Source organism: Lepidochelys kempii, chromosome 6 (genome assembly GCF_965140265.1).
Source record: "Lepidochelys kempii isolate rLepKem1 chromosome 6, rLepKem1.hap2, whole genome shotgun sequence".
In the NCBI taxonomy this organism is placed as follows: domain Eukaryota; kingdom Metazoa; phylum Chordata; order Testudines; family Cheloniidae; genus Lepidochelys; species Lepidochelys kempii.
Window position 1 is genome coordinate 74699556 of NC_133261.1, and position 288358 is coordinate 74987913.

A 288358-nucleotide genomic window follows, 5' to 3' on the forward strand; every position below is an offset into this window, starting at 1 on the left:
GTTTATGTGACCATCACTTATTTGCACTGTAGTGTCCAGGAAGTGGATCTCTTGTGTGGACTGGTCCAGGCTGAGGTTGATGGTGAGGTGGAAATTGTTGAAATCCAGGTGGAATTCTTCAAGGGCCTCCTTCCCATTGGTCCATATGATGAAGATGTCATCAATGTAGCAAGTAGAGGAGGGGTGCTAGGGGACGAGAGCTGAGGAAGCGTTGCTCTAAGTCAGCCATAAAGATGTTGGCATACTATGGGGCCATGCGGGTACCCATAGCAGTGCCGCTGACTTGAAGGTATAAGTTGTCCCCAAATCTGAAATGGTTGTGGGTGAGGACAAAGTCACAAAGCTCAGCCACCAGGTGTGCTGTGGCCTCATCAGGGATACTGTTTTTGACAGCTTGTAGTCCATCCTCATGTGGAATATTGGAATAAAGAGTTTCTACATCCATGGTGGCCAGGAAGATCACCAATGCATTGTAGTTTCCTCAGAAAGTCGGTGGTGTCTCGAAGATAGCTAGGAGTGCTGGTAGCGTAGGGTCTGAGGAGAGAGTTCAAATAGCCAGATAATCTTGCTGTAAGAGTGCTGATGCCTGAGATGATGGGGCATCCAGGGTTTCCAGGTTTATAGATCTTGGGTAGCAGATAGAATACCCCTGGTCGGGGCTCTGGGGGGGTGTCCGTGTAGATTTGTTCCCGTGCTGTAGCAGGGAGTTTCTTGAGCAGATGGTGCAGTTTCCTTTGGTACCCTTCAGTGGGGTCAGAGGATAGTGGCCTGTAGAATGTGGTATTGGAGAGTTTCCTGGCAGCCTCCTGTTTATAATCTGACCTGTTCATTATGACTATACCACCTCCTTTGTCAGCCCCTTTGATTATAATGTCAGAGTTGTTTCTGAGGCTGTGGATGGCATTGCGTTCTGTACGGCTGAGGTTATGGGGCAAGTGATGCTGTTTGTTCACAATTTCAGCCTGTGCACGTCTGCGGAAGCACTCTATGTAGAAGTCCAGTCTATCATTTCGACCGTCAGGAGGAGTCCACGCAGAATTCTTCTTCTTGTAGTGTTGGTAGGAGAGTTTCTGTGGGTCAGTGCACTGTTGAAAATATTCCTTAAGTCGGAGACGACAAAAGTAGACTTCCAGATCACCACCTACTCTGTCCCCATATCTACTCTAGACTCCAGACTCCTTGTTGTTTTTGTGGATACAGACTAACACAGAATACCCGGTTGAAAAGGGACCCTGGCAGCTCTCGTCAGCAATGCTCACCGGGCCCTACCTGTCCTGGCTCCGTGCTGTGCCCTGGAAGTGGCCAGCAGGTCCAGGTCCTAGGCGAGGGGGAGACCACAGGGCTCCACGCGCTGTCCCTGCCCCGAGCACCAGCTCCACACTGCCATTGGCTGAGAACCGGCCAATGGGAGCTGGGGTGGTAGTGCCTGTGGGTGAGAGTGGTGTGTGGAGCCTCCTGCCCTCCCCGCCTAGGACAGAGACCTGCTGGCTACTTCTGGGGAGCATGCAGAGCAGTGCCAGGACAGGCAGGCAGTCTGCCTTGGACCTTCACTGCGCAGCTGATCGGGAGCTGCCCGAGGTAAGCCCACACCCCAAGCCCCTGTTCCAGCCCTGAGCCCCCCCAAGCCCAGAGCCCCCTCCTGCACCTCAAACCCGTCATCCTCGGCCCCACCCCAGACCCCGCATCCTGAGACGAGCCTTCAACCCCCCTGAGCCCCAACTTCCGGCCCCAGCCCTGAGCCCTCCCAAACCCAGAGTACCCTCCTGCACCCCAAACCCCGCATCCTTGGCCCCACCCAAGAGCTCTCACCCCCTGCACCCTACCCCCCTAACTTCACCCACAGTCCCCTCCTGCACCCCCAGCCCAGAGCCCTCACCCCTTCCACTCCACAAACCCCTGCCTCAACACGCAGCCCCCTCCCACACTCCAAATCCCTCGGCCCCATCCCCCAGCCTGGAGCCCCCTCCTGCACCCCAGCCCCACCCCAGAGCCCACATCCCCAGCTGGAGCCCTCACCCAAACTCCCTTCCCTAGTCCGGAGTCCCCTCCTGCACCCTGAACACCTCATTTCTGGCCCCACTCTGGAGCCTGCACCCCAAGTTAGAGTCCTCACCCTCTCCCACACTCTAACCCCCTTCTCCAGCCTAGTGAAAGTGAGTGAGGGTGCGGGAGAGTGAGCCACCGAGGGAGGGGGAATGTAGTGAGTGGGAGCAGGGCCTCAGGAAGGGGCTGGGCTGGGGTGTTCAGTTTTGTGTGACTAGAAAGTTGCCAACCCTAGTGTGGAGCCGCCTGGCAGTCCCTATGCATAGGCGCCAGCAGGGGGACATGCCACTGCTCCTGGGAGCCATGCAAAGCCAGGGTCCCTTTTCGATCGGTTGTTCTGTTTGAAAACCGGACACCTGGCAACCCTCTGAGCCGCCACCCAGGTAGCTGTGGGAAGCTATGGACCCTCCAAATGCCCTGGGTGGGGGAGCTGGGAGGCGGGGACATGGGCCGGGGACTGCTCTTGCGCCTCCCATCCTGAGCAAGTGGAGGGTCCTTGGCTGCCCAGGCTGCTCTTACTTGGGCTGGGCTCCAGCTTCGGGCCTTGCCAGGGTGGGGGCTGGGCCTCGGAGAGAAGAGCAGGGGCAGGAGGCCGGGCCTGTGGTAAAAAGTGGATAAGCCAGGCCTGGCCTCTTTCAAAAGTGAGATGGCCATGGCTCCTTGACCCCCCCCTGTTCCGGTGCCACTGTGGCCTGAGCAGTTGCAGAGCCTCCTGCTCCCTGATCACTTTTACCCACCCATCAGCCAACCTTTGGACACAGAACCGTTCTGGGGCTCCAATGCAATTCTGCTTAGCCATCAACCATTGCTAGCTCTTGATGCTTGGCCCCTGAAGGAGGAGCAGAGCAGGGGAAAAGACTCAGCAGGAGGGGGCTTTCCAAACACAAGTCCGTGTGTGAAATCTCAGTCCTATGGAAGTCAATGGGAGTTTTCCCATTGACTTCAATGGGGCCAGGATTTCACTCCATACTTAGGGTGCTGTGCCAAAGTAGAAGAAATATTATATGCAGCCACGAAAACACCTAGAAGTGGGACTGTACTGTTCCTACAACACACTTTGGGACTGGCTATTGCGGTGTGATGTGCTCAGTGCTACCAAGAGAGTCAGTATAACAACTAGAATATGACCTCTGGAATTCTTGGCACACAGTCCTGTATTCAGACCACTACGAGTCAGAGTCAAATGAGTAAAACAAAAGAAAAAAAATTGTTATTTTCCCATAATTAGCTTACTTTTATAGAAGAAAAAAAATTTCAAGAAAAAGGTCAGTTTTTCTGAAATTTAGAGATATGGTTCTCCTAAAAATTGTTTTTCTGATTTGAGTACTAAGGCTTTCTGGTTATGATCTGGATGATGGAGTGCTATCAGCAACACCCTAATCAGTGACATTGCTGCAGCCTGAGAAAGGCTGTAGGCCCAGCTGAGGGCAATTACACACATTCTGGTGGGGGCTTGTGAGCACTTGGGTGACAATCACAGGGCTAACAGGGCAATTGCGGGGAGAATATAAGAGGAGGAAACAGAAAGCAAGAGGTATCTTAAGAGGAGCTCAGAAGGAAGGTTCAGAGGCTGGGTGGACAGATGTCTGTCTTTGCTATAAGCTATGTTGCTTAAGCTATGGTATTGGTGTGTAAAATGGAAATAAATGCCCGGTGTGTGTTTGTGACCGCAGAACTGTCTGAACTGGCCAGGAAGTGGAGTTTACTTTGTCACAGAGCACCTCCATCACTACCATCTACCCTAATAATTTTGCCTGATGGCAGGAGAAGATTCTTCTCGTTGGTGGGAATGCAAAGAATGTTCAGAAGATAAATGATCCAGAGAGTTAAAAAATGCTCTTGATATTTTGCCATCCAGTCTGTTCTAAAGCAGATGAAATTAGTGTTTCAGTTTTGTTGAAATAAAATCTGACATGACCTAAACCGGGTTCAGTGGAGGAGTGCAAATTAAAGTGATATTAATGGAAGTTTTCCATGGCATTTTCCCTAATTTGTGCTGCTGCTTGATTGGTTTAGGAAAAGAAAGGCAAATGAATTCTGTTGCCATGGAAACTGTGTATTATGAATGTATCAAGGGGGCTTGTATGAATCTACCCTAATCATGATCTAACTTATCATTTCACATGAAGAGCACATCTTGAAGTGTTCTTGCCTTCTGTGGCCTCTCTACACACATGAGTCTTCTCTAATTAAATTCCCCCACCCCCACCCCTCGCCTTCAGGATACAGAGTTTCTGGTGTTTTTTATGGAACAAAATTTACCCATTCTCAGAAAGGCAAAAGGAAAACTGCATCTGTTTTAGCTTTTATATTTATAGTGTTGTTTAAACCATCAACACCATCTGCTGTGTTACTAACACTAAGGAGATTTCATGACCTTTACAAAAGCTCTTGTCATTTTCTTTAGAGTGAATCCATTTGTTCCCTGATTGACAGCCTATGCAACATAACTAAGCTCAGAGGAGTTGCATGGGGTATAAGTCAGGACAGCAGTGCTGCCAACTCTCATGATTTTACTGTCAGTCTCATAATATTTGGTGTGTTGGTTTGAATCCCCAGCTCCTGCTATTGTGTGAGAATCTCAGATTCCCCTACGTTTCTGGCCCTCATGGTTGGCAGCTGGTATCAAGCAGAGTGCCCCAGGGGTCAGTGCTGGGGGCTAGTTTTGTTCAGTATCTTCATTAACAATCTGGAGGATGGCGTGGATTGCACCCTCAGCAAATTTGCAGATGACACTAAACTGGGAAGAGAGGTAGATATGCTGGAGGGTAGGGATAGGATACAGAGGGACCAAGACAAATTAGAGGATTCATAGAATCATAGAATATCAGGGTTGGAAGGGACCCCTGAAGGTCATCTAGTCCAACCCCCTGCTCAAAGCAGGACCAATTCCCAGTTAAATCATCCCAGCCAGGGCTTTGTCAAGCCTGACCTTAAAAACCTCTAAGGAAGGAGATTCTACCACCTCCCTAGGTAACGCATTCCAGTGTTTCACCACCCTCTTAGTGAAAAAGTTTTTCCTAATATCCAATCTAAACCTTCCCCACTGCAACTTGAGACCATTACTCCTCGTTCTGTCATCTGCTACCATTGAGAACAGTCTAGATCCATCCTCTTTGGAACCCCCTTTCAGGTAGTTGAAAGCAGCTATCAAATCCCCCCTCATTCTTCTCTTCTGCAGGCTAAACAATCCCAGCTCCCTCAGCCTCTCCTCATAACTCAAGTGTTCCAGTCCCCTAATCATTTTTGTTGCCCTTCGCTGGACTCTCTCCAGTTTATCCACATCCTTCATGAAGTGTGGGGCCCAAAACTGGACACAGTACTCCAGATGAGGCCTCACCAATGTCGAATAGAGGGGAACGATCACGTCCCTCGATCTGCTCGCTATGCCCCTACTTATACATCCCAAAATGCCATTGGCCTTCTTGGCAACAAGGGCACACTGCTGACTCATATCCAGCTTCTCGTCCACTGTCACCCCTAGGTCCTTTTCCGCAGAACTGCTGCCTAGCCATTCGGTCCCTAGTCTGTAGCTGTGCATTGGGTTCTTCCGTCCTAAGTGCAGGACCCTGCACTTATCCTTATTGAACCTCATCAGATTTCTTTTGGCCCAATCCTCCAATTTGTCTAGGTCTTTCTGTATCCTATCCCTCCCCTCCAGCGTATCTACCACTCCTCCCAGTTTAGTATCATCCGCAAATTTGCTGAGAGTGCAATCCACACCATCCTCCAGATCATTTATGAAGATATTGAACAAAACCGGCCCCAGGACCGACCCTTGGGGTACTCCACTTGATACCGGCTGCCAACTAGATATGGAGCCATTGATCACTACCCGTTGAGCCCGACAATCTAGCCAGCTTTCTACCCACCTTGTAGTGCATTCATCCAGCCCATACTTCCTTAACTTGCTGACAAGAATACTGTGGGAGACCGTGTCAAAAGCTTTGCTAAAGTCAAGAAACAATACATCCACTGCTTTCCCTTCATCCACAGAACCAGTAATCTCATCATAGAAGGCGATTAGATTAGTCAGGCATGACCTTCCCTTGGTGAATCCATGCTGGCTGTTCCTGATCACTTTCCTCTCATGCAAGTGCTTCAGGATTGATTCTTTGAGGACCTGCTCCATGATTTTTCCAGGGACTGAAGTGAGGCTGACTGGCCTGTAGTTCCCAGGATCCTCCTTCTTCCCTTTTTTAAAGATTGGCACTACATTAGCCTTTTTCCAGTCATCCGGGACTTCCCCGGTTCGCCACGAGTTTTCAAAGATAATGGCCAATGGCTCTGCAATCACAGCCGCCAATTCCTTCAGCACTCTCGGATGCAACTCGTCCGGCCCCATGGACTTGTGCATGTCCAGCTTTTCTAAATAGTCCCTAACCACCTCTATCTCCACAGAGGGCTGGCCATCTCTTCCCCATTTTGTGATGCCCAGCGCAGCAGTCTGGGAGCTGACCTTGTTAGTGAAAACAGAGGCAAAAAAAGCATTGAGTACATTAGCTTTTTCCACATCCTCTGTCACTAGGTTGCCTCCCTCATTCAGTAAGGGGCCCACACTTTCCTTGGGCCAACCCAAATGGATTCTTTTGGATTGGGCCAAAAGAAATCTGAGGTTCAACAAGAACAAGTGCAGAGTCCTGCACTTAGGACGGAAGAATCCCATGCAATGCTACAGACTAGGGACCGAGCGGCGAGGCAGCAGTTCTGCAGAAAAGGACCTAGGGGTTATAGTGGACGAGAAGCTGGATATGAGTCAACAGTGTGCCCTTGTTGCCAAGAAGCCTAACGGCATTTTGGGCTGTATGAGTAGGAGCATTGCCAGCAGATCGAGGGACGTGATCATTCCCCTTTAGTCGGCATTGGTGAGGCCTCATCTGGAGTACTGTGTCCAGTTTTCGGCCCCAAACTACAAGAAGGATGTGGAAAAATTAGAAAGAGTCCAGTGGAGGGCAAAAAAAAATGATTAGGGGGCTGGAGCACATGACTTATGAGGAGAGGCTGAGGGAACTGGGATTATTTAGTCTGCAGAACAGAATAATGAGGGGGAATTTGATAGCTGCTTTCAACGACCAGAAAGGGGGTTCCAAAGAGAATGGATCTAGACTGTTCTCAGAGGTAGCAGATGACAGAACAAGGAGTAATGGTCTCAAGTTGCAGTGGGGGAGGTTTAGGTTGGATATTAGGAAAAACTTTTTCACTATGAGGGTGGTGAAGCACTGGAATGCGTTATCTAGGGAGGTGGTGGAATCTCCTTTCTTAGAGTTTTTTAAGGTCAGACTTGAAAAAGCCCTGGCTGGGATGATTTAGTTGAGGATTGGTCCTGCTTTGAGCAGGGGGTTGGACTAGATGACCTCCTGAGGTCCCTTCCAACCCTGATATTCTATGATTCTATGGTTGTAGAGGAAAGCTTGTAAATATGCCATGAGTTTATCTGAAGGGCTCAGAAACCAGAGGGCAAAGGAAAACCCCCAAAGTTTAAAATGCTTTAAAAAGCTGATGATTTGGGGGGCCCAACTCACGATTTTGAACATGTGAGTTAGCAATACTGGGGCAGAAATTATCATATTGTCCTCTAAAATTATCACAACTTAATAAATATTGTACTATTTATTGAGTGCTAGAGGTGAACTCAGCACTGTACATACATGAAAAAAGAGACTGAGCATATGCTTTCTCCTCAGCAGTAGGAAGAATAAAACACAATAGACCAAAGGTTCTCAAACTGTGGTCTGTGGCCCACCAGTGATCCACGAGCTCCATTCAGGTTGTCCGCGGATAGTTCCCTCTAAGGTGCATACCTGGGTGGCCACACATGAAAGAATGAAAGGCCACCCACCTAATTAGTGGAGCTGCGCAGGCGTGGCTCCACTAATCAGGTGCCTGGACCCTGGAGAAGATGCACATGTAAGGTGAGGTGCTGGCTTGGGGGAAATAGAGGGTAGATGGGAGGAATTTGTGCAGGGTTGCGGTGGCCAGAGAAAGAGGTGACTTTCCCCAGCTCCAGGGCTGCGGCTGCCGGGGAGAGACGGCCCTCCTTCCCAGCCCCAGCTCAGGGGCTGCTGCAGCGGGGAAGAGAGGGCACATCCATTGCATTAGAAAGGTAAGACTACTGATATTAAAATATGAGTTGTGTGCTTTTATTTGTAGAACAAAAAAAGTTAATTATTATTGGTTTTTTTTATAGCGCTTTTATCGAAAACGTTTTACAATAGTTAGCTAATGGTACAAACAACATTTGGAAAGATCCTTACGTGGTCTGCTGAGACGCTCAGCAATTTTCAAGTGATCCGCGAGAAAAAAAAGGTTGAGAACCACTGCAATAGACCCTACTGGTAGAAAAAGAGGGAGATACAGCAAGCAGAGGCCATTTGCAAAATGGCCACTTCAGATCTATAGCTGCTTGGCTCTGCCCTCTGTAAAGAGCATATTTCCCAGAAAGGCATGCTGGAAAAATGGTTCCTATATGAGGGGAACCCGGCTATGGGGATAATAAGGAAGGACTAGACACTCTCAAAAGAAGGTGCTTGTGGGGGCATTGCTGTTTCCATGCATTACAAGCCATCACTGAATCACACAGTCCTTACCACTAAGGGGTTTATTATTTAAATCAAACAGATAATATAGATCTAGCATATAAATATTATACAGAAGTTGATGATAAAAATGTCAGATAATGCAGGTTTCCCCTCTCCCCCAATAGCTTAATGGTGAATGACTGTACAGGATGAGTATTGTGAGTAGGGATTTGAATTTAAAAAAACAGGGGTGGGGGAATCACTTAGGTATCCACAAAGTTATTTAGGTTCCTAACTTCCACTGCTATTCTTCTGAGGATGTGGCCCTCAGAGACCACTGAGCAATTACAATCTCCAGCTTCAATGGGAGCTGCAGGTGCTGAGCTCTTCTGATAATTAGGTACCCAAGGAAAGAAAGGAAGTTCCAAGCAGAGAGGTTCGCAGGCTCAGAAGAAGTTGTTAACATGAGAGAGAGAAGGGTACAAATAAGGACATCAGGAGGGAATGGAACACAGTGTGCCATGAGAGGGATGGCTGGAGGAACTGTGATGTACAGAACCTTGAAAGAGAGGAACTAGATGAAGAAGAATCCTCACAAAATCCTGTTTTAAAGAGCTTTCCAGCCTAATTTTGTAGGAATAAGAGGGTTATATAATCCAGATCAGTTTCAGAAAAGCAGCCACATTTCAGATATTTATCTGGATTAATTCTAAACTCTGAACTATATGAGGTTTATCCAGCACTACTGCCAGAGTGCCATGTATGGTGCTTAGGCAATTTAGATGCATCTCAGATAGATACACCAAAAAATGTGAGTGTGATCAGAATTTTTGGCCCTATTCTATCCCATTATACACTGGAAGATACCCCTGATTCACACCAATTTCAGAATCAGTCCCTCTGCGTTCATCATGCTCTCATATCAAGATGCTCTCATTAGTTTGTTGTACAGTTAGATAATAATCTTACTGTTCACTTAGGAAATATCTGAGCAGGTGAATATCTAATGTACCCCCCCCCCCAAATGGTTGGACAACTTTAACAAACACATGTGAAACAGAATGACAACAAGGAATAGTGCTCATCATGATGAGCTGGAGTGATACGCATTCTCAGAACTATGACTGGTCTGGGATCCTCAATAATGCCAGTATTTGTGGGGAGAAAGGCACAAGGTGGGGTGCTTTGTCCTTCCTGCATGTTATAATCCATATTATAATGTAACTTCTAATACATTTAGAGAGATACATATAGGTTATAAGAGGTGCTAGTTGCAAGTTTTGGCTGCCGCCAGTACTGGCCTTAGGTTTGTGCTGGGCATTTGAGAAGTGTGTTTGATGTAAAAAAGGAATAATAATCCCAGAATCTCCAAATACTTGAACAACAGGAATGAATTAAGCCAGTGGTTCTCAAATTTTCCAGACTACCATACCCCTTTCAGGAGTCTGATTTCAGCCCTGGGGGAGCTTAGGCGTCAGCATGTATCTTAGCTTTGCAGGGTCCCTGCTTACCACCCACTGATCCTGACCATGCACTTGCAACCACACTAAATCCATCCCACAACCTCCCTGGGAAGTCGCCACCCCCAGGTTGAGAAACACTGATATTATAGAGCAGTATAAACAAGTCATTCTATTAAATTTCAGTTTGTACTGACTTCACTAGTCCTTTTTATGTAGCCCGTTGCAAAATGAGGCAAATATCTAGATGAGTTGATGTACCCCCTGGAAGACCTCTGTGTACCCCAGAGGTACATGTACTCCTGCTTGAAAACCACTGAATTAAGCTTCTTGACATCCATGTGAGTCAGGGAAGTGTTATCCTCATTTTATGGCTAGGGAAAGTGAGGCATAGAGAGAGGTTAATTCAGTCTAGAGTCATATCTCCCGTGTCACAGTCTAACTACTACATGACACAGAGGTGACCATGATGGAGTCCCAGAATCGCAAAAGAGCTCCAGCATGGACTGAATGGGAGGTACGGGATCTGATCGCTGTATGGGGAAGGGAATCCATGCTATCAGAACTCCGTTCCAGTTTTCGAAATGCCAAAACCTTTGTCAAAATCTCCCAGGGCATGAAGGACAGAGGCCATAACAGGGACCCGAAGCAGTGCTGCATGAAACTTAAGGAGCTGAGGCAAGCCTACCAGAAAACCAGAGAGGCAAACGGCTGCTCCGGGTCAGAGTCCCAAACATGCCGCTTCTATGATGAGCTGCATGCCATTTTAGGGGGTTCAGCCACCACTACCCCAGCTGTGTTGTTTGACTCCTTCAATGGAGATGGAGGCAACACGGAAGCAGGTTTTGGGGATGAAGAAGATGATGATGATGATGAGGTTGTAGATAGCTCACAGCAAGCAAGCGGAGAAATCGGTTTTCCCGACAGCCAGGAACTGTTTCTCACTCTGGACCTGGAGCCAGTACCCCCCGAACCCACCCAAGGCTGCCTCCTGGACCCAGCAGGCAGAGAAGGGACCTCCGGTGAGTGTATCTTTTAAAATACTGTACATGGTTTAAAAGCAAGCATGTGAAAGGATTACTTTGCCCTGGCATTCGCGGCTCTCCTGGATGTACTCCCAAAACCTTTGCAAAAGGTTTCTGGGGAGGGCAGCCTTATTGCATCCTCCATGGTAGGACACTTTACCACTCCAGGCCAGTAACACGTACTCAGGAATCATTGTACAACAAAGCATTGCAGTGTATGTTTGCTGGCGTTCAAACAACATCCGTTCTTTATCTCTCTGTGTTATCCTCAGGAGAGGGAGATATCATTCATGGTCACCTGGTTGAAATAGGGTGCTTTTCTTCAGGGGACACTCAGAGGTGCCCGTTCCTGCTGGGCTGTTTGCCTGTGGCTGAACAGAAATGTTCCCCGCTGTTAGCCACGGGGAGGGGGGAGGGTTGAGCGGGTAGCCATGCGGTGGGGGGAGGCAAAATGCGACCTTGTAACGAAAGCACATGTGCTATGTATGTAATGTTAACAGCAAAGTTTACCCTGAAAGAGTGTAGCCACTGTTTTATAAAATCTGTCTTTTTAAATACCGCTGTCCCTTTTTTTTCTCCACCAGCTGCATGTGTTTCAATGATCACAGGATCTTCTCCTTCCCAGAGGCTAGTGAAGATTAGAAAGAAAAAAAAAACGCACTCGTGATGAAATGTTCTCTGAGCTCATGCTGTCCTCCCACACTGACAGAGCACAGACGAATGCGTGGAGGCAAATAATGTCAGAGTGCAGAAAAGCACAAAATGACCGGGAGGAGAGGTGGCGGGCTGAAGAGAGTAAGTGGGGGGCTGAAGACAGGACTGAAGCTCAAATGTGGCGGCAGTGTGATGAGAGGAGGCTTGATTCAATGCTGAGGCTGCTGGAGGATCAAACCAGTATGCTCCACTGTATGGCTGAGCTGCAGCAAAGGCAGCTGGAGCACAGACTGCCACTACAGCCCCTGTGTAACGAACCACCCTCCTCCCCAAGTTCCATAGCCTCCACACCCAGACGCCCAAGAACGCGGTGGGGGGCCTCCGGCCAACCACCCACTCCACCACAGAGGATTGCCCAAAAAACAGAAGGCGGGCATTCAATAAATTTTAAAGTTGTAAACTTTTAAAGTATTGTGTGGCATTTTCCTTCCCTCCTCCACCACTCCTCCTGGGCTACCTTGTTACTCATCCCCCTATTTGTGTGATGAATGAATGAAGAATGCATGAATGTGAAGCAACAATGACTTTATTGCCTCTGCAAGTGGTGATCGAAGGGAGGAGAGGAGGGTGGTTAGCTTACAGGGAAGTAGAGTGAACCAAGGGGCGGGGGGTTTCATCAAGGAGAAAGAAACAGAACTTTCACACCGTAGCCTGGCCAGTCATGAAACTGGTTTTCAAAGCTTCTCTGACGCGTACCGCACCCTCCTGTGCTCTTCTAACCACCCTGGTGTCTGGCTGCGCGTAACCAGCAGCCAGGCGATTTGCCTCAACCTCCCACCCTGCCATAAACGTCTCCCCCTTACTCTCACAGATCTGGTGGAGCACACAGCAAGCAGTAATAACAGTGAGAATATTGGTTTCACTGAGGGCTAAGCGAGTCAGTAAACTGCGCCAGCGCACCTTTAAACGTCCAAATGCACATTCTACCACCATTCTGCACTTGCTCAGCCTGTAGTTGAACAGCTCCTGACTACTGTCCAGGCTGCCTATGTACGGCTTCATGAGCCATGGCATTAAAGGGTAGGCTGGGTCCCCAAGGATAACTATAGGCATTTCAACATCCCCAACAGTTATTTTCTGGTCTGGGAATAAAGTCCCTTCCTGCAGCTTTTGAAACAGACCAGAGTTCCTGAAGATGAGAGCGTCATGTACCTTTCCCGGCCATCCCACTTTGATGTTGGTGAAATGTCCCTTGTGATCCACCAGAACTTGCAGCACGATTGAAAAGTACCCCTTGCGGTTTATGTACTTGCCGGCTTGGTGCTCCAGTGCCAAGATAGGGATATGGGTTCCGTCTATGGCCCCACCACAGTTAGGGAATCCCATTGCAGCAAAGCCATCCACTATGACCTGCACATTTCCCAGCGTCACTACCCTTGATATCAGCAGATCTTTGATTGCGTGGGCTACTTGCATCACAGCAGCCCCCACAGTAGATTTGCCCAGACGGTAGCTGTCTGGCGTTGCAAGCTTCCACAGGGCTATCGCCACTCGCTTCCCAACTGTGAGGGCTGCTCTCATCTTGGTATTCATGCGCTTCAGGGCAGGGGAAAGTAAGTCACAAAGTTCCATGAAAGTGCCCTTACGCATGCGAAAGTTTCGCAGCCACTGGGAATCGTCCCAGACCTGCAACACTATGCGGTCCCACCAGTCTGTGCTTGTTTCCCGAGCCCAGAATCGGCATTCCACAGCATGAACCTGCCCCATTAGCACTATGATGCATGCATTGGCAGGGCCCATGCTTTCAGAGAAATCTGTGTCCATGTCCTGATCACTCATGTGACCATGCTGACGTCGCCTCCTCGCCCGGTATCGCTTTGCCAGGTTCTGGTGCTGCATATACTGCTGGATAATGCGTGTTGTGTTTAATGTGCTCCTAATTGCCAAAGTGAGCTGAGCGGCCTCCATGCTTGCCTTGGTATGGCGTCCGCACAGAAAAAAGGCGCGGAACAATTGTCTGCCGTTGCTCAGATGGAGGGAGGGGCGACTGATGACATGGCTTACACGGTTGGCTTACAGGGAATTAAAATCAACAAAGCGGGTGGCTTTACATCAATGAGTATTTCAGGCAGGACTTCAGGGAGGGTTCCAATAAGAAATGGTGCACCTAAGTAATTCTTCTTATTGGAACAAGCAGGTTGGTCTGGCCTCTGATTGATACTTGGCTAGATTTACCTCGCTGCAACTTCGCTGTGAGTGACTGCAGTGTGACCTAGAGGAATGACTCCCCTAGATGGGGGACGGGGGGAAGCAAATGAGTACAAAACAAATCTGGTCTATTTCTTGTTTTGATCCACTCCATCTATCTTTTACATCTTTGGCTGGCAGCAGACGGTGCAGAAGGACTGCAAGCCATCCACATCTCATGGCTGCTCGGCGGAAGATGGTGCAGTAGGACTGCTAGCCATCCTCATCTCTTGCCTGCCTGGCAGAAGATGGTACAGTAGGACTGCTAGCAATCCGTATCGCCTGCCTGCTCACCATAAGATGGTTCAATAGGACTGACTGCAGGACAAAGAGAATGACCTGGTTAAGTCACTCCAAATTTAGTCCCTGCGCCCATGTCTGCCCAGGCGCTCCTGATCGACCTCACAGAGGCGACCAGGAGCACCTCAGACATGACGATGACGGGTACCAGTCCTACTGTACCGTCTGCTGCCAGAAGGCAATGGGTTGATGCTGCTGTGTAGCAATGCAGTACCACGTCTGCCAGCACCCAGGAGACATATGGTGACGGTTACCTGAGCGGGCTCCATGCTTGCCGTGGTAACTCAGGAAAAAAGGCGTGAAACGATTGTCTGCCCTTGCTTTCACAGAGGGAGGGAGAGAACGGGGACCTGAGGATATGTACCCAGAACCACACGCGACAATGTTTTAGCCCCATCAGGATTGGGATCTCAACCCAGAATTCCAATGGGCAGCAGAGACTGCGGGAACTGTGGGATAGCTACCCACAGTGCAACACTCCAGAAGTTGACGCTTGCCTCGGTACTGTGGAAGCACTCCGCCTAGTTAATGCACTTAATGCACTTAGAGCATTTTCTGTGGGGACACACACACTCGAATATATAAAAACTATTTCTAAAAAAAACCGACTTCTATAAATTCGACCTAATTTCGTAGTGTAGACATACCCTAAGTGTGGCAGGAGAAGAATGCAACAAGCCTGGTCTACCGACCCAAGCAGATATGCTATCGCTGCTGGGGATATATTCTGGGAGACCTCCTTCTCCCCACTGCCTCCCTGCCACTCCAAGAGAAGGGACCCCTGCTGCTCCCAGGGGGAGAGGGGTGCCTTTCTGCTGCACTTAAGGGGAAAGGAGGCCCTATGCTACTTACCTCCTTGACACTGTCCTGAGAGGAGAAGGGACCTCTGTCCCTGCTGCTAGGGGAAGAGTAAGGCATCTTGAACTCCCTGTGTGTTACTGGGGTGGGAGAGCCCTGTGATGCTGGGTGCAGGAAGCTTGTATTTACACTGTACTTAGGTCCCTGATTGCCTTAGAATCATAGAATCATAGAATCTCACGGTTGGAAGACCTCAGGAGGTCATCTAGTCCAACCCCCTGCTCAAAGCAGGACCAATCCCCAACTAAATCATCCCAGCCAGGGCTTCGTCAAGCCTGACCTTAAAAATATCTAAGGAAGGAGATTCTATCACCTCCCTAGGTAACGCATTCCAGTGTTTCACCACCCTCCTAGTGAAAAAGTTTTTCTTAATATCCAACCTAAACCTCCCCCATTGCAACTTGAAACCATTACTCCTTGTTCTGTCACCAGCTACCACTGAGAACAGTCTAGATCCAATGAGAACAGTCTAGATCCAGCCCTGAATCCACTTGCTGTCCAGAAGTAGAGTAGAAACCAGTCTGAAAAGGGTGATTCTCTTAATCATCCTTTTTTTCTCTAATACTAGTTCTTGGATGGAAAATCTGCTTTGGTGTCCCTGAGGGCTCGATGTGTCTCCATGCAAACTCTGAGCCAATAAATGTGTCACAAATGTACCAAAGTGTTAAAACCAGTCTGAACTGGTGGCTAGGGGTTTTGTTCTGGCATCCTGACCAGTATGATTGCCACATGCCATTTATTTAAATTTATTTAAAAAAGGGTCGGGGGCACAAATCCAAAGCTATCATTACCATAAATATACGTACAAATAAAATGGTGCAATGTAATGTTCTGTACACTATTGTTGGGCACATAAATAAAAATCTTAAATGTTAGAAGGGAAGATATTCAGGCTACAGGCATCAACACTTCTGTTCATGTTTCTGTTATGTTTTCTTTCTTGATTGTAATATGCTGCACTTCTATAGCATGTATCATCAAAGGATCTCTAGCTCTCTACAAACTGCATAATGCCCCTATATAAGGTAAGTATATATTATCCTCATTTTCTAAATTGGAACTGAGGAATATCATGGTTAAGTGACTGTCCAAAAAACCACAAAGCAAGTCAGGGATGGAATTTGGAATTGAGCCTAGGAGTTTCCTGCTCTAAAAATGTTGCTGTTATGCCTGAGATGATTCACAATCGTTCATTCTATTCATTATTTTTTAAAATGAAAATGACATTTCTAGTAAAGTGGCAGATTGTGTGTTTAATATATTCATATACACAGACATTTGTGGTACTAAACCCCTTCAACATGAATATTACAGGAAAAATTTCCCCTTAAGATTTATATTCTAATAGAAGTTTCTGGTCTGAACCTAATTTTTAAAAATCCCCAGATTAATTAATGTTCATTTTCTGCTCCAAATTACAGTTCATACTTATCTGCAATGTTCTACACATCAAATGGCATACTTTTCATAGCACAGTATGTATAATACAGTTTCAGACTTGATCCACAGCATTATAAATAAGCTGCTTTGAGGTCCTCCCTGGATCTTAAAAGCTGTTTTAAATACCGTCATCTCAATTGCAGATTAATGTTGGTGTCTGAATATACTTGGAGCTCAAAATATTTAAATCTCATAGCACATTAAAATATATGCAGTGACGCGAGGGTTTTCTGCATTATGTGTATCCATTTTAATTGCGAATCCTGTCATATAATTACTCTACTAAATACCAGAAAAGATACCAATAAATTAGTATAATTATAAAATGACTTGGGCTGTCGATTAATCGCAGTTAACTCATGCAATTAATTCAAAAAATTAATTGTGATTAAAAATGAATTGCCGTTAATCACAGTTTGAATTGCACTGTCAAACAATAGAATACCAATTGAAATTTATTAAATATTTTGGATGTTTTTCTACATTTTCATATATATTGTATTCTATGTTGTAATTGAAATCAAAGTGTATATTTTTTATTTCAAATACTTGCACTGTAAAAATGATAAACAAAAGAAATAGTATATTTCAATTCACCTCATACAAGTACTGTAGTGCAATCTTTGTCTTGAAAGTGCAACTTACAAATGTCGGGTTTTTTTGTTTGTTACATAACTGCACTCAAAAACAAAACAATGTAAAACTTCAGAGCCTACAAGTCCACTCAGTCCTACTTCTTGTTCAGCCAGTTGCTAAGACAAACAAATTTGTTTACATTTACAGGAGATAATGTGCCCTCTTCTTATTTACAATGTCACCAGAAAGTGAGAACAGGCATTTACATGGCACTTTCGTAGTTGGCATTGCAAGGTATTAATGTCCCAGATATGCTAAACATTTATATGCCCCTTTATGCTTCAGCCACCATTCCAGAGGACTTGCTTCTATGCTGATGATGCTCGTTAAAAAATGTGTTAATTAAATTTGTGACTGAATTCATTGGGGGAGAATTCTATTTTCCCCTGCTCTGTTTTATCTGCATTCTGCCATATATTTCAGGTTACAGCAGTCTTGGATGATGACCCAGCACATGTTGTTCATTTTAAGAACACTTTCACTGCAGATTTGAAACACAAAGAAAGTACCAATATGAGATTTCTAAAGATAGCTACAGCACTTGACCAAGATTTAAGAATCTGAAGTGTCTTCAAAAATCCGAGAGGGACAAGATGTGGAACATGCTTTCAGAAGTCTTAACAGAGCACCACTCTAATGCAGAAACTACAGAACCCGAACCACTAGAAAAGAAAAATCAATCTTCTACTGGTGGCATCTGATGCAGATAATGAAAATGAACATGCGTTGGTCCGCACTGCTTTGGATTGTTATCAAGCCGATCCCATCATCAGCATGGACACATGTCCCATGGAATCGTGGTTGAAGAATGAAGGGACATATGAATCTTTAGCGTATCTGGCATGTACATAACTTGTGACGCTGGCTACAACAGTGCCATGGGAACGCCTGTTCTCATTTTCAGGTGATATAAACAAGAAGCAGGCAGTATTATCTCCTGCAAACGTAAAGAAACTTGTTTGTCTGAGTGATTGGCTGAACAAGAAGTAGGACTGAGTGGACTTTTGGGCTCTAAAATTTTACATTGTTTTATTTTTGAATACAGTTTTTTTACATATTTCTACATTCATAAGTTCAACTTTCATGATACAAATACTCTACTGTAATTTTTATTAGTTGAATTGAAAAATACTGTTTTTTTACACTGCAAATACTTGTAATCAAAGTATACACTGTACACTTTGTATTCTGTGTTTTAATTGAAATCAATAGATTTGAAAATGTAGAAAACATTTGAAAATATTTAAATAAATAGTATTCTATTATTGTTTAACAGTGCGATTAATTTTTTAATCACTTGACAGCCCTAAAAATGACACATGCTTTTAAGAAGCTGTAAGTCCCGTATATTACTCTGTGTGCATTTATCAATCAGAATTGTGCTGTAGATAACAGCAGTTATGTTGTCCTAAGAAAGTGGCATACATTCTGGCAACCAGATTTTCCAACTAGAAACCAGCCCATAACAAGGTGTAGTTTTACTAGTTCACTCTCTCTTCTATCACAATCCCTTATAACAATGAATAATCAGTTGAGGATAGTGAGTAAAGATATACATTACCGGGTATAGAGAAAAGGAGTACTTGTGGCACCTTAGAGACTAACCGATTTATTAGAGCATAAGCTTTCGTGAGCTACAGCTCACTTCATCAGATGCATATCGTGGAAACTGCAGCAGATAAAGTCTGCTGCAGTTTCCACGATATGCATCTGATGAAGTAATCTGCTGCAGTTTCCACGATATGCATCTGATGAAGTGAGCTGTAGCTCACGAAAGCTTATGCTCTAATAAATCGGTTAGTCTCTAAGGTGCCACAAGTACTCCTTTTCTTTTTGCGAATACAGACTAACACGGCTGTTACTCTGAAACCTGTCATTACCGGGTATAACACTCAATTTTAATGGGCTCATTAAAAACAGACACATAAATGAGGACGAATGCCGTATATGCTATTAGTTAAGGAAGCATTCATATATAGGAAACTAGACAAATCATCATTAGAAAAAAAAGATACGCATTGGTTCCTAGTACTAGATTAACTATTTAAGAGACAGAGTCATGAAATTTCTTATCTCCGCTACACCACAATTCAACACTTTAACTATAAATCCACTTTTAGTCTGGAAAAAACCAGCAATCTCCCTTTTACGAGTTATCCTATCAGGAAGATTGTTGCAACCCAAGACTACACCCTCTCCCTCCTGCCTTAGCAGGCGCTACTCTAAAGTAATGGTCATTCACATTCAATCCGCCGTAAGCTGTTAAGAGTTTAACACATCCAGAAACCCTATTATAGCGAGCCATTTCTGGAGCCCCATGGAATTTAGATACAATGTGCAAAAAGAAAGGGGAAAAAAGGGCAGCTTGCTGCACCATCTAGTGGATGAAAAGGGACTCTATGAATTTCTTTAGTTTTTCATCAAGAATTTTTAACAAATTGTTTTAAAATTATTTCATTACCTAGTTTACTAATATTTTAAACTTATTAAAAGTTAATTAGTTTTGAAAATGTAGTTTACATTTCACTTATTCTTGTAACCCTTCTGCCCGTCAGAGTTGGCAGCAACAAGGGCCGGGTTCAATATCTAGGGGTTCCATTCCAATAACACAATGCAAACCAGCTCGAGCCCCCACCCAGTGACCTGGGACAAATATATACCACCCCCGCTGGGCGCCTCCAAGAGGCAATACTTCCCCTCTCGCAAGCACATAGTCTGAGTGTAGCAAAAGTCTTTTAATAACAGAGAGAAACAATGTGGCATTTTGTTGGGGAAACACCACCAACAGGATTCATAACACAACCCATGAGCAAAAAAAACCCACCCCAGGCAAATTGGGGCATGCCCTTTTCCCTTTGGTTCTTGAGTCCAGCAACCCCAAATCACCCAAAGTCCCAAAAGTCCAATGCCCCAAAAGTCTCTGTCCCTGGTCAGGGCAGCCCCAGAGTTCGAAAGTTTATCTGCGGAGCTTTACCTCCCAACCTGGGTGGAAATGGGACAGGGGTAAGAGGCACCTTACGTGATCTGAAGCTGACCGCCCCATAGCTCCATAGTGGCGCTCCACTCCGCCAGCCGCCCCACGAACTCCTTCGCTCAGCTGCGCTCCGCTCCGCCAGCCGCCCCACGAACTCCTTCACTCAGCTCCACGGCCCACAAGCAGCTCCTGCCATCCACACACTGCGCCGCATCGAACTGCTCCACAATATATCTTCAGGCTCCCCCACTACTTAGCACAACACTCAGTGATTTCAGCTCTTAGGTGAATTCAGCTTATAATAGGGGAGCCCCAGTGCTGGTGCACTGTCAGCACAAAGTGAGCTCAGCAGCCTATAACTAGACTTCTAATGAAATCAAAATTAGCTCTGATATTCCACAGTGGAGAGAGGAGGAAGTGCAATTAGCATGTAAGGCCCTCACCAAGGGGCCCCTACCACCAAGTATTAATACTTGTCCCCAGCCTCTCTCCATTCACACAGTTTTGGAACCCATGACCCTTGCCTAGCGAGTGCTACTTAGTTGATGGTGAATCCCTCCATCATAACAAAAGGCCACGTACAGTTCCAAGCACAGTTCCCATAATCAGGGTAATAACAATTTATTCTTCCTGCCCCAATAACAGAGACACTGGGGATCCCACAGCAGCCAAAGTGACCATTTGGGCAGCTATGGCCTCATTCTAGGCGTGGTGGGTGTGCCTATGCAAATGAGATCAGCCCCTGAAGTTCTTTTCCACAACTTGCCACACCTCACCACCAGATGTCAGGGTGGAGCTCATCCTGACACTGCTTACATTCTTTTGCATTCTACCAGTTTGGACAACACAAAGGGGGTCTCGTGAGTTTCAATGGAGGTTTTCTAGCCAGTGAGAGAGGGTTTAGCTTCAGCCGGAAGTGGACAGTTGCCACTAGTGCAGCGGTTCTCAAACTGGGGGTCAGGACCCCCTCAGGGGGTCATGAGGTTATTACATGGGGGGGGGGGTCACGAGCTGTCAGCTTCCACCCCCAACCCTGCTTTACTGCCAGCATTTATAATGGTGTTAAATATACAAAAAAAGTGTATTCAACTTATAAGGGGGGGGGTGTCGCACTCAGAGGCTTGCTGTGTGACAGGGGTCACCAGTGCAAAAGGTTTGAGAACCACAGCGCTAGCGGCACCCGTTCTCTCCCGCCGGAAAGGCAGGGCAGTACTGCCGGTGCGGTGTTTACGCTGGGCCCCAGCTTGCCCCTATAGTCACAGTATTCGCGTATTTACAGAAGAGAGCTTTAATTTCAGTGACAGAACTTGCGCCGTTAGGGCTGAACCATGAGAAAAGGTGGCACCTGCCACGACGAGCCCCTTACAAAGGAAGCAGAGCGGAGCGGCCCCTCCTCTTCGCCACGAACGGGTGGGAGGGAGATGAATCTTCCCACAGCTAGGTGCATAGAGGCAGGGCCTGCTTCAGGTAGCGATTCCCCCCTCCTCCTTTCCCCGTGAATGGTACCGTCCACTTTCAGGTGACGGCAGGGAGTAAAGAGAGCTGGGTTACAGTTCTCGCGAGAAATAAACTAGGAAGTGAGACGTAGTTGTTGGTTGGCTTGGAAACGGCGTTCCCGGATGTACTGCGCACGGGAGCGCAGCGGGGCTGGGAAAGGGGCTCAGGTTGCCAGCCGGCAGAGGGAGGGTAGCGGAGCAGGGCTCGCGCGACCCCGCGCTGAGTCCATTGTTGCGGAGCCTGGCTGCGCTCCGTCTGGGTGAGTGTAGGGGCGGGGCTGCGCATGCTATGGGGCTCGTTAGCTGTGGGCGCTGGTCGGTTGCCCTCCATAGGGCTAGGAGCTGAGGGCCTGTTGGAGGGAGGGCAGGGGTGTTGGAACAGTTTTTATAGTGGGGGTTGCTGAGAGCCATTGAACCGAACTGACAGGTTTCAGAGTAGCAGCCGTGTTACTCTGTATCTGCAAAAAGAAAAGGAGTACTTGTGGCACCTGTGGATGCATCCGATGAAGTGAGCTGTAGCTTAGGAAAGCTTATGCTCAGATAAATTGGTTAGTCTCTAAGGTGCCACAAGCACTTTTTATTGAACCAAACTGTAAATCCTATATATGTTGGAAATCATGTCAAGCCAGGGAGTTCAGTAGCACCCCCAGCCTCCCTGTTATTGCACCTATGGGTGAGGGGAGCGGGGGGAGGGGGGCTCCTCCCAAGAGTCTCACCCTTGCTGCGTCCCCTGTAACGGGGCACCATGGGAAGACGAACTGGGAAATAGCTTGTATCAAAGGCAGCACGTCACCTAAAGCACTGCCTACAAATGGTACATTCTCCAGAGGGGAGCTAACCAGGGCCATACATCCCACTTGTTGCCCCAGGGCAGGCGCTCTGTGCTGCTGGGCTGGAGCAGTGTATTCTGCTGTCTGGGTTTGCACTGTTCCAAATGCACCCACGCACAACGTGGCAGAGCACTGAAGGGGGCCGTGTGGCCAGCGTCGCTTGGCAGCAGCACCTGCTACTAACTTTGAGGGAAGCATGCCTGCGGCCCAGGTATTTCATAGAATCATAGAATATCAGGGTTGGAAGGGACCCCAGAAGGTCATCTAGTCCAACCCTCTGCTCAAAGCAGGACCAATCCCCAATTAAATCATCCTAGCCAGGGCTTTGTCAAGCCTGACCTTAAAAACTTCTAAGGTAGGAGATTCTACCACCTCCCTAGGTAATGCATTCCAGTGTTTCACCACCCTCTTAGTGAAAAAGTTTTTCCTAATATCCAACCTAAACCTCCCCCCCTGCAACTTGAGACCATTACTCCTTGTCCTGTCCTCTTCTACCACTGAGAATAGTCTAGAACCATCCTCTCTGGAACCACCTCTCAGGTAGTTGAAAGCAGCTATCAAATCCCCCCTCATTCTTCTCTTCTGCAGACTAAACAATCCCAGTTCCCTCAGCCTCTCCTCATAACTCATGTGTTCCAGACCCCTAATCATTTTTGTTGCCCTTCGCTGGACTCTCTCCAGTTTATCCACATCCTTCTTGTAGTGTGGGGCCCAAAACTGGAGACAGTACTCCAGATGAGGCCTCGCCAATGTCGAATAGAGGGGGACGATCACGTCCCTCGATCTGCTCGCTATGCCCCTACTTATACATCCCAAAATGCCATTGGCCTTCTTGGCAACAAGGGCACACTGCTGACTCATATCCAGCTTCTCGTCCACTGTCACTCCTAGGTCCTTTTCTGCAGAACTGCTGCCTAGCCATTCGGTCCCTAGTCTGTAGCTGTGCATTGGGTTCTTCCGTCCTAAGTGCAGGACCCTGCACTTATCCTTATTGAACCTCATCAGAATTCTTTTGGCCCAATCCTCCAATTTGTCCAGGTCCCTCTGTATCCTATCCCTGCCCTCCAGCGTATCTACCACTCCTCCCAGTTTAGTATCATCCGCAAATTTGCTGAGAGTGCAATCCACACCATGCTCCAGATCATTTATGAAGATATTGAACAAAACCGGCCCCAGGACCGACCCCTGGGGCACTCCACTTGACACCGGCTGCCAACTAGACATGGAACCATTGATCACTACCCGTTGAGCCCGACAATCTAGCCAACTTTCTACCCACCTTATAGTGCATTCATCCAGCCCATACTTCTTTAACTTGCTGACAAGAATACTGTGGGAGACAGTGTCAAAAGCTTTGCTAAAGTCAAGAAACAATACATCCACTGCTTTCCCTTCATCCACAGAACCAGTAATCTCATCATAAAAGGCGATTAGATTAGTCAGGCATGACCTTCCCTTGGTGAATCCATGCTGACTGTTCCTGATCACTTTCCTCTCATGTAAGTGCTTCAGGATTGATTCCTTGAGGACCTGCTCCATGATTTTTCTGTGGACTGAGGTGAGGCTGACTGGCCTGTAGTTCCCAGGATCCTCCTCCTTCCCTTTTTTAAAGATTTGTATCCGGCTGTCTTAAGGAAGAGACTTCCTGGGTGTAAGTTATTCCCTGTTCATGATGGAATAACCAGTACAAGAAGCACTTCAGCTATGTGATGGGCAGTGTCTGACTACATCTGTTGCCTTTGGCTGTGTTGTAGCTGTGTTGGTCCTGGATGTGAGAGTGACCAGCTTGGTCAGATAATATCTTTTATTGGACCAGCTTCTGGTGGTGAAAGAGACATGCTTCTGAGCTACATGAAGCTCTTCTTTAGGTCTGGGGAAGGTAATCTTTTTAAAAATCATTTTTAAAAAGATATCTTTCCCACACCTGAAGAAGAGCACCTTTTAGCTCAAGAGCTGGTCTCTTTCATCACCAGAAGCTAGTCTAATAAAAGATATTGCCACATTTGCATTTTCTCTTACATCTGTTATTAGCATATCTTTCAGGAACCCAAAGAAATGTCTAAAATAGACTCAGATACCTTGTGTCATGTGGATTTACGATCTCACTTTGGATTAATGGCTTGCACCTAGCCATATAGGGAATTTCAGTCCTATTCTTTCCATGCTTCTTGAAAAGAAACAATTATGAATTGATTGAAAACTTTTGCAAAAGTATCTATGAAGTTTAGTTTTAAAAGTTTTCATTGTTTTATTGGGGCTTTTTCTCCATTTGTTTCTTTTCTTTTCTTCATTAATGAATGCTCTTTCTTCTTCTTTTTTTTTTTGCCAAATCCCACTCTTTTTTTTCCATTTGATAACTGAAAAAGGGAGGAAAGAAACTGAAAAATATAAGACACAATTTTTGTTTTAGTGAAAAAACAATTTCTGATGGCCCAAAATGCTCATTTCTTGACTAAGTTTGAGAATTTTTGACCACCTCTGAAAACTAGCTATTAAGAGAACTTGAAAAATATATTTAATTTTTTTAAACTATTTTAGGAAAATATATCTGAAAGAACACAACAGGAGGCAATTATATATGTAAGAAGTTGCAGAAGTTTATGACATGTACTTCTCACCTTTCTGTCTCCCACTACTTCAGTGTTAAATTTGACTTTTCTCTTTTTTCCTATGTCCATTCTCTTGCTAAGTCCTATAATTTCTTACTCTTTAATCAGAGTTTCTTCTATTTGATATCCCCATTGATTAAACTCCTTGTTTTTGCAATAATCATGTCTCGTGTGGATTCACTTTCCATATGTTTTGCAAGACTCATCATTTATCTCAGGCATTTGGGAAGGATGGTGTCTGAAGGTTTGGGAAGGTTTATCTGGGCTTGGAGTGTGTGCCATTGCTCATACTCCATAAATAAATAAAATTAACCCGCCATGTACCTACATAATTATATGAAATGTTTTAATATGAATGTAAATTTAAAGTGTTGAAGCCGAAATACAGGATGGGGAACCTATTGATTGAATGATTTAAAGCTTTGCAAATCAGAATAAATAAGTACTGTAACTTTCTCCTTTCTGACAGGTTTCAGAGTAACAGCCGTGTTAGTCTGTATTCGCAAAAAGAAAAGGAGTACTTGTGGCACCTTAGAGACTAACCAATTTATTAGAGCATAAGCTTTCGTGAGCTACAACTCACTTCATTGGATGCATACTGTGGAAACTGTAGATCTTTTTATATTTTTTATATTTTATACTTTTAAGATCTTTTTATATACACACAAAGCATAAAAAAATACCTCCTCCCACCCCACTCTCCTGCTGGTAATAGCTTATCTAAAGTGATCCCTCTCCTTACAATGTGTATGATAATCAAGGTGGGCCATTTCCAGCACAAATCCAGGGTTTAACAAGAACGTCTGGAGGCGGGGGGTAGGAAAAAACAAGGGGAAATAGGTTACCTTGCATAATGACTTAGCCACTCCCAGTCTCTATTCAAGCCTAAGTTAATTGTATCCAATTTGCAAATGAATTCCAATTCAACAGTTTCTCGCTGGAGTCTGGATTTGAAGTTTTTTTGTTGTAATATAGTAACTTTCATGTCTGTAATCGCGTGACCAGGGAGATTGAAGTGTTCTCCGGCTGGTTTATGAATGTTATAATTCTTGACATCTGATTTGTGTCCATTTATTCTTTTACGTAGAGACTGTCCAGTTTGACCAATGTACATGGCAGAGGAGCATTGCTGGCACATGATGGCATATATCACATTGGTGGATGTGCAGGTGAACGAGCCTCTGAAAGTGTGGCTGAGGTTATTAGGCCCTGTGATGGTGTCCCCTGAATAGATATGTGGGCACAGTTGGTAATGGGCTTTGTTGCCAGGATAGATTCCTGGGTTAGTGGTTCTGTTGTGCGGTATGTGGTTGCTACTGAGTATTTGCTTCAGGTTGGGGGGCTGTCTGTAGGCAAGGACTGGCCTGTCTCCCAAGATTTGTGAGAGTGTTGGGTCATCCTTCAGGATAGGTTGTAGATCCTTAATAATGCATTGGAGGGGTTTTAGTTGGGGGCTGAAGGTGACGGCTGGTGGCGTTCTGTTATTTTCCTTTGTTAGGCCTATCCTGTAGTAGGTGACTTCTGGATACTCTTCTGGCTCTGTCAATCTGTTTCTTCACTTCCGCAGGTGGGTATTGTAGTTGTAAGAATGCTTGATAGAGATCTTGTAGGTGTTTGTCTCTGTCTGAGGGGTTGGAGCAAATGCGGTTGTATCGCAGAGCTTGGCTGTAGACGATGGATCGTGTGGTGTGGTCAGGGTGAAAGCTGGAGGCATGTAGGTAGGAATAGCGGTCAGTAGGTTTCCGGTATAGGGTGGTGTTTATGTGACCATCGTTTATTAGCACTGTAGTGTCCAGGAAGTGGATCTCTTGTGTGAACTGGACCAGGCTGAGGTTGATGGTGGGATGCAAATTGTTGAAATCATGATGGAATTCCTCAAGGGCTTCTTTTCCATGGGTCCAGATGATGGAGATGTCATCAATATAGCGCAGGTAGAGTAGCGGCGTTAGGGGATGAGAGCTGAGGAAGCGTTGTTCTAAGTCAGCCATAAAAATGTTAACATACTGTGGGGTCATGCGGGTACCCATAGCAGTGCCGCTGATCTGAAGGTATACATTGTCCCCAAATGTAAAATAGTTATGGGTAAGGACAAAGTCACAAAGTTGAGCCACCAGGTTAGCCGTGACATTATTGAGGATAGTGTTCTTGACGGCTTGTAGTCCATCTTTGTGTGGAATGTTGGTGTAGAGGGCTTCTACCTCCATAGTGGCCAGGATGGTGTTATTAGGAAGATCACCGATGGATTGTAGTTTCCTCAGGAAGTCAGTGCTGTCTCGAAGGTAGCTGGGAGTGCTGGTGGCGTAGGGCCTGAGGAGGGAGTCTACATAGCCAGACAATCCCGCTGTCAGGGTGCCAATGCCTGAGATGATGGGGCACCCAGGATTTCCAGGTTTATGGATCTTGGGTAGTAGATAGAATATCCCAGGTCGGGGCTCCAGGGGTGTGTCTGTGCGGATTTGATCTTGTGCTTTTTCAGGGAGTTTCTTGAGCAAATGCTGTAGTTTCTTTTGGTAACTCTCAGTGGGATCAGAGGGTAATGGCTTGTGGAAAGTGGTGTTGGAGAGCTGCCGAACAGCCTCTTGTTCATATTCCGACCTATTCATGATGACAACAGCACCTCCGTTGTCAGCCTTTTTACAAATCTTGGGAGACAGGCCAGTTCTTGCTTACAGACAGCCCCACAGCCTGAAGCAAATACTCACCAGCAACCACATACCGCACAAGAGAACCACTAACCCAGGAACCTATCCTTGCAACAAAGCCCGTTGTCAACTGTGCCCACATATCTATTCAGGGGACACCATCACAGGGCCTAATAACATCAGCCACACTATCAGAGGCTCGTTCACCTGCACATCCACCAATGTGATATATGCCATCATGTGCCAGCAATCATAGAATCATAGAATATCAGGGTTGGAAGGGACCTCAGGAGGTCATCTAGTCCAACCCCCTGCTCAAAAGCAAGACAAATCCCTAATTAAATCATCCCAGCCAGGGCTTTGTCAAGCCTGACCTTAAAAACTTCTAAGGAAGGAGATTCCACCACCTCCCTAGACAACGCATTCCAGTGTTTCACAACCCTCCTAGTGAAAAAGTTTTTCCTAATATCCAACCTAAACCTCCCCCCCTGCAACTTGAGACCATTACTCCTTGTCCTGTCCTCTTCTACCACTGAGAATAGTCTAGAACCATCCTCTCTGGAACCACCTCTCAGGTAGTTGAAAGCAGCTATCAAATCCCCCCTCATTCTTCTCTTCTGCAGACTAAACAATCCCAGTTCCCTCAGCCTCTCCTCATAACTCATGTGTTCCAGACCCCTAATCATTTTTGTTGCCCTTCGCTGGACTCTCTCCAGTTTATCCACATCCTTCTTGTAGTGTGGGGCCCAAAACTGGAGACAGTACTCCAGATGAGGCCTCGCCAATGTCGAATAGAGGGGGACGATCACGTCCCTCGATCTGCTCGCTATGCCCCTACTTATACATCCCAAAATGCCATTGGCCTTCTTGGCAACAAGGGCACACTGCTGACTCATATCCAGCTTCTCGTCCACTGTCACTCCTAGGTCCTTTTCTGCAGAACTGCTTCCCAGCCATTCGGTCCCTAGTCTGTAGCTGTGCATTGGGTTCTTCCATCCTAAGTGCAGGACCCTGCACTTATCCTTATTGAACCTCATCAGAATTCTTTTGGCCCAATCCTCCAATTTGTCCAGGTCCCTCTGTATCCTATCCCTGCCCTCCAGCGTATCTACCACTCCTCCCAGTTTAGTATCATCCGCAAATTTGCTGAGAGTGCAATCCACACCATCCTCCAGATCATTTATGAGGTTATTGAACAAAACCGGCCCCAGGACCGACCCCTGGGGCACTCCACTTGACACCGGCTGCCAACTAGACATGGAGCCATTGATCACTACCCGTTGAGCCCGACAATCTAGCCAACCTTCTACCCACCTTATAGTGCATTCATCCAGCCTGTACTTCTTTAACTTGCTGACAAGAATACTGTGGGAGACCGTGTCAAAAGCTTTGCTAAAGTCAAGAAACAATACGTCCACTGCTTTCCCTTCATCCACAGAACCAGTAATCTCATCATAGAAGGCGATTAGATTAGTCAGGCATGACCTTCCCTTGGTGAATCCATGCTGACTGTTCCTGATCACTTTCCTCTCATGTAAGTGCTTCAGGATTGATTCTTTGAGGACCTGCTCCATGATTTTTCCGGGGACTGAAGTGAGGCTGACTGGCCTGTAGTTCCCAGGATCTTCCTTCTTCCCTTTTTTAAAGATTGGCACTACATTAGCCTTTTTGCAGTCGTCCGGGACTTCCCCCGTTCGCCACGAGTTTTCAAAGATAATGGCCAATGGCTCTGCAATCACAGCCGCCAGTTCCTTTAGCACTCTCGGATGCAACTCGTCCGGCCCCATGGACTTGTGCACGTCCAGCTTTTCTAAATAGTCCCTAACCACCTCTTTCTCCACAGAGGGCTGGTCATCTATACCCCATGTTGTGATGCCCAGCGCAGCAGTCTGGGAGCTGACCTTGTTAGTGAAGACCGAGGCAAAAAAAGCAATGCCCCTCTGCCATGTACATTGGTCAAACTGGACAGTCTCTACGTAAAAGAATAAATGGACACAAATCAGATGTCAAGAATTATAACATTCATAAACCAGTCGGAGAACACTTCAATCTCTCTGGTCATGCGATTAGACATGAAAGTTGCTATATTACAACAAAAAAAACTTCAAATCCAGACTTCAGTGAGAAACTGTTGAATTGGAATTCGTTTGCAAATTGGATACAATTAACTTAGGCTTGAATAGAGACTGGGAGTGGCTAAGTCATTATGAAAGGTAACCTATTTCCCCTTGTTTTTTCCTACCCCCCCCCCCCAGACGTTCTTGTTAAACCCTGGATTTGTTCTGGAAATGGCCCAACTTGATTATCATACACATTGTAAGGAGAGGGATCACTTTAGATAAGCTATTACCAGCAGGAGAGTGGGGTGGGAGGAGGTATTTTTTCATGCTTTGTGTGTATATAAAAAGATCTTCTACACTTTCCACAGTATGCATCCGATGAAGTGAGCTGTAGCTCACGAAAGCTTATGCTCAAATAAATTGGTTAGTCTCTAAGGTGCCACAAGTACTCCTTTATTGTATACATTGTATATAAAGATTGTATAATTTGTTAGGGGTAGGACTTCTAGATTTGTTTAATTTGTTGCCTAAGCCTTATGGGGTTTTTTGTTTAATAAATAAGCTATTGATATGTGGTAGCATTTGTTGTTCTCTATTTGTCCATTTTAGATCACAATGGATATTACAAGGGGAAACTTGGATGAAATTTCAAGGCCTGCATCTAGCTCAAGAGCGCACCCTGTAAGCAGAGCTTTAAGTGCATCTTTGGAGGTTCTAACACCGGAGCCATGCTTGTCAAAGGTATGAGCTTTGGCAGGTCAGAACCTCTGTGTGTCTCATTTTTCCCTATCTATAAAATGAAAAGAATAAACCTTTGTAAAATATTTATAAAGTGCTTTATGGATTAAAATTGATGTGTAAATACTAGTGAGTATTATCATAGAAAGAAAGTCACTTAAAATGCAGTTCTAGTTTCAAGAGTGAGTGTGTGTACACAGGTCAGCTCTTTGTATGTATTTAGAGTGATATTTGCTTACTTTAAAGACTTACATACATCTGTACTACTTTTTCCCCTCTGTTAGCCTAGATCATATTCTGTTTTATGCACCACCAGTCAAATTGTTAACTAAATTCTTCCCTCAATTAAACCTTTGTTACCCCATTGATAACAGGAAGGTTTCACAGATATAACTTGGGACAGAGTTTATGATGGTTCGTGGGGTACCCAGAACTGTGAATCACCTTGTTAAAACCTCCCCCCCATCCCCCACCTCCAGTGTGAGGGAGACTTTCTTGTGCTTAATTGGATATTAGCTCTTTGACACCAGCAGCCTGTTAGCTGCCCAAACAAAGTCCTCTAGGCTACGTCAGCCCTTACTTTGCCTTGCAGATTATGAATAGGTGCACCCCAGTCCCTGAGCCCCTTTTCAGTGTTCCCCTGCAGTGTCCAGCCCCTTATCCGCTGAACACTCACAGAAATATCAGGTCTACTAGCCCCAGGGAACAGTGTACACACCTTCTTGAAAAAAAAACAAAAACAACAGGAGTACTTGTGGCACCTTAGAGACGAACAAATTTATTAGAGCGTAAGCTTTCATGGGCTACAGCCCACTTCATCGGATGCATTGAATGGAACATACAGTAAGAAGATATATATAAAATATACACATACATACAGAGAAGGTGGAATTTGCCATGCAAACTGTAAGAGACTAATTAATTAAGATGAGCTATCAGCAGGAGAAAAAAAAAGTTTGTAGTGATAATCAAGATGGCCCATTTAGACAGTTGACAAGAAGGTGTGAGGATACTTTACTTAGGGAAATAGATTCAATATGTGTAATGACCCAGCCACTCCCAGGCTTTATTCAAACCCAGGTTAATGGTATTTAGTTTGCATATTAATTCAAGCTCAGCAGTTTCTTGTTGGAGTCTGTTTCTGAAGCTTTTCTGTTGCAGAATTGCCACCCTTAAGTCTTTTACTGAGTGGCCAGAGAGGCTGAAGTGTTCTCCTACCGGTTTTTGAATGTTGTGACTCCTGTTGTCAGATTTGTGTCCATTTATTCTTTTGCGTAGAGACTGTCCGGTTTGGCCAATGTACATGGCAGAGGGGCATTGCTGGCACATGATGGCATATATCCCATTAGTAGATGTGCAGGTGAACGAGCCCCAGATGGCGTGGCTAAAGTGATTAGGTCCTATGTTGGTGTCACTTGAATAAATATGTGGACAGAGTTGGCATTGGGCTTTGTTGCAAGATTAGGTTCCTGGGTTAGTGTTTTTGTTGTGTGGTGTGTGGTTGCTGGAGAGTATTTGCTTCAGGTTGGGGGGCTATCTGTAAGCGAGGACTGACTGGTTTGTCTCCCAAGATCTGTGAGAGTGAGGAATCATTTTTCAGGATAGGTTGTAGATCTTTGATGATGCGCTGGAGAGGTTTTAGTTGGGAGCTGAAGGTGACAGCTCTTGAATGATTCAACTCAGGATCATCTCTTTGTATAGTATCACAGCACTCAGAGATATATTTTTAGTGAAAACCACGATACATTTATTATCAAAGATTTGAGATTCAGGTGATAGTGAGTAAAAATAATAGAAACAAAAGGAATGTATACAACAAAATCATAGCATGATTTCTAAAGACTAAACTTAATAGACTAACCTTCTATCTATAGAAGTTTATTTCACCCCAAATGTCCTTTGCAGCTGTCAAGGTTCCTCCCCCACTCTGAACTCTAGGGTACAGATGTGGGGACCTGCATGAAAAACCTCCTAAGCTTATCTTTACCAGCTTAGGTCAAAACTTCCCCAAGGTACAAAATATTACCCCCGTTATCCTTGGAATGGCCGCTACCACCACCAAACTAATACTGGTTACTGGGGAAGAGCTGTTTGGACGCGTCCTTCCCCCCAAAATACTTCCCAAAACCTTGCACCCCACTTCCTGGACAAGGTTTGGTAAAAAGCCTCACCAATTTGCCTAGGTGACTACAGACCCAGACCCTTGGATCTTAAGAACAATGAACAATCCTCCCAACACTTGCACCCCCCCCTTTCCTGGGAAATGTTGGATAAAAAGCCTCACCAATTTGCATAGGTGACCACAAACCCAAACCCTTGGATCTGAGAACAATGAAAAAGCATTCAGTGTTTTACAAGAAGACTTTTAATAAAAAATAGAAGTAAATAGAAATAAAGAAATCCCCCCTGTAAAATCGGGATGGTATATATCTTACAGGGTAATTAGATTCAAAAACATAGAGAACCCCTCTAGGCAAAACCTTAAGTTACAAAAAAGATACACAGACAGAAATAGTTATTCTATTCAGCACAATTCTTTTCTCAGCCATTTAAAGAAATCATAATCTAACACATACCTAGCTAGATTACTTACTAAAAATTCTAAGACTCCATTCCTGTTCTGTCCCCGGCCAAGACGACTACAGACAGACACACAAACCCTTTGTTTCTCTCCCTCCTCCCAGCTTTTGAAAGTATCTTGTCTCCTCATTGGTCATTTTGGTCAGGTGCCAGCGAGGTTACCTTTAGCTTCTTAACCCTTTACAGGTGAGAGGAGCTTTCCCCTGGCCAGGAGGGATTTCAAAGGGGTTTACCCTTCCCTTTATATTTATGACAGCAGCATTTCAGCCGAGGTTAGTTGTGATCCCGTTTTCCAGAATGTAATTGCACTGCCTGATTACTTCCTAAGTGCAGGATAAAGGGATGTCTTCCTTACCTTCTCCTTCTGTCCCCCGAAGTTCATAGCTTGTACCCTGAGTCAGGATAACCCGCAGTAGTTTATTCTCCTGTTGATTTCACATCCCTCCACCTGTTGACTTTGTATGGAAATGTGGCTTTCACTGTGTCGGCTTACAATGCTCAGTTTACATGCTGACAGAGAGAAGAATAAACATCTTTCCTCTGGCAAACAGAAAACTTGTTTGTCAGCTCTGCCTTGATACAGGCTGTCACACGGTCTGGAGTGGCTCATGACCGTGAGTGCCTACCTCAGGACAGAGTGTCAGAAACAGGGAAGACATTCCAAACTGATGGTATGTTCTATAATTAGATTTCACCAACCAAGTAACAAATGTGAACTCCTGGATCATTATAGCAGTCTTACTGTGAAGTCACAGACAGTCCCCTTATGCACTCCAGTCTATCTTGCTACCAAGGCAAGCTGGACTTAGTGATTAAGTGGTCACTCTCACCAAAAATCACACAATATTCAGGTTGCTTCCAGTCCCCAAGAGACCAGTCACTTACCTTAGATCAGTTGGTACCCTAATTCTTACACCAAAGACACTGCCTGTAGCCAATCCTGTCATAAACTATCTACAGGCTTATTATCTAGGAAAAAGACTTGAGTTATTTACAGGTTAAAGCAAGCTAATATGCGCACTAATGAGTTGCAGTTTAAAACCTAGGAGTGACAGAGTTGTAGTGATCTGTCCATTCAAAATGTCTTTCAGTGCAAACCCAAGGATAACCCTGGGGGTTCTCTTACTTCAGTTTAAATTTTCTGGCCCTGTGAGAGTTCAAACAGCAAAGAGATGAACAATTTTCCTGTGACCCTGTTTTATCTTTTACAGTTAGGCCTAAACGACAGAGTTAGGCTGATTTACGTCGACATAACTATGTTAGTGTCTACACTAAAATTTTGCTCCTGCTGATGTAACTTACCCGCTATGCCAACTTAACTCCACCTCCACAAGTGGCGTAAAGGTTAGATTGACATCGACTATTAGTGGCCTCCAGGAGGTGTCCCCCAATGTCCCACCTTGACCACTCTTGTCACCGTTTTGAACTCTGCTGCCCAGTGGCCAGGTACACAGGAAGCTGCCTCTCCTCTTTAAAGACGTGAGAATTTTTGAAATGGCATTTCATGTTTGCTCAGCTTGGAGAGCTCACATAGCAGTTCTCAAGCAAACCTGGCAACTTCCTAGCTGACCATGCCGGTTCCACACTGCAGATGCACTCCTGTCTGGAGTACACAAGAGGTGTTTGATCTCCTGAATCTGTGGGGAGAAGAGGCTGTGCAGACACAGCTCCAATCCCGCCAGCAGATCGCTCAGATCATGGCGGAGGAGGAGGGCTATAAGAGGGAGCAGCAGCAGTGCCGCATGAAAGCCAAGGAGATGCAGCTGGCAAACCAGAAGGCAAGGGAGGTTAATAATTGCTCTGGTGCGGAGTCATAGACCTGCTGCTTTTACACAGAGCTGCATACCATCCTCGGACAACACCCCTCTCCCCCCACAAAGAGTCCCATGGATAGTTAGGAAGTGTTACAGGCCTCCACTGTGAACAGCAAAGAACAAGAGGAATATCAGGAACAGGGGACTGACAAATCCAGCTGTGCAGCAAGCCAGGACATGTTTTTGAGTCCTGTGCAGTCCAGCCAGTCCTTACAGCCCAGGACAGGCGAGCATGATGCAGGGAAAGGAACCTTTGGTAAGTATGCAGTTTGCTTTGATATTGCAGGGATGGAACCCACAAAGTACCAAGACATACATGTTGATTTACTCTTTTCTACTTATGCTAGATGAGGTAGTGAAACAACCAATAGAGGTAGAGTTGCCATCTGCTTTTCATTCCCCTGTGGAGTTCAACAGAGGAAGCCCCATGGAACAGTTTGTTTATGTGCACCGGGATGTCCTATGAATCCTCCAGAGATCTCGAGGAAACTTTCCTGGAGGAAGTCTGCAGTTCTCTGCTGAAGGTTTCTGGGAGGGCTGCCTGATTTCTTCCACTGCAATAGGATGCTTTCCCATGCTACTCAGCGATTATGTCATCAGGCATCATTGCAGCACACAGCCTAGCAGTATATGGCCCCAGTCAGCAGCTGGATGCCTGCAGGAGCTGTTCCCTTTCAGCCTCCATTACCCTCAGGAGTGAGATATCAGCTAAAATCATGACTGCCTGTGGAAATTGGTGCCAGTATTCAGTACAGTTGCCCAATGTGCATGTACTCATGCCTGTGAGCTATGCCCCCTTATTTCCCTAACTCGTCCCTTTCCCCCAGGGCCATACTCACCATAGCTGGGACTGCCACCATGATCTATCAGTCCCAAAGAGAAGTGAGAATGGAGTGCTTGCAACTTGTGTGGATCAAGGGCAGTGAGTTCTGTATAGCAGGATTCCATTTATCTTGTGAATACAGTCACAATTGTACCTATGTGCATTGTATCTTTTGCAGCTGGAAATGTGGCCTTGAGGCTCTTTTCATCCACACCAGTGGAGTGGCTCAGCCAGATAGGGAGGAGAACGAAGAGGACATGGGATGACATGTTCCAAGAGATCCTGCAAGCCTCTGCTGCTTTGGATACTGAGCACTGGTCTTGGAGAATCACCCCCGCAGGCAGCATGACCAGGGATAGAGCGCAGAGGAGAAAGAAGTAGGAAATGGACAGGGAAGTGCAGCAGCAAACAGGCATGCTGCAGACTCTTGTTGACTTTCAGGTTCAACAGTACTATGCTCACCTTCCTCTGCAGCCCATAGAAAACCATATTCTGGGACCTCCCTACACACACACGCATTCCACGTAGCATCCGGGGCTGCTGCACTATCCCTACCACTCTACGCCGGGGGAGCGTACAGGCAGTCACAGCTGCACATGCACTGACCTGTGAAAAAGACAGTTGGCGTATGTGTTTCTGAAATGGAAATGACTGTTCTTTCCCCTTCAAATGTTCTTTTCCCTTTACTTATTACGTTTTATTTAGTTATAATGTGTCTGTTTGCATGGGCATGGTATAAAACTCTATTTATGGAAACGTAATTCATCTTTTAGTTCACAACATATGCTGGCTGGGGTGCTAGTAACAGGTGAATTTGTAATGTTATATTACTACACACACAGCACTCATTACAAGATTCATATGGGGTTGCAAAAGAGCAGTGCCAGGTAGAGCATACTACAGCAACACACATGGTTTTTCAAAGCCTCTCTGAGCCAAACAGCTTTGCGTAGAGCTGCTCTTATAGCCCTGGTACCTGGCACTGCTCAAAATCAGCAGATAGCTGTTCCATGTCTGCCCTCCACCCCAGCAGAAACTTTCCCCCCTTTGCTTCACAGATGTTATGCAGGACACAGCAGGCACCTATAACCAGTGGGATACTTTTGTCACTGAAGTCCAATCTCGTGAGTAGACCGTGCCAGCAACCTTTCAAATAAGCAAAGGCACATTCAACTGTCATTCTGTATCTGCTGAGCCTGTAGTTAAAGCGCTCCTTGCTGTAGTTGACGTGGCCAGTGTATGGCTTCATGAGCCATGGGGATAAGGGGTAGGCTGGGTCTCCCAGGGTCACTATTGGCATTTCAATATTCCCAGTGCTAATCCACCAGTCTGGAAAGAAATTCTCTGCTTGCAGCTTTCCGAACAGTCCTGTGTTTTTAAAGACGTGAGCGTCATGCATCTTCACTGACCAGCCCACATTGATGTCAATAAAGTGTCCCTGGTGATCCACCATTGCTGACATTACCATAGAAAAGTAGCTCTTTTTGTTGACGTGCTCTGTGGCAAGGTGGTCGGGTGTCAAAATAGGGATATGTGTGCCATCTATCACCCCACCACAGTTTGGGAACCCCATTGATGCAAAACCATCCACTATATCCTGCAAATTGCACAGAGTCAAGTCCTTCACAGCAGTACTCAATTAACGGCCCTGCACACTTGTATCACAACAGCCCCCATGGTGGATTTCTTAACTCCTAACTGATTTCCGACTGTTCAGTAGCAATCAGGTGTCACAAGTTTCCACAGAGTGGTCACCACTTCTCCACTTCAGTGCAGATCGCATTTTGGTGTTGCTGCACTGGAGGGCTGGGGTGAGCTCTGCACCCAGAATCAGGAATATGACCTTGCACATCTGAAAGTTCTGCAGCCGCTGCTTGTCATCCCAAACCTGCATGATAATATGATCCCATCAGTCAGTGCTAATTTCTTGGGCCTGGCACTGGCATGTCACTATCTGCATTTCCCCATGAATGCTTCCAACAATTTTGAATTGTTTCTATGTCCCACAGCAATCTAGCCTCCATGGACTCATCATGTTCCCCGTGGCTTCTCTGGTGACTCTGCAAATACTGCAGGATCAGGTGCCCCATGCTTGCAATGCTCATCACAATAGTGCAGGGCTGTGCAGGATCCATGCTTCTGACACAGATGACAGACAGCGAGCAGGGATGTGTGGGTTTGTGGGGATTTTGAAAAGAGGTGTGAAACATTATGGGATATAGATGAAATTATGGGATGGAGAATACTGCAATTCGGGATGTTGAAATCATGCTCCGAGTCACCCCTGCATGACTTTTTTGGCCACCATGAGGCATTGCAAAACCTCACGAAAATACCTTGTACTAGATGGTGGCTAGTTGCACAGTGTAATAGCTACCCATGGTGCACTGCTTTCTGCTGACACGAGGAGTGTAGTTTGAACACGCAAAAGCGATTTAATTACTGTGGCAGCTGTATGCCAATGTAACCTAGGTCCACACAATTTTGTAGTGTAGACATGCCCTTAGTCTTCCAGTGTATGAGACGAGCTCCCTTGCATGTACATTTCTAAGATGTGATAGGGCCATTCACAAGCTTAGAATCCTTTGTGTCACGATGTTCCTTAATGTCTCATTTCATCTTGGTAGGCCATCTAAATGGGCAGGGGAGATGATTCCTGTGCCTGGCTTCACAAGTTCAGAGCAAACATTTTCAAAGTTATAAAGCAAAGCTTACATATTTCCTCATGGCATGGAATACAGACATTACAGTTGAGATTAATGCATGCAGCAATTTACAAGCATTTCATAGAGTCTAAACACTGAATACATTCTTGTAAGACTAATACCTATTTTGAAAAAACTAACATACAGGTGAGCTGGTTTGGTTTCCAGCTATGAGTTTGTTAGTTCTTAGCTAATGCCTATGGCCTTGGCCAGAGCTGGCACTAGCATCACACAGACTTGAGGAACTTTTTGTCAGTATATATACATAACTCCTTACATAGGATCTGTACGTACATTTCACAACGATATTAATGACCAGTGGGACCCTGGCTTTCATTTAAGACCTAATATTCTTTTGTGCACCAGATTGTTCATACCAGGATATTTTTGTAACCCCCTTGCCAGTGGGCATTGAGGAGTTCTGAGGGCCACAGAATCTTTTATTACTGATGATAACTAAAGCTATATGAAAGTTGCAGGCTGTGATTTTGTTGCGGAAACCTCCGCTTTTAGCACACACCTTAACTTTTTATAGTTGTCTCAAATTTCATTGGTGTTGTGACCCTGTGTGTTAGGTGACAACACCACTCACTTGAATTGGGCCCAGCTGCCCCTTCAAAGGGGTGGGCAGACCAAATTTGAGTGAGTGGCATTGTGACCCTCAGTCAGATTTGGTCTGACCACTCCTCTAAAGGGGTGGTTGGGCCAAATTCGGGTGAGTGGTGTCGCAGCCTGGCACATGGAGTTGCAACGTCACTCAAATTTGAACGGACTGTACCAAAACCACAACTATATCAAACAGCGGCTGCAACTTTTGAACAAAAAGAGTCACAACTTTCTTACAGGCTTAATGCTGATACGTGAGCCAGAAAGGGCGCAACTTGACTTTCAGATCCAGGGTTGTGCTTGCATGGTTAACAGTTAGAATATATGCAACAATATTTTTTATTGGACCAACTTCTGTTGGTGAAAGAGACAAGCTTTCAAGCTACACAGAGCTCTTCTTCAACTCTGTGTAGCTCAAAAGCTTGTCTCTTTCACCAAGAAAAGTTGGTCCATTAAAGATATTACCTCATCCATCTTGTCTGCCTAATATCCTGGGACCAACATAGCTACAACCAACACTGCAAACAAGTTAGAATAAATATCATTTGCACTTGTAAACTGAGCACACTTGGGAGATCTCAGCTAAGTGGAATTCCTGATTAAGCACATCCTGATTAAGGTGAGGGCTCTGTAATAAGTGGAATACGATTAAAAGATTTTTTCAAGTGCCATTATTTAATTATTTCAACAAATTCCAGTGTAAGTACAGTGTTTGACCCCATTGTGAAGATATTAATATTTGAAATCAAATTTGAATTTAAGGCAAGGAGTGTGGTGTAGCATTATATCAGTGTCTGGGAATCAGGATGCCAGAGTTAGTACTGCATTGACTTGCTGTGAGGTTTTGAGCAACTCATTTTATCACTTTGTGCCTCAGTTCACTCATCTGTAACATGAGGATAATACCTATGTACCTGACAGAGGTGTTGTAAAGCTTTTTTATTTGTAAAGTGCTCTGAGATCCTTGGATAGAAGCAGCTGCAGAACTGCAAAGTCTGGTTTGGTGTCACTATTATTAGCAGTCATAAGAAAGAAAAGAAAGTATTTTTAAAAGATTAATACTTCTGTGGAAATTGTTAATTTACATAATTTTTAGGTTTCTTCACCAGTTGAGCGTAAAGAAGACAATTCAAGAAACAGCAGTGTAGAGGAAAACAAAGATGATGATAGCGAGACGCATGAAGTGAAGAAAATGAGAACATCTCCACAGACTTCTGAGCAGGAAATTAACTGCATTTTCCAGCAGAAGATACAAAATGCTAATGAGTGTCCAGGTATGAGAATGACTAAGTTTACCAGCAATAGGGTTACCATACGTCCATATTTTCCCGGAGATGTCTGACATTTTGGTTTTTAAATCACCATCCGGGAGGAATTTTTAAATATCTAAAAATGTCTGGGATTTGCCATTATTATTTTTCCCCAAAGAAGAGTTGATCATTCAAGAGAGAGAGTGAATGCTGATCACTCGAGAGAGTGTCCGCTCTTTCCCCCTAGCTCCCAGTGCTTGCGCCGCGAAACAGCTGTTTCGTGTGGCTGGGAGGGAGGGAGGAGGAGGGGGAAAGCGGCTTGCTCAGGGGAGGAGGTGGGGCCTGGGCGGGGATTTGGGGAAGGGGGTCCAATAGAGCACGGAGGGGGCAGAGTTGGGGCAGGGACTTTGGGGTAGGGGTTGGAATGGGGGCAGGGAAGGGGTGGAGTTGGGGCGGGGCCAGGGGCGAGGAGGCACGAGCAAACCCCCCCCGTAGAGTGTGTCTTTTTTGAATGTTAATTTTGGTAACCCTAGTCAGCAATGCCAACTACTATTATATAACTTGGGTAAAATTCTACTCTTGGATCTGCAAATTTGGAATGCTGTGTCTGTAAGAACAGAATGATGAAGTCAAAATTCACCCTGTGGATATGAGAGCAGAACTTTGTTCTTAGTATTTCATATTTGCACTTATGTGAATTAACTTGGAGGAGGAAAAAAAGGTCATGGATGAGAGGTGCCCTAACATTTGTCAGTTATCTCAGTTTTTCCAACTTAGCAATTGCAAGTGTACAATATACATCTAAAAAGAAATATTTTAAATAAAATAAAGTACTGCATTTTCTAGTAATACTTGGTACTTATAGGAGATCTTCAGATGGAAGGTGCTAATACACTTTATAGATATTAATAAAATAAAGCTTCCCAATACTTCTCACACCCTAAAACATGAGTAAGCATGTATTGCCATTTTACAGGCAGGGAGATGAAGGCACAGAAAGCTTAAATGACTTGTTCCAGGTCACACCAAGATTCTGCGGTTGGGCCAGGAGTGAAACAGATTGCTTGATTCCTAGTCCTGTGTTTTAAGCACAAGGTCGTACTGTGCTGGAATGTGCCTTTTCTAGACAGAAATCTGCTGTGGAGTGTTTTAGAGATGCTATTTTATGATTGACAGGAAAAAAATGTACTTTGTTCTTTTGTTATTTAACATTTCAATCAAATATTTTAAAGTTATTTGAAATAATCTATATTTTTGTGATGGTCTTTTGTCAGAATAGATTTCTAGCTCAGTAGGTTCTGAAGATGGGTGTGCTGAAACTCAAGCTTCTAAATTCAATAAAGCATCTCAGTGGAAGCTAACCAACGTGAAAGAAGGTATTATTTTTCAGATGCATTGAGTTAATAGAGCAGTAAAACAGATTCCCAGAAAAGGTGAAGGAGCAGTCAGGAGAGGGAAGAGAAGTGTGTGGTGATGATATTTCAAGAGGGGAATTCTTGACAGCCTCATTGTGTATTTTTTAATTTAAGTTCTTTAAATAAAAGAAAAGGAAGGAAAAATATCTGTTCATGTAGTGTCAAAGTCAAGAGTTTAAATTTGTGGGCTTGATTCTATCTAGGTTTTCATAGTATAGTGATGGATGTAGTATCTGAGTGCTTGATACACCTTTCTGGGTTTTGTCAACACAAGTCTTCAAAACCCAGTGGTGGTAAGTGTATCTGGAGCAGTGTTAGGCAACTTGTACCCCATCCATTCCACTATAGCAGGAATGGTCTGATGAAGACCCCAAAGTGGTTTGGATCTGTTCAGTAATTCTACATGTCCAGGCCAGGTGGGAGAGGCACTCTTAGGCATGGAGACCAAGTTGGATATTAAAGCTGCTTTCCCCTGGCAGAACCACTAATATCCTCCCTTGTGGTGAATTCTTCCCCCACCCCCAGCACAGCTGAGCCCCGCACTTGATGGGTGGGGTGATCCTGCAAAGGTGAATCTGGTTCCAAAATGTCAGAAAATCAAAAAGTATTATAATAACACTCTTCCACATCCCACATAGATAATACTTTTCCTTACTAGGCTGTTAAATTCATGTCCAAGTATAGAATTGCTACTTGTACTTCCATAGTTAAGGTTGCAACTGTTGTTTTATATCATTGAGGCCAATAACTTTTTAGGCATTAAAAATAGATTACTCATGTATATGGATAACGAGGCCATTCATAGCAAAAAATATATCATTGACTTGTATGGCTCTGTACTAGTTTATGCCAGCTGAGGATATGGCTCAGAGTTGTCAAGTAATTCGTAAGGGAGACAGTATGATCTAGTGCAATGGTCTCCAACCTTTTTATGCCCAGGATCACTTTTTGAATTTAAGGGCAACACAGAATTTACCCTGCCCCTTCTCCGAGGTCCTGCCCCTTCCCCGAAGCCCCGCCCTGTTCACTCCATTTCCTCCCCCATATCGCTCGCTCTCCCCCACCCTCACTCACTGTCGCTGGGCTGGAGCAGGGGTTTGGGGTTTGGGAACAGGTGTGGGCTCTGGGCTGGGGCCGAGGGGTTCGCATTGTGGGAGGGGGCTCCGGGCTAAGCCTGGGGCAGGGGATTGGGGTGCAGGAGGAGGTGCAGGGTGCTGACTCTGGGAGGGGGTCAGGGCTGAGGCAGGGAGTTGGGGTGCAGGAGGGGGTTTGGGGTGCAGGCTCTGAGGGGGGCTCAGGGCTGGGGCAGGGGGTTGGGGTGCAGGAGTGGGTTTGGGGTGCTGGCTCTGGGAGGGGGCTCAGGGCTGGGGCTTGGGGTGCAGCCTCCCGCCGGGCGGCACTTACTGTGGGCAGCTCCTGGTCGGTGGTGCAGCAAGGCTAAGGCAGGCTCCTGGAAGGCCCTGTGGCCCTGCGCGCTGCCCCTATCTGCCAGCACCGCCCCCTCAGCTCCCAGTGGCCACAGTTCCTTGTTCTCGGCCAATGGGAGCTACGGGGGCGGTGCTTGCCTGCAGGAGCAGTGCACTGAGACCCCCGCCCCCCCCACCCATGGGGCTGCGGGGGCTGCACTGGCCGCTTCTGGCAGTGGCATGGGCCCGGGGCAGGCACGGAGCAAGCCTGCCTTAGTGGCAATCCCACTGCACCACCAGATATCACAGTTGACTGGGAGAGTCTCTAGGATTGACCAGTCAATTGCGATTGACTGGTTGGTGAGCACTGATCTAGTGAATAGTAAGCCTTGGTTCAGGGTTCTGTTCTGGCTCTATTACATGTTTTCCATGTAACTTTGGCAGGTCACGTCAGCTCTTTTTTCCTCTCTTAGCTCTTCAAATAAGTGGACTTGTGCACATTCCTATAAACAAAGGGCAATTTTAGTGGGAAATGCCTGCAGGAGAACTATCTTACTAGATCCTTGAAATTTCTTTTCAATTTAGAAAAGAAGACCAGACCTGTTCAGAAGCTGATCACAAATATATATTTCTCTGTTGGCATCATTGACAGAGAATCCTGTTTAATTTTGAAATAATGGTAATTTCTTAAGCATATTATTGTTTCTGCCCTTAACTGCTTATTTCCAGATCAAATGTCAAAATGTACCTGAGTTTCCCATCTTTTGGTATTGAAACTTTTGGTTGAGCAGGTAGAGGAACATATTAAAACTTTAGATGCTTTGCAGCATTTTAAAAATGGAGCCGTTTAAAATCGTCTTGATCTCAAAATGACTTAATTCAATCAGAAAATTCAGGACACATTTTAGTTGTCAATGAGATTTACCTCAAAAAATCTGAAAGCATGACAATTATTTTGAGTTTTAGCCTTATTATGGGGTTGTGGTTACAACCTTTGCTATGGATAAACCACTACCTCCCCAGAATAAATATTACACACTGCCAAACTAGAACTCTGGTCCTATGTGTCCAGAAACACAAACATCTACCACTACCTTTCTACCACAAAGGAAAAGTTCTGTTATCTTCTGGAAGGACCTGTATATTTCTTTCCTGGTGTAACCAACTAACAAAAAGCAACATGTGATAGTGAATGGTCCTATTCCTACTGAAGCTGCTGCCAAATAATTCCTATTGTCTGGTGATTATTTTATTAAATGCTTGAAGCTCACATCCTATTTTATATCTAATCTACAGCAAATTCTACCAATCTAGAAAATACTGAAGAGAAAGTTATAGATCCTCGGATTCAAGTAGCGATAAAGAAGATGAATAAATTGGACAATATACTGGCAAAGAAACAATCTAGAGAAAGAGAAATTAAAAAACAAGGCAGAGAAGTGAGGGCTAAACTTTGGGAAGAACTTCAGGTTAGCAAAGTGTGATTTTTTTTTAAATATTTACCAATAAAACAGCATCTCAGAATGCTATCTTATGGAAGGGAGAAGTCTAGTTCAGCAGTTCTCAAACTGTGGGTCGCGCCCCATTTCAAATGGGATTGCCAGGGCTGGCTTAGACTAGCTGGGGCCCAGGGCCAAAGCCAAAGTCTGATGGCTTCAGCCCTGGGAGATGGTTGCAACTTTCAGAGTGGTAGCCATGTTAGTCTACCAGCAAAAACAACAAGGAGTCCTTGTGGCATCTTAGAGACTAACAAATTTATTTCGACATAAGCTTTTGTGGGCTAGAACCCACTTCATTAGATGCATGGAGTGGAAAATACAGAAGCAGGTATAAATACATGAAAAGATGTGAGTTGCCTTACCAAGTTTGAGGTCAGTCTAACGAGACTATTCAGTTGACAGCAGGATACCCAGGGAGAAAAAATAACTTTTGAAGTGGTAATGAGAGTGGCCCATTTCAGACAGTTGACAAGAAGGTGTGAGTAACAGTAGGGGGAAATTAGTATTGGGGAAATTAGGTTTAGGTTTTGTAATGACCCAACCACTTCCAATCAAATGGTGTCCAGTTTGCAAATTAATTCCAGTTCTGCAATTTCATGTTGGAGTCTGTTTTTGAAGGGTTTTTTTTTTTTTTGAAGAATTGCCACTTTTTGGTCTGTTATTGAGTGACTAGGGAGACTGTAGTGTTTTCCTACTGGTTTTTGAATGTTATGATTCCTGATGTCAGATTTGTGTCCATTTATTCTTTTACATAGAGACTATCCCGTTGGGCCAATGTACATGGCAGAGGGGCATTGCTGGCACATGATGGCATATATCACATTGATAGTGGCATATATCACATTGGTAGATGTGCAGGTGAACGAGCCCCTGGTGGTGTGGCTGATGTGGTTAGATCCTATGATGGTGTCCCATGAATAGGTATGTGGACAGAGTTCGCACAGGGGTTTGTTGCAGGGTTGGTTCCTGGGTTGGTGTGTTTGTTGTGTGGTGTGTACTTGCTGGTGAGTATTTGCTTCAGGTTGGGGGCTGTCTGTAAGCGAGAACTGGCCTGCCTCCAAGGTCTGTGAGACAGATGGATCATCCTTCAGGATAGGTTGTAGATCTTTGATGATGCGCTGGAGAGATTTTAGTTGGGGGCTGTAGGTGATGGCTAGTGGCGTCCTGTTACTTTCTTTGTTGGGCCTGTCCTATAGTAGGTGACTTCTGGGTACCCTTCTGGCTCTGTCAATCTGTTTCTTCACTTCCCCAGGTGGGTACTGTAGTTTTAAGAATGCTTGATAGAGAGCCTGTAGGTGTTTGCCTCTGTCTGAGGGATCGGAACAAATGCAGTTGTATCTTAGAGCTTGGCTGTAGACAATGGATCGTGTGATGCGGTCAGGGTGAAAGCTGGAGGCATGTAGGTAGGAATGGCGGTCGTAGGTTTCCGGTATAAGGTGGTGTTTATGTGACCATCACTTATTAGCACTGCAATGTCTAGGAAGTGGACCTCTTGTGTGGACTGGTCCACGCTGAGGTTGATGGTGGGGTGGAAATTGTTGAAATCTTGATGGAATTCCTCAAGGGCTTCTTTTCCATGGGTCCAGATGATGAAGATGTCATCAGTATAGCACAAGTAGAGTAGGGGGGTAAGGGGACGAGAGCTGAGGAAGCATTGTTCTAAGTCAGCCATAAAAATGTTGGCATACTGTGGGGCCATGCGGGTACCCATAACAGTCCCGCTGACTTGAAGGTATAAATTGTCTCCAAATCTGAAATAGTTGTGAGTGAGGACAAAGTCACAAAGCTCAGCCACCAGGTTTGCCGTGATGGTATCGGGGATGCTATTCGTGATGGCTTGTAATCCATCTTTGTGTGGAATGCTTGTGTAGAGAGCTTCTACATCCATAGTGGCTAGGATGGTGTTTTCTGGAAGATCACCAATGGATTGTAGTTCCTCAGGAAGTCAGTCGCGTCTCTAAGATAGCGGAGAGTGCTGGTAGTGTAGGGCCTGAGGAGAGAGTCTACATAGCCAGATAATCCTGCTGTCAGGGTGCCAATGCCTGAGATGATGGGGCATCCAGGATTCCCAGGTTTATAGATTTTGGGTAGCAGATAGAATACCCCTGGTCGGGGTTCTAGGGGTGTGTCTGTGTCGATTTGTTGATGGCACCATGTGCAGTCCAATCACATGTAGGAGCTGTGAGGGAATAAGTGCACACAGAACCTTTGGAGATTTTAGCTGCTTAACCCTAAGAAGTCTTTGCTGAGCATGTGTGGACTGAAATTTTTCAAAGACTTTTAACTTGGCCCAACAATAAAAGGTACATTCCTGACAAAAAGGCCACCCCTTTCAAGTCTCTGCTCCAATGTGTGGGAATACTAGAGCTTCTCACCAAAAATGTCACCACAATTTTGTTAACATTACAGAACATATTTTTCCCGAACCTCAGTCTCAGAAATGGCTAAACTGTTTTTGCTGAAACTTTCAAAAAAATGTGACATTGCTTGACGTCTGGGAAATTTCAGACCAAACAGTTATATTTAGGCAAGGTTATGGGTAGGTGAAAATAGGGTCTTTTATTGGGAAGTGTCTTGCAATGTTAATAATAGGCAGTGCTACCAGCCCCACATATAATATGTATAAAATTTGGTTTGAAATGGTAAAGCAGTATATGCAATGTAAATCATACTGCAAGTCTACCAGAATTCAAATTTATGTATCTATAAAACTATATAGTTCCTATAATCCATGGATAGATGATGTACAATAATTATAAGCATATACAGAGCTTAAAAATCTATGCTATTTTCATAAATGCTCAGAGAGTCTAAGACATTCAGATCACCCAAAAAAGTAAGAAAAAAAAAGTAAGAAAATAATGTTCACCCAAAAGCTTGATTGACAAAAAAGGCTTCTGGTGTGTGATCTGAAGTTTGCTAGACTTGGGCCTCTGATAGATCATCAGGAAAAGTATTTTACTGTAATTCCAGTCTGATCATATATTTGCTGCTATCTTATATTTTCATACTTTCCCTCTTTTAAATAGTCTGTAACCTCACTAAGTGCTTCAGGAACTCAAGAGGAGATAGAAAATACAAACAAATTTTTATCTTTGACCTCCTCATTGCAGATAGTTGGTAAGTAAGTAAAACAGGTAAATTATAAATATCTCATAAGATTATCTTATATGTTGATTATAGCTGTATTTCTGTAAGTTCTAAGATATCACTACTATTAAAATAGATTAAAATGTTTTCCATTACAAGTGCAGTTTTAAAGTTTTATCAATAAAATAGTCCTTACACGTAAAAACTTGTAAAGACAATTTTTCTAAACCTCAAGCTGAGTAAAAAGTATTTTTGCTGCTGCACATGCCTTCACAATGTAGTATTGCTTTGCAGATTTTTGTTTGCAATAATTCTGCAGTATTTCAAATGACTGGGCAGCCTTGAAGATTTAACTAAGTAGAAGCAAGGTAGGAGAAATGTGAATAACTTATGTCTGTGATAGAAAAACAAATTCTAAGCTGCTTTATAGACTGAGTTGGCAAACCCCATTTTATTGTAACCAGTACAGAACCCTGTATGTGTCTTCAGAATCTAACTATTGGCAATTTTATCTTCATTTTTTATCCCTCACATTTACATTTTGACTTTTGATCCCTAACCATTCAGCCTTGTCTGGAAATTCATCAGCAAAGCTAAACATTTTTAAAAGGCCCTATCCAGCAGAGCAGATATATGGTCTCCTGCAGTGTGAGGCTGTGGCCATAACTATCCTATTGAAAAGGAAGGTTGGCTGAGCAAATGCTCTGAATACTGCTGCTTCTGCTTCTCAGAAGGAATGACTTTAAAGTATTGTAGAAAGAAATCTGGAAAATAAGTGCTTTACTGAAACCAAACATATTTAAACTACAGCCTATAACACTCTTTACCTGGCCTACTCCTCAACATTTCAAACGGAACTGGAATTCCAGTGCGCTGAGATGCTATAAGTACAGCACGCTAAATAAATCTCTGGTTACAACAATAATCAGTTTCAGAGTTTCAAAAATATACCTTAATGTATTTTAACATTCTGGTTATTAAATCCAGGGTCAGACAGCTTTTTGAAGTCACACACAGCATTCTGTGGGGTAGTTGGCTATGCAGCATTGTTACAAAGAATAATTTAACAATAACTCTTTTGCATTTAAAATGCAGCAAATACACCAGCTTTGCTCTTACCATCTTTGATTTTGACTGTGCTTTGAACTGAATTACCTTGGCAATGCTTATACTGCTCTCAAATTTATTAATTGTTTTGTCCAGTTCTTAAACACAGACTTCTTCTTTTTTGTTGGGGAAAGATTTCTTGGAGTACAAATTTTTGACCTCTGTAATCTAAAAAATATTTCAATCTCTTAAATAAAAGAATTACCAAAAGTTGTCTTTTGGTAGCCTGTTGCACTATAGAATTTTGATTCTCACCACCTTGTGCTCTCCAAACTTAAAAATATTACATTATTGGCTGTTACAAAATTTAATGAGAGAATCTTTACTTGTAATCATCTTGGATTATAATTGCTTTTTTTCCTATCAGAATGGTTTTTTGTATTGTTGCCTGACCATTAACATTAGACCTGTTGTGACTGTGTAGTTTTATAACTGAATTATACCATTCTGTGCTGGACTTTTTGAAAATGGTAAAGAAGTATATACAGGAAAAGAGTAGCAGCCGTGTTAGTCTGTATCCGTAAAAAGAAAAGGAGTACTTGTGGCACCTTAGAGAGTAACAAATTTATTTGAGCATAAGCTTTCGTGAGCTACAGCTCACTTCATCGGATGCATGATGATAAAATAAATAAATTTGTTAGTCTCTAAGGTGCCACAAGTACTCCTTTTCTTTATACTGGAAAAGAGGATTTTTACATCAATAACTGCATAACATTTATTTAGTTTACTATTCAGGGGGCAAAAAACACAAGATTTACATATCAGCTTTACAGCAATTTAAAACTGTCCAGTAGGTGTCAGCATCTAATAAAAAGAATATGCTTTACTAGGTCTCTTAAACTTTAAGATATGGAGAGAAAATTTGTTTATGAGGTGGTTATTAACAAAGTCCACACTGCACTTCCTTTTTCTTTTCAAAGGTAACTACAGGTGTATGGGTCATATATTTGCTCCTGGGTCTGGCCAGGAGCTAGAATGAGGGAGGGGGCTCAGGGTTGGGGCAAGAGGTTTGGGTGTGGAGTGCTTACCTGGGCAGCTCCCATTTGGTGCTAGGAGTGCAGGTGGGAATGTGGGAGGGTGCAGGAGCCCCTCTTTGGTGCTCAGGGTGGGAGTGGGAATGTGGGGGGTGCAAGAGTCAGGACATGGGGTGTGAGGGGTCTGGGTATGTGTGGGGGGTGCAGGAGTCAGGGCATGGAGTCGTGGAGGGTGCAGGGGTCAGGGCAGGAGGCTGGGGTGTGTGCAGGGTGCAGGGCAGAGGGCTGGCTGTGTGTGAGGGGGGTGCAGGGGTCAGGGCAGAGGGCTGGGTGTGTGTGTGGGGGGTGCAGGGATCAGGGCAGGGGGCTGGGATGTGTGTGGGGGGATGTAAGGTGCAGGGCTCAGGGCAGAGGGCTGGGGTGTGTGGGGGGTGCAGGGCTCAGGGCAGAGGGCTGGGTGCGTGTGAGGGGGTGCAGGGCTCAGGGCAGAGGGCTTGGGTATGGGGGGGGGATGTAAGGGTCAGGGCAGAGGGCTGGGGGTGTGGGCTGGGGTCATGGGGGTGCTCCCAGCTCCCTGCTCAGAGTAGCAAATGGCCGGGGGCTGGAGGGGATATGCCCTGATTCCACCCCCCTTCCCCAAGGCCCTGTCCCCACCTCTTCTCCGCCTTCTCCCTGGAGCAGCGAGCACACTGTGGCTACGCTTCTCCCCCACCCGCGCAAGGGCTATCAGCTGATCGGAGTCAGGGAGGGAGAGGAGGAGGGGCAGGAACGCAGCACGCTGGGGGAAGAGGCGGGGGAGCGGGGAGTTTGCCTGCCCTGCAGCAGCAGCCGGCAGGACCAAGCTTCTTCACCCTGCCTGGGGGGGGCGCAGAGAACAGCGGGCTGTGGCGGGCAGGATTTTTAATGGCAGGCTGCTGTCTGCCGGGGTCCTGGCCTGGGTTTGGCAGCGGGCTGAGAGGGGCTGGCGGCTAGGACCCGGCAGGCAGCAGCGTGCCATTAAAAATCGGCTCGTGTGCCGTCTTTGGCACGTGTGCCATAGGTTGCTGACCCCTGGTTTAGATTTTTCCAGGGTCCTCCTTGCCTCAAGGTTTTATGTAGCATGTTAACACTTTTCATTCATCAAATCATTTTGTATGATTGGCAGCTGAGGGACTTTCCCTGGTTGAAAATAAAGAACTGAATGTAATTAACTTTGTCTTCTAGCGCTTGAATATTTAGCTTTTATTTTATTTGACGACAACAAATGATGCAAGGGAGGTTGTTTTGAAAATAGTCTGTTTTGAAAAGAGTCATTAGAGTTTCAAATGCCAGCTACATCCACAAAATCACTTCTATCCAGCCACTTGTGTCTCAACATCTCTAGCAGCAGAAACACATCTGCCCTAATTGTGGCAGAAATTAGACTCTGCAGCTATAAAATGCGCATTCAGTTGTTACTAAATGACAATCATCATCATGCTTTCAGTTGAGAAGGCTAGTATTAATTATTACAGGCTGTTTGTTGTTTAGTTGATATTAGTTAATCTCTCATGTATGTGGATCCTTAGAGTATGTGCTTTTTAAGTGTGCACAGATTGCAGAGCAGACAGTGTGGGGCTTCTCCTTAACCTGCACTCCCTGGCTAATTCTTGTCAGGAGCATGACTAACACTTTGAGTACTTGAAGCAGCTCTTGAGCACTGGGATGTTTGGCACCCATTTCTCCCAGATCACACTCCTGACAGAGGCCGGTTGGATTTCTGACAATTTGGGCACATCTAGACACCCCCTGGGCACTTAACTTTCAGTTGAACCTCTAGATGATTCCCCAAATGGCTATTCATGTCTGTTGAAGCTTTTGAATATTTTGGCCTTTGGCTGTATCACTTACATACAATTACCAGTCCTATAGAAGCCTGTAAATGCAGCAGAAGAAAAAAATATGTAATCCCATTTACTCAAAACCTCTACCAGACTTCATAGATACATCAGAAGTGGTATAATACATTTTGATATTCTCTTCCAATCTTACTTGCCTTTGTTCATAATGATTCTTTTACTCGCATATTGACTCCCTTACTCACCTCTCTTCTTTTGCTCCATCTGTTCTATCTCTTGTAAAATGTTTTATTGTATTGTGGTAACTACTTGAAGAAAATCAATAATAAACTTCTATGACTCTTGCATATCGTACTTGGAGAAATGTACATTAATCATACTGTTAAGTCACAAAAATCTGCTTTAAATAAGTATTTAACAATTATTCAATACACTTCTAATTAACAGATCCTTCCCATTCTGAAGAAGATGAAATATTTATTTCAGTATTTCACACACAAATTAATTCAGAAGATTACGACTGCAATGAAAAACAAGCTGTACAGGGTAAGCCCTTATTACAGTCCTATAATTATGTAATGAGCTTTTGTATTCTGGATTTGAATGAGTAAAATGTTCCAGAAAATCAAGGCTGAAAGAGAAGCGTTGTGTGCCATACAGAGGTTGGAAAACATAACATTCCCATAATGTATGTAATATAAATAGGTAATACAAGTTTACACCCCTGATTGAAAAATTTAGGAGTTTATCAACAATGTGGTTCTTTTTGGAAATTGTATAAAATTTATCTCTGCTATTAATCTAATACTGATAATCATAGGGTCATAGAAATTTGTAGCTGAAAGGGTCTTCTAAAAGTATCAAGTCCAGGCCCTGCATTGAGGCACCACCAGTTAAAACCTAGACCATTTGTGACAGGTGTTTGTCTAACCTGTTCTTAAAACTTGATGATGGTGATTCCACAGCCTCCATGGAAGCCTATTCCAGAGTTTTAATATCTAACATAAATCTTCCTTGCTGTAGATTAAGACTTTCACTACTTGTCCTAATTCCAGTGGGCATAGAGAACAATTGATCACCATCCTCTTTGTAACAGCCCTGAACATGTCTGAAGACTTTTAGCAGTTCCCCTTATAGTCTTCTTTTCTCATGACTAAATATGCCCCCCCCCTTTTATTTTTTTGGAACATTTCTTCCTAGGTCAGGCTTTCTAAACCTTTCCTCATTTTTGTTCTTCTCCTCTGGCCTCTCTCCAGTTTGTCCACATCTTTCCTGAAGTGTGGTGCCCAAAATACTCCAGCTCTGGCCTCACCAGTGCTGAGTAGAGTAGGGCAATTACCTCCTGTGTCTTACGTATGACACTTCTGTTAAAACACCCCAGAATATTAGCCTTCTTTGCAATTGCATCATGGTGTTGATTGATATTCAATTTGTGATGCACTGTAACCTCCAGATCCTTTTCAGCAGTACTACCACCTCATCAGCTATTCCCCATTTTGTAACTGTGCATTTGATTTTTTCTTCCTAAGGGAAGTACTTTGCACTTGTCTTTATTGAATGTCATCTTGTTGAATTCAAACCAATTCTCCAGTTTTTCAAGGTTGTTTTGAGTTCTAATCCTGTCCTCCAAAGGGATTGAAACCCCTCTCAGCTTGGTGTCATCAGCAAATTTTATAAGCATACTTTCCACTCCTATGTGGAATCCATCTATATACTGTCTGCCACCTAGTTTGACCAAACCATTGATAAGTACACTTTTGAGTATGGTCTTTCAACTAGTTGTTCTCCGGCCTTATAGTAATTTCATCTAGACCATATTTCTCTAGTTTGCTTATGAGAATGTCACGTGGGACTGTGTCTAAAGCCTTACTGAAATAAAGATATATCACCTCAACTGCTTCCCCCCCATATTCACTGGGCCAGTAACTCTGTCAAAGAAGGAAATTAGGTTGGTTTGGCATGACTTGTTCTTGACCAATCCATGGTGGCTATTCCTTATAATCCTGTTATCCTCTGGGTGCTTACAAATTGATTGTTTAATAATTTGTTCCAGTATCTTTCCAGTTATCAAAGTTAGGCTGACTGGTCTGTAATTCCCCAGGTCCTCTTTGTTTCCCTTTTGAAAGATAGGTATTATGTTTGTCCCTCTCCAGTCCTCTGGCACCTCACCTGTCCTCCATGAGTTCTCAAAGATAATTGCTAATGCTTCCGAGAATGCTTCAGCTAGTTCTTTAAGTACCCTAAGGTGAATTTCATCAGGCCCTGACAGCTTGAATACATCTAACTTATCTAAATATTCTTTGACCAGTTCTTTCTCTGTTTCCGCTTGTGTTCCTTTCCCCTAGTTGTTAATATTAATTGTGTAGAGTATCTGGTCACCATTAACCTTTTTAATGGAGACTGAAGCAAAATAGGTGTTAAACACTTAAGCCTTCTTGATATCATCAGTTGTTAGCTCTCCTTCCTTGCTAAGTAGAGGACCTACACTTTCCTGTGTCTTTATCTTGCTCCTAATGTATATAAAGAACCTGTTCTTATTGCACGTTATGCCTCTTGCTAGATGTAAGTCATTTTAGCTTAACCTTTTTGATTTTGTCCCTACATGCTTGTGCTGTTCTTTTGTATTCATCCTTAAATTTGTCCATGTTTCCACTTTTTGTAGGATTCCTTGTTGATTTTCAGGTAATTAAAGTGCTCCTGACTGAATCATACGCTCACTATGAGGCACCATCTTCCCTTAGGTGTGCAATTATTAGGCCTATGCTGAAGAAACCTTCTCTCAAATCTGACGGTTGATGCAAAGTGCAGTATTACACAGTCTCTCATATTCCTATTTTGGGTCAAGGTTCTCTGGCCCTGTTTAATGTCTTCAGACTTCTTTAATCTCCTTCAGTTTAGTGGGTTTTTTTCCTATTAAACTGATTATGGTACAGACTGCACTTGTCTTGATGTTTGAAGATCTCCTGACAAAGATCAGACATCCTTGCTAGTTCTTTTAGATTTGTGTGTTGTTTTGATTGCTTATGAGATACTGTTGTGGCAGGCATCTGTCCAGATAGAATGAGTTGTGTTTCAGTATCTGTATTCTTCCATCTCTGTGAGATTCCACTGCGTGGCATTGGGCAGTTGCTCATTTACTCAAAAGGTTATTTTCAGCATGTATACATGACCATTAGGAGAGTAGTGAAATGTTTTAAATTGCTGTTGCCACCAGTACCCCGATGACACTCAGCTCTGGAAGCATATTATGTGATTCAAAGTAATCTGGTTTCTTGGTAACTGGCTAAGATGGGGGGTTGGATGAGAGGGACTTGACTAGAGATCATTCACAACAGGAGAGATGAGGGGTGTGTGTGTGTGTGTATGGGTGCACTAAGGAGGAGGTGATATTTGCTGTTTCTACTCAGGCTTCTTGTTATTGTGGTTTGGTTTGTAATCTTGAGGTCTGTAGCATTCTTGGCTGTTGCCTGGGTTCCCAGGTAGGAGCCAAGATAGGCCCTGAGCCAGTAAAGCAGAGAAGGCTGTGCTTGACTATAAATACTTAAGTAGTCCCATTAATGGGACTATTTATGTGCTTAATTTTACATTTAATCCTGTTACATGCTCCGCTGAATTGGGGCCATAGTCTCTTTCCTCTGGTCCAGACATCAGGTTACAATCTTTCCTCTTTGATGCATTCCTTGCCACAATTATCCATGTCTCTGTCATTCTGCATTAGATGTTCTATGTGGGTCTACCTTGGAAGGCCATTCAGACTTCAGCTAGCACAGAATGCGGTGTTAAGCAGTGTTTCTTATATGACACTTATTACACCTGTGCTTGTAGACTGCAATGGCTTCAGGATGCAATGCAAAGTGTTCATTTTTATCCATAAAACCCTGCATGCTCTGGTTCCTGGTTAGCTTCAAGGTAGTGTTTCTCCTATGCTCTGTGATAGCAACTAAGAAAGTTTGGGATGCTTTTTCCTAATAGGCCCTAGATTTGAACCCTGGAGGGTTGGAGGCAATTTTTCTTCAAGGGTGGGGCCCTCCACTTGGGAATTCATCTCCTTCATTGGTATTTGCACAGCCAGAGTTTGTATGACCTTAAAGAACGTTGCACAGCTTCTGTATATACTAAGACTTCTGTGCAGAGGAATGGGTAGAACTTCTTATATGATCCAGTGAGCTTTCTTTTAGTTGCCTTTTTTGGTCAGATTGCATATTCTTTAATTTGTGATACTTTTAAATGTAATGTATGTGCTCCTAGAGGCAGTGATAGTTAATCTTTTTATAAATCCAATGATAAGGAAGCACATTCTAGTTTTATAACTAGGTAATCCCCAAACGTGTGTCTAACCCCAGGATGAAAGGGGAAAAAAAGAGAGAACTATTATGTATGGAGGAGAACACATCAATTTGTGAGATTTATAGGACATTAAATATGATTGTTTAGTTTTGTCATTTATAAATCTTTGGAATCTGGATCATTCCAAAGTCATGAAAGAATTGTCACTTTAAAAGTATTAGAAATCTCTGAATAGCACATACTATATATTGTCTGTTCATATGGTTTTTGGAGAAACTGTGTTCAGAAAACATTAAATCTGAAAATAGCTTGAGGGTGAATTAAATGTTCAGTGTGCTACTTCCTAAACAATCTGATCTGCTTATTAGAACATATCTTTAAATGTAATGATCACACATAATATATTTAAGGCTGTTACTAAGAAACCATGTTTGTTTCATAACTTGCACAGATTTAAGGTGAGTTTTAAAACAAAAATTGTTACAACAAGGGACTGTAGAACATCAAAGACCTCATCTGTTTTTCAGCTGTTTCATTTAAGAAATCTGCTTGAAATATCCCCAAACAGTTGCATGCTTTCCCCAAAAATCACCACTTAATTTATCTAGTATTGGTGATATAGTTCAAACAATAAGAGGTTTAAAAAGAATGGGTTTAAAATCATGGCAATGTGTCTAACATTTTTGAGGTCAGATCTCCATAAAAAATATTTTGGCCTTCACAAAACTATAATCTTATGTAAGAAATAACTTTGCTAAATGGGCACCCTGAAAAACTTCGATTTACCACATTTAGCTGTGGAAATGGTTATGATAATAGTTTCTAATGGTAAATATAGGTAATACTTCCAATACTATAAATATAATAAATCATAGTGAAAATAGTAGTTATTGATTTTTGTCTATTGGAGAGGCAACAATCACATTTTTGCAACTGTTTTTTCTTAACTACAGACCATCTAAATGAAATCAAAACAAGCGGCTCACTGAAAATAACAGGAAAAACAGACCAAAAAAGTGACACCAGAAGTAAAAATACTCAAGATTTTATTAAAAAGAACATTGAGGTATGTGTTAGGGCCTAAAATCACTAAAAGTTTAGGGAGTTACTGATGTATACTAAATGCATTGCCAAAAAAAATACGTTGGTTTCTTGATCAAGACACATGCCATTATTAACTCTGTAAAAGTTAATCAGGATTAAATGAACAACATTATACTACAAAAATTTGTTGTTCACTGCAAAGTGCGGCCGAGTATTCATCCTTCACTGGTTGCCCAAATTTGCAAATTAGGTCCCCATTTGCTTTTAGATGGTCATATAAGAATGAGAAACTTTATATTTTCCAATCTGTGCCTGGCCACAGCCTATACATTTTGTAGACAAGTACTTCTTTATAACCTTTTTCTAAAAAAAGAAAAAACGATGTTTGGTGTTCTTAAGATAATGGGTGGACACTGGGTGATTTGAAATTCTCTATCTACAGAACTGTGATAGCAAAGGCCAGGGCACAGCAACGTGTCCTATACCATTCAGCGAGTATTCTCAACCCTGATGGAGAGAAGCAACTTACTGCTATCAGAGGGCAGTTTACTTTCCATGCATCATTTAGTTCTTGACTCATCTGCTAACATTCTCTGCAACAAGGTTGCCAGGTGTGGTAGAGGTTTTTGGACATGTGCACACTTCTGTGCCATGAACAGGAATAAGAATACTAATTTACTTCCTACAGGCCACCAGATTTGTGAGTGGTTTCGATCAGCTTGGTTTTGGTTTTAACTAGTAGCACAGAAATGAAAACATGTTTTCCATTGTCAGTATTGCGAGCAAACCCAGTTTTATAGTTTTATTTTTAATGCTTTCTATCCATAAATACTTCAGCTGGCAAAGGATTCGGGGAGCCAACTGGTTATGCTAACGGAAGAGAAGAAAAGATTGGTTGAACTGTTGAAAGATATAGAAGACAATGGCAGTGAACTTCAAGGCATTGAGGTATGATGATTTTAATTTGCACTGACTCATGACTGGACTTTCATGGATGTTTATGATATTGCAAAGAAGGGAAACAGTGAGTTTACCTCAAAGTTTGCAGATGATACAAAATTACTCAAGTTAGTTAAGTCCAAAGCAGACTGCGAAGAGTTATGAAAGGATTTCACAGAACTGGGTGACAGGGCAACAAATGGCAGATGAAATTCAGTGTTGATAAGTGGAACGCACATTGGAATACAGAATTCAACCTATACATACAAAGTGATGGGGTCTGTATTAGAAGTTACAACTCAAGAAGGAGATCTTGGGGTCATTGTGGATAGTTCTCTGAAAACATCTGCTCAACAATGTGCAGTGCAGTCAAAAAACCTAACCATGTTAGGAACCATTAGGAACGAGATAGATAAGAAGACAGAAAATATCATAATGCCACTATATAAATCTGTGGTATGCCTACCCCTTAAATACTGCATCTAGTTTTGGTTGCCTAATCTCAAAAAAAGATGTATTAGAATTGGAAAAAGTACAGAGAAGGGCGACAAAAATTATGGGTGTGGAACGGCTTTCATGCAAGAAGAGGTTAAAAAGACTGGGGCTGTTCAGCTTAGAAAAGAGACAACTAATGGGGGGTAGGATAGAGCTCTATAAAATCATGAATGATGTGGAGAAAGTGAATAGGGATGTGTTATTTACCTCTTCACAAAAACCAGGGGTCACCCAATGAAATTAAAAAGCATCAGGTAAGTACTACTTTACACAACACAATCACCCTGTGGAAATTGTTGACAGGGGATGGTGTGAAGGCCAAAAGTATAACTGAGCTCAAAAAAGAATTAGGTAAGTTCACAGAGGCTAGGTCCATAAATGGCTATTTAGCGAAGATAGCCATGGATGCAACCCCATGCTCTGGGTGTCCCTAAACCTCTGATTGCCAGAAGCTGAGACTGGATCACTCGATAAAGGGCCTTGTTCTGTTCGTTCTTTCTGAAGCATCTGGCAGTGGCCAGTGTAGGAAGATGGGACATTGGGCTAAATAGCCCATTGGTCTAACCCAATTATCAAACTATAAATCTCTAGCTTTGTCTTTCTTTTCAGGTTTTACTGCAGATTTAAGGTAGTGGGTTTAAGGGAAAAAGTGTGATTTACACTATTTACTCTTTGTTGAACTTCTGTTGTTTTTTGAAATGTAAAATTTCAAAGTTGACATATGATTGGGAAATAAGTGAAGAGTGTTTTTCATCTCTTAATAGTATCAGATTCTAGTATTTAAAAAAAATTTAGCTGAGTACTGTAAATTATTGTGCCATCTTTTTTTCCGGTAACACATTACCATCAATTTCCCTAAAGTTGAATATGACTTATTCGTTCAGTATGACATTAGATGCATATCATGTTATGTTCATTGCTCAACAAGTATTATGAGTAAGGAAGACGACAATGTTATATCCATTTGTGATGGGATCACCATGAAAGTTATAAGCATATACTGTTCTAACACCGTCAATTGAATGGGAGTGAGGTTGAGATTAAGCAATATCCAGTGGTATAACTGTGTTGAAGTTTATAAGCCAGGAACTTTGTAACAGTATTTTACTGTACCATCGAAACATTATAATGCCATATATTTCTAATAGAGAGTGCAATGTTGTTGTGACATACCAGGCCATAATCCAGACTAGTGGGGGGGATTTGTCACCCCTGTCCTGCAACTTTGTGTGCCCTACAATGCCTTACTGTAGTAGCTTCTATCTGGGCCGCTCACAAACAACCTTCTGGCATGCAAGCCACGGCCTGAGTGTCTATGTGTAAATGCAGCTGGCCATCTACACCCTGGCTCTCACCAGCCTTGGTTGTACTGCATGGTGACCTCAACCCAGCCCCAGTCTGGGATCTTCTCCCAGAAATATATGTCGTGTACTGGCCAGCCATCTCTGGACAGTACAAACATATTAAGTCCATTATTCTTTTAAGAGAATAATAAGCCAGCTTATTGTTTTGAATAGACTACCCAGACACTCCAATTTAAACACACTTGGTTAGATAAAATCGTAAAATATTTTAAGTGATTGTGAGTAATGAGGAATAAAAGCCAGAAATGGTAATAAGAAAAATAAAGATAAAACACTTAATAATATCTACTTAACAGACTATCTTAGTTGCAAAGCAGACTTTCTCACCACATGCTCCAGCAGATTACTGACCAACTCTCAGGTCAGGACCCCATCCCCAAAGTCCAACAGCTGTTTCCTTCTCTCTTCTCAGGTGTAGAGAATGAAATGGGCAGGGAGAGAGAGAGAGAGTGGTGCCTTGGGCTGTTTGTCCCTCCTTTTTATAGTTTTTCCCCCTCTTGAAAAACATTTCCAGCTGAGAACCGGGAGATAAAGAGTTTATCTGAAAGGATATTCCCCACTGGTTTTCTCATCTATTTGAATTTCCTTTGTTTTTCCTTCCTGCTTGATGACTCTGTTTACTGCTTAAATGCAAATTAAGGCAAGCACACATTCCTTCCTTTGTCTGTGACAGACCTGACTTCTGCCTGGGCAGGGCTGTGGGGTTTGGAATGTGTGTTAACAACATCATACAGGGGAAGCTTATAACTTCACATACAATATTGTACAGACATTTTATCAGGATAGTACTGACCAGCAAATGATGAGTTTTCAAATGGTACCCTATTAGGCATACTGTGTACAAAGATTATTACAATAATATGTATGGTGTGAATACAGAGGTGTATTCCGTCAGTTGAAAATTATTTTAGAAGGGAAATTTACCTTTCAAACAAAGCATTTGTGATTAAAGATTATATTTGTGATTAAAGATTGTGATTAAAGACCTTATATTGCAGGCAATCAACAAAGTCTTCTTGGAAGTGTGTTTCCAGAAAACTTTGTAAGTTGGTTGCTTACCAGGCTTGCTGATTTTAGGAAACAGACTGGGCTAGTTTGGTAGGGCAAAAAAGACAAACAAAACTCACTCACTTACTTTGTGCTCAGGTGGAGATTGGGATTGGAAGTGAACATAGGTTCTTTGGGTAGCCTCTGCACATTCCCATTATTTGTAAGTGTGCCAGGTTGCTGCAGAGCATCAGAACCTTTTGAAACCAATGCCCTTCAGAGTATCCACTTTTTCTTAATCCCTGAAGAAGGGCTCAGAGCTTTGCCCTGCAAGGAATGAGAAGACAAGGCCTGGCCTCTCAGTTTCTTTTCTGGCCCTTGGGAAAGGAACTTGCATCACACAGCATTTACATGGGTAATCTCTCTCTGAGCTCTGAAGCAGACTCGGCAGATGGTGTGCATATTGGAAGCAAGTAAAATCTCTGGAGAGGAAGCTATGTCACGCCTGAGTGGGAGCTGCACAATAGGGCTGAGGAGCCAAAAACTTCCAAAAATGCTTAAAAATCTTGTAAACACCAACAGCTGTGCTGATTATTGTAATTAATCAACTGTGTAATACGATTAATACTAAAAGTACAAACAATAGGGGAGGCTTAATGAAAACCCAGGTGCAAGTTTTGAGGTCTGCCTGCTACTGTGGTTCAGAGGAACTGAGGTAGCTGAAGATGCTTTTGCTCTATCCTTAATTTGGTGAGTTTTAGAAGAACAAAATTTGAAAGTATAACTCACCAGGTTATGAGTCAATCTGCCCTTCCCTCAGTGTATTAACTATTCCTGCAGAAAATGGTTCCGAGCATACTACCAGATCATGTTGCCAAATCTGCTTGAAACAGATTTGGCAGCAGGAAAATTACATTTTAGGTAATAGGATACCTAAATATTTTAAGATTCTAATAGAAACAGAAAGAAAAAACCCCAAACCTCTTCTGCCCTCTTTTTTTAAATACGCTCCACATTCCAGCACATGCTTTTCACATTAACAAAAGAAAAACCTGAGAGAGACTCATTCAGAAATGCCTTCACTTGAAAGTCTTTTAAACAGTTTTTTTGGTGGGCAACATCAAAGATAGTAATACATTTTCCTAACATGAAGAATGGCATTCTCTACTACATGCAGATTTATGTCTTCTCTCCAGATGTGTAGTCCCTCAGATTTTTAAAACAGGAAACAACTTCAAAAATAGTTAATAAAGGTTTTCTGTGTATCAGGAGTCCCCTGTTTAGGATGACTAATGAAGATTCAGCCTAACAATGCTTTAGCTGTTTCTTATACCAACTCTGATGGCAGCATGGCCATAGAAATGCAACAGTCTACCTAGGTTCTCATATTGGGACCAGTCACCACGTTATTTGGATACCTATCAGAGACTTTCTGTTGTTTGTGACAGACTTTCAGCAGCTCACATTAGGAGATGCTTGTGTATTGCTGCAGACTTAATACACAGTGAACACCAGAAAATAGGAGTGACAGTTTTAGGATTATTCTATTAAATGATTGTTAGAAAACAAATGTGAATATTATGGACAAAATGGGGAAACAGAAAGGAAAATGCTTTCCTTAGTCACTTGAGACCTGACCAGTCTAGAGATGGATTCTTTCCCCCCACATTTGAGTTATAATCTGACCTAGGCATTTCCTGAGACCTTTGGCAGGGAAGATTTTGAGGAAATTATCAAGAAACTAACGACTAATCTTGATTGTTTTGAATTGGCTCCGATACTTGTTGTTTCAAGAACTGATTAACACTTTTGGGCACTGTGACGGGGTGTATAAACCTGACACTGGCTGGTGAGGGTTAATGAACTGCTCAGGGCAAACCTTCAATTCTTGGTTTCAGAGTAGCAGCTGTGTTAGTCTGTATCCACAAAAAGAAAAGGAGTACTTGTGACACCTTAGAGACTAACAAATTTATTTGAGCATAAGCTTTCATGAGCTACAGTTCACTTCATCGGATGCATACTCTTTTCTTCAATTCTTGGAGAGGGTTGGGCAGAAGGCAGGAGACGCTCAGGGAGCCATTGCCTATTGAGGCCCCCTTCAAGAGAATCGAGGGCCTGATGCTGAACCATTACTTTGGAACTATTAGTAGAGACTTACTTGTGGGTGCTGAACCAGTCTATTGCTTACTAGCTTCCTTCAGAGAGTCTTGCTGTAATCTTGTATATGTTCGTGTACGTGGTTTTCTTTTTGATCTTTGATAGCCCTGAAAGGGGTGGACTTCCACGGACTCAGTGGCAGGGTTGTCTCTCCTACAGCCAGACCTGTGCCAGAGATGGAAGATTAAAGGCTGTGGGAGTTTAAAGCTCATCCATCACCTAGGGTGTGCCCTGGGAGACCAGCTCTTTGCCAGGCATATAGAATATATCAGGGTTGGAAGGGACCCCAGAAGGTCATCTAGTCCAACCCCCTGCTCAAAGCAGGACCAATTCCCAGTTAAATCATCCCAGCCAGGGCTTTGTCAAGCCTGACCTTAAAAACCTCTAAGGAAGGAGATTCTACCACCTCCCTAGGTAACGCATTCCAGTGTTTCACCACCCTCTTAGTGAAAAAGTTTTTCCTAATATCCAATCTAAACCTCCCCCACTGCAACTTGAGACCATTACTCCTTGTTCTGTCATCTGCTACCATTGAGAACAGTCTAGAGCCATCCTCTTTGGAACCCCCTTTCAGGTAGTTGAAAGCAGCTATCAAATCCCCCCTCATTCTTCTCTTCTGCAGGCTAAACAATCCCAGCTCCCTCAGCCTCTCCTCATAAGTCATGTGTTCCAGTCCCCTAATCATTTTTGTTGCCCTGAAAGGACAAAGCATATGCTGCCCTGACTTACAGTCCATCCAATCTTATTGGCTTCACGGATGTTATGTGGGATGTAAGTCAGGACAAATTTGGCACACTATATTTAAAGCTTATTTTTTTTCCCAGTGTTTATTTTTTAGCAGTTTTTGAGTTTTATTGTAGCTGTTTAAAATCAAGGGGCTTCTGGGCATTTCCATTGTATATACCAGGGATTGGCAACCTTTCAGAAGTGGTGTGCCGAATCTTCATTTATTCACTCTAATTTAAGGTTTTGTGTGCCAGTAATACATTTTTACGTTTTTAGGTCTCTTTCTATAAGTCTATAATGTATAACTAAACTATTGTTGTATTTAAAGTAAATAAGGTTTTTAAAATGTTAAGCTTCATTTAAAATTAAATTAAAATGCAGAGCTCCCCGGATCGGTGGCCAGAACCCGGGCAGTGTGAGTGTCACTGAAAATCAGCTCGCGTGCCGCCTTTGGCACGCATGCCATAGGTTGCCTACCCCTGGTATATACTGTAATGAGTAATTTATATAATATAATATATAATGAGACTCTCTTAGTAACGTTCCCTAGTGCATTTTAACATAGTGCTGTTTTATACAGCACTATGTTCAAGCGCACTAGGGAACCTTTAGTGTGCACCAGCAGGGCCTATGCGGACCAAGTAATGTGCAACGCATTAGCATGCTTAAGAAATCACACCCCTGTAGTCCTCATTACTGCTTCATGTAAGCAAGACATTAGACACAAGTAACCATTACCAGTGTTTTTCCAACGTTTATCCAATAAACACAGATTTCATTTTTTAACCTCAGGGAGGTATTGTCTGGGTTTATTGGTTAAAACCGAAAATCAGAAGTCCTATGTTACATAAATGGTCTGTAAATTGTATTCTGCATTAAGCAACTGCATTCAGTCAGTTCTGCTAGATAACTGTCAAATAATGCAAATAGGATTTTTCCTTTAGATCTACAACCTTTGTAAAAGAGATTTCTTATCATTTAAAACATTTCAAAAGCTCTTTGTCAGGGTAGTTTGACCATCAAATTTGCAAGCGTGTAATCTGTCTCAAATATTCCAGGAGAATAATAATAATAAGACTTTACTATGTTGTTGGAAAAGCATGTTCTGATTTAATGAACTGGAAACTGGGAGTAGGAGTCTGAGAGAGAAGTTTTCTTTTTATGAAAAACTTAAAATCGCTATGGCTGTTTTGAGAGTACAAGAGAGATTATGTATGTATTGAACTTGCTTCTAGATGGTATCTTGACATCATAACATGCTAATTTAAACTGGAACTAGTTATGTTGTCTATTTATTTCTGTGCAATTCTTCAGTTGCTCAGCAAGCTACAGCCTGTTGTGATATTTTCATTTATTGGCTTCAGAAAGTGATTTTATGACTTCCTTCACCTCCAGTTAGTTTTGGAATGCGTCCTTGTATGAGAAGCCATTAAAGAACCAATTTTTGACTTGTTGAGGTGGCTCTTGTTTTTTATATGGACATGATGTTTTGCTGTAAAAGAACAGTAAATGTTGCTACTAATTTGTGGTTGTCTGTTGAATTTAGTTTGACATGCTCTTCTAATTTTTTTCAGGTTTATTTCAGGTTTTTATCATAAAAGTATGCAGACTCCTCTGACTTCTGGCAGCTCTTTGGTTGCTATTAATTCCATGTGTATTCTCTTACATAATTCATATTTTAGCCTGTGGTATATAACCTGTTTTTGCATAGACAGATATTGTCAGGGAAAGACAATAGTGAGAGTTTCAAAGGTATTATTTCTGGCATGAATTGCACTGAGTTAGGACTGTTGTGTATGTTTTTCTCAGACCGCATGTTAATGATTTTCTTTCCAGTGAATTGATTTACACAAGAGATTGGTTTTAAAGAATCTTCACCAATCCGTTCAAATACTTAAATTTAAAATATTTTAAGTTTAATTTAAAAAAAATACACTGCCTCAGAACTACTGTAAGATGTCATTTTAAAGTGATGCCAGTTTATTATTTAGAGTAATAAATGAATGCTACATTTCGTTATTTTCTCCTTTACCAGTGTCATTTCATGGACCAATTTTTTCTGTGCAGCTCCATTTGTCTACAAAAGATTATGGCTCCGGTCCTGTGAAAGCCCCAAGTGCTGAACTCCTGCTGAAATAAATGAGAGTTCCATTATGCAGAAAGCTTGCAGGATTAGGCCTTTTATTGAAAGAATTCATTCATTAACTGATGATTTCTTCATTCTTAGGCACTCAAGGTCTGATTTCCCCTCCCATCTCCGCCACAAAACTGGGATTTAAATACCACTGTAAAGTACACTGCTGTAAATCCAGAGTAAATCACTGAGTCAATTTACACCAATGTTAGAGTTTAATTTTGCCGTAGGTACCCAACTGAGTGACTAAATGGCCTGTTTAAAGTGTCACTAGACACGTGTCCTTCTCTGGGACCTGCATCTTGACACAATGGGAAAGCTTGTGTGTTCCAGTGACTGGAGAACTGTGCCAGCTGGAGTTCTAACCCCTGGTAGAGCCACCCAAGCGCAAAGCATAGGGACCAGATGAAAATGGGTTGAGTGATAGGCCAAGGACCTATCCTTGTAAAAAAATTACTGTACAGGAAACACAGCAAGGATAGCTATTTGAGCAAAAGGCATGATAAGAGATGGTGGAGTCTTGTTCATGCCCTAAATGATGTTTTATGGTGCAGGAAGGATTCAGATACTAACTTAAACAAACTACATGTTTTTTCATACAGTTGTATACCTGACATTCACAAAAGCAGGCCCTCATGATTCTTCTCCCCTTCAGCTAGTCTTTTGTCTTGATTCTGCTTATTTCTGTTGTGTTCCCACTCTGCTTACCAGATAGCATTGGTGTGCCAGCTGCGGCATCTGAATTCTTGGGGAGAAGTTATAATGTGAAGCTTATGCACACCCTTGAACCTTTGAATATACATTACATTAATGAGGTTGTACCTGTATTTATGTCTGAAGGAGAGCCTTTATTCAGAGCCTATATTTTCAAGCATTTGAAACTTTTTAAAGCTACCTTTTGACTTAAAATTTCTCTTGTTTATTATGCAGTGACATATTTGTTGATAGAGTTGCATTTGATTACTGTCTCTGAAATTTTTGAGATTTAAATAAAAACTTTTTTTACATGTCAAGAAGTCTGAGCTTTAGTTTTTGATTTGCTTTCTGGTAACTGACTTCATTTCAAGATTTCTAACTTAATGAGGACATGTTTGTCTTCTTTAAAAACACTTTGTTTAGAAAGAAGATGCTATAAACATTGCAAAACTGTATTGTACGTATGCAGTATGTTTTTTTTCTGTTAAATTTTAATGAGTCATGGAAATATGACAGTATAAATGTATGTTTTTTAGAATAGATTTTTTTAATGTAGGAGGTTTGCATACACTTTTTAAAAAATGCTGATTAGTTATATTTAAGAAAAATTTAAAAAGTATGCCTGCAATTATTGGATGAGATTTTGTTCTCAGGTACACTAGAGGAACATCATTAATTTCAGGGGAACTCAGATTTACACTGATGTGGGTGAGAGCTCACTGTATTTTAGTTCTTCAAAATACCATTTCTTTGAGAAGTAATATATATTGATGTTTGACTGCCTTAAATAGCCATTTTCTTTGGTCAGATGAAATAACCCTTTCCCTTAACTTTTTATAGGAAGATGTAACTGGTTGGCTAATACCAGGAGAAGGGTACACACCCGAACCAATGGAATATCATCACCTAAATGAAATAGATGCTAAACTCCAAGTAGTACTCTCTAATGGTGATTTCTGTGCAAGTCACAGCTCCTGCTCAAAAGTCCCAAGCCAAATTTATCAGGTACAGTAATGCACAATGCCTATGAATTATATATTTATTTTTTGGAATATATGTTGAGGTTTAATGAAAATAAACATGTAGAGAAGTGCAAAATACACTTAAATATATCCGGAAGTTTCAGATGCAAAGTCTGAGTACTGTAACTTGAATTTTATTAAACACACAATGGACTTCAGTTGCTCTTTTATAATGTGGTGTTACCAGAGTTGCTGACAGTTCTGTCTTTTGGGGACTAAAATTGAGTTTCCTCTTTGTTTTTGAATATTCAGATGGCTTTCCATGATCCATTGCTGAAGTATGTGCAGTGACAAACAGTAACAAATATAGTGAAAATAATCCGCCTTTGGATGTTAGCAGTAAAAGGTGTTAAAGTTCTTTTACTTGGAAAAAAGCATTATTCAGATTTTGTGCCTGGAGGAGTCTAAATTCTCATTCATGTCTTTCAGTAATGTAGTGTACAAGGAACAATAATAGAATTGTTCCTCCAGCTGTGCGAGTGCAGGAGGAAGCTCTTCCTGATACTGAGGTTAATGCCGTACTAGCAACAGATGCTTTAGTGTGAAGCAGCAACCCCCGCTGGTCATTAATTCAATCACATTCATAAATATGGTTAATTTACATTGTTTTTAGGCTTATGGGTCCAATCCTGCAAACACTATCCAGTATAACACTCACAACCATGAGCTGTCCAGCTGAAGTCAGTTGGACTATTCATGATGATAAGCACTATGTTTTGCCACATTGGACCTGTCATTGCTTTTGCAGAAAAATGCTCTGAAGTTTTTGAGTTGACTTGACCATAAAAACAAACCAAAACACAACATCTGAAATACCGTGCTTATATGGTTTTTAGAAAGTTTAAAAACATTTTATTACCTTTTAGGTATGTTATAAAAACTAAAGAACTATAAAATGTATTAATTCCATAAATAAATATTCCATACCACTGATTACAAATTGACCATAAACTGGCAGTTTTGAAGTACATAAAGGTGGGTTGGTTTTTTTGACATCCTATTTAGGAAATTATTTGCAAGGTTTTGTATGGTATCTTTGTTTTTACGCAAATATTCTTTCTAATGAGAGAGCCGTTTGGATGAAATGTACCTAACAATTGAACTCTTTAAAAGGACTTCTTTATTAATTCAGTCCAGCATCATTTTATATTCTCTATTTAAGTGTAATCGGTTTTGTCTAAACTTTGTGTTAACCAATTGGTACCCAGATAATTGTTCTCAAACTGCAAAAAGAAAAGGAGTACTTGTGGCACCTTAGAGACTAACAAATTTATTTGAGCATAAGCTTTTGTGAGCTACATCTCACTTCATCGATGCATCCGATGAAGTGAGCTGTAGCTCTCGAAAGCTTATGCTCAAATAAATTGGTTAGTCTCTAAGGTGCCACAAGTACTCCTTTTCTTTTTGCGGATACAGACTAACACGGCTGCTATTCTGAAACCTGTTCTGAAACTGTAATTCCTATACGTATATAATCCTGAATATACTCTCACTGTCTCACACCTGAATGAAGCCTTGACCTTCTGCAGCCTAACACCAGCAGAATCCTTTTCAAGTGCCTTTTTGATAGTTACTTTTTATGAAAGATATAAGGGCAACAAGTAATCCTTATTACCTCTGAACACTAGGGAATCTTTTCACATCTACAGAAGAGAGTTAGAAAAGCCAACTTCAGAGAGAGTTCTATTTTTGGTGTGGACTTCAGAATAAAGCTGACCTTGGAAAACTGCAGGAGTATTCTATGAAGAGCAAAAGACTAAGAGAAAGCTTTTGTCCTTCCTCTCCCAAAAGTCCTGTAACAAGGGCAAGGTCCTGTAACTTTTTCTTCCACAATGGTTCTAAAATCCACCCTTTTTGATTTGTCCAAAGCCTCATCATCTCCTGCCTCAACTACTGCAGTCTCTTCATCTTGGATGTTTCAGTACTAACCTCTTCTTCATTCAAATTGCTGCTGCCAAAAGCCTTTCTTGTCTGTTGCTTCAAGATGATGTCTCCTCTGAGCCACTCCACTGTAATTCAAACTTCTCGTACTTGCCTTCAAGGCCTTATCACATAACCCTTTTTTAATCACTGAGTTGGTCTCCTTTTGCTTTTCCTCTGCTCCATCAGCGATTTCAGCCTTGATACCTCCTTTATTTAGTTCTGTGACAGAGCCTCCCTCTTGTCCCTTATTTTTGGAATGCTTTCACAAGTTCATCAACCAACATCCCTGAAGTCATTGAGATCTCTCGTTAAAAACTCATTTTTGCCATGTTTCCTACAGAAGTGAGGCAGAAGAAAGGTAACTAAACAATAAAGGAAACAGAACCTGTCACCCATGTCCATCCTTGCTTCTCCTTTCCCTTCTTCCTATTTTCTGTGTAACCCTTATGTTTGTCATATTGTATTTAGGTTGTACACTTTAGGGACACTGTCTTTTAGTTGCTTTGTAAGGCACCCCAGTGTTTCCTATTGAATGCTCTGGGGATTTTTCCTTTCCTGTAATCACTGTGTTGAACTTTTAGAAGGAATAACTTGATTTATAAATTTTAATTGTGACAGATCTGCTCCACACCAGATATAATGTGCCCTATTATAAGAGCATCTCTTTCACCGATTGTACTTCCGAAGATTTATAGGAGTATAAGTGTAAATGATATGAGGTTAGGTAACCAGTAATACATGCAAGGGCATGGAGCTATGGTGTTTTGCATGCTTCATCATTCATCCAAAGGCTAAGCAAATATAAAGTGCCTAAAAAAAAAAGTTACCAAAAAAGGGAAAATAAGGAAAGAATCAGGAAAAAAACACACCTTCTTTTAGCACTTGCCTTCCACAAACCATCATTTGGTAGATGAGCTACAGTTAGTAGTAATCACTCAAAGTAAGCTTTCAATTTATATTAATATTAGAAACACAAAAACTATGGTAAAATAACATTAAGGTTCTAAAGTCAAGCATTCAGAAGTTAGGAAATGCTAGAATTGAATTGCCCGTGTAACCTTAATTTAGCTTCCTTTGGCATTTCTGCATTATGTCTTTAATTACATGATTGCATGCTATGTTTTCCACAAAATGCCTGCCTCCATCACTGCACAGAATGGACCTGCTTTGGGGATGACTCAGGGTTGAAGTTATCTGATTGTTTGTAGAACCTCTGCCTCATTTAGTGCTAGAGGAGCCAACTAGGGGGGGCGCTTTTCTTGACCTGCTGCTCACAAACCGGGTAGAATTAGTGGGGGAAGCAAAAGTGGATGGGAATCTGGGAGGCAGTGGCATGAGTTGGTTGAGTTCAGGATCCTGACGCAGGGAAGAAAGGTAAGCAGCAGGATACGGACCCTGGACTTCAGGAAAGCAGACTTCGACTCCCTCAGGGAACGGATGGCCAGGATCCCCTGGGGGACTAACTTGAAGGGGAAAGGAGTCCAGGAGAGCTGGCTGTATTTCAAGGAATCCCTGTTGAGGTTACAGGGACAAACCATCCCAATGAGTCGAAAGAATAGTAAATATGGCAGGCGACCAGCTTGGCTTAATGGTGAAATCCTAGCGGATCTTAAACATAAAAAAGAAGCTTACAAGAAGTGGAAGGTTGGACATATGACCAGGGAAGAGTATAAAAATATTGCTCGGGCATGTAGGAATGATATCAGGAGGGCCAAATCGCACCTGGAGCTGCAGCTAGCCAGAGATGTTAAGAGTAACAAGAAGGGTTTCTTCAGGTATGTTGGCAACAAGAAGAAAGCCAAGGAAAGTGTGGGCCCCTTACTGAATGAGGGAGGCAACCTAGTGACAGAGGATGTGGAAAAAGCTAATGTGCTCAATGCTTTTTTTGCCTCTGTTTTCACTAACAAGGTCAGCTCCCAGACTGCTGCGCTGGGCATCACAAAATGGGGAAGAGATGGCCAGCCCTCTGTGGAGATAGAGGTGGTTAGGGACTATTTAGAAAAGCTGGATGTGCACAAGTCCATGGGGCCGGACGAGTTGCATCCGAGAGTGCTGAAGGAATTGGCGGCTGTGATTGCAGAGCCATTGTCCATTATCTTTCAAAACTCGTGGCGAACCGGGGAAGTCCCGGATGACTGGAAAAAGGCTAATGTAGTGCCAATCTTTAAAAAAGGGAAGAAGGAGGATCCTGGGAACTACAGGCCAGTCAGCCTCACCTCAGTCCCTGGAAAAATCATGGAGCAGGTCCTCAAAGAATCAATTCTGAAGCACTTGCATGAGAGGAAAGTGATCAGGAACAGCCAGCATGGATTCACCAAGGGAAGATCATGCCTGACTAATCTAATCGCCTTTTATGATGAGATTACTGGTTCTGTGGATGAAGGGAAAGCAGTGGATGTATTGTTTCTTGACTTTAGCAAAGCTTTTGACACGGTCTCCCACAGATTCTTGTCAGCAAGTTAAGGAAGTATGGGCTGGATGAATGCACTATAAGGTGGGTAGAAAGCTGGCTAGATTGTCAGGCTCAACGGGTAGTGATCAATGGCTCCATGTCTAGTTGGCAGCCGGTATCAAGTGGAGTGCCCCAAGGGTTGGTCCTGGGGCCGGTTTTGTTCAATATCTTCATAAATGATCTGGAGGATGGTGTGGATTGCACTCTCAGCAAATTTGCAGATGATACTAAACTGGGAGGAGTGGTAGATACGCTGGAGGGGAGGGATAGGATACAGAAGGACCTAGACAAATTGGAGGATTGGGCCAAAAGAAATCTGATGAGGTTCAACAAGGATAAGTGCAGGGTCCTGCACTTAGGACGGAAGAACCCAATGCACCGCTACAGACTAGGGACCGAATGGCTAGGCAGCAGTTCTGCGGAAAAGGACCTAGGGGTGACAGTGGACGAGAAGCTGGATATGAGTCAGCAGTGTGCCCTTGTTGCCAAGAAGGCCAATGGCATTTTGGGATGTATAAGTAGGGGCATAGCGAGCAGATCGAGGGACGTGATCATTCCCCTCTATTCGACATTGGCGAGGCCTCATCTGGAGTACTGTGTCCAGTTTTGGGCCCCACACTACAAGAAGGATGTGGATAAATTGGAGAGAGTCCAGCGAAGGGCAACAAAAATGATTAGGGGTCTGGAACACATGAGTTATGAGGAGAGGCTGAGGGAGCTGGGATTGTTTAGCCTGCAGAAGAGAAGAATGAGGGGGGATTTGGTAGCTGCTTTCAACTACCTGAAAGGGGGTTCCAAAGAGGATGGCTCTAGACTGTTCTCAATGGTAGCAGATGACAGAACGAGGAGTAATGGTCTCAAGTTGCAGTGGGGGAGGTTTAGATTGGATATTAGGAAAAACTTTTTCACTAAGAGGGTGGTGAAACACTGGAATGCGTTACCTAGGGAGGTGGTAGAATCTCCTTCCTTAGAGGTTTTTAAGGTCAGGCTTGACAAAGCCCTGGCTGGGATGATTTAACTGGGAATTGGTCCTGCTTCGAGCAGGGGGTTGGACTAGATGACCTTCTGGGGTCCCTTCCAACCCTGATATTCTATGATTCTATGATTTGTTGCAGCAGTTAAGTGATTCGTGAAGGAGGCATGGGATTGTGGAAAGAGAATGTGTAGTTTCATGATTAAAGCAGTTGATTGCTGCCCTGGAGATTTAGATTTTATCCCTACCTTTGTCTCAGAGTTCTTATGTGATGGTAGGCAAGTCATGTAAACCACTTTTTTCACAGGTGGTCACTAATTGTGTGTTCCTCATCTTCTGGGTGCCCAAAGTGAGACCCTGGCATTGGACTTACAAAAATGCCGAGCACTCACCATGGCAGCTGAAATCAGTGGGAACTGTGCTTTGAATGTATAAAGTGATGTATAATGCTAAGTGTTCTGAAAAATCAGGACCTAAGTATCTCAAATTGGGCACCTAAAATTAGTGGGAACTAGTGACCTTAATCTCTCTGTGCCTCATTCATAAAATGGGAATAATACCCCCGCCCCTTGTCTTGCAAGGTTGCTTTGAGAATTAATGTTTGTAAAGCACTCTGATACTATAGGTATGAGCACGATAGAAAACCCAGGAGAAAATTAATAATTCTATGTTACAGGATTTGAATAGTGTGCAGTAAATAAGACATTGCACCACACATTTGAAAGAATGAGATTGAAGCGAAATACTGAATAGCTGCTTATTAAGTGAGCACCTTCCATCCTGTGCACTGAATGAAGCAGGGGTCCTGTGGAAAAAATAGTATGTGATCATGTAATTAATAGCTGTATGATAATGAATATGCACAAGGGAGCAGAATGAAGGTTGCACAGGCAACCTTTAACTGTAGTTTTCGTGTGTGTAACTTCCTTGGTTTATTAAAAACAAACTCAAAAAAACTAGCTTTGGGTATGTCACATATTGACACCCACACAGTTAATCATCAGAGTTAGAACATTTAGATCCACTGCACAGACATCTACCACTTGAACTGAGGGAGTAACTGGTGGTGGTGGTAGTACTAGTACTAGTAGATTGTCATTCTTTAAGCAGACAACTACTAGAAGGGGGTGAGATGTACTTTGTGAGTGGATTTCACAGATACTTACAGACAGCAGAGGAATAATAAGACTCAAGAAACCTGGGTTCCATTACAGGCTCTGTAGGGGAGTGTTCTATAATGGTCACAGACCCTTCTGCCTGTTCCCCTTCCACCCCGTCCCCTCCAACCTGTCCCTGGCTCAGTCATGTCTCTGCCTATCCTACTCTGCCTACTCTGTCTCTGCCTATCCTCTCCGCCAGCTTCTCATCCCAGTTCCCTGCCCCCAGCCAGTCCCAGTTCCTTTCCTGCCCTGCCTCCTTCTGCCTAGTCTTCTTGCCCAGCCAGTCTTTCCACTTCCAAGCTCTTTGATATGTCCCACTCCTGTTTGTTCCCTCTCAGTTGGCTTGCAGCCTCCCCTCACTGGCTTCTTATCCAATTTCAGTCCCCGCCCCCCCACTCCCTCTCTGGCTTCTTGTCCCAGTGGTTTTGCCTAACTAGTCCCAGTCCCCCCACCTCACATAAACAGATCTGTCTCCGCTCCTCCTCCACTCCAGTTCCACCCACTTTGGCTCCCAGTATTTGTACCCAACCAGTCCCAGTCTCCTTCTCTCCCTGTCCCCCAATTCCAGTCTCAGTGGGCTCCTTATTCTTATCTACTCCCTCCCTTCCCTGTTGCATTTAAGTCAGGTGGTCTCCTCTACGTTGCTGGGTACGAGGAGAGGGATCATTTGAGAGCAGAGAAGAGAGAGGTTCTCTGCTCTCAGTTCTGGTGTCTAGTCCAACCGAACTATTACAGGGCAATTACAGGGAAAGTCTCGCTTTGTCCGTGCAGCCCTGCTCCGTTGCTCTGTGGGGATGGCATATGTGTAGTCCTGTCATACATAGGAGCTCTGAGAATTTGGAGCATGGTCAGTTGCTCTGTGGGAATGGTGCATGCACTGTCTGGTTAACAGTAGGAGCTGTGAGCAGCTGGATGGAATCTTTGGAGGTTTCAGCTGTTAAAACTTTTTAAAGTCTCTACTGACTGCCAACTGAGATTTTTCAGTGGCTTACAGTATGACCACATTTGGCAGATTTTCACTGGAGCTGCAATAGGCACATCTTCGGACACAAAGACCGCCACCCCTCCAACTTGCCAAATTTCATGTCCTGCTCCAAAGTATGAGGGCGCTAGAGCTTCTGAAAGGAAAGATCATCAGGATTTCTTTTAATGTTGAAAACAACATATTTTCTCATAACCTCATTCTCTGAGATGGCTGAACCCTTTTGGAAGAAACTCCCCTCCCGCTTCCCCCCCCAAAAAATTCAGCCAACCTGCTACCCCCTCAGTTCTGTGGTTTAAACCCTGCGAGGACTGTGGCAAGTCTATGGCCAGGAGTGACCCGCACACTTCTTGTTTGGAGGAGAATCATCAGAAGCACCGCTGCAAAATCTGCTGGGGGTTTTGTCCCAGAACCCTTAAGGACAGGGAGAAGCGGCTTAAGGGCCTCCTCATGGAGGCTGTGCTCCGCCTGCAATCCAACCCCGGGTCAGCAGATCCCACCATGAGCACCTCCTACTTAGTGAGGAGTGCGCCAGTATAATCGATGCACGAGCAGGGGCTGAGGAAGGACTCCTCAAGAGACGCTCGGCACCGCCACAACTCTGCCTACAGACTACTGGGAGGCACTGGTCCCAATTCCTGGTGCCACAAAAGAAAAGGAGGCCTGAGAGGGATTGATTTTCTCCAAACAAGCCGAAGGAGCCTGCTGCAGGGAGACCTGAGTTGGGCCACATCACCTTGGCCCCACCGCCTCCAAGGGTCATGTTGACTCTTGCCCCTGTGGGGGTTCAGTTGAATCCGAGCCCTCACCACTCTCCAGGCTGGCACGGCTGAGAGCTTGAACTCCCCTCCATGCCAGAGGCATTCGAGGCGGCACAGGACCTCATGAGGCTGACGGCACTGTCCTTGCTTCCGAGGAGAGATACATCGCTGGTGACTGCCCGACCCCTGATACCATGAAGGGGCAAGCTGGTGATGATGACATGCCACTCTCCATCCCCTGCACACCACTCCGTGGCATGGGCTGCCCACGTGGGGGAGCCACACTGGTCCCCCAGTCCCGAGCATCACTCGCCAGCACCACTCCTCCATGGTCTTTGTACTCTGAGACCTTGGAGGCAGAATCCTATTGCTCTGATATGACCAGAAGCAGAAGGTCCAGGTCCCCGGCGCAATTGGCAGCCCTGTCCGGCACCATGGCCAGGCAAGTAGCAACCCCCAGCACAGTGGCCCTTCTGGACACCCAGGGCTTATGATCAGAGCCAGGGTCGGAGCTATGGATTGTGGTCCAGATCAGTGTCAGGCCACCGGCACCATTGGCACTGAGGGCATGGGCGATAGTGACACCTGCTTCTGTCGCCCTGGCTCCATCAATGTCAACACCTACACCGCCAGCTTCGGTACCGCTGTCAGTGGCATCGTCAATAGTGGGCCCGGCAACCTCAGCACTGGTGGTTCCAGCACCACCGACAGTGGGAACAGCGGCTTGGGAGCACCGGACACCGCATGACCCCCTCAGCGCCGAGGGGAGGGAGCAGGCCTGTCTCCCAGGGTTCTCCTCTTTGTCCTCCCTGGCTGACTCTGTGGCGGGCACATCAACGGCCCCAGCCCTGGAGGATAGCAGGGTCCTGCAGCAGTTACTGTGGCGTGTGGCCCAGAACCTGGGGATCCAGGCGGAGGAAGTGGTGGAGGATGCCGACCCCATGGTAAAAAGAAAAGGAGTACTTGTGGCACCTTAGAGACTAACAAATTTACTTGAGCATAAGGTGCCACAAGTACTCCTTTTCTTTTTGTGAATACAGACTAACATGGCTGCTACTCTGGACCCCATGGTAGACATCCTCGCCCACTCTGGCTCTCCTGTATTGCCCTGCTGCTGATAAAAACAATCAGCAAGACCACAAAAACCTTATGGCAAACTCTGGCCTCCTTGCCCCCTACAGCTGAGAGGAACAAAAGGAGGCATTTCGTCGCCTCCAAGGGTTACGAACGTCTGTATACCCACCCCACACCAGATTCCTTGGTCGTGGATGCAGCCAAGCAGCACGAGTGCCAGGGCTACCAGGGACCCTCCCCAAAAAAACAGGATTGTTCAGTGGGGGGATTGCAGCTTCGCATCTCAAACCAACAGGCCATCATAAGTAGGTTCTCTTTCAACACCTGCAGCGCGGTGGTCAGATTTGCTGAGCTGCTGCCGCAGGACTCCCACACAGAATTCTCTGTGCTGGTAGAGGAGGGCAAACTCATCTCCTGGGCCTCCCTGCAGGTGGCTCTGGATGGAGCAGATGGCTACAGGGGTGGCCATGAGGAGGAGCTCCTGGCTTCAGGTCACTGGTCTTCCTTACGAAGTCCAGCAGACCATACAAGACCTCCCTTTCGAGGGCTTGGCCGTTTTCTCGGAGAAAACGGATAAAAGACTCCACAGTTTAAAGGACTCGAGGGCCACCCTCAAGTCCCTGGGCCTCCATACTCCCGTGACTCAGTGGAAGCATTTCTGGTCACAGCCTCCCCCACAATTCTACCAACCGCAGACCCAGCAGGACGGTTCTCGGAGGAGAAACAGAAGCGGCAGGAAAAGACTGCACACATCCTGAGGCTGGGGCTCTGGCCAGTCCAGTCCGTCTTTGGGCCAGAAGTAGGCCTTTTGAAGGTGCGCTCGAGGATGATGTACTAGTGCCACAACTGGATCTATCCCACCTTACCTTTTCATCCCAACTATCCCCTTTCTACCTTGTATGGGCCTGTATCACATTGGACCATTGGGTGCTCCGCACGGTAGAGAGGGGATACTCCCTCTAATTCTCTGCCCCCCTGCCCTTCCCCATCCCTCTTCAGGCACCCTTCTCATGAGCAACTCCTCGTACAGGAGGTGAAATCGCTTCTGTTGCTGTGGGCAGTGGAGCTGAAGGGCAAAGGCTTCTAATCCCTGTATTTCCTAATACCAAATGCCAAAGGCAGCCTCAGGCCCATCCTAGACCTGTGAGATGTCAACAGCTTTATGAAGAAACTGAAGTTCCGCATGGTCTCTTTGGCCTCCGTTATCCCTTCCTGGGATCCAGGGGACTGGTATGCCACCTTCGACTTGAAGGAAGCGTATTTCCACATAGTGATCACACTGTCCCACAGAAGGTACCTCAGTTTTGTGGTCATCCACACCCATTACCAGTTCACAGTCTTCCCTTTCGGCCTGTCAGTGGCACCTTGAGTACTTACCAAGGGCATGGCAGTTGTGGCCGCGTTCTTGCACAGGCGGCAGGTACAGGTGTTTGAGTACCTCGATGACTGGCTCACCAAGGACCACTTCAGGGTTCAGGTGGAGGCACAAGTGGACTTCATAAGAACAACGTTTGACAAACTGGGCGTTCTCTTGAACGTGGGAAAATCAACGCTGTCCCCGGTTCAGAGGATAGAATTTATAGGGGCGGTACTGGACTCGACACAGGTCAGGGGATACCTCCTGGAAGCAAGATTCCAGGCCCTAGGTGATATCATTTGAACTCTCAGGCAGTTCCCTACCATCAGAGCAAGGAATTGCCTGAAACTGCCTGAAACTCCTAGGACATGTGGCCACTTGTACATGCGACGCAACAGGAAGTGTCAGCAGTTTTGCTCCTTACTGAATCACAGCCCAGGCTCCCATCACAGATGCATTCTTTTCCCATGGGGAGACTACCTCTTATATGCGTTCCCTCCCATTCCTCTTGTTCACAAGGTACTCCTCAAAGTACGAAGGGGTGAAGTGTCGGTGATATTAATAGCTCCAGCCTGGCCCTGCCAACAGTGGTACACACCCCTCCTCGAAATGTCTGTGGAAGCCCTGATCACCTTAGCACTCTTCCCGGACTTGTTAACTCAGGATCATGGCTGTCTGCAGCACCTGAACCTTGAGTTGTTGCACCTCAGGTCATGGAAGCTCCATGGCTGAACCTGATGGAGCTCTCCTGTTTGGACTTTGTGAGACAAGTATTCCTTGGCAGTAGGAAACCGGCCAAATGGAAGAGATTTTCAATCTGGTTGGCACAACACTGTCCGTCTCTGATCATGTCCATACCCCTTATACTGGACTACCTTCTACACCTCCAGCGTTCCTCCATAAGGTTGTCTCCCAGTTTCATGTCAACCAGAATGTTTTTCTCCCATTTTTCTACTCTAAGGCACAGTCAAGCAGCAGGGAACAAAAACTTCATTCACTGGACATTCGCCAGGCCTTTTACATTGAGTAAACCAATCCATTCCAGAATGCCATTCAGTTGTTAATCGTGGTAGCGGACAGAATGAAAGGGCTTCCAGTCTCCTCCCAAAGGATTTCATCATGGATCATGTCCTTCATCCGGGAATGCTACGACCTGGCGAAGATACCTGCCCCTCCGCTCCCAGCGCACTCCACCAGGGCACAGGTTTTGTCAGCAACAGGCACACATTCCAACCCAGGAAATATGCAGAGCGGCGACGTGGTCCTCCATTCATACATTCCCATCGCATTATGCCGTTACCCAGCAGGCCAGAGACGATGCAGCCTTTGGTTGGTAGAGCGGTGCTTCAGTTAGCGAACATTTAAGCTCTGACCCTGCCTCCAAATTTAGGCTTGGAAATCACCTAATTGGAATTGACATGAGCAATCACTAGAAGAAGAAAAAATGGTTACTGACTTCCTTGTAACTGTTGTTCTTTGAGATGTGTTGCTCATCTCCATTCCAATACCAACCCTCCTTCCCCTCATCAGAGTAGCCGGCAAGAGGGAACTGAGGGGGTGGCAGGTCGGCAGGGCCCTATATGGAGCGCCATGAAGGCGCGACCCCTGGGGGTGCCCAGGCTGACTCTATGAATACTGCTAGGGGAAAAATCTTCTGGCTATTGTGCATGCAGTGCACACGCACACCGAATTGGAATGGACATGAGCAACACGTCTTGAAGAACAACAGTTGCAAGAAGGTCAGTAACTGTTTTTTATCGTCTTCAGTTATTAAATGAATCTCACATCCACCTATGATATGTATAATTATGTAAAATTAATACAAAACTGTATTAAAATAATAATAAGGTTGCAAAGTTTAAATGTTAGGAAATGCTTGCAACTTTAATTCTGTCCCCTTCTATGTATGACTCGATACTGTACTTAATTACATAGTCACCTATTTTTTCCTCAGAACCCTTGCCTGGTTTAGTGCACAACAAGGCTGGTACTTAGTGTATGAGGCAGCTGTTCAATATTCCTGTTAGCTAGCAGCAGTAGTAGGCTATCCTCCTCTGTGGACCAGCCACAGTAGGGGGGAAATGAAATATACTGAGTCTGTGAGTTATATACAGTTAGGAGGTCTAATTCCAAGCATCTGAGGTCAACTCTGTACTGACTCTCTGCATGCATTATAGCAAGGTTCAAACTCAGTACAGATCTCTACTACTTGAGCTAAAGGACTAACCTCCATCAGTTAGCAGCAATAGTAGGCTGTTATCCTCTGTGGGCCAGACAGTAAAGGGGGGATGTGTAACATATTGAAACAATGAGTTACACATGCAGGAACTACCTCATGTTACAGACCCCCAGGCTAAGCACAGAGATTTGACAAATTCTTTCTGAGAGGCTGTGTGGCTAAGTGGATGAGTTGTCATATTAGAGACTTAGGGTGAAAACTTGGCCTCCCTTGAAGTTTCTGTCAGAACTCCCTTTTACTTCAATGGGCCCAAGATTTCACCCGGGGACTCTAGTCCCAGCTGAGCCAGAAACCACCTTATTTAACCTTCCAGTTATTTTTTCTGTAAAATGGGGGGTGGGGCTGAGACTTGCCTCCCTCCTAAAGTAGGAGGATAAAGGTCTGTCTCTATAATGGGGATTATGAATGGCACACAATTATTTTACTAAAAATACTACAGAATTATTTGCACAAGTGAGTAGAAGTATTGAATCTACATCACCTGTCTCCCACTCATTGGGCTTTCCCTTGTGCTAACAAATACCTTGCTAAGGGGCAGGGAAAGATCCATTTTGTTTGTGTCCCAGCTGGAGGCTCATTTCTGTGTGACCACTTCAGAATGATGCCTGGAGCGTAGTGGGGCCTGGGACCGTGCACCTTGCAACTGGATGTTCAGAGAAGTGTTGTGTTGTGTTTTTTTGTTTTTAAAGCACCAAGTAAAACATTTTTCAGAGGATTCTCTTTTGCTAAGTTAGATTTTCAGGTGGACAACCCGTGGCCTACTCCCCACCCCCCCGAAGTATAACAGTTTCCTGTAACTGGAGACTGTCCCAAATGCTACTCTATGTCAGTTTTTAAGAAGAGGATTTTGTTGGTAGAACTAAGATATGATTTCAATATGTAGGATGTCAAAATAAAGTATGAGCCCTATTAGATGCTGTCATTTAATATAAAAATACTAAATTTAACTAGGGTTATAAATATTTGACAACTGAGAGGTTATACTAGAATATTTCAGGATATAGGATTGTTTAGGACTATATATATTAATCTAGTTCTCTCCATTGCATTTCATTCTCTTTTGCCTGCACTGATATATTTTTAATTACTATGGGTACAAAGAACATCTGTGCTTTTGAGGTTTCTGTGAGCTTCTAAAACAAAATAACTAGAGCAACTGATCCTTCTTCAGAGCAAACTGGAGTATCCTCTGATACCTTTTTCAGTTTTTTCATGGCATTTCCTGTTTTTCTAACAAAATAAATCCCTTACTTTATTTATTTCCAGAAACCTAAACTAGCATAAGTACTTCCTAAGATCCTTTTGGGGAACAGTTCGTCTTGCACCAAGTATTCTGGCCAAATGATGTTGTGACTAAGGTGTGTGATAATTTGGAACATTTTCAAGCATCTGGTATTTTGATTTAACTTCTCCCCAAACTGTACTTTATAGCTGAACTGCAAGCTCTTTCTATGTAGTTGTCTTTCCTGTGCAGCCTGCATCTCACTATATGTAACTGTTAATATACTTCCATGACACTTTGAAAAAGCATGTAGTATCTTTTTGGCTCCCCACTCCATCCTCAATTAAAAATGGGAAGCTGTAATTGTGTAACAAGGTAGTCTGCCCCTTTAAGGCTGGGCATCTGGGGACAACCAGCCACATTCAATTATCAGACCAGATGGGAAGGGGGTCAGGTGATTCCTATACAGAGCTGAGAGAGCTGCAGGAGGGAGGTTGGCTTCTGTGGCATGCCCTAGAGTAATGGAGAGACACTCTGGCATCTGGGCCCCTGCAACTCAGAGAGCTGTTTTTGGCAGAGCTATTCAGCCTACTATAGCACAGTGATACTCAGACTGTGGTTTGTGAGCTGAAAGTGGCTCTTTAATGTGTCTCCTGCAACATTTTGCAGCACTGGGTATCAAAACACTGTGTTACTTAATTATTACCCAATGTAAAAAGAAAAGGAGTACTTGTGGCACCTTAGAGACTAACAAATTTATTAGAGCATAAGCTTTCGTGAGCTACAGCTCACTTCATCGGAGCTGTAGCTCACGAAAGCTTATGCTCTAATAAATTTGTTAGTCTCTAAGGTGCCACAAGTACTCCTTTTCTTTTTATGGATACAGACTAACATAGCTGCTACTCTGAAACCTACCCAGTGTAAGTTATTAATCAGTCAGGATGCTTTACTATGTTATTAATCGAATAAGTTATCAACTTGCACTAGGGTATTATCTTATTTGCTGTGAGAATAATATATGTTGTGGCAGGGTGGTCATCCGCTCCTGCCCCAAAGGGCTTGAAATCAGCCCTAGGAGAGGGCTAAGGCTGTGAGAGGACTGCTGCTAGGGAAAGCAGCAAGCCTCAGCTGATTGGGAAAACAGCAACATCTGCAGCCATGCCCCAGTCAGGCCCCAGGTGGCCTTTATAAGAGGGCCCTGGGCTAGGAGGAGACACTCTTTCTCTAGATGTTGAGAGGGAGGGGCCTGATTGCTGGGAGCTGAGCAGGGTACCTAAAGTGGAGTGGAGCTGGGGACCTCTGGCTTGGAAAAACCCCAGGCTGCAGGCCTTGTAGAAGGCCTACCAGTGGAGCAGAGCTGGGGAAAGGCCAGAGGAGCTCGCTCTGGACTGAGAAACCCCCAGGCTGCAGGCCTTGATGAAGGCCTAGGAGAGGGGTACTGCGGTTTCAGAGGGCAGCCCAAGGGTAAGCAGGAGCAGCAGGTCCAGACCCTCCTTGCTGATGATGAGTGGCAATTATACTGCAGTCTGCCTCATGGAGCGGGGGCTAGCTGGTGACTGGCAGTAGCCAAAGACTGAGGCAAGGTGGGGATAGAGGTTGGGGTTCCCTGGGGGGGGGAGAGACCCAGATCTGTGGGGGTACTGCCAGGGGGCAGCACCACGCTGGGACTTGGGGCCCAGCAGCCAGCGGGACACCGGCCTGCAGAGGGCAATCCGGAGGCTGGAAATGCTAATTCCCTGGACGACCAGCAGGAGGCGCCGCAGGGGTGAGTCGCTGCCCCGCTACTTTGTGTGTGTGTGTGTATATATATATATATATATCTCACTAAATATTTCCTCTGTCCTGCTGTTTAAATATGAATATATAGTACTATAATAAATGAAACAATGAATTCACACTATTGTGACTCTCTTGGGTAATGCTGATTGCTAATTTTGCTCCTGAACCACTAAGGTTTGAGTATCACTGCTCTAGCATATATTCTCTCTGGGACTATTATTTGGCTAGATCCACCATATCGGCTTAGTGCTGTAGTGCCTAACTTTAGGTACTGGCTTCCCAGTGGAATCTTCAGCCCAGAGTTAGCCACTCAGGCTCCTTATACAATGTATGGGGAGTGTCAGGGGTCTACAAATGGGATTCACAAAATCCATCACACTGAGCAAGGAGCCGCCTCGGCTAGCCAGCATGAAATGCTGAGAAGAGAAGTATGGCCTAAGTATGGGAATTAAGTGTCCAAGGCTATGCAACAGGAGGCACTTATCTCCACAAGCTCTCCTGGAGTTAGGGATCTAAGCCAGATCAGTCCTTTTGCACAGAAAATGAAGAGGTGTTACTCCCCCTTATAACCCAGTGATTAGGGCACTCACTCAGGCTGTGGGAGGCCCAGTATCAAATCCCCAGTGGGTCTGCTTTGGAGCAGGGATTTGAACTAGGACTGTCAAGCAATTAAAAAAAATTAATTGTAAGAATAAAAAAAAAATTGTGATTGATTGCAGTTTTAATTGTACTGTTAATAATAGAATACCATTTATTTAAATATTTGTGATGTTTTCTACGTTTTGAAATATATTGATTACAGTTACAAAACAGAATACCAAGTGTACAGGACTCACTTTATATTATTTTTATTACAAATATTTGCACTGTAAAAAAGATAAACAAAAGAAAGTATTTAAATCAGTGGTCCGCAACCTTTCTTGTGGGAATAGCATATTGCTATTCCCAGAAGACTGTGGCGGGCGCCGGACACTCCACCGCCGAAATGCCGCCGGCGGTTAAGGAGCGTCGCCGCCGAGAAACGGCAATGCTCGGCAACGATATTTTGGAGGCAAGGTGTCCTGCGGGGGCACAAAAATGCCCCGGTGGGTGCCATGGCTCCCGAGGGCACCGTGTTGGGGACCCCTGATTTAAATTCACCTCATAAAAGTACTATAGTGCAACATCTTTATGGTGAAAGTGCAATTTACAAATGAAGATTTTTTTTTTTTTTTTTTACATAACTTCACTCAAAAATAAAACAATTTAAAACTTTAGCGCAGTGTTTCTCAAACTTTTTGTGCTGGTGATCCCATTTGGACTTTAAAAAAATTGTGATCCCCCCGCCCCCCCCCCCCAAAAAAACCCCAAAATTCTGATCCTTTACTTCCAGCCTTGTGGGGCTTAGGCCTGTAGTCCCGCTCGGGGTTCCAGGCTTCAGCCCTGCTTGGGGCACAGGGCTCTGGGCTTCATGGGTAAAACAGCTTACAGAAATGTAGGAAATGTGCTATGTGAGGGAGCATTACGTTTTGGGGTTGTGTTTGTGTTTTTTTTTTTTTTTTTTACAGTGAAGAGCAACAAATTTATAAACAGTGTCTGTAAGCCTGTGATAGAATTCCTGCCATGTAGCTTAATTCAGTGCAGCACAAAGTCTAAATTCTTCTGACATGGGTGCAACTCCATTTGAAGACAAAGTTGACTAATGAGGTGAAATCCTGGCTTCACTGAAGTCAATGGCAAAACTCCCATTTGCTTCATTGGGGCGAGAATATCACCCATAGTCTCTGAAGAAAGAATAGTGTAGTCATGATGATGAATAAAGAAAAGAACATCATTGTCATTTCTAAATCATCTGTTTTTGTTTCCATTTAGAATACAATCACTAATTTAAGAAATTTAGCTTCCAGTGTGTGTAATAAATCTGTCAATTTTTTTCTGCCAAGAGTAGTATTTGATAGTACTTTCTAAGTAGATTCCTCAGATAAAATTGTGTGATGTACAAACATTTAATTACCATAAGCTCCTGGAGAGACTTACTTCTTGTTGCTTCTAGCTATATTTTCAGGTTCTAGGAATTACGCTGTGACTTTGTTTCTGAAATCTTTAACAACTGGCTTTAAGCCTACAGTACTGCAGTTTGGGTATTACAGAAGTGTACTTTATTAATCTCTTTGCAATCAGTCCAGTTGGATCCAGAATGCTTTTCCATGGTTAGTATTCTTTTTTACTTAGTAATGGTTCTCATGAAAACTTTATTTCTATCTGAAGCATTTCTCCTTATGCCATCTTAATAAAATGTTTTTACAAATGCCTGTCTCTTAATTTGTTTTGTGTTCCTTAAAAATATCTATTCAGTTTAATACAATTTTGAAAAAATGGGATAGGACACGTAAGATTCATAGGGTAGAATAAATTGTCTGTTCTTGTTAACCAAAGACGCACTATTGCCTATTTGCTAGGTTGGGACAACAGGATGCAGAGTTGGTATAGTGACTACAAATGCCAACTTGAAGAACTGTAAAACTCATCTGGAAATAACATAAACCCAGGATCAGTGAACAAAGAGAGCCTCAGAACATCTGCATGCTTGATTATGATTAAGGCTACAATTTAGTCATGGGTATTTTTAGAAAAAGTCATGGACAGGTCATGGACAATAAACAAAAATTCATAGCCTGTGATCTGTCCATGACTTGTACTACGAATACCTGTGATTAAATCTTGTGGGTGGGGCTCTGGAGAACCGTGGAGGGCGTGTTCCTGAGAGGTGGCAGCGGGCGACTGCTGCTGGGGGGGTGGGCGCCTGGGGCCAGTGGCACCAGCTGCCAGGGGCTGTGGCCCATGGCTGCTTTGGCCAGCTGCCTAGGGACCACTGCCTGGGACTGTGGCTGCTCTGGCCAGCCAGGGACTGCTGCCTGAGACCGTTGACGGCAGCTGCTCCAGGTGGCTGGAGGCAGCTGCCCCGGACTGTGGCTGCTCCAGCCAGCCAGCTGGGGATCGCTGCCACTGCTCTAGCCAGCTGGCTGGGGACCGCTGGCCGGGGCCAGGGACCGCGGCTGCTCCAGCCAACCCGGGACCGCTGCTGGGGGCTGCCGGAGCAGCAGCTGGTGTGGCTGTCCTCAGGGCCACATGAACTGCTGGCCCCAGAGCCAGCTGCTTGGGTGGCCGTGGGGCTAGCCACCCTGGCCCCTGCAGAAGTCACGGAGGTTGCAGAATGTCATGGAATTCGTGACTTCCACAACTTCCGTGACAGATACGGAGCCCTAATTTTGATATGAAGGCAGTCATAGTAAACCTGTTGGCTCTCCATTTATCTTTGATAGGGGCTTATTTCATTAGAAAAATTGGACTTCTTAGCCACAGCAGTCAGCTACAATAACCAGATGAATTATATAAGTAACTTGTCAAAAGAGCAAAAAATTGCTTAGGGAGCTCATGTTGTCATTAAAGAACCCTCTGGCAGCATGTGCTCCTAGCATCCACACCAACATGATGGATTAGATGAGCAGGTACCTATACTCTAAGTAATGGATGCTGTTTAGAAGTGTTTGTGCCCCAAGATAATTGCAGGGCACAAATTTATTTTATCAGGTGTCTTTGTCGGAGTAAAGAGTGCAGTATTTGGGAAATGGTGGTCAGCTTGGTTTGTCATCTTTTCCATCTTCACTGTTACTCAGCTCATTACCTTTTGGTAACATTCTTTTTTCTCCGCTTCCTCACTTCTCCCTAACCCCCCATCTTATATCCATACCCTTGCCAGATACTTTGTTTTTCTTGTATAACAATTCTAAATTCTGTCCTTTCTTCATCTCTGAAGTTAAAATCCCTTTTGAGGCTTTATTAATCCATAATTCAGATTATTGTATGCTCTACCTTTTTGCCTTCCACATTGTACCCCTGCAGTCTAACTAAACCTGTTCTTACTGAGATCATCTTGCTTGCCCACTACTTTGACCACATCTCCTCCTCTTCAAATCCTCCCTTGGCTTTGTCTTCCTTCTGACATAAATTATAAGGTGATTGCTTTGACCTTCACAGTTCTGCACAATTTTGCTCCTGCCAATATTTCTCATTCCTCACTTTCTACTGAGTTCTTTTTGACAATCTCATTTGCATTTTTCTTCTCTTCCATTGTGGTGCCTTCTATGCCTCAAATGCCCTTGTCATCCTGATGTGGCAAATTCCAATCCCTCAATTTTAAAATCCATCTAAGCGTAGTTCTTGTACTGAGCCTTACTGTTAATCCCCACCAGTTTTGAAGTCCTTTAATATTACATATATAAAAAGTCAAAATCTGCTGTGTTGTTGAGTAACCACATTGTTGCCTGGTCATCTTTGTGCTTTTTGGTGGTATATGGTTTGTCTTGAGGTTAAGTCTTGCTCTCATTGAAGACAATGGCCATTTTGCCATTGATTTAAGTGCGGAAAGGGTCAGGCTCTTAACTTTGTTTAATGTTGTGTTCTGTGTGTGCTGCTGGTGCACAGCAATAATTCTAAAGAGAAATAGTCATAGTGTTTATATTCCTTTTTGACGAAGCTGCAATAACAAATCGTGCAATCCATTCAATCTGTCTCGCTAATGAACTATCTAGATAATAAGTTCTACCTCCAACTGAGAACTTCTCAAATTTACACACATTTAATTCCCTTGCAATTGTTTAAAATATTCAAAATGTCATAGCTTCGATGCAGTAAACATTTCAGTAATCATCTGAATGATGTTTGAATACATATTTGACTGTTTTGGATGCTGGCCAGTGGGGGGGGGGGGGAACGTCTGTTTTGTGTATACATATAAATTGACTGGTAAGGTGTATGTCAGAATTGTTAATGTAACCCTGACTCATGGCTTCACTGTTATATTTTTCTTAAGTGGGGGTGTGTATGTGCCCTGAGTATGCATACTCTGCATAAAAGACAGGAGGAGGAGGAGGAGGTTGTACTCCCCTGCCTTTATGTCCAATACCCATTGGTTAGAGCACTCACCCAAGATGTAGGAGACCCGGGTTCAAATCCCCCCTCTGCTGGTTCAGAGCAGGGACTTGAACATGCATCTCCCACCTCCCTGGGGTGTGCCCCAGTCATTGGGATATAGAGAGTTAAACTCTTAATCTCTCCTGTTGAAACTGTTCCCAACAAAACGCACTGCATTGGAATAATTTGACTTTTTATTACAATTTTATCATTATTATCACTATTTATTTGTACGGTGGTAGTGCCTAGGGGCCCTGTTTGAGAATTCAGACCATATGCACTCGTTTTTCAGAAATGAAGTAAAAAGACTTTACCATCTTGACATAGGACAAGAAACAAGTAGTGGCTGGAACAAATAGATTTGGGATATGAGGAGAAGGGGTCCACGAGCAAACACTGAAACAAGCAGCTTTGAAATGTTAAATAGTCATAGGCTCATAGCTCACTGTCTGCCTAGTGATTGTCAACTGGCAGGGATTGGTAGGCATTACAGCAGAGTTTTTAAAGAGATGTTTGGAGGGGGATAAAGTAGTAGCTTTAGGTAACCCTAATATGCCTTCTTCCTCATAGCACCATATAGCATATACCAGAGAAGCAACAAGACTCAAACATGTTGAGTGACTATAGTGGGGTGAAATGAGGGAGGCGAGTATGGAAATATGACACAGTTGCCTTCCACATCTATTATTTCTCCTTCAAGCACTTATGCATGTGGGACTTCTCGGTGTCAAGTGGAGTGCCCCAGGGGTCGGTCCTGGGGCCGGTTTTGTTCAATATCTTCATAAATGATCTGGAGGATGGTGTGGATTGCACTCTCAGCAAATTTGCGGATGATACTAAACTGGGAGGAGTGGTAGATACGCTGGAGGGCAGGGATAGATACAGAGGGACCTAGACAAATTGGAGGATGGGGCCAAAAGAAATCTGATGAGGTTCAATAAGGATAAGTGCAGGGTCCTGCACTTAGGACGGAAGAACCCAATGCACAGCTACAGACTAGGGACCGAATGGCTAGGCAGCAGTTCTGCGGAAAAGGACCTAGGGGTGACAGTGGACGAGAAGCTGGATATGAGTCAGCAGTGTGCCCTTGTTGCCAAGAAGGCCAATGGCATTTTGGGATGTATAAGTAGGGGCATAGCGAGCAGATCGAGGGATGTGATCATCCCCCTCTATTTGACATTGGTGAGGCCTCATCTGGAGTACTGTGTCCAGTTTTGGGCCCCACACTACAAGAAGGATGTGGATAAATTGGAGAGAGTCCAGCGAAGGGCAACAAAAATGATTAGGGGTCTGGAACACATGAGTTATGAGGAGAGGCTGAGGGAACTGGGATTGTTTAGTCTGCGGAAGAGAAGAATGAGGGGGGATTTGATAGCTGCTTTCAACTACCTGAGAGGTGGTTCCAGAGAGGATGGTTCTACACTGTTCTCAGTGGTGGAAGAGGACAGGACAAGGAGTAATGGTCTCAAGTTGCAGTGGGGGAGGTTTAGGTTGGATATTAGGAAAAACTTTTTCACTAGGAGGGTGGTGAAACACTGGAATGCGTTGCCTAGGGAGGTGGTGGAATCTCCTTCCTTAGAAGCTTTTAAGGTCAGGCTTGACAAAGCCCTGGCTAGGATGATTTAATTGGGGATGGGTCCTGCTTTTGAGCAGGGGGTTGGACTAGATGACCTCCTGAGGTCCCTTCCAACCCTGATATTCTGTGATTCTATGATTCTATGAGCATGAAGTGAAGCATGTGTCTAAGTGTTTGCAGGATCAGGGCCAAGGCCAGTAAAAAGCATTGTTCAGGACAATGTACAAGGGGAAAAAAAGAACTTGGAGCCAGTAACTTTTGAGTTGTGTGGCTTCTCTCATCATTACCCTTTTAAAGCTATGTCCTATTGAGATGATAAACATTTTAGTGGCTTTACATGCAATTTGAGCTCTGTTCATTGAAGTCTAAATTCATATAAAAATATCCACCTGCCATCCATATACTCAAAACCCCAAATAAAATAATAGTGAAGCAAATGAATGGGAAATACAATATAACATTTAGTGACCTTGCAGTACCACTAAATGTATCTTATAAACTTAGTTATTTTCCTATAACAAATTATAATCACAGCTATAATCCACACTGAATGGTACCCATGTCTCTGTAAGTATGCAGATTATAAAGGTGGATTTAGAAATTTGACTTCATTGCAGAAATAGGTGTAATTTGTAAGAAAATGTAAAGTTGTCACAGTCTTTTCTATTTTACCATAATAAATGAGTTTTCTTACCTTGCAATCATGGGTGGGGGAAAAAAAAGCCCTACATCAACTCCCAATAAATGCTGTGCCTGAAGAGTAGTAACTTTTAATCTTTATTATTGGTTTCTTGAGCCACTTCTCCATTCATATTGAAAATATGAAGATGATATACTGGTACATTGAATTAATGTATAGAAATAGAGAGAAGTGGTGCAGGTTCTTGATATTATAACATCTGCATAGATGTTAATTATGCATGCCTATTGACTTCAGACCACTTATGTAGATAGCTAAATATGCATTTAGGTACCTAACCTTAGATAGTCATTGTTGAGAATCTTAGCTGAAGATAGCTCACCCTATTGAGGGTTAAACTGGCTCAGTTTGGGGAGATTCCAGGCTTCTATAGATGACTCTTCTTATACCTCCTTCCGCTGTGCGTGAGATTTCTTGGAATTGTGATACTGGGAGCCATTGTGTGATAGCTCTGATACTTTCAAATACTCATGCTGAGAAATAAACTCCATATTGCATGATTCACTGATGTTATGGTTTAAAGTCCCAGAGTCACTTATTTGTCATATGCATTTTGACCAGAAAATATATTGTTTTTAACACAGTCACACTTTTTACAAACTGTAGCCTGTATGCTGAGAAGTTTTCATCTGAATGATTAAATCTAGAAAACTGTCCTTCTTTCCAGTTAAGTATAGTACTTAGTTTCCTTTACTGAGGAATATATGTTAATCAGGAATGGATGAGTTGCTTTGAAAATAAGAGTGATTAATTCGACTAGGATTTTATTTAAATAGTTCGGCATACTCTCTTGGGTTAAAGGTAATTAGAGTTTGGCAAATTTTTTTGCTGTTACTTTGACTACTCTATGACTTGGATTCTTATATTAAATCCTTGGTTGCCAAAGGCAAACCCTGTTTTTGTCAATTGTAGATTTGCAATTTTGTCAATATTTAGCATTCCCAGTTGGGTAGATTCCATTCTGGTCTTTCTCACATTGAATATTCCCTTAATCCCGCAAATAGTCCAGTTGATTTCCGTAATTAAGGTCATACTCACTGTGTGTAAGAATGTTAGAATCTGGTCCCAGGCTACGGAATATTTGTAAAATTGTTCAGCTCTGCTCTGTAGTAGTGGTTGCAGTCCAGCTGCATGTGTGCCGCATGGCTTGGCTATGGGTTAGAGAATGGGTTTTGTGTCTCATGTCCGCACATAGATCCACTGTGCAAAGGCTGTTTCCTCAGGCTTCATATCGGAGAGAAACATTTTAAGTGAGATTTTGAAAAGTACTCCGCATTGGCTGGCCCTGACTGGTCCCACTGAAGTCAACTGGACTTAGACCAGTGCTGTGGGCTGTTGAAAAGTCCTCCCTCCACTGTTAAATATTTGTATAGAAAAACTCTTAGAATGGAAATCTTGAATATGAATGTTTGTTCTTCTCCTTTACAAGTTTGAACAGAGTTAGTTAATACTCTGTGGAAAAAATCCTGTTCAATATTTAAATACTATTAACATACATTGACCAAAATGTGAAACTAACCAATTATGCATAAATATTCGTGTTCTCTCACTTTTTTCTGTAAAGATCTAATTAGCTTTTTTCTGCTTTAAAGCATATATTTTAAGATGTTTTAGCCGTGTCCACTCTTACTTTTGTCAGGAATCTCTGGCTTATGCAAATAGAAGTCTGGAAGCAGTTCCAGGTGAGAAGGTCCTGCAAGACGCACGTGAGCAACGTGAGCAACAAAACCGACTTAAAGAGGTTAATCAACAGCTGAAAAATCTGGATGGAAATCTTGTAAGTTTAAACTTGAAAGCTGTGCTGGAGTTTATAATTACATATGCTTATAAAATTAACCCCAAAAGAAGAAATATATAAGCTTCTCTAGTTTTGAGAGAGATTCCCAGTTCTAATGATACTCCCCATTTATATTTAGGGAATATCTCTCAAACTCTCTTTTAGAATGGAAGAAGCCTTTCAAGAGTGACCACTATATACACATAAAGAAGTAAATATTTTAAGTACTTTCTAATAACTTATAGAATTTAGTGTAGCTTCTTCACATATGTTTGAAGTAATTCATTGTGCTCTAACATTGACACTATGATCTAGTTTTGTTTAATTCATATGATTTTTTTTTAAAAAAAACTGACAATTCTTTACCTAGCCCAATACAGTACCTGAAGACCTCAAGTTGCAGTGGGGGAGGTTTAGATTGGATATTAGGAAAAACTTTTTCACTAAGAGGGTGGTGAAACACTGGAATGCGTTACCTAGGGAGGTGGTAGAATCTCCTTCCTTAGAGGTTTTTAAGGTCAGGCTTGACAAAGCCCTGGCTGGGATGATTTAACTGGGAATTGGTCCTGCTTCGAGCAGGGGGTTGGACTAGATGACCTTCAGGGGTCCCTTCCAACCCTGATATTCTATGATTCTAAGACCAATAGGAGGCAAGAAAGTTAAAATGTTAGTAAGTGTATAAAATGTGAATTGCAACTCAGTAACACTTTGGGAAAAAAACTGCATAATTTCTCAGTGTTAACAATAATTATTTTGGGGTAAGAGAAGTGGGGGAAAGAGAAATGAAATTTACAAAGATCCTCTAACCACAAAGTATATTGTATTTATGCCTAAAACATAGAGCAAGGGTTGACAACAAGCCCAAACCTGGGTGATCACATGCATCTTCCAAACAACATATCAGACTTCTTGCCCTTTAACTCTAATTTGTGGACACATTTTTCTGTTATAGTTTGAAAGCAATGTAATAGCAAAGTTAATGCTAGGTGAACTGCAACGTTCAGAGATTTTGTTTAGGGTACGTTTCTCAGAGTTGAAGAACAGCTGCTTATTTTTTTAATAGATTATAAAGCCAGAAGGGACCATTGTGATTATTTTGTCTTACCTCTATAACACATACCATAGGACTTCCCTGAATTAATTTGTGTTTGAACAAGAGCACGTCTTTTAGAAAAAAATCCAATCTTGATTTTAAAAATTGCCAGTGATGGAGAATCCACCACAATCCTTGGTAAATCATTCTAGTGGTTAATGATAGTTTCTATTTTGTGTCTTATTTCTAGTGTGAATTTATCTAGCTTCAACTTCTAGCCATGAATCTTGTTATACCTTTGCTAGATTGAAAAGCCCATTATCAAAATTTTGTTCCCCATGGAGTTGCTTAGGGACTGTGATCAAGTCACTTTTGTCTCTTGATGTTAAAGGGATTGAATTTCTTGAGTCTGTCACTGTAAGGCCTGTTTTCCAATCTTTCTTGTGGCTCTACTCTCAGCCCTGTGCAATTATCAACATCTTTCTTGAATTGTGGACATCAGAACTTGCTTGCTAGAAAAGCACTCTGGAGAGAGAGGTTAGACATGGTGTGGGACTTTTTCCAAGAAAAGCAGGGAAGCTATCAGCCCATGAAGAGCTGTGAAAAAGGCATGTAAAGAGGCATGTAATACATGGAAGTTCTGGGGAAGGATGAAATAAAAAGGCCGGGGACAATATGATTCTGGTGTGGGCTGGAGACTCATTGTTACTGGTTCTTACTTACGGCCTTGCCCGAATTTCTGGAGAAGGTGCCCTTTTAGTTATGGCATCAACAGGGGGAGACCAGGACAGACACTGGTGGGGCTATTGTTTAAGCCTAGGGCTGAAGGACTTGTTTCTTTGAAGTTTTGGACATGTGTTTTTGTTTGGACTCTTGTGTTATGCTGAAAGGGGAGGTGTTTTCCTAGGCTGTTGCTTGAGGGCTAAACTGTAATTCACCATTGCACTAGAGTGGACAAGAAACTGAGCAGAGGGAAAACCGGCATGGGCAACTTGATGCAGGAAATCAGCCACGCTATCAGAGGCTCGTTCACCTGCACATCCACCAATGTGATATATGCCATCATGTGCCAGCAATGCCCCTCTGCCATGTACATTGGTCAAACTGGACAGTCTCTACGTAAAAGAATAAATGGACACAAATCAGATGTCAAGAATTATAACATTCATAAACCAGTCGGAGAACACTTCAGTCTCTCTGGTCACGCGATTACAGACATGAAAGTTGCGATATTACAACAAAAAAACTTCAGAACCAGACTCCAGCAAGAGACTGTTGAATTGGAATTCATTTGCAAATTGGATACAATTAACTTAGGCTTGAATGGAGACTGGGAGTGGCTAAGTCATTATGCAAGGTAACTTATTTCCCCTTGTTTTTCCTACCCCCCACCCCCTCAGAAGTTCTTGTTAAACCCTGGATTTGTGCTGGAAATGGCCCACCTTGATTATCATATACATTGTAAGGAGAGTGATCACTTTAGGTAAGCTATTACCAGCAGGAGAGTGGGGTGGGGGGAGAGAAAACCTTTTGTAGTGGTAAACATCCATTTTTTCATGCTTTGTGTGTATAAAAAGATCTTCTATACTTTCCACAGTATGCATCCAATGAAGTGAGCTGTAGCGCACGGAAGCTTATGCTCAAATAAATTGGTTAGTCTCTAAGGTGCCACAAGTACTCCTTTTCTTTTTGCGAATACAGACTAACCCGGCTGTTACTCTGAAGCAGAAATGTTTGTGTGACAAGCTGCCAAATGGTTGGATGAGGCCAGCATCTCTGGAAGAACAGAAGGCATGGCATGTGATCAATGGTGGATTTACAGTTAGTGGGCCCTGTGTGCAGCTTCATTTTTGGGGCCCCTCCTTCAGGACCCAGCGAAGAAAAAGAACGTTCTCTCTTGTCTCTTCTCCCCCCCCCCACCCATTTTTCATTCTTTTTTCTTCATCCTCCTCCTATATTATAAATTAAGGGGATTAAATTAAAATAAAGTGTGGGGCAGTGGGTTGGGGTGCAGGGAGTGAGGGGGTGGGCTCTGGTAGGTAGTTTGGGTGCTGGGTGCAGGCAGCCTGCCTGCCTGAGCCCTGCTGCACCGCCAGCCAGGATTTGGGGGCAGGTTGCCAGATATTTGTCCTCCATTTTGGGGGCCCCCTTGTTGTTGGGGGCCCTGTGCCAGCACATGGTTTGTTTCATGGTAAATCCGCTGCTGCATGTGATGTTGGAGAGGGCCAGAATTAGTCAGGGCTTTCAAGGCAGTAACAAGAAGCCAGAACTTGGTGTAAAGGGTGTTTAAATTTGCAGAAGTTTTGACTTCTAATATGGACTAAATCCTCTTGTAAGTTAAACTGGAACAACCTCACTGACTGATCACAGATGCTACTGGTGTAAGTGAGAGGAAATTTTTGCCCCTTGTTTTGAAAATAAGTCCCACAACTGGATTATTTTTTACTCAATTTTTGCTTCTTTGTCTCACAATGCCTTTGTTCCAAAGAGGAAAGCTCGTCAGATGATATGGGTCCTAGTCTGGGACTCATAAACCTGGATTCAATTCCCTCATCTGCCATAGATTCCTGTTGTGAACTTGGGCAAGTGACTTAGGATGGATGTTTCAAATGTGCCTCATTGATTTAGGAGCACAAGTCCCACTGACTTTCAAAGGGACTCTGCTCCTAAATTACTTAGGATTTTCAAAATGTCTATCTTTAGTTTCTCCATGCCTCAGTTCCCCATTTGTAAGGTGAGGATAATAGCACTAACCAATTTCACAAAGGTGCTTTGAAGATAAATACCGTAAAGATTGTGACATGCTCAGTTACTGTAGTAATGTGGGCCACATAAATACCTTAGGCTTGGTTTGCACTTAAAAGTTACATCGGCATACCTACATCGGCCAGGAGTGTGAAAAAACACACCCCTGGCTGACATAGCCACGCTGACTAAAAACCCCTGTGTTTTTTCACAAAACAGCTGTGCAGATGGAAGAGGGCTTCTGTCAACGTAGATAACGTCCTTTGGGGCAGTGATGTTCCTGTACCAACAGAAAAACTCTTCCTCCTGTTGTGTGTGGGCTGCATCTACAATAAGGGGCACTCCATAATGTGGACACTGCCTTAGATAGATCATATTTGGTAGTTTAAGTATCATATGATGTCAGGTGGCCTCCCTCTGTGAGGGTAGCTACCCCAAGGTTTGCAGAAGTGGGGAGTGGGTAGGGGGGCAAGAGTCAGAATTTTTTAAAAGATTTAGCATTCAGCACATTAATGTATTTCCCAGAGCTAGTGTGATTCTTAATTAACATGAAAAGAGAACTGGTACAAGAAAAGTCTAGGATGTACTTTTTAGCCAAACAAAATAGGAGAAAGTTAATGATTTATTTTGGTGATTTGACAATTATATACTCCTTTTTGTTCATTTTAAGCAGCTGGATAAAAAAAGGTTTTTTTTTAAAAGAAGTATGCTGGGTAAAAGGAAAATAAATTATACATTTGTGTATTCAAACAAAGGGCTGAATAAAAAAAAATCTGAAAGTTAATGTGTATTTTGTGACATTTTATGTTAAATTTTGGGATCAAATGATCTTTCCCCCCATAACTCTTTTAACTTGGGAGATGGGAGACCATTCCTTCTAGGGAGATCTGTCAGACTCCTAGAGATATTGCATGTTTATCATATAGTTACTATAGGAATGAATTCATTTCTCTACCTGAGGAATAAGGTGAACTATACAAATATTCAGTAATTTAATTTTTTAGTGTCAGTTTAGGGAATTTTATAGTAAATTCCATGTTACATGTGTAAGAACTTTTATTTTCTATTCTTATTTTCTTCTATTTGGTAAAAAAGACAAAACATACTTCTTTTGTTTAATTTAAGCTGAACAAAGTCTAATATTTGGGAAATTACTGTGTGAAGCTCTTGGAGGAAAGGGAGCTCTGTTCTCAGTGGAGGCAGAGAAAAATGGGCATATTACAGTCACTAATTGAGGGTATAGAGATGGCTGTGGTCTTCTGCAGTAGTGCCACAAATGGGCCATGAGAGTGACAGTGTGGACACAGGAGGATCAAACAGCCTAAGGGTATATCTACACTGCAATCAGACATCCGGGGCTGGCCAGTCCCAGCTGACTTGGGCTCATGGGGCTCAGGCTAGGTGCTGTTTAATTGTGGTGTAGATGCTCAGACTTGGGCTGTAGACCAGGCTCTAGGACCTTGCATGTTGGGAGGATCCCACAGGTCGGGCTGTAGCCCAAGTCCGAATGTCTGAGTCAGCTGGCACATTCCAGCCTCAGGTTTTTAATTGCACTTTAGACCTGCCCTAAGCCAGGGGTTCTCAAACTGCGGGTCAGGACCCCCCACGGGGTCACAGGGCTATTACATGGGGGATTGCAAGCTGTCAGCCTCCACCCCAAACCTCACTTTGCCTCCAGCATTTATTATGGTGTTATAAATTAAAAACACGTTTTTATATATTTAAGGGGGGGTTGCACTCTGAGGCTTGCTGTGTGAAAGGGATCACCAGTACAAAAGTTTGAGAACCACTGCCCTAAGCCGAGGGTAAAACGGTCCTTCACAAAAAGAGGGGATGATAAAGAAAAATAACTGAATTTGAAGTTTTTTCAGAAGGAAAAATAAAGGGAGCTTATTTACGTAATAGGGAAAATTCCTTATTAAACAGCAGGAAACAAAGAAAGGGAGAAGGAAAAAGAAAAACATTACAACTTCCAACAGGCTGTATTAACAGCTGTTGCTTACTTGCTTGCCAACTTTGGCTGACTTTTTAGCACTCTTGCTTTCAACATTAATCCAGTTTGAGATATATACCGTATACCGTTCCATCTAACTCACACTGTAAAGACCTAATCTCGCATTCCTTAAATAGGTGTTGCAAAGTAAGCTTGCCTAATTGACTCTTTTATTCCCACTGATTTCAGTGAGGTTTACCTACATAAATAGTACAGGATCAGACCCAAAGAGACAAGGAGAGATTCAGACTCCATCCAAGTATGTGGCCACTTCAGCAAGACAACATATTTAGCTCCTCATCTATTCAATTTCTAAGCTGTGGTTGACTTCCACCTTAGTACGTTGTGGTTAGCATGTAAGTAATTGTTAATCGAATAGTTTAAGCCAATCTTGTAAATCTTCAATTTAATTGAATTAGGTCTGCTGGGGAACTGATAAAAATAAATCCATGCTATGACATCCATTCCAGCCACTGATCCGTGCATTACTCTCTCACTCGTCACTGACCCTTGGTAATGAGGTAAATATAATCCCAGGCAGTGTGTCTGCAGCTCTGTGCGGTGGTCCACAACAGGACATTACTGCACTTTGGAATGTAATGGGCTACTGAGTCATTAGAATGTTATGAATGTTAATAGCTCAGTTTCAAGGCTTGATCAGCACAACACAGTATTTTCTTGGTATCTGCTATGTCACGCAAACCCCTGTAACATGCCAAACATGTTTTCTTGTATGTGTATAGAACCTTATATGACAAGAGCCGATTCTTTATTTACAGTATTTATCAACATAGAAACAGCCTGTAGTAATGTGTATTCCATGGCTGGGTTAGCTTCACTACATAGTGTGAGAACTATTTCAGAACATTTTGTTCATAAAACTACTTCTGAAGGAAATACTGAATTTTAACATCACCTGTTGCTGGTAGCATAACAATGAAATTATGACATACAGTTTCAAAATTATATGGATGTGGCATATTTTATAAATTCTCTGGGTTGTCTGCATAAAATATGGAAGCATCCAAATGTAAATTATGTTGCGGTTTCCCTTCCAGTAGTCGAAATAATAGAAATAAAATAGTATACGTCTTCATTGAAAGAACATCAACCTTCAAAAGATACTCCACTTATCTTGTCATTATGAATGACATTCTAGGAAACAACACCTAAGAAGCAAAGTTTCTTGGAATAACATCACAGCACTGGCCAAATTTGTTGCGTCACTTTCTCAAATAGAATGCTTCATAATGACATGCAAAAACTGGCCACTTCCCAGTCTGTCTTTATTATTGGGGCAATCCACTACCAAGAAGATTAAGGTTATATGTAAATCACTAGTTTTTGGATTATCAATCATCTCCTAATTTTAGACCCCTGTATTAATAAATATGATTGCTTTCCTAGATCATCATGACATGTCATCTGCTGTAACTAGACATCTTAGGCCAAAATTTTCAAACTTGGATGGCTACGTTCAGGTATCCAGTCTGTATATAGAAAGCTAAATATAAGTGACCTGACTTTTTGACCAGTGTCTCTAAAAATAAGACTATGTTTACTTAGCTGCCTATGCGCCCAAGTTTGAAAATTTTGGACATACTTTGCGTAGCAAGAAAAAGAGTACGTGTGGCACCTTAGAGACTGTACTCTCTTTCTTTTTACGAATACAGACTAACATAGCAGCACTCTTTACTTAGGGAAGCAGCTCTTTAACTTTTCATCAAGTAGTTTCATCGCAAAACTGAGTGCTTGGCCCTGGCAGTATTTGATGTCAGACTTTGCACTGAAAGCTCAGTTTTTTCAGAAAATGTTCATTATTCAATAGGTGGCACCCTTCTCTCTAATTCAGTAAGCAGTGCCTAGGTATAGGTTAGGACGATTGTGCTGCTGAAAGTGCTTTTGATTATATAAAATTGAGGGTACATCTACACTTGGAGCTGGGGATGTGATTACCACATTGAGTAGACATAGTCATACCAGCTGTCATCAAGCTAGCATTATCGAGCAGCAGCACAAGCTGGTGGGACAGGCTAGCCTTCCTAAGTGTGTATCCGTCCAAGTCCCTAGGCACGTATTCAGTGGGGGTAGCTCATCCTACAGTTCATGCTGCTATGGCTATATTTTACTTTTAGTGCACTAGGGTGATGGGAGCTAATGTGAGTATGTCTAATCAAGATGGGGGTGTGATTCCCAGTTCAAAGTGAAAATGTACTCATTGATCATAACTACTTGTATCATGGCAGAGCTCATGGAACTTTTCACAAGTTAGGTTTGTCGGCCCTGATGTCTACTCAAATTCTAGTTTGGATAATTATACTCTGTTTAAAATTCCTGTTGTACTTGGATAGGGTATTCTCCTTCACTTTACCCTAAATTGTTCTGTAATATGGCTGTGTTCTAAAAAGAACTTCTATGTTCCACCTTAGAGGAGGCTGCATTTCAACAGTAGGAGAGGTGATGCTTATATGCATAGTTGTAAAGAGCTTTATCTTTCTGTATGAAAGACATTTTTAAATGTATGATTTTATTACTGATTTGATGATTAAGATATTACATCTGTTTGCGTTATAACAAATTCCCAAGTAAATAAAATTCCTGTTTGATATATGTCTGTACTAGAAGTAATTGATGATTCAGTTAGAAAGAATGTGCACAGTCCTGTACTGTGTGTTAAAAATGGCTTGCCACAGTCATAAACGTAATTAGAGAGAGAAAGTGGGTGAAGTAATATCGCTTTTATTCGACCAACTTCTGTTGCTGAGGGACTCAAGCTTTCAATCTTACACAGAAGAGCTCTGTGTAAGCTCTAAAGCTTGTCTCTCTCACCAACTGAAGTTGGTCCAATAAAATGCATTACCTCACCCACCCTATCTTTCTAATATCCTTGGACCAACATGGCTACAAGAACATGGCATATAAAACTAATTGTATGATGATTTCCTTTTGTATAGAGAAAATCTATTGCACCAAACACTACAAATTGCTGTTGTAACAGTATGTTTAACTCCTTTTCTCAGGTCTGAGATCTGTTGTTTCAGGTACTGCTCATTCTGAAACACACCTGTTCTAAGCCAGGTTCTAAGCCATTTTAAAAATTGTTCTAAGCCATTTTAAAAATTAATTAGGCAACTTTAAAAATAATTTAGTTTTATTGAGAATTTAATTCTCTATGGACCTTCAGCAATTTAGAAAAAAAAGTTTTGCAAAGACATTTCATGGAAAAGCACTGAAGAACCACTTTCAGAAAATCACATGAAGCATAGTTATCCCCAAATCCTGATTCTGGTCATCCCAAGTGTGGTTGGGTGCTGAGTATCTATGAGGGCAGGGAAAGTTAATTTTTCTTCCAGGTGGCACAGTTTTCAGTAAGAGCTATGATCCTCTTCAGCAAGGAGCGGTGGCTGGTGGACTCATTCACCTCCCTTGACCTGTGCCTATGTGAGAGAGCACAGGGAAACCCAGTGGAGCTGGGGTCCATGACATCCAGTACTAGGTGCTCCATCACTATGTTATCTCCTAAAATCCCAACAGCCTCCACCAACTTTGCCCTTGCTTACACATGCACTAGAATCTCCCTGGTTCTGCTGGATCTGGTAACTGCTGAATCCACAAAGGGAAGCAACATGTGCCCCTTAATGTTGAGTCATCATTTTAGTAAATAAAAGTAAATCAGTTATACTGTTATGCTCTAAGTAAGTGAGAATCATTACAGGCTTTGCAATGTTACTTCCCCTCGCAACTTCTTAAAAAATGTCCTTAGTGAAATAATATACCAAGGAATGTATTGTATGCTGTGTTAAAAATGCATTCTGAAATCTCAATCCAACTGAAATTTATCTGACCATGGTTTCTAGGCCCTTGTTGAATTTCTTTTTGATTTTCTATTGGACCTTAGTTCACTTGTTCTTCATTTGAAGCTATGGCAGTTTCTTTCCACATTCTTTCATCTTTCAGTTTCCTGGAAACCATTAAGTTTAGCTTTGTTTAGCTAACTGCATTGTCGTTACTGCTTCAAAAATGTTCAGCTTCTGAAGACCGGTTGCTGAGCACTGATAAAAAGAATGTTGTATACAAAGGATAACAAATCTAGTGGGGTTTTGGGTTCTTTTTTTACATTTTGAAATATGGCTTCCATTGGTTAGCTGCTTGTAATAAGTGAGAACCCTACTAAGAAGATATGGGATTTCTGCAGTGTTGAAGGTGATGGATTTTGATCCATCTTTTCATGGTGTGTGTGTGTACACACACACACCATGAAAAGATGGATCAAAATCCATCACCTTCGACATATATATTTATATATATATATATGCGCCTACTGTATTTTCCACTCCATGCATCTGATGAAGTGGGTTTTAGCCCACGAAAGCTTATGCCCAAATAAATTTGTGAGTCTTTAAGGTACCACAAGTACCCCTTGTTCTTTTTAAATAGTTCAGTTTCTCTTTATTTCAGCTTCACAGAATTTAGTACCAGTACACTACTCATATCCTTTCCATTAGTTAAATCTGCCATACCCATTTTTCTTGAGCACAAGCCAAACACAGTTTTGTTTAATTTGAGAATCAGTGTCATCAGGGTTGTCTGCACAGCTGTGGAAAGCGTTTGTTAATTAACATTCTGACCAGGCAGGTGGTTCAACAGCTGGGCATAAAATGTAAATTTTTAACAGTGATTCTAGTATTGTGTGTTTACCTTTTGTATCCTATCCTGTATAAAAACTTAAATCTTAAGGTGGGAAAATATATTATATACATAATATCAAATAATTTTCAGAGCCTCATGAGGAAATCAGCATTTTAGAATAGGGAGGGCAGAGAAAGAATTAAATGGATATATGAAAGAAAACGTGAGCACACATTGATGTCTTCAGAAAATATTGGCCGGAAGTGTCTCTTTATATCCTTGATGGTATAGTAGCTAGTAATGATGTATAATACACATGTCTGTGAGAAAGTCGCAGGGTAAAATTCATTTTAGTTTCAAGGAGCTGGACAAAGCCTCACGCACCATTTAAACCCTATGTTAAGACCTTAGGTGAGGCTAAAGTATTGCATATGATCTTGTCCAAGCCCTGTGAACTGGGATTAATTTAACTTGGTGGGCCCGATCCAGCAGTCTCTATATAGGCCAAACTTGAGCTGACGTCAATAGGAGTGCAGTACTAAGTCCAAACAAACAAATAATACAGTAACAACCCTCCCCTGCATTACTCCCCCAATCCCCAAAACATTAGGAAAGCAATTATATTTCTTCTTCAAGGAGTGTCCCTGTGCGTGCTCCACTTCAGGTGTCTTGGCCAAAGATTTGCTCTGAGTGGCTACCAAGCATGCACAGCCAACCAACCCCTAGTTCCTTCTCTACTGCCCTTGGCTTGAGTCAGAGTGACAGCAGCACCCCTTCAGCTCCGTAGAAAGTTTATATTTCTTTTTTCTTTTATCCCCTTTAATCTAGTTAACTTTGGTTACTTTTATTTTTTTCCATATTTAAAAAAATATTTTAGGGTAGTTTTTCGCCTCCTGCTCCGGAGGCCCTCCACCAGCAATGACTGCTTAGACACGGGCTGCCCATTTCTCTCCAGAGCTGGACCTTCCTCAGGCATGCCTGGTTCCCCTGGATTTAAACGCTGCCTTACTTGCAGGCTATCGATACCTGTTTCGGACACCCATGCTCAGTGCGTCCACTTTCTGGGAGAGACCCATATTCCTCAAAAGTGTCCTCATTGTAAAAAAACTGACTGCCAGGACATTAAAGGCCAGGGACCTCCAACTTAAATTACTCATGATGGAGAAATCCCTCAGGCCAGCCTCCGACCCAGAGTCCAAGATGCCTCCTGGCCAACGGTCACCAGCAGCAGCGTCAGAAAAGGGCTCCACTACCAAGACCGCTTCTAAGGACCCTGTCCATAAAAAGGCGACAAACACCGGCCTCAGTCATTGTTTCTTTTTAGACGAATATCGCTGTGGCAATCTTCTTGTGAAAAATCTGCCCTGCTACCGACGGCACCAAGAGGAACTGGGAATGTCCAGTACTGAGATTTCCCGAGGAGCCAAGGATCCGGTATGGGCAGGCTCTCACTGAGGTGCACAATCTAAAGCCAAGATCCCTAGCTTGGCACTGACCGTGCCGAAAACTGTCACAGCATCGACCGTTGTAATGGCGTCACCTGCTGCACATATACAGTTCAGCAAGACCTCGGCACCGACAGTTCTGACCCTCTCCTCTCAGACTGCGCTGCCATCCCTGGCAATGAGCTTCCCGGTACTGCAACTTTTCACTATGCAGGCGGACCTGACAGTTTCTTCTACACCAGACATCCCCCTATTCAGTACCGATGGTACCCCAGTGAGGCCTGAACCAAGCCAGATCATCACTCTGGGGGCTTCAGTGCCATTGCTCTCCACTGATGATGATGATGATGATTGATGACCCAGGACTGTACATCCCTCGCCACTCCTCTCTTAAAGCTGGACCCTCACATCACCAGCCACTGGTAGACACGCAAGCTTGGTAGCCCCAATCCTGGCTGCCAACTCCTATGGCCCTCCCACCCAACTGGTCATATTGGAACCCATGGGCCATTTATAGGGTCCAGAACATTAGACTGCCTAACTCACCGGTCTCCAGAACACCCCACTCCCCCTCACTAACAGGCCCAGTACCTTCAGAGGCCCAGGATGAGGAGAGTGACACCTTGCCACCTACGCATCTCATCTTCATCTCCAGATGAAACAATCATGCCACCACCTCCCTCATCGGGGGATAACTTCAAGTCCTTTCAGGACCTTTTCAAGAGGGTGGTGGACTCAGTCAACATCTCCTTGTCTGAGCTCCCTGAGACACAACATAAGCTCACTGACATCCTCCAGGCGTCCCCATCAGCAAAAATAGCACTGCTGATTAATGCTGTCAAAATGGACCCTGCCAAAATCATCTGGCACACTCCAGCCACGGCCCCTAATTCATGTAAAAGGTTGGATAAAAAAATATTACGTGCCAGCAAAAGGGGCTGAATTTCTCTTTACCCACCCTACTCCTAATTCACTGGTCGTGGAGGCAGTAAATCAGAGAGGCAACAGTACAGATCCACCCCTTATGACAAGGACTGGAAGAGGCTAGACCTCTTTGGGCGCAAAGCCTATTCTTCTGCCACCTTGCAATTCCGCATCGCAAATTACTCTGCATTGCTTGCAAAATACATTCACAACCTGTTTTCTACAGTGTCCTCTTTTATTGAACATCTCCCAGAGGACAAGAGAGAAGCAGGTAAGTCCAACATCTCCGAAGACTCTCTCATTGCAAAGATGACCCTCCAAGCCTCCCTCAATTCTGTGGACACAGCAGCACGCTCTATCGCAATCTCCATCATCATGCGTCGGGCATTCTGGTTACATCTCTCTGGGTTCCTGATGGAGGTGCAGGCTACTGTGGAAGACCTACCCTTTGAGGGTCTGAAACTGTTCACGGAATCCACAGATGCATCCTTACATCCTTTAAAGGACTCCCGGGTCACCTTAAAGACTCTGGACATCTATGTCCCTGGAATCAAGAGGAAGCAAGGCAGGTTTTACAGCCAAAAATTCCGGGCTGCACCCTACTCCCAGCCTGAAAGACACTATATGCAATGCTGCAAACAGAGGCAAATGGGACGAAGACAGAATCAAGATCAACCTGCCACTCCCCAGCCTTCCACCTCCAGGCAATCGTGTTGAAGGTCTGGTTGAGGGCCTGAGACCTCTCTACTCTCTAACTCCGGAACTTAACCCCACCTTAACAACATTCGGGGAACGCCTGTCACCATATTACCCAGTCTGGAACAAGATCACTACAGATGGGCCTAGAAATTATTCAGCAGGGTTACTCCATCCCATTTATTTCTATCCTACCTACCCACCCATTCCCCATCTCTCTTCAGGGACCCCGCTCATGAGCCCCTATTACAACAGGAAATAAACCACCTCCTGCAATTAAGGGCCATGGAACCAGTGCCACCTCAACACCGGGGAAGAGGATTTTATTCCCATTATTTCCTCACTCAGAAAAAGAACGGCGGATGGAGACCCATTCTGGATCTACGCAAATTCAACAAGTTTGTGAAAACACAGTGATTCAAAATGGTGACCCTAACGATGATTCTGACACTGGATAAAGGAGATTGACTCTCATCCCTTGACCTACAAGATGCTTACTTTCATGTCACCATTCACTCAGCGCACAGAAGATCCTTGTGCTTCACCCTAGGACATCAACATTACAAATATAAAGTGCTACCCTTTGGACTGTTAACTGCCTAAAGGGTCTTTTCCAAGGTCGTCTCTGTTGCTGCAGCTCACCTTCGCAGACGAGGGGTCATGATTTTTTCATACCTAGACGACTGCCTATTATGACCACCAACTCAGCTTGCAGCAGTAGAGGCCACACAAACCACAATGGCCTTCTTTATGAACTCCCAGACTCCAAATAAATCTTCAGAAGTCCATTTTGGTCCCTGTCCAACAATAGGCTCCTATAAAATCCAATCTTGACTGCCTCACAGCAACAGTGAGGTTACCTCAACAATGCTTCGTCAACTTAACCACTCTGATTACTACGGTCACGCTCAGCCCACAAACGTCCGCCAGGACATGCCTACAACTTTTGGGGCATGTGGCCGCTACAACTTTCCTTGTCAAATATGCCAGACTACATATGAGATGCCTATAAGCCTGGCTTCACACTTGCTTCATACCACACAAACACTCCCTCAACAGGCAGCTCCCCAGGCCCTGCAAGGTAAAGGATTCCCTCGAGTGGTGGACACACCCACAAAATGTCTGCTCAGGAGTCCCGTTCCAACAGAAAGCTCCTACAATAATGATCATCATGGATGCCTCCCTCATGGGATGGGGCGCTCATCTGGTCAACAACATGATCCAAGGTCATTGGTCAGCAGCAGAAGCCAACTTACATATAAACATACTAGAACTAAGAGCAGTCAGAAATGCAGGCGAGCATTTCCTTCCTCTAATCCACAGCACTAATATCAAAGTCCTTATGGACAACACAGCATGCATGTTCTAAATAAACTTCCAAGGGGGAGCCTGATCAAACCCTCTGTGCATGGAGGCAATACGGAATTGGTGCATCTCCCACAATGTAGACGTCTCGGTATCCTATCTGCTGGATCACCAGAACACCACGGCAGACCGACTGAGCACAGAATTCTCACAAACCCACGAGTGGGAGATGGACTATGTAACCCTCACCACCATCTTCAACCTATAGGGGTTCCCTGCTATAGACCTATTTGCCACAGCTCACAATGCAAAGTGCCCTTAATACTGCTCCCAAGCGGGACTGCAACACCACTCCTTGGGCAATGCCCTCCTGATGAAATGGGAGACGCCCCTATTTGTATGTGGTCCCTCCGATTCCACTTCTGAGTCAGATATACACAAGATCAGGCAAGACAAGTCCAGGGTCATTCTCATTGCCCCTACATGGGCCAGACAAATATGGTTCCCATGTCTGTGACAGATGGCAGTGAAACCACCTCGAACCCTCCCTTTAATACCTCGCCTCCTGACACAGGACTCAGGATACATCAATCACCCCCAACCTAGTTTTTGTCCATCTCAAGGCCTGGTTTCTCCATGGCTGACGGGTATTGACAAAGACTATTCTGACGAACTTAAAAACATACTCTTGAACAGCCGCAGACTAAGCACATGGAAAAGCAGAAGCAGACACAATTTCGCACCTGGTGCGAGACTAACCATATTTCTCCATGCTCCGTCCCACTACCCAGGGTCCTCTAATATATACTGGGTTTTAAATATCCGGGCTATCCTACAGCTCCATTAGAGTACACCTCAGTGCAATCACCTCTTTCCATTATAACGTGGATGGAGCCGCTATCTTTGCTCATCCAATGACTAAGCGTTTTCTAAAAGGCATGATTAATACCTACCCAATGCCAAAAGACCCTACACCCATGTGGGATCTTAACCTCATCCTCTGTAGCCTCATGGCGAAACCATTTGAACCCTTAACTATTTATTTGTTGCTACAGCTATCAATGTAAGTTGCCTTCCTGATTGCCATCACATTGGCGAGAAGGGTAGGAGAGCTAGGTGCCTTACTGGCATACCCACCTACCACATTATGTAAAGACATTTTGTATGACTGCACCCCAAATTCATACCCAACATAGCCTTGCCCTTTCATCTAAATCAACCGATATACTTACCTGTGTTATTTCCGAAACCACACGCCAACAACAGGGAGGCTTCACTTCACACGCTCAACATCCAAAGAGCGCTAGCCTTTTACCTAGAAAGAACAAAACCATTTAGAAAATCGTTTCAACTCTTTCTCTCCACAAAAGAACAATCAAAGGGTCAGACCATCTCTAAACAGAGACTATCTAAATGGATTTCTGGCTGTATCCTTTTGTGTTACCAGCAGAACAACCTCCCTGCTCCACCAGGAGTTTGCACACAGTCCACTAGAGCATAATCAGCATCCACAGCATTTCTCAATGAATACCCATCACGGACATTTGCAAAGCTGCCACCTGGGCCTCTGGCCACACTTTTACTAAGCACTACGTTTTCGAGCAACAATCAGTTGCAGAGACACAGTTTGGACTCTCAGTGCTAGCCCCAGGCAATAAACCGGCTGCCCCACTCCATGAGAAAAAGGGCTGGAACAGGCCAGAGAGGCTGCTCAGACCAGCAGCCAATCAGAGCCAGGCTGGGCCCTATATAAAGGCTGCCTAGCAAAGGAGAGGGCAATCTCTCCCTGACTAGCAAGGGAGGAGGACTGGCTCCTGAGGTGAGGAGGTAGCACCTTGGACAGAGCAGTGCTGGGCAGGCTGCCGGAAGCAGAGGAGAGCTCCGGCCCAGTCACCTGCCAGGCTGCGGCCCCTGCTAAAAAGGGTCAAGAAGGTACTCTGGGCCAAAGGGGAAGTGACCAAGGGAAGATAAGCGGACAAGAAGGGAACGAAGGAGGGCAGAGAGAGGCTGCTGTTAGAAGGTCCCTGGGTTGGGACCCAGACTAGCGGTTGGGCCTGGGACCCACCCTTCCCCCCCTTACACTGCACCTGGCCACAGAGGAGTGTAGCTGAGAGAGACTGCAACTTGACCTGAGGTGAGGGCTAGACTTTGGGGTTGTGGGGTTTAAGTAAATAGCCTTAAATCAAACTCTAAGTTCTCTAGCAGCATTTTTCTTTCTTTGTCTATCTGTAAATTTGGATTATTACTGATGGAAATAGTTTTTCAGTGGTTTGTGTATGTACAGTGAAATTGACGTTTATCAACATTTATTAATAAAAAAATCGAATCCTCCCAAAACCTACACATAAGTAACAAATATTTAGACAAAAATTATGTATTGCAAACTGGCACCATTAAATTAGGCTTGAATAAAGACTGGGAGTGGATGTCTCATTACACAAAGTAAAACTATTTCCCCACGTTTATTTGCCCCCCACCCCACTGTTCCTCACACGTTCTTGTCAACTGCTGGAAATGGCCCACCTTGATTATCACTACAAAAGGTTTTTTTTCTCTCTTGCTGGTAATAGCTCACCTTACCTGATCACTCTCGTTACAGTGTGTATGGTAACACCCATTGTTTCATGTTCTCTGTGTATATAAAATCTCCCCACTGTATTTTCCACTGCATGCATCCAATGAAGTGAGCTGTAGCTCAGGAAAGCTTATGCTCAAATAAATTTGTTAGTCTCTAAGGTGTGTGGCAAATTGCTGGCACTACTTTGATGAGTCTCGCGCTTTCCCTTTTTGGGGAGGGTTCAGGGCACCGTTTCTTGCCCCTGAACCAGGGTATTAACTGCCCCACTAGTGTCCTAGACGAGGGGAGTGGAGAGGGAGGGACCCGGGCCCGCCCTCTACTCCGGGTCCCAGCCCAGCGTCCTTAGGGATAGCAGTAAACCGCTTGAACTAGCAGTTCCTTCCCTGCTATTATCAGCAGGAGAGTGAGTTTGTGTGTGTGAGGGGCGGAGGGTGAGAAAACCTGGATTTGTGCTGGAAATGGCCCAACTTGATTATCATACACATTGTAAGGAGAGTGATCACTTTAGATAAGCTATTACCAGCAGGAGAGTGGGGTGGGAAGAGGTATTGTTTCATGGTCTCTGTGTATATAATGTCTGCTGCAGTTTCCACGGTATGCATCCAATGAAGTGAGCTGTAGCTCACGAAAGCTTATGCTCAAATAAATTGGTTAGTCTCTAAGGTGCCACAAGTACTCCTTTTCTTTTTCCCTGGACTACTTCCCTCTCCTGCCCTTAGCTTGTGGGGCTTCCTGCCCTCCCTCTGCACAAACCAGGCGTCCCTTTACCTAGGATCTTGGTCGTCTTTGCCCACTGTAGCACTTCTCCAAACTCTCCTCTGCTTCCCTCCAAACTGCTCTCTGCTCCAACACCAATCCACTCTGCTTCAACTCCTTCCCTTGTCTGATTGAAGCAGGGGGGTTTTATCAGGTGACTGGCTTCAGGTGCTTTAATTAATCTATAGCAAACTTTCTTCCCTCTACAGGGGATAAAGCTCCCTTCTAACACTCTCCTGCTGCCCTCTGGCCATGCTGTAGCATAGGTGCCACAAGTACTCCTTTTCTTTTTACACTATCCTCTAACATCTGGTTTCCTCATAAACGTGTTTATGCTTAAAAGTCAATATTTATTTATCATAATGATTTCCTGTTAAATGCTTCACTGCATAAACTGAAAGGAAAAAGCATACCACATATCTTAATGAAGACAACTTATTCTGTCACTGTGTTGACCTCACTTCAGCAAAGCACTCATAGCTAGCAGGTACTGAAGCTTTGATAAATAACATTTAATCATATTTTGCTTACGTAAATTTGCAATATGTGTTCTATTCATGTGGTTATACAGAACTATTTCAGAATGAAAAGTGGTACCACTTTCCTCCTGGAAGTAATATTTAGTATGGAAACCAGATGTTCTGCACACAACGCTTACTGTATAAACAAAAAATGATATAAGAAAGCAGTGCCACAAACAATATGCAACGGAAAAACAAATTAACTGCTGTGCAATTATTTTGCTCAGATGCTTGAAACAAAAAATTATAATAATGTTGATAGTTTTTCGCAGTAGTGAAGACAAGATGCAGATGAGCACTTAGCTAGAATTCTCTTCATATGAATTCCTCCATTTGAAAATGTGATAATTACTTTCAAAACAAATAATTGTGGAAGTAAGAGATGCTTATTTATGTGAACCCTTAGTAATTTAACACACACAAATATTTTCCTGGAACACTTGAGACCAGTTGAACTGAATACATTTATAGCAGTCAAGTAACTTTGCAAGCTTACATTTTACTTGGCATCCCAGGATCTCAAAGGACTTCACAACTGTTAATTAGGCCTTGATACTGCATATAATAGCAAGTGGCTGGACTTCTGTGCCCACAAAGAATGCTGTTGAATTAATTGGGGCTCTGTGTGGGCACAGCAGTCTCTCCACACACTAGTAAGTAAAGGTTTGGCATCTTAAGCTTCACCACACTCCTGTGAAGCACGTATATAATAGTATATAGATTGGAGGCACAGAGGTTAAGTGACTCATCAAAAATTGCACAGTGAGATTGGTAGCAGAGTGGAATTAAAACTCATGAGTCCCAGACTCCCCCTTGTTTTTTTCAACTTTTTCCTTACTCTCCAACTTTTCCTACTTTTTACATCTTTTCCCTAGCATTTTCTCCATTTTTTTTACTTTTTGAAAATATATTTTTTTCTCATTTTTGAAAACAGTGTCAAAAAGCCATGGCTACCTATGACTTCACATTTATCACTATGCTGTTACACCATGGCTACCTGGGACTGCATATCAGCAGGGAGATAACTCAGACACTCTGCTCCCAAAGTAGAGGTTGCTACTATTTGTGCTAAAGAGCACTCTGCTAAATTTTATTGGTATAGAGTCTATAAAACACCCTTGAGCAATTCTGATTCTACTAATTCCCCTCCAGCACTCTTCCTTCTTCCCTGTCATAGATACAGAATTCAGAGTAACAGCCGTGTTAGTCTGTATTCGCAAAAAGAAAAGGAGTACTTGTGGCACCTTAGAGACTAACCAATTTATTTGAGCATGAGCTTTCGTGAGCTACAGCTCACTTCATCGGATGCATGCCGTGGAAACTGCAGCAGACTTTATTTATACACAGAGAATATGAAAAAATACCTCCTCCCACCCCACTGTCCTGCTGGTAATAGCTTATCTAAAGTGATCATCAGGTGGGCCATTTCCAGCACAAATTTGATCACTTTAGATAAGCTATTACCAGCAGGACAGTGGGGTGGGAGGAGGTATTTTTTCATATTCTCTGTGTATAAATAAAGTCTGCTGCAGTTTCCACGGCATGCATCCGATGAAGTGAGCTGTAGCTCACGAAAGCTCATGCTCAAATAAATTGGTTAGTCTCTAAGGTGCCACAAGTACTCCTTTTCTTTTTATAGATACAGAAGTGTCTCATTTGCTCTCCTTCTGTAACCTCTCCACTTGTCCCCGTGATCCCATCCCATTCCTTCTCCTGATCTCCCTCATGCCCACTCTTCTATTTCCAGCTGGGATGCTCTTGTTTCTTTCTCAGAGACATTTTGCTTTTGACCCTATAAATAGGATTAAAACTGATTTTAGAAAAGCTCTGGAAGCTTTCCCTCATGAACCTAAAGAGTCTAATGACACAACGGGTTTTTAGTTACACTGTTTTGTACTCTAATAGAGATGTTCTTCAGTAACTATTTGGCTTATTTGGTATCACTGATACAGATGGTACTGAAAGAGATGTCCCTATTTGTGGATAATGTCAGGTTGATACTGGTCAGTTGAATAGACTATATATATGGGCCTTGTAATAGAAAAGATTGTCTCCCTCTCCAACCCTTTAAACTCGGACATTATTTTGCCCTCCCAGCTGGTTATATGCGCTCAGGAGAGGAAAGCTTTGTTTGAACTGCTGTTTATAGAATTAGCTGAACATTTTGGGCTTCACACAAGTTAATGGTGTATTCCTCACCAACACCCTCCTTTCTGGGTGCAAAACCAGTTCAAGTAAATGGCTTTCCCTCAGTGGTGTAAACAGCAGTTCTGCTAATGCTATTCCCCCACCAGCATGCAAATGGCAGTTCATATTTAAAAAAAAAAATCCATACAATTTTACTAGTCCAGGAACTCTATGCTTCAATTCACAGCCCATCTCTTTTCTAAGCTCAAGGCTATCTCCGCTAGTCTACTCTGGGCCACTTCCTTTTCTGCTGTACAAGTCAGTTGGCCTTGACTGTTTGATGAGATCCAGCTGTCTTGATCTTTTAGCCTCATAACCTTTTCCTGCCTGTACTTCTACAGATCAGCCCAGATGCCAGAGGTGTTTTGCAGTTTATTTTTCTCTTATCCCTGTGTGAATGAGATTAACCTTTAGAAGCAGATTTCCAATGTAAATACTCATGCTTAAGTTCAAAATTTGCTTTCTGCAGATAGTCTCTAATATTCACTTAAAATTAATTGTTTCTTGTGAATGTTTTTGCCAGTAAACTCAACTGCTGGACTGTTCTCGGAAAGCAGACCCAAAAGGGGTGCAAACATAGACAAAGCAACATTGAATTTTTATTTTGAGTGAATATTCCTGGAAATGTTTTTTGAGATATTCACTCAGCTGTCATCCAAAGTTGTCTGGCCTTGTGGCTCACAGCTTAAATAGATAATGGTATATGCCTAATGTCCTGCAGGTAACTTGCTAAAAAACGTGGACTGATAGGAGGTATATAAGGAACAGAGCTGTTAGGTCACCTGGTTACTCCCCTGTCAGTGCAAGATTATTTCCTACATTTTATTTTTAAATGCTTTGGCCTGTATTGGTTTGTGCATATACTGAGGACGTGGGACTTCTGCAATTTCCCTTGGAATATTATTTCAAAATCCGATAAATCACTCTGTTGGGAAGGGTTTCTATTGCCCAGGATACATTTTTCTTTACATAAAGTAGGAGTCATGGAATGTAATTAACTCCTTAAACAATTCCTTTCTGCCCTTGATATATTCTCCCTTTAAATATATATAGATGATTATCTATTTTTTCCCTTCCCTTCCCTCCCTGTTTTACTATGTCTAATGATACAAGACTAAGAGGACACCGATGACATTTAACGGCAGCAAATTGAAAAAGGAAAACCTTTCTATGCAATGCATAATTATTTTATGGACCTCACTACTACAAGATATTGAGGCAGAGAGTTTAGGATTCAAATAAAGGAATAAACTTTTATATTAATAATAATCATAATTTGCAATTGCCCTAGGTAGTTGGTATTCAGGCAGATTGGTGTAAGGAAGGGAGGAAGGATTTGCCCGTTGCTAGTTTACCTTTCCCTACAGCTGTATTTGTATAAAGGCTAGACTACATTTATAACTTATTTACCTTTCTCTGTACTCCTCTTTTCCAGTCAGCCAATCATCCCTCTTTGACAGGTATTTCTTTCATAGAGTTATAGATTCCAAGGCCAGAAGGGACCATTGTGATCATCTAATCTGACCTCCTGTATAGCACAGGCCATAGAACGTCCCCAAAATAATTCCTAGAGCATATCTTTCGAAGAACATCCATTCTTGATTTAAAAATTCAGTGATGAGGAATCCACCACCACTCTTGATTGTTCCAATTGTTAGTCACTCTCACTGTTATAAATTTACACTTTATTTCCAGTCTTAATTTGTCTAGCTTCAACTTTCTGACATTAGATTGCGTTATATCTTTCTCCGCTAGATATTTGTTCCCCATGTAGATACTTATAGACTGCAATCTAGTCATCCCTTAACCTTCTCTTTGTCTCTCTTTACCCTTTATAATAATACTATTTCCAGTATGTTTAGTTCCAGATTCTTGGCACTGGAGTTAGGAATTTTATATGCCAAGTACTAATACAAATGCATTAGAATTTAGTATTGGGAGTTCTGGACTGATGATGCCAAGTGGGGGATAATTGGTGGTAATTATGCAGATTTAGAGAAATTCAACAGCAATTGTTTTATGCTGATAAAGTTTCAATCCAAAACAACTTGACGTTTCTTTAATATGATATGGGTCAGGAACTCACATTTTCCCCCACGTGATAGATGTTTGATAAAGATGTTTTTTTGAAGTGAGTAAACTCATGTATATTTTGCTTGATTTCTTGCCAGAGGTTCATAACAACATTTAGTTACAGAGAATAAATTGAATGAGCAAATCTTTTAATTAACCCATGATTATGCATCATGCCCCGTTTATTAAATCGATCTAATGGGGACAAAAACCAGTTGTTTCTAATAACTTTCTACTGCTATTGTGGTTTGTATACTCCAATATTTTGGAGGTCAGATGGAGTTACCAGACCATAAAATCCAGCCAGCAAGAGAGCTGGCACTAAGAGAGCTCAAGGATTTATTAAGTGATGTGAAACTCTATTGTTTTGTGCATGTGTTACATAATTGCTGTCAATGCAAAGTTGTTAAAATTCCCTGCTAGTAATAACAGGCATACCATTTTATGGCTTCAAGAGGAGACAAAAGAAGTTTCTTAGTCAGCACTTCAACAATATCACAGCATATGTCAGTTTTATTATTGTGGGGCCTTCAGTTTTGGCAGATGCTCTCCATTCTGGCTATGGTGCTGTAATTACCATATAAATTAAGCAGTGAAATAAACTGAGTGCAGCCTTATCCCTTCTTCCTGTAACCAGGTTGCAAGTACTGCAGTGTGAAACAGGCATAATTCAGGCTGATTATGTTTAGAAGGCCACATTTTGAAATGCTGGGGCTTTATCTCTATTCAAATTGATTAAAAGTAAATTGAAGCTGTTTAGTTGCTGTGCAAACAGAAGGATCATTCTTTCTGCACAAGGTACTCTCTATAATAGCATTCCAGGAATTAGTTTAATCCATGCAGGGTTGATTCATAGCCACTCATTATATTTCAGCATAAATTCTAATGCTTCAAATTATATGTGTCCTCACTTTAATGAGTTGTAACTAGTCCTTAAATTGGGAGCTTTGCACTTTCCTTTTATATAGTAACAGGCTTTACTCTGAGAGATGATGGGATTAAACTACAATAGAAAGTTTAGGGCACTGAACTGAAATGGATGATGGATGTATTTCTTTTTGTTGTGCATTTTTTTAAACAGTTTGATTCTGATCTTTTCAGCAAATTTGGTAAATTTAAATAAAGTGAGGAACCTAGAAGACTATAAATGCCTTTGTAGCTTAGATGATTATGATAAAGTAGACATTCCCATGCAAATTATAAATATACATGATAGTAAAGAATGGCAATTTAAGGATGACCTGTATTATCCCCAAGTTGATTTCTAAAACCGTAAAAATGTTACTGAAAATAAGTGTGCAAAAGAAAAAAGTGATGTGCATCATGTCAGTAGGCATAATATTTTATACTTGTATTGCGTGTTTCATCCTATGATCTCAAAGCACTTTACAGCGGTAGGTATATTATGGCTGGAGCAACTGAAGTACCAAAAATTAAGTGACTTGCCCAATGCCGTTTATTAAGTCAGTAGCAAAGCTGATAATATAGCTTGGTTTTTTTACTCCCCTGCTTTAGCTTTGTCGGCTGCTGTCACTCCTCCTATGCATGCAGTTGCCATCAAACCACATTGAATAATTATTTATGCTTGACTGGAATATTTTCTCTGTAATTAAATTGTGAACCCATAAAACCATTTTAAAATCTCTAATGCTGTTTCAAAGGGAGTTGCGCTGCTCTACTTTTAGGAGGCTTTTGCAAAAGGAGATTACACTGGAAATACCAATTTTGCTTGCAAAAGGGAATTCCTACCCTTCCCATCTGAAGATGTCATTTTGGAAGGACTCTCTCCACTGGATCGGTTGCTTCCTACAGCTAGATAGGTGGAACTCTTCAAGTTTGAATGTTTGTGGTCTTTAGGGCTGTAGCAGTGGGTTAGTGTGTGATTCCTACGCCAACCAGGAAACTTAATTGCCATACTTGAAACCTTCCAGGCAGTTGCTATTTGAGCAGAAAGTGAAGATTCTGCAAAGAAAATCACAACAAAAATAAAATGAATGAAAAATTAATGTCTCAAAATGCTACAGAAATAAAGATCTAAGAGACAATCATCTCTTCAATAGCTGGTTCCTCTCTGTCATCTGAGGGGAGGTCATCAGCTGGGTGAGAACGCAACTGGAGTGATGTCTTTAGAGAAATAGAGTTAAAAGGCAAGTGATTCTCCCTGTTTTGCAGATCCCATATGGGTAGGATTTTCACTCGGGGCGAATAACTGGCTTGAGGGATGTCACTGCAGAAAGAGGAGCAGCAGCAACTGCTGCAGCCAGCAGCATGCACTAGGACAATGCCAACAATAGACCGCCTTTCAAAAGCGGGAAGTGGGGAGATGACTCTTAGGGTACGTCTACACTATGCAATTAGGTCAGTTTCATAGAAGTCGATTTTTAGAAATCGATTTTACACAATCGATTGTATGTCCCCACTAAGCGCATAAAGTCAGCGGAGTGTGTCCTCAATACTGTGGCTAGCATCGACTTCCGGAGCGGTGCACCGTGGGTAGCCATCCCACAGTTCCCGCAGTCTCCGCTGCCCATTGGAATTCTGGGTTGAGCTCCCAATGCCTGATGGAGCAAAAACATTGCTGAGGATGGTTTTGGGTACATGTCATCCGTCATCCCTCTCTCCGTGAGAGCAACGGCAGACCATCGTTTTGCGTCTTTTTTCCTGGGTTACCCGTGCAGACACCATACCATGGCAAGCATGGAGCCCGCTCAGCTCACCGCTGCTGTTGTGAGCATTGTAAACACCTCGCCCATTATCCTGGAGTATGTGCAGGACCGGGCTAAGAGACGCCAGCACGAGGATGATTGTGATGAGGTCATGGACACACACATTCCTGAAAGCATGGGCTGTGGCAATTGGGACATCATGGCAGCAGTGGGGCTGGTTGATACAGTGGAACGCCGATTCCGGGCCTGGCAAACAAGCACAGACTGGTGGGACCGCATAGGGCTGCAGGTATGGGATGATTCACAGTGGCTGTGAAACTTTTGCATGCATAAGGCCACTTTCCTTGAACTTTGTGAGTTGCTTTCCCCTGCCCTGAAGCTCAGGAATACCAAGATGAGAGCTGCCCTGACAGTTGAGAAGCAAGTGGCGATAGCCCTGTGGAAGCTTGCAATGCCTGTCTGCTACCGGTCAGTCGGGAATCCATTTTGAGTGGGCAAGTCTACTGTGGGGACTGCTGTGATCCAAGCAGCCAATGCAATCCCTGACATTCTGCTATCAAGGGTAGTGACTCTGGGAAATGTGCAGGTCATAGTAGATGGCTTTGCTGCAATGGGGTTCCCTCACTGTGGTGGGACGATAGACGGAACATATGGCCCTATCTTGCCACTGGACCACCTTGCCAACCAATACGTAAACTGCAAGGGGTACTTCCCAATGGTGCTGCAAGCACTGGTGGATCACAAGGGATGTTTCACCGACATCAACGTGGGATGTCTGGAAAAGGTGCATGATGCTCGCATCTTTAGGAATTCTGGGCTGTTTGAGCAGTTGCAAGAAAGGACTTACTTCCCAGACCAGAAAATTATCATTGGGGATGTTGAAATGCCTATAGTTATCCTTGGAGACCCAGCCTACCCCTTGTTCCCACAGTTCATGAAGCCGTACACAGGCAGCCTGGACAGTAGTAAGGAGGAGCTCAACTATAGGCTGAGCAAGTGCAGAATGGTGGTAGAATGTGCCTTTGGTCGTTTAAAAGCTCACTGGCACTGTTTGCTGACTAGGTTAGACCTCAGCACAACCAACATTCCCATTGTTATTGCTGCTTGCTGTGTGCTCCATAACATCTGTGAGAGTAAGGGGGAGATGTTTATGGTGGGGTGGGAGGTTGAGGCAAATCGCCTGGCGGCCAATTTTGAGCAGCCAGACACCAGGGCGATTAGAAGAGCACAGCTAGGCGTGGTGTGCATCAGAGAGGCTTTGAAAACCAGTTTCATGACTGGCCAGGCTACAGTGTGACAGTTGTGTGTGTCTCTCCTTGCTGCAAACCTGCCCTCTTTGTTGATTTTAATTCCCTGTAGGCCAACCACCCTCCCCACTTCGATCACAGCTGGCAAAGAAAATAAAGTAACTATCGTTTTGAAACCATGCATTCTTTCTTTATTAATTAAAAAAAAAAGTGAGATAACTGACAAGGTACCCCGAGTGGGTTGGGGTGCAGGAGGAGGGAAGGACAAGGCCACTTTGCTTATTGTAGCCACACTACAAATCAAAACTGTTTGAATGACAGCCTTCTGTTGCTTGGGCCATCCTCTGGAGGCCATCCTCCTCTCCCCCGCATTCTTGGGCATCTAGGTGAGGAGGATATGGAACTTGGGGAGGAAGGCAGGCGGTTATACAATGGATGCAGCGGGGGTCTGTGCTCTTGTTGGCTTTCCTGCAGCTCCAACAGGCACTTCATGATGTCAGTTTGCTCCCCCATTAGTCTCAGCATCACCTCCTGCCTCTGCTCTTCGTGCTCACTTAATGCTTTCCTGGCCTCTGCCTGAATGCCTCCATGCATTAAGCTGTGCCCTACCAGTGTGGGAGGACTGCATGAGCTCGGAAAACAAGTCATCACTAGTGCGTTTTTTTCGCCGCCTTTTCTGCGATAACCTCAGGGACGGAGATGACAGGGGGAGCATAGAAACATTTGCACCTGGGGGGAGATAAAAAGGGAGAGTAAAATTTAAGATGATACATTTCTGAGAACAAAAGGGAGACTTTCACAGTGAATCAAACAATTCACAGCAGACAGCACGTGCTTTTGGTACAAGGTCACATTTTGCCTTTTATATTGAGCACCTGCCAGTATGGTGACACATCACGAACGTCTGGGCAACAGCATTCGGTTTCCAGGCAGCCATGTTAAGCCTTTTGGTACATGGGGTTGGTTTTTTACACCTTTATAACATGTGGGAATGGTTTCAAACTGCAGCACCATCCTTTCCCATAGCAAGCAATGCCGGTTGGGTTTCACATTTAAAAGGAGGGACTGCGATTTTTGGGTATACGTGCAGCACATGCCTCCCCCGACCCCACCACGTGGCTATTCTCTGGGATGATCGCTTCACCCCTTCCCCCGCCATGTGGCTATTCTCTGGGATGATTCCTTTTAGCCAAGCGCAAACAACCCAGCATGAACGGGGTCCTTTTACTGTTCCCTTACAAAAATTCCCCTATTTCAACCAGGTGACCATGAATGATATCACTCTCCTGAGGCTAACACAGAAAGATAAAGACCGAAAGTTGCTTGAATGCAACCAAAACCCAGGACCATTTGCTGCCATGCTTTGTGTTGCAGTGATTCCAGACTACTTGCTACTGGCTTGGCGGGGTAAAGTGTCCTACTGTGGAGGATCAAATAAAGCAGCCCTCCCCAGAAACCTTCTGCAAAGGCTTTCAGAGTACCTCCAGGAGAAATTCGTGGAGATGTCCCTGGAGGATTCCCGCTCCATCACCAGACACGTTAACAGACTTTTCCAGTAGCGGTACTGGCTGCGAATGCATCCCAATTCTTCAGGGCAAATCAAACATTAAACGCTACTGCTTTTAAACCCTGTACTGTATTACAAATGTGCACTCACCAGAGCTGCCTTCTCCGGCTTCAGGGTCAGGGATCCCGGCTTGGGAGAGTATTGGCTCCAGGGTGATGAAAATATCCTAGCTGCCACGGAGAACAGATTCACTGCTTGCCTGCTGCGCATTCTTGTCCTTGTCCTCCTCCTCTTTCTCATCCACAAAATCCTCCTCCTTGTTGCATGAGACTCCCCCTTGCAGGTGTCCACGGACAGTGGTGGGGTAGTGGTAGGGTCCCCCCCAGAATGCCATGCAGCTGATCATAGAAGCAGCATGTATGGGGCTCTGACCCAGAGCAACCGTTTGCCTCCTTTGTCTTTTGGTAGGCTTGCCCGAGCTCCTTAACTTTCATGCGGCACTGCTGTGTGTCCCTGTTGTAGCCTCTCTTCACCATGCCCTGTGCGATTTTGGCATATATATTAGCATTTCTTCTTTTTGATTGGAGTTCGGCCTGCACAGATTCTTCTCCCCATTCAGCAATCGGATCCAGTGTCTCCCTTTTGGTCCATGCTGGAGCTCGTTTGCAATTCTGGGGGGACTGCATGGTCACCTGTGCTGCTGAGCTCGCCATGCTGACCAAACAGGAAATGAAATTCAAAATTTCCCGGGGCTTTTCATGTGTACCTGGCTAGTGCATTGGAGTTCAGAGTGCTGTCTAGAGGGGTCACATTGGAGCACTCTGGGATAGCTCCCGGAGGCCAATACCCTTGAATTGTGTCTGCACTACCCCAAATTTGACCCAGCAAGGTCGATTTTAGCGCTGCTCCCCTCGCCATGGAGGAGTACAGAAGTCAATTTTAAGAGCCCTTTAGGTCGACGGAACGGGGTTGGTTGTGTAGGCGCATTCATTTTTAAAATCGACCTAATGCGGCTAAATTCGACCTAACCCCGTAGTATAGACCAGGGCTTAGAGTATCAGGTTTAACATTTGGACAGCTTGGGGATGCATCCAAACAACAAAACTTCTGCCCAGGATGGTCGTTGGAACTGTGGAGCTTGGCTTTGCTCCTCTCCACTCTCTCTAGCGTTCACCCTACAGTTTGTTCATAGTTTGTTGTTATAGATTAATAGTTGTAGTTCTAGTTATAGTATAGTAGTTTTGTATTAGTAGGGGAGAAGGGGGTTCCCCTCCTCTGCGTACTTGATTGGGCTCATGCCCAAAGCTCCGGGCTTTAAGCCCTGCGGATTCTGCTCCAAGCCCATGCCAATGGGCGACCCCCACAACTCTTGCCTGAAGTGTCTGGGGGAAGCTCACCAGGTGGAGAAGTGCAGGATTTGCAAGAGCTTTTGTCCCTGGACTAAGAAGGAGCGTGACTTTCGTTTGAGACAGCTCCTTATGGAGGCGGCTCTTAGTCCTCAGCCTCCAGTGGTGCGGCAAGACCCGGTGCAGAGAGCTTCGGTATGCAGAGCCCTGGCTTCAGCTACAGGAACGGTGCCGTGGTCGGACTCTGATAGACAGCTGCGGCACCGAGGTTCCCCGGCACCGCAACCAATATCTTCAGTCTGGCACTGCTCTCACTTGCCTGGTCAGAAGTGGCACCGGAAGCTGGAAAAGGCTGGCCCACCTCAGCAGGCACCACCCTTTCCGGATCCCCCTGCAGAACCTTGTCCTGCAGCAGAGCACCCGGGGACACAGGTGACAGCCTCGGCACCGTTGACTCTGGCACCGAGGATGGAGCTGTTGAGTCCAGTGCTACTGGACTACCCGACTCACAGCGTGGTTGAGGTCCAGTTGCCATCTTTACCAGATACCTTTGTGGCGGCAAGGGATCTGATTGCCTGGACTGTATCGCCATCCCCTCAACACACCAAGGCACCTCCACATGCCCGCATGGCATCATCCGGGGCAAGCCGACTCTTATTCACCTGCCAGCACTGTCGGTTGAGCCTAAATACCGATCCCGCTCTTGGCGCCATTCCCACTCCCGATGCTGTTCGCCGTCCTGGCACCGCTCTCGCTCTCCGGTGCCAGTCTCGACACTGTTCCGGTCGCCATCCAGGAGTAGATCCCGGTCCCGACGCTGCTCCCAACGCCGGTCATCATCATCGAGACCCAGGTCTAGATCCAAGTGCCGGTCCAGGTCCTGGCACCGATCTAGGTCCAGATACCACTCCACTCCCCAGTATCGCGGCACTGTTCTTCTGCATCTTGGCACCGATCTCCAGCTTCGCGGTACCGATCAACTTTGTCTCGTCGACCTGATTCGGCGCAGACCCACTTGGCACCACCATGACCATCGTGTTCCGCCTCTCGCTCATCAGGGTCTGAGGCAGGGTCACGCTTCTCAGACTGCCACCGCTCTGATCACGGTCACCTGGGCTCAGGGGCGGATCAGTGGCAGGCACAAGAACAGGGCCCCGCTCAAGGGTCCACCCAGTGGCTCTTTTGGACACCCTGGGCGTATCACCAGGCCCAGGGTGCTCCCTCTGGGGCTTCTCGCTCAGCCCTGTCTGAGCCGTGAGGTCCTGAGGCCTCTGCCAGCCGTCCTGCTCCCAGAGGCATGGAGACAGTGGCATCGTCCTTACAGGCGCCAGCTCCTCTTCCTCCAACTCCAACTCCTGGCCTGAAGCAGCGGGGCATAGCTCAGCAAGAGGATCTGGATGATCCTCTCCCTCCTGTGGCGGCATCCTCCTCTTCCCTGATGAGGCTGTGGCGGGTACTGCTATATCAGACCCCCCCACACCCCCATAGACCTCTGCGCCCACCAGGAACTCTTGCGCAGGGTGGCGCGGAACATGAACCTGCAAGCAGAGGAGGTGGTTGAGGTGGAGGACCCTGTGTTTGACCTTTTGTCCCCAGAGGCTCCTTCCAGGGTGGCCTTACCACTTATCCGGACCATTCAAACCGCAGCCAGAAGAATCTGGCAAACACCCGCCTCCATTCCCCCAACTGCTAAGGGGGTGGAGCGGAAGTATTTCATTCCCTCCAAGGGATATGACTATCTCTACACTCACCCACAGCCCTGTTCACTGGTGGTGGCCTCAGTGAATGAGAAGGAGCGTCATGGTCAGCAAGCCCTGGCACCTAAATCAAGAGGTCAAGCACCTCTAATTATTTGGGCACAAAGTCTACTCCTCAGGGGGGCTCCAGCTCTGGATTGCAAACCAGCAGGCTCTCCTGAGCTGATACAATTTTAACTCTTGGAACTCCATGATGAAGTTCAAGGAACTGGTTCCTCCGGAGTCCAGAGAAGAGTTTGGAGCTCTGGTAGAGGAGGGCAAAACGGTCGCGCGAACCGCTTTGCAGAACTCATTGGACACCGCGGACTCTGCCACTTGGACCCTCTCTTCAGGGATAGCAGTAAGGCGCATTTCTTGGCTGCAAGCTTCTGTCTTACTACCAGAGCTTCAGCAAACTTTGCAGGATCTCCCCTTTGATGGAGACGGCCTGTTCTCAGACAAGACAGACTTGAGGCTTCAAAGACTCTAGGGCCATAATGCATTTGCTGGGGATGCACACACCATCTACCTTGCGGAAAACATTTAAACTGCAGTCTCAACGGTCCTACCCTCCTCCTCGGCCGAGGCAGGACTTCTATAGGAGATGGGCGCTCGGTGGCAGGAGAAAACCCTCCAACCACCAATCCGGCAAGGCCCAAGGTCCTTCCAAGCCCTTGGCGGGTCCCAAACAAAACTTTTGAAGGGACGCCCAAGGACGGTGTACCGGACCTCAGTCAGGATCCTACCCCATTCTTGAATCATTTATCCTGTTTCCACCGTGCCTGGTCCCTCATAACCACGGACCGTTGGGTTCTTCGCATGGTGGAAAGGGGATACTCTCTCCAATTTTCATTCTCCCCACCCTCCCATCCCGTCCATCTTCAGGGACCCCTCTCATAAGCAACTCCTTATTCCAGGAGGTGCAGTTGCTCCTTGCCATGGGGGCGATCGAGAAGGTTCCAAGGGAGCTAAAAGGGGTAGGGGGTTCTACTCCCGTTACTTCCTAATCCCCTAGGCAAAGGGCAGGCTTCTGCCTATCCTGGATTTGCGCGGACTCAACAAATTCATGGTAAAGTTGAAGTTCTGCATGGTCTCCTTGGGCACTATTATACCTTTCCTGAATCCTGGTACACCACCCTTGACATGAAGGACGCGTATTTCCACATCGTTATTCATCTGACTCACAGACGCGTTAACCATGAACATTACCAGTTCACGGTCCTTCCCTTCGGCCTCTCCATGGCCCCCTGGGTGTTCACCAAATGTATGGTGGTAGTGGCAGCCTTCCTTTGTTGAGGACGGATACAGGTACACCCATATCTCGACGACTGGCTCATCCGAGAGTGCACCAAAGAGCAGGTGCAGGCTCACCTTCAATTCGTCACACACACGTTTCAATGGTTAGGCCTCCTGCTCAACGTGGCGAAGTCAACGCTAGAACCGACCCAGAGGATAGAATTTATCGGGGCGGTCCTAGACTCCATGCAGGCTCGAGCCCTCCTTCTGGATGCTCACTTCCAAGCCTTGTCAGGCCTCATCAGGAGCCTTCAAAGCTTCACAACCTCCACGGCAAGAACGTGATTGAGTCTTCTAGGACGCATGACTTCCTGCACATACGTGACCAGACATGCCAGACTACGGCTCCATCCTCTTCAAGCCTGGATGGTATCGGTCTACCGCCCAGGTCAAGACAGCCTGAACCTGGTGGTCACTGTTCTGGAGAGGGTCCTGGCCTCCCTCCAATGGTGGCTAGACGCAAGGACAGTATGCGGAGGAGTCCCTTTCCACACCCCTCAGCCTTCCTTATCCCTCGTCATGGATGCGTCAGCCCTGGGATGAGGTGCCCACCTTGGGGACATCCAGACGCAAGGTCTATGGGCCCTGTCTGATCTCTCTCTCCATATCAACGTACGGGATCTGATGGCGGTGCGTCTTGCGTGCCAAGCCTTCCGGGAGCGGTTGCATGGTCGTTGCTGGTAGTCCTCACAGACAACACCATGGCTGTGTTCTACATCAACAAGCAAGGGGGGGGCCTGTTCCTCCCCCCTCTGTCAAGAGGCCATTTGACTGTGGGAATTCTGCATAGCCCACTCCATTCACTTGGTGGCGTCATTTCTCCCAGGGGTCCAAAACACGTTGGCGGACCACCTCAGCATGTCCTTCCAATCCCACGAGTGGTTGCTCTGCCCTGATGTCATCTACCCCATCTTCCTCAAGTGGGGGTTTCCCCAGGTCGACATGTTTCTCGCGCAGCAACTGGCAATGCCCAGCTTTTTGCTCCCTCCAGGACTGCTCCCCAGACTCTCTCACAGACGCCTTCCTACTCCCGTGGATGAGCAGGTTGTTTTATGCCTTCCCACCATTTTCCCTTGTATACAAGGTCCTGCTCAAGGTACTCAGGGACAGATCACGACTGATTCTGGTTGCCCTGGTGTGGCCCAGACAGCACTGGTACACCACATTGTTGGAGATCTTGGTGGATGCCCCGGTTCTGCTGCCTTTTTCCGGACCTGATCACTCAGGGCCGCCTCTGTCACCCCGACCTACGATCCCTCCACCTCATGGCGTGGATGCTGCATGGCTGAGCCACTCTGAGCTACTCTGTTCTCATTTGGTACTGCAGGTTTTGTTGGGTAGAAGGAAACCTTCCACTCGGGCCACATATATGGCTAAATGGAAGTGATTCTCATGCTGCTCACTCACCGCAGCACACCCCCCGCGCCCCACCCAGGCATCCGTGCCTCTCATTTTGGACTATCTCCTGAGCCTGAAACAGCAGGGCCTGGTGATATCATCCATCAGGGTTCACCTGGCAGCCATTTTGGCTTTCCACCCTGGAGCGAATGGCCGATCTGTCTTCGCCAACCCCATGGTCAGTAGGTTCCTTAAGGGCCTGGACTGTGTCTACCCACAGGTGCAATAGCCAGTTCCCACGTGGGACCTGAACCTGGTCCTCTCCAGGCTTATGGGGGCCCCATTCAAGCCATTCGCCACCTGTTTCCTCCTATACCTCGCTTGGAAAACTGCTTTCCTCGTTCACATCGGCAAGGCGTGTATCCGAGCTCAGAGCTCTTACCTTGGAACCACAATATATGATCTTCCATAAGGACAAGGTGCAGCTACGACCTCACCCAGTCTTTCTTCCCAAGGTGGTATCAGCCTTTCATATCAACCAGGACATTTTCCTCCCGGTTTTTTACCCAAAACCGCATGCTACTCATCAGGAACAACAGCTACGCTCCCTAGATGTTCGTAGGGCCCTGGCCTTTTACATTGAGCGTACAAAGCCTTTCAGAAAAACGACCCAGCTCTTCGTCACAGTGGCAGAATGAACGGATGAAGGGCCTCCTGATCTCCTCCCAGAGGATCTCCTCTTGGATCACTTCCTGTATCCATGCTTGCTATTATCTGGCAGTGTTCCGACCCCGCCCCTCACCGCTCACTCTACAAGGGCCCAAGCCTCGTCAGCGGCTTTCCTGGCCTAGGTCCCAATCCAGGAGATCTGCAGAGCCACTACTTGGTCTTAAGGACATACTTTTACCTCTCACTATGCCATCGTCCGACAAGCCAGAGACGATGTGGCATTTGGTGGAGCGGTTCTACAATCCACTCCAACCCCACCACCTAGGTTAGGCTTGGGAGTCACCTAATTGCAATCGATATGAGCAAGCACCCGAAGAAGAAAATACGGTTACTCACCTTTTGTAACTGTTGTTCTTCAAGATGTGTTGCTCATATCATAGAATCATAGAATATCAGGGTTGGAAGGGACCTCAGGAGGTCAACTAGTCCAACCCCTGCTCAAAGCAGGACCAATCCCCAATTTTTGCCCCAAATCCCTAAATGGCCCCCTCAAGGATTGAACTCACAACCCTGGGTTTAGCAGGCCAATGCTCAAACCACTGAGCTATCCCTCCCCCCAAAATGAAAGTCCTATGAAAATGCTAGGAATATTTCAGAGGTAAATTGAGGTTCGTTATCAGATATAACTGATATCCATTCCAAACCCACCCTCCTTCCCCTCTGTTGGAGTAGCTGGCAAGAAGGAACTGAGGGGGTGCTGGGTCAGCTGGGGTGTCTATCCAGCGCCATGAAGGTGCCACTCCAGGGGGCTCCACAGCCGACCCACTGGGTGTTGCTAGGGTAAAAATTCTCTGGCTGTGCGTGCACACCTATTTGGAATGGATATGAGCAACACATCTCGAAGAACAACAGTTACAAAGGTTAGTAACCGTATTTTCCTTTACCTTAGAAACAAGTTCTGCATTACTGAGAAACCCAGGCAGAACTCCTCCCTTGAGTCAGAATCCAAGCAATATCACTTTTATATGGAGTAAGGACCATGTGGCTGCCTTGCATATGTCTGACATGGAAATATCCTGAAAGCAGGCAGCACTGTTTTGAACTGAATAGCCCTTGACATGGTCAGGGCAGCCAGATCAAAGTACACAATGTCCACATGAGCAAGATCACATAGCTAGTTGCCTTGTTTTAGAAGAGGCACAGTGGTTCCCAGGATGTGCATGTTGAATTTCTCTTTGTCCATTTACTGATTCAGGTCTCTGAGACTTAGGATGGGCTGGCATCCTTGTCTTTTTGATTATCAAGAAGTATCTTGAATAAAACCTTTCTGCTGTTGCTTGATGGTTTTCTTTAGCAGGAGAGATTGGATTTCATCCAGCTTCCCTTTCTGAGAAGGCAGGCTTCCCAGCACATTTTCCTGGGGGATGGCAGTCTGATGGATGAAATATAAAACTGAAGCCATAACTACTTATGGTCATTAAAGATCTACATTACTCCTAACAGGAGTAGAGGTATTAACTCTAGTGCCTTGGACAAATTCCTGCCTGGGTAATTATATTCTGCATACCTGAAATTTCCCTGTAATTTTAAATAGTCGATTTGTTCTTTGCATCCTGTCATATGTTGCTTTTTTAAAAAAAAAAATGTTGTGCACCGCTAAACAGTTGACTTGTTCTACTCAAGTAGTAAATGAAGTGATTCCTGTGTGGGTTTGTAAACCACTTTGGGATCCTTCAGGAACAAAGTTGCTGTATATAGGTAAGATATTATTTATATAAATTCTCAGGTTGGAAATTAAATCTGTTAAGGCACTCTTAAATTGCATGTGTGTCTTAACTGGATATGTGGAACATGTTTTGATATGTTTAATCTTGGAGAAGAGGGACCCAGTATCTAACAGCCTAATGTCTTCCATTTTTGAAAATTTCCTTCCTCTCATCCCTGTTTTTATTTTTGCAACAGTCTGTTGTCTGGAGAAGAGAGAACTTGACAGTTCATCTAACCTTTAAATTAGGTTCCCTTCTGTCTTTTAGTGTGTTCATATACTTTGAATTATCCAGCCTGCTTGTTAGAATTGTTCTGAATCATATTTTGCGTTTCTTTTAAGGACCCAAACTTAAGGACACAGTTCTACAACTAGTTGCACTATGGGATGATCCCATACCTTATGCAGAAGTCAGTGGGTTCCATGTGGGTGCAGGTGTCTGTTTATGGATTTGAAAGAATTGGGCACTAAATTGTCATTTAGTTTGGGAGATGGAGCCCTCTAGTCTATACTTGGTTTCATATCCATGGGGAGAATCAGCAAGACTTCAGTTTTTGGACAGACTTGCATAAGAAGAATCTCTATCCTTTGAGATCACAGCCTTTAAACAATGAAGAATGAACTCCGATTGTTGTGAATGGATATTAACAACTAAGTAATCTTAAAAATGTGGGTAGGAAGGATGGTGGTTAAGCATTAGAATAATATTTCAGTTAAAGTTTGACACTTCACTGAACCTAGTTCACATGCAAATAAGTAAAAACTTAATCCCCAAACCACTGAGCATATTACCCCACCTGACCTTATAGTTGGATGTTAGCCAGGCACAGAATGACTTAGTTAAATCTTGCTTGTACTTTCATGGTTGACCTCTCCGTAATCTCATATGGTGGAAAAAATTCCATGGGAAAATGAACCTTATGGAAAAAATTCCTTGTTTGATCAGATTAGAGAAATTTTGCCCTCACTTACATTTGTGCAATCCAATTTATTCAGCAAAGATATCGAAGTTGTGGGAAGACCACACGTTACCACCTTTCCCTTTTTGATGTTATTAATTCACTAACCTGCCTGTCTGTCCTTCATCCAAGTGTATTGTATATCAAATGGGGGAATGAGCTAGTAGACTGATAATATCTTTAAATGGTCCCAATTCCGTAAGGTGTTCCAGGACATTCCCATGTTTATGAAAATATTCTAATGGCTTCCCAGGTAGCAGAATGGAATGTTTTAACGAGATACTGGAATAAACTTAAGTAAAGCAAGATATGTCTACAACAGGAAATCTGTTTGGCCAGTGTTTTTCTCAGAGCGCTCTTTTCTGTTTCTGCTGATATTTGTGGTAGGGTGGATAGGAGCATACCACTTCATTGCTCACCTTCCGCTTCAGCTGGATCTTCTACTGAATTAATTACTGCATTTCTCACTTGGCATCTTTTCTTTTGTCATGTAAATAACAGATCTCGTAAATGTTGAAAATAATGGCTTCAGTGCAGGATCAAGCAAAAGAAGATTGGACTATGCAAGGGAAAAATCTTATTTTAATATTTTTACTAGTATCTAGATAGGTATCAAGAAAATTGACAAATATTTGAAAGACAAATGTAAATGCAGTAAATAGAGCATGTTTAAATGTACTTTGATGAAAATGGAATATGCTTAAACCTACTTTGCTTTCTCCTGCTTGCCACTGAGGCCTTGTCTACACTGCCACTTATAGCACTGAAACTTTCTTCACTGAGGGGTGTGAAAAAACACCCCCTTGAACGATGCAAGTTTCAGCGCTGTAAAGGTGCAGTGTAGACAGTGCTAAGGCATTGGAGCCTCGCGGAGGTGGTTTTATTACAGCATTGGGAGAGCTCTCTCCCAGGGCTGGAGCCGTGACCACACAGCCACATTAAAGCACTCCTGTGGCAGCCCTTTGACGTTGGTTGTGTAGAATCCCTTGCAGCACTTCTTAGGCTGCTTGTATTATTAACCTTAATCACATGACGTTATTGCTGTAACCCCATTCCTTCCCTGCCTCTTCTTATCTTTCATTTAATTAATTAATTTATTTATTGTTACTTTGCTTGCCCTGTTACTAGCAGCACTGTCGTCTGCTTGCTTTGTTGGCAGTAGTTCTAATGGTTCAGGTGTGGTGCATGCTATGTAGAGTGGCTGTTCTCCAGCCCTGAACCCCAGCTGCCCCAACCTGTTTTTCATTTGTTTGTCTCTACCTAACTGTATCTATCCTAATCTAATCTAAGTACTTATATTACACCGATTTATCATGACATCTAGTACTTATTACAGGTATCTGGGTCCTTGGAATGACCCCTTCCAAAGAGTCCAAGAGACTTGATCATGTGGAATGTGCTCAGAGAGAGCTTTTGCTCAGCTCCAGGAGTTCTGCTTCCCCTTTTTTACTTCTTTCAGGCAAACTTTATTCCATTTTTTAGCCTAGTTTTAACGTTTCCCTTTACATCTCGCAGTGGGGTGAATAGATTAGGCACAGTATGTAGCACGAATAAAGTACCATACAAGATTTCATTTTCAGCCCTCTGTGTGCCTGTAGAATTATGAGGTCACAGTATATGTTTCTGGGTTGTTCTTGTTGCTTTAAAACATTTTTGGACATAATAGTAAATTATTTTATTTTTGAAAATTCTACTGTGCATGCAAAAAACAGGAAAGAAATTTCACTACGTTGCTTGCACTTTTTAACATGTAGTTTTGTTTATGATTTTTAATTTTCCCCAATCTTACTATTTCCGCAACAAAAATGTGCACCAACCGTTCTCTAATCCAGTTCGCTCTTAACCTACTCTGTTTCAACATGTGTCCCAAACCCTGTTTTGTTTAGTAATAACTCCTTGAAGCTATGATCTGCCAGTTGACCATCCATATATGCCATATGTGAGATTAAGCTAAATAGTGTTGAGAGACAATCCAGATAAAGAATTCCAAAGGTTGACACTTGAGTATCATTTACATTTTAAATGTTGAATTCTTGATTATTTATACTGATGGAATATTTTGATGAAATATTAGAGGGAACATGCTTTGCAAGAAAACCTGGGAATGTAAGGAAGACGCATGTTAATTCAGAGTGGTAGCCGTGTTAGTCTGTATTAGGAAGAAGAACAAGGAGTACTTGTGGCACCTTAGAGACTAACAAATTTATTTGGGCATAAGCTTTCGTGGGCTAAAACCCACTTCATCAGATGCATGCAGTGGAAAATACAGTAGGAAGATAGATATATATATATATATATATATATATATATATATATATATATATATATATGAAAAGCTGTTCCATACCAACCCCGATCTTTTCATGTCCTGTGTGTGTGAGGCACTAGTGCCACAATCTTATGGACATCTACGATTGCCCTAATTATTGTTCCTGCCAGATACTGTGCAGCAGCATGGGACTCCAGTCATCACTGTGGCAAGTTGAAATCAGAGATCCACTCTGCCCTCTGATTCACTGGTGTGATCTGGACAACTCCAGTCTCCAGCCTTCCAGTTCTAGAAGGCATTGCTTCTCCGACGATTAGGCACGGAGGTAGGGCCCTGGCTGTATTACTGCATGCAGCCAATTATTAAGATAACTTCCTTCACCTCAAAGCAACTTCAAAAATGCCGACTGTAGTCAAGACATCTATTTTCTGAAATAGTTGAGCCTCTCAGACAGTACATCGGATATGACCTCTTTAAGGAACAGTGGGAACAGCGTGTGCAAGACTATATTTTGGATCAGTGGTGCATTTGTTGGCAGATTGACAATGCAGATCTGTATCCCCTACTCTCCCCAAATCACCTCTCTCATGTCCCTCAGAACAACCATATGAACCAAAAGATTCTTCTTTGTTATAACAGAATACATTATAATCATGGGCTGTTTAACTTACATCTTTGCCATTGTGGCTTCTTGAGTTCCCCCTCCTGATCCTTTGGAGCTCAAGAACAAACAGCATGCCATCTGATTATGGACTGCCGTCTTGATGGTGGATGGATGCGCTTGACGTCTCCAGTTGATGGTGCTGGGACAGAATGGCTATGTCACTTACCAAACATCTAATTCCTTGTTTGTGCTGTCAGAAGCCATATGCTTGAAGTAAACACTCTTATTTGTCATTGCATCTTTGGGAATCCTTGCTGAGTTAACAATTGAACCTAGATCCCCTGAGTTCCAGTTTGGCGAGTTTACCACAAGACCAACTTTCATCCAGCATAGAAACAAAAGAGTGCAAAACAGAAAACAACTCTTCTCCACAATCCTGGAACTGTCATGGAACTACAAGCAGTAAGTTAAAATTTAGTGGTGATAAAAGGTGTCTTGGTTGTCAGTTGTCAGCTCCAAATGAAAATTTCAGATAATTTTTCTTTTAAGACCAACTGGTTAATTCTTTATTTGCTACTAGTTAATATTAAAATATTAAAAATAGCTCTTAAATTCACACTTAACAATAATTGTAGGAATATTTGTTGAATTTCCCTCTCTTGTTTATCCAGTTAGTATATAGTGCTGAAAAGTAATTATCCTACGTATTTCAACTTGGTGAATTAGTTAGTGTTCTGTGTATACAAGATGTACTGACTGCAACTGATTAAGTGCTAATAAAAACAAGAATAAACTGGATTGCTTTTAGCACCTAGATCATTCTGCAGCTTGTCAAGTACATTCTTTTAACGAGAAGTATTTTGATTAGAATATATTATACTTGGATTGTTTAGAAAGGGGAGAAGTCTTACCATCCCACTCAGCCCTCTTGCACAAGTACACCTTACACAAAATTCCTTCACAGAGGGAGGATAGTGGCTTGTGCCCACTACTACAGCCCAGAGATTGTAATTGTAGCTGCAGAGTGGTTATGAAAATACTGCATACATTGAAGGAGAAGGTTTCTGTTCACCACCACTACCCATGTGCAGGTCATGTAAGAAAAGCCCATTCACTCAGTTTTTCCACAGGTAATAAGGATTCCGCTCTAAACACTATATGTTAAATTCAAACATTTTATCTGTCATGGGACTGGGATGTGGGACATAAGTCCTAATGGTTGGAGCAGGAGTCGATAGCCAGGAATCGCAGCCCTGGGTCAGAGCCAGATTTGGAGGTCAGGGGCCAGAGCCAAGGGTCAGTGCGAAAGTCAGGAATCAGAGGTGAGGGTCAGTGGAGTGAGATAAGGCAGGAGCAAGGCTGGAACAAGGTGCGAGCAAGGCTGGGACACAGGAGCTATTGCAGCCGTGGGCAAATGCTTTGAGCAGCCAGCGAACTGCTGCTGCTGTTGAGCTTAAGAGCAAGCCTGCTGGCTTCCTCAGCCAATCTGGCAGGGCACTCTATGAGGTGGTCTAGCTGATGCAGCCCAGTTGTGCTCATTAGGCTCACAGATGACTGAGCAGACACAGCTCCAGGGCCTTATTCCTGAAACTGTTTTAGATGATAAAAGCTACATATAAGTGCTTAGATGTTATAGTGATGATTGCTATAGAAAACCCTGTGTTAGAAAGATGTACATCATGTGTGAATGCAGTTCATGCATTTTTGTGATGTTTCACAAATTCACATGATGTCTCTGAATGCTAATATTTTTGCATTTGGGGGTTTGATTACCTCAAAGATGTATAACAGACATAGCCTGAAAGCTTCTTATTGGAATCTCATCGAAGAAGCCTTGTGCATAAATTATTCTGAGGCTTTAAGCTAAGGTTGGGAGTAATTTATAAGATCTTAAGAGCCACCTACAGATGGTAGCCATCACTCTGTCTGGAGTGGCTCACGACTGTGAGTGCCAACCTCAGAGCACATTGTCAAGACACAGGGCATGAACCCGAAACTGATTGTGTGTCGTATGCTTAGATTTTACGAACCCAGTAACAAGTGTGAACTCCGCAGACACTATAAAAGCCTTAATAGGGAGCCACAGACAGTGCCCTTGGGTTTGCCAATCTGTCTTGCCACCCAGGCAAGCTTGCCTCTATGATAGATGGTCCCTTACACCACAAATCATAACAGTATTCAACAATATTCCCAGTCCCAAAAGTCAGTTGCACTCAGATCTCAAACCAATCCTGTAAGAAACAAACTAAAGTTTTATTAACTAGGTAAAAGAAATGAGTTATTTACAAGGTTAAAGCAGGTAAACATACACACACAAATGGGGTATAATCTTAAATTCAAAAGCGAATAATGCTTCAAAAATAAGCAAGTCCTTTAGGGCTAACCCAAGGCAAGCAGCTTGGGGAATCTCTTGCTTATGTTTAGGAATCTTTGCCCTTCAGAGTCCAGACAGCATAAAGATATCAATTTCTCCTTAGCAGGCATTTTTATTCCCTTTCCCCAACATTCAAGCTGTGATGGGATGTGGGCTCATACATGCACCCTCTTCCGGTGTGTGGGGGAAGCAATAAGCAAAGTCTTCTGTCCACAGTGACCTGGCTGATGTCTGAAGAGCTTCTTTTGTTGGGGAGATAACATCTCTTGTGGTAAACTAGCATTTCACACTTGGTAATGCTTCTCCCTTAACTGTGGGGAATTTACAGTCTTAGGGCTTGGTTACACTGGCAAGTTTTGTTGCCAAAAACTGCCTTTTGGCGACAAAACAGCACAAGCCTACACGCTACAATGGGACTTTTGTCACAAAAAATGCCCAGTTTTGGCTACAAAAAAACTGTCATCCCTACGAGAGACTTTTGTCTTTTCCCCTCCCTTTATTGTTGACAAAGAGCCAGTGTAGACACTGCTGATCGTTTTGTCCACAGAACTGGCTTCCACCAGTATCCCACAATGCCTGCCCTGATTGCTATGCTCAGTGTTTTGATTTCTGCTGCCCTGCAGGCATGCATCCCTCCCCTTTCAAAGCTCTGGGAAGTATCTGTGTGCTGCTCCATTTAGGGAACAAAGAACAAATCACTGGAATGCTCCTGTTCTGCCCTGCTCTAGGAACACAGCAGCAGGCAGACTGGTGTTCTGCTTTGCCATTCCTCAGTACGGAAAGCTCACAGAGCTGCTCATGATGCTGCTCTCGGCAGCTGAGGGGGCTGTGGGAGAACTCGGAGAGATTCCCAAGATGCACAGTGATCAGCTCTTCCTTCCCACAACACTGCACTCTGGGATACATACCCACAGTGCATTGCTCACCCTGTTGATGATGATGTCCCCAATGTGGACATGATCTGTCGACAGAGGCAGTAAGCGTGAACACCCTTTGACGATTTTTTTTGTCGACTTTTGGGTGTCAACATTAAGTTTTGTCAACAAAACTTGGTAGTGTAGGCAAGCCCTTAGGCCAGGTGTACACTACAGACTTCTATCAGTATAACTACATCACTTCAGGATCTGAAAACACCCCGAGTGATGTAGTTATACCAAACTAACCCCGGTGTAAACAGCACTATGTTAATGGGAGAGCCTCTCAGGGAGGTGGATTAACTGCTGACGGGAGAAGCTCTCCTGTTTGGCGTAGTAGTGTCTTCACTAAAGTGCTACAGTGGTGCAGCTGTGCCACTGTAGCACTGTATGTAAAGACAAGTCCTTAGTAAACATTTTTATAGTTACAGAACAAACATTTAAACATTACTTGATAACATGGGATACAGATATTATAAATAGGATTAATACATGAAGCATCCCACAAGCATTCTAAAAAGTCTAAACACTAAACATTCTTACAACTCTAATATCTGTTTTAATATTAGTAACACACAGGTAAGCCATATTGGTTTCCAGCTATGCATTTGCCAGTGTTCGTTGTCGCCTAGGGACCTTGGCATGAGCTGACACCTCATCTGCTAGTGTCACAGTAGCATGCCAAGATCTGTAGGGCTTGATGTAAACCACTCATTTTTGACTAGTCCACTTTTCTGAGATCCACCCTCAAATATTCAGAAGAATACTTATATATTATATTTTGAGTACAAAGTCAGGTATAAGCTATATTACCTAAATTGTTCCAATACTCAGCCATATATCGTGTCAGTGAATGAAGAGTTTGGTCCCACGGGGTGCCTAATATTACCCATGTTGATGTCATTCCCTTTAGTATTTATCTGTGTAAATCGGCATTGAGAAGAGAGAGATGGTGGCAGAGATTTTCAAAAATGACTAGTTATTTTGGTATCTCTATTTTCAGATGTTCAACTTTTGAGACACCTTAAAAAGGAGCTTGATTTTCAGAAAATACTGAATCAACCACCCTCTGATGGTAATCAGGCTCCATTAAGATATACTTTGGGCATCCAAAGTATTTTTGAAAATCTTGACCTGTATTTATGTTGTCACCGTGCCTCAGTGGGTAACAGCTGAGGAGGATGCCACATTCAGGACAAACTGCTGAGAAATAGGGAAGACTCACCCCAAACTGGTGATTATTCTATCATTAGATTATAGCAAGCAGGTAACAAAAGTAAACTTCTGTCTCACCATATTAATTAACAAGAAGTCAAAGTTACAATCTCCTTAGGCATTCCAAACCTTGTCTCACCACCCAGACACCGGACTCTATGATGAGTGGTTATTGAAAACCTATTTAATCAAACATAGGGTTCTTCTAATCCCATGAGATCAGCCACATAGCCAGGTCAAGATATAACTCATATCTTACCTAATAATCATGCTGCTGCCAGTCCTTTAGTAACTAAAATCTAAAGGTTTAATAATAAAAGGTAGAATAAAAGAGTTAATAATGGTTAATAGATCATATACATACAGATAATTGCAAAGACTAACAGATGTATTGGAGCATAAGCTTTCATGGGTGAATACCCACTTCGTCAGATTTTTGTAGTAAATCCACAGTCCAGAGAATTAGTCAGGAAAGAGGCAAAATGGAGGAATCTCCGGGGTCTTTTACACCCTTTGCCATGTGCCTGGAAATTTACTGGCTCAAACACAGCTCACAGCCTCTGATTGTGGAAAGTTACAGGCCTAAGATGGAGTCCAGGGTCACATGAGCATATCACATGTCCTTATATGTTTTGATGACTCACAGACGCAGCCATTGCCCATATCTGTGCTGAGGTGTCCACAGGAAGGCTTACTGGGTGGGATATGTTTCTTCTATGGCCCACTGTTAGAGTGAAGTGTCCTTAATGGGCCATCAAGCTTGAATAGTCCATTCACAATGGGCTGGACAGACTGGATGTGAACTATCTTGTGGATGTTACCCCAGGAACAAACACATTTGAGATATAGATACTCAGCCAATATTCATTATTTCAGATACAGTGTTGATAAATGGATTTAAACAGGGTAATCTTATTTAGCAAATCATAACTTTTCCATTGATACCTTACATGATATACTTTATACGAGATTTGTTGCAATTGTATAACAGTGGCCATATCAATGATATAAATGGTCATATTTAATCATACAGCATGACGTGTTAATATTTATTTAATTACCATCTCAACTAAATTGGCATTTATGTGAAATGTGTCTCTTGTGTAGCAGATATTTTAAATACTCAGTGAGAACTAAATTAAAAATTCTGCCATCCACATAGCTTAAGTTGTTAAATTATTTTTGGTTTTTGAAGCAGAATTGATCATAAATCTTCCAAATTGCAATTCAGATCTCTAGTTCCTTTAGTGACTGTATACATATGCAACTCCCATTGAAATCTCATGTGCCTCCCAGGACAGTATTTGGCACTGTATGTTTCTGCACTGACCATTTAAGATTTTTTAAGTTTAAAAACTTCCTCTTTTAATAACCTTCTTAACCAATTATTGACTTTTATTTTACAATCAAAATCTATTATCCCAGTATGTGAAAGCAGAGTTGAGTTACTATTTGAAAAACAAGACCCAAAACAATTTTTTTAGAGTTCATCAGTGAGGATTGTGGTTTCAGTAGTTGCATTACAGTGTTTGTCTAATGTTGTCTGCAAATCTTGTGTTGTATGTAGAAAGTTTTGAGTCCAGTAGTGTCCACAATACGCTTTGGAGTTGAAATGGCCGTGTAACTAGAAATAGCCATATAATTCAGATTGCTATAGTGAACTTCTAATGGACTTGCCTATCAGTTATTTATGTAACTCATTTGATCTAAACATCAGAAATATTTTAGTTTCAACACATAAAAAGGTAGATCTGCCTTATGTAAATTCGGCATGGCTCAATTGATTTATAGTAGCTGTAGATCTGGCCCAAAGAGTTGGATTTGTTAAACTTATATACAGTGTGTGCAGTGCCACAAAAAAGGTGATCTTCAGAAAACCTATATTTGCACATGCAAACAGAGTTGTTATGCATGCAAACTAGCATCTAGCTGTGAAATGATCTGATTTTCAAATACAAGAAGTGCCCACAATTTGAAAATTTGACCCGGGATGTTGTCTCTGGCTGAGAGTAACTTATTTTTAAAAATAAAAATACATTATCATCAAAATAAGTTATATGAATTCTCTCATAAATTAATGTGGTGTTTGGACACAAGTTATGGTATAGTAGCTCTTTCAAAAGCAATTAGGAAGTGAGAACCCCATTAAAGTTTAATAGTTCTGGCACTATCTTGAATGAGACAAAGCTGTTACATGTAACATGTTACCTTTTTCATGGTATGTATGTTCTATGCATATGAAATTCAATTTCCTTTTTATAAGTTAATAACATAGGTAATTGTTTTTGTTGGAAGTAGAGAATATCACTGGTAAAACTATTAAATGGATTATTTCATCAGGATATAACAATAAATGGATTCCCCACACTCTGAGAGTCCCATCAGGACCACATATGTAATAAAACAAGAGTGATGGGGAATCTGGAATGCTAATTAGATGGCAAGGAGGTGGTGATTTGTACAAACAACAATCACACATCTTTCTCTTCAGACAACTGTTTTTGTTTAACATTCTAGTTCTAAAAGGATTCATGAAACAGGAGAATAATTTGGCTTAGGTTGTCTGAAATATTCGTGGTTCATCATGGTAGCCTTCAGTATCATTTCGTTTTGACAACTGTTTATTGACCTTGAACTGAACACCAGAACCGTTGATAAGAAAAATAGTGATCTTGTGCCTAGTGTTTCATCCACACAACAACAAGGCTAACTGCTGGGCTGGAGTTTTGCTTAAATATTAAAAATTCTTGAGGGGTATCTATTACCTACATTCAGAAAATTGTTAATGCTTTCTGTATGTGTTTCACAAGATATATTACAGTATTTCTATAAAGAAAATGTAATATAATTAATCCCTTTTTTGTGTGTCAGTGTACCCAGATCCCACAACAAAGGGGATAATTATAATATTTGAAATAATATGGCCAAAATATATGCATGTAAATGTTTCTGAGACTTGAGAGCCTTAAGTTTTGTTGTCTTAATGTAAACCAAAACAGGTGAATTCACAGATGACTAAGCCTACTACAACAATTTAGTGAGGTTTTGACTTGGTGCAGCATTAAAAGCCATTTAATTTAAAGTTAAGAATGATAAAACTTGAGCCATTTTGAAGAAAATAAAGAAATATGAATTTAGGGCATCACAAATAAAGTAAATAGTGATACTGTAATTAATTGGTACAACTAATTTTTATGTGGAGGTAGCCCTAACCTGAAACAAGTCTCCTTGCTTCCTTAATTCTTGTCTTTTCTAGGAGTGCTATGAAAGGTGCCAAATGTGGTGGTGGTGGTTTTTTGACATGCCATTGAATCCAGTAGGAACTTGATTGAGATGATTAACAAATTTCTACTTTTACTTACTTATGGTACTTCCTGACTTACTATACAAATAGGGTGACCAGATAGAAAGTGTGCAAAATCAGGAAAGGGGTGTAGAGTAATAGGCACTCCTATAATAAAAAGCCCCAAATATCAGGACTGTTCCTATAAAATAGAGACATCTGGTCACCCTATATACAAATTAAGGTCCTGATCTGGCAAATACATAAGTATGTACTTAACAAGTAGTCCTAGTGAAACCAGGTGGACTATTCATGTCTGTAAAGCTGTGCACGTGCTTACATCTTTGCAGGATTGGAGCTAACGCAGGTAGAAATCTTCTTTATGTGTCTAACCAATTTCATATGTTGTTTAAGTTATTAGATTCTTTATTAGTTTCAGAGTAGCAGCTGTGTGAGTCTGCATCCGCAAAAAGAAAAGGAGTACTTGTGGCACCTTAGAGACTAACACATTTATTTGAGCACAAGCTTTCATGAGCTACAGCTCACTTCATCGGATGCATCCGATGAAGTGAGCTGTTGCTCACGAAAGCTTATGTTCAAATAAATTTGTTAGTCTCTGAGGTGCCACAAGTACTCCTTTTCTTTTTGTAGATTCTTTATATTGCTGTTAGAATCTGATCCTAGAAGCCCACATGTGTAATGTGAATTCTAAGGGCTATTTCTGAGCAGAACTATGTGTTTGCAGGATTGGCTCCATAATTTTGTATGTTTAGAAATCTAAGAGTGACAAAGTAAAACTTATCCATTGATCTTGGACTAAGCCTAGAAGTGAATTATTTAGGAAAGTTTGACAAAAATCCATTGAGCCACTTCTGAGTTATTTGAAGATGACAAATATGCATGTTTGATTTTTTAAAAAAACCTTGAGAAATGCCTGGATAGAATAAGTGAAATATAGGTTTAATTTTAAATCTCCAATTTGATATGTACTTAGTACTTAGCTTGTTTTATAATGCACATAGAGAAAGGTGTGGAACTGAAGTTATTGTGGAAGCCTTATTTCTGAAATTTCCGTGATTTTAAATCTCAAAACTAATATTAATTTTTTTATATATGTTGGCCAGTCAGGCAACACAGGAAAAAGGTCAAATTTTCAGAGTCCCATCCAGTTGGCAAACTGTGCATAATCCACATACGTTGGTTGGGCACACCAATTGTGTAATTTCATATGCCTATGCAATTACTGGATTTACATATGGAAATATAGGGATTTGCTTATATAATAAGTATGCACATTCAGCATAGATAATCTGTTATGTTCATAGGTCCAATGTAGAAAAAAAATTGTGGGCAACCAGACGTAATGTCATAAGAGACCTGCAGCTTTACTGTTGGGAGACATCAAAAAGATAGTGAAAAGTGAGGGGGAGAACACATTTCCCTCTCCCTCTGCCTCCAATCTACTGGTTGCACCTATGGCTGAATGGAGCTTTGCAAATCAGACCCAAAGCTGACTTTATCCACTTACTAGTTAAGTAGCTTCAAATCCTTTGGACAATTTTTAACTAATTTTAAGATCAAGCAATGACTTGCAGTGCACGTATTACAACAGTTTTTCCTGAGTATTGAGCATAAATATTCTGCAATAGGGGTGTTGGTTTGGCTAGCCTTTTTTCTGATATTCTTTAACCGTAGATGCACTGTTTCTTATCCACTTTTAACACTGACTATTTTCTCCTTTTATGGGAAACAGATGGAATGTCTGGAATTTTACTTAGAAAAAGGAATCTGAATCCTGCTGTGCAATAGTAATACACTTGTCTTTTTTTCTAGCTGCAGACGTAGAATTCAATACCAAAGGCATTTGAAAAATTGAAGGTGATTTATTGCCAAAGTTTAATATTTTTAAAATTAGGTAGCTGTATTTGGCTACAAGGTTAATATCAAGAGGTGAAATTTAATTCTTTTGTTGGGAAAATATATATTTTAAAAGGGAGAAATATAATTCATAAACCAGAATCATTTATCTTTTTATATTCTATTTAATTTTGTAATGTCTGTGTTTAAAAGGATTCCTTAAAAGTGTGCTTACCTATCACACTGTCTACAAAATCCAGGCACTCACATTCAAGTAAGGCTTTGATCTTGCAAAATGCTGAGCAGCCTTAACTTCTTTTGACTTCATTGAGAGTTGAAGAATCTCAGCACTTCATAGGACCGATCCCTAAATGAATAGTGAAGGCATAATAAATTCTATGCTGCACACATGATAAACATAAATATATTATTCTTATCAAGTACAAAGAAAAATACATTTCATCACACCACAGTGACCTTACTTCTGACACCAAATAACTGATCAGTATTCTCAAAATTAATCAGCGATCCCAAAACAAAAGTCTTATTTAAAACCCTCACAAAAATTATGGGTAGAATTTTCAAAAGCACTCAGCTTTGGCCTAATTTTGTATAGACCAGGATACAAAAACTCAAAACAGTATCAGACCCTGCCAGAACAACAGGTACAAAACCTGCAGGCATATTTCCCCTACTACAATGATCAATACTCCCCACAAGATCCCTGGGTCCTATACATGCCTTTCACAATATGTAGTGTACCTCATCCAGTGCACTAAATGCCCCAATAGCAACTATGTGGGTGAAAGCAGACAATCATTGTGCTCTCGAATGAACTGACACAGAAAAATGATAAAAGATACAAATACTGTATCATCTGTGGGTAAACATTTTTGACAATTCTGTCATTCCATAGCTGACCTCTCAGCCCTCATCATCGAAGGAAACCTGCACAGCACCTTCAAAAATGGGCCTGGGAGCTTAAATTCATGACTTTGCTCGACACTAAAAATCATGGACTGAATAGAGATGCTGGATTTATGGCTTATTCCAACAATCCGTAACTCGCTAACAATCCTTCCCCCCAACTGCTTCCCCCCAACCTCCTTCCTCCCTATGACGGGAGGGATGTTAACAGGCTACTATTTCATATTGAATGGTCTCTTGAAACGTGTTAACTACTCATGCTAAAAAATCTGTTCCATCCAGGGTTTAACTGTAAGCAAGTCTACACTACAACATTAAGTTGATCTAAGTTATGTCACTTACAGCCGCCACAGACTTGTCTCTCACAAGTCTTGGGAGACAGGCCAGTCCTTGCCTACAGACAGCCCCGCAACCTGAAGCAAATACTCACCAACAACCACATACCACACAACAGAACCACTAACCCGGGAACTTATCCTTGCAACAAAGCCCGTTGCCAATTGTGCCCACATATCTATTCAGGGGACACCATCACAGGGCCTAATAACATCAGCCACACTATCAGAGGCTCGTTCACCTGCACATCCACCAATGTGATCTATGCCATCATGTGCCAGCAATGCCCCTCTGCCATGTACATTGGTCAAACTGGACAGTCTCTACGTAAAAGAATAAATGGACACAAATCAGATGTCAAGAATTATAACATTCATAAACCAGTCGGAGAACACTTCAATCTCTCTGGTCACGCAATCACAGACATGAAGGTCGCTATCTTAAAACAAAAAAACTTCAAATCCAGACTCCAGCGAGAAACTGCTGAATTGGAATTCATTTGCAAATTGGATACTATTAATTTAGGCTTAAATAGAGACTGGGAGTGGCTAAGTCATTATGCAAGGTAGCCTGTTTCCTCTTGTTTTTTCCTACCCCCCCCCCAGATGTTCTGGTTTAACTTGGATTTAAACCTGGAGAATGGTCAGTTTAGATGAGCTATTACCAGCAGGAGAGTGAGTTTGTGTGTGTATGGGGGTGGGGGGGATGTGAGAAAACCTTGATCTATGCAGGAAATAGCCCGACTTGATTATGTAAAGAGCTGTCACTTTGGATGGGCTAGCACCAGCAGGAGAGTGAATTTGTGTGGGGGGGTGGAGGGTGAGAAAACCTGGATTTGTGCTGGAAATGGCCCACCTGTTGATCACTTTAGATAAGCTATTACCAGCAGGACAGTGGGGTGGGAGGAGGTATTGTTTCATGATTTCTGTGTGTATATAAAGTCTGCTGCAGTTTCCACGGTAAACATCTGATGAAGTGAGCTGTAGCTCACGAAAGCTCATGCTCAAATAAATTGGTTAGTCTCTAAGGTGCCACAAGTACTCCTTTTCTTTTCACAGTAATTAAATCGCTTTTGCATGTTCACAGTACGCTCCTTGTGTTGGTGGTGTGCATCCTCACTAGCAGCGCTTGCATCACTGCAGAGAGCAGTGGACTCTGGATCGGCATCCCATGTGCAACTTGCCACCATCTAGCACAAGGTGTTTTGGGAAGGGTTTGCAATGCCTCACGTGGGCAAATGAATTGCAGAGGGGTGACTGGAAACATGGTTTCAACGTCTCGTAATGCAGTTTTCTTCATCCTATAATTTTATCTGCATCCCATAAGGTTTCACACCTCTTTCAAAAGTCCCACAAACCCATGTGTTCGTCATCTCTGTGCGAAGCACGGATCCTGCACAGCTCTGCACTATTGTGATGAGCACTGAGAACGCAACGTGCCTGATCCTGCAGTATTTACAGAGCTGCATGAGGAGCCTGATGGAGTATGTTGATTCCTTGCAGGCTAGCTTGCTGTGCACCATGGAAAGAAATAATCCAAGGTAGTTGCTGGCAGTTGTGAAGCAGCTGCAGTCGGAGTGCCAGTTTTGGGCCCAAGAAACAAGCACTGATTGGTGGGGTTGCATCGTTACGCAGGTATGGGATGAAGAGTGGTGGCTGCAGAACTTTCAAATACGCAAGACCACGTTCCTGGAACTATGTGCAGAGCTCATCTTGGCCCTCTGGCTCAGAGACACCAAAATGAGAGCTGCACTGATGATGGAGAAGCGAGTGGTGATTGCTGTGTGGAAGCTTGCAACTCCAGATTGTTACCAATCAGCTGGGAATTAATTTGGAGTTGGGAAATCCACCCGGGGGGGGGGGGGAGGGGGATTGCTGTGATGCAGATGTGCAGGGCCATTAATCGTATCCTGCTACGAAGGACTGTGACTCAGGGCAATGTGCAGGACATAGTGGATGGTTTTGCAGCAATGGGGTTCCTGAACTGCAGCAGGGTGACAGATGGCACACATATCTCTATTTTGGCACCAGATCACCTTGCCAGAGAGTACATCAACAGAAAGGGCTACTTTTCTATGGTATTGCAAACGGTGGTGGATCACCGGGGATGTTTTACTGATATCAGTGCAGGATGGTCAGGGAAGGTGCATGACACATGCATCTTTAAGGACACAGGCCTGTGCAAAAAGCTGCAAGCAGGGACTTTCTTTTCAGATCAGAGGATTATCCTTGGGAATGTTGAAATGCCAATAGTCATCCTGGGAGACCCAGCCTACCTCTTACTACTGGCCTCATGAAGCCATAGCCCGGTCACCTCAACAGCTGCAAGGAGCATATCAACCACAGGCTCAGCAGGTGCAGAATGACAGTTGAATGTGCCATTGGCCACTTGAAAAGCCTCTGGCACTGTCTATGCTGTCTACTCACAAGCTTAGACTTCATTGAGAAAAATATCCTGATGGTTATAGCTGTCTGCTATGTACTTCATAATATCTGTGAAGCAAAGTGGGAGAAGTTTCCGCCGTGGTGGAGGGCAGGGGTGGAACGCTGTCTGCTGATTTTGACACCGGGGCTATCAGAAGAGCTCAACAGAGAGCTCTATGACTCAGGGAGGCTTTGAAAGACATGTTAATAATGAGCCACAATAATGTGTGTTGCTGTTATGTGGTGTGTCTGACGTTTTTCATCCCACTTTGAACCCTGTAATGAGTGCTGTGTATATGGTAATATAACATAGCTAATGCACCTATTGCTATTATATGTCAACTCGAGCCAGCATATGTTGTGAACTAATAAAGATGAATTACGTTTCCATAAATAGACTTTTTATTCCAAACATGTACAAACAAACATATTTAAAAGTGAATTAAACTTTATAAATACAGGGAAAAGAACCTTTGAATGGGAAAAAACAGTCATTTCCATTTCAGAAATCCATACACTAACCCCGTGTCTCCCAGGTCATTGTATGTGTGGCTGTGATTGTTTGCACTCTTCCCCAGAGTGGAGTGGTATGGCATAGTGCAGTGGCCTCAGATGCCACGTGGAATGTTGGGGGTGTGTGTAGGCAGGTCCTAGAATGCAGTTCTGTATGGGCTGCAGAGGGAGGCGAGCATGGATCTGTTGAGCCTGAAAATCAACCAGACTATCTCGCATGTCTGTTTGCTGTTCAGAAGTGCTATCACCTCCTGCTGCATGTCAATCTCCGTTTCCCACGCTTTTCTACTGTCTGTATTCTCCCTGTCCATTCTGTCCACGAGCATGATCCTCCAAGCCCTCTGCTCATTATCCGCAGCACCAGAGGCATTGAGGATCTCTTGGAACATGTCCTTCCGTGTCCTCTTCCTTCTCCTCCTTATCTGTCTGAGTTGCTCCACTGGTGTGGATGGAGAGACCCTCAAGGCCACATTTCCAGTCGCAAAAAATACAGTGCACAGAGGTACTATTGTGAGTGTATTCATTCCCCTTGATCCACACAGGATACAAGCACTACATTCTCATTTCTGATTGGGATTCGTTGAACACAGCAGCAGCCCCAGCTGTAGTGAGTATGGCCCAGGGCGCGGGTAAGCTGGCCCAATGGGTGGTGGGGGCGGGAGCTCAGGGGCATTGAGTATATGTGGATAGGGCAACTGAACTGAATACTGGCACCATTTTCCACAGGCAGTGGTGACGTTAGCTGATATGTCATTCCTGAGGGTTACAGAGGCTGAAGGGGAATAACTCCTGTACGTGTCCGACTACAGACCGGGTCTGTATGCTGCTAGCCTATGTGTTGCAATGATGACTGCTGAAGTAATTGCTGAGTGATGTGGGAAAGTGTTCTACAGTGGTGGAAGAAATAAGACAGCCCTCCCCAGAAACCTTTGGCAGATGATTGCAGATATAGGCGACTAGTAACCGCTGAGAGTACAGGGGCACAATTTAAAGGTTATGGTGGTATTGCATTGCCCCATACATGGTGCTTGCACCACGGCCCAAATTTAGCCCTAACAGACCTTACAGGGACACTGTGAAACTGATTATACACAAAGTGCCACCAATACATAAAATAAACTTAAAAAATGTAGAGGAGACTCTTTTTCCCCCCACACGCATACCCTAATCTCTTTTGGTTTTCATAATCTTACTTGTTAGCTTGTCACTATAGTAGGTACAAAGTTTTCAGACAGAAATGTGATTTTCAAGTTGACGTGCCTTTAGCCGTGATCCTACATTTCTGCCCACCTGGAGGGTGAGGAATGTAGGACTCCTAGACCCAAAGGGAATTCCAGACTGACTGGCACAAGCCTGGTGTAAAGCAGGACTGGGATGGTGGTCATCTTAATAAAAAGTGTAAGCACTTTTGCAACCCTGCTTTCAGGAAATATTACTCTCCAGTCAATGTTAGATCTTTCATATATATTGGAAACTTGACAAATCATTATTGATCAAGCAGTTCGTGCTCCTGAAAGACCCCAGGAGAAAGTATGTTTCCAGAATTGCTGCAAGTGGTCTTGTCCATACACAAGCAAGGGACACAAAAGTAATTTATTCCTGTCTCTCCCTGTTTGGGGAATTGTGTCCTCCCTCAGAAACACCTGAAAAGAGCATCTGGTGGAAAAATGTCTGCAAAGATACTCCCTGCTGTTAGTAGTAGGAGGAATTTATATGGTTTATTTTTAAGTTGGAACAATTACCACATATATGTACCTCTATAACAGATGCTTTGACAAGAGCAAAATAAAGCTGACAGGCATTCATGGAACACCACCCAGGACTGGAAAATTATTCTTTAGAATGTATGAGATAAAAAAAGACACTGGGAGGTTCTATTGAGCTCAGGCCTGAAGGAACTCTCATGTTCAGTCTATCCTCCTGTTAATTGAATGGGATAGCTAGATACACAAGAGAACTTGAGTGCACAGAACTGTTCTGTATAGCATAAGGAAGCTCAACAGCTCTGTCATACGCAGAACACAAGAGTGCATCAAACCATAGTTAAACATTATGGGCCAATATTTCTTCACACTAGTGGGGTGAGTCTATAAATAGGTTGAAGACCCATACCTTAAAAGGCTCAGAGTGAGCAACACACTTGAACTATATAGAAAGATGTAGCGTGCTGTTAACCATGAATATCCCATTAACTCCTGACGTTTTGACTTGTAATAAAAGGAATATTTCATTTCAAGAAAAAGTAAAAATAAATGGAATGATGAGGCATCTGGTAACATAAAATTAAATGCAGCACTGTAGTCCACTATTAGAAACCCACAAAATAAATGCATATTTACCCACCTTTTCTGACCCTGCCTCCAGCATTCAGTAATATAAACTGTGCAACTCAGGATTTATTATGAAGGTGGCAGTTTAACAAGATGAACAACAGATGCTGCTTAGTTTACTAAGATTTTAATTTTGTATTTAGTTTTTTGTTTTGCTTTACTATGTAAGTTGGTTAGAGAATTCATATTGCGTAGGGTTAATTTAATGGCTATTTAAAATATGTATATAAATATAAATTTTAAATATATATTTTAAATAGCCATTAAATTAACCCTACGCAATATGAATTCTCTAACCAACTTACATAGTAAAGCAAAACAAAATGCAAAATAAAGCAAAACAAAAAACTAACTACAAAATTAAAATCTTAGTAAACTAAGCAGCATCTGTTGTTATATATAATCTTAATACCCTCAATTTTAAATCTAGATGGACTCCAAAAATCTGTCCTCCTTGTTTCTAATAACAGGAACACAGAAATACAGGAATTGCCAAATTACCAGACTGGATCAGACCAGCAATCAACCTAGTCCAGCCTTATGTCATCAACAGTGACCAATACCATAAGCTTCAGAACAAGGTTCAAGAAACCCTGCAGTAGTTAGTTATGGTGTAAGGCGCCCCAGGGAAAGTTTACTCCTATTCCCCAATTGCAGAGGCTACCTTATGCCCTACAGCATGTTAAGGGTTTATATCCCTTCCAAAATTCCTTGGGATATTTCTTTTAACGTATAATTACTATTATAACTTGGATATTCTTACTGTCCATAAATATCTAATCCTTTTTGTACTCCTTCTCATCTTCTGGCCTCAATGAGATTGCAGTGAGTTCCACAGGCTAGTTTTGCATTGTGTGAAAATATAATTCCTGTTACAATATTTGAATTTGCCTTTCGATTTCATATAATATGCCCTTGTTCCCAGAATATGAGACAGGGTGAACAGAAGTTTCTGATCTACCTTCTCTGTACCATTAATTGTTTTCTTCACATTTATCAGGTCCTTTCTCATTCATCTGAGCTAGGATTTTCAAAGGCTCCTGGGAAAGTTAGATACTGAAATCCCATCTCTCTGGTAAACATCTCTCTGGTAAACATGCCAGTCTTTTCCATATCTTTACTTATGAGAGCTTATCCATGCCTCGGATCAATCTCAGCACCCATGCCTGAACTCCCTCTATTTCTGTTTTATCCCTATCCGATCCGATCTGTGCATAGTATTCCAGATGAGGTCATACCCTTGATTTATACATTGGCATTATTTTACTCTCCAGTTAGTCTCCATTCCATATGTATCCTAACATTTTGTTTGCTTTTTAACCTATGGCTGCACAGTGAGTGGAGGTCTTCCCTGAGCTGGCTGCAGTAATGTTCTGCTCTTTTTCCTGTTAATACAGAATTTTCCTGTTAATACACTTAGGTATATAACTAGATGAAATTACTTCATGAATTATGAAAAAGATCTTTGGTATAAAGCTTGGCTAAAATATGGGTGCTTAAATACACTATCACATTTTGATCTAATATGTATCTACTTTATACAATGTAATTGAGTTGTGGTAAGGGCATTTAAGTGTAGTTATGAACTGGCAGGTAAAGCAGCTACTTCTCTCAGGGGAAACCTTACTATATTGCAGTTAAAGAGGAAGACAGCAGAGTCTTCATGGCTTCTGCTAAAGATTTTATTTCTCCATTAAGTGCAGAATTGGGTCCTCGGATTGAAACCGTATTGTACAAACACTGCAAATAGAACTCACACAAGTAATCAACATACCAACATTAGCTGCATTCCACATCACTACTCTAATTGATTTCAATAAGACTACTTGAGTAAATAATGTTTACTAATGTGTGGAAATGTTTGAAGGATTGGGCTCTAATCTACTAATTTAGGGAGTGCCACATTATCAGTCACAAAACTCTGGAACTGCTAACTTAATCAGCACACATTCCTGAAGCATTTCCCATAGTCTGACTTGATTATGCCTTACAAAACTCCACACATGCATGCTAAACAATTTTTTTTGCGGGGGGGGGGGGGGGAAACAAGCAAGTAAAATATTGCTTTCATTAAAATATTGTAAGTTTGGGTTAGTAGACTTTGTGCCTCTGCTGGTAAATTTTCATAACAAGGAAGAATGAGTAACTTGCACCAAGTTACCTTGATATTGCTCACATGTCAGTTACTCAGTTCCATACCCTTGCATGACAATTGCTCTTAAATGTTCTACAGGTATTGGCTGCAGATTTTTTTTTAAAATGCCCAAAGAGCAATAATTGTTGCCTCAAAGAAGGCAATAACCTCCAGACACACAGACCAAGACTTTTCCCCCCTTTAAATATGTGCCCCAGTTAGGCTCTGAAATACATGACCCAATTTTTAAAAAATGAAGCTGATGTGTGCTTTGAAAAATGGGGCCACTTACTTAGGAACCTCAATAAGGATTTAGGGCTCTGATCCTGTTCCCATTGAGATCAACGGCAATGGTATCCTTGAGTTCAGTGATGCAAGATAATGCCCTATGCACCTAACTTAAGCACCCTTTCTTTAAAGTCTCATCCTTAATATTTTAATAAATACTTTGTCCTTCTATAGCACATTCTTCCAAAATTTAACAGACAAGTTCATCATCACATGCCTGTCCAAGCTAAGAATTATCCCCATTTTACAGAAATAATTATCCCCATTTTACAGAAACTAAGGCAGAGGGAAATTAAGCAACTTGCATAAAGGAAGTCTCTGGCAAAATAATATTATTATTTAGGTCTTATAAAGAGAAGCCAGTGTTTTAACCACAAGACCATCCTCCCCCTTCTTTGAATTTCATATCAACACACAATAAACACTTGGAGGATGCACTGGAGTTTTAAGTGCTCACCAGCTACTAATAGGCTGGTCCAGATCACATGAGAAGTTTGGTTTCCTGTCATGAAATATGACTCTGATTTTGCACTCATGCAGCATTTGGAACTCAGGCAGGGCCTTATTTAAAGTAAAATACCTGTTTCCTGCCCTTATGGCTTTAAAAGAATCCTGTGCATTGCTAAAAGCACATCAGGGATTTCTGTCTAGCTTATTGTGTGGCTGGAGGAATCCAGGCCAAGAAACCTCTCTCTCTCCCACACAAATCCCCCATCCTCCATGGGTTTTGCCTCCCTCAAACACCCCCTGCATTGTGAGCCCCTGGCCCTGCTGCTTCTCCCCCCCGCCCCCAATGCCCATCCAGGCTGGCCACATGGCTCCTTCCTTGCCCCCCAGCCCCCGACTCCCAGCCATGGCCTATGCTGCCTCCCCATAGCCCCCCCATGATCATCCCCAGTGTCCCTGGCAGCCCCCCCTTCCTCCCTCCCCCTGAGCCCTCCCATTTTTTCCAATCACTGCAGGAAAGAAGCTCCCCTTCTTACTCGCCGGCAGCAGCAGGCAGACCAACTCCAGTGAGCTCAAGAAGGCAGGCAGATACCTGAGCACAGCTGATGGACAGGACAGGGACACCTTCCCCCCGTCCTCTCTGGAATGGAGGGTTCATGGGAGTGACATCCTGGTGCACATAAGTAAACTATTCTGCAGGGGCCCTTCTGATTAACAGGGGAGAGGGAATGAGGAGCAGAGAGCAACTCTGCTTCTGTTGTTTTTTTCGCTTCCTCTTGTAGCATGATTGAAAGAGTACATGAACAGATGTGTCATGACAATTTCAAAGCAAACTGCATACTTACCAGAGGTTGCCTTCCCATGCATCAGGCTCGCCTGTGCTGGACTGTAGGGACTGGCTTGACTACTCTGGAGTCAAAAAGAGGTCCTAGCTCACTGTGCTACTGGATCCTCCTCTTCCTTGTCCAACACCTCATCTTCAGGGTTTGCTCTGGTGGCCTGTGACCCCGACTTCTCTGAAGTATCCACTTGGCCCTTAGTGTGTTGTTAGGGTTGCTGACGAGGGTGGCATGCAGCTCCTTGTAAAAGCGGTGTGTCTGTGGCTCTGCACCAGAGTGACTGTTCGCCTCCCTTGCCTTCTGGTTTGCCTGCCGCAGCTCTTTGGCTTTATTGCTGCACTGCTGCTTGTCCATCTTGTAGTCCTTCTCCACCATGTCCTGAGCGGGCTGCTCATAGATATCAACATTTCTATGGCTGGATCGGAGCTGTCCCTGCACAGCCTCTTCTCCCCACAGGCCCAGGAGATCCACCACCTCCTGTGTACTGCAGGCAAGAACACGTCTGCAGTGTGGAGCAGACATGGTCAGCTGGGCAGTTGCTATCTGATCTGGCTGCAGGGTATCAGAGTTCAAAATTGTCATTGTAGGGCACCTCCTGGAGGCCACAAAAGTCAACGTAAGTAATGCAGTGTCTACAATGACATTGCGTCGACCCAAGTATGTCAACCTAAGTGCTACACTTCTCACTCAGGTGGAGGTATTAAGTTGGCATAGCAGGCGAGTTACATCTACAGCAGTGATATTTTAGAGTAGACGCTTACAGAGTTAGGTAAATGTAAGCTGCCTTGCATCGATTTAACTTGGTAGTGTAGACCAGGCCTGTGACACTCTGATTAAGTTTCCCAGACCTGAAGAAGAGCTGTGTGTAAGCTCGAAAGCTTGTCTCTCTCACCAGCAGAAGTTGAAATAATAAAAGCTTGTCTCTCTCACCCACATTGTGTCTCTAAATGTAAGTTGCTTATTTAAGTGGTTTCCATATGTTTTTATTTTTGTCTTCTTTCAGATCAATGAAAGGAAAATATGTTGTTTTACATGTCTCTATTTAACACTTTTGCTTATTCCTTACATACATTCACTTGAAAGCCTTTAGAATGGTATATTGCAGAAGTAAATTGGTGGAGAGGTATCCTTCAATAAAGAACGGCATTTGGAAAGGTTGCTATCACTGCATGTGTCTGTTTCTCTCTCTTAAAGAACTCTCCATTGCTCAACTTACTTTCCTTTTGCTTACTGTTTTCAAAGCTCTCCCATGTATTAAATGTCTGCCAGATATTTCTGGGGAGGCTTCCAAATACAAAATTTGTGCTATAAAAGAAAATGTAATAAATAGGGGATGTACTACTGTCCGTAGTTATTAAATATAACTTTATCATGTTGTAACTATTACAGTGCCAGTCAACATGAAAGAGGAAGCAAATCCACCTGTCTCCTATTTACCATGTATCCTCTGCTCTGTGAGGGGGAAACACCAGTCACAGGAGGAGCTTTTTGAGGCATTGATTTTATGTGAATAACATTGTTACATGGTGAAACCAGCACCTTGCTTGGTTTACTGCATGATTTGCAATATCTTTTTTATGTGAGGGTCATCTCTTGGCTCTTCTTTCCCAACTTTATGTATGATTCAAATGGGGGAACAGCAGAGCACCTGAAAAAGATGAACAGAGCAGGTTAGTTAGTGACCCTTGGAGGCATGGAGAGGCAAGTCATGACTCTCGGGGAAAAGGAAATTCAGAAAGGAAGAGAATCTTTTTCTCCTCAAAGTCTTAAGGGTATTAAATTCATAGTTGATACAATGGAATGGTGTGACAGTTTGAGGAATGTGTCTATCAACTTATTTCTTTGTTTTCTGAAATATTTCTGATTGTGACCTTTGGTGTGGTGGTAGATCCTCTGTTTTGTGGCAGAAACAGACTGTCTTGGAAGCTGAAATAGGGCTATGGAGGAGCCATCAATACTGAATAATTCTACCCTGGTAGAACACTGGGAACACTTGCTATTGGCAAGCCATTGACTCTTAATGACTCTCTATCAGCAATCCAGTGTATGTGTGGGGGGGGGGGGGGAAGGAGAGGAGCGGGGAAGTGTTGGAGCATGTAAAATCTCTAGTGGAAAAAGAGAAAACCTGTCACAGACTGCTTTTAAATGAGATAACTGACATGCACGCTAAGCAAAGGGGCCAGTCCATCACCAGAAACAGAAGATACAGCTGGAGGAATGCGAGAGGAGGGGCTTTGCTTTCCCCCAAGGTCACAAACCAAACCCAAGGACTCTCAGGAATGGTGAAGGTTCTGAGGCCTGGTCTATAAACCATCCCAATGTGTAGAAAGAATAGTAAATATGGCAGGTGACGGTAAACATCTGATGAAGTGAGCTGTAGCTCACGAAAGCTCATGCTCAAATAAATTGGTTAGTCTCTAAGGTGCCACAAGTACTCCTTTTCTTTTTGCGAATACAGACTAACACGGCTGTTCCTCTGAAACCAATGAAATCCTTGCCGATCTTAAACACAAAAAAGAAGCTTACAAGAAGTGGAAGATTGGACAAATGACCAGGGAAGAGTATAAAAATATTGCTCGGGCATGCAGGAGTGAAATCAGGAAGGCCAAATCACACCTGGAGTTGCAGCTTGCAAGAGATGTTAAGAGTAACAAGAAGGGTTTCTTCAGGTATGTTAGCAACAAGAAGAAAGTCAAGGAAAGTGTGTGCCCCTTACTGAATGAGGGAGGCAACCTAGTGACAGAGGATGTGGAAAAAGCTAATGTACTCAATGCTTTTTTTGCTTCTGTCTTCACGAACAAGGTCAGCTCCCAGACTACTGCACTGGGCAGCACAGCATGGGGAGGAGGTGACCAGCCCTCTGTGGAGAAAGAAGTGGTTCGGGACTATTTAGGAAAGCTGGATGAGCACAAGTCCATGGGGCCGGATGCGCTGCATCCGAGAGTGCTAAAGGAGTTGGCGGATGTGATTGCAGAGCCATTGGCCATTATCTTTGAAAACTAATGGTGATCGGGGGAAGTCCCGGACGACTGGAAAAAGGCTAATGTAGTGCCCATCTTTAAAAAAGGGAAGAAGGAGGATCCTGGGAACTACAGGCCAGTCAGCCTCACCTCAGTCCCTGGAAAAACCATGGAGCAGGTCCTCAAGGAATCAATTCTGAAGCACTTAGAGGAGGGGAAAGTGATCAGGAATAGTCAGCATGGATTCACCAAGGGCAAGTCATGCCTGACTAAACTAATTGCCTTCTATGACGAGATAACTGGCTCTGTGCATAAGGGGAAAGCGGTGGATGTGTTGTTCCTTGACTTTAGCAAAGCTTTTGACATGGTCTCCCACAGTATTCTTGCCAGCAAGTTAAAGAAGTATGGGCTGGATGAATGGACTATAAGGTGGATAGAAAGCTGGCTAGATTGTCGGGCTCAACGGGTAGTGATCAATGGCTCCACGTCTAGTTGGCTGCCGGTGTCAAGTGGAGTGCCCCAAGGGTCAGTCCTGGGGCCGGTTTTGTTCAATATCTTCATAAATGATCTGGAGGATTTGTGGATTGCACCCTCAGCAAGTTTACAGAAGACACTAAACAGAGAGGAGAGGTAGATACGCTGGAGGGTAGGGATAGGATACAGCGGGCCCTAGACAAATTGGAGGATTGGGCCAAAAGAAATCTGATGAGGTTCAACAAGGATAAGTGCAGAGTCCTGCACTTAGGATGGAAGAATCCCATGCACCGCTACAGACTAGGGACCAAATGGTTCGGCAGCAGTTCTGCAGAAAAGGACCTAGGGGTTACAGTGGATGAGAAGCTGGATATGAGTCAACAGTGTGCCCTTGTTGCCAAGAAGGCCAATGGCATTTTGGGATGTATATGTAGGGGCATTGCCAGCAGATCGAGGGAAGTGATCGTTCCCCTCTATTTGACATTGGTGAGGCCTCATCTGGAGTACTATGTCCAGTTTTGGGCCCCACACTACAAGAAGGATGTGGAAAAATTGGGAAGAGTCCAGCGGAGGGCAACAAAAATGATTAGGGGTCTGGAACGCATGACTTATGAGGAGAGGCTGAGGGAACTGGGATTGTTTAGTCTGCGGAAGAGAAGAATGAGGGGGGATTTGATAGCTGCTTTCAACTACCTGAAAGGGGGTTCCAAAGAGGATAAATCTAGACTGTTCTCAGTGGTAGCTGATGACAGAACAAGGAGTAATGGTCTCAAGTTGCAGTGGGGGAGATTTAGGTTGGATATTAGGAAAAGTTTTTTCACTAGGAGGGTGGTGAAACACTGGAATGCGTTACCTAGGGAGGTGGTGGAATCCCTTCCTTAGATATTTTTAAGGTCAGACTTGACAAAGCCCTGGCTGGGATGATTTAGTTGGGGATTGGTCCTGCTTTGAGCAGGGGGTTGGACTAGATGACCTCCGGAGGTCCCTTCCAACCCTGATATTCTATGATTCTATACACTAGAGCTAGGATGATGTAAGGCAGCTTACGTCAACCTAACTCTGTAAGCATCTACACTAGAATGTCACTCCCATTACATTGACCTAATAACTTTATTATGAAGAACATCGTTGAGAAGCATAGCATTTAGGTTGACGTAGTTAGGCCGACACAATGTCGATGTAGATACTGCGTTACTTACATTGACTTTAGTGGCCTCCAAGGGGTATCCCACGATGCCCCACCGTGACCATTCTTATCACTGTTTTGAATGCTGCTGCCTGACAGCCAGTACACAGATACATGCTCCTCCCTTTTTAAAGCCCTGCAAATTTTTGAAATTCCATTTCCTGTTTGCTTGGTGTGGAGAGCTCACCTAGTGACTCTCGAGCACACAGGAGGTGGATCTCCTGGGTCTGTGCAGAGAGGAGGCTGTGCAGGCACAGCTCAGATCCAGCCATAGAAACATTGATATCTACAAGGAGATCACTCAGGGCATGGTGGAGAAGGGCTACAAGAGGGACATGCAGCAGTGCTGCATGAAAGCCAAGGAGCTGCTGCAGGTGTACCAGAAAACAAGAGAGGCTAACAGTCGCTCTGGTGCAGAGCCACAGACATGCTACTTTTATAAAGAGCTGCATACCATCCTTGGCGGAGTCCTTGTGACCCCTGCCAAGAGTCCTGTGGATACTTCGGGGGACCTGGAGTCACAGACCCCAGAAGTGAACTGTGAAAAGAAGATGCTGGACAAGGAAGAGGAGGAGGAGTATGGGGGACAGGCAACCAGGGATCAGTGGTGCAGCGAGCCAGGACCTGTTCTTGACTCTAGAGCAGTCGAGCCAGTCCCTACAGTCCAGCACGGGCGAGTATGATGCAGGGGAAGAAACCTCTGGTATGTATGCAGTTTGCTTTGATATTGCAGGGACACAATTGTTCATTTACTCTTTTTTAATCATTCAGTCTTTTCAATCGGGAAGAGGTAGTAAAATAACCAATAGAGGTAGAGTTGCTATCTGCTTCTCATTCCCATTTACAGTTAGGCAGAGGATTGAGCCAGGCATTTATTGTTTTGCATAGGTTTGTAACTCTTATGCTGTCCGAGTAAATGTCTGTGTTTAAGAATTTCCTTTGCAGAACTTGTGTTCATTACTTTACCTGCCACATATCCCTGAAGAGTTAAACTATAAACCAGAGAGCACATGGAAGTGGATTCTGGGGAAGCATGCATGAATGACAGAGCTATGGGAAGTCTCAGCACTGGTCTTGGGGCTTAGGGCAGTTGGACGTCACAGTGTGTCTACATTGCAATTACACACCTGTGGTTGGCCAGAGCCAGCTGACTTGGGCTCATGGGGCTCAGGCTAAGGGGCTGTTTATTTGTGGTGTAAACATTCTAGCTCTGGCTGAAGCTCAGACTCTGGGGCACTCCCACCTTGCAGGGCCCTAGAGCCCAGTCTTTAGCCTCAGCCCAAACAACTACACTGCAATTAAACAGCCCCTTAACCTGAGCCTCAGGAACACGAATCAGCTGAAATGGACCAGCCATTGGTGTCTAATTGTATAGACATATCCTCAGGATCCACGTTCCAAGAAAAGGTTTCAAACAGGGAGTCTACACCTCAGGGTACATCTACATTGCAAAAAAATCCAAAAAACCGGCAGCAACGAGTCTCAGAGCCTGGGTCAACTGACTTGGACTTACACTACAGGGCTAAAAATGACAGCGAAAACATTTCCTCTAGGTCTGGAGCTTGGGCTTTGAGATCCACCCTTCCAGCTGGGTTTCATAGTCCAAGCAGGAACATCTACCCTGCTGGTTTTAGCCACGTACTGTGAGCCTGAGTCATTTGACCCGGGCTCTGAGAATCACTGCTGCGGGGGTGTACCCTTAGATGCCAGAAATAGGAACAGTGTCTGGATGCTGCCCAGATGGCTTGTAAGCATGTGGGATCCAAAGGTTGATTCTGATTAACACAGTCTGACAACCATCAACTAGGAAGTCAGCCTGGACTGTAACAAATGGATCAGCAAGAATGATCAGCTTCATATTTTTCCTTTCTTCAAGGTTTCAGCAGGATGTTCTATTTTTGTTTTCATTTCCAGCTGGAAGTGTATGACTAGGGGGCAAATGGAGTGTGTGGCAACCTTTGTGTCTCTACTTCATAGAATAATATGAGTGCAATTAAGGGGGACTTCTTTTGGCTCAAGCCCACCTTTCTGCTATCATTTATCCCTCATTGCAAACCTATCCTGTGGCAAAAAGAGTCAATATCTGCTTGTGTTTTATGATATTGTTAAATCCTTTTAAAGGTAGCAAGTTAAAAGTTATTTCTACAGAACTATTTCTCAGCCTTTGAGGCTGAACTTCTTGGGAATGCTTTGACCTCTTCCAATGAGAGTTTGTTAAAGAAGAGATGATGGGGAAAAATTGTTTACTTCCTTAAACATTTTCACATAACAAATCAGCAACGGGAACTGTCTGTTCCATAATGGATATTTCATAGGAAATTCCACCTTTCCTAAGTGAAAATGATCCAGCCAAAAGGAAAATGAAACAGATTGTCCTGTCCATCTATTAAAAAGTTTAGAAATATTTATCTGCAGAGCTGTTTAAAAATATTTATGTCTGAGGAGCTGTGCTTGAATTAGAGGTGGAGGAGAATGGCCAGTGTCCAGCTTCCCTTCCCTCACTCCCCACTCGAAGACCACAACCATCCTGAATAAAGTATCCCTATTCACCAGAAGAGTCAAATTTGACCCAGAGATACTCCCATTCTTTCAGGTTTCCTCTTTTCTGCCAATATAAAAATAAATAAACAAGTGAAATGAATACATTAATAAAAGAAAAATCATCTTTAAGTTGTCTTTTCTTGCTTGTTCTTTTTCCATCTCTCAGTTTCATACTATTTTTTCTTCTTTTCCTCTTTATCAATTTTCTCCTCTTTTTGTGTTGTGTTTCTAAGTCCTCCCACCTTCCTGTCTTTGTCTCCCCCGCAACTTCTCTGTCCCCTCCCCTACCTGTGTTTTCTCCATTTCTTTGACTCTCCTTCCTCACCTCTCCATTGTGGTCATTATCTCTGCTCTGCTTCTTTATCTTGGAATTAATTATCATGATCTTTCCCAGTCTACTTCTGGCTTCATCCTTACAGTTCTTCCATCATTATTCCCCCTATCATCACTGTCTGCCCCAGATTCTCATCACCCTCTTCCATTCAAGGAAAGAAAAAAGCTGTGTGCCCAAGGGCCACATGCTCTGTGTCCTTGATCTCTGCCAGCTTCTGCCTATGACATGCTTCTCTGACATGCTTCCCTTAGGAACTTCTTGTTACTATAGAAACAGAAGCGAAACCAGAGTCTTGACAGCACCGCAGGGGAGGGTGCAGAGTGGCAGTGCAGCAGAGCATGTAAACAGATAACAGGATTTCCTGAGGCAGCACTTTCCTCCTCTTCTGCATGCAGGGAGAGGTTTCAGACTGGCAGCGTCTCTTGTCCCCCCTGTAGAGAGGTTGAGGGAGGCTCTTTTTTTCCCTGGTGAAGAAAATGCAAGTATGGCATAACAAGCTATAACTGAACTATAGACCAGTCAGCCTGACTTTGATACCTGGGAAGCTACTTGAGCAATGTATAAAACATTCAATTTGTGAATACCTGAAGAATGAGGGGTAATCACTAGCAGATAGCATGGATTTACCAAGAATAAATCATACCAAACCAGCTTGATTTCCTTCTTTGACAGAGTAACTGGTTTGATGGATAGGGGGAATGCAGTGGACATAATATACCTGGACTTCAGCAAGGCTTTTGACACAGTCCCACATGACATAAGCTGGAGAAAGGTGGGCTTGGCGGAACTACTATTAAGTGGATACATAATTGGTTAAACAACCGCAAACAAAGGATAACTATTAATGGAATTATGTCAGATTGGAGGGAGGTCTCAAGTCGGGTTCCACAGGGGTCTGTTCTGGTTCTGGTGTTGTTTAACATGTTTATTAATGACCTGGATGTATGAATAGAGAGCACACTGATCAAATTTGAAGATGACACAAAGCTATGGGAGGTTACTTACACTTAGGAAGATAGAGCTAAAATTCAGAGGGATCTTGATAAATTGGAGAACTGAACTATAGACAACAAAATGAAATTCAACAAAGACAAATGTAGGACACTACACTTAGGGAAGAAAAATCAAATGCGCAAATACAGAATGGGGGATAATTGGCATGGGAGCACCACTACTAAGAAGGATGTGGGAGTTATGGTGGATCACAACCTCAACATGAGTCAGCAATGTGATGCTGTAGCAAAAAAAGCAAATGAATTTTTAGGTTGCATAAACAGAGGCATAGCCGGTAAATCACAGGAGGTAATAGTACCTCTCTGCTCAGCGCTGGTTAGGCCTCAGCTGGAGTACTATGTCCAGTTTTGGTCACCAATGTGTAGAAAGGATGTAGAGAAACTGGAAAGTGACAGAGGCGAGTGACAAAGATGATCAAAAAGAAAAGGAGTACTAGTGGCACCTTAGAGACTAACCAATTTATTTGAGCATAAGCTTTCGTGAGCTACAGCTCACTTCATCGGAAGCTTATGCTCTAATAAATTGGTTAGTCTCTAAGGTGCCACAAGTACTCCTTTTCTTTTTGCGAATACAGACTAACACGGCTGCTACTCTGAAAGATGATCAAAGGGATGGAATGGAAGCCAAATGAGCAAAGGCTGAAGGAGGTGGGTAGTTGTGAAAAGAGGAGATTAAGGGGGGACATGATAGTGGTCTTCAAATACTTGAAAGGCTGACATAAAAAAGATGGAGAAAAGGTATTCTCTCTTGCCACAGAGAACAGGACAAGAATCAATGAGTTCAAACTACAGCATAGCGGATTTCTCAGGAAAAACTTCCTAACTGTAGGACTATGGAACAGACTGCCTAGGGAGGTTGTGGAAAATCCTTCGCTGGAGGTTTTCAAAAGGAGGCTGGATAGCTCTATGTCTTGGACGGTTTAGACACAAAATGTCATGCATCTTGTCAGGGTGTTAGATTAGATGACCCTCGTGGTCTTTTCTAACCCTATGAGTCTAAACCCCAACAAGAAAATCTGAGTATCTTTTCTGAGCCTGAGGGGAGCAGTGGTGGCAAAAGTTACAGAAACTCAATTTTAAAGCAAAGAGTGGGGAATTTATGTACTTTGCTATGAATCAGGTGCAAATGGACAGTGCCTCTCTTAGGAAAACAGCTGTTTTAAGTAATGATCATCTTTTCTAATACTACTGTATTTCCAAATTCTCTATTGATGTTAAAATGCAAGGTTTTTAATCTGACATTGAAATTTAAGGACTTTAGTATTTATTAGCATTTGTCATAATTGTGGGATGTGATAAAAGGGGGAAGGAAGTTAGAGGTGGGTTATTGCAGAGGTTAGAAACCAATAATCAGTGTTTGAAAACAAAATACAAGTTAAGATTATTTAGCCATTATTGTAACTTTCTTTTGATTCCCTTTATTTTAATATATATATTATGACACTGCTACAGCTGATTGCTTCAGTTATAGCTTTCCAAGAATTATAGAAGATTCGTCTTTTGTGCAGTTAATGAAATTAAAGAAATCCTTGCTTTTACATGTCAATTCAAGCATACCACTCTTGATATGTTTTAAAGCATGCAGTGTAAATCCTTGTTTGCTTTAAAACTATACTGAGTCTCTGCATTTATTTCACTTGCAATCTCCTAAAGCTTTTCAATTCAAGAAGCTTTTAGTTGCCATAAGTGAGGCTGGATTCAAAACCAGGTGGCAGAGATGAATAGACAATGTCTCTGGACAATGCTTTGTTGAACTCCAAATCACAATACCTACCCTGATGAGATCTTTTCTTCCCACTGGAACAGCACTTAAATAGAGCGCAGTGGATCACTGAATAATGCTTTCAGAAACATTAAAAAAAAATCCGAAAGTTATTCTTTTGGTACCTTTGTCTGTTTCTTTATTATCTAAATTCAGACTGTTTTAATCCTCTAGCCCCTGTTGTTTCTTACATTATTCCTCTCAATTCACCACACATTGTTACTTCTGCCCAAGTTCCTCTCAATGAGAATGGCTTAGTCCATTGTCATTCCTAACCTCATATTATAAGGAAGTATTGTGAGTACCAAGTACAATTTTTTATAGTGGTTATGAATATAGCTGCAGTTACTGCCAATGCCCAAGTGTGTATTTTCCATTCCTTCTCTTCAGTCCTTATCAGCATGAATCTGACATTGGATACTGAGTCTGGCATATTTGTCCTGAATGTTAACACCTCTAGAATATGTGACTCCAGGGGAGGAAAATTCCTCTACTGTGACATCAGTTAATGGTATTGTGTTGTATAGTAAGCAGGAGTGGCAGAAATCCAGCCAGCCAGTAGGCATGTAACTTCAGGTTCTTTTGTTGCAATATTCAGTAGTGGTTTAAGCCGGGTTTAGAAGCTTTAGACAATGCATGAAATTCCATCATTTTATAAGAGAAAAAGAAAATTAAAGACAATTTAGCTCTAATTATAGATGGTTGGGGGCAACTTTTCTCAAGAGTCTAGGAAACTATTGTGTAGATTTTATTTTGTCACCTTGTTACAGTGGGTTTGCAGCTCAGCTAATTTGTTTCTACAGAATGAGTTTAAACTAAGGCAAGGCAGTTGGTATTTCTGCTCTGGTGAGCTAACTTTTTCTAATGGTAATGTTAAAGTATAGCTTGCTTCTCTCTTCTAAGAGGCAGAATAGAGTAAGGGAAGTCAATTTCAAAATATTTTCTTATTTTCTCATTTCCAGAATTCTGTTAAGTATTCTTAACCTGTATAGGAAAAAAATCAATAGACCAGTGTTTCCTAATGATTAAAGCACAGGACTGGGAATCAGGATACATGGGATCTCTTGCTGGTTCTGTCACTGAGGGTACATCTACACTGTGATAAATGTATCACAGGTCAGCTGAGTTGGGCTTGCAGGGCTCAGGCTGCATGGTTAAAAATTGCAGTATAGACATTTGGGCTCAAAAAGCTGGAGCTTGAGCTCTGAGACCCTCCCCCTTCTCAGGTCTCAGAGCCCAGTCTCCATACCGCGCCTGAATGTCTAAACTTACAATTTTATAGCTCTGCAGTGCGAGCCCTGTAAGCCAGAGTCAGCTGACCCAGGCTCTGCGACTTGGTGCTGTTGTTTTCATATCGCAGTATAAATGCACCCTGACTCACTGTGAACGTGGACTAGTCAACTGCTGGAGAATTTACTGTGGGAGCAGTTTGGATGCACAGCAGGGAATTTCAGAAATTTATTTTTGGATGCTTCAAAGCTGAGGGGAGCTGGTGCTGTAACTCTGAAAATTCAGCCTCTCTACTGGGCGACTGTCTGCACTTAGAGGGAACTTTGATTTAGAATATGAATGCAAGACCATCTCAGGAAACATGCTTTGTCAGCAGCAACTTAAATCTCTGAAGATTCGACTAACTCAAAGAACACTCTCATCCTTGTTATAGTAAATTATGCTCTGTGACCTGCAACTGGGTCCTGGATGGAGTAGGGTAGGGGATATTCGCTATTAAATGAAAAGGTAATGAAGACACTTTCCTCTTGTCATGAACACACAAACAACAATAGCTTAGATTTAAGTACCTTGGGACAGGGACCATCGTTTTGTTATGTTTATTCAGTACCTAGCACAATGTGGTCCTGGTCCATGAATAGGGTTCCTAGGTGCTACGATAATGCAAATAATAAATGATAATAACGATAATAACCAGTTATAGCCCCTGCAGAGAACTCTGCTCAACCTTCCTGTCCCCACCACAAATCAACTCTCTACCAAGTGGAATGAGTAACCAGCCAGTTTAGCAGTAATTTGTTTTTAAAAATGGTGCCAGTCCATATTGAGGCAGAATTTAAAAAGATTTTTGGTTTCAGCAGGGGCAAAGAAAGGATGTGCACAGAAAGATCTTCTGGCCACCTGGATTTACAAGAAATGCTTATCTCAGTAGTGAGGAGTGGACAAAGATAAGAGATCGGTAACTTTCTGATAAATTAAATAGTTGTTGTGAAACCCCTTCTGTTCAAGCAGTGCAGCGCATTCATACTTGCCAGCATCTAGTCACTGCTCAGAATGGGATGGGACTTGTGGTAATAATACATTCAGAAAAATGCAGATTAAGAAATGGTCAGTGGCTTTTATTAAGAAAAAGTGGTTTGCTTTTAAATTAGATATCACTAAAGGGGATTGAACACAGTGGCTTGGGTCATAATCTGGGGCCTGTGTAACCAGTGTTTAAAGAAACAGGAGTGACTGAGGACTAATAGAGTCTTTGGTTACATGAACAACAAGGAGTCCAGTGGCACCTTAAAGACTACCAGATTTATTTGGGCATAAACTTTCATGGGTAAAAAAACACTTCTTCAGATGCATCTGTTAGTCTTTAAGGTGCCACCAGACTCCTTGTTGTTTTTGTGGATACAGACTAACACGGCTACCCCCTGATATTTGGCTACATGAAAATTAATCAAAATGGAGAGTCACTGACATGTCTTAAGTTTGAAGCACTTTGTTGAATGAATGTGGAGCTCTGAGTGCTTTAAAACAGGGTTTCTCAACCCAAGGGTCATGACCCAAAATTGGGTTGCCAAAATGTTTCAGAGGGTTACGTGCTGGCTCCTGCAGTTCCAGTCCCGTGGGTCTGGCTGGGCTCAGTTCCCAGCTTGGTGTTATGACCTCCGGGGTCATAGCATCACTCAGGTTTGGCCCAGTTGCTCCCCCATCCTGATGACGGGGCCAGTCAGGCCAAATTTAAGTGACTGGCACTGCAACCCCATGCTCCCGATCACAGTGCCACTCACACAAATTTGGCCCAGTTGGCCCCCCATGAGGGGAGTGGGTCAAACTTGAGGACTGCTGGGTTTCCGGAGGCAGTACCTAGAGCAGGGAGCCAAGTCCAACCATCCCCATTGGATCAGAGTCCCAGAAGACACTGCTGCAAGGTAAGTGCAGGATGAGCTCGGGACCCCCACAGGGCCTCGGACCCATCCCCAGGACCCCCCAACCCTGCGGGAAGGACCTGGTCTCCCACCCCTCAGGAGCAGGACCTGACCCCCTGGCGTATTTACTGGTTGTGACAGGTCATTTCTCCCCCCAGGACTTCCCACCCCTTTAGGGCAGGACCTGACCCAACTCCCTGCCTGCAGCCTATTTACAGGGTTGCAACAGGCCATCAAGATTAACAAATGGGTCCTGAGGTTGAGAATCATTGCTTTAAAAAATGCCAGTTGAGTCACCAACACCTTAACTAGGCCCTGGACTTGCCTTTTGGAGTGCTTATCTCCCAGTGTGTTCAGAGGACATGGACATGACTAAATACCCATTCTTAAAATCCTCTGAGCACCTAAACACGCTCTGCTCTGCTTTTGAAAATTTGGCCATTAACCTCTCCCTACTTCAGTTTCCCCATCTTTTGAGAAGCTTATTTAATATACAGTGCTTAGAGGTTCAGATTTTTCTATGATAAATGCTATGTAGCATGCCGAGGATTATATATACATTAATTCTCCAAAAATTATTTGTCTTAACATTTTGCCTACTTTAGGGCTTGATAAAATGTAATCATTGATAGTCCTAGCTACAGCCATTGATGGCAGATGCTGTTTTACAGGCTCATTTGTTAATTCAGTTTTGGGGAAGTTTCCCTCTTTTTCTGGAAGGCTTGTTTATGGATATACTTTTATTCCTGCATTTCAGCACATTGAAATTAATAGGCAATACTTCATTTACAGTTTTGCATTTCTTCCATAAATTCTTCTTCCTCTTATCCAGTTTACCATGTAAAATTCTATATCTTAATTTTGAGAAGATATGTTTGCTTAGTATCAGTCCACAATGGTATTTCCATCTATATTATGCAAAGAAAACGTCTCAAATGTGTTTGAATACTTGTCCCATTTATCTCTCAGTAAGTAGCTGCTGAGGAATGCTGTGGGGCTCTGCAGATGTTCTTGATAAAGGTGAGAGATTATGCAGGTATGCAGAATTAATGGGTATGCTATGATTGCAGTCAATCCCTAGATGGACTGATCCTGAATCAAACTCACTGATTGCTATAACTGAAAAGAAAAGTAGCTGTCAGCCTGGAGCATTACTGTGTTGACAAAATAATGGCTTCTAGTAGATGGATGACAGTGTAGTTAGGAACAACTTTCTTCATCAAGTTTCAGAGTAGCAGCTGTGTTAGTCTGTATTCGCAAAAAGAAAAGGAGTACTTGTGGCACCTTAGAGACCTTAGAGAAATTTGTTAGGCTCTAAGGTGCCACAAGTACTCCTTTTCTTTCTTCATCAAAGTACTGTATGCATTTATTTATCAGTATTTTATTGGTATACGATTTATTTTTTAAAATCACTGTTACAGTTGAGAACAAGATTTCTCCTTTAATCTTTTCCATTCTTCTGTGCTACTTAGTAGTAATAATAATTGACATTTATATAATATCTTTTGTCTCTAAGGTTCACACAGCACTTAACAAACTTCGCCCTCCAAAGAAATCAGCAGGGCTGAAACACATCTGTTTTAATAGTGCACAGCAACAGATTTAGAACAGGAAATGAGGATAAATATATTTTCCAATGGAAACTATGGGAAGAATTTAAGTAGGCAGAAAGTTACCTGGGCTGGAATTTGGCCAAGGCACCAGGGCTAAAACCCCTATACTTACATTAAGATGCAAAGGATCTTTCTTCTTTGAGCGTGCCGTGTGCACTGTTGCTAGAAATTTTCCCTTCAATGGCATCCGTTGGACTGGCTCTAGTGCACAATAGTGCCACGCACTTATGTGCCAGCATAAGGGGCGCTGCTGGCCCCGCACCCTCTCAATTCCTTCTTACCACCCGTCATGGTTGCTGAAACAACTGCTCTTGCTTCGGCAAGGCCTTTTTCAGTGGTTTCTTCTCTGTACCGTAGTTTATTAGTCTTAGTATAGTTGTAGTGTAAATAATGTACATAATCAGAACCTCTCCTTTATCGTTGAGGGGGTTCCCTGGCTTCAAACCTTGTGCCTCCAGTGGTAAGCCTATGTCCGTGAGCAACCCACACTCCAGTTGTCTGAAGTGTTTGGGAGAAGCTCACGTAAGAAAATGCTGTCAGATTTGTCGGGACTTTAAACCTCAAAGAAAGACAGAGAGACTAGACAGAGAGCTATCCTAACGGAAACTGCTCTTAGACCGCCTTCAGAGCAAAGCTGCTCGGATTTGGCACCAAGCACTTTGGCCTTGGCACGAAGTGCTCTTCCGGCACTGTGTGTATTCTGGCACTGTTCTCCATCTCCGGTGCTCAGGCAGAAACATAAAAAGCAGCGCTTTGAGAGCAGGCGCTTGCCGGTACTGAAAAAAGCAAGCCAGGGGAAGGCAGTAGAGTGCGACCTGCATCGGCCCACTACACCCTGGTCCCATAGCAGCACCGTCAACTCCACCAAGAAGTCATTGTGGTGCCAGTGGAATCACAGTACCTTCAACCCCAGAGGCCTTTGCAGTGACAGGGACTTATTATCATTCTTGGTACCGCTAACTCTGAGGGGACAACCACCCACTCCAGCAAGCACAAGCAAGAGAGAGCATGGTGCTCCGAGCTCCTTCCTGGCACTGGGACCTTCTATACCTACCGGGGCAAGCCGACCCTGCTTTCTTCTACAAGGTCGTTTCCTGTCCAGCACCAGTCCCTGGACCCTCAACGCCGATTGGTGGAAGTGAGGGGTACCACTTCCCCGTGGTAACCTCAGGAGGACTCTTCGTCTGAGATCAAGATGAAGTCCTACACCCATCCCAAGAATTGCCACCATTACCCATCTTACATGCCACCAGACTTCGAAGATAGTCTCCCTACCAGTGCCTGGCCAGGTGGAAAGTGGAAAGTACCGGGTCCATCGTCTCACTGGTCATATTCAGTTGCTTCCGAGAGGAGGGCCCTTGCACTGCTCCGCTCAGCACCAGACCCTGACTCGGGTACCAAATCCAGTGCCGATACACACGATGTGGGCCCCATGGAGGTAGTTGAGACTGAAGAAGAGGAAGAAGCCCCCTTTCTGGTACAGGCCTCTTCCTTCTCCCCAGAGGAGGCTGTCTCGGGATCGAGCAGCTTGCTGCCACAAGATGACTTTAGAGCCCATCAGGAGCTTCTAAAGAGGATAGCAGCTAACCTGGGGCTAGAGATTGAGGAGCTCAAGAAATCATCCCACAGCCTTATTGACATTCTGGCTGCAGCAGCACCATCTAAGGTGGCCCTAGCCATTAATGAAGCTGTAATGGGTCCAGTCAAAGCCCTATGGCAGACCCCATCTTCTCTCTCTCCCACTTCAAAGAGGGCAGAGAAGAAATACTGCATGCCAGCCAAAGGATAAGAGTACCTGTACTCTCACCCCCTCCTTATGTCACTAGTTGAATCGGCAGCCAATGAGAGGGATAGACAGGGCCAAGCAAGCACTACCCCCAGACAGAAGGATGCAAAGGAACTCGTTCGGGAGAAAAAAATATTCAACAGGTGGACTACAGCTACGTATCTTAGAACAGGAAGACCTGCTGGGGAGATACAGTTACAACTTGTCAGACTCTTTTTCTGTGGAAAAGGACCTAGGGGTGACAGTGGACGAGAAGCTGGATATGAGTCAGCAGTGTGCCCTTGTTGCCAAGAAGGCCAATGGCATTTTGGGATGTATAAGTAGGGGCATAGCGAGCAGATCGAGGGACGTGATCATTCCCCTCTATTCGACATTGGTGAGGCCTCATCTGGAGTACTGTGTCCAGTTTTGGGCCCCACACTTCAAGAAGGATGTGGATAAATTGGAGAGAGTCCAGCGAAGGGCAACAAAAATGATTAGGGGACTGGAACACATGAGTTATGAGGAGAGGCTGAGGGAGCTGGGATTGTTTAGCCTGCAGAAGAGAAGAATGAGGGGGGATTTGATAGCTGCTTTCAACTACCTGAAAGGGGGTTCCAAAGAGGATGGCTCTAGGCTGTTCTCAATGGTAGCAGATGACAGAACGAGGAGTAATGGTCTCAAGTTGCAGTGGGGGAGATTTAGATTGGATATTAGGAAAAACTTTTTCACTAAGAGGGTGGTGAAACACTGGAATGCGTTACCTAGGGAGGTGGTAGAATCTCCTTCCTTAGAGGTTTTTAAGGTCAGGCTTGACAAAGCCCTGGCTGGGATGATTTAACTGGGAATTGGTCCTGCTTTGAGCAGGGGGTTGGACTAGATGACCTCCTGAGGTCCCTTCCAACCCTGATATTCTATGATTCTATGATTCTATGACTCCTTGTTCAAATTTAAAGACTCCATGCCTCAGGACTCAAAGGCAGAAATTGTCTGCCCTCTTAGAGGAGGGAAAGAACATCGGAGAGCCTCACTCCAGGTGACACTGGACACAGCCGATGTAGTGGCCAGGACAGTGGCCTCTGCAGTGGCCCAGAGGCAATGCTCTTGGCTGCAGTTCTTGGGGCTACCTTAGGAGGTCCAGCAGTCAATTTAGGGCCTCTCTTTCAAAGGCTCTTCATTGTTTTTTGAGCAAACGAACACAAAACTCTATAGCCTGAAGGACTCAAGGGTTACCCTCCCTGGGCCTCTATGCTCCATCTACTTCAAGGAAGCACGTCAGGCCTCAACAGGCGGCCCGCTTTTCAGCTCCGCCACCAAAACAGAATCTGTTCAAAAGAAAGGTCAGAGGTTACAAGGGCCATCAACTGCTTCCATCCACCATAACCTCAATGCTGGGGTCACATAGGAACTCTGGTGGGCCCAACCAGACCTTGCTGGGTAGTAGGAGGCCAGCCACTATGGCTACCTACCATGCCAAGTGGAAGCATTCCTCAATATGGTTGTCCCAAAGAGGCCTTTCTCCAACTCGGTCTTCCCTTCAGTCTATTCTGGACTGTTTGCTCCACCTAAAACAACAAGGTCTGGCCCTCACATCTATCAACACCTAGCAACAATTTTGGCCTTCCATCCACCAGTGGGCGGTATGTCAGTTTTCTCTCATGAGATTACAGTCTGCTTTCTTAAGGGGTTAGAGAGACTTTACCCTCAGGTTTGTGAACTGATTTCCTCATGAGATTTGAACTTGGTCCTTTTGAAACTCATGGGCCCTCACTTTGAACCACTAGCATTGTGTCCTCTTCTGTTTCTCTCCTGGAAGGTTGCCTTCCTGATAGCAATTACCTCATCCAGAAGAGTCTCTGAAATCAGGGCCCTTATGTCAGAACAACCGTATACAGTATTCTTCAAGGACAAGGTTCAATTGTGCCCCCATCCGGCCTTTCTGCCAAAGGTGGTCTTGCAGTTTCATACCTACCATGCCATTTTCTTGCCAGGCTTCTTCCTGAAGCTGCACAAGAATTCAGAAGAGCAGTGGCTTCGCTTGTTGGATGTTAGGCATGTCCTCACTTCTTGTATCAAGATGACTTTGTGGCAATAGCAGAGAGGACGAAAGGCCTACTAGTTTCAGCCCAGAGAATCTCATTCTGGATAACCTCCTGTATTTGGACATGCTACGAGCAGGCGAATGTTCCACTGCCTGCCATCTTGACCACTCATTCCATGAGAGCTCTGGCCTCTTCAGCAGCATTTCTGGCCCAGGTTCTGATCCAAGACATCTGCAGGGCCACAACCTGGTCATCAGTGCATACCTTCTCATCCCACTACACCATCACCCAACAGGCTCAAGATGATGCTACATTCAGGAGAGCAGTGTTGCAATACGCATGTCCATGAACTCTGAGCCCACATCCTTTGGATACTATTTGTGAGTCATCTAACGTGGAATAGACATGAGCAAGCACTCGAAGAAGAAAAAACTGTTATTGACCTTCCTTAATTGTTGTTCTTTGAGATGTGTTGCTCATGTCCATTCCACAACCCAGCCTCCTACCCCTCTGTCGGAGTTAGCTGGCAAGAAGGAACTGAGAGGGTGCAGAGCCAGCAGCACTCCTTATACTGGGACATAAACATGCAGCAACAGAGGGCGCTAGAGCTAGCCCGACTTGATACCACGGAGGGAAAAATCTCCAGAAATGGTGCACATGGCTCACACACACCTAATGTGGAATAGACATGAGCAACACATCTCGAAGAACAACAGTTATAGAAGGTCAATAACCATTTTTATTAACAGAATTGATTAAGACCTTGAGTTTACATCTCATTCAGAAGAAGGCATCTCCGGTACCACAATGCTTTCAAGCATCCATGCTTGAAATTCAGCAGTGACTCAAAGGGAAGAGCACAGCCAGCTGAATCATGAACATTATTTACTGTAGCAACTAGGAGTTCTTTAGAAGTCTCCCATCCATGTTCTGACCAGATTATAGCTTTTAAGATCTGATTGGATCACACACAATGTATTACAGCTAGATAACAGAATATGTAATTGAATAACCTAAATAAGTAAGGCAAGATATATTATTTAGCATGTTTAGGATTGTTCAAGATTTTTACCTTCCTTAAACTCTAACAGATAAATTATTTTAAATTTTAAATGTTTTATTAAGGGTTATGGAGCAATTGTATTTCTATTCTACCATTGTCATGCCAACTGATTCTAAATGCCCTGTTTGGAAATAAGTTTGTATATTTTCCATAGTGATGATCATATTCCAGTCTGTGATGTCAGTGCTCAATTTAGCTATATTTTAGACTTGTCTATGCTAGGAATTTTTTTCTTACTATGTCCTGTAGTTCAACTACTGGTATAGCTCCATGTGCAGTAGTGTGTCAATGTAGACAAGCTGCCAGTATCTACTGATATTTTAAGCACGATGTCATCTAGACCTCTCTGAGCATTGTTAGATATTACATTTGTTAAAATGCTGATGCCCCTGAAGCCTTTTCTACACCAGCACACCTCCCTTTGGTACCAATGATGTTAGAAATAGTGGCAAATTTTAGAGAAAAAAGGTATGTGTAGAAACAGCCAAAGGGTTATACTGTGCTAATGTGGAATAAGTGACGGGGCTGTATTTCTTACAGTCTGTTAAATGTTTAACACATGCTATTGTATGTCCTGTATGTTTCTGCAGCCAAGGCAGTAAAGAGTGTCTTTGGAAATACATGTTAAACATTCACAAATCTATAAGATCTAGGACAGGGAACCTTTGACTGGGTGATGTTATACTAACATGCACTAGCAATATAGTTTATGGTAAGGAGATGTTTTGAGATAGCTTATTAGTAGTCTGTAAAACATTGCCACATAATTGTTTTAAAGTGTGTGCATGTCCGTGTGCACTTATATAGACCTCAGTATGGGCCTAGATCTCAGAGGTGCTGAGCAGCCACAGTGGAAGTTAAAAATGCTCTTCATCTTTCTCATGGAATTAACTCCTCAGCATGAGGGTCAGAATTAATTTCATACCGTGAAGACCCTAATATTGTATAATAAGAGTAACTTACAAAATAACCAAAGCTTGCCACAGACACTGTATTTCCCAGTGTGTTAAGTAGTCTATGGTTTTCAGACTGTGAGGTTTATTGTGCAAGTATATTATTCTTGTATTGCAGATTAACGTTTATCGCCCTATATAGAGAGTATAAGAAGGCACATGGTATCTGTTCTGCTAAGGCACATCCAGCCAGTCTCTCATTGCCAAAATAAACTCATTTTAGTAGATTCATCGTCCATGACACAAGCATTGGCAACTGCAGTAGAGGGACTGGCTCTCCATCTTCATGATTTGGGGTGTGGGAAAAGGTCCATAGACTGAATATTCGTTTATAGTGTAAAGCAGTGGTGACCAACCTTATAACAGAGGACCTAATAAACCTAAGCACAACCTTGTACAGGCCAAACAGATTCTACGTATTGTAATAAGATTTAAAGTCACGTGTATTAATTTATATTTTAAGTTCAGCTTTTTTTGTATATATTTAGATAGGTTGTTTCTATGTACAGCATTGTCTATTAAAAACAAATAAACAAATCAGTGCATAAAACATGTATCAGAATGATAGAAAACAGGGAAAAAAACAGAAAAGAACACATAGCCTTCTCCCTAATTACAAATAAAGAGTGTACTTTCTGAGTTAGCGAGAAGTCTGAGGTTGTTTCTCAGCAACCAGTTTGTTGAAGTTTGACTCAAAGTGAGAGACACTCATCTGAAGTACAGCATGCAGATGGTCATCTGTGAGGCAGTACTGCAGCTTACATTAATTCAGCTTCATAACTGATATATGTGCTGCTTTTTGACAGGCTGCCCTGAGGTTAGCACTCACGATTGTGAGCCACTCCGGACAGTGTGACAGACTGATCATTTCAAAAATTAATTTGTAAAGAGCTTTAAGTTTTGCAAGGCAAAAGATATATCAGATCTTTTAATAATTACATGTAAAATGCTTTTCTAACAATGTGACTGAATCTCATATCCAGTCTTTGTTAGTGCTAGATTACTTCAAATTTTACAACATTATCATTAACTCAATATTTAGATCGTATAATGCTCTGAATCAGAAATTGTATTTTGGGATTTCCTGTTTGTAACAGAAAGATTGAATTATGTTTGTTAAAATACCAAACAGAATAGTTTGCAAATCATATGAAATCTCAGTGAGAGTGAGCTTGACTCTAGTTTCAGTTACACCAGTATAAAATGTGCAGTAACTCTAAATACTTAAGTGGAACTACTTCAATTTTACCACAGCGTAACCAAGATCAGAATCTGGTCCATAGATGCTAATACAGTGAAACCATTTGTTGACTGCACAAATCAAAACAAACTTCTGAATTGTTATTCAGAAGGATTTGTTTTCATGTCAGATATAAAGTGTTTACATGTTAGATTAACTGTTTAGTCATTTTGCCAAGGTGTTCACATTAATGTTTTTGAGCCAAAAGATTGCACTTCCTTGCCTTTCATATTTCTTTGGCTCTTTCTTGCATTACCATCTCATTTTGTTGGACATTTGTAAAGACATGCTGTGCTGGTTGCTTGTAACCTACTGATTAAAAACAGACGAATCAAGCACACTTAACGTTTATCAAGACAGATGGAAATACTTTAAGATCATCATTCTAAGAGGCAATTTGTTTAACTTGCACATGGACAACATATTTCATCACATCTTTTATTTTTACAAATTACATCATGTGAGCTCCTGATAACAATAATCTGTGAATTTTGCCACCTTTTGACAAAGTCAGGAAAAGGAGCAGGTCAGAAAATTAGAAGTGTGGAATCTAGTCTAGACATAAATATCTCTTTGACTTAAAGAGCTCTGGTCAAGAATATAATTTATGCTCAATTTTCAGATCAGATGTAAAGAAAAATGAAGTTGCCCATATGTGTAGCATTTTTTTCACGTGTAAGTGGACAACTAAATGTAGAGCCTATCTTTCTCTCCTCTCCCTCCTCCCTTCCCCCCAATCAAACTTGTCAGTGTAGGGCTCACGTGAAAAATTGATGTCAATGGGAGTTTTGCTATTGACTTCACTGGGGCCAGGATTTCACCCCAGGTTTCTAATATAGCAAGTCTCATTCACTTAACCACACTACCTTTCAGAATGAATTTGTGAAATGTATGTGTTTGGATGTGCTGTCTGAAGTCATCAAGAAGATCCAGTCCCTTTTTCATTTGTTGGATCTGTTGACCAACACCGTCAAATCAGTTCTTCTCATACAGAGGACTGAATTTATAGGAGTGGTTCTGGACTCGATGTCAGTGAGAGCATATTTGACAAGCCAGATTTCAAGCAACATTCAACCTATGCAAAGAATTCAAGGTGTATTCTCATACAACAGTAAGGAATTGCCTGAAACTTCTAGGTCACATGGCAGCTTGCACATATGTGACTCAGCATGCCAGACTTCACCTCAGAATCATGCAAAGGTGGTTGAAATCTGTCTACTGTCCCTCTCATCATTTGCTGGACAATTGTTGACTCAGATGCCTGCAACTATCCTGTCTTCCTTGGGTTGGTGGATGGTTCTTGCCAATGCATGCAGTGGAGTTCCATGGAGTCCCTTTGCTCCAGCTCTACCCTCTGTGATCTTAGGGATTCATGGTCTTTGGTCAAATCAGGACCTCCCCTCCACATCAGCTCAATCAACCAGCTGCTAAGACCACACAAAGAGGCCAGATCTGGGGTAGAGAGTATGTCCCTTAGATCTAAATGATACATATCCTATTTATATCTCACCTGTACATATTGTCAGAGGTGTTTTATTAAGTTGTCTTCCAGCATAAACTTCTCTCTAAGTCGTAAGAAAAATAAAGTCCTTTTTTGTATACTTGATTAAATAAAATTATTTTGTCTATCCACTTATTATTATTGATTTTTTTTAAAAGATGGATTTTTCCACATAGTTTATTTTCATGAACATATGGATTGACTATGTGGTTTTTGGGTACACTGTGGTCCAATCTTATGTGTATGCCTAAGAGTCAAATACTGAGGATGTTTTTACTATATAATTGGCTGCTTTCACTGCAGGATAGGGAATGATTTCATACACATTCATATTATTACTATAGTTCTTAATATATTATTATTTTATTATATTGTTACTATATGCATTTCCACCCACCTATGCCTGTTCTGGTGTTTCTCTGCTTTTGGAATAAAGATTGGAATTAATTTTAAGGGGCAAATAGTATATCTTGAAACATAGGAATTTAAATTCTCCATTTTCTCATTAAGAGTGATGCATTTTTTCAATGACATCTTCATTATTTGAATTTAGACCAAATAAACTCTTGGAACATTTTGAGAGGAATGATGGTCAAGTGGTTAGGGCATTAGTACGGGCTATGGGAGACCTGGATTAAATTCCTGCTGTGAGATACACTTCCTATGTGACCCGTGACAAATCACTTAGTCTGTTTTTGCCTCAGTTTCCCATCTGTAAAATGGGATGATAGCACTCTTTTCACAGGAGTGTTGTAAGGATAAATATATTAGAGATTGTGAGGTGTTCAGATACTGCAGTGATGGAGACTACAGAAGTACCATAGATGGCTAGATAGTTGTTTTCCTAAGTTTTTGCTAACTGACTTTTGTTGTCTTGTGAGGACTCCTTGAAAATGAAAAATAAAAATTCATTTTTCATTTGAGCTAGATTAAATAAATGCAAAATATCGAATATATGGAAAAATCTTTGATACAACACATTAACAAATACAGAAACATACACTAAAGAAACACAAATTGATTCTGCAGACATCATAAAGAAAATCTTGTGAGAGATAACTAAGAAGCATTTGTACCTTAACCTCCAGACCATGAGTAAGAGATGTGAAATTACAAAGCATTTGAAAGAGATGAGCTCAAGGCTGTTTGGCCCAGTTGTTTCAGTTATGCAGATGCACCGAGAACCTTCGTCTGTGTGGTGTGGTGATCTAGGTTAGTGCATAGGGCTGTAATATAAAACTCATAGGGGTTAATGTACATCTAAGCTTAATCAAGCTTTTATTCTTAGGCCTATTTTTTAACCATACATAGCCTTCTTTGTTCAATCAGATAGGTTTGTGATATGCTTTTTATATAGTTGTAGGAATGTGTGATCATGCACATGAACGCATGAGTTCACATGACTGATCTGTAAAAGGGTGGCAGTGTACTGCAATCAAATCACAGGAGTGCCTAGAACAATGAGTTAAATAGGATGTTTGGGTAATGGAAAAACCTATTGTGTGAAACATGATGAAAATTACTGATATTTTGCAACTAGACTCCATGTTGCTGATTTTGAGACTCAGATGACCAAACCACCTTTTACTGTTCTTTGCCAGTTCATCGCCCATTGTGTTACACTGAAGTTTATTCTGTCTTTACTTACTTTGCTATCCCCTTGTAATCAACTTTCCATTGTTATGTGATTGTGAAAAATTCCTTCCCTTTACTCGGTGATTGTGTCCTTAAAACTATACACATCTCACATTTAACTTTCTCTTCAGTGCATGTAACTCTCTGAAATAAAATAATTTAAATTAGGAAGGCAATAAACAAATCATGATTGTGAAGGACACAACCATGGTTCAATGCTTTTGTTGATGCTCTCTTGGAAATGCATTCTTTACAAGGTTAATTCAGCTTTGTTTTTTTTTATGTGTATAGAATTTGAATAGGCCTGGCCCTTGTGCCAGGGAAAGGTCCAAAGTGCCTTACCTTCTGTCCCATTTGTCATTATAAAAATAAAAATAGGTAAATGCACATCTATCAAATATGCAAATTAGGATAATCTATGGTCCAGACTTCTAGACCTTAAGCCTTCACATGTACGTTCTGTATTCAGTGAAATTGATTATGCAAGAGATGAGGAACATGCATGTTTAGAGGCACACCAATCTTTCCATGGATACCTATGGTATTTTTCATATTAAGGCTGCCCTATGACTAAATCAGAGCTCCAGTACATTTGACTTGAATAGTTTGACTGACCATCCTGAAACCATTTAAATCCTCAAACTTCAATAAACTCACATTAAATTCAGCCATGCTCTTGGCAAAATGAGTTATATCAGTTAAATTGATTTCATCCATTCTAAGCTGCTATTATTGTGTTTTAGAAAAAACAATAATTTTCCTTTAGTGGTTCCATAGGAGCACTCTGTCTGAATTAGTATTATGAAACAAAGGAGCCTTCTGTTAAATGTCTTGAAGATATACATACAATATTTGACTGTGGCATTGCTGGCTGATCAGTAGCTATGATAATAAAATTCCACATAAATATGAGCAGTGCAATATCTTGTTAAACCAAACCTTGTCAAAATTAATTCAGATCAGAAGCACAGCTATGAATGTTAGCTGGTTTTTACTAAAATAACTGGGTAAAGAATTCCAATATGTAGTAAAGAAATTACCAAACTGCTGGGTACAGAGAGTTTTGCGTTTCTACCATTGACCTTGTAATGTGATCATGCAGACTGCTTGTAAATTAAACTTTTAAGATCTTATCAGTGATGTAAACTTTGACCTCATAGGCAAAAAGACACACTTTAGTTAGCACCAGTGAAGTCATGATTATTTTACCATATATATTTTTCTTTCTTTGTCCATTTAAAAAATCTGAATATTAATTGCCGTTTTTGCCCCCAATTCAGGAAAGCATTTAAGCATGGTAAGTCCATCCTTATTTAGGATGGCACTCATGCATGTGCTTAATTGTGTAAGTATCACTGAAATCAGTGGAAAGGTAGCTGGACATAAGGTCTTAAGAAAGGGTATTGTTAAACTGCAGACAGTTTAAGTTTGGATTCTAAATATTTTATTCGATAAATTAATTACATTTGCCAAGATATTATGTAAGTGCAATATATTCAACCTAAGTAACTGTAATGCAAAATCACATAGTGTACCATTTTGTGGTGCATTGCTATAGCATTATTGTTACCTATATAATTAATTGTGTAGAAAGTTTTGTGCACAAAGATAATTTGGCAAATGACATTTGCATAGATTTTCGCAATGGTGAAAACTGGTGCAGTTTCACTTTTTTGCCATATTTGTATGACACAAGAAATTTTAAGGTCAATGGTTAAAATATACTGTCTGTGACACATTTTTGCCAGCTGATTCTTGACCCTGTGACTATAACAGAGCTTGAGTCATAAGTTTGGAGAGGGAGGAAGCTCACATAGATATCTTATTTGGCAAAAACCTTTAAGAATTATTCATGCAAAATCTCTCACTAGACAAATATCTTATTTTTATGTGACAGGTTTCAGAGTAGCGGCTGTGTTAGTCTGTGTTAGTATCCACAAAAGGAAGAGGAGTACTTGTGGCTGTAGCCCACAAAAGCTTATGCGCAAATAAATTTGTTAGTCTCTAAGGTGCCACAAGTACTCCTGTTCTTTTTATTTTTATGTGATTCACATTAATTGAAACATATCTATGGAGAATAGGGAGCAAGATCATCCATGTTGACCATTTGGGAAGGAGATGGGAATCATGTAAAAGGATGATTGTGGTGCCAGCCTTCAGAGGGACCCTGTACAAAATAAGATATGTGGGGTTCCATCTAGCTTTTTATGCATCTGTCATGAGCCCTGCGGCACTGGGTTGGTGATTTTGGTGTTTGTATACAGCTTCATTGTTTTCACGGCTCCCACTATCAGCTACAAAAACCACAACCTTCTCTTGCTTATTAAAGAAAGACACCCTAACTGGTTAGCTACAGTAGATGCATTGATAGAGAACTAGGAATTGCAAGAATTTGAATGAATGTACTTTTTCAGCTGTCTGGTGTTCTAGCACTTGAGAAAGAGCTTATCAGTTAGAAGAACAATGGGAGACCCTGAAAGTAGCTCTTATTTCTAAAGCCTGGAGAATTAAAAAAACTAAAATAACTGCAGTGGAAGGAAAGAACAGTGACTTTTTTGTGGAGAAAATAAAGGTTTTGTACAGGAATTTGGCTGGCTAATCAAAGTCCTGTAATCAATGCAAACAGTAAATGTTTCAACTGCTGCTCTATGCAGTCAGATTTATGAATGTCTATGCAGGAAAAAGCAAAAATGTGGAACTCATAAGTCATATCTGTCAAACAGGAATCAAAACACTGAGTCCTGCTCGATAGTTCTTCAACAGAACATTCATGCAAATATCTATATTTAATTATATTTTAATTAGTAAACAAAGAGAATCTAATTCCTTTTTAAAATTAGACACTATGTGTGAATTCACTGAGGCAACTTAGTTGGAAGAACTGCAAAGGAAGTTGATATTTTTGTTGTTATGTTGTGGTCCATCCCTGTAATAAATTTGAGCATGATATTAACTGGGCCCAGGAGGGAATCATGTCCCACCATTAATTAATGGAAAATTGCTACAACAAGAAGGTTATGCGGACTGCATGACAGTCAAAGGTAAAATAGAATGATGCACCCCCTTCCCGCCCTTTTTCAACATGGACCTTGAGGGATTGGGTGGAAATCAAAGGATAAATGGAGTGACCTTTTTTATGGGATCCTTATAAAAGTTACTTTTCGGGCTTTCAGTCTTCACTCCCTCAGCCTTTATTGTTCTGCATTTGTGGTTCATCTAAGGAGCAATTAAATCTCTGTACAATATTTCCAAACCCAAACAATTAAAAGTCATGGGATTTAATAGATTTGGAGTTATTTATATTTGCCATCTTGTTTATGGGCATTTAGGGTGTACTCTAGTCACGTTTTCAAGCTTCTCTCTACAACCATGCAAACTTGCTTTTTAAAAGTTTCGAAAAGAAAGCTGAGATTTTCACTTAAGTGCTTGACTTCAGGAGCTGGGGCTTTAAGAAGAACACCAAATATTTCAAGACCTCTGATAAAATTGCGAGAGTTGGTAGCAATGTATGTATGTATGTGAATTGCAACCTTGGCATCAGCAAGTCTCTTCCTAGTTACACAGGTGGGACTTCAGACAGAAAAACAAGAGAGCTGAATCTTCATTCATTTGCTATTCATGAAACATTTGTAGACCTTCACTTTGCAATAAGTAGATTTTTTTTTATATTGTTTATTTAGGCTCCAGTTGAAGAAAACACTTCTGTGGTCAGTTTTGTTTTTCAAAAGCTTTGAACATAAGAACGGCCATACTGGATCAGACCAAAGGTCCAGCTAGCCCAGTATCCTGTTTTCCGACAGTGGCCAATGCCAGGTACCCCAGAGGGAATGAACAGAACAGGTAATCATCAAGTAATCCATTCCCAGCTTCTGGCAAACATAGGCTAGGGACACCATCCCTGCTCATTCTGGCTAATAGCCATTGGTGGACCTAACCTCCATTAATTTATCTAGTTCTTTTTTGAACCCTGTTATAGTCTTGGTCTTCACAACATCCTCTGGCAAGGAGTTTCGCAGGTTGACTGTACATTGTGTGAAAAAATACTTCCTTTTGTTTGTTTTAAGCCTGCTGCCTATTAATTTCATTTGGTGATCCCCAGTTGTTGTGTTATGAGAGGGAGTAAATAACGCTTCCTTATTTACTTTCTCCACACCAGTCATGATTTTATAGACCTCTATCATATCCCCCCTTAGTCATCTCTTTTCCAAGCTGAAAAGTCCCAGTCTTATTAATCTGTCCTCATATGGCAGCCGTTCCATACCCCTAAACATTTTTGTTACCCTTTTCTGAACCTTTTCCAATTCCAATATATCTCTTTTGAGATGGAATGACCACATCTGCATGCAGTAGTAGAGATGTGGGTGTACCAGGAATTTATATAGAGGCAATATGATATTTTCTGTCTTGTTATCTATCCCTTTCTCAATGATTCCCAACATTCTGTCTGCTTTTTTGACTACCGCTGCACATTGAGTGAATGTTTTCAGAGAACTATCCACAATGACTCCAAGATCTCTTTCCTCAGTGGTAACAGCTAATTTAGACCCCATCATTTTATATATATATAGTTGGGATTATGTTTTCCAATGTGCATTACTTTGCATTTATCAACGTTGAATGTCATCTGCCATTTTGTTGCCCAGTCACCCATTTTGTGAGATCCTTTTGTAGCACTTCGCAGTTTGCTTGGGACTTAACTATCTTGAGTAGTTTTGCATCATTTGCAAATTTTGCCACCTCCCTGTTTAGCCCTTTTCCCAGATCATTTATGAATATGTTGAATGGGACTGGTCCCAGTACAGACCCCTGGGGGACACCACTATTTACCTCTCTCCATTCTGAAAACTGACCATTTGTTCCTACCCTTTGTTTCCTATCTTTTAACTATTTACCAGTCCATGACAGGACCTTTCCTCTTATCCCATTGCAGCTTGCTTTGCTTAAGAGCCTTTGGTGAGGTACCTTGTCAAAGGCTTTCTGAAAATCTAAGTACACTATATGCACTGGATCCCCTTTGTCCACGTGCTTGTTGACCCCCTCAAAGAATTTTAGTAGGTTGGTGAGGCATGATTTTCCTTTACAAAACCCATGTTGGCTTTTTCTCAACAAATTATGTTCATCTATGTGTCTGACAATTTTGTTCTTTAATATAGTTTCGGCCAGTTTACCCAGTACTGAAGTCAGGCTCACCGTCCTGTAATTGCTGGGATCACCTCTGGACCCCTTTTTAAAAATGGCACCACATTAGCTATCCTCCAGTCATTTGGTACAGAAGCTGATTTAAATAATAGGTTACAAACTACAGTTAGTAGTTCTTCAATTTCACATTTGAGTTCCTTCAGAACTCTTGGGTGAATACCATCTGGTCCTGGTGATGCTGTGAAGACCGATGCAAAGAATTCATTTGGTTTCTCCGCAATGGCCTTATCATCCTTGAGTACTCCTTTAGCATCTTGATCGTCCAGTGGTCCCACTGGTTGTTTAGCAGGCTTCCTGCTTCTGATGTACTTAAAAAATTTTCCTATTACTTTTTGAGTCTTTGGCTAGCTGTTCTTCAAATTCTTTTTTGGGCTTCCTAATTATATTTTTACACTTCATTTGCCAGAGTTTATGCTCCTTTCTATTTTCCTCACTAGGATTTAACTTCCACTTTTTAAAGGATACCTTTTTGCCTCTAACTGCTTCTTTCACTTTGTTGGTTAGCCACAGTGGCACTTTTTTCGTTCCCTTACTATTTTTTTTTTAATTTGGGGCATACATATGTTTGTGTATGTATATAGATGGGGTTAGGGTAACTTTGGCACAACTGAGACTGGTTATGAGATGTCATGGTTTGAGCCAGGAAGGAATTTGAATTCTTTCACAGATTCAGTGGACGTGGTTTCTTCAGGTTAGGGGTGAGGTTATTGGTAAACTGCTATGGGAATCTCTATTGCAGCAGTGCTCACCAACATGTGCATAATTTTTATGAGCTGCTGAAAAAAATACGAAAAGAAAGAGAATAGAAATTCCTGACTACACCTTTTTTTTCTGAAATGATGGCAGGGTTTTGGAAGGAGCTACATGCATCTGTCTCTTCTATTTCCATACACAACAAACACAAGGGCCCTATGGAAGAATGTGATGAACAGTACACTTGCTTTGGGAAAACATTTTCTTTGGCTTTTCAAACCTTTTTGAACTGGTTCCAGTTTCTGAGCAAAGAAAATACTCCTTTTAGTAAGTGCAGGAACATGAATCTCTACTCGTCATGTAAAAGTAAGAAAAGTGAAGCAAAGCAAAGCCTCAGATAAACCAACAGCAACATTAGTAAATCAGCAAATATTCTGAATGTATCTGGCAGTTATTCACTAAACACTTAGAAATTCAACATGGTACAGTTATTAATTTTTTCCTGCAGTCACAAATTAGTTAAGCTTCAGTGGGCCATGTGAGGAGGGACAAAGAATTTTTAAAACAAAGCTGAGATTTTGACCTTTCATCAATACAACTGTTCTTTTTCTTAAAAACCTATTGATTTTTCTTCAGGTTAGTCTTCTCTTTCCGGGCTTTTGTCCGTATCATACAGTGAACATGCAGGAGTAGCAATGAAGTTGATCCTGCCTCAGTGGCAGCTTGTGTGTGTGTGTGTGTGTGTGTGTGTAGACAGATAGGTAGATAGTTAGATGTAGGTAACTGACAGTGGAAGCCTTACACCAATGGGCAGAAGATTTCAAGTGAGTATTTATTTGGAATGTCCAAGGAAGGTCTGCATGTATCCTACATTAAAGTCCTTATGTGTCTATAATTAGAAACAATTTCATTGGGTCATTTTTTTGATTGGGTCCAGTTGGACTTATGATAACTAGAGGTTGGATCCAAAGTCCACTGAAAACAAAGGAAAGACACCCTTTGACTTCAGTAAGTTTTGGTTCAGGCTCTAGGCACATAGCTTTACTGACAGAGGGATTTGAAAAGAAAAAGTTACAACATTTTAAAAATCTCTCTAGAACATTCCTGAAAGAGTTGTTTTGTGACATATGCAAAATGTATATCTAAAATAAAAGATATTATGGGTATGACTTTGGGGTTGTTGCATACTAATAGGCTAATAGTGAGAAGTTAGGTGCAGCCTTCACTGTGGAATGGCTACCATCCCTTCATAATAACACACATACATACATGTGATGGTGATATCCATGTGCAAAATTACATTTATTATGAGAGAGTGCTTTGAGATGCAGGAGGGTAATACCCACCAGAAGTCCACTGAAACATGTAAAACTATGTAGAGGTCCAATAGTCTTTAAACATTGCTCTTGCAGGGAGGTTATTTTGTTGTAAATTAAGGACTGCAACCAGTGGACTGTAGTATTACTGATTGTTTGTTGTTTGTTTTAATATTTTGTTTAAACAATATGAAGCACACAAATACTACAGCGATTGGGTGTCCTATACAAATTTTATATACATTATTCCTTAATGGCATAATTATTTGCTTTCAAACCAATATCTAGCAATTTGTCCCTTTTTAACCTTACTAGAAATTATCAGTAGCAGTTTAACTCCTAACATGTCAGCCCTTCAGTGAGCTGGACCATGGGTCTGATCCTGAGTGGCAATTCCTCTGTTTTTAATTTTTAAAAAAAATAAAATGGTGGTTTTGGTTAGCATTGACAAAAATAAAAAAGGAGGTTGGTTACCACTGACAAAAGTGGTTCTTTGTTGACAGTGGTAGGAATGGCAGCATCATGCTTGTCAGTGCTTTTGACTTTAAACAAAAGCATGGAGCTTGATCCTGCCAGAACCTGACGGCTGTGGCCTGATCAAACAAAGCACCTAAGCACTTGTTTAAAGTTAACCATATGTCTAGGTACTGTGTTGGATCAGAGTCAGAGTGCTCAACATCATTGTGGGATTAAGACCTTCAGGAGAAGACTGCTTTCATTGTCTATCCAGGTTTCAGTTCACGAAAATCCTACTGTGGCAGGGACAGTTAGGATTATGCATGGTAAAAGGCACTTTAATTAACTGATTGATGGATTGGCTGACAATGATTTTTTTACATCTAGAATAGATTTAAGTAAGAAAAGTTCAGTGAAATTGGTGTGTTGATTTTCTTTTGTGACAAAAATTGGTCCATAAACTGTAGAGCAAACTCAGTGTTACATATATTATTATTTTTAGGCCGCTTCTTTCTGTGCAGAAAATAATTTTAGGGTTTTTTTAAAGTTATGTGCCTATTAAATTAGAGTTGATTTTGTTCATTTGAACTTAAGTTAATGTTGAATTTACTTTGAAGCAGTTTCAATTTACCCAATTAAAATAGATTAGGCATGAAATATGCACTGAATTTTTCAATAAGGGAGAAGAAGAAGAAGAAATGAGTGGTAGAAAAAGTAGTTTACTTATTTCAAGTTCTCATTGGGGAAACAATTGTACAGAAATCAATGTAGTATAATGGCTAAGTATATGAATATGTTGCAATATATCTCTATATAGATAATCTCCTTGGTATCCACAAGTAAATGTCTTCATAGTTCTTTTCTCTGCTGAGCTTGTGAAATGCATATTTCTCAAAAGCAGCCAGTCCATCCTGGCTTTTATACTCTCCTCAGTCATGGAATCATAGAATGAAGAACTGGAAGGGACCTCAGTAGGTCATCTAGTCTAGTCCTCTGCACTGAGGCAGGACAGTGTTATCTAGACCATCGCTGACAGGTGTTTGTCTAACTTGTTCTTAAAAACCTCCCATGACAGATTCCACAACCTCCCTAGGTAATTTGTTCCAGTGCTTAACTACTCTTACAGTTAGGAAGTTTTTCCTAATGTCTAACCTAAATCTCCCTTGCTGCAATTTAAGCCCATTACTTTTGGTCCTGTCCTTAGTGGATAAGGAGTACAATTTATCATCCTCCTGTGTATAACAACTTTTTATGTATTTGAAGATTGTTATCGTTCCCTCCGCCTCTGCTTCCCGTGTAGGTCATGTTTTCTAGACCTTTAATCGTTTTGGTTGCTCTTCTCAGAACTTTCTCCAGTTTGTCCACATCTTTCCTGAAGTGTGGTGCACAGAACTGGATGTTGTATTCCAGGTGAGGCCTTATCATTGATGAGCAGATGGGAAGAATTACTTCTTGTGTCTTGCTTACCACACTCCTGCTAATACATCCCAGAATCATGTTTGCTTTTATTGCAACAGTATCACATTGTTGACTGATTTAGTTTGAAATCCACTATAACCCCCAGACCATTTTCTGCAGTACTCCCTCCTAGGCAGATAGAATGAGAGCATCTGTGATGAAGGTTAGTATAGATGACCTGAGCTCCCTTGTTAGGTAAAAGGATTATTCTGCCATTTATTGTGCTTCTGTCAATATTACTTTCTCCAAATCTTATGATATGCCTACACAGCAATGTACTGCAACATAGGACCATGTTTAAACTCAGACTCAAACCTAACCCCATTTCATCTACAATGCAATTATGCTAATGTAGGGCTTGGACCCAGGGTCCCAGGACCTTGCAGTGTCCGAGCACGAGTTAAGCCAGGACCCAGGGTGCAAGCCCAATTGCTTTGCGGTGTCCTGGTGGTCCACCAGAAGTATTCCATGGGCCAAATTCCTTAATCCTCTCTATCCTAACAATCTCCAGTTGACTCTACTGAATTCCCACAATTCCATGGGCCAAATTCCTTAATCCTCTCTATCCCAACAATCTCCAGTTGACTCTACTGAAAATGGAAGATGACCACCCCAACCCCACCCCGGCTTACAGCAGCTGCTCAGGTCAGCATTAACCCATTCTCTTCTGATCACCAATCTGCAAGCACGCTATCGGAGAGCCTCCTGGATTTGCAATGGAGACTGAGCAGAGCATACCTTTTGAGAAATGAGCTGCTTTATCGTCACGGGAACACAGCCAGATTTTGGTGAATCTCTGGTGTGAGGCCAGTAAAACTGGAATTTAGCTAAAGCACCAGGAATGAGCATGTGTACATGGAGATAGCTAAAAAGCTGGCCGCTTTGCAGTTTTTCCTGACAGGTGATCAGTGCAGGGAGCATATTAAGAGGCTGAAGAGTGAGTACCGGAAGACCAGTGACAAGTACTGCACCTCCGACAACTCACCAACAATGTGCCCACTTTATGTGGAGTTTGACACTTACAATCATGATTTCAGACAAGAAAGGTAAAAACATGATCAGGAGCAAACCAAGGTACAGCAATTCACATTTCAATAAATTCCATACATAAACCCATACTGACCTCCACAGTTTATTAATCATCATGTCATTCATAATTACATTATATGGCAATGCTTACATTGAGTGTAGACATACCATTAATGGGTTTCTGCTCACATGGCCAATTCTTGTTCTCAGAATAGTTCTTTTGCAGTGGCATGTTTAGCCACAAGGTGGATTTGCCATCTGATCCTGTGTTTGATGCTTCTGTTTTCCCAATGTCGTTGGCTTGATGGGCATGTGTTAATTCTGTCCGTTGACAACCAGTGTTAGAAGCTTTTTGGATGTCGTCAGAAACAGAGTCCATGCCCTTGGTTTTGTTCAGATATCTTCTGTTCCTCAGCTAAGGCAAGGGATCTGTTTGACTCGTGAGTTTTCTTACTATCTTTCAATAGTTTGTGCTAGAGTTTTAAAATTGAGATAGAGGGTACAGTAGCAGCCACCTTTCGCCACTTCGTATCTAACTGTTTGGAAAATAAAAGCAAACATGAGCAAAAAAAAAAAAAAAGTAAGTGGCCTTTTTGTAACAAAAAACTGCCAAAACCACATCTGAGCATTTTTTGTCTACTCAGTTGGCTTTGCTAAAAATCAAAGCCACAGTTTAATGATACTCAATGAATATAGTTGAGTCATATTTTAATCAAAGGAAACCTGATGACAGTTTAATAACAATTAAAGACATGAGATAGATGTATGCATGGCAAATAACTTGCATTCCCAAGTAACAGTTATATGCTATTACAGAGCCCAGATGATGAAAGTTTTATTCAGCATAGTAAATTATCTGTATTTATACATATTTACATCTTTTTAAAAGTAAAATTTCTTGTCTTATCTTTTTGGGCACATAAAATAGATGTCCAGACAAAAACACTGGAGTTTTTGTTTCTTTGTTTTTTGTTTTTTGTTTTTTTTTTAACCTAAGCAGATTTTAGAAGTTAAAAAAACCTTATGAAGTGACCTTCTCTCAAGTGCTTATTTTGATTAATGCATTGGGCATGTTGAACATTCAACTGATTTGACTTTAGAAGTGCTGAATTCTCCCCAAACTGGTGCCTCCTAGTTAAGATGTTCTACATCTTTAAAAACTGTATATGTTGCAGTCACAATACTTCCATTTACATTGATTTATGTCTTACTGTGTATGACATACTATTCAGAAGCAAATCAACCACTAAAACATGCTTACAGTGGAATTTGCAGTGGGATTGTAAAACTAAATTATTTTCCCCTCTGTTTCAAAACACACAAGAAAAGAACTTATCTCAGGATTTCTTTATTATTTTAGCTCTCAAAATGAAAAAAAAAAAAAAAAAGGATCCAAGATGAAAAAAGTACATAAACATTGAAGCATTTATGTGTAATGTTTTAACAATTCAGGTTTGATTTCAATCTCCCAAAAACTATTTTGGGAATCACAAGGTCACAAATGTTATAATTGATTCAATTAATGAAAATGAAGCATTCCCAGTAAAAGGAACCATTGCAAACCATTCTCCTATAAACAGAAAATTGCAAAAAATACTGTGTTGAAGAATCTGTAAGTACAGAAGCTATTTGATCAATAGATAAAGAGCTGGTAGGAGACTAGGGAACTGTATGCATACACAGCATTTTCAAACTTGGGTGCCTAAAGTAAGCCACCTAAATCCATACTCTGTACGTAAATACAGATTTAGTCACCCACATTTGAAAATTTTGGCTATAGTATGACACCATTTATAACACATTATGTAATTTCCAGAAATTTCCAAATTTCCAAAAAATTATATTAAGAAGGAGTTGAGGTTGAGAGTATGCACCAGTAACTTAATGGCGGAAAACATTACAGGGTTGTTGTAATTATCTCAAAGCATTTAAACACTCAGGAAATTTAAAGTTAAGGTTACTGTAGTGGGGTGGCTACCCTGCTCCTAAAATAGAAAGGGTTAAAAGTAGCCCTGGAGAGTGCTGTGGCTGGGGTTGGCTGACTGGGGAAGCAGCCACTGCTGGGCCATGCCCCAATCAGGCTCCAGCTGGCCTGTATGAAAAGGCTGTGAGCCAGAGGCCCAAGGAGTCTCTTTCCAGGCTGGGAAAGAGCAGGGCCTGCCTGACAGGGTACTGAGGGTGGTGTAGTGCTGGGGAAGGAGCAGGCTGAGTGGGGGCGCTCCAGGCTGTAAGGCCTGGTCCAAGGCCCATAGAGGTACTAGGAGGCAGAGGAAGGCAACAGGTCCAAACCCCCTTGCCTATGAAGAGTGGCCTTTACACTGCAGTCTGCCTCAGCGAGTGGGGGCTTGGTGATGACTGGCAGTAGCTCAGACTGAGGCAAGGTGGGGATAGTGGGTTGGGGGTTCCCCAGAAAGGGGAGACCCAGAGGCAGAGTGTGGGGGTACTGCTAGGGGGCAGAACCCCAGAGAAAGGGGCACCGGGGTCTGTGAGGGACACAGTGGCCAGAGCTGTGCGGATCACCAGCCTGCAGAGGGTGCTCCACGATAGAAAAGAGCTAATTCCCAATGACCAGCAGGAGGCACTGTAGGGATGAGTCTGAACCTTTCCAGTTACATTTAAAACAAATCCAAATACAATAAGGTAAGAAATGCACAGATAAGGCACCCAAACAACCTTAACTCTGCCCTGCAGTAATACCATATGATTGTTTGTTATTTTAGAGTCTGTGATTCCAAATTAGAGGGAATAGTTTTTAAAGATATTAGCTTTCTTTTTATTTTTTTCCCTCTTGTGGCATCACTGTGTGTGGCTCGTTGCTAAACCCTCCTTGTAACTGCAGAATGAGGCCAAAGATTATCAAGTGCAGGTTTTCATTATTTGCCAACTCAAACAAATTTCTGGTTTTTGAGATAAAGTAACATCAGATACTATGATTAGTATTGTGACATTACCCAGAGTACAATCTGGATTGTTGAACAGCTGTATCCCCTCAATTCTCCAGCCTGGGGTGTCTTTTACACTGCTCCACTTTGAAAGCAACCACTCCTGGTCTGCCCCCACACAGCCTCCAGCATGTAAAATACTCCCAGCTGTATTATATGAGTGCTCTAGCCAGCCACTCCTAAATTATACTGGAGAGTGACACCAGCAAATTTCCAGTCCCTGACTAGTCCTCAGAAGTGTGTGTCTTGTACTGCCCACTACCTTCATGGACAATACAAGCTCATAGAAAATCCGTCAGTTTATTAATAGCACAAATCCTATTATCTCAGATGGAATTTCCAAAACACTTCAGTGCAAACACAGTGGTTCAGATAAAACAATAAAACAAGTTTATTTACTACAGAAAGAAAGATTTTAAGTGATTACAAGTAATGAGGTATAAAATCAGAATTTGGTTACAAGAAAATAAAAGGTAAAATGCAATTAATATCTAACAGGCTGAGTGAATTCAAAGCAAAATGTCTCTCTCACCACATGCTTTTGCAGTCTTACTGGATGGATGCCCTTCAGCTTGGACCCCATCACCCAGTCCAATGCTCCTTTCCTTGTCCTTCAGTCATTGTAGATGTTGTGGGCAGAGACAAAGGGAGGAGAGATGACTTGTGTCCTCTGTTCTCACTTCTTATAGTTCTTTTCCTCTTTGAAAATCATTTCCAGCTGAGGTTCAGGTGACAGAAAGTCTCTTTGTACAGGAACGTCCAGCTGTTCCATTGCCAAGATCTAAATTTCTCACTCACACCCTTCTTCCTGTCAAGGAATGACTGCTTAACCAGGTGATAGTCCATTTGATTATACTGACACCTGGCTGAGGTGTTGGCCAGCCGTTTGTCTCTGGGGAACTGGTTTGAAGCTGTTTCCCCAAATTTGGAACCTGTCATATACAGTAGAATTTTATAACTTTGCTACACATATTTTACCAGAACAATAATGTTCAGCAGATTATGAGTTTTCAAATGATTCCTCACAAGGCACTTTGTACAAAATTTATGTTAGTTTTGTAAAAAGGGTGAACATAAGGGTACAGGCTATCACAAGTATATTCATTTTTAATGACTTTGTGTGTGTGTGGATAGATAGACAGAAATTAGTTTCAGCTTTCAGGCTCTCAGCACAGTTACCCAAGTAGCCTTTGTTGTCACAAAGTTTGGGTATCTGACTTACCCTTTATTTTTTCACTCTTCTGTCTCTTCTTGTTTTATCTGTATTGATCTTCTAAATATTAACAAAATTACACAAACCAATGTCCCTATCAAGGCCGTTAATTTCACCTGAATCTTGCTCTATCCCCACCAAAGGAAAACAAGGAAAGTAACTCTTTAGTGATATCTCTTCACCCTTCCCTCCCCCCCACTTCCCAAACTACTAACAAAATGAAGCTTTTAGGCTGTTTTCAGTTCTTAGTTTTTTCTGTTTCTAGGCTTGTTTTCCCCTGGGAAGCCTTCATGTCTTCCATCAGCCACCTACCCTTCGACACTCACTTTGTTGTGGTTCTGAAAGCTGCTGGTCGCCTTGCTGATATTGAGACCATGAAAATAGGATACTGCAAGTTGACATTCCGCTTTGACCAATAGTATTAGAAGGTCCCCGCTAATCCTCTTGTCTTCCTTTTTCTGTCATCCCCTCCTCCCTTCAACTTTCTCCCCTCCCCCCGCATTGTTTCTCTTCTGCTCCCAGAAGCATCTTCAGAGAATGGGATATTAGACATGTTTACTCTGCTGCTAATAGCACAAGTAAAGCAGCATAAGGGATACAATGCAGAAACTAGAAAAGGGTGAGGGGACTAATGTGTAGGAAGGAGAATAACAGATGGGCAGAAAGAGAGAACATGCAAAGGAACGTTTCCTACATGGATCAGGAATCCTCTTCATACACAACCTTCTCTTTTATCCCAGTGCTCTTTTATTTTTCCCTGGAAAATGTTGTAGAACAATTCCATCCATACTTCTGTCCACCCCTAATGGCTTGATACCTTTGAGTGCTGAATGGTGGTTAATATTACCTGGGAACCTTATACCTCAATTTATTATTCTGTCTTTTTTAATCATTCATTTCAAATTGTGTGAAGGAAATTGGTTAGTTTTCTTTTGGCTCATTCAGAATATTCTCTCTGCCTCTGGAAGCTGAATGTCTTGTCTTGTCTTGTCTTTGTCTTTGTTTTGTTGTCCACGTTAAAACAAGACAAGTTGCACCTGCTACTCAGTTATTTTGATTCTTCATGAACCTGGTGTAATGCTGAAAACTGCCATTTGCATGAATGGATGCAAACCTTTGTGTAGCTCTGATTGATTTCTTTTCAGATGTAAATATATCTTTGTACTGTGGCTTGTTAGTATTTTATTTAGTTTCCATATGATGTTTTGTGATTTAATTGTCCTTAAATTTTAACTGAGCAGCATTTCAGTGGAGTAGACACTTGAGAATAATAATAGTTTTAGCAGGTTTGCAAATAGGATTACAAATAACAAAATTAATGTTTCAAGTTATTCTGTCTGGCTTCATTCCTTAATTTTTTAATGGCACAAAATTAGTGGAGACTCTGGGCCAGATTCACCCTTGCTTAGCTACATTGGCGGCCCATTCTTTTTAGCAGTCTTTGTTACATTTCCTCTTGGAATTAACCTCACAGATGTCAGACTAATTTTTTTCTTTAATCTTTTTTCTGTGTTCTTAGTGTTTTTAAAAAAGTTAGAAAGACATAACTGGCAATTGCACCTCAGAATTAACACAGGGCTCTGATTAGCATAAGACTCAACAACTTAAAACCAATTTTCAAGTTTTTTAAACCCCAGTCCTGTGCTGACTTCAGAAATGCTACTTACTTGCCCGAATTTAGGCATGTGTGTAAGTATTTGCAGGATCTGGGCCTTAAAGTGTTTTTGGAAAACTTTAGGCAAATCATTCACGTTTAATAATCAGCTGTCTCCAGGTGTTTGTATGCAATGTATTAGATTAAGCAAATATCCTAATGAGTGGTGTTGACTGACAAATATGTGTGATTATTGAGGAGGGAGGGTAATGTATGGCATTGCCTGGCTGTTGAGCGGGCGTGTTGGTGTGAGATGCTAAATGGAAAGGTACAGGGCAAGGATTGCCTTGTTGGTGATATGGTAGAGCTATGCACTTAAAGTGCTATTTATCATTTAGTAAATAACTATTTAAAACTTCCAAATGATACCACTGCTGGTGTGTCAAAAGCCAGATTGTTGTTTCAGTAGGTTATTGCACTCTTGTCATGGATTCCTTTCAGCAGGAAGGGAGATGATTATTTCAGAACAGATTACAAACCGTACATTTGACATTACATTACAGTTACAATACATTTCCAACAATTTTAAGGAATCAAACTGAACAACTTCAGAGACATAGTCACAGCAAGTAACTGTAGTACCTTCAAGGTGAACAACAAAAATATATCTTATCACAAAACAAAAAGGCTTAAATATTCCTTTGTCTTTTTTCTAGTACAGAGAATGAATTTAGTAGTCTGTCTCCATTATTGTATAGAAATTGAAAACATTCCTAATGCTTTGAACTTGTAAGCCCAGAGTCAGAGCAGGTCTATACACAAAATAAGTACAAGTGTGCATTCCTACCACATGCAGTAAGATTTATCCTATAGACCCATGCCTCTGAGGAATTCAGCTAAACACAAAAGACCCTCAGGTAGAGAGAGGCAACTGGGGTCAGGAGAACTAGCTGCACACATAAATAGATTCTTGCTCGAAAGGTCATTAACAGGCATCCTAGACTCCAGGCTAGGAATTAGTTTCTTGGACCATTAGCAGTAAAAAGCCTAGCAATTGAATGGGATTCAGTTCCCTATTAAAAATTTGCAAGAACAATTGGAGCTTTTCCAATTATAATAGGAACCAGACTTCATAGATCATTTTGCCTTGTCCAGTATGTGGTTTCTATATTCTGAACAATATGAATATGATGTATTTATATGTTATTAAAATAATATCTCTGTAAATGTTTTGTCTGTTTAATGAGGTTTTATAAGTACATTACAGTGAAGACAATGAAAGCTTAGGAGAACTGGAATTTAGTGTCCTCCTAAGAATTTACTGTTGATTCCAAGTATTGAACCTCCTAAATGTGTACAGTTAACCATAAAAGAATGATTTTGTTTGACATATACAAATATTATATAGTATCAACTTTCTATATAATCCCAGGTATTAAAGTGCTTTTGTGGTTTCATATATACAATACATTTAATGTAAGTATATATTCCCATCATTTCCCCTGGTTATTCAGACTTCTAAATAGAATTTCAAAGGCTAGTGCTTGAATGGACACTAAGTCCTGGTCTACACTAAGAGTTTAGGTCAAATTTAGCAGCATTAGGTCGATTTAACCCTGCACCCGTCCACACGACCAAGCCTGTTTTGTCGACTTAAAGGGCTCTTAAAATCTATTTCTGTACTCCTCCCTGGCGAGGGGTTTAGCGCTAAAATTGACCTCGCTGTGTCGAATTTGGGGTAGTGTGGACACAATTTGATGGTATTGGCCTCTGGGAGCTATCCCAGAGTGTTCTCCATTGTGACCGCTCTGGACAGCACTCTCAACTCAGATGCACTGGCTAGGTAGACAGGAAAATTCCTGGGAACTTTTGAATTTCATTTCCTGTTTGGCCAGCGTGGCGAGCTGATCAGCACAGGTGACCATGCAGTCCCAGAATCACAAGAGCTCCAGCATGGACCGAATGGGAGGTACTGGATCTGATCGCTGTATGGGGAGAAGAATCCTTGCAGGCAGAACTCCACTCCAAAAGACGAAATGCCAATATATATGTGCCAAAATCTCCAAGGGGATGATGGACAGAGGCTACAACAGGGACACACAGCAGTGCCGCGTGAAAATTAAGGAGTCCAGGCAAGCCTATCAAAAAACAAAGGAGGCAAACGCTCGCTCCAGGTCAGAGCCCCATACATGTCACTTCTATGATGAGCTGCATGCAGTTCTAAGGGGGGCCCCTACCACTACCCCACCACTGTCTGTGGACACCTGCAAGGGGGGAGTCTCACGCAACAGTGATGAGGATTTTGTGGATGAGGAGGAGGAGCTTGAGGATAGCACACAGCGGCAAGCAGAGAATCCCTTCTCCCCGGCAGCCAGGAACTGTTCATCACCCTGGAGCCAATACCCTCCCAACCGTCCCAAGGCGGGCTCCCAGACCATGAAGCCAGAGAAGGCACCTCTGGTGAGTGTACCTTTGTAAATATAATACAGGGTTTAAAAGCAAGCGTGTTTAATAGTTGATTTGCCCTGAATACTTGGGATGCACTTGTGGCCAGTATAGCTACTGGAAAAGTTTGTTAACGTGTCTGGGGATGGAGTGGAAATCCTCCAGGGACATCTCCATGAAGCTCTCCTGGAGGTACTCTAAAAGCCTTTGCAAAAGGTTTGTGGGGAGGGCAGCCTTATTCCGTCCTCCATGGTAGGACACTTTACCACACCAAGGGGACATTCAGGGGTGCCCATTCCTGCTGGGCTATTTGCCTTTGGCTGAAAAGAAATCATCCCTGCTGTTAGCCACGCGGTGTGGGGAGGCCCGTTCATACTGAGCTGTTCACGTTTGGCTGACAGGGATCTTCCCTGATACTAGCCGTGGGGTGAAGCGATCATCACAGAGAATTGGGTGTGTGTGTGTTAGGGGGGGGGATTGGGTTGTGCTGCACATTCACCCTAAAACCGCAGCCCCTGCTTTTAAATGGCCAACCCAACAGGCTTTGCTTGATATGGGAAAGAAGGACGCTGCTGTTTGAAACCATTCCCACATGTTATGAAAGTTGAAGAAGCCGAAACCCTTTGCCTTACCATAGCTGTCTGCAAGCCGAATTCTGTTGCCCAGCCAAGCGTATATGATGTCTCACACCAAACTGGCAGGCAGCCAATATAAGAGGCAAAATGCGACCCTGTACCCAAAGCATATGTGCTATGTCAGTGTGAAATAGTCTTCCCTTCGTTCTCTAAAATGTATCTTTTTAAATACTACTCTCCCTTTTTTTCCTCCCGCAGCTGCAAACATTTCTATGCTCCTGTATCATCTCCATCCCAGAGACCAGTGCAGATTAGAAGGCGAAAAAAACGAACTCGCGATATGTTCTCAGACCTCATGCAGTCCTCCCGCACTGAAAGAGCTCAGTAGAATGTGTGGAGGCAAACAATAGCAGAGTCCAGGAAAGCATTAAATGAACACGATGAGAGGAGGGAGGAGCACGATGAGAGGAGGCAGGATGCAATGCTGAGGCTAATGGGGGAGCAAACTGACATGCTCAGGCGTCTGGTGGAGCTGCAGGAAAGGCAGCAGGAGCACAGACCTCCTCCCCAAGTTCCATAGCCTCCTCACCCAGACACCCAAGAACGCGGTGAGGGGGCCTTCAGCAACCCGGCCACTCCACCCCAGAGGATTGCCCAAGCAACAGAAGGCTGGCATTCAATAAGTTTTAAAAGTTTTAAACTTTTAATGTGCTGTGTGGCCTTGTCCTTCCCTCCTCCACCACCCCTCCTGGTGCTTCTCTCCTCCACCACCCCTCCTGGGCTACCTTGGTAGTTATCCCCCTATTTGTGTGATGAATGAATAAAGAATGCATGAATGTGAAGCAACAATGACTTTATTGCCTCTGCAAGCGGTGATTGAAGGGAGGAGGGGAGGGTGGTTAGCTTACAGGGAAGTAGAGTGAACCAAGGGGTGGTGGGTTTCATCATGGAGAAACAAACAGAACTTTCACACCGTAGCCTGTCCAGTCATGAAACTGGTTTTCAAAGCTTCTCTGATGCGCACCGCGCCCTCCTGTGCTCTTCTAACCGCCCTGGTGTCTGGCTGTGCGAAACCAGCAGCCAGGTGATTTGCCTCAACCTCCCACCCTGCCATAAACGTCTCCCCCGTAACTCTCACAGATATTATGGAGCGCACAGCAAGCAGTAATAACAGTGGGAATATTGGTTTCGCTGAGGTCTAACCGAGTCAGTAAACTGCACCAGCGCGCTTTTAAATGTCCAAATGCACATGTTACCACCGTTCTGCACTTGCTCAGCCTGTAGTTGAACAGCTCCTGACTACTGTCCAGGTTGCCTGTGTATGGCTTCATGAGCCATGGCATTAAGGGGTAGGCTGGGTCCCCAAGGGTACATATAGGCATTTCAACGTCCCCAACAGTTATTTTCTGGTCTGGGAATAAAGTCCCTTCTTGCAGCTTTTGAAACAGACCAGAATTCCTGAAGATGCGAGTGTCATGTAACTTTCCTGGCCATCCCATGTTGATGTTGGTGAAACGTCCCTTGTGATCCACCAGTGCTTGCAGCACTATTGAAAAGTACCCCTTGCGGTTTATGTACTCGCCGGCTTGGTGCTCTGGTGCCAAGATAGGGATATGGGTTCCGTCTGTGGCCCCACCACAATTAGGGAATCCCATTGCAGCAAAGCCATCCACTATGACCTGCACATTTCCCAGGGTCACTACCCTTGATATCAGCAGATCTTTGATTGCGTTGGCTACTTGCATCACAGCAGCCTCCACAGTAGATTTGCCCACTCCAAATTGATTCCTGACTGACTGGTAGCTGTCTGGCATTGCAAGCTTCCACAGGGCTATTGCCACTCGCTTCTCAACTGTGAGGGCTGCTCTCATCTTGGTATTCTTGCACCTCAGGGCAGGGGAAAGTAAGTCACAAAGTTCCATGAAAGTGCCCTTACGCATGCGAAAGTTTCGCAACCACTGGGAATCGTTCCAGACCTGCAACACTATGTGGTCCCACCAGTCTGCTTGTTTCCCGAGCCCAGAATTGGCGTTCCACCACATGAACCTGCTCCATTAGCACCATGATGCCCACGTTGCCAGGGCCCCTGCTTTGAGAGAAGTCTGTGTCCATGTCCTCATCACTCATGTTACCGCACTGATGTCACCTACTCGCCCGGTATCACTTTGCCAGGTTCCGGTGCTGCATATACTGCTGGATAATGTGCATGGTGTTTAATGTGCTCCTAATTGCCAAAGTGATCTGAGTGGGCTCCATGCTTGCCGTGGTATGGCGTCTGCACAGAAAAAAGGCGCGGAACGATTGTCTGCCATTGCCCTGACGGAGGGAGGGGCGACTGACAACATGGCTTACAGGGTTGGCTTACAGGGAATTAAAATCAACAAAGGGGTTGGCTTTGCGAGAAACTGAATGGCCCCCTCAAGGATAGAACTCAAAACCTCAAGGATAGAACTCAAAACTGGGTTTAGCAGGCCATTGATTTCACAGAGGGAAGGAGGGAGGGAGGAGAAAATGAATACAAAACAAATCTGGTCTATTTCTTGTTTTGAGCCACTTCATCTATCTTTATACATCTTGCTGGCAGCAGACTGTGAAGTACGACCGCTAGCCGTCATCATCTCCTGGGTGCTTGGCAGAAGATGGTGCAGTATGATGACTAGCCATCATCTTCTGCTGGCTGGAGGTTAAAAGACAGCGCACTGCCGGTAGGACTGAATCGCCATGAGATGAAACTTAAAAGGGAAATGACCTGGCAGAGTCACTCCCATGTTTGCCCAGGAGCCCGATTAAAAGAGCACCCAGGACTACGTCGATGACGGCTACCAGTCATACTGCACTGTCTGCTGCCAAAAGGCAATGAACTGCTGCTGTGTAGCAATGCAGTACCACGTCTGCCAGCACCCAGGAGACATACGGTGACGGTTAGCTGAGTGGGCTCCATGCTTGCCGTGGTATGGCGTCTGCACAGGTAATTCAAGAAAAAAGGCACAAAACGATTGTCTGCCCTTGCTTTCATGGAGGGAGGGAGGGAACAGGGGCCTGATGATATGTACCCAGAACCACCTGCGACAATGTTTTAGCCCCATCAGAAACTGGGATTTCTACCCAGAATTCAAATGGGCGGCGGAGTCTGCGGGAACTGTGGGATAGCCACCCACAGTGCAACGCTCCGGAAGTCGATGGTTGCCTCGGTACTGTGGACACACTCTGCTGACTACATGCACTTAGAGCACTTGTGTGGGGACACACACAATCAACTGTATAAAACCGCTTTCTACAAAACCGATTTCTATAAATTCAACCTAATTTTGTAGTGTAGACATACCCAAAGGAGCATTAAAGGTTGTGATGACTGAAATTTTACATCATAAGCCCTGTCTAATATAACTGCCCCCTCATTGTTAGTATAAGAAATTGACTGAAAAAGGGATACATGGGTGTAAGAGCTCCAAATATATCATCCAAATTAAAAATTAAATTTCAGCTATGTATTCTGTTTCTCTTGATATTTGAAAGAGAATAGAGCCCTGAAATCAACAAGGAAATATTATATTTTTAAAAAGTAACTAAACTGTTTAACTTAGTAGGTAAACGACTGTGCTTTTATCTTTAATAATATGAAGTCTTGTGTGAAATTGTAGGTGAAATGAAAGGCCTCTCCATTAAGTGCCTGGTATACAGCAGGCCTCCTTAATAAGTTTCAGTGTCTAATCTATCTCACACCCTTTGGAACGGTTTAATAAGTAGTATAATTACATATAAGTATATTTAAACTCAGGAAACCCCTAAAATAATAGCATCAATATTCATTCTTTTGTGTCTGCCAAACTCTTCTGTGATGGTTTTATTAATAGTTAGATTTTGACAGGAAGAAATTTTTGCTTGTTTTTTCCAGCCTGAAGAAGTACCTTGTCTCTCTGAAGGGCAGCTTGTGACTCTTCTGGAAGAATGTATGCAGTTTCCAAGAACAACAAGCAATGTTACCATGCCAGAATTACAGGAATCTCTTTCTGATGGAATAAGTCCCTTTTGTTACACAACTCAAGACTCCACCCTGCTCTCCAGGTCTACTCTTTCCAAACTGTTAGATGAAGCCCGTAGCGTGGGGATGTTATCAGCTCAGGAGGGGGCTGGTATCGAAGATAAAAGTATATGTGAAAGTGCAGAGAGTGAAACCTGTGGCTACTATCTCAGTAAAGCATTGGCCATTAGTCATTTATCAAAGGATTCTGTGGCCCAAATAGAAGAACCTGATGACCTAGAAAGTTCACAGGAGATGGAGAATAAGAGTAATACTGAAGGTTACTTTATGTCAAGAGCACTCAGCGCAAAAAGATTGAAAAAACCCTCTTTCTTGGATGAACCATTTTATTGCATCAGCATGAACAATGAACTATCCACAGAGGCTGACATTCCCAGCATACCATTGCAGACCAGAGGAGGTGAGGCTCTTAACAACCATTTAGAATAGGCTTTTGATTAAGATGAACAAAAGAAGCAGTTTCTCACCAAAGATATTCACTAATGCAATACAATTACAGTGGTGGGGCAACAAAGTACTTTTATAAAGCATAAAACCATGCCAAAAATAACACACACAAGCTGTTTTTCAAAATTCTTGCCCTGATGTAATTGCCCCCAAAATTAATAGTTTTATGAAATACTAGTAGCTGAAAGCCCATGTTGTCACATGGGTATCATTCATAAAGTCAAAATGGCTGAGAACTTAAAAATTGGATGGTAACAGATTGCAAAACCCAGTGAGGATTCAACCTGGTGATATTCTGAACAAAAAGAGCCCTCAATCATGCTTGTAGCTGTTTCTATCGCTTCAGAGTGACAATCCTGGCATCTTATTATATTGATAGTATTGATTGGGATTAATACTGTCAACTGGAAAATAATGCTAGAAACACATGGAATATTTTTTTATAATAGTAAAACCTGTTGTTTCTTTTCTTCATCTTGAACTTCCTTTCTGTTTCTGGAGAACATATATTCTCATAGTAGTTTCCATGTTAATTCACACGAGTCCCAGCATATATCTGTTGAGTTGTTTCTCTGATATGACAAACTCCATACTTAAAAAATAAAATAAAATGATATCATTATCTAAATATAAGAAAAATTAATCAGAATTGCTTACAGCACTTCAACCCTGTATGCTGACAGGATGCACATAGTATAAAAGTATACTAAATATACATATTGGTATTCTACATATTAATTTTAGTTGTTTACATTCATTAAAGACAGACTTGTACATATCACCCAGTGCACAGTTAAACAGAGACTATGTATTACTATAAAATTTTAGGTGTGTCCACATTTCTAATTTCTTTACTGATGCAACACATTTGTATTATGATATTTTAATAAAAATCCAAATTCAGATTTTTAGCCTAATAGCTGTGCAAGTCACCCCTCTTTTTTTAAAAACAGAATTGTGTTCTAATAAATCAGCGAGGCACAGATCTATATATCATTGTTAGCTAAAAATCGCATCAGATTGGTAAAACACTGTTAACGTTACTGACTGTGATAAATTGAGATCTTTTGATTTTATTGTAATTTAACAAAATCCTCTTTAATTTACTAAATTAGATCTCATCATTTAATAATTATTGTCATGCTATACCTAATCATTTCCAAATTTGGATTCAGGTATAACTTAGCAGAGCTCTGTCACACCTCCTTATTACAGTAGCATTTTTGAGCTCTGATCATAATGGTTGCTTTGATTGCACATTATTCTGCTTCCCCTCTGTAAAAATGGTGCCTCACATTATATTGTTATCACTCCACCTATCAGGAATGAGGAGGTAAGAAAGATTGTCAGTAACTGAGCCTGCAGAGGTAAGACCCTGCTTACCACACCCCAGTCTTATCTTACTACCTCATCCTGGAAGCATGGGGAAACAAGATCTGCAAGATCTTTCTCCCCTTTCCTTCTCAAAAGACATACGATAATGACAGGTGTAAGGATGACAGAGAGAAGATATTAGAGAAGAACAAAACAGAGATGACGAGCCAGGAAGCAAATAGCCTTCTTTACAGAGTCATACAAACAGAATTTTCAGACACATAGATGAACATGACTTGTTGGGTAAGAGTCAACACAGCTTTTGTAAAGAGACATCATTCCACACCAATCTATTCAAATTCTTTGAGGGGGTCAACAAACATGTGGAGAAGGGTGATCCAGTGGATATAGTGAACTTGGACTTTCAGAAAGCCTTTGACAAGGTCCAACACCAAAGGTTCTGAAGAGGGAAGTCCTGTCATGGATTGTCAACATGGTTAAAAGATAGGAAAAAAAGGGTACGAATAAATGGTCATTTTTCAGAATGGAAGGAGTGGTTTCCCCCAGAGATTTGTACTGAGACCAGTGCTGTTCAACATAGACACAAATGATCTGGAAAAAGGGGTAAAAAGTGAAGTGACAAAATTTGCAGATGAACCATCATCTTATATAGGGCTGTGAGACTAGCAATTTCACTTAGTTCCTGTTTCCTGATAGGACAGTGGAGCCATACTGGCATAATTTGAGGTATCTTTCTTGCAGAGTAGAGAAGAGAGTAGATCATAACAAAACAAACACTTGGTAAGTAATTTTCCCATGTAGAACATCACATGCTAAAGCACTGAAGTCTATAGAATTACTTTGTTAGATTTATTACATAATAATAAAGGCTCCGTTTTGTCACAGAGGTCATGGAAGTCATGGATTCCGTGGCTTTCTATGACTTCTGCAGTGGCCCGTGCATCTGGCCCAAGGACCGCCTGAGCAGCTCGGGCAGCCCCTGGGCCAGGCGCACCAGCCGCTGCTGGGGCACACTCGGGCTTTCCCGCCCCCCAGCAGCAGGAGTTTGGGTGTCAGGGGAGCTCAGAGCTGGGGCTTGGGGTGCAAGACAGTGCTTTCCTTGGGGGGAGCTCTCCGGAAGGGGGACAGCAACTCCCTTCCCTCAGCTCCTAGCTCCATGTGCTGCCTCCGCCCGCAGGCACCACCCCTGCAGTTCTCATTGGCCAGGTTCCCAGCCAATGAGAGCTTGGGGTGGAGCAGAGGCAGCACGTGGAACTGGGAGCTGGGGTCGTCGCTTCCCAGGAGCCAGTTAGGGAGCCCACCCAGCCCCACCAACCACCCCCCCAGCCCGTGGCACCCCTGGAGCGCCCCCCTCCCCAGTGCCCATGGTGCCCCCCAGGCCATCCCCCCCAGCACCTGTGGTGCTCCCAGGGCCACCCTTCCAGGGTGCCCCCCACCCCCAACTTTTAGTCAAGGGTATATAGTAAAAGTCATGGACAGGTCACGGGCCGTGAATTTTTGTTTATTGCCCGTGACCTGTCCATGACTTTTACTAAAAATATCCATGATTAAAACGTAGCTTTAATAATAATATAAGGGTCTCTGTGTCATGGTAGTTCACTCTGTCAGCACAACATTGTCTGGTGTATTTATCCTTTGTTTCATTAATTGTTGAATAATGTTCAGCTATATACACTTTAAAATATGTAAAGTTTAAATGCACATAGTTATTTACCAACCTGTTTTGTTTATCAAATACTTTGAAAGAAAGTAGGTAAGTAGCAGAGATTTTTCTGCCCAAACTTTTGTGGTTCAGTTTTTCATAATGAAAAACCTCTTCACATTTACCTGCTGTCACATGAGTCTTTGACTCATCACATTAGGTTCTGGTCAGGTAATTGGAACAAGTGGATTTGGCTCATGAAAAGCTGATGATCTGTAGGGCAGAATGAAAGGAAGTATAAAAAAAGAATTCGGACATTTGTAATGTCATTTTTCATAACTGAGCCATTTTCCAGTTCCCCATAAATTGAGGCCGATAGAGGGTATTTCAGATGTGCCATTCGGACATTAAAATACATGTAGAACTTAAAATTCAAAAATAAATGTGAGGTATTTTAATTTTTTTTGTCAGTTTATTACTGATTATATGGGATATAACACTAAAGAGAAGATTGCATTATTTATCCAAAGGACTAAAGTGATTCCTGCAACGACAAATCATGTGTAGCTATAACATTTGTTCATGGCCATGACTGGAAGTTCATAACCTTTATCAAGGCTGTGAAATTATTCAATATTATATTATAGATGAGCCCAGTATTACTCCAGTAGCTAGATGTGATAAATTATGTTGACTAATGTAGGAATTAGATCCTTGGAGATTCCAGTGGAGTCCAATCTCTGGCAAATACATTTCTTTTCAAAGTTTCAACCCATATTTATTTAAACAGATTTCTTAATCCTTTATTCCAAGCTCCAGGGTTGTTTTTTTTAAATTATTTTTAAAAGAGACATCCCCATAGTTGCATCATGTTACGTATACATATTTAAACTACGCCTAATATAAGAACCACACTAAGGATAATTTTATGTTTTACTTTTTTGGAAATAGGAAACATAGTGAAAAATTCTACCAGACCACTTCACTGGTTAGCCACATAGCCCCAAATCCAAGGGAAGGTAGGGGTAAGACCTTAATGGCCATGGTTGTAGACAGTTCAGGCATGTTTACACACCCCAAACTACTATGGAAATGGCTGATAGCTTTATTTCAGAGCCTCTGCAGGCCATCATGCAGTTTCCCCAGTTCTTGCTCAGCTGGGGAGGAAGCTAGCCTCTCTCTCAATGCTATCATTGTCTTCTCTTATATCATCTCAAAACACCTCTGAAACATCATATGTGGAAGTTTGTATGTGGCAGCTTGATGCTTCACTCTATTATTCTGGTGTTACTTCAGTGTGATTGTTTAAGTGAATGGAGTTATGCCAGTGTAAAGCTGGTGTAATAGAGCGAATACTCAGGCCTGGGGTTTAGAATCATGGACTATTCTTTGGGACATTTGACTCCTGAGAATCTGAGTAGGTGACACAATTCAAGCTGGACCTTGCAGCTGGATTGAACTCCATCCAAGAAAGCTATTTAAATCCAAGATTTGGTCCATTATGCATGAGTTATCCATTGACCTCTAAGATAGAAAAAATAGATTTATTGTGACTCATTAATATTTTTTACTAAAGCACACTGTGCATATATAAATTTCAGTGAAAAAATCCTAATGTAGTTAGCCATGTACTATATTGCTAAATGTAGTATGACTATAATTCCTAGTATCGTGGAAGATTAGTATGTGGTAATTATGCTTTTCTAAAAGATAGGGTCTTTGTGGAAGATACTTATTTAAAAACCCTTGACCGTGTTTTAGACTCAGACAATTTAGAAAGTTAGTAGTGTTTCTACTTTTTCCTACAAGGCCAGGAGAACATGGTCATTGGCCTGTAGACCTTCTGGGAGAAGGTATGTGCATTGGCCTTCAGTATTTACATTTCTTTAAAAAATCATTATTTGTACCTCTCAAGTGTTTCTACTGAAGGCTGTATTGCTTTGTCAGAGATAAGATCTCTCTTATAAGATCTATTTTGGGATGTTCACTGAGACTTTCCGAGCTCAGGAGGCAAGAAAGTCTGTTGTATCTTTCCTTATTTGGGAAGGGAAAAGCTTATCCAAGTTCTTAAAGATTGTCTTTTTGAGCTTTTGAATCACATCTTTTTTCTTTAAATTATTTATGAAAATACAGTCCTTCGGAGAATGGATGTACACTAGAGCATTGACATATATTCCTGTAGATTCACTTACTGAAGCAGATATTGTACAATACCTCTCAAACAGAATGAAAAACTCAGAAGTTATTCATATTTTTTCATCTCTATTTAAATATATAGGGATTATTGTCTGCTTTTGACCTGATCCTTAATATTTGCAGTGGACCTTCTTGTTTTGTCAGGCAAGTGAATCTTACATGCTATATCTTACAGTATCAGCTCCCTTGAAGCAGGCAGAAATACAGACTGCAGCGATCCAGGACTTTTACAATATCTTACTGTGATATTTTAGTGCTTACTGTGATATTTTAGAAGTACACCAGTCCCTCGCTAGAACATGGGATTTGGGATCCATGCCAAGTACCGCGTTATAGCGGGGACCGCGTTAAAATGAAATTACTGTATACAGTAAATGTCACATCCATAAAGTATAGAAAACCTTAGAAAATAAACTCCTACTTGAAGGAAACAATAAATGAGAAAAAAGTGTTGCTTTATTAGAGATTTAAAGTAGATATTACAATAAACTTATCTAGTTTTTCTTAAAAGAGTCGGTGAGTTGCTTTTGCTTCTTGCTGCTTAGCAAACTGCAAAAGACTACGTAGCTGCATAATTTTTATAGGCTCAACTTCTTGCGTCTCAAACCATCTCAAAGCAGTCTCTAAGCCGGCTATGGTCGCAGTTGACATTGGAACGACGTCTACTTCATCTTCCTCTTCTTCTTCCATGGCGAAGGCCAATTCTTCAGCTTCTGGAATGTATGTTTGGTCGTACTGCCTGAAGAATTTGGTCATCCGTTAGACTTTCAGCAACGGGACAAAATTCTTCTGCTTCATCGTCGCCTCTTATCCAGGACTCGATATTCTGCGGCAGAACAGTTACTCCGAGCCCGAACAGTTGCTGGCACAGCTCCTGCATCCACTCCATGTCTGTTCTTCCAACTTCCTCCTCTATAAATCCCTCAAAGTCGAATTCCTGCTTTCTTCATTTTCTTCCAGGAGCAGGTGGCCAAATGACTCTTTCAGTCCCACCATCCAACAGCGGTTTATCATTTCAGCGCATAATAAATTCCGGGAATCGCCGCCAAAGTAAAAGAAGTCTTCTATAGTCAACTTTTTCAGAAAATCGGTGACAGACAACTCGCTTTCTATCATTTGTCGTACCAAGTTCCGTTGATAGTGCTGCTTAAAAATGGCGATAACACCTTGATCAAGCATGAATAGCTGATGCTTTCCCGTCAACTGTGCTTGCGCTCCTCATTCTGGTGGAGTACTAGAGTCGACAGGAAAGTGCTCAGTGGTCGATTTATCACATCTATGCGCAAAAAAATTGTACTGTACAGTACTTAAATTTGGGATCCATGGCCGCGACTGCATTATATCCGAATTCGTGTTATATAGACGCGCATTCTAGCGAGGGTCTGGTGTACTCTGTGCTGAGGAATAATCAGTTACATCAATGTCAATTTATATCCCCCAAGAGTTAAGACATGGAGCATGTTTTGGTCTGTACAATGCAGAGAAAATCTTAAACTGAATCATAAATGCTTGAGTCCTTCAATATCTGGGAAAAAAACAGTAAAACAGAATGTCATCTCATAGAGAAATGTTTCTGATAAAATTCTGACCCCCAGATGCAGGCAGGAAGCTTGGAGTTACACTTGATCAACCAAGAGTAGAGTTTGGCCTTTTGTTATAAAGTTGTTTTATTAATCCCTTTCGATTTAGAAGGCAATATAGACACACAGAGACATTTTTTTAAAATTTGGTAGCAAATTCCCTGCAGGAATTTGAGGTGTCATTCATTTACTTAGCTTTCAGACAGAAATATTGAACTTTGTTTCACCTCACTGTCTCTCATGATCAAAAAAGTTAATGAAGATGTTTAACATCAAGAGATACTGTAACTTCCCACATCACTTAGTTCCTTAAAAAACACATATTCATTGTAAGAAGAGTGAAGAATCCTAGCAAGATTTACACATTTAGTACTATTAAAAAGAATCCAGTTAACAGACTTGTGGGTAATGATCAGATCTTAATACTCCAGCATCTATTGCCATTTATGGCACAAAATCAAGAATTTATTATTGTACTTTTTCAGTGAGTGCATAGAGTGTCAGGTAAGGCAAGAAAACAGGCAAGTAACTGGAACTGGCAGGATTTGACTTCTTTATGCATAGAACCCCTGCTGCTAGAATTGATGAAAAGAAGAATGTTATCTTCAGGTCTGCCGGAAAGTTCAAGATTAACTAAATGGGCCAAATTCTGCTTTCTCATGTGACTGTGTAAATTCTGAGTAACTGTCAGGAATCAGGGCCTGCAGCAGAGCTAGTCTCCAGGCAGCCTCATCCAGACATCTGATCTGTAGCAGGCTGCCTGATTGGTTACGCCACCTGATTTGCTGCAGGGGACAGCAGGCTGGCTCTTGGGGCAGCAGGCTGGCTCTTAAGCCAGCAGCAGCTTATTGGCTTCTCAGTGCTCATGCCCACAACTGTGTCTGTGTTACTTTGTTCCTGCTGCTCCTGCCTTGCACCCAGCCTTTCCTCTGTCCTGTCCCTGCCTTGAATCCCTTCTTGCTTGCTACCCTTCTTGCTCCAGTTCCTGAGCTCCGGTTTGACCCTTGGCTCTGCCTTCTGAATCCGGCTATGATCTTAGTCCTTGGTTCCTGATGCCTGCTCCCACCACTAGGCTAGACCGCCTTATCCTGGTCAGCTGACAGTAACTCCATTAAAATCAATGGTTTCAGGGAAATGGTGGTCCTGGGAGGTGGAGTGTTTGCTAGGACCATGTGATCAAAAACACTGACTTTCTAAATAAATACACAGGTACCTTCATAACTGCATTAAAAAGAAAATACCTGACTTTGATTACAGTCACATAATACCAGACTTATTTCTCTTTATATTATTAATCTTTTGCAGAGAGAGTGTGCATCATTAAATAATGTGAGCTTTTTGTACCATAAATCTTCTAATACAAATTATTAAAATACATCTGTGACCAGCTATCTTGTTCAAACTCTTTATACTGATTATCTTCTGGATGCCTGTTTCTTGAGATTGCTTTTCACCTGGAAAAAGCTGTCATTGGAAGTCTACAGCCTAACCTTCTATTTTCTTCTTTGAAATTTCAGACCTCTATCTAGCTCAAGAGCTTGAACAATCTGTGGTGGTTTAAGTTAAATAGTGGATAATGTTATACTTTCAAATAATTCAGAAATATAAAGCTAGTTGTTTATTTCCAAAACAGATTCAGTTTTAATTTCAAATCCATCATAACATGGAGGTCTATGATGCAAAATTACTTTCAGAGCTAAAAAAGCACTTACCTTAAGAGAACAGTGATTACAGTTATCATTGAGAGGTAAGTGACGTCTCTACTTCCCCTCAAGAACTGGTAAAGGCAGACGGTCAAATACCTTTGGATGCACATATGATGCCTATTGGGATAAACAGAAGCCAAACGTATCCACAGGTGCAGGCATATACATCAAAAGTTGATATTTCTCCATTTTGAGAGTCCAGTCAGTAGATGTGCATGAGTGACTGCTCTTATTCCCAGCTTTCTTTGGGCTTATTAGTGTTCAGGAAGATTGTGTATCACAGTCAGTTACTACTTTTTTTAGTTTTACTTGTGAATATTATTGGACTTCAGGCAATTCATGTATGATTTCTTCTTTTGTGCAGATGATCTGAAGATTGAAGATGTGACAGCAGAGTAATATACATACTCCAATTTAGTCATTTTAATAAAACATTGGTAAACTACACTTCAGTGTTTTTCATTAATACATGATCATTTCAGACTCTGAATACAGTGAAATCATCATGCATATATATACTGCATACCATAATTGTTACTGTGAAATAGTTTCTTCTTACAGAGACAGTTATTATTGTCACACATTGCAGTTTGAGTTTTAAAGGAAAAATATTCCATTTAATTGAATTTCTGGTGAATATTTTACATAATAGTGTTCAGTGTTTTACCAGCAATGTACATTTTTTCAACATACAGTAGTAGATATAATCACAAAGTTGCATTGAATTTGGTAAAATTGAATATGAACTTTGTAAAAATATGACATGTCAATTCTAATAATCTATTTTTTTCCTTTTTTTGCATACACTTTACTGTTTTGAAGAAAAATGGCTAAAATCTGACTGCAGCTATTCCTGCCTGCAGTGAAGTTGTCTGTGGTACGGACTGGATTCTGTAAAGTGGTGAGCACTCTGTCCCTGACTCAGCAAATTGCATAGTCGTTTGCTTATTTTTAAATCAACAATAATTGACATCAATATGACAACTTGTATGCATATAGTTAAGTATGTGCAATAATACTTTGCTGGATTAGAGCTAGAGTGCTCATCACTTTGCAGGATTAAGCAATAGGTGAAGATAAGAATTTAATCATGTGGCAAGTAGCCTTAGGTTCTAGTTGAGGTACATAACTAATTTGCACAGAGACAGTGAGTCAGTCTCTGTAGTCCTTTCTTAGGATCTGCTTCTTAGTTGCACTAAAATGCCTTTACACCAGTTTGACAGTATGGAGAAGCCTAATAGTGTAACTGAAAATCAGATAGATACACAGTCCTTAATGGGAGTTTTGTCTGAATAAGAACTGAAGATGGAATTTAGAAGTTGGATGTAACAGAAGGTATGCAGGACCTGGAGTGATAGTATCGGAATCTGAAACCTTCTGGTAATGTCTAGCAGAAGGGGGGAAAACAGCAGCTGTTTTATGTTTGAGATAACAGTATTAAAAATTTACTTTGTCCCCAATCCCTCCCTCGCTACTCTGTCTCTTGAATTTTTGCTTTGTTAAAGAGGCAATTTTCTTTTCATCTTGTGCACTATTATGTGAGAATAAAATAACTTTTTTAAGTGATTTTTTTTTAAAGATTCTGAGGGAAAAAAATAGTCGTTCTAACAAAGATAATTTGGTAGTTACATCAAAGAAATCTATTAATTTAATGTGACCTCCACATATATCACACTGACAAGTTTTCAGTTAACACAAGCTAAAAGCATAATTTTTTTCTTAGATTTCATGCTGTCTATCCACCATTCATTGAGAAGAAACTTCTGGTTGTACTGATACAAAGTCAGAAATGGCAAAGGTCATACATGAGCTAATCCGAACTCAAAGTAATAAACATATTCAGACAAAGTCTAATCTGTGATACCAGTGTAAATGCAAGTGGAGTTACTCCATTGACGTACTTGGGATTTACATGGATTTAACAGATCAGAAACTAGCCCAATATGTTTTAGCTTATGAATTTAGATAACTGATGCATTATAATTGCCATAATCAAGTGCCACTTGTCCCGTTGGTAGTTTAGTGAATGCTGTGCTCAGGAACCCGACCCAAACCCCTCCAGATCAAGGCCACCACATTGTATGCATGATTTATATATTATGTCAGAAAATGAAAGCCTAACAGTGAAGTTATCTTGGGGACTAGCAGCTTAGGAACTTTTTTGTAGAGCATAAAAATTAAATCAAAATATCATCTCATACATACAAAATATCTGTGAGGTGACACAAAGAATAGATAAATATACAATTCTAGTGGGTGGCCTCACCCATGGAGCATCCCCTAACAGCCCAGTGCAGTGCCACCATTGTATCTCTGCCTCAGTCTCCCCAAGTGAGAGTTTTAATAAATCAAGTGGGGCTTGTATATTGAATAGTGGCCGTTCAGGGGTTTTTTTTAACTCCAAAGGAAGAACGTCATATAAATAGGCCTGCCTCTCAGCTTCTCTGGCACAAATGGGGCTATCTTCCAAACTGTCCTTTATACTTTTCCTCTTTAATGCAGAAGTTTCCCACACCTCTCTTCCCTGGAGCTGGGCTGTGGTTCAGGCCAGCTTCAGGACTTTAGCCAGCTTCTCCTCAGCTGGGCCCTTTCACAGGCACCTGCCCTGCTGTGAAGAAGGGGGCAGCATTTATGCTGACCCCTTCTCCCAGCTCATTCCTTATTGGCTAGGACCCCTTTCCTTTCTCTCCATATCTTCTGAAGGGGCAGACTATCTGTCACAACAATATAACTGCAATCTTTATTAAAGTCATAACTATATGTAAAATGTGTATAAGATGTAACAATAAATTCAGACCCAAGATGTTACCAGTTTCTATGATCAAATATAGGTAAAAGTCTCAGAATCTTCTCTCTTCTTGAATCCATTTTACTGGCCCTACTTTCTTCTATTTTTCCTAATCTCTATGAGTGAGTTTCTGTGTTGCAACTCCAAGAGATACAGAACAGAACTCACAGTGCATGGTGAGGTGCTATAGCAATTTTAAGCCACCTTTATGCCCTTCTGATCCTGGGCTGCTTTGAGGGTTGGAGAGGAACCTGGGGCCTGTTTAAAGTATGGCTGTGGGCTGCAGAATCTGCTCAGTGCTCTATGTGATACAGCCCCTCCACCATATAGTTTCCTGCCCCCAGCCCTGGCCTCAGCATAATGCCTGCCCTGGGGGAATCCATTTAGGGCCCCTTCTTGCTATCCTGGCCCTTTTATGTGGCTTAAAGGGACCAGAGCAGTGGTGAGGATCTCTTCTATCTCATCTATCTCATGTATTACAAAAGTATGTTCTGTGAGCACTTGATCTGACTCTCATTGAAGTTTGTGGAAAGGCTCCCATTGACTTCAGTAGGACCTGAATCAGGCTCTAGGTGTCTAAATTAAAAAGTGTAAAAAGAGTTGACTTACTGGCTCTTTCAGTAGCCATTTGTGTTACCTCATTTTAAGTTAAAGGTGGGTAGAATTCAATATTGTATTGCTGGTAAATTTTTTATTTTAGAATTGTAGACTTTATTTCAAATTCTGAGTTCACTAGTAGTTCTTGGTGTTCCCTCTGGCCTTTTTCTCAGAAATGTGTTTCCCTTCCATTTGTCATATGACTCTCTTCTTCCCATACTAGAATCAAAATACCATTATTAGGCTTTACCCACCTCTCTGTCTTCCTTACCTTCCCCCTCCCCCATCCTTTAAGTATGGAGTTTGCTGAACCACCTCCAGCTCCTGTTGCTTCTAACAGGGAATTATGAGATGAAAAGATCAAGAAGAAAAAGAAAAAAAAGTGTGTGTGGGGAAATCCATCAACTCTGGCAGAGAAAGAGACAAGAAGCCTCTAATCAGGGCCTGCAAAAGCCTCAGCCCCAGCTCTAGCTGGGCAAGTAAGCCTCCCTATCCAGAATTCCCTCTGTCCCATTGTCTGCTTACCTACCCACTTCAGTAATTCTAACTGCTGCATGCTAATAGGGAAGGTCCTCTCAGTGTTGTTTCCATGCTGCTAGCTTCCCAGACATACAGCTGTAGTGTGCAGCCTCTCCTGCAGATTTCATTGTTCATCCTATTGCTACAGCCAACTCCTGTCTGTGTGATTAAGGCATGTGCACCTCTGCAGTTGGCCCCTTGCCTGCTGTCTTGCTGCCATGTGCTCAGCTGCTTTTGCTACATCCTGTTCCAGCAGGTTTGAGACCTGCTTCTCCCCAAAACCCTTACACTGATTTCTCTCAGCTGATTTTCTTTGTGCAGGGAACACCAAGTTCCCTGGTGCCGCTCCTTCTCCTTTTTCCTGGCCCACCCTTCATGAATATCGAATGGATTCTATAACTGTGTTGATTTTATCCCCGGGGAGCTCACCCACACTATTTCCCATTTGGACGCAGCTAAAAGAATTACAAAGTACATGTGACGCTTCAATTCATTTGGACAGCTGCATTCCACAACTGCCTAATGCCCCTCCCTCTCTTCATACTCCAATCCTCTTCCTAATGCACATGTGACTAAGGCCCCAGTTCAGCAAAGCACTTAATTACTCGTTCAACTTTCAGCACATGAGTAACCCCATTGAATTCAAACTGTGCTTAAATGTTTTTCTGGATCAGGGCCTAAGGTAGCAGGTCCAGCTGAAGGATCCAGTTGCAGTGATGAAGCTTCCCCTCAGATGAAGGAGTAAGTTCAGATGCGAAACCAGATGGATAATCTGATGGAAGGACCCTTCTAAGGGCTTATCTACACAAGGACACTCATGAAAGGTAAAATTAATCAACTAAGGGTTTGAAGTTAAAGCTCCTAAATTAAAGTGCCTTAAACCTTATGTGGATGCTCTCGTTTAGAAGTGGCCTCTACGTGACACTTTACTTTTGAATGAGAGCATCCACACAGGGGTTTAACATGCTTTAACTCTTGTGCATTGACTTCACAACTTTAGTTGATTTGCTGTAACATTTCTGAATGTCCCCACATAGACAAGGCCAAAGATAGCTACAACAACTGACATCAACACTTGTAAAATACTCAACTCTTTAGTTCTGGAACCTGAGCCTTGGATGTACATCGCACAAATGCCTCCAATCGAGGTGAAGTTTCACATAAAGTGATTGTAGTTGAGAATTCTCAGACTGACTTTCAAATCATTGTTTCACAGATCAGAGTGCAATTTGTGCAGAGTCTCATGAACAACATGATTGCTATTTCTCTATCTTAAGGTTTTTATATTAGTCCCTATCACTCTAATACTTGAGTATTTCCCAGGTTAACTCAGTTGGCATAGCATGGTCCCTAATGGACCTCCTGGTATCTTCAGCTCTTCATTGGTTATTGTTCTTTTTCATATTTGGAAGTGATGATTGTTGTAAGGATCATTCTGGTTCTGGTACAAAAACTTTATCAAAGGTCTTGCGGTGTGTCCTAAAAATAGTCGGACTCTGGATTAGTCTAATCGTCTTCCACAACTGGATTTCCTTGCTGAGATTGCCTTACCTCCAGCTGTCAAGGACTTCGTCGTGGGCAGATGGGGAACACATCTGTCTTGCAGTTCCTAGATGAAGATGCAACCTTTGATGTAGCTGAGACCTGGTCCTTAAATAAGATCAAGGCAAAGGCCTTGGACTTGCAGCAGAAGTAGTTGAGAAAACAGTGGAGGTAGAGGACAGCGACGTGATCACCCATAGAAGAAGTGGGCAGCTGCATTCTGCACAAACTGGAGCCTTTGAATTTGCTTTCACATTCAACTTCAGAGACAGTGAATTACATTAATCCAATCTGGAGATGAAAAATACATGGATCACTGTGGCCAGGCCCTTCTCTAGGAAGAATTCAGCTCACTTATAGCTGTATTGACTCTGCCATTCTAATGGGAGAAATAAGTAGTAAGCAGATATGACTCTCAATACTCAGGGAGCAGATTTGTTAAGTAATCACTTTTCAGAGAAGAATCACTTTATTTTCTGTTCCCTGTTGTACAGTATGTATTGTCTGAGATTTACATTTCTCAAAAGTACACACTTCTATATGTTGTTTCATACACCTAATTTTTTTGTAGGTGTGTTAGATAGAATTTCTGGACCTTTTACATGTGGAAAGCAATAAATGTATTTACAAACTCCAGGAATGTTCCTATTTCAGTTGGTATGTCAGAATGTTCAGTCTCTGGCAACATGATGATGATGATGAATAAAAAATGATGATGATGATATGTAAAATGTGTATAAGCATGATGATGATGAATAAAGAAGAGTTGTACAGTTACATTTTAAAATGAAGACGCCTCAGTTTTGACTAAAAATTGGTACTTGTAAATCCCGTATGTGCATGTCAGGTATCTGAACACAAATCTGATACTTATGCTCACCGTTACTCACGTTGCATATATAGCAGGCACTCACTTTTTTGCATGCTCAGTTGAGAAAATGTTGCCCTAATATATATACTTTAAAGTTTTGAACTGTAATTTAGTGTACATTTGTAAATGTCTTTTCATTTTATTTTGAGTCACTTAGCAACAAATGTCCACAAGTACTGGGCAGTTGATATCCCACACTTCTTTGGATAAAAGGATTACTGTAAGCAGATTTCACTGATATTTACAAATCTACTCAGCTCAATTTATTCTGAAAGATTTGTGTCCTAATCTATGTACTATGGTATAAATATAATCAGAGCAGCTCTGACAAGTCTGGGTTGTTCAGTGCTATTTTCTGTGTATGTATGATATTCATGGTGAGCTATGAATTAGCTGCAGGCCTTTAATGGTCCTCCTATGTACACATGGAATTTCTATAATTTAATTATTTTTAAGAAATAGCATTAAAAAGCTAATGTACTATCTGTAACCTCTACATATAATTTGATTAAGAGGGTTATTGAGAAGAACCTTGCATTAGAAAACGAAGCCCCCTGTTCTTTGTGTGCTTGCATATGTCCATTACAGTGCCGGTGCGTGTACATCTCATGCACCAGTACTGGAGAGTATTCCTTAATGGTACCTGCATGCACCCTGTGTTCCCAACACAGAGTATAAAGGAGACAACCACCCTGCTCATCCTTCAGTTCCTTCTTACTGTCTGTGGTTTGTAGTTGGAGCATTTCTGTGCTTTACAGCCCCGTTCATCTGTGAACAAAGTTGCTTATAACTGCAATTTAGACTTAAATTGCTCTTAAAAATCTCCAATGATGGAGATTCCCGGTCCTCCCTAGGCAATTTAGTCCAGTGCTTAACTACCCTGAAAGGAAGTTTTTTCTAATGTCCAACCTAAAAGAGACTGTAGGAGATCTATCATTGCTGCTTACAGTGGGACAGCCATCCATTTCAGTGCCAACAACACCAGAAGCCTTTGTGGCTGCCAGGGACCTATTGTGCCTTTTAGTACCGCCATCACCACTGATTCAGGGTGAAGATCCTCTACTGGTACCGGCACATGTGCCACAGTCATCAGCACTAACATTAGGGTTTGTTGCAGCCCCATCAATCTCAGGGCTGGTATTGCACTCATTGACCTCTTTGGTGTTGATATCTAGGCCTCCGGTACAGACTCCACACAGTACCAGTTTCCAGGGAGCCTTCAGTGCTGCTGCCGGTACTGCAGTCTCAACATAGATCCATGTCCTGGTCTCCAAAGTCTCCTCTGCACCATCTTGGCCTTCAGAGTTCTCTTACTCCTTGTCAGAGTCCGAAGTGGGTTCCTAGGTCTCCTACATCAGAGAGTCCAGGGCCTCCTCCAGAATCCATTCCTGTTCTCACAGAAGACTCTCTGTCAGGAGCAGACCCCGGGATTTGGAAACTCGGTGTAGGCACAACTGGCCTCCAGTACTGTATCAGTCTCCCAACTGGCCATATTGGACACATTGAGGGATGCTTCAGGAATCCTGATAAACATTTCTGCTTCCTCATAGAAGCAAATCACCAAGACAGGAGTCACCCCCCACACCCCAGTATGAAAAGACCACAAATGGTTGTTATTAAACTGTCTCCAGAGACAGAGTTTCTGGAGCTTCCCCAACTTGCCTTGGACTAATAATCTACCTCAGCAGTGCAAGATCAACCTCCACTGAATACATAATCCTCATCACTTGATGAGGCTCTTGTACTGGAAGCTTCCTCTCTGATACTGGATGACTGCAAAATCTAAAAAGAGCTCCTGAAAAAGATAGCTGTATCTCCTGGTATTTAAATGGAGGTGTTGGAGGAGAGTTCTCACAAACATATAGACATTTTGCACTTGGCTATTGCAGGGAAGGTAACCCTTCCTATAAGTGAGGTGATAATGCAACTCATCAGGTCACTGTGGTAACCCCTCATATCTGTTCTACCAATGGCTAAGTGCATGGAGCACAAATACCATGTGGCATCCCAGAGGTTTGAGCAATTTTTTTCACACCCTGCACTGGGCTCAGTGGTAGTGGCCATGGTGAATAAAAGGCACTGTAAAAAGATGTATTTGATTTTTGTGTGCCACCATTTCTAGATGCTGAACTTGAGACATTGTAGGCCTAATCTTCTGAGGTGCTGGGCAATCACAACTCCAGCTGTCATCACTGGCTGTGAGTTCTCAACACCTGTAAAAATCTAGCCCAAAGTGTCTCAAGGTGGACACCCAAACTCAGAGGCCACTTTGGAAAATACTGACCTAAATGTTTGTGTGACTTTGGTATCAAACACTCTAAATCACAGCTGGTTTTCTTCAGCATAACCACATTTCTTGCCTGTCATTATGTGTGTGGTTTGGTAATAGAAACATAAAATCGAGGCCTCATTTAAATTCTTTTATTTTAGGTAAAACCACAGGAAATGAAAACATTTGGAAAATATGTTAACTTTTGGTTTCAGCACTACACTCATAATAACAGAGACAAAATGTGGTAACCACAAAATATCATTCGCTGAAGCATCATGGATGAAATGCAAAAAAACAGGTTGGATGCAAAAGAATAGAGAAGACTTGTTTTTTCCCTAGTTTTTCCAATGCCTCTCAGTCATGACCTGCAATAACCCCTGCTTTTGGACCATTCTTGTGCAGTCTGCCAGCAAAGCTGAAATATAAGAGATTGTTAGTCTGTGTCGTGATGCAACTCCGGAGGTTAAGACCTTTAAATATGTTTACATTTGTGACCTGAATCAGGATTTGGTAACGGGCCTGTCAAAATAAAAGGCACCATTTCAACCCATAGAACTATTTGCAACAAAATAGGATTTAACAAGGTTTTTTTTAAGGCTTTCTCAGCTCTTTGCTTATACTCTCACACAGCCGAGCAAAGGATATTCACACTTAAAAGTTATCCCACTAGCTTTAACAGGCCTTTTCTGTTTTGAGACTGTTGATTTTTGGTGTGCAAAGAAAAAGTTTGACTGTGTTCAACTCTGTACTGCTTTATGTTTCTTGTCGTATGTCCTAGTATGAGTCTTCCAGCAGATTGCAAATAATTAATTCTGTTCCAAAAATGTAAGGTTTTTATTAAAAGAAAGGTACCCAATTTACCAAGTAACCTGATTGTTCACAAAAAGTATTTTATGTCAACACTTCATCATCTGATAACAGAAGATTTTTGCATAAGACCCATCTGTTTTCTGAGCAGAAAATAAGCAATCCATTCTGCCATTGTCAGTGAAACTCTGAGTAATGTATATTGAATGTAGCACTATTGTTCTGTATTGGGAAATGCTCAAGTGTTGATAATGAATAACTTCAGTGATTATGTGTGTGTCAATTTTGCATGGCTGGCTTCCTTTTTATGATAAACTCCACAGTGCTTTTTGCTGAGATAGACAAATGATAGGCACATTTATATCTGAGACCTCTTTCATAGCCTGCTACTAACATGTTTACAATAGAAATCATATCTCCTACTTACACGATTTGTGGAAAAGCTATGCAATACCTATTTAGCTATGGTGATTCAAGGAACTCTTAAGTATTGGTTTTGGTGTAGGACAGTGATATAAAATTATTGGGCCATATCTTCAGCTGATGTAAATTGTCATAGCTCCATTGAAGTCAATTGAGCTATGACAGTTTACACTTGCTGTGGATCTGGCCCATTAGATGAAGTGTACTGGAGGTATCTGCCTATGTCTGGATTTCCTGATAAAATCATCTGGGAACTACAGATAATTAGGAGCAAAAGAGTGAAATTTTGGATAATAGAATTTTTTATTCTCTTGGTGGGCATAAACACTCCCATTAGGGCTATAAAAACTATATACATATCGCAAAGGGAGAATAAACACCCCAATTGTGTCATAAACAGAAGAAAAAAACATGATGAAAATGGTCTTTTCTGCGATGGACTATGGCTGTTATCATATCTACTCTGTGGCTCTCTGGTGCATAATTTGCTCTAATTTCCCATGCAGAACTCCTGTGATATGCGTGGTGTCAGTGGAAACTCTGAGCACAGGCCAAGAACAGCCTACAGTGATCTACCGCACAGATTAAAGAGGAAAAGTTTGCTTTATGATAAAAGTAGATATTACTACATCATGTTTGTTAGGAATTCAAAACTGTATGGAAAAGATTGGAAGTAGAAAAGAGCAGCAGAGAACGTAGGCTAGGAAGGATAAATTCACACTAGAATCGGGGATGGTCATCAGAGAGATTATTATTTCCATTCATTCAGGTGAATTTCGGTAAACTCATTAATGCTCTGTCTGAATGTTCAGATATGAATTATATCTGAAAAGCTCCTCCTCTTCCTCAAACAAAATTAAAAAAGTAATATACTATAGACTACACTCCCTTTTTCCTGCCCTAAGAATTAGTTTCTAAAAGCAATTTTAAATCATATCGCTCATTTTCAGTTTTTATGTACGTTATTAATTTTATTATTTAAATTCCAAAAATATGCTCCTAGCTGCACAGGACACAAATATAAAGACAGTCCCTGTTCTATGGATCTTATTACACTTTGAAAGACAGACATATTGAAGACAAAATACACTGGCAGATTCACAGGAGGGTTTTAAGTTAGAAAAGTTTTAAGGTCTAGAAAAAAAGGCATGGAACATTATGAAATAATCTTTAAATCTTTTTTTTTAACAGAGTTCTTTATTTTAAAAAAGTCTGTGCTGTTTGAGGCTGATTTATATATTGGAAAATAAGTATCCTTATAAAATAGGGTGGTAACTCTTGAAGACCACTTAAAGCTATAATCTGGAGCTCCGTGATCTGGACTATCTGGACAACTGGACTATTCCTCTTTATTCTCCAACCACAGAGGCTCCTCTTTATTTTATTTTTGTAAATCCTTCTGTCAAGCTTCACAATATAGCACTGGCACATGGAGTTGTTCAGGCAGCTGATTGCCTTTCTAATTCCCCAATGTCTCCCTCTGCTCCAAGGACAAGAAGTTCCTCTGGGGCTCTCTATCTTCAGCCAGTAGCTTTTTCCATTGTTTTTTTTCATTTTTCTCCCTCTTCTTGGTGCCCTTCATGGTAGGCAAAGGATTTTTGAGAACAGGAGACTGCAGGAAACTGGTATTTGAGGTGAAAATGCTGCAGTGTAGCAGACCCAGCTAAGATCAAAAGCTCATAGCCCAGTAAAATAGTGCACTGCCTCTCCCACTCTACAGCAGTGTGGCAGGCAGCCTTAAGCTGTTTGGAGCAGAAATTCAGCAGCAGAAACTGGCATTTGGACATGACAAGTCAGAAGTCTGTGACTGGTTTTTCTGTGCTTCCTGGGGTAAAATGTGGGCTCCAGGAGTGTCTCTAAGAGACTGGAAAGTCAGAGGAGCAGGAAAAACCCATGGCACAGGACCCTGCACCCCCTTTCAGGCCACCACACTAACATGGAATTTTTCCTTGATTGTTCAAGGAGAGCATGTCTGTACTTGTTGTAGTTGGTATCTTATAAAACTCCCACCCCCACTTCTGTCAGCTCCTCCACCTCTGGGATCATCTATGACTTTCACAGGCTCTGAAACAGAAACTTCAGTTTAAAAAACAAACAACCCCCAATGCCTCCCAAAGCACTCATGTGACTTGGATTCTCCATATTTGGCGCCAGTTACCATTATGTTCGGGCAGCCTGAGGGTTCTGTGCACTGATTCTGTTCTCCCTTCAGATGTGGGTTTGCTCAGCGTTGCCTAGACAGCTATTTCCCCACAGTTTTCTAACTCCTTCAACTGGCTATTCCTCAGTAAGTCAGCAGAACTGTCTAGTCTATACTGCCAGCCTGCTGGTGCAGTGAACCCTCTCTTCCCTTGGCTCCCTCAAGTATGGCCTAGTCCAGCCCTCCATTTACTACTGTTTTCTCTGTTTTTTTCTTTTCACAGGATGCAGCAGAGCAGGCTAGTCCATACTGTTAGCCTATCAGTGGCAGCAGACCTTCGGTTTTCTGTTTGGCCTCCTTTAGGTCAGTGTGATCTAACTTAGCCTGTCTTTTTACCACGTCTGCTGGTTGCTTCTCTTAGCAGTGCAGCCTCAATTTGCCCATACTTCTAGCTTGAATGTACCAACAGACCACCAAAGTAGTTGGAATCTTCAAGTAGAGTTGTGATTAAGCTGTTCTCCTTCCAGTTTCCCTTCTTATGTGCCAGATCAGCTTGGCCTGCTATTTTATTGACCCTGACGGCAGCTTTCATCCAATTGATATTGGTGAGCATGTTCAGTTGCTCACACCAGTGGCTTGCTAGCTCTAATGAACAATCTGAAAGGCTGTGATCCCGCACTAAAATGTCAGTATCAAGGGATTGAGAGTGCATCATTTGAAGCAAGGGACTTCAAATGTGAGTGTTTATGTTTGGCTGTGTCCCCTTTCATCACCATTCCCTGCTTCTATAAAACAAATGTAGAAACTATCCACACATCTGGGATTTTAGGGGATTCTGAAAACTTGATCATTATGGTGCAAGAATCCTATTTTTTCTCAAAATCAGAGATATACTGGAGTTTCTTCTATATGGTCTATTGTTTGGGTCCTAGTCCTAACTTCCTGAAGGTACAAGTCTTAGTGTTATGAGCCTTGTAGCATATTTCTTTCACTTCTAGCCTTTCCCTCCTCCCCGGTACCCTCACTTTACCCTATTTCTTAAAGTTATGTCTCTGCAGAGATGCCAAGTAGTAGACTAGGAATTCTGAACTTTTTTTAATATCTAGAGGAATATTCCTTTTACTTTTGTTAATTACGTAGGTCAGGAGAGTTAGTAAGTTGAGGGACGTATCACTCTGGGTTCCTTATGTGCAGTTTTGTCCAGATGAGGTGATTCTCAGCTAGCACTAGAATTTTCTACCCCCAAAATTATGATTTTTATTTAAACCAGTCTATTGATTTGTGTTCTGTGTGTTTTAAGCCATACCACAGCTAGGAGAATCCTCTGAACACCTTAGGTATGGATGGAACACTCGAATTCTATTTATGCAGAATCAATCCTAGAAAAAAAATCACATCCAGTTTTAGGATTAGATGGATTATTTAAGAAGGAATACAAAGCATAAGCACTGTTTCCAGATGGATAAATTCAGGAATTTATCAGGCCTACAAATTGTTTGTAAAAGATCTCCCTCCTTCTGTGAAGGCTATTCAATCAGGTACCTGGCCATTTCCTATGAAGAAGCTTCATTTAAGTAATTCCTTTATCATTTTAAAATAGTTGTGTTGTCTTTGCCTGATCTGGCTTTTGGACAAAAGGTTCTGCTGGCTCTCTCTTGGTTTTCCTTCAGAAAATCCTTCATCTAGTGGTTGAAGGAAGAAAGGGGAAAGCAAACAAACACCCAGGAATCTAACGTAAGAGCTGTTTTTCGTCATAGTTCAGTTTTGTTTATGTTTTAAGTTTCCTTTCCATATGTGGTGATTGCTTTACTGCTGGCTACTTCCAGTTTCGAATGGATTACTGAGCATTAAGTGTCTATTAGGGAGAAAATTAACACTTACTCACCTGCAATTTTTCTTCTCTAAAGTGGGCACATGGTGATCCCCAACCAGGTCATTACCTAATTTGCATTAACATCTAGTTGGAGGAAAGATACCTCAATCCTTCCTTTTTCCCTTATGGACCATTCCTGCAGGGAAAGATGGAGAAATATTGGGATTTCTTCATATTGGGATTTTGTTTTCTGTGTGTCCATTTCTTGTATAATACATGAATAAGACAAAAGATAAAGTATCCTGACAGGATATAGCTAATTTTTCATATTGTTTATCAGTCAGAATGTATAATTCGTTTTTCAACTTGAGCAGTTGGCAGGGCTATTAGAGACAGTCAGTTCTGTGAACAACTCCATCTGGAGTCATTGTGAAGTTAGAGAGAGAGGTTGAAACGAAAGGAAAAGAAAAAGGAGCAGCTGTGCTTGGCGGATCAGGAAGACTAACCCAGTTGGAATGGAACATGGAGAACAAGGTGCCCACATCAGGGAAGGAAAAATTACACGTAGGTAAAGTAAATTTTACCTCTTATTCCCATCCATCACACCCCAATGCCTAAACTGCCAGTTGAGTGGGAAGAACACAAAGTTGTGAGGCTGCTCTAAGCTATACTGGGGTGGGGACCAATGTAGAACTTTCCCCTAGATCAACTAAGTATATTTCCATAAAACATATGCAATGTCACAGAATGAACAGAACAGATAATCATCAAGTAATCCATTCCCTGTCGCTCATTCCCAGTTTCTGGCAAACAGAGGCTCGGGACACCATCCCTGCCCATCCTGGTTAATATCCATTGATGGACCTATCCTCCATGAATTTATCTAGTTCTTATCCCTTTGGTGAGACACCTTGTCAAAGGCTTTTTGAAAATCTAAGTACACTATATCCACTAGATCCCCCTTGTCCACATGCTTGTTGACTCCCGCAAAGACTTCTAATAGATTGGTGAGGCATGATTTCCCTTTACAAAAACCATGTTGACTCTTCCCCAACAAATTATGTTCATCTATGTGTCTGACAATTGTGTTCTTTACTATAGTTTCAACCAGTTTGCCCAGTACTGAAGTCAGGCTTACCAGCCTGTAATTGTCAGGATCACCTCTGGAGCCCTTTTTAAAAATTGGCGTCACATCCTCCAGTCATTTGGTACAGAAGCTGATTTAAATGATGGGTTAGAGACTACAGTTAGTAGTTTTGCAATTTCACAGTTGAGTTCCTTCAGAATTCTTGGCATCTATAAGTAGTGCTATTAAGAAGAAAAGGAACACCTGAGCACCAAAAACTACCCATGACCCTTTGCTATTTTTCCAGAGAAGAAATTGTTTAAAAATATCCAGTTGAAGACAACAAGACCAGGCAGCAGGTGCTAGCACTGGTGTCTGTATGCTTTTGGTGTCTTGAACAATCTTTTAGCTGTGGAAAAAGGAATATTGGGACAGATCTTCAACTAATGGTAAATTGGTGTAGCTCCACTCAAGTTAGAGCAAGTTAGAGTTTACACCCTGAAAAGTAGCAGAGGGTCCTGGGTGCCATCATGAGATTTTTGCATATTCTCTAGGATTTGCTATTGCAACAACTGAGAAATTCCTGAGCAAACTGACTTCAGCCTCACTACTTTTCAGCAGTGAGTTCCATATATAAGCTGCTGACAATTCGTCTGAAGTATGTGCTGTACTAGAAGTGGGAATTTTCTGTAGTATTTTTATAATGATAGGCATATTAGTTGACCCATTTGGCTTGGTATTGCTACCCAGTGGGTGCAATAAGGTTTAAACATTTCTTCTGGAACAGAGAGAAGGCATGAGGTATGTCACATAGTTGTCTGGGGTGGGGGTGAATGAGATATCAAGGGCTGCAATCCATATGTTTGAATGGAAGGATTACACAGGGATAATGGAAACCCCAAAGATCGACACCTCATTGCAAAAGTAACTCAACATGCAAACATAGTATGGTGATGTTGAGAGAACAAAGATGACAGGAGCTGTGTAAAGAACTGGGTTCACACAGACATACAGCAGCTCATTTGGGACTGAGAGGGAGAAAGACTAGATGGATTCTACAGCAGCGTGGCTTAGTGGAGCCCTGACTTTGGCCAGCATGAACTCTGTCTTAACCTTTCTTCTTTATACTAACCTGAGGACTTCCCAACCCTGTATCACAGCTGACTACTAAAACCAACCTGGTGTTGAGAAGGCTGCCTGGTGTTGCTGCACATACTGACATGCATTGATCTCTGAACGGGGTAAGTGTCTCTGAACATCTGTCTAGCTCATTCAAACCCCCTGGGCAGAGCTAATGGTGTGAAACAGGAGTTCTGGAGCCAGTAGCTCACTCCCAGAGTCATTGAGGCTGCATGACCTACCCTTGTGGAAGAGGGTGAACCTGTGGGGGTCTGACACACTAAAGGGGTAGCCCCAGAAGACTATTCAAAGGCCAGGGCATAGCACAGACACTGTAAATCCATAACATATGCCATACACTAAATTTATTTGGAGTGGTTGCCATATCATGTTATTAATGGTAAGGGCTTGATAACCCCGTGCTGGTGCAGGGGGACTGAAAATTGCACCTTGCTGAGACAGCTGCACTCTACAGAATGATTCTCCTATTCCCTGCTCCCACCGCCTTCTGTAAGGTCAGTTTTTCTACCACTGCCCTACTTAAAGGCCCTGACAGTGGATGTTTGCAGTGGTGTTGTAACCATGTTGGTCCCAGCATATTACAGAGGCAAGGTGGGTGAGATAATATCTGTTGTCAGACCAACTTCTGTTGGCGAGAAGTTGGTCCAATAAAAATGTTACCTCACCCTCCTTCTCTCTCTGACAACAGGTGGCAGCTTTAAGTTACTAGCTATGGTTGTCTGGGGGAAGACTCCCCAGAGTGATGCCCCAGTAACTTGACATTCTACTACCAGGTTCCAATAGCAGGTCAGTGGATACTATTGACATAGTCTAATGCATGTTGACTAGCTATGCCTTCATGGAGCATGCCCACAGTATGGAACACATTCACGTCTGCATCATTCTTTCATTTGGTGCTTAACATATGGGGTATAATCCTGCCATTGACTTCAATCCTGGCCCTGTTCTATGTTTCTAGGAAAATCTTCATTTTTATATCATTACTATATTACTTTGCTATCCTTACTGAGTTGAGCCTTCACAACTGAGTTAATGTACACTGACCCATTAATTCAAGTGGCCCATAGAATCATAGTAAGAAGAAATGAAAAATGGATTAAAAATTATGTAAATATAAATTTCCATATTGGTTTATTGTTCCTTGTATGTAAGAAATTTTATTGTACAATTTACAGAGCTTTAAAATGTAAAATGGTTAAAAAAATGTGTACAAAAAAGCATATTCTCAGAAAATTATGCTAATAGCAAAAACATGGGCGGGGGAGCAAAAATCTTCAATTCAGTGTGCAAATATTTTATAAAAATAGAAATACTAACTCTACAGGTAGCACTTCCTGATAAATTATTTAAATAGCGTATCTACACAATTATGAGATTAACTATTCAATGGCAATGAGAAAAATAATTTATAAAAATACAGGCAATGGTCTACAAGATGACAAAAATATAACACAACATTAGAAATAATATTTAACATTGTTTCAATGCCATTTTCTTATGGGGAATATACTTTTCCGCAAAGAGAATTTGACTATGTACAGCGTTTATTTTTAAAAGTTCTACAGTAGCTTTAAAGATTGTTAGACATTTAACTTCTGCTTGATCCAAAGATTTTTTTCTCAGTCACACAATGAGGTAATATTTGTACATAAAAGTTTCACCTTGTTATTTTTTTTTCCGGAAAGACAAAGGATTATAGGTATAATCATGCTGCCCTTTACACCTGGAAAAGCTTCAATTAATGTATGTCTTGCCACCCTCTCCCAGGAGCTCCTAAAATCCCACCTTCTCTGTGAAGCACTCCTGTTTTCACCACTGCACATGGATCATTCCAATGTGCAACCTGCAACTTCATAAATGGCTATAATCCAATGCCATAAAGACAAGTGCCATTTGTGCCTCTAGTTTGAAAACTTGTCAGGGCAGGGATTCTGTTCTTTGTCTGGCATATTGTTGACCAATTGTAAAACACCATGAACATCTAATGGCACTACATAAATGATTAACTAGTAACAAATGCTGTCTAGTCCCTCCAGTAACAGGCACAAGAGATAGGAACTGACAACATATAAAAAAGGACTTGTTTTTAAAAGAAGCAGAAAGGTAACCTACCAGGCCATCACCAATTGCTTTGCACAAAGAAGTAAAAAAACCAATACATGGAACGCTGACTTAGAAAAAGCCAACAAACATTCCATTCCCTCCAGCTGCTGTTCCCTGTTCTCCACATTCTCTATGGGAAAGTTGCTTTTTGTAATTAATACATCTCAGCTATCTGATCCAAACAAAAAGCTTTCTAAACTAAAATCTAGGTTCAGTATAGAACAGAATAAATAATCTGTATTTACAATTGTACAGTCTTGAAGACTTGTAACAATGATTCTATGGATAGTCTTGACGCATTTATTTTGTTTTGTTTTATCAATAGTCCTTCAGTCATTATGACATCCAGGATAAGTAAAAAATAAATATTTTACATTTAAGGTTTTATCTACAGCCTTCTTCCTCCTCCCAAAAAGTGAGGAGTTAAAAAAAGTCCATGAAATTTGTAGAAAAAGGAATGTTACTATTGTCATTTGTTGTGCCTTTTTAACCATAAAATATAAAGCAAAGATTCTTGTTCCTTGAAGGCCAGCAGAGGTGCTAATTGAGCTGGTGTGCTTTCCAGCACCTTTTTTAAAGTTCTTGCTACATCTGCACTTGCTACATGTGGAATAAAATAAATCTCTATTTAATCAGGCAACGGCACTAGATTCCAATTGTGAATCCCTGTTCTTACCAAGCGGTACAATCCTGTGTGTCAATCTTTATTCCCTCTTCCCCACTGGGGATCTGTTTTACAGTTTCTATTTTATACTGTATGGATTAATTTGCTACTACAGCTAGTCTACGTCATTAAATCAAGGAATATATTTGTCACCTGAAAGATATTTAGTCCAAAATGTAACAGTTTCTCCAAGTTACCCGGATATAAACCCCAGAGCATAGGCACCTTTTAGACAAGCATGGCAATTTTCTGTTTAACCTTTAAAAGTCCACCCTCCCATCCCAAATCCCCTTTCCCCACATATTGAAATATCTTTTGTTTTTAAGTAGTCCAAAGCACATCCAAAGATGTTCTTATTACAAAAATGCTACTTGGCGGGACCACCACTAAAAGAGAGGCAGTGACACTGCACTGTGATAAAACAGCAAAGCAAACGTCTTTTACTGAAGCACAGGTGTGCTTTTTAGATGAAGAAAAATTCTCATTCATGAAAAACACATTTGTTTCCTTCCATTTTAGCCGAGGTCATATGTTGAGTTTACTTTCAGTTTCATTCTTTCAAAAGCATTCTTGAGGCAGGTCATGTGTTTTGAGTCCACATTTGTGCAGACAGAAGAAAGGAAGGAATACAATGGTCCCAGGGTTTGTAAAATATTAAACATTTCAGAAGGTGCAATACCAGCATTTTTAAATAGTCTCTGGATCAATAACCTCGTGATTATGGATCTGTGGAGGAAGGGCAGGGGGGAGACAGAAAAATTACAGAATGAGTTAAAATATTTCTGTATTATCAATCATAATTATAGTTAGGGACTAATCTGAAAAGCAGTTCTTTACCCCTTTAGTAGCAATTTCTTGAGCCAGACTTTTGTATGAAATGGTCAGGAATGTAAGAAAGATTTGAGTTATATGATAGAGTGCATACACACTTGAAAACCTAGCCTAACTCAGCTGAACACATAAACCCTGACTTGTATGGGCACATAAACCATGAGCTGTGCATACATTTTGCATGGGTCCAAGCCAATTGGGGTATGTTTGCATGTGCATATGTGTACATTAATATGTAAGTAAGGATTTTCTCTTTTCACACTGCAGTTTATGCACATGCATTTGAAAAATCCGGCCAGGTATTAAAAAAATCACTAGCTGTAGTTCAAAGCATGAAGTAAATATATTTTATATGCCTCTTCAAACATCATGTCCTGCAATTAAGTCTCTTCAACATTTCACTTTTAGTGGATGGTAACTTTTAACTATGCAAAATTCATTAACGGGATGTCCTCTACCCATCCCTGCACAACACAGATCTCAAAAGAAATCCTGCATGTGGCTCAAGAGTAGTAAAAGATTATTAAAATGTTGTATAATCCCACAAGATTTAAACTGATAAATTTCATCTTTAAATTTGTTTAAGAAAGTGGCCTTAAGAAAACAATTGTCATTTCAGTGTACTTCAGTAAAATGTCATTCCAACAAGATGCCATCCTTACCTCTGCATTCATATTTAAGATCTGAGAAGAACACCATTTCTTGAGAGAAGACAAATAATCCTAACCGACCACCAGCATAAGTTTTATCATAGATTGGTCCTGAATCAGCCATGATTTTCTTCCCTTCGTACATTACAACTCTGCAAGAAGAGCAGTAATAAATCATCCTTGTCAGCTGTGGTAAGTTTTTATCTTTAACATAAGGCTAACCGTTACCAAAATGACATTTGCCCTCAAGTCCCTTCAGATATATCTCAACAATGGTTACCTAATGTAGCCAGTCTTTGGTCTGTGGCTAAGACGCCATCTGTAGGCAGTAAAATCTTTCCAACCTACGTGACGAGGATCATGCCACAAGGTCCGCACCTAAAAAAGAAGGATACGATGATAAATAACCAGAGGAATCCAATTATTTAGGCAATATTTTGACACCATGACATCTCGAGAAGCTTTTTATATTCAAAATAAGGGCGTACAGCTGGACAGTGTATCCAAAAGACAGGCTCTGAATAGAGTCTTTTGATATGCATCTGATTTAACTCCGCTCCTAGAGAGGTTCCTGTTTAATTATTCAATCTGCCTAGTGCTGGATGTTGAATGTTTCAGAAGACCATCAGAAATAATGGACTCCCTACTTGTTTTAAGCTTAGTAGAGTCCCTTAGCTCCAAACGGAAACTATGTAGAGCATATGCTTCATAGTCAAGTTTATACACAAAATCCTACAACTACAAATCATTATTTCTTCTAAGAGCCCCTTTCTACACTAACAGGATGCACAAACTCCCCAGAATTACCATGCTTATTGTTAGAGTAAAGCCTGGCCTCAGGTGCAAGAAAATAATTAACCACAAATGCAGTTCTTACCTGCCCAGCGGTGTTTCCTGTGTGCCACAGAGCATTTCGAAGGTGCTCTCCAGGACCTGTGGTAGAGTTCACAACTTTGATAGAAAGACCTGAGTATCCCTGAGCTTTGGTTGGTGTTGAGTCCCAATAGGACTGGGTGATCTGCTTCCACATGACTACATAGAAACGGCTGCTAGACTGATAACCAAATACAAAGCCAGCATAGTCATCATCCCTTTCTGTATTGATGAAGAATGTGCCACTGAAGTCCACAGCATTGAATTCATCAAATCCTGGGTGAATAATAAGGAAACTAGGTTTGAAGTTGCTGCTTTTATTAGCCTTATGCTGAACCTAAAGCTAAGTTTCTAGACTTTTATAAGACACTGAGGAGAGAGGATCCAAAATGTTCTACTCACCCACTGCAAGTCCAGGATCACAATTGACAGTCTGAACCAGCTCTTTACCCTGGTGACGAACCACCCAGTTAGGATCATTTTGCGATGTTCCCTTAGGATCCAGGGGAACCATCTGAAATCGACGGAAGTCTGTCTCACTGATGTCAACATTCTCAGGGCAGATGTCATCAATGTCTGGCACATTGTCTTGGTCAAAGTCATCTTTGCAAGCATCTCCACGTCCATCACCTACAAAAGTATAGCTTCACAGTGACAACTCTGAAAACTCACTGGCATAATTTGAGAATGATGTATCACTACGGTTGCCTCAAAGTCATACATGACACTTCAGATGGAAATCCGTTGCAATGTTTTGGCTGTGTCTCTACTACAAGAAGCCTAGATTTATTTACATAGTCACCCTGGTATCTTAGTGTCAAGAAGTTTTTTTTTAAAGATATGGCTTAGGTTTACATTAATTACAGTAGCCATGAGCAATTAATGTGTTCAGACCCCCTTTTCCCTATCCCAATATTTCTTCAATTTTGGCATATTCCCAAACTTCATTAAGATATGGGGAATCAGCATAAGATCTACAGTAAAAAGGAATGACATAATACCAATACAAACTGTACATTTTTTTTAATAATCTTTTAAAAAGAGAACAAGTTATTCATAACAGAATTTTTTAAACATTGGTATATAATGCTAGACAAGCCTGTATGGGAAATTACTGGTTTTGATATTATAATGTTCATCTTACTTACCATCAGAGTCAGTCTGGTCTGGGTTGGCAACCAGTCTGCAGTTATCTTTGTCATCAGGGATACCATCATTGTCATCATCATGGTCACAGGCATCACCTTTGCCATCCTTGTCGTGGTCAGCTTGATTAGCATTGGGCACATAGGGGCAGTTATCTAGGTTATTTTGATGGCCATCTTCATCTATGTCCTGATTGTTGTCACATTTATCACCTATGCGGTCAGAGTCAGAATCCTCCTGTTGGAGAAGAGGGAAAGCTTGAAGAACAAGCTTTAAAATGCACAACACTTCTTGCAGCACTTGAGGATGCTGACAAGAAAGACAGAAATACAAGGCTAGAATTTAGGATTGCTATTCCCTTAAAGGACCAGTGCTAAATTGTTACACTCATTTTGCAATTCAGATGAGACTAGTTGTGCTAACTTCTTTTGAACTACTTTATTATTAACATTTCACTAACCAATTGCTTTAGGCTTATTTATCTGAACATCTGGGGCTCAGAGAGTAGTGTGGTTTTCAACTTTTTCCCAGGAGCTTTACAATTATGCATGTAATGTTTCTGCAGCTGCAGAGTAGTCTCTATTTACTCCATGAGATTTGCAGAGATCTAGTGTCAGTTTACCCTCCATCTTGCACCTTGTATCTTTCTGTTCCAAGCACCATATGAAACTGACTTCAGTATGTACCTAGCCATTAGATCACTCTTACATTATAAGAACATTTTGACAGACTGTTGTATGGCTTCCGCTCCATGTCATAATTTTCTTAATTACAGAAACAGCCTCCAAAGCCCTCTATAAACATAGAGACTAAGTGGTATTGTAAGGAGATAGTTACTTCCCTTAGTAGTGGGCTATACCTGGAAAACCCTCTTCTGCTTGCATTTTGTATATACTTTTGCATCTTGTTGTTTGCTAAGTTAGTTTCTGTAATATGATCACATGGCATCTAGCTTTATATTTGCTAGAGCTATCAAAAGTTAGCCTGTCCTATATTCTTGCAGACACTCCTCAGACCCCAGGAGTTATTGAAATGTCAGAGGCCATTTTAACTTACACATTCTGAATTGCTACAAGTGCTAGGGTTTAAGTTATTTTTTCCTTAATATGCTACCCTACAGCAATACTTACAGGTGAGAGTTTTGTGGATTAATTTAAAACAACCATTCAAGAAAACGCTCCATGAAAAGCCAGTGAAAAACCTAACAAAAATAGAATGGACCATGCTTCCCCCCACTTCACCTCCACCTATTAGGAAGAAGTCAAGCATTCCAGTTATGCCCCTGAAGCTATTCATTTTACTGCCTTTTACTTGACAGGACTATACAGGCTTTACCCACTGCTGCTGTCAAGTGTCTTAGAACCAGCAAATTCAGTGGAAGGGGCTGGAAACTCCCTCACCTCCACTTAATCTTGTAAAGATTAGTCTTCATATTATTTATGAATGTTGGAATATGCCTTTGAGCCTTGGCCATAAAGAGGCAAAAGCAGGCAGCATTACCCTTATTGTACTGGCAAAGGCAATCTTTTGAAATGTGGTTGTTTTGTACTGCTTTTTTTTGAGACAAAGGTTAAAGCAATGTGTCTAAACAAAATGAAATGCAATGCACTGCACTAGTTAAGCCTCTGGCCCTGCTGTGCCTACGAGCTACCTCTATTTCTAGCACACACAGATGTTCTGCATACACCCTGTATTAATGTCAAGCACCTGCCAAGTGTTTGGGGGTTGATTTTTTTTCAGAAAAAAGAAAAAAACAGCAACAGTTGCTTTGAGTCACATTACTCCTCTATTTTTAGCTAATTTGGATCCACTTTTTTTAACCCCAGCCCTAGTAATGCGTGTGTCTCTATTTGTAATTTACATAGTCTTAGTTTTTCTTGTACAGCATGTTCATTTGACTACACTCCAGACTGTACAGTAGAATCACTGAGAAGAAATTCTCATAGGCTGTTTACTATTAGTTGTAACCCATGTAAATTTCATGCTGTACTCCCAGAGTTACTGCAACTGACAAGATCCATAGTCAAGTTTACAAACAGGAGGAGTGTCTCCCATTAAAAATGCTCAGGACACACATGACTTCAAGCAAGAGTCCTACAAACCTCCATTACTCAATTTCAGACAATAGCTAGCAGCTGTGTGAGCTTCCTGTGAGGTATGTTATCACCTGATAAAGGCATCATGTCAGCACAGTGTGTATAACAAAGGGTAAAAATTAAATGGGAAATACGATTTGAATAGCAGGTGCAGATAGAGGTCAGAATACAAAAACCTACCTGGTCTGGATTGTGTTCCATAGGGCAGTTGTCACACTGATCCCCAACACCATCCAAATCTGTATCCCTCTGGTCTACGTTGTAGACATATTGGCAGTTGTCCCTTTCATTAAGAATGCCTAAAGGAGCAGAGAAGAGATGAAGAATTCAAGTGGCTTACATAGATCATAAGCTCCACAATCTGAGTACTGTAAACTGGCAGTGGAACTGCAAAAAGTAAATAAGGTTGACAATTAAGCCAACAGTTTGTATGTTGCTAAAAAACCCACACTTGTACAGCATAATCTACAATAATTTATCGAACACTAATTGCAACCCCTGTTACAACCGTGGGATAGCACAGGACTTCATAAGTTATATCTCTCACCCATTGCCAGTGTGAATGGGGCTATAAATCAGGACCATCTGCTTCAAAAAATATAGGCTCCTAAACTAAAAGGAGATTTCCATTGGCTGTAATAGGATTAGTGCTTATAGCCTCAGTCACTAGGAGGTGACTTGATCACATACTTGACTTTCTATCCTGCACAAGACAGTGGTACCAACAGAGGCAACATATAACTGCCATCTATGCAGTACTGAACTATCTGTACGTTTAGGAGTGTGGAAATGGCAACAGAACACCTTACCATCTCCATCAATATCCACAGCACATGCATCTCCTTCTCCATTGTTATCAGTGTCAATCTGATCAGGGTTGTGATTGTAGGGGCAGTTATCACAGCGGTCACCAACGTCATCCCTATCATAGTCATACTGCTGTGGGTTGTAAATGAATGCACAGTTGTCCTGCAAGAGGGAGGAGAGGTCCAAAACCACTATTAATAAACAGAGAACTACTTTGGTGCTTTACCAACACAATGCAAATGTAGGACATTTGTTTTAGGAGGACATTTAATGCAAGTTAAGAAAATGCTTGAAAATTCAAACTAGTTAAGCCCTCTTCAGTGGGCAGATCAGAACTACAGTTTCCTTAAAAAAATAAATAAACACTCAGATTGTAATGGATCCAAAGGATGTCTGGGAAGAAGAAGTGGAATAAAACAAATTTAGATTTAAAAAAACAAAAAACCACGCACCCTACTTAACAACATTGGCCAATATTTCAAGCCCTTTGCATCTCAGCCAAATTTACCACTGGTGTAAATAGCAGAAGTGATAAAGTTGCTCTCACTTGCAGTGAATTACAATGACATTCTGAAAACCTTGGTTAGGCTGCTACTGTAAACCAACAACTAGAATGTGGAAGTGAAGAATGGGAGGAGGAAGATTAGCCACCTGCATGCTGGAATGTTACTGTTTACTTGCTGACGCTTCAGCTGTCTCAAGAGTCTTTTTGCCTGCATGAGACTATGAAAGCATGAAGTCAAGAGTCAATCTCATTTTCAAAGTTCAGGCAGCTGCAGCTACTTCCTGGAACTACTGAAGATGCAATCAGAGTTAGGCATCTCTTTTCAGATAGAGATCTTTCCCTTTGACCCTGTCAATTTCCTAAAATCATCTGTTAAGATTAAGGTCAGAGGCCAGGACTTGACCACTGGGAGTGGAGAAAGGAAAAGCTACACTAGAAAAGGCATGAATCTTTCATGTAGCCTTACCCTGTCATCTGGAATGTTATCATTATCATCATCATTATCGCATGCATCACCAATTCCATCCTTATCATAGTCTTCCTGCCCAGAGTTGGGAAGATTGGGACAGTTATCCTAGAAAGGAGAAAATGCAAAAGTATTTTTATCCCAGGCATAAATGCCATGTTTTCTTTATTTTTTTTTTTTTAAGAGAGTGAACCGCTAGAGCTATACAGCATAATTCAGATCTCATTTACACTGGTGATACCTCAGTGTAATCACATTGATTTCAACCAGTCATCATAATTTTTAAAGACTGCAGATAAAGTTTTCAGAAGTCACTTAGAAGCCTAAGTGCATGTTATTTTTGAAGATGGTACTTAAGCACTTTTGAAAGTCTCCTCCTGTATCTTTTTTGCCTAAAGCTTTTCTCTATGACATTGAGAAAGTTTATGGGTCGCTCTTTGTAGGAACATAGATGTGGTATTTTTGGAATTACTGGAATGTTCCGAATTCCTGAATGTTACAGGCATGACTCAACTACTGTAATAACAGCTTCTCTGACAATCTGTGACTTCTGACAGTACAATGCCATGATATCCCTGAAGGGATATATTCCTATTTTGCACTATAGGTAGTTTAATACCTGTAATTACTCAAAGGTCTGACTGTCTCATAAGCCTTTAAAATACTGAGCATTTAGCACATTCCTTAGATATATGCTAAGGCAATTTCTTAAAACTGTTAAGTGGGAGAACAGGGGAATATCCTTACTTTTTTGCAGTGATAAGTGGCATTGGCAACGCAGACAAGGTTCTCATTTGGCCATCCATCTAAATCAGTATCTTCTCCACAGATTATGCCATTGCCAGCATAGCCTGGTTTACACTCACAGCGGTACATGGGGTCACTGAAGTGGCCAAGGTAATTGCACTTGGCATTCTTGTTGCAATCATGAGTTCCATCTGTGCATGGATTACGTGGTTTGCAGACCTAAAAGACCACACACACAAAGACAGTAAAACCACTGCAGAAGTCTCTATCCCTCATTCTTCCTGGATATACCACTAAGGCAAGAGGAATTTATGGCTGTTTTGATCCTAGATCTTTCAGAAACAAAATCTTGAAGCACAGTTGCCATCTTAGTATTAATAATTATTTGTCCTTATTCAAAACCTATCTTCAAAGGGATCAGGCACGTACAGGTCTAAATAGTCACATGTTAAATATTTACTTCATTTCTGAATTGGCAACATTTCAACCAATGTTCATCCCCCAAACTCATGACATATGCACCTTCCCACCTTTAAAAGGCTAAGAAAGCAACAGCTTCTAAAACTCATTTTACTGAAGCAGTTTATACGCTTGTACTATGCTGTCTCTTTACAGACAACCTTTAATTTCCCAGACTATGAAGGCTGGTAAAGAACTTGCTTTTTCCCTTTTTTGAAAACTTCAACCTTTTCAGGAGGTGCTTTAGAATACAGAAGGCAGCTGGGAGGTTTTATAAACCAGGAAAATTCTCAACTTGGCAGTACCTGCTTGTTAGCTGTGGCATCCTCAATACCCCGACCAAAAGGCTGTGTTCCAGTGAAACGTGGTGGGCAAGGCAAGCAGTTGTATCCAGGTTCAGTGTTCTCACACCTGTGCACGCCATTGAGGACAAAGCAGGTATCAGGAACCTCTTGACACTGAAGGGAGAAAGATTGGGGTAGCAGGGAAAATTAGAGGATTTCTTAGGGCATTTGGTTTTTATCTTGTAGTTTAGTGTTTTGTACTTTTTTATTTAAAAAAAGAAAAAAAAAGAGAGACTACAAACAAGAACCCAAGCTTCTGACCTCATCAATATCTTTGCATTGAACACCATCGCCATGGTAACCAGTAGGGCAAGCACCACACTTCCAGGAACCATCAGGGGAGCTGGTACATGTCGTTCCCGCAAAGCAGGGATTAGATAGGCATCCATCTGAGACACAAGATTAGATCATGGTAAATGTCAATCATTTTAGCAGTCTGTTAAGGTGCTGGATATGGCCAATAGGTGAATTTAAACAAACTCTTTGGACTGTTTTGGAGGGGTATGGCAGCATTTTAGACTTGAACAGCCTCACTAACCAGTGGAAAATACTAAAGGTAAATTTCTACATGGCAGTGACATTAGAATGTCAAATGAAAGTAAGAAGTTGTTGGTTTCAGTTGCATTCTTAGCTGCAGAAAGAAGTATTGTCTAATGGATTGATAATGGGGCTAGGAGTCAAAAACTCCTTCAGATCTAATCTCAGTTTTGCCACTGACTTGTCGTCATGTCTTGACAAAGTAATCCAGCTATTCTTGTCATATTCTACCCTCAGTTACACAAATAGAAATTTAAAGTAATGGCACTGAAACCAGTTATGTTACTCTAGATTTGTAACAATGCAATGGAAGACAGAATTTGACTCTCAGTTTTCCCCATCACTAAACTGGAGATAATACAGGACTTCAGATGAGGTGTAATTTTTGCACAGATATTTGAAGATGTAAGTGTATCCAAGTGCTATGTAAAAACAATTTTTTTAAACCTAGAGTTACTCACCAATTGGACAGTCCTGCTTGTTGCAGACCTGGGTCCCGGTGGCATCACCTATGCAGTCCTTCCCACCATACTGAGGCTCAGGGTCATTGCAGAGACGTCCACGTTTTTGAATGCCTCCTCCGCATGTGACTGTACATACATCCCATGGAGACCAGGGTCCCCAGTTTCCATTTACTACAAAACAAATCCATGGAAAGTGTAAACATTCACAAAACTGATGGTAAATTCAGCAAGATTCTACTAGCTGCATCTAACCTAGGTATTGATGCATGTGTCAACACCACTGCTGCACTTAGACATCGTGAAAGAATGAAGGACAGAATGGCAGCCCTACATTTTTCATTTCTGAGTTTGCTAAAATTAGAGCCTGAGTGTTATTCAAAGTAATTTTTAAATTTAATTTTTCTGTAGTGAGTTTTTTGTAAATATGAGATTTTACCTAACAGTTGATTTAACAAGAGACAGATGCCAGGAATAGATTATATAGCAACTTCCAGCTCAAGAGGCTTGTTGTTTAAGTTAAATAATGTAATAGTCTCTATTTGACCAGTATACTTACTTGGGCAAGGATCTTTCTGGCATGATTTGGTTTCTCTTGCCTCACCCTCACACGGTTTGCCATTCATCTGTGGGACTGGAGAGTTGCAAAGACGGATTCTAGTGATCATGCCAGTGCCACAGGTAACAGAACATGATGACCATGGCGACCAGTGGCTCCAACCACCATCCTGTTTGACTTCAGAAAAGACAAACACCTATTACCATCTATGAGTTCTTTGAGGCATGTCTGCAGAGTTCCAAGAAGACTTTTGGCAGTGTGTGAATGCCAATATTAAATAAAAACCACAGTTTTACTACACCACTATCGTGGCTACAGAGTCAAAAAAATTAAATGCATGCTGGCCTGAGATTTTGCTGTGTTTAGTTCAGGCCCAGTGCCAAAACAAACATTCATGCTTGCTTCCATTGCATACATTTCAATTCTGACATGAGTTTAGTAGCCAAAAACCTTAGGAACTGCTAGAGCTAGAAACCAATGTTTTGTACCATCTGTAAGCAGCTTATTGTGGTTTAAACCATTACCCTGACTTGTGGTAATTTAATACTTAAATTACAACTGTGGAAGCCAAGGGTAGGCTCAGGTAATTTTTATGAGCTATGCAAGCAGATGAAATACTTACACCTCTTATCACACTCCTGAATGTGGCAGGTGCGAGTCTGCACAGAGGAACCTTCACAGCGATTATTGAGACTATCACAAGAGCGGCCTCTCTGCTGAACCCCATTCCCACAGGTCACAGAGCATGAAGTCCACTCAGACCAAGGGGACCAGCCATCTTCTGCATAGTCACTGGCTGTAAGAGAAGTACACTTCTGCTTAAAATTTGAATAAAAAACTTCTATTTTATAGACTACGTTTAAACCCTTTTCCTGCCCCCTCCCCCCCAAAAAATCAAAGGCTACAATTATGTCATTTCCCTTCCTTTTACAAAAGATTTCAGCATGAACTTTAAAGGTTCTGTGGTGTTGTCTCAGTGGCAAGCACAGAGGAAGGCAAGGGCAACACAACTATTTTAGTGCTGTACTTTACTTTCATAAGAGTTTCTCAGGTCACTGTTTGGAAGATCAGCTAACAGTTAGGCAAGGGCTGCATGTATGTTCTATTGCTGCTTATCTTGAACCCATTAGGCCATAAGTTGAGCTGCTTGGAAAAACTTCAACAGAACCATTTTCTATCAAAAAATGGTCAAAATCTAAATGCTTTGCAAAATCATGTTGCATCTGCCAAAATTTCATTTTGGAGAAACCTGGAAAAAAGTTCTAACAATGTCAAAATATCCGATTTTGACATTTTCAGAATGAAATGTTTCACTTTTTGTTGGAAAAATTTTATATTATATGATTTAAAGAGTTGAAATCAAAATGAAGTGTTTTGTTCAGTCCAAAACAAAGTTTTCAAAACTTTGATTTGGAGAATTTTGAAATTTTCAGGTTTTTTTCAGATTCAAAATGAAGGCAAATTTCAAAATCTTTCATGAAACAAAATGTCCATCTTCTGCACAGCTCTAGTTATTGGGTACATGTTGTAACTTTAGTACCTGGCTTCTTATTTTTCACCATAGACTTTGAAGTTATGAGGCCACTGATATGAGGCCACCCTCTGTTCACTCAGATCTAATACAGCGATAGCTGTGATATGTCAAAAGCAAACAAGTTTTTCATTATGACTTGAGTTCTATGACATTTTTGCTTCTATTGTCATTCCTAAATTCGTTATTAGTGTTCTCTTATGGTCATAGTTCAGTTGCTAAAAACTCTGAAGATTCACTTTTCAAAAAAGTATAATCATGACAAAATATTCTTGTAAATAGTTTACAGTATAGTTATATTTGTTGTGGAGGAAGATAGAGACCTAATCAGAAAAGCTGTTATCAGAGAACCTGATGGTAACAGCTTTACTTCTGATATTTTAAGAGAGAGTCTTTTTGCAAATTTTATATTGAAAAGTCAAATATTTTGCTGGAGAAAGTTGATATGAAGCTATTAGATATTTGAGACTATGTATACAAATATGTTTATTTTGTAATTAAGCTACACAATAAAGGCAGAGTTTCAAACAATGCTGTAATTCCAAATACAGCAGTTCCAAATTCAGATGATTTAAAAGAAGGACTTAGGTTTGACTGGTATTAGAGCATTCCAGTTTCAATACTGGTTACATCAGACTAGATTTGTCTACAGTATTTTGTAATACGGGCTTTTGAGGGACAGTTAAACTTCCTTTATGTGGCATGTTTCTTTGGATCAGTGCCATAAAGACCAAATTCAAAAGCAAGTAACCACATCTGAAATGTCCACCCTACCCTCCTTTCATGGCAAACATGCCATGGGATCCATGCCTGGACTGTCTGAAGTATTTTCAGGTTTCCAGTATTGCAGTGGTCATTACTTTGAGAAGTGGTAATTAGAATTTAATAGATAAATTATCAACTATAGTCTATTTAGGACAGGACTGCAGGATCGTTTAAGGGTCTCAAAATTCAGTTAATGCAAACTAAGGCTAATGGTTCTCCAGTGGTGTAATCCTATACCCTATTGTGGTAATTAGAGTACATTTTAGTACACTATACCTAGCTAAGTGAGACAGCAGAGCAGATTACAGCAGAAATGCCAAGCAAATTTCACTACTTACGCCAGCATCGTGGGCAGCACTCCCCATCAGGAACAGTGGCATTAGAACAAGGCATGAGAGGGCAAGACACTTTCCTGCATATAGTGGCAGAATTCTACAAAGAAGGAGAATCATAACTAAGCAAGTACAAATAAAGTTTAAGCTGAAATTTTAGCTGAAAAAGATCAAATGCTAAAGACAATTATCTACTGAATTTCTTGGAAAAGATTCAGTAGTAAGTCTACTGCATAACTCCTTGTTGTATTTAGAGCTGACACAATAGTGGTAGTTGTTCCAGTCATTCGTAGACCTGTTTTCCCAAGTTGTTCTTTAGTTACTTTCCAACCAAGAGTGGAAATGTTTTAGAATTTGTAGAAATTAAGCAAAAGAAACTGCCAAATGTCTGAGTCAAACTCTGCTGCATCATATCCCAAATATTTCAAACTTTGGGGGAACTAATGAAGAATTTGAAACCAGCTTTCTCATATGTTAATCTGAATTGAAATTGATTATATAAAGTGAGTTGAGTGGAGTTGGCTCAAAAAACAGCAATCCATAATTTATAGTTAGATGTGGCTTTGATCTTTAAGCCAGAAGCAGAACAAAAAACTCCACTAAAGACTGAATGAGAACTAAAATGCAGTGTATACTTTTGCCAGTTCTGTTCCTTTCAGGACAACAGGCCTTCTTATAGATATAGTTTTAGAAAAGAGTGCAGCAAATGATTGTGACAGCTACCAGTATTCAGTAATGAGAATCATAATGTCATTAGCTGACTACAACTTAAAGAATATGAAGACCTACAAGTATTCCATTTATATCTAATTCTTAGCCTTTGGTTTCCAAATTGAAGCAGGCTTTGATGGATTTGTACTCCAAAGTGTTTTTAAGAAGGTATAATTAAAATTTGAAGAATGCCATAAAAGGATGAGTTTTTAAAAAAGAAGTCTGTGGAACTATAGTTATGGCATTATTCAGCATTTTAGGATATTTTATAGCATTCTACAGGAACAGAACATACTGAAGAATGAATTCCTTGTATGGTTCTGTGGTAGTTTTGGCTAGCAGTTACCAACTTTATGAAATAGTCCTTCGTTCCAGGCTGCAAAATGTCTGCAAACTCAGTGGCATTAACAGTTTCATTATAGAATCAGGATTTTCTTTTAACTGGTTACATTTTCTAGTTAACGGCAAGGATTCATTCCTATTCATTTAAGTCAGCAAAAAGTGCAGTTGAGTGCCTAATTTGGACCCCAAGTATTTAACTTAGTTTACTTTTTGGTTTGTGTAAACTAAACAGAGGCATTCCCCAAATCACTGAAATAGACTGGTTAATAGACTATTATATCAGTTGGATGTTTTTAGCCTATGCCCTTCTAAAATGTTTCTTTGGTAACATTAAATGAAAGCTGCATTTACAGCACAGCCTACTACATCACTGGGTGCTTGATGGGTCTTTTAGATGGGTCTGATACAATATGCAGTTTAAGTGTGCCTAGTTTTGTGTAGGATTCATTCTTTTACAGAACGAATATCATTTAGGTAGCAGTTGTTTATATACAGATGTTGGCATGTTATGAACTGTAAGAAGTCTTTACCTGGCAAGTACATTCAGTGCAGCTGTCAATAGTCCACTCTTCTTTATTTTTGTGCAGAATTCCATTATGAATGCACACACCAGGAGTGATCTGCACTACTTTGGCAATCAATTCATTTTCTTCAGTCTTAATGAAACAGAAAAGAAAAAGCATCACAGGTATCTTCTGTATTAAGCTCTCCTTTGTCTCAACATTTGTAGTTTGGTCTACAAGTCTTAGAGGCAAGTTGTATTTGAGAGTGAAATACTAGCTAATGAAAACTACTTTGGATTTACTCTGCACTTACCACTTTACGCACTCTGTCTTGAAGTGTTGTAACCATGGACCGCAATCCTTGCATTTCCACAAACATATTTGTAAGTTCATCACAGGAGAAGCCACAGATTGCCTGGATATCCTTTGTTTTGTGGCCAATGTAATTAGTACGGATAGCTGGACTGGAACCATTGATGGGATTGTCCAATGTAATGATCGCACTAGTGGCTAAAAACAAAACAGTATGTGCATGTTAATATAGATACATGCACTTGATCTCTCAAGATTACAAGTGAAAAATTCATCGTCTGAAGTGTGCGTAACATCTGCTAACATAGCTGTCACCTAGTCCATTCATTTGTTTATAAGCCTGAAAAGGTAATATAATTTGTTATACAATAATGATTTGCATTTCAGCATACTTCTGAATTCTGTCTCAACTTGTCTTCCCAGCATGCTGAGGAATCCTGTTTTCAATAGGTCAGTGGATTCGAAAAAAGTTGCAGACTTACAGCTGGAGCAACCTTTGTTCCTTAGGATGGCCTCCAGGGTTGTTCCAAAGACAAACCGCACATTCTGCAGCACTCCCTGTGGACAGAGGAAAAATGACAACTTTCTGTCGCAATTACAGGGGAAAGAAGTGTCATTTTGCACAGAAAATTTAAAAGTTTCAATTGAAACATAAAAGTCAAAGGCAATAGGGTGAGGGATGTGTCCAGAATGCTTCACTACCCCTGTTGACTCAGTGATAGCAAGCCCTAAGTCTGAACACTCTTTTCCCCAGCTCTAAGTGTCTAATAACTCCACAGATGCACAATGTCTTTTCTTCTCCTCTCTATATTCTGGGTTTTATTTTTGTTTACTAAAATTTGTTACACAACTATTTATCTGTTCAGAAACTTTGAGTTCTTCCTGTAGTCTTACGAAATTCACCATCTCTCACTAAATGATTCTAAAGCTTAACTGTGCTTGGGATTTGAAGAGGATTTTCTACAACCCACCATTAACATGCAAGCATTCAAGTAGATTGTGGAGGCTATTTATGTTGGATGTTGACAGTTTTCTTGCAGAAGCTGATCAGCGGCTGCACCCCTCCTGTTCTCATTACTACTCTGTCTCTAGGGTGTCTAGGTGCGGCCACTGTGCCTTTAAGTGTTTCTCTTGTTGCGGGATCCCCATGAAGCTGCTGACTGAGAGAAGGAGCCTAACCTGGAAGTTGTCATTGACACCACCCTTGGCGATGCGGAGCTTGGCACTGCTGGCCAGGTCCCTGGTGAAGATGTTTTGGATGGGGATGTCCAGTTCAGCATTCTCCATTTTCTCACACCCTACGTACAGCTGGGCCCGGTCCTCCTGCACGAACAGGGTGATATTCTTCCAGTGCCCAGTGGCCAGCAGGGCATCCTCCACTGACACCACCTGCTGCTTGCCATCACCAGACAGGCTCAGGTCTAGGGTGCCTGCCTTGCCGTTAGACACCAGGTTGAAGATATGGCCAGAGCTGTCCTTGCGCTCCACGGCCAGCAGGGTGCCCCGGCTCTTTTTGGCCTGCCGGAGGGTAGCCAACAAGATGAAGCCCTTCTCAGCATAGATGGCATCCAGCAAATCTTGGAACTTGTCATCAGGCACGGCTGGGATGCGGCTGGCATCCTCAATGCGGTAAGCAGGGCTGGAGGGCTCAGGTCCCTTCACCAAGTGCACCCCAGTTGCCCGACGTCCGGCCCCCTTGCGAGTGAAGCCGATGAGTTCGAAGAGATCAAACACACTGTTATCATCGCCCCCAGACTCTGTGGAGAGACCAGAGCAAGCACTGTGAACAAGGACAGGAAGGGGCTGAGTGGTATGCAACCCCTGGAACACACTCAGGTGCTGAGGACTGTGAAAGTAGCTCAGCCCCATTGCAGGCTGGTGTTCACGGAGGCTGAGTGGGGGCTTTAAAAGGGAGTTGAAGGTCAGCCCAATGGGGTGGGGGAGCTGATGGAGAGACAGTGCAGGCAGGGGCAGCTGTGAAGCTAGTTCAGCCCTGTAGTGGGGCTGCTGTGCAGAAGGGCATGAGAAGTCCAGTTGGGATGCAGGTGAGTGTCATTTACATCCTGATTTATGCACAAAGGTAGCTGGACAGGGAGTGGGGTTTTGAGGGCCAGTAGAGGAGGGGAAGCCTATCAGGAGACACAAAGGGAGGACAGCAGAGTGCCCACATCTGTCAGATCCCATTTTAAGATCTAAGGGGAGAGTTCTCTGATCACCTACAGAGATCTCAACTAGTACATAAACCATTTCTCTCTGTGGTCCCCAGGGGCTAGGCTGCGAAGTAATGGACAGTGCAGGCAAGCTAGGGGAGAGTGCCCCAGGTGGCTTCTTTTAGTTCCTGAGGTACATTTTTTAACCATGCTCAACTTTGAAGTCCTTGAGTGCTCAGTCCTTCCTCGTTTGAAGGTTACATAAATTCTGCACAGGAGGAAATATTTGCTGTTCATAACCACTAATCTGAATATTCCTCAGGCTAATGCATTTTTGTGGGCTGGAAATATCAAAGCCGCTCTTCGCCACAGTTTAAGGTTTCATTCCTTCCAAGTCAGCACCAAAGAGATCAGAAGCCTTTTAAAAAATAATAATAATAATAATCCCCACCATTAATATTGACCCAATAAATCTCTTTATAATCGCCAGGTACAGAATGAAGCCGCTGTTCTTACCTGGGATCTGGTTTGCTCCGCAGACACCAAACATTAGGAGGAGGAAAAGTCCGCCCGATAGCTCCATGGCAAAGATCGGTCTCCCGGACAAACCTTCGAACAATAAAGGGGCATCTCATAGCCATTACATTCAGAAAAGTAACGTTTGGGGCAATCAGTAGGTTTGTCAGGTGCCCTGAAGATGGAAACCGCTGCAAAGGGCTACGTGGGGCGAAGGGAGAGAGAGACGAGCGAAGAGTGCTTAGGTAGCTAGACACACACAGACCCCCCACGCATTTCAGCTGGGTTCCCCCCCTTCTGCTGGATTCGATTTTCTCTCTTAGAAATTACATTACGTCGCAGGGGGAAATCAAAGCGCTGCTTCAGCACTTACCTTTACAGGAAAAGATGATGAGAGCCTAGAGATAACCCAGGGGAGGAACTATCTTCTGCAGCCACTGAAGAAAGAGCGATCAAAATCCTCGGAGTCTCCCGGTGGCTCTTAGGTGAGTTACCGTCTCGAGCGCTCTTTGCAGCGTCTCTGCAGACCAGCGTCTCTTTGCAGCGGGGTCTCCCCTGTTCCTGGAGCAGTCCGAGGGTCGCCGTGAGTCCTGCGTGGCGTGGCGTGGCGGATCGGTAGCCGCTTGCAGCCCCCGCAGGTTTCCCTTGGCTTGCAGCCCCTGGCCGGTGCAGTGGAGTGGCTGGAGGAGCTGCTCTCGCCTTTAAGGGGTCGCTCACATTCCTGAAAGTCCCGCGGGCCAATCAGCAGCAGCCGGGCAGGAAGCGGGCTGGTGTTTATCCAGTTACCTCACAACAAGAGAGAAACAAACTTTCCCCCCCCCCCCAAAAAAAAAAGGCGGGCGGGGGGGAGGGCGATTATCACCCTCCCGCTTCTCGATTCTGCACGCCCAGCAGCCCAGGGTGGCGGCGCTGCCATGCCGCTGTTACAGACCTGTCAAGGGATTTGCTGTACCCCAGTTCGCGGTGCTGGGAATGCCTGAGAGCCTAGCTCCCCCGAGACCACACTCTGGAGTAGTTCAGCACTAGGGTCTGTAGGGGAGGGAACAGCCCGGCCGCGAAAGCGCTGATCTCCCCAGTCTGATGTCCCCCCTCCTACCCCGGTCGTTAATTCGTTGCTGATCGCAGCTGGGCTGGGGCTACACTAATCCGTGCTCATGTTCACTGGCTGAAACCCTTCTTTGACTTTCTTTCTTTCCACAGGTATCTTTGCTGCTGGATGTCTGGGCCAGGCTGTTTGCACAGCGGGGCTCGGAGGTGTGAAACATACACGGACCTTCCATGAGGCGCGGGTTAGGGCTCTCACTCGATGCATTTCTCGGACCACGGGCACGCTTTCAAAAAGCCTTCGCGTCCCATGCCAGCTCGCAGTGTTCAAAGCCAAGCTGTCCACTTGGCGGCGCTCTGCGAATTCTGATCGCCATGGCCGGAGAGGGAATGGTTCTCAAGTTAATCATTCCTAAAGGGGAAAGGGCATTTTTCCTTTTATAGGAAATAATGAAGTTGCATCTTGAAACTCACCCCCCCCCGCGCGCCCCCCTGCAAACCGGATCTCCCCAGTTGTACTTTTTGTGCGATTCTTGCCTGAGTTTTGGAGAGAATTATGATGTCACCAAAGTCCTCATCAATCGCTATTCGTTCACTGGGAAAGAAGCTGCTGGCAGTTCTTTCTTTTCTCTGCTTCCTAAAAATCTCTCGTGCCGGTCTCCTCTATTCCCCGGGCGCTTCCGAGCAGATGTACGTTAATGGCTGGGAAGCTGTGCAATTCTCCTGGGTGGTGGTGGTTGATTTTTTCAGTGCTCTCCTACTGTGTAGGGGATCTCGGTGCAGTGCACGCTGACAGAACCTGTCCCTCGCCAGCATTACTCCAGCTGTCTGGAATCCCATTCATGTCCTCTGGCACTGACGTGGGAGCAGCAGCAGCCCTTCCACGCAATGGAGTGGGTGGGATGAGACCTATGAGCTAATCAGATCTATCTGTACAGCCTTGTTATTGTTACCAGGAGACCCAGGTTATCAGTCTTCTCCAGACAAGTGCCCACACATATCCTGCAACCCCAACCTTGAAAGCAAGACAGATCGGTAACAGTTAGACACGTGTCTCCAGGTTAATCATGCCGTTTAAATTCCCAGTGAGCGTGCTATAGTGTAGTGTGTGGGAGTGGGTTGGATAGGTGGCAGGATATGGGTGACTTTAGTGCCTATGTACATATGCCCAATGTGTAGTGTGTGCCAGTAATAATGCTGAGTTTGAGCGTAGTATAGTACATCTACTGTATGGTAGGTTTGGAGTGTGTGAGTTTAGTTTATGTAGTGGGCAGTGCATATGAATAGTAGTGTAAGTTGTGTAGATGTAATATGCAATGGGTGTGTAACACTTGTATATATAAGTATGCAGTGTATGTGCGAGGAGTGTAATGTATGTAGTGTGTAGAGGACATGGCTGTGAGACTTGTGTGACCTATAGAAAACACCTGAAAAACCTGGAACGTCAGCACCAGCACTATCTTCAGAAGATCCTCAACATAAAGTGGGAGGATTGCCACATTAATGTCAGTGTCCTCACAAAAAGAAAAGGAGGACTTGTGGCACCTTAGAGACTAACCAATTTATTTGAGCATGAGCTTTCGTGAGCTACAGCTCACTTCATCGGATGCAGCTGTAGCTCACGAAAGCCTATGCTCAGATAAATTGGTTAGTCTCTAAGGTGCCACAAGTCCTCCTGTTCTTTTTGCGAATACAGACTAACACGGCTGCTCCTCTGAAAAGTGTCCTCTCAGAAGCCAACATCTTCAATGTTGAGGCCCTGATTATCCAGCACCAGCTGAGGTGGGGCAGGCACTGTGTGCGCATGCCTCATGTACGCTTACCAAAACAACTGCTGTATGTCCAATTCACCAAAGGAGAAAGGAAACGGGGAGGCCAAAAGGAACGCTTTAAAGACACCCTCAAGGTAAACATCAAGAGATATGGCATCGACACCACACACTGGGAGATAGCAGCCCAGGACAGGGATAACTAGCAAAGACTTGTCAGAGAGGGAACATCCATTTTTGAGGAAAACCTTGCCTTGGTTGCAGAAAAATACCAGAAAAGAAAAGACAGACAACTGTCACCAGCAAACGCTGCCCAACCCTGACTTCCAACACCACCTGCAACATCTGCCAATGAGCCTGTGGCTCAAGGATCAGTCACCAAAGGACACAAAAAAATAAACTCCTGTGAAAGAGATCATCCTCTACCTCGAGGGATCGCCAGTGATGTAGTGGATATACGTAATGTCTGAGCATAGTGTAAGTTCTGTTATGCAGAATGTGAGCACAATGTTGGTAGTGTGCTGATCCATAAGTGGATAGTGAATAAGTGTAGTATGTAGTGTGTAAATATAGTATGCAGTGCATATTATGTACATGTAAAGAAGGGAGTATAATTCAGTTACATTAATCTCTAATCAAACTCAAAACTAGGAGATGGCAACTACACATGGTTGCTTTTAAATGTTAACTGAAATTGCAGACCATACATTACATGTGTTCAGCTGCAGAAATGCACTCTCATTTGGAAATTCAAATTTCTGTTGGGAAAGAGCACCCTTTCCCCTTTTGATTGCTCAGAACTTCCTCTAATTTGTTTTGGAATGCAGTTTCCCATGCTTGGTCTCAGCCTGACATTGATAGTTTTTTAAAAAAAGTTGTAACCCAGTTGGTTCAGCTGTTTTGCATGATTCAAGCATAAAACACGATAGGACCCTCTTCTGCCTCCTCCCCTGCCTTATTTTCTGATATACAGCACAGGTTACTTTGGCCCCAAAAAGAAACATTACAAATCCTGTAGTGAACATGTACTTCTTTTGCTCTGACATAAGAGTGATCATCTTTAACTGGACTATCTCTGTAGGAAGAAGGAGCAAGAACTGAGAAAGAGGTTCTCCCCACTTTTGGTGTGTGTATTGCTGTTGAGAAACAAGCCCCTTGCATGTATTTTAAGAGAGCTTTGACCCTCTGTGGAGATTGTGTGGGGAGACAGACGTGGAAATGTAAAGAGCATCAACTGGTGTAATTGTTATAGCTTCAGTGAATTCAATACAGCTGTGACGTTGCACTCTATATGATTTTATAAAAATATGCTAATGAGTGTGAATATAATGTAACTGGAATATGCTTCATGCAAAAGGTCTCTTGTAAGGTATCATTACAAAGCTTATAATCTACTGAGTGTGGTCATCCTATTTGTATGTATGTATCATTCTTGTATCTAAAACTAGAAATATGAAATATAACTCTTAGGGTCTATTGTAATTATGCAAAGTGTGGGCCATTAATGGTGGTTTGGAATCTTGATGGCGCCCATCAACCAGGACAATTGACTGTGGATGGCTCTGTTTGCTTGCAGGCCCTCCCGTGAGTCAGGCTGGGAGGAATGAAGGCTTGGGGTCTCACAGGACATGTGACCATGTCACCTGGTACTGAAATCCATCTTAAACCTGGTGCTTTTCCATTTAGAAGGAGGGGTGGGGACCCAGAGAGATAAAAGATTCCCGCCTTGTGCCAAAGCTATATAAGGGAGTGGAACAGACCAAAGGGAGCGACCATCATGAGAAATCCCCTAGCTACCATCTGAGCTGGAACAAGGGCTGTACAGGGGAAAGGATTGTGCCCAGACTAGGAAGGCATCCAGTCTGTGATAGAAGCTTCTTGAAACATCTCTGAGGGTGAGATTTTATCTGTATTCAGTTTTCTTACTGTACTAGGCTTAGACTTGCCTATTTTATTTTATTTTGCTTGGTAATTCACTTTGTTCTGTCTGTTATTACTTGGAACCACTTCAATCCTACTTTCTGTATTTAATAAAATCACTTTTTACTTCTTAATTAACCCAAAGTATGTATTAATTCCTGGGGGGAGGGGTGCAGCAAACAGCTGTGCATCGCTCTCTATCAGTGTTATAGAGGGCGAACAATTTATGAGTTTATCCTGTATAAGCTTTATACAGGGTAAAATGGAGTTATTTGTAGTTTAGACCCCATTGGGGGTTGGGCATCTGAGTGTTGGAGACAGGAACACTTCTTAAGCTCTTTTCAGTTAAGCCTGCAGCTTTTAGGGAACGTGGTTCAGACCTGGGTATGGGTTTGCAGCACGCTAGCGTCTCTGGCTCAAACCAGGCAGGGCACTGAAGTCCCAAGCTGCCAGGGGAAACAGGCTCAGGGATAGTCTCAGCACATCAGTTGGTAGTTCCCAAGGGGTTTTCTGTGATCCAACCCATCACAACAGCTATGACAAATTACATCAGATGATGATCTGCCCCATTACCCAGATTTAAGGGGCAGGGAAAGGTTGATGGTTTAAAAAGATAGATTGGAAAAAAGTGATGTCTCCTTCCATCGTGGTGGTAAAATAAAATGTAGACTGTCCTTGTAAGGGAAAAGCAATAAGTAATGTATAAGATGGTATATTAATGTTTTATTTAGGGCTGTCAAGCAATTAAAAAAAGTATTCGCTATTAATCGTGTGATTAAATAATTAATAATGATAAATCATGCGATTAATTGTGCTGTTAAACAATAATAGAATACCATTTAAATATTTGTAGGCCTTTTCTACATTTTTAAATGTATTGATTTCAATAACAGCACAGAATACAAAGTGGACAGTGCTCACTTTATATATTTTTGACTACAAATATTTGCACTATAAAAAACAAAAGAAATAGTATTTTTCAATTCACCTATTACAAGTACTGTAGTGCAATCTCTTTATCATGAAAGTTGAACTTACAAATGTAGAATTATGTACAAAAAATAACTGCATTCAAAACCAAAACAATGTAAAACTTTAGAGCCTACAAGTCCACTCAGTCCTACTTCTTGTTCAGCCAATCGCTAAGACAAACAATTTTGCAGGAGACAATGCTGCCTGCTTCTTGTTTACAATGTCCCCTGAAAGTGAGAACAGGCTTTCACGTGGCACTGTTGTAGCCGGTATTGCAAGATATTTACGTGCCAGATGCACTAAAGGTTCATGTCTCTTCATGCTTCTACCATCATATCAAAACGTATGCGTCCATGCTGATGACAGATTCTGCTTGATAATGATCCAAAGTGGTGTGGACCGATGCATGTTCATTTTCATCATTTGAATCAGAAGCCACCAGCAGAAGGTTGAGTTTCTTTTTTAGTGGTTCGCGTTCTGTAGTTTCCACATTGGAATGTTGCTCTTTTAAGACTTCTGATAGCATGCTCCACATCCCATCCCTCTCAGATTTTGGAAGGCACTTTAGATTCTTAAACCTTGGGTTGAGTACTGTGGCTATCTTTAGAAATCTCACATTGGTACCTTCTTTGTGTTTTGTCAAATCTGCAGTGAAAGTGTTCTTAAAATGAACAACAGGTGCTGGGTCATCATCTGAGACTGCTGTAACATGAAATATATGGCAGAATGCAGTAAAACAAAGCAGGAGACATACAATTCTCCCCCAAGGAATTCAGTCACAAATTTAATTAACACATTGTATTTTTAATGAGCGTCATCAGCATGGAAGTATGACCTCTGGAATGGTGGCCGAAGCATGAAGGGGCATACGAATGTTTAGCTTATCTGGCACGTAAATACCTTGCAATGCTGGCTACAAAAGTGCCATGAGAATACCTGTTCTCACTTTCAGGTGACATTGTTAATAAGAAATGGGCAGCATTATTTCCCGTAAATGTAAACAAACTTGTTTGTCTTAGCGATTGGCTGAACAAAAAGTAGGACTAAGTGGACTTGTAATGATGTATTCCAAAGTACTGTGGGTATAGTGGCTGTGGGCTAGCTTTCAGCTCAGGACCTTCAGAAAAGGTTCTGTTTCATTCTGAGGGAGGAGACTAAATTGGCATAGCACCAGTGAAGTAAATGGAATTATGCCAATTTACACTAGCTGTGGATCTGAACCTATGTATCTTATTCCCATAAATGGAAAGTCCCAAAAGAAGCTGTATAATATGTCTGTCCTGTTCACTATACCACGAACTTCTGAACTGCAGTGAGCAGTGATGAAGCTATGGGGATTGTTTTGTTTTGTTTGACAATTTAGCAATGCTTTTAAAAATTCTTATGATGTACAAGCCACAATTCTCTTTTTGCTTCATGTTGTGACTTTCTTTGGTGAACTATAAACAATCCCACAAACAGTGAAATACAATAGCAGACTGAGAGAAAGTGCAGAGCATCTAATCCTCTGACTGGCATCACTCACATCTCCTTGGAGTGTCAGCCATTATCTTCTTCCTCCTCATTTTCACTGTCATCATCGTCACTCAGGGTTGTCATCCTGATGTCTCCCGGTGGATTATCCCTGCAACCCAGCACACGTGCCGAGCAACACTATTTAGTTGTCATATTTTTTAAAGGAAATTGATGTTTAGCTCTAGAGAGGAAATGGATACATAATGTTGGGAGTGAGGATTTGTGTGCAGGGCAGAACTCCTGCTGTATGACACTTGATCTTGCGGTCACTGAACAGTGGCTCAATTGCAACTCAATGAAAGAGGCCACCCATGCAAATTCCAGTTAAAAACATAATTTCTTCTTCTAGAATATGACTGTGTGTCTGCACATCAATATTTTTTGTTTGTATGTATGTTCTCATCCAAGCCCAAGCTACATGCTGGCTGCATCCAAAACTCAGACTTCAGATAGTTTTGCCTTTGAATTTCTTGCACCAAATGTGGCCCTACACCCATGTCAAAAATGTTGTGGGAAATTGTGAATGACTGATTAACTGATATGTTATTCAACTGCATCCCAACCACTTAATAAGAGGAGATCTTTGCAGCTGTCTGAGCTTCTGCTAAATTACAATATAAGCCCAGATGCATTTGTTTACTGTTAGTCAAATATTGGTATTGGCAAAGGACAGCTCAGTTTCATATGGGGAATGTGATTTAAAGGAATAATATTGTGGTGAGATGACTCGCTTACAGTCAACTGCATGTGTTACTGAACTACTGGCAGCAGACACACAACAAGAATGATAAGATCAACGTTTAAGATTGTTTCCCTCCAGTTTGCTATTTTTCACAAACAAACAACCCAAAATATTACTACTGGACTTCAGAGTTCTGAGGTGGCTTGTCTTGTGGTTGGACATCAAAAGAACCTGCTTGTGCAATGATCCTTTTCCTTCAGGGTTACATTTCTTGTTACTATCAAAAAACAAAACTACAAAGTAATAGAGAATGTTGCTTTTCCTCCTGTTTAAAACAATTAATAAAGGAAAAGGTGGCTTGCACTGAAAGAAAGCAAATATCAGTTTGACTTTCATTGCTAACTTTAATATAGGAGCAATGTTTGCATACTGTTGTATTCAGTCAAAACTTTATAATGGTAACTTCTCGGTTAACTTTGTTAACAATGGGTCACATTCAACCTCTGATATAAGTACCTAGCCCTTGATTCAGCAAAGCATCCCTATTCAGCAAAGCATTTGAGTACGTTTAACTTTAAACACATGCTGAAGTTCCCTTGATTTTAATTGGACTTCAAGCATGCACCGAAGTTAAGCACATGCTTAAATGCTTTGCTGAATAGGGATGGCCTCAAGCATGTGCTTAAGAGTTTTGCTGCACTGGGGCCTTTGGTCCCACCGAAGTTAATAAGAGATGCTCATCAGCATCCAGGAGCAGAATGTGACCAAATATGTTCTCTTGTACTTTCAACAAGCAGATGAGGATCTTATGTTCCTTCATGACAATCACATACACAGTAGGAAAGAGATTTGTTGAATTCATTCTCACTTACAAAATGGGAGGAGAGGGGTAACTGCACCATCATACTCCGAATGAATCTCTGAATTACCTTTGTATTAGACAGTTGAAGCAGGATTAAGTTACAATGAAAAGGAACAGAGATGTATTTACCACAACATGTGGCCATTATGGCAAAATGCTTTAGTCAGATACAGACCCACCCTTCTATTCTTTCCATCTTTTTTTTTTAATTAGAAGGAAAAGGTCAATTAATAGGGTAAGAATATAGGGATTTAAATAAAAATAATTACAAATCCTGTATGATTACATGATTTTTTATTTTAACTGTTAGTGAAAAGAGCACTAGAAGGCAGATCTATGCCAGACATAATAGTGTGAAATGAATAGAACTAGGTTGGTGCTGATATGTTCAGAAGTTGAACATTATATATATGCTCATATATATATGAAATTTCTGTGCTGTCATTACACATCTTAGAAATATGTATCTAAGACAACTAACATAACCAATGAATAAATTGTATGTACTCCAGAGAAGAAAGAATAACTGCATGCTAGGAATTGTTGAGTCTGTGGCTTTCAGGCACTGCATTTTGAATTAAATGGTGTTTTAAAAAGTATGGGAACATAGAAATTAATAGTGGACACTGTGATTATATTTTCACGTGGAGGAAAGCTTGAAAACTACAACGCATTTGTTAAATTCTTCTTACTGAGGAGATGATGGAGCAGCCTCTGTCACAACTGTGTTGTGAATTTGTTTTAGATCAGCAGGCTACATCAGGCATAGAACTGCACTGCTGGGCTGTAAAACGAAAAGCAATTGCCTGTGTGTTGTTTTTACGAATGCTGCAAGGTATCAGCAGTGGGTCAATGCAGCAGCTGTTACACAACATGCACATAGATAGTGACGTGGACAATTTATGTAGAACACAGAAATGAAAAGGTTCTGTTTCATTCTGAGGGAGGAGACTAAACAACATTGCCTCATATAGTTATTTCCATGATTTTGTTGCAAACAATTTCTTGCAGTCAAGCAAGAAAGAAATGTTGCCAAATTACTCTGAACATGAAATGATCCATGAAGTCTTTGAGTCCTTCAGACAACTGAAAAATTAGTTTACCCACTTGAAATTCACAAGCCTGCTGTTGTTGTAAACTAGCCGGATGCTGTACACATATTAGATGCACAGTGTATATGAAACATGTGAGGATCCTTTCCATCTTCAACTTGTGTTAGTCTTTTCTACATCACAAAGTCAGAGTCAAATCCTGCAGATCTTTACTCGTTGCTCTACTCCTTACTCATGTCTGTAGTCCTGTTGCCTTACTCATATGAGTAAGGACCACTGGTATGAATAAGTGCATGCAGGATCAGGTCCTTATCCAATACCATTTAGAACTGTATCCTACTATGACTTGTGTCTCCTAAATTCAAACCACACACAGCATAATTTATATGGAAAAATGGTGATGGCTGACTGTCATAAATATAAAGGGAAGGGTAAACACCTTTAAAATCCCTCCTGGCCAGAGGGAAAACCCTTTCACCTGTAAAGGCTTAAGAAGCTAGGATAACCTCGCTGGCACCTGACCAAAATGACCAATGAGGAGACAAGATACTTTCAGAGGTGGGGGAGAGAAGCAAAGTTTCTCTCTGTCTGTGTGATGCTTTTGCTGGGAACAGAACAGGAATGGAGTCTTAGAACTTAGTAAGTAATCTAGCTCGATATGTGTTAGATTCTGTTTTGTTTAAATGGCTGAGAAAATAAGCTTTGCTGAATGGAATGTAGATTCCTGTTTTTGTGTCTTTTTGTAACTTAAGGTTTTGCCTAGAGGGATTCTCTATGTTTTGAATCTGATTACCTTGTAAGGTATTTACCATCCTGATTTTACAGAGGTGATTCTTTTACTTTTTTTCTTCAATTAAAATTCTTCTTTTAAGAACCTGATTGCTTTTTCATTGTTCTTAAGATCCAAGGGTTTGGGTCTGTGTTCACCTATGCAAATTGGCGAGGATTTTTATCAAGCCTTCCCCAGGAAAGGGGGTAGGGTTTGGGGAGGATTTTGGGGGAAAAGACATTTCCAGGCGGGCTCTTTCCTGGTTATCTATCTGTTAGACGCTTGGTGGTGGCAGCAATAAAGTCCAAGGGAAAAAGGAAAATAGTTTGTATCTTGGGGAAGTTTTAACCTAAGCTGGTAAAAATAAGCCTAGGGGGTTTTCATGCAGGTCCCCACATCTGTACTCTAAAGTTCAGAGTGGGGAAGGAACCTTGACACTGACTGTCAATTTAAGTCAAGTGATTGGTATATAAAACTGATATTCATTAGAATTGTTACAAAGTTATGAGGGTTGCAATGTTTCTGACACCATATAATACTCTTGTTTGATTTCATAGTAGGTGGTGGCTGTGCATCTATGAAATTATTCCAGTGAAGTGAGCTATAGCTCACGAAAGCTCATGCTCAAATAAATTGGTTAGTCTCTAAGGTGCCACAAGTACTCCTTTTCTTTTTGCGAATACAGACTAACACGGCTGCTACTCTGAATCCAGTGAAAGAGGCATTCAGGGATTTATTGGTGATATATACAGATTCTAAAAGAACCCTGCATTGCAACTAACAGAACATTGCTTCCGAGGTCTAACTGCCTGTGCATTCAGTCAAGCAGAACTTGTTAGAATATCTGTATTAGTGCCATCTGGTGACTCCCATAAGATTCTAGAGACCAAATCCTTCAACTTTACTCAGTCTTTCGTGAGGCAAAACTCCCATTGACCTCAGTGAGAGTTTGCCAAAGTCTACTCAACACCCCATTGAAGGTGGATGCCAGGGCCAGAGAGCTATTTACATTAGTGCTCCCAATATTTCTGATACTGGTGCAGGTAAAGTGGTGTTAGGATGGGAATTTTTTGTGAAAATTCCCTACTGTAGACAAGGCTGTAGAATGGCACCCACAATAAATGGTAAAGAACTTTGTGGGGGGTCTAACTGCAAAGTGTTATGGGAAGGGGAAGGACTGGATTTATCAGTTCCAGTGGCATAGTTAGAGGTCCTGGGAACACGGCAAACAGCACTCAATCAGCTACAGAAACTGAACCATGTGGAAGATTAAGTCTCCCGCAGAGCAGCATGCTGTTAAAGTTCACTGGTTATTAACCAGTTATGAAGCATGTGATATGTGAATGTAAACACTGTTTTTAGCTAACTATGCCACTAACCACTAAGTGGCATGAAAAGGGGCTGGAGTCAAGACTGATACATGCTGGCAAAGTACATTGGGGAAGCTTACATTTATTTTTTATGTTGTTAGTGTTTAATCGTCATTGTTAGGGCACTCGTCAGTGAAGTATAAGTGAAAATTTCAGTCATTAATGAACTCAGATAGGGAAGCTTTATTGTCCACATTTTACAGATAGGGAATCTGAAGTACAGAGATACTGAGGACTACATTTTGAAAAGTGGCTTCTAATTTGGAGGCTGCAAATTTTGTGCTTCCAAACTTAGACACAAAGACCAAAGTCTTCAAATCTGGATGTATACATTAGGCTCCTAAATCCATGTTCATCTAATAAGAAGCCTGATTTCCTGAAGTTCTGATTATTCACAAATCCATTGAACTTAGTAGGAGTTGCAGGTGCTCAGGATCTTTGAAAATCAGGGCATGCAGGTAAGTTATAAAGTTGAATGCTTTTGGGTGTCTCCATTTTTAAGGCTGCTTTGAAAGTTTAGGTCAAAGTAACGTGTCCACATTCACACAAGAAGAACATAGCAGAGTCAAGAATAAACCCCAAATCTCCTGGCATTTCCAGTCTGGCCCCAGAACTACACAGCCATCTTTCTGTCCAGTCCTAAACCTACTCTGTGGTTAAATGGAGAATTATAACCTGCAATGCCGACAGTCTGGCATCTTTCGTGAGCACTTAAGAAAAGAGTCAGGGACCTGGAATATGCAGTTTCCTCTCAGCAACTTTCACCTGAATGACAGCCCACCAGTGAAGGGTGGTGTTAAAGAAATTGGTCAGCTACTCAGCAACACAGAGGAACTCCTCTAGCTCCACTGCACACCCATGTGTGCACATCTTGATCCCTGCTCAGATGTTGAAGCACACGTAGAATCATAGGGTCAGAAGGGACCACAAGGTTCATCTTATCTAACTCCCTGCCAAGATGCAGGATTTGTTGTGTGTAAAACATTTTTTTTAAAAACCTACCTGCTGACCCAAGGTATCTGCCCCTTTTCGGCTATTCTTAATCCTGCCTTCCTGCTTTTTTTCACCACACCATCAAATGTCCTTTTCCAGAAAAAAATCTAGGTGTCCTTTGAATTCAAGTATATACTCTTTCTGCTTATGACCTTTCCTAATAACTTACTCTACATGCCCGTATTCCATAACTGCCCTTTGTAGAGAGCAGTTCTTCCAGGATAGGGAAGAGTGTCTCCTTTGTGGTCACTGGATAACTTTTCATCATTCAGAGGAGGAAAAAAATACTTAATATTTTAAAAGTTTAAACAAAACTGGAGCTACTAAAATTTATTCCAGAGGCCTAAAAAATTCATAAAACAGAACCAAAGGTGATGTAACTTTGCAAATGAAACATATGCATCCTCCAGATCACCCATGCACACTTAAGCATATATATATACATTTGCATTTAATGAATATATGTCCTCAGGTACAGGTAAACAGAATATCTTCTGGTTTTAATTATAAACAGATACAAATAATTTTACTTTAAGAAGACTTTTAATCCCTGGAGTTAATAAATCAATGTGTAGTTTTTCAGCTCATCACATGCTAGAAACAGTTCTTATACTGCTGAATAAATCAGTCTGTGTTGCTTTGTTTCTGACAAGATGTTTATTCCTAAGCAGGCAACGTTCTATACAAAATAACCAGTCCAAAAACAAGTTTGAAATCTTGTTTAATCTGAGCTTTCAGAAGACAGAAACTAAAAGGGCCGTGGAATGTTTGATCTGCACAGAAAATGAAGTCAGTTTCCTTTCCCCACTTCCCTCATTTTCTCTATTGGAAAATGTAATTTGAGGTCAGGTAACCATGCAAGCTGAAGGGAAAAGGACCACTTATCCGAAAGATCCTGTCACATGGTATATTTAAGGAAAGGCATGTTTGTAGAGAAGTTCTCTGAGCAGTTAGTGTCTCTAGATTTTGGAAGCAAATTACTAAATGGATGGAGTTGTAGCTACAAACTTGGCATGAGCTGAACTAGAGACGGGGAATTCCACATCTATGTGCACACGCACATACATGGCCCATGAGGCTGTAAAACAGGATTTTTTCTTTTTACAAAAGGGATTATAATATTAATCAGGTATTGTAGTACCGATTATGTCCATGGCATGGTACTTTGTCAACTAAATCAGCCTTTTCCTTTTTTAATAAACGTCCTTATTAGATAGGGAATATACTGATGTTATTTAGATGGAAGGTCAGCATTTGAAGTTCTTTTCATATATATGTGTCCTGAATATGTTTAAATATAAACAAGATCTGGAGTATATTAATAGGCTAAAGAGTTCTATGTATCTGAACACAGACAACTAGAATGCAGAATGTATTTGTATAAAGGTTATGAGATTTTTAATTTGCATGCCACTGGTAGCCACAAAAGGGAAATCTTGACAGTATTTATAAAGTACTCATTGATACATTTTCAGATGAAATCCTGACTCATTCGTGGAAGCTGATCTGCTTTTAAATCATGGTGTTTTAGTGCTTTCTGTCTGTAAATGATGCTTTAAAAACATCAGCTTGCAGCAGTTTCATAATGCAAGGGATTCAGTGACACAGAAAATATTTGAAGATTTAGGTTTTCACAATTTAGCCATATTTTTCAAATTAGAAACATCTCTTTCTACATTAATTGCCATTTCCACTACAGCATTTACAGCATTGCTTTAGGGTGCTACTGTAATTAATTCTTCACCTTTCCAGCATATGAAATGCCATGCAGGCAGTTATTAACGTGAAAACTTGTACAGAGACAAAAATACAAAGGTTGATGCATAAAAATGAATAACTGCAACTTTCATCTAGGAAGTGAAAGTAAGTATTTGAACTTTAATAGGAACAAGGAGGAGAATAAGGCTATTCTGGGGAGGGATTATCCTGTGATCAGAACAGAGGATGGGGAGTCTGGGGCTTCTAGGTTCTATTTCCAGTGCTGCTACTGACTTACTGTGTGACCTAAGGTATGCCACCTCTCCATGCCTCAGTTTACCCATCTATACAATAGGGATAATAACACTCACCTCAGAGAGTTTTGCTGTGAAAATTACTGAATGTTTGTAAAGTGCATTGAGAACTTCAAATAGAAGATGCTATATGAATGCTAAGTATTTAAAATAATAATAATACCATCATTAGGTAGTACACAGCTGTGGTCTAGCAACTGAATGTGCTAGAAAGCTTCTGTTAATACACTTCAATCAGCAACCAATGGAATAAAGAGTTTACTCACACGCAAAGTTAATCGATTGCTGCAGAGTTTTAAAAATCTATATAGACCCTGTGATAGGGCATAGAGGCCCCAGCTGAGCAACAGAAGCAGGGAAATAACTCCCTCCTCAGGTCTCCCAAAGGTGCTCAGGGGGGGTCAGGAAGCAGGCTAGGGACTGAACGCCCAAATCAGGCTCTCAGAGGAGAGCCAGGGAATGATGAAGTGAGCTGTAGCTCACGAAAGCTTATGCTCAAATAAATTGGTCAGTCTCTAAGGTGCCACAAGTACTCCTTTTCTTTTTGCGAATACAGACTAACACGGCTGTTACTCTGAAACCTATATAAAATCAGCCTTCCTCCTGCTAGTTAGAGCTCTGGGCTTTACAAAGGGTTTTCCTAGTGGGCTAGCTGCTTTCTGCTTGTGTATAAATGCTTTCATATCTTACAGCACATTAGCCCTTGAGCATGAAAAGCTATGGGGAGAGAGATACTGTTGGAGGAAGATACCATAATGTTGATGGCTCAGGTGACCCACTCTGCTGGTACATACCATATATCTCTAAAAGAAAAATGAGCTGGTAACTACTGTAAATGGGCCAGGATTGGGATCATATCGTCTAACCTCTCTCATATTCTGGGCTTAAGTAGGTGTATCGTTAACTTCTTGTGCAGAGAAGCTCCCCATGATGTACTGGCTGATTTTGCCCACTGTCAGACGTGTTAGATACCTAAGTCTAACTGCTCTTACCATATTAGTGATGTGGATGTACCTTGTGTTAATGATGGATGTACACTGGGGGAGGGGCAGCGATAGCAGGCTGCCACATGCAGCACTGCTTCTTAGCAGTGTTCAGAAACCTAGCCACTGTTGCTTTGTACCAATTAGTGCTTCAATGACTGCTTGTCAGTTATAGTCCTTTGCCTCATGGGGCCATTCATATTGGTAAGATCGGATGCTGAGGGAACTGTAGGTAACAAGACTGGAAGTGTTCTATTGGACCCCACAGAGCCAACATGCCTGAACTTCATGTCATAGGTTGGCCTGATGAATAATAAGGTGACACATCACTTTTTTTCATCTAGCTCGTATGTTCTATTCCTGCTGTAAAGTGGGTGCAGCATTCGGAATGCACTGGAGAGACATCAGTGCAAAGCCTGACTGTACCTCAGATTATCAACAATTCTGTGATTTTGCATGGGTGGTGGTATGAAATACATCTGAAAAGCCCAGCAGCATGAGAGTGAATGACACAGCACATTAAACTAACATGAGAAATGAGCACGCACAATTTAAAGGTAAGGTGTCCGTATGGTGACGTGGTTGAGATCTAACCTGCAAAGTGCTGAAATATTCTGATCATTAAACTAAGGGGACCATCAGGAAAAAAAAAATCCTGCCTTCATGTCACATGGTGGCTGGCCCCTTCATGGGGAAATGGGGCCTCAGTCCCACCTGGGACAAGATCAGCTCACCTCCCCACGTGGGAAAATGATTTTGGGCATGTGATTAACTCAGGCCAAGCCTGGGGAGATAAGGGAGGAAAGGAGAGACTCTTGTAGTAGTGTCTGGGAAAGGGAGCTTCAGTGGGAGCATAACACTCCAGCTTATCAGGGCTGGGAGTGCCAGGCAGGAGAGCAGCCTGGAAAGCTGCAGTTGGTCTGAGAAAGTAGCTACAGGTGGGTGCTGCAGGGATCAAGGCTGGCTCCAGCATGGAGTAAAAGGGATTGTTGGCTTATAACCCAGTTCTGGGGCGTCCTGACTCAGAAGGAGAATGAGGAGCTTGAATGACAACCAGAGGCTGGAGAAGGCAAAGAAAGGCAAGCCAGGTTTTGTGTCTTCCTCTCTACCTACTCTGATAGCAGAAAGATAGAGTTCCTCAGGGAGAAAGGGCTGGGTCTGCTTGAAGCCTGGGCAGAAGAGACTTTTTTTTTTTTTTTTTAGATTTGGACTCTCATAAAATAGAACCCCAGCATGGGACTTCTGTCTCATAGCTTTCAGACTGTCTGGAGTTGTTAAGAGGACCAGAGCAGGAGAAACAGGGTGCTGCAGTGTCACCCCAGGCCATGAGGGAGAGAGAGAGAGTGTGTGAGTGTGGCAACTGCCCTATTGTACTTCACCCCCATCGTATCACATTGCACAAGTAAATGTAATGTGAGGATTTTGTGGTTTGCTCTGAATCATCCAGCTTTGGGGCATGGTTAGAGACAGGATGCTGAGCTAACTAAATTGTTGATCTTTTCTGGCATGGGAACTCCCATAGACATGGTCTCCCTGCCTGATTGTAGCCAACCAAGAGCATTCATTCTCCTGGTATTTCTAACCCAGCTGTTAAGATCAGAATTCCCAAGAGATTTTGGAACCTAAGAGGTTGAGATAAATGTAGGGGGAAAAAGGATGCTTTTGGGTGGCCCTTGATCACTATCAAAAATATTAAGAAAGTCATTTTACAGAGGAAAACTAAAATAAATATCTTGGGGCTCACTCATGAGGAGGATAGTCTTGCACAGAAAGTGGTTTCAGTAAAGCAAAATAAATATACACAATACAAATGATTTAGAATGACCAAGCCTTTTGCTCTCTCTGTATATCATGTCAAAGATTGACTCAGATCTGTAGTGGAAAGAAAATCCCTATAGACCAAATTCCTCTGGTGAAGAATAACTATTTTGAAGACCCCTGGCCCTTCCTCATGTGTGTTACAAACAAATGTCTGGCCATGAGAGTCATTGGGGAGTACTATTGCCAATGTAGCACTTGCACGGGGTCCTAGTACAGAGAAGCTGCAAATGCTCTTTAAACTGTCACTGGCCCAGATGTTAATTTAAAAGATGCTGTCATCCAGCTCATGCACGCAATCTGAAGAAACTGACCTAAAAATGTTGCTTTTCCCCTTGTACCTTTTCGTGATCTGCCTGCAGTTCAGGGGAGGTCATTGAACAGCCAGTAACCTACACTCTTGCATGTGAGTGCGGGGCTGTGGGGGTGGGTGGGGTGGTAAGAGTGGGGACTGAGAGACGGCTTGTGGAAGCATTAACTGCCTGAGGGAAGGAGAAAAGATGAGACTCAAACTTCTGTGTAATTGGGTGACAACAATGACATTCAATTGACAATGACAACAATGCTGCTCTGAAACAATGACTTTGTTTGGGTTTTTTTTTACATAGGGCCCCATAAAATCTTAACTCTTTCATGTGAGGGAAGGAAAGTAGATTAATGGTGAAATAATTCATACCAAAATATATCCACTAGAACAGTTACATGCTTTCCTAACAAATGAGCTGAGAGTCTACACTCCAGAAAAGCAAAATGAGAGTGAGTTTTCAAAAAGACTTTAGTGTGAAATGGAACACAGTGTACCTGGGATAGGATGTGAGGTACATAACAGCATATGTGACAAAAGGAATTCAAGCCAGGTAGCATGTGCTTTAGGCCCTGCCCTCCTCCGTTGCTGTCTCAGGTTGGGAGTGCAAACATGGGGCCTGATCAAAAGTCTACTGATGACAATGGGTGTCTGTTCTTTGCCTTGAATAGGCTTTGGATGAAGCCCATGCTTGGCTTCATTGGAGGGGGGAGATTTCTGCCCCCCCCCACCCCTTCTGTGTGGCGATGCACAGAATAGTGTCAATGGGTTTGGAAGGAGCAAGGTTGAGCACTTCCCACCCATCTTTCTTGCCTAAGTAGTGCTAGGATTTTGAAGTTAGTGACTGGAAAGTAAAAGGGGAGAGGAAATGCAAAGGACTCTCAAAACTTGCCCTCTCCCATTACCCCATCTGTGCCCTCCCCCAGCAAAGCCAAACAGAAGTATGCTGTTAAATTATCAATATTTCCAACATCCTGCTGTTTGTTACAGCAGAAAACCCTGTTTTCTTTGCTATCTAATAGCAGAAAAACATGGGATGACCTACAACTGTTGAAACATGTATAATAATATCTGAATGTAGACAATGGAAGAAATGCTGCAACAAAAGCTGATATTTGAATCATAGAATCTCAGGGTTGGAAGGGACCTCAGGAGGTCATCTAGTCCAGCCCCCTGCCCAGAGCAGGACCAATCCCCAACTAAATCATCCCAGCCAAAGCTTTGTCAAGCCTGACCTTAAAAACCTCTAAGGAAGGATGTTAATCAGTCTCACCTCATGACTACAATGCATGAAGAGCAAACTGTTGCTATTTGCATATCTGCTATTTGCATGTATGTTAGCATCTGGTCAGAGTGTTGTTCTTCAATTTTGTTTAACTCAGATTCTGAAGTGTGCATCTTTTCTGGCCATCTTCTTGAGAGTCAGATGTAGCCTCTAGTTTTCATCTTCATTCTTGCACCATCCATGAAAAGATTCCTCACTGTTAGGCACAGACATATCACCCTTTTAACACTATGGGATCTAGCTTTTTCTGAATCACATTGATCTTTAATTGTTTTGTTCCATTTGCACAGATGGATAGGATTTTGTTCTTATTTTCAACAGATCATTTTATTCCCAAGTAAGAAATCATTTCAAATTGCAGGTAGGTCATAAATGAGTGTCCGTTTAAAAAGAAAAAGGAATAATGGAAAATGGATAAGACACTAAAGCTTGACTTTCAACGATACCCCAGTTTCTAAGTGTCTAACTTTTGAAAATGGGATTTAGGCTCAAAATTAATCTTGGCCTACACTAAAAAGTTAGGTCAACCCAACTATGTTGCTTAAAGGTGTGAAAAATCGTCACCCCTGAATGATGTAGTTAAACTGACCTAATCCCTGATGTAGACAGCCCTTGGTTGACAGAAGAATTCTTCAGCTGACCTAGCTACCACCTGTTGTGGAAATGGGTTACCTATGCAGAACCTATAAGAACCCCTCCAGTCAGCATATGTAGTGTCTACTCTGAAGCAACATTTCAAATGTAGACAAGCCCTCAGATACTTTTGAAAACTTTACTCCAAGTTCCAGAGTCTGTCAATTTATGATGAATGAGCTGTCACATTGCTTTCAGTGGGAGTACTCATGGAAGAAGGCACTTCACTATGTGAGTAAGGGTGGCAGAAAGTAGCCTCAAATCCAGGTTCCCGTTCATTAGATTTCAGTAGCATCAAATATAAACCTGAAATCAAATCTAAAAAAAAATAAAAATAAAAAAAAAGCTCCAGGGTTTAAACTATTTTATTAAACAGTTTGTTTTATAAATGATTTTAAATAATCTGAATTGTTCCTCTTACCTGACAAATAACTGGGGACCTTGTTAGTTCCCCCCTTAAATCGCTTACATTTTGGTAACCTAGCCACATAATGAACCATTGCTTCCTCTGATTGAAACATTGTAACTGCAGATGGAAACAATAGGCTGCAGCAAAAGCCTATTCATGAAACTGTACACATAGAAACTTCTTTGTGCTGCAGCCATGCTTCTGTAAGCGTCTTCCATAGCAAAATGAGAGGAATGTTTTAATTTCTTGGCTCCTGTGGAATTTAGACAAGGTGACCATGTGATGCTACCTGACTGCTGAACCCTTCGGATGCAAATTAGACACAGACTTTGTCATTGGCTGACAAATAAACCTTGCTTCTTTAATATTTCTACTAAAGGTAGCTGTATTTGAACAGAAAAGGAATTGTGCCATCTGCTCTGCATTTGCCAGTCAGGCAGAAAAATGACAATGATGCAAGACCCCTTCATTAGCTCAAATCCAGTTAAAGAATTAAGTGCACAAAATGTCATGCATTGATGGGCAGTTTGCTAGTTCTGATGCCAGAGATTTTGTGGTTAGCATTTTACAGAGAAAGTTAAAGTTCATTGATGTCGGTGTTTGTCTGTTTCTATAAGGAATATGGCTGTCTGAATGAGTCACTCATTCTGCCCCCATTCTGAGATTTCTGGACTTGGTTTTTCTTCTTCTCATTGGCATATGACGCACAATATTCATGTTGCAGGGTTTTGGCAAAAGCCTCCACTAATTAAAATAAAACTTTGAATCTCTGAGTCTTCCTGGGAGGACGTTATAGCTAAAGACAGAGCTGGAAGGAGAGGCCCAGTTCTGTGGACCAGATCATTGACCCTAGTGCCATCCCCTTTGCACTGCTCCAGTGGAACAAAGAGGCCACAAAGCTGCATGCACCAGACAGCTGAGGATTTCCCCTGGTATCAATGAATTTTTGGGTGGTTGAGAGCTGAGATTTCTCCAGCGTGGGGGGTATGGACTGGGTGTTGCGGCAGAGTGGCTCTTCAGGAGTCGTTACAAGCTGGTGCAAGCTAGAGCTCTCCTGAGGTGGCTGTAGCTTGTGCCAGGAGGGAAAACTAACCCCCAGCCAGCCCTGGGACTGGAATACAGAAAGGTGACCTAAACCACCCATTCCTATTGGAATCTGTGCTGAATGCAGCTCAACCGGATTAAAAAATCAAGCCCTATGTTTCTCTAGACAGTCAATGCAAGGTATCCTATCAATGCAAAAGGGTTATCCCAGTCAGCGGTCACTCTGGTTTCTGACCATTTATCCCTATGAAGTGGCATTCCCATTTAAGAGAAATATCGATAATATCGATGGCACTGACTGGTGAGCTTCATGTTACTGGGCATGGACTGGGTGTATCAAGGAGGCACAGCAGGAGAAATTGATCCTGCTGTCTGCTCAGTGCAAACCGCAGAGGTGCATGCATATCACAAGTCTTGAGGGCCCAACCTCTGTAACTGGCATGAAAGACCAAATGAACAGCCAGGGACAGGCAGTGGTGAAACTTCCTGCAGATATCTTAGCTGGAGAGAGACTGAGGGCTGTTGTTAGAGGAGCAAATGGGCAGAACCTGCCTAGAGTGAGATACACAAAGGACCCGGGCACCCCGTAGTCACCATCACATTTGATACAACTATCATTCCCATTAAGTTAAGACATTGGGCCTTATCTCTGTGTCTGTCCAGGCGGTGCTTGGTGCAGGGCCTGGAGAACACGGGAAAATGAGGCTTTAAGCCACCTCCCCCAATCCCAGAGCTGGCTAAGGAATGAAACAGACCCTGGAATAATTTAGAGCAGTTTAGTGACACTCTAAATTATGCTGGTGACAGCAGTCCACTTCCTTTTTGCCTGCTCCCTACTCTTTTATATGGAATATGTTGACAGTGATCGTACTCTGGAGATCACTGCATGGTGAGTTTTGTTTCCTTGTCACAGTTTTTCTCCTGGTTCCTCACGTAACCTATTTGAGCATTTATTTTGTGCGCGTTGGATAATCTTCAAGACAAAATTGTGAAATGACTTGCAATTTTAGAATCTTTTAAACCCAAATGACAATGATCAAAGAGACCTGAAAAATGTAAAAGAAACAATACTAAGAAGCAGAAGACTATTACCAAGAATAGTAAGAGCACTGGGAAGTCTTGGAACTAGCACGCAGGATGCATCGAGCTTCTCCAAAGAATCTCGGTAATGGTATGTCAGACTGAATAATGTTTACTGCAGGCCTTGCTTTGGAATGGGGTTTTATTCATCTACGTCCTGATTCAAGGCTCACTGATTACCACAGGAAAAACTCCCATTGACTTCAATGTGCTTTTAATCAAGCTCATATTCTATTAGAGTTTCCTAAGTGATTTCCCTACTTTCACATCTGATTGAAGAAAAAAACACTGTGCGTTTGTTTCAGCTGGTACAATATAGCTATGTAGCTGTGAATCATTCACCCATTTGCTGGAGGATACACATGCTTAAAGGAACCATTTGTTTGGGAAATGGGGGTAAACAATGAAGTTCAGATCTGGATCTGAAGTTTCCCAAAGTTCAGGAGTAGTCTTAACTGGGCTTTGGTCCAAGACCATTGTCCCAAACGATATCTGTTAGTGTGGTTTATCCAATATATGTGGAGTAAAGATGCCGTTAACTATCTCCTTCATTGTTTAACTCTCTGGGAAAGCTGAAAAATATTGAGTGTGCAGGTCTTTTCTTTAAATAAAATAAAATCACACTTTCAATAAATGAGTCAGATACTCACTATTCCTTTCATTGTTGAGTAAGTGCAAGGACTTAACAGCAAGAACTTGTGACCATGTTCCATTTGCAGTGTGGTTGTTTACCAGCGCTGTCTTGTTTTTGAGCAATTGAGAAAAGCTAAACAAACTGAAGCTGGGAGCATGAGCTTCCATGCTGGGAGCTTTCATGCATCTGGCAGCTGAAAAATAATGAGTCTCAGCCAATGTCTTAACGCAAGATTAACGCAAAAAGAGTTGCAAGAAATATACGATTACACTCCATGTTTTCTGAGCTACTATTACATGTATATGGAATCAGAAAGCAATAATGGTGGGTTTTTTTTGGTATTAAACACTCAGAAAAGGCTTGACTACTATACAGAATACCAGAGTTCTGTCTTCTCTTTCACTTTTATGACCTTGTATGTAATTGGCTTGATTCATGTCTTGCTCATTTGATATTTCCCTCCATAGGATTAGCATTTTTATCTCCAGCAACTAGCTGATGTGCTTTATTTCAAAACAAAATAAAACCTGCTAATCTTCCTGTCAAGGCAACGGATAACTGAGCAATTGGTGTAAAATGCTGGGTGCTACACTTAATCTTTATCTGAATCGGGGAAGGAATCAGGAACCCTGATCCCACTGAGCTATGTTAGTGGGCTGGCCTGCATTCACCAACCACCTCTTATAAGCAAACCTCAGATATAGTGGCCAAAGTCAAATGGGAAAACTTGACTTCCCAATGAAGGTTTCTGCAGCCAGGGTCCTGTAAACAAAAAACAATATACTACATCCAGAGGGCCAAATTTTACTTTTACACCAGTATAAATCCAGAGTGACTTCAGTGATGCCAACTCTGGATTTACACCCATGCAACTGAGAGCCGAATGTGGTCTATAGACTCTTTTTAATGGATAAACCAGAGTGCTTCTTCCAGCCAGTTTACCCAATATCTCAGAGAGAATCTATTCCCTCTTACTTCTGTTCTACTTCCACATCATCTTCCTTGTTATGCACAGCTTTCCTCTTCATGATCAACTGTGCTTAGCCCCATTCCTCAGATACTGGGGTCCTTGCAATCCATGATAGCAAGGGGCATTTGCCCTCATTTCCTGCTTAGAAAGAGAGTTGTAGCATGAAGCTTGTGCTTGAGTATGGATCACTAGTAGATTATTTACTGAGCATGTGAGCTGCTTATGTTATCAGTTGCAAATGGCTTGATTTATTAGCTCATTTTCCTTTTAACCTCTCTGGTGCTCACAGGCTACTGTGACGGGAGCACAACAAATCATTAAATAACCTTTTCCCCACAAAAGCTTGGCTATGCTCTGTACACATCACTGTGTTACCCTTAAACCTTCTTGTTTGTAGGATGACAGTCCTCCTTCATGGTTTCCTTCACTTTGGGTTCTGCTCATCAATTTTTTTGATCCTGTCCTTCAACCTATAGAATGCATCTGTTACGCTTAAATGGTGTATCAGCCATCAGTGCAATACATCAGATCCTCAGTGAGAAAATCCGTGTCCAATAACCCTGTCTACTGTAATTTTTTAAAAAAAGGAGTACTTGTGGCACCTTAGAGACTAACCAATTTATTAGAGCATAAGCTTTCGTGAGCTACAGCTCACTTCCTCAGATGCATATCGTGGAAACTGCAGCAGGCTTTATATATACACAGAGAATATGAAACAATACCTCCTCCCACCCCACTGTCCTGCTGGTAATAGCTTATCTAAAGTGATCATCAGGTGGGCCATTTCCAGCACAAATCCAGGTTTTCTCACCCTCCACCCCCCCACACAAATTCACTCTCCTGCTGGTGATAGCCCATCCAAAGTGACAACTCTTTACACAATGTGCATGACAATCAAGTTGGGCTATTTCCTGCACAAATCCAGGTTTTCTCACATCCCCCCCCACACCTGGATTTGTGCAGGAAATAGCCCAACTTGATTGTCATGCACATTGTGTAAAGAGTTGTCACTTTGGATGGGCTATCACCAGCAGGAGAGTGAATTTGTGTGGGGGGGTGGAGGGTGAGAAAACCTGGATTTGTGCTGGAAATGGCCCACCTGATGATCACTTTAGATAAGCTATTACCAGCAGGACAGTGGGGTGGGAGGAGGTATTGTTTCATATTCTCTGTGTATATATAAAGCCTGCTGCAGTTTCCACGATATGCATCTGAGGAAGTGAGCTGTAGCTCACGAAAGCTTATGCTCTAATAAATTGGTTAGTCTCTGAGGTGCCACAAGTACTCCTTTTCTTTTTGCGAATACAGACTAACACGGCTGTTACTCTGAAACCTGTAATTTTAAGTGGACTAGAGAAGTGGACAGAGCCATTATCACTTCTCAGTAAGATCTAGACAGCACATTCTCATTCAGAATGAATTCTTCAAGCCTGAATTTCATTCAGGAACTTCAATGTCACACTGAAAATACTTCAGATAGTCTTAAATTCAACAATTTTTATTCCAGTGCTTAACTACCCTGACAGTTAGGAAGTTTTCCTAATGTCCAACCTAAACTACCATTGCTGCAATTTAAGCCCATTGCTTTTTGTCCTATCCTCAGAGGTTAAGGAGAACAATTACCTCCCTCCTCCTTCTTACTAACCTTTTATGTACTTGAAAACTGGTATGTCCCCCCTCAGTCTTCTCTTCTCCAGACTAAACAAACCCAGTTTTTTCAATCTTCCCTGATAGGTCATGTTTTCTAGACCTTTAATTACTTTTGTTGCTCTTCTCTGGACTTTCTCCAATTTGTCCACATCTTTCCTGAAATGTGGCACCTGGAATTGGACACAATATTCCAGTTGAGATCTAATCAGTGCAGAGTAGAGCAGAAGAATTACTTCTTGTGTCTTGCTTACAACACTCCTGCTAATACATCCCAGAATGATGTTGGGGGGGTTTTTTTCTTTGTTTTTTTTTTTTTTTTGCACAACAGTGTTGACTCATATTTAGCTTGTGGTCCACTATGACCCTGAAGTCCCTTTCTGCAGTACTCCTTCCTAGACAGTTATTTCACATTTTGTATGTGTGCAACTGATTGTTCCTTGCTAAGTGGAGTACTTTGCCTTTGTCCTTTATTGAATTTCATCCTATTTACTTTAGACCATTTCTCCACTTTTTCCAGATAATTTTAATCCTATCCTCCAAAGCACTTGCAACCTCCTAGCTTGGTATTGTCTGCAAACTTTGTAAGTGTACTCTGTCATTATCTAAATCATTGATGAAGATATTGAACAGAACCGGACCCAGAACTGATCCCTGCAGGACCCCACTTGATATGCCCTTCCAGCTTGATTGTGAATCATGGGAAAACTGTTCCTAGACAGCAGTTATCAATCAGTTATGCACTGGTTGGAAAACCAGCAAAGTGACATACAGCTTTATAGTCACTTTCGTAACATAGAGTCAGACTTTACAGAATGACTGGCTTATTGTGTCAACTGAAGTCCATGTGTATTGTCTACTTGGAGAGAACAGCACACAGGCACCGTCTACACCTAGAAAACAATGGCATACAATCTCAGTCTTGGACACTGTTTGCAAATTGCTGAATATAGTTTTACCCTATCTACACTAATCGTCAAACCACTTTCAGCACCAGATGAGGAGTTGTCATAGTTACCTTTGGAGCTGTAGGTACGTCAGGAAAATATAGGAGTGATTCAGTAAAGAGACTGCTAAAACCATGTGACAGAATAGTGCCAAGAAGCATGTTTATGCAGGAGAGGCCATTGTTTGAATTTGAAATACAATCATAGACCTGATCCTTTCTGGTCATTAAATACCTTGTGCTACAGCTCATAAGAAGAAGGTTGTTAACCCTGATGTTCTGTCCAAAGCTCATCGTGGATAATTATATACACTGTCTACCAAAAAAATCTAAACTTCAGTTGGGTACATTATTCTTCACTTTCTACCCTAAATTTTAGTAAATACGGTTGCTATGCACAGCTAAGCAGTGTGGGGTTCCACCACAGCATCTGCATTTCACAGATGAATGGAGTGATCCCTGCATGGTGGATATATCTGTTTGTTTGTAAAATGCTTTGTGATCACTTAAGAAAGGACCTAGGTAAATGTCAGTTAATGGTACAGATATATGGTTAGTTTGACATCATTTCTTTTAGAAAAATGAAAGCCTGACAGCAAAGGCTGCGGCTTAGCCAAGAGCTACGATGGTCTCCAGAATTTGAGCTGAAGTTGTTTTGAACTAGCTCACAGTTGCTGAAATTGGCAAGATAAATGCTATTGGAAAAGTCAGATGTTTTTGAACTAAACAAGGCTATTTTGTTTTGGTTTCTCCTGAAGGACAGAACAGTATAATAAAGGAATGCTATTACTTTGTTTACTTTCTGAACATTCCTTCATCTGTAAAGATCTACAGCAATCTGATATCCAGTGGAAAACCAATTTTAGCAGCTGACCTAGCCCTATGCTACCATACAGAAGTTGGGGGAATTGATATTCAGCGTGCTGCTTTTTGCTCCCAGGCTGGCAGTGCACTCAGCCTCTTGACAGTCTGCAGCAAGCCCTGCGGCCAATTCAGCAGCAATGCTTTATGGGCTCAGTAGGAAAGCTACATCCAGCCCTCCTCTGCTAGAAAGATGGGCCTCTTGACATGAGATTTTGTGTGTGAGAGGAGAAAAACAAAGAATATGATGGTACAGAATCCTCAGAGCTCTGAGTGAGAGGCTCAAATGTAACAATAGGTTGGTCATTAGTGTTCTGTCTGCAAAATTTGTTTTTGAATCCCATTCCTTGTATTATAGGTCACTGGGATGTTTGTGTAGCAGATGCTAGTCTCATAGTCTGTTCATTACTGGTCTGTCCTACCATGTGGGAAACCTGGGTTTGATTTCCAATCCTGATAGATCATAGTACTGTTAGTTTAGTGGGGCAGAAGGTAAAAACAATTACCATAGTAACTGTTTGTTTGTTCTATTGCAAGGTCTGGCTTGTTAGCTATTTTTAAAAAAATATTAATGTGGCATGTAGATATTTCCATGATCATCTCTGGCATTTGTAACTTCAACCCCAACTCCTGTGTCAACTTAAGTTGTCAAGAAAGGGATAGTAGCACTATCATTAAGGTTTCTTTAAGACAACTGGGACCTAGGAACTTATGAAAAGTTCCTAAAGTAATTTTAAAAAACTGATAAATGCCAAACCTTTTTCCATCTCAAAACATTCCTGTACATTCAAGTCAGTAAGATGCCAAAAGGTTTATTGATTAATGACTGCTGCTTATAAACTGCATGAGTCTTCAAGAACACCACCTATTTGCTGCGGAGGCACCTGTGCCAGTCATAACCATGTCTTCAATTATGACCAGAAAAAACCCAGGGTTTGTCACACAGTATATTAATACTAAGGAAGATACTGCATTTCAACATAGGCAGCTACAGGATAGGTTTAGGGAATTTCTACTCACTTATGTGGCAGTTGTAGCCACACATCATAGGGCAAAATTTGTCTTATAGGCATTTTAAAAACATTTTAAATGAACTAATTACTTGTATATAATATTAGCTATCTGTGAGATGCATTAAGTCAGCTCTAGGATCCGAAGGGGACCTGTCAGTTTTCAGTAAGCCCTGCTCTGAAGAGAAGATTGATGCAGTTTTGCTGGCATCCTTTTCCCTCTGTGTGTGTTTCTGGGTTCCTGCACCTTTAATGATAAGGACATCTTTATCCTTATTCATAGACCTGCCCACCAAGGGCAAAGACTACAGTATCAATGTTACAAAGAGTAACTTCTCTCAACAGATTAGCCTATAGGGCCTGATTTAGCACTTACTGTGGGAGGAGTGAATTCAACCCATGGTGCATATTCACAATTTGCATTGTGCTGGTTACTCATGTAATGCATTCAACACATTTATGTTCCCTGACTGAATGGCTTGTAACTAACCAACCCACTCTGATTTTCCAGCTTGGCAATTAGATGTACAGGTTAAAATACGCGTTCAGTACACAGTTGAACGATCAGAGCTTTATCTTCATTTTTGGTGATTATTCCTGCTAGTAAAGCTTGACTGCTCAGGACACACCAAGGTCAAGAAAATGGTGGAAACAACATTTTGTTTTTTAGAATTTGAATGTATGGTGAAAAAATTTCCCACTATTTTCTTAACTCTAGTGAGCACTTGCCTTAGGTGGTTTGGACAGTGAACTACAGTCCTTCGGCTTTCAAATCCTGCAGGAAAGGAGAGTCTTTTTTTACAGGTGCTCAGTATTATTCAATGGAATTAATCTCCGGGGCCAGAAATTGCTTTCAAAACATGTGGAATTTCACCTGCTGATATGAAAGTCTCTAGATTCCATCATCCACTCCCTGAACCATCCTAACCCTGCCCCTTTCCTTCTCCCACAACAAAGCAATCAATGCTAGCAATTTTCTGTGACACAGGATATGATTGTTAATCATTACAACTATAAAACCAGGTCTCTGTCTTCCTCAATAGTGACTTCTATCCAACAAGGGCTTTGGGGATCTCACATATGGAACCTCTTAATAAGCACAGGCAGTGTTTCATAAAGACATTTGATAGTCCTTTAATTATGAATGACCTTTTCCTCTGAGAGATGCACCTGACTTCATCAAATGGCAGAACTAAGACTGTAGTCATGGCTCCATTCTAAAGGTTAGGATCTAAAATACCTAATTTGAAGTGGACTCTTGGCCTATTGGGAGGGGATATAATTTTGTACTGTACAGGGTTATTGCAAATGTCTTAGTTCCCCTCTACAAGAACCTCTGAGAATAACAGGCTGAGTAAGCCATTACACATTTTCTTTCTCTTCCAGATTTTCACAAGCTCAAAGAAGCAAAATGCAATAGCTTTTCCTAATAGCTGAAAAGTTGGAGGAGGGGAAAGCCCAATGGTCACAAGATGGGACTGTTTCACCATCAGCAGCCAGAGCTGAATCAGGAAAGCCATGGCACAGGATCAGGAATACAAAGCTTGGGCGGGGCGGGAGGGGGGACAGTGGATTGGGGAGGGTCAGATAGGTCAGTAGGTGTGTGTGTGTGTGTGAGAGAGAGAGAAAGTGAGAGGGGATAGGGGAATGATAAGGGAATAGTAGGTGGAGATCAACCAGTACTTATTTCTTAATCCAAAGATTCGCATGCAACAATACAATGGCCTTTGCGTGTCTTAAAATATGTTGTGGGTTTCAAAATAACTTCCAGGTGATGATGCAATTAGACTCAACTGCATCAACTTTTCCTCTATTCAGTATAAATGATTCTCCTCTTCCCGGCAGAACTGAGCTGAGAACAGTGGATCTGAATCTGCTCATCGTTTGGGAAAGCTCAGAGCCGGGCCTTTTTGGCTGAGGCCTGTCTCTCATCTGTTATGATTTGAAGAGTTGACACAGCAAATATGCAGCATTTGTTCTTTTACTTCTTTTAGGGTTTTTAGAGATTTGACTATAGCTTGGAAATAATATAATGGAGAGAACAACATAATAAGAGAAGAAGAAGAATGGTCATTCTATATGGAAACCTCAATGACTGGGAGTATACCAATTCTTTGGAGTCTCCTAAAGAGTAAGGATGTCATGGATGTTAAGGCAAAGCACTTGTCATGAATAACCACACAATCACATGAAACCCCTGGGGAAGTGCAGAGACAAACACCACTTCCTCAGTGATTTTTACCATGCTAAACTGCCTCTTCTAAATCCCTGTCTTATTTCCTTCAAAAGGGACAGTGTTCCAAAGCATAAGAAGACAGTTTGGTTTAAGTATCTCAATATGCTAACACTAAAGGTCTGACTGGGGAAATAGAAACACATTCTTTTTAGGGTTTTTTTGTTTCCAAATAGGTATGTCAGTTCAGAAAACAAAGTTTAAAGGACCGCTCTTGGCCAGATGATTTATTTGGCTTTTCAATCAAATGAAGAGCTGTATGTGCTACAGCGAGGACACTGGAGCACCCCATAAAGATAAGTGATGTCACAGCCCCTTCTGTGACAATAGTCGGTGAAGAATGCATGTACCAAAGAATGCATTTGTCACCTAGCAACAGCAATGGGTAGTCCAACAAAGTTCTGGTACAATGCTGCAAGTGAAAGGCATGTTGGGTAGTTTGCCTTTGATGGTAGTTCAGGGGCTGTCAGCTGTTGTACCCATTGCAACATACATCTTTCCCTTATTGTGAGGTTAAGTTGCGGTAGCCTACACAAGAAAGCAGGCGCCTCAGCTGGTGTCAGTTGAAGTCAGTGGTGTAGCGTGATCAAGAAGAAAGCAGAGAGGAAAAACTGAAAAATAGCCTTAAGGTGTGGAAAGCCTAAAAACGTGCCCCCCTGCAAATTCTGAAGGGTCTCTGTTATGTGCTGCACTGGCAGTATGATGAATTACACTAGCTAAGGGTCTGGCCCAAATGTTTTAGTGACACAGATTCTCAGTCACTCGAACTCTTTCTTTAAAAGGTAAAAATGCATAAATAAGCAAATACAGATCCTGTGAGTGTTACAAGAGCGTTACATGTTCACTTAGAATTCTGCTTCCGAGTGTAATTACAACAAGTACAATAGCTAAAAATGGTCTTATTTCACTTAAAATTTGCTAATGTTACTGCACAGGAAATATTGTATTTACACTGTAGTCCTCTTGCATTATAAAGGTTCTACATTGCCTTCTACTGAGTTTGTTTTTGTGTTTGTAGTATAGCTCCATTGACTTCAATAGAATAAAACTGATTTACACCAAATGTGGATTTGACCCAGTGTATTCTGTTTATATACAGGCATGGATTACCCCCTTCAGCTGCAGGTAAGTAGTGCATGGTCTTACTGGAAGGTAGACCTTTAGGACCAGCACAAGACCTATCCACCTACCCACTGTTTTAAGGGACTTATGCAGGGGCTAGGTCTTGCGCTGGATCTCTGCCTAGGGTGGATCTCATGTGTGGGGAATAAGAAGCAAGAACAGATGGGCTTTTAATAATAAAGATCCTGTTTTTCATGCCAATATATCAGTGATTAGTGATGAGTGGAAAAACTCCCGCAGAGGATTTTTGAAGTATAAGCAGAATTTATTCTTTATAGAATGTTTTTCATAGTTGTTTTATTTCCTTCATGAGATATCACATGCATTTGAAAATTCAGAGAAATTGGAACTGTTTATTTTTGGCTTCAGCGGTGACCTGGCTCTAATTGATCATTTTGTTTGCTATATGGCATGTTTGGCAGCAATCTAACTTCAGCAAAGAAACAGGGCAGTGTGGATCATAGAATCCTAGAATATTAGGGTTGGAAGGGACCTCAGGAGGTCATCTAGTCCAACCCCCTGCTCAAAGCAGGACCAACCCCAACTAAATCATCCCAGCCAGGGCTTTGTCAAGCCTGACCTTAAAAACCTCTCATCATGGAGATTCCACCACCTCCCTCTGTAACCCATTCCAGTGCTTCACCACCCTCCTAGTGAAATAGTGTTTCCTAATATCCAACCTAGACCTCCCCCCAGCTGCAACTTGAGACCACTGCTTCTTGTTCTGTCATCTGCCACCATTGAGAACAGCCTAGCTCCATCCTCTTTGGAACACCCCCCCCCCCTTCAGGTAGTTGAAGGCTGCTATCAAATCCCCCCTCACTCTTCTCTTCTGCAGACTAAATAACCTCAGTTCCCTCAGGCTCTCCTCATAAGTCATGTACCCCCGCCCCCTAATCATTTTCATTGCCCTTCGCTGGACTCTCTCCAATTTGTCCACATCTCTTCTGTAGTGGGGGGCCTAAAACTGGATGCAGTACTCCAGATGTGGCCTCACCAGTGCCGAATAGAGGGGAATAATCACTTCCCTCGATCTGCTGGCAATGCTCCTACTAATACAGCCCCATATGCCGTTGGCCTTCTTGGCAACAAGGGCACACTGCTGACTCATATCCAGCTTCTCGTCCACTGTAATCCCCAGGTCCTTTTCTGCAGAACTGCTGCTTAGCCAGTCGGTCCCCAGTCTGTAGCAGTGCATGGGATTCTTCCGTCCTAAGTGCAGGACTCTGCACTTGTCCTTGTTGAACCTCATCAGATTTCTTTTGGCCCAATCCTCCAATTTCTCTAGGTCACTCTGAACCCTATCCCTCCCCTCCAGTGTATCTACCTCTCCCCACAGCTAAGTGCCCTCTGCAAACTTGCTGAGGGTGCAATCCAGCCCATCATCCAGATCATTAATAAAGATGTTGAACAAAACCAGCCCCAGGACCGACCCTTGGGGCGCTCTGCTTGATACCGGCTGCCAACTAGACATCTAGGATGTAGGTATCTGATACGGTTCCAGTGCCTGTACTCCTTTAAAAAACCAGATTACCACCAAAACCTCTGTAGCTGCCTCAAGACAGGCTAGTCAAGTGGAGCATATCTTGGTAAGACTCAAAACAAATTGTAAATAAACAAACAGTGCTCAGCTATGTTTTTACATTCTGTAAGAATAGCTGTCTCTTTTCAGAAATCTGTTCTTTCCTGCCTGTGTCTCATTGATTGAGATCCCCATGTACAGACTGAGAATGGGGTGTGGGGCTGGAGGATAGTTTAATGTGTTCCATTCTTTTAAATTCTATTTAGGTCAGTGGTTCTCAAACTTTTGTATTGGTGAGCCCTTTCACACAGCAAGGCTCTGAGTGTGACTCCCCTTTATAAATTAAAAACACTGTTTAATATATTTAACTCCATTATAAATGTTAGATGCAAAGCAGGGTGTGGGGTGAGGCTGAAAGCTCGCGACCTCCCCTGTAATAATCTCATGACCTCCTGAGGGTTTCCGACCCCCAGTTTGAGAATCCCTGGCTTAGGTATTAGAAAAATGTATGTTCTTCTTTTACGCTGATAGAGCCAAGGTTTGAAAAGTGGTGAATAAATCCTCACTCACAATTTTTCACATATAGCTCTATCTCTGCTATATAGCACAGAACCCTACTTTCGATGTACAAATACCATCAGCACATCACGATCAGGTAGTTGGAACTAACCTATATGCATGAGCACCTATTATTTGTATATGCAAAAAATTGAATATGTGACTGCAAAAAATGTAACATGCAAAATCATAGGTGCAATTTAGTGACCAGGTTGAAGTCTAGTAAAAGTATAAGCCTGGACCCACAAAGGGACATAGGCTTTGTGATGCTTAGTGTTGCGGCACCTAAGTTTCAGGTGACTAAAAATTATAGGACCCCCACTGCAATCCACAAAGCCTGAATTAGGCACCTACATTCCCTATAAAATGAACTCAGCTCGACTAAGCACCTTCAAGTACGAACCACAAAAAGTCAACATGATAGTTGGGAGCTGCCTAAACTAGCCAATAGGAGATGCTGATGAAAGGGCTGTGTTCTAAGCCCCACCCATTTCTTGGTGATAGGCACCTATGTCTGAACTGTTTGACAAATGGGAATCTGCCTCCAGGAGTCAGGTGGCTTAGATGCCTAAGTTGCTTTTTGTGGGAATGAATTAAGTAGCTGTCTTGCCCCACACAAAATGGCCAGAGAAAGAGGTGATGCTGGTGCCAGTGGTGCCTACTTTTAGACTTCTCAGCCCAGTGGTTAGAGCACTCACCTGAGATATGGGAAACCCAGGTTCAATTCCCTCCTCTCTCTGTGGGAGACCCTGTTCAAATCCTTGCCGGTGAGTGCTTTAATCACAGAGCTAGGCAATATTCTGATGTGGGGCTCCCTCCATCTTTCCTCCTGAGGGTGTTCCACTGTGGATAAATAATGAACGAGTGACTGGAACACGGACACTGGGCTGTGGGTCTAACACGGCCCATGTGGGTACCCTACCATGACTAGACTACAGAGTCATTCTCCCTCTCCAGTCCAATGACTCTTCCAGTATTTATCTACAGTGGAACACCTTTAACTTCCTCATAGTTCAGTGGCTAGAATGCTCTCCTGAGAAGTGGGTGGCCCTGTTTAAATTCCTTCCCCCCACTCTGGCAAAGAGGGGGAATTGAAGCTGAGTCTCCCAGGTGAGTGATCTAACCACTGGGCTAAAAACTGGGGTGGGCATCGCTACCAGAATTTGAATGGGACCTGATCTGCTAAGTGTCCTCTGAGGATGCCTACTAGATTGGATCCCATATGTGACATAGGCAGAAGAGCCCTTGTCTTCCCTGGCTCGTGAATCTGGGGCTTAGATGGGAGATAGACATCCAGATGCCTGAGTGAGGCAGCAGTGCACAAGCCCAGAGACAGAAACGTAGGTGTTTGAGAGAGCTTTTACCCTGAAAACTGGGTACAGGGTTTGGTGGAAGTTTTATGGATCACAGTAAAACCTAAAACTTGGACTGAGGCACCTAAATACCTTTTGTGGATCTCCCCCTTAGTCCATTGAGTACTGTACAGATGCCAAACCAAACTTAGAAACAAATGTTAGGGTATCCCTAGCAGACAACTTACAGGTAAATATACCTCACCTACTGAGAAGTAGGTACTCTTGAATTCATCAGGTACCTCACTGGTGCCTGGGGAGCCTGCAGTGTGTGACTGACACTCACAGGCTACAGAACTACAAGGATGTAGGCTGTCAGAGTAATCTTAGGGCAGAGGAGAAACTTTTGCCATAGAAAACATGTAACATTTCTGTCACAGTGTGGGTGGCCCCTTCAAGAGGGAGCAGGGTCCAAAGCTCCTGTGACTTGTCAGCTGCCTCCTCAGCAGGCAGGTGAGAGCTGTCTCACAGCAGACCCTGGAGGAGTAAGGAAAGAGGAAGGTGCTAGCTGCCTGAGAGAGCCTGACAACAGAGCGTTAGTCAGGAGATTGGTGGGTGAGAGCTGCCAGAGACTGGGAACCTGGAGGAGGTCTTTGGGGAAAGCTGTGGAAAGTGGGAAACCCTCTACAGGCCCTCCCTGGAAAGAGGGAGGAATAGTCAGGAAGCCAGTGGAGAGACTCGCTGGCTGACCTTCCAGAGCCAGAGGGCTGTGGCCAGAGAGGGCTGAATTCTGACAGCACCAGATGGAGATCCCTGTTGGCTCTTTGAGCTGGAGGGCTGAAGGCAGATGGTGAGGTGTAGTGTGAAATGCTGGAGCTGAACCAGAGAGCCTGTGTGGGCTGAGATGCAGGGCCATATTTGGTTTGTTGACTGACTGCTGGGACTTGAAGATTGAATTAATGTACCATTTAGAGTATAAAGGGGAAGTCTGAATTATAGTTGTGGGACTTTTATTATGGTTTACATTTACAGAGCTTTCTTTTGAAATACATGAATCCTGCAAGGACTATTTATTTGGAAAGACTTTCTGGACTATTTCAGGGACGCACTTAAGGGGAAACTGAGGCAGACATACCAGTTGTGCTGTGACCTGATGTTGGAAGGCATCCAAGGAGAGGCTACTTTATGACAGTTTCATCTTAAGTTTTCCACAAGGCCGACAAGGATCTTATAAAGTGCATTATACAGCTGAGTCTTCATCATGAAAGTGTTGCTTTTGGAGCACATTCGTGACTCTGGGGAAAATATCCAATGTGCCTGCTCACTGACCGTCCCATCTGATGTACAGTGGCATGCCTCCATTGACTTCAGTGAAGCAACATTGGTTTACACCGGCAAAGGATCCGGCACATCATTGGGATAATACATCCGTTTAACTTAGCATCCAAAAACCTGATCACTTGCTTGGCGTCCAGTATCTGAAGCTCTTATCTAAAGAACTTGCCATATCACTGCTTCAGGTATCATGAAGAATGGTCTTAACATTGTTTACCTACATTACCATAAAAATAGAACCGCAAAAAAAGAAAAAGCTTCTTAATGGTTTTGTGGACTCTTCCCTTTCCCCTTCTTAATCCCCCCTTAAGCCCAACCTAAGTAACTAGCACGTGGTATGTTCTGCATTTGGACCAGCACTGCTACACGTACACTACAGCTGTGCATATCCAGTGCACAGATGCTTTTATTTTTATTTGTGTAGCTACATAGAAAGTAGGCAGAATTTTAAGAGAAGGGGGGGGCAGGAAGAGTTACCTACCAACATACGGGGGGGGAAAAGGCAGAAATCCATTGACTCAGAGGCAGTTAATTTGGTGGTCCTTACTGCTCTTTGTCAGGGTTCTCGTCTAGGTTGTGTGTTTCACGGACAAATGCTTAGTGTGAGGGAATGTCTAGCTCTTGCCCATCTACTAAGTCTATAATGGTTTATGTATTTTATTCAAGTGTTCTGGATACAGATGTAGTTTCTTGAAATGAAAATGTGAACACCTTGCTTTTTGGAGTTGAGAGATCTCGAGTTTCACTGTAGAAATGTTAGCTATTGAAATATTTTGTTAACCCTTCTTAGAGCAATTATTTGTGATATCTCACCAAATACCCTCTGTCTCCTGCAGCAACAGGACGTGAGGGATAGCATGCCGTTATTGCAACAGGATTCTGTCCTTCTCTGAATTGATACGGTATGGTTCTCTTCTTCAGTAATTTATTCTCAAGACAGACCGGATTTCAAGCATGGCAGATCATGATATAGGTTATATCCAGGGCCGGCTCTAGGCACCAGCCAAGCCAGCACATGCTTGGGGCGGTACAATTCCAGGGGCGGCATTCCAGACATCCTTTTTTTTTTGGCTTGGGCAGTTGTGCTCTCGGCACTTGGGGTGGCTAATTTTTTGCTTGAGGCAGCAAAAAACCTACAGCCGGCCCTGGTTAGATCCACCCTGAAGCTGGGAGCGTGACTCCCAGCCTGGGTAGACAGACATGCTAGCTCGAGCAGAGGTAATGTCTATCTGCCTGGGCTGGAAGACATGCTCCCGGCTGCAGTGAAGGCATACCCATACACAACAGTCATACACGCATACCCGTACAGTCTATGTGCTGTTTTAAACAATTTTTTGTATGTAATCAAGTTATGGTTACAAAATAAAACACTTAAGTTAGAAATATCAGGATTAAGGTTGCCTGTGAAACTGCCCCCATGTGCACATGCATTAGGATACTGTCTCCAATCACGTGATTTGCTTTTTTTTTTTTTTGGAACAGAACCCAGGATTGATCTAAAGGAAAAGGATAGGGGGAAAAGTCAGTTTTAAGCTAATGTGCTGAATCCCCCTCTTAGGCTGACAACTGGGGACAATCAACATATATGGTTAGAGTGGCTGGGAATTTTGAAATTTCGCATTGTGGATCATTTTTAAAAGCTCCTGAATTGTGGTGAAATCCCTCTAATCTTACTAAAGTGATAAACCACAAATAGATATTCCTGAAGTAGAAGCTTAATAAGAAAGTGTAGAGGAAAATGTGTTGAACTTTTAAGGTCTGCACCTAATGTGATGAAAGGGTAAATTTCAGATAAAGGAAGAAATGCCCAGTATCTGATAAAAGGATAAAGTCCCTTTCTTTCCACACAAGAATGTCATTTTCACTGCTGAATTTGGGGGCAGCTGTTTGTTTTTTCCTTTTTTTAAATGTTCAATAAATAGTATTTTTTTAAAAGATTTGAATACTGTTTTAACTAAACGAGTGACATTCTTTTCCCATATATGCTGTGCTTTCTTTAGCTCCACAACCAAAAATATTTTCCTTAGTTTCTCTCATAATCTCGATGTGAATTATGTTCTTCAGACAGATGTTCAGAGAGCATTTAAACCAAGTCGGAAAATTTGTGAAAATGTTTGCATTCTGAGATGGTGCTGCAAAGCTGCCATGCCCAGTCTGTGCGTACACAATTATGGAATTCTTATGCTAGGGGCTATTCTGGGGGAAATTATGTTGGAACTGCCCTTTCCTGGACTTTCAGTCCCAAGAGATTTTTGGGGTTTAGTTTCAGGTAAACTGCAAACGTAAGATGTTACTTAATGCATGTGCGGGAAAAACGAATACAGGAAAACATGACAATAGTATCTTGGGTAACTGAACAATGAAACCAAGCGTTCGTAATCCAACTTTTCACTTCTGCATTTGAAGTGTTAAGAACATTGTGAAATAATGGCCATGTGTTAGATCTGTGGTAGCAGACAAAATACTCCAAGAACTGCCAGGGTTTGGTTTTTATTGACGATAGTGATATTTATTGTCTGTTTTTCCTAACATACTTTCCCAATATTGCTTATCTGGAGTAGCCAGATGAGACACGCACAGCTGGACTAAATTCCATCCTGTTGTATCACACTGACTCATTTCTTTTTCTTATCTACGGAAGTTTATTATAAATAACCTCTGCATTTCTGCAGCCCTCCTCTTAGCTCTTTTTTTAGCTGTAGAGACCAATATATGCTGTAATTATTTTAAATCACACAGTGGGCCAGATCCTGGTCTGTGCTTGGTCCCCTATACTGGGACTTAAGCGTATGCTTAAGTGCTGTCCTGAACAGGGTTGCTTTCCAGACTTGGGGCTATGGCACCTACGGATTATGTTCAGTGAAAACTTTTTTTGTTCAGATTCCAAATGCAGAAGTCCATTCACTTTTTCGGGAGTTTGACAAGATGAAAGTTGGATGGGGTTTTATCAAGGAATCCCAAGAAAGGGGACTTCTATTATTTCTTTACTACTTTAGATGAAAAAAGCAAGCATATATGTGATGGTGGTCATTCCTCGGATGCTTATGTGCTGTAGCTTGGAATCTAATCTTGTGAAAGATTATGATGTTTAAGGGCAGAACAAATGACTGCACAAATGTGGTTAGTTAGCTGAATCACAGAAATGTAGAACTGGAAGGGACCTTGACAGGTCATCTTGTCCAGTCTCCTGCACTGAAGCAGGATTAAGTATCCTCTTCTAGACCATCCTTGACAGGTGTCTGGGGGTTTTTAAGAACAGGTTAGACAATGACAGAGATTCCACAACTTCCCTAGCTAATTTTGTTCCATTGTTTAATTACCCTTCTGTAGAGTTAGGAAGTTTTTTCCTAATGTCTAATCTAAATATCCCTTGCTGCAATTTAAGCCCATTACTTCTTGTCCTGTCCTCCTTGGATAAGGAGAACAAATTTATAACCCTCCTCTTTATAACTATCTTTTATGTACTTGAAGACTGTTATGTCTCCCCTCAGTCTTCTCTTCTCCAGACTAAACATACCTCATTTTTTTCTTCAATCTTTCTTTGTAGGTCATTTTCTAGACCTTTAATCTTCTTTGTTGCTTTCCTCTAGACTCTCCAATTTGTCCACACCTTTCCTGAAGTTTGGTGTGGAGAACTGGACACAATACTCCACTTGAGGCCTTATCAGTGCAGAGTGGAGCAGAAGAATTACTTCTTGTGTCTTGCTTACAATACTCCTGCTAATACATCCCAGAATCTTGCTTGCTGGTGGTTTTTTGCAACAGTATCACATTGTTTACCCATACACTATAACCCCCAGATCCTTTTCTGCAGTACTCCTTCCGAGGCAGTCATTTCTCATTTTGTATCTGTGCAATTGATTCTACCTTCCTAAACAGAATACTTTGCATTTTGTCCTTACTGAATATTATCCTATTTATTTCAGAGCATTTCTCTGGATTGTCAAGATCATTTTGAATTCTAATCCTGTCCTCCAAAGTGCTTGCAAACCCTCCCAGCTTGGTATCCTCTGCAAACTTTATAAATGTACCCTGTATGCCATTATCCAAATAATTTATGAAGATATTCAATAGAATTGGACCCAGGACAGATCCCTGAGGGACCCCACTCAGTATACCCTTCCAGCTTGACTGCTAACCCTTCATAACTACTCTGAGTATAGTTTTCCAAATAGTTGTGCCCCCATCTTATAGTAGGTTTATCTAGGCAATATTTTCCTGGTTTGTTTATGAGAATATTATGTGCAACAATATCAAAAGCCTTACTAAAGTTAAGATATATCACATCTACCACTTTCCCCCTCCCTCCCCCCCCGGCCGCATCCACAAAGCTTGTTACCCTGTCAAAAGAAGGTATTAGGTTTGTTTCATATGATTTGTTCTTGAGAAATTCATGTTGACTGTTACTTATCACCTTATCTTCTATGTGCTCACAAATTGCTTGTTTGTTTTTGATTACTTGCTCCATTATCTTTCCGGGTACGGACGTTAAGCTGACTGCTCTATAATTTCCTGGGTTGTCCTCATAGTACCCATCTATAAAAAGGGGAATATTTGCCCTTTTCCAGTCCTCTAGGATCATTCCTGTTCTGTAAAAGTTCTCAGAGACAATCACTAATGGCTCAGATCTCTACAGCTAGTGTTGTACCAATAAAATAAAAACCAGCAGGATCTTATTAAAGGGAAAAAGGCAAAATACCACATTTATTGTGAATACAGAAAGGATCATAGTAAGCAGTTAGTTATAGTTATAACATTCCATTCAATCTCAAATTTATTCTCACATTCATTCATTCATACAAACATACACACACACACACACACAGGTTCTGCAAGGTTGTTATCATAGTTACCAGCCTTAGAGTTGCTCATGCCAAGTCACTGGCCAGGTGGCCTGGACATGAGGAGGGAGCAGGGCCTTGTCAGATGCTCATCTGATGCTCCTGGAAGTTGGTTTGCAGAATCAGACCCCCAAAGTTCTCACTTTTTAGAGTCTATTTTTATAGGAATTTCTTCCTATGCCAGTCTATGGGAATTGCTTCATCATGCTGTTGCTGAATCAATCAGCAGATAGCACATTCCTGACGGCTCCAAGATGTTATCTTGTTCTTTGGTTCTCCCATTCTTGAGGCTGTTGGGTGGATTCCAGTCTGCCCTCCGGGGGGGGGGGGTCCTCTGGTTATTTCCAATTGACGCCTTCTTCAGCCGATGGACACTGGATTCTTAGGCTGGCACCTCCCTGATCATTCAGTTATTATCCACACCAAGCATCCATCCACATACATCCTCTATCTCTATTTTAATCACAATTGTTAATACAACAAAAGGGCGGGGAGTCTCTGGGTGCTGTTTCTGTTGTTAGAGTATTGTTTTGAGTCTCTCTCTCTGTGAACTGCTTTGAGAACAGACTCTGTCTTAGAATGTACTAACACAGTTAGCAGCTTGCAAGTTTCACACACAGAGGGAGAGAAACAGTACCAAAAACCAAGAGACCTCTTAATTAGTAATACCCTGGAATTTGAACTATGGGGAATCAAACTCATTTGTGATTTTAATACAGAACTTCTTTAATATGATCGTAAAAGTTCTCAGAGACAATCACTAATGGCTCAGATCTCTACAGCTAGTTCCTTAAGTATTCTAGATTATATTTTGTCAGGCCC

The 288358-nt window shown here is 42.3% G+C and overlaps 2 protein-coding genes across 5 annotated transcripts; one reads left to right on the forward strand and one right to left on the reverse strand.

Annotated features, from left to right (window-relative positions):
• The first annotated feature begins 21777 nt into the window (after window positions 1–21777).
• Window positions 21778–210128, forward strand: FSIP1 (fibrous sheath interacting protein 1). Of its 3 annotated transcripts, none has more exons than XM_073348818.1 (12): window positions 21778–21911; window positions 30402–30533; window positions 40155–40332; window positions 44426–44598; window positions 47658–47748; window positions 52064–52162; window positions 56857–56969; window positions 57785–57895; window positions 67286–67450; window positions 92258–92395; window positions 200609–201155; window positions 210026–210128. In XM_073348818.1, the coding sequence occupies exons 2-12, from the start codon at window positions 30408–30410 to the stop codon at window positions 210058–210060; spliced, it is 1776 nt and encodes a 591-aa protein (XP_073204919.1). In that variant the 5' UTR covers window positions 21778–21911; window positions 30402–30407; the 3' UTR covers window positions 210061–210128. The 3 variants fall into 3 exon arrangements, with proteins under 3 accessions (XP_073204919.1, XP_073204918.1, XP_073204920.1); XM_073348817.1 differs by lacking the exon at window positions 21778–21911 and adding an exon at window positions 22606–22692; XM_073348819.1 differs by lacking the exons at window positions 21778–21911; window positions 30402–30533 and adding an exon at window positions 35977–36871.
• Window positions 210129–226753: 16625 nt separating this feature from the next.
• On the reverse strand, window positions 226754–246733 carry THBS1 (thrombospondin 1). 2 transcript variants are annotated; one of them, XM_073348815.1, is made up of 22 exons: window positions 246423–246733; window positions 246050–246142; window positions 244563–245140; window positions 243866–243941; window positions 243385–243581; window positions 243099–243224; window positions 241522–241615; window positions 239510–239683; window positions 238888–239064; window positions 238329–238502; window positions 237592–237719; window positions 237292–237444; window positions 236528–236746; window positions 235781–235888; window positions 234812–234971; window positions 234183–234301; window positions 231909–232143; window positions 231163–231390; window positions 230765–231036; window positions 230168–230265; window positions 229900–230039; window positions 226754–229132 (listed from the first exon to the last, which is right to left on the reverse strand). In XM_073348815.1, the coding sequence occupies exons 2-22, from the start codon at window positions 246114–246116 to the stop codon at window positions 229125–229127; spliced, it is 3531 nt and encodes a 1176-aa protein (XP_073204916.1). In that variant the 5' UTR covers window positions 246117–246142; window positions 246423–246733; the 3' UTR covers window positions 226754–229124. The 2 variants fall into 2 exon arrangements, with proteins under 2 accessions (XP_073204916.1, XP_073204917.1); XM_073348816.1 differs by lacking the exons at window positions 243866–243941; window positions 244563–245140; window positions 246050–246142; window positions 246423–246733 and adding an exon at window positions 243776–243838.
• Between the last annotated feature and the right edge of the window lie 41625 nt (window positions 246734–288358).

What these genes read in the sequence shown, in the direction of transcription:
- FSIP1 (XM_073348817.1), top strand. An exon ending in CGGAGCCATGCTTGTCAAAG is followed by an intron (nt 30,534 to 40,154) that starts GTATGAGCTTTG and finishes CATAATTTTTAG; the next exon opens with GTTTCTTCACCAGTTGAGCG. An exon ending in TTATTAAAAAGAACATTGAG is followed by an intron (nt 56,970 to 57,784) that starts GTATGTGTTAGG and finishes TAAATACTTCAG; the next exon opens with CTGGCAAAGGATTCGGGGAG.
- THBS1 (XM_073348815.1), bottom strand. Translation starts at nt 246,116, where the DNA reads ATGGAGCTATCGGGCGGACTTTTCCTCCTCCTAATGTTTGGTGTCTGC. An exon ending in CGGAGCAAACCAGATCCCAG is followed by an intron (nt 245,141 to 246,049) that starts GTAAGAACAGCG and finishes GTCTCTCCACAG; the next exon opens with AGTCTGGGGGCGATGATAAC. An exon ending in TGTGGATATTGATGGAGATG is followed by an intron (nt 234,302 to 234,811) that starts GTAAGGTGTTCT and finishes CTGCTCCTTTAG; the next exon opens with GCATTCTTAATGAAAGGGAC.